Source organism: Myodes glareolus, chromosome 18 (assembly GCF_982192425.1).
Source record: "Myodes glareolus chromosome 18, mMyoGla1.1, whole genome shotgun sequence".
In the NCBI taxonomy this organism is placed as follows: Eukaryota; Metazoa; Chordata; class Mammalia; order Rodentia; family Cricetidae; genus Myodes; species Myodes glareolus.
The window spans coordinates 15,634,442-15,922,799 of NC_142043.1; the positions used below are offsets into that span (position 1 = coordinate 15,634,442).

The 288,358-nt window shown below is 38.6% G+C and overlaps 1 protein-coding gene and 1 long non-coding RNA gene across 3 annotated transcripts; one reads left to right on the plus strand and one right to left on the minus strand.

Annotated features, from left to right (window-relative positions):
- Window positions 1-10,129: 10,129 nt before the first annotated feature.
- Ptchd4 (patched domain containing 4) lies at window positions 10,130-189,260 on the minus strand. Of its 2 annotated transcripts, none has more exons than XM_048442707.3 (3): window positions 188,835-189,260; window positions 129,638-130,118; window positions 10,130-18,834 (listed from the first exon to the last, which is right to left on the minus strand). In XM_048442707.3, the coding sequence occupies exons 1-3, from the start codon at window positions 189,258-189,260 to the stop codon at window positions 17,201-17,203; spliced, it is 2,541 nt and encodes an 846-aa protein (XP_048298664.1). In that variant the 3' UTR covers window positions 10,130-17,200. The 2 variants fall into 2 exon arrangements, with proteins under 2 accessions (XP_048298664.1, XP_048298662.1); XM_048442705.3 differs by having other exon boundaries at window positions 188,661-189,260.
- On the plus strand, window positions 189,133-221,146 carry LOC146890725 (uncharacterized). The gene is made up of 4 exons (XR_014998253.2): window positions 189,133-189,269; window positions 215,299-215,459; window positions 215,624-215,651; window positions 216,185-221,146. It is a non-coding gene; the product is annotated as an uncharacterized LOC146890725 (long non-coding RNA).
- Window positions 221,147-288,358: the final 67,212 nt, after the last annotated feature.

Here is a 288,358-nt window from a genome sequence, read left to right on the forward strand (position 1 = left end):
GACGGTGTAAAAGTCTATACTAGTTGGTTCAAATCATTTGCTTGAGGTGTATCCAAGTGGGTATTAAAATATTAAAATTGTGTTCACAAAATTTAGTTTCTTAATCTGTGACAAAATCTTAAGATTATTAGACTTGGATTAGTTTTATATACATCTTCATCAGTTTTTAAGCAAAGTATAGTCCAACACAACATGAAACTGATGTCCTCCATGGTGAAACCAAATGAAGAAGAAAGCAAGCCACTTGATGCCTCTCCATCCCTCACCTCTGTGCACACCCAAATCATACAAACACCAGTTAGAAAGCCACCAGGTTGTTTTCTCCATCCACATAGGAATTCTGTTTTCCCAAATTAGTTTCATTTTCTTTTGTTTTTTTTAAGTCATCTTCCCTTAGTCACTGCCCTGCTGAGCAGAAGTGGCAACTGGTGAGAAGATGACTTCATTTCACGTTCTTCACAGGTTTGCTGCCATGCAGCTGTAATATCTCTGCACATTTCTTTGTTTGGGTCTCAATTATTTCTGGACTGTTCTATTTTCTAGTATTTCTTCTTTTGAGATAAATTACAATTTTTAGAAACTTTTGTATTCATATTAACTGATATAGCGTAATAGTTTCAGACACACAGATTTGTGCCTTATCTATTTTGCATTGTTAATACACTTACTGTTTGGAGTGGTATCTTTGCCTTTAACCTTACCATCTTGTTCAAATACATCCAACCGTTGTTGATGCTTGCTTCCAACGAACAGAAAAACTAGCAATTTACATTGCTAGTAAAAAAAATACTATATTTACTATGGCAAACAAATATCAACTGGGAATTTTGTTGAGTTTTATGTTAGGTTAAAAACAGGTATATGAAGACTCTGTTTTGGGAAATGTTTTATTCAGTTAAAGCAAATGATTTGCTGTTTCATCTTCTTTTAAGACCTTAATTTATCCTTTTGAATAATTTGAATATAGTTTTGCTACTGCACAGAGTTTTGGATATTGTGGCACATTCCAGATACTTAACAAATATTTTTTGGATGCATGAGCCAGTGAATGATATAGGAGCCCACTGTTGTATTTTCTTTTCCCTTGTCTTAGGTGACTTCCTACACTTCCAACTGATGAACAATTTTTCCCAATTAATAGTTTTTCTGTTTCTTAAACTTTGGCTGTGACCTCCTGGTGTTAAAAACAACAAAGAGCTGTATTTAGTTATAATACCTCAATAGTAAATGAAAAATAAATATTACTGGAACATTTGCAGTGGATCTCTGATGACACCTGATAGAAGATTATTTACAGTTATTTATTGTTTTGGAATGTCACATTGACCTTGGATGACCTAGGAACTAAAATTTCCAAGCATTGCTTTTGTTAGAAGCTTTAAAAAATATTTCTTGGTCACAGCCATCTTCAAGACACACAGTTCTCTCTTGTAGGCAATTCTCTTTTACTCTTGGTTACAGTTCTCAAAGGAATAATTGACTCCAAGTGTGTTTAAACAAAGATTTTCCAATTACGTTATAATGGAACCATAACACTTTTTAGAAATATTAAAATATCTATTCATATAGTTGGCCACTTGGTAATTTTTGTTCAGACCCCCTTTGGCCTGGTCCAACTTTGTTTCTATTTAGTTACTTTCTTCATCTTGCTATTGGAACAAAAGAGGAACTCATATCTGAGTTGTGTTTGTGGAGGCCCAGATTCTCATTCCAATTGCTCAAGTTGATGAGTTGTTTTCCCTTAAGTAGTGTATTCTTCTGTGGGTGAACCTACAAAACATAGGTATTATTTAGGAAATGACTGGTTTCTACCCTGACCCGGGAATACCTTCTCCCTTGGATTTCTAATCTATACTTATCAATACTCTGGCAACAAGGACAAGCTTCTCTTACAAGGCATGGCTCAGTGTTTGCTAAATGCATTGACACTAGTCTGTTAAGATGCTCCACGGACAAATATATTTGAGAACTGGAATGTTTCTGGTGTGGTGCCGGAGTGCTTTGGAGGAAGCCACCCTTTACCAGTGACTGGTAGCAATTCTTGATGAAGCAGGAGCAGAGAAATTTTCAAATGCTCTGCAGTTTATTGTACTTAACTTTACCCCTTAGGTTTATCAATCTCTTTTTGTGTGTAATCTTGTACGTATACTCTATGTTTCACATAGAGGTGAAGATTGAATAGTTTTTGAAAGCTGGAGTGCATGCCTGGAGTCTGTTTTGGTTAATATTGGCTGTCCGCCAAACTAAATTGAGAGATGGTTTCTTTGTCTGAAGAATAATACAGTATTTTTTGACCTTTGCAAACTTCATATAACATTGCTATGGATACTTCAGCACTTTAAGAAGATTTTTACAATGAAGCTATTGTGTGTTCAATCTCCATTCCACATGAAAAATAACATTTGGTTTATTTGGTCAAATAGTATTCATTCTTCTTCATTCTTGTGTTCCTACTGCCCATCTGACACACACCATGGCCTTAGAGTTGTCAGATTCAGCAAATTAAAATATAGTATACGTTGTTAAGTATGCATTTCACATAAGCAAAAAAGAGCATTGCGTGGATGGAATATACTGTTGGAAGAGTATCCATTGTTAGCTAATTTTAGGCTCAAGTCAAATCCTGTGCTTTATCTGACATCTCACATGTTCTAGTTAAATCCTTTATACCAGAACGTCTCTAAAATCATCACCTTTCACACTCTAGGCCTTAATTCAAAGTATGCAAATTTTATGCTTAATAGGAGAATTCTTGGCAGATTTGCTACAAACACAGTCTCATACTCAGAGGTTTTAACAGCTTGCCAGATTAAATCTCATCATCAGGATGATGTGACAAGCACTGTCTCAAGTGAGGTGGACTCCTTTCTGCAGTCTAGAACGCCTTCCATCGAGCACTTAGGTCATGTAGTCTTTCAGAATTATCAACAACAAGCCTTGCTAAACTACTGCTCTTTTCCAACATCTATAGCTGTGACATAAAAGTGAGTATAGGTTCTACAGGTCAGTCACATCAGCGTGTGTTGGGAGCTTGTTAGACATGAAAAATTTCAGGGCTGACTTCAGACCTACTGAATCTGAAGCCCAATGGGAAAGTCAAGCATTTAGGTCTGATTAGTCAGCCAGGTGGCGCTGTGGGATAACGCTCTTGTACACTGTAAACCTTTGTCACGTATATGGGTTTAATAAAATGCTGATTGGTCAGTAGCCAGGTTGGAAATATAGGTGGGTTAACAAGACTAGGAGAATTCTGGGAAGAGAAAAGAAAGAGATGGAGTCACCCACCAGACACAGAAGCAGCAAGATTAGAATGCCTTATTGAGAAAAGGTACCAAGCCATGTGGCTAGACATAGATAAGAATTGTGGGTTAATTTAAGTTGTAAGAGCTAATTAGTAATAAGCCCGAGCAATAGGCCAAACAGTTTATAATTAATATAAGCCTCTATGTGTTTATTTGGAACTGAATGCCTGTGGGACCAGGTGGGAGAGAAACTTCTGGCTACAAGGTGGTTTGGAGCATACTGCAGCCTGAGATTTGCTCACTGGTGTTACGTAATTTCTCATAGCTCTAGACAGCTGTTTTGCCTACAAGTTTACTACTCTAAAAATCCTCTCTGGGCATCTGCCCCCCTCTCCTCTCTTAATTTCCTCTCAGACCCTGGCACATTAGAAATACTTAAAATTTTTCATTGAATTAAAGACTTGATGAGTATTTGAGTTAATGGACAATTATGTAATTTTTGCAAGCTGGTGAAAACCATGACTCAAGGGGTACAGTACAAAAGTAGGTGGATGACCATTACGTGGCCACCATTCGGTGTGGCACAGTGCTAGCAAGTCTCAAAGCCTTTATGCTATTCAGCGGCCACCCACACAACGTCCTCATCTATCCACTTGTTCTCTGAGGAGAACAAAGAATGTATGAATTGCCCCTGGATGATTAAGTGCTATGTTGAAAAGTGTATACTTATAAATGAGCACTGTTTGACATTTCTGCTATTGACAAGAAAAGTGTTGCAGTAAATAGAAGTTTCCATTGAATTATGTAACTGCTTTGTGTAGGGATATGTTGTGAAATCAACCTTTCAAATATGTGTCCAGCATTATGCAGTGCTGGTGGTTGCAAACAGCAATATCTACATGGTAGAATAAGGACATATGCTTTATACGAATTTTTCAGAGGAGATGATTAATGACCAAATCTCAGGTCATGGAAGGGCCAGTAATATTTTATCTAAAGCATAAAATGCTTGCAATGATAAACTCTCCAAAATACAAATAAATCTTAAGAATAATTTGTTTAACAAGTTAAAATAAATGTTACAATTGTAAACATTGAAGATTAATCTAGATGGTGTAGATTTCTTAACTACAAGACATGAATAAAAGATTGTATCATGTGCCTGAGTGTCTAACAATGAAAGATCAGTTATACTTACTTATTCTAATAGTGTCTTTCTTTCTCTTTTGACTCATCTTTTATATAATGTAGTTAAAGAGCTTTGATAAAGCATTTTCCCCTGGTGTAAATATAAAAAAGGATCAAATCAACAATTATGGAGATATAAGACTGATATTTTTCAAGCTGATATTTTGGTTTAAGAGCTCTATAAACAAAAACACATTACTTTGCATGCTAAAGTCACATAAGCATGATTATGAAAATAAAATTAAACTTTTATTTATAGGAGCGCCTTTAGAGTACCCCCCAAACCACAGACTGGAATAGATATTTGTAAGGTACTGTATAAATTTTAAATAGCACAGATGCTCAATTTTAATTGTGTGACACTGTATTCTCATGCTTTAGACACCAGAAACAAACCTTTGAAAACTGTTATGTTATGGGTAGAAGCTTTTTGACCACAGTGTTGTATTAATTTTTGCACCTTTTTTCTCCTTTAATTCCTTGCTATCACATCCTTATTCCTGGACATTCGCGTTACCTTTTTCCACTGGTGACCAAAATATTCTGCTTATTTATGTCCTTCGTTCACTCCCTCAGCCTATATTATTAATATCATTAAGGGTAATATCAGTACACCTTGACTCTGGTAATAGTAATTTTGATAGAGAATCCTAGAGTCCACAGAAATAAATATAATGTCTTTTAAACTCTCAATTCTTCTCTTAATAAACACTGAAGCTAAACTGTATTTGTAGATCCAGGAACACAGCCTGCCTTTTGCTCCCGTGACTTTGGTAGCAACCTGTCACATGGGATGCCCAGTTTGGAAGCGTCCCTGTTTTGGACTGCCACTGGATTTGCCTCTACCAGAATCAGCTCTTTACCTTTGGGTATGCTATTTGAGATTTAAATTTCTCAGGCATAATAATGGATACCACCCATTATTTTGCTGTGTTGAAGTTTCTGTAGCAGGGTCTGCCTATGTCATCAGGAATGATGACATCATCCAATTTGAGAAACGTGGAATCATCGGGTCTCAGAGTCCTAAATGATTGTAGATATGGATCATCATCCTTGGTCTGTGACCTTCAAAAGATGTCTTTGTTTTGTGTCATCAGCTTGTAAGTGTTCGTGGTATGGACGTGTTGGACCTGTGGTTTCAGCCACTAGTTTTGAAATTCAGCTATACATTGTCTCACTAGGGGACTTCCAGGACACTGATACTTCACCAGAGCTGCTGACTTCATTGTCTGATATCCAGTCAGGGCATTAAGGACTTTGAAAAATTTCTCTAGGTCATATAGATTGCCACAAGATTTTGCAAATCACTGGCTGTGTTAATTCAGACATTATTGAATTTGGAGTGTATCTGTTGACTTCCAACTCCTTTGGCCACTTGGTTGGTGACTTTAGTGTCTACCCCAATTCTAGGAACATAGGCCCTTTTCAAACACTCCGAAGACAGCCTCTCCGTACCAGTTCCAGCCTATCTATAACTCTTATCATTGGCAAATGCTTATTTCCGATTTAAAGGTTAAAACGTCCTTCCCATAACCTCCTTTATTACAGTAGCAAAAAACAATTGGGTTGATGTTTTATTTGAAATATCAGTTATTATGACTAACACTCCAGATATAAAAAGGAAGTTAATATTCAAATGAGTTATTTCTATACTTAAAATTATGTACATATATTATATTTCACTATGATTTTTAAAAACGTTAAAGTGAATGATATACAAATGATTTTTAAAAAAATGATTGAGAGTTGGTGAGATGGTTCAGCAGATAAGGGTGCTTGCGACTAGGCCTGATGATCTGGGTCTAGTCCTCAAGATGCACACAATGAAGGGAGAGAATCAACTCCTAAAAATTGTCCTCTCTCCTCCACACCTATGGAAGTGATATGCATTTGCTCCTACTTACAAAATAAATAACTAAATATCATAGAATTATAAAGATGATTTAGAGAATTTTAACCAATTCCTTGTCTTAAATTTCACACGTGGAAGAGCATGTGCAGGTGGAGGGGCAAAGTGTGCAGTTATTTCTCATGGCATTGTATTTGGATGTCTTTGTACAGACAACTTTTCTACAGGTCCATATGAAATGATGTGTCGTGGTACCATAGCAACACAGTGCTGGTTACAATGTTGAAATAGTCTGTAGAGTAGGAGAATAATCCCTACTCTATTAGACGATTAATTTGAGTATAATGCCTGAATTGCTTTTCCTGGAAGAGTTGGGATCCAGTTTTATCCAGGTCCGTATTTCTGGGTTGCATTTTGAGAACCGCCTGATGCTGCGTCTGTTAAGACCAGGTAGCTACTGGTTTATGCACAAGCTCCCATCATAAACTGACTCTTGTCACCACTACATACTAAGAAACAGAAATGTAAACTTATGTGATGATGCTGAGGTTTTGAGTACCTGACTTTAAGAGCAAATACAGAAATAAGGAAATGAAGACTGCTGTGTTTAAATTGTGTAGGAACATAACGTCAAGCCTAGAAACAGCTCTCAGAAAGAGGTTCCCTTCATGAATACATTTCTTATTCCAAATGGCCTTCTTAAATCCTGGTAATCATTTATAGTGTCCTCACAATAGAGTCCAGCTTTCTATTTCACCTGTACCCAGTCTGTGAGGTGATGTCACAGGCTCAGCCTGGACCACATTTCCAGTCCCGCTCCCCACTCTGTGCTCTCCCTACTGACTCCACATGTTAAACTATACTTACTGTAGGTGTTCATGATTTGCTCCCAAGTTTCCTTAAATATCATATGCAGGAATTTCCTCTAGTTGCCCCCTTGGGAGATCCGACCTTGGTATTTTTCTGAGTCTTTTGCTCAGACGTAAGTGCAGGTACCCCTAATATTTGCTGAGTAAATGAACAAGATTGAAGCCATGAGGAGAGTAAGCAAATAAGCTACAGGTCAGGAGCAGGGGATGGAAGCTGGAGACCTATTAGAGATTCATATATGTCAAGATTTTCTGATCACTTCCGATCTTTCCCCGCAAATGCCAAAGTGAACTAACAAGCAGATGCCAAACCAAATCTTTCTTCAGATATTTAAAAATTTTTGTATTTGCTTTAATTTTTTGTACCAATACAATTTTAAAAAATATATATTTAACTATCACACTGTGTAAAGCTCTAGGAGGCAGCATTTCAACTCATCAGAAATGACCGTGTGAAACAACATAAAATTGTTCCTTATTGTTGTGTAGCTGGCTGTAAGAGACTACTCTGAGAAAACAAGAAATAAAAAAATATGTTCTCAGTATAGTTCTTCACGGATTGATTTGGCTAAAAAAATTTACTTTTCACATAGGACACAAGTGAAAAGCTGCAGGATTATTTTTTAAAAAATTTTTATACTGAATATATGATTACTGAATGTTCTCTAAGAATGCCCTGTGTTGTGACTTCCAAGACTAAAACATGTGGGTGATTTCTACTTGACACACTTAAAGGATCAACGAGCAGACTTTCTCTGAACTGTGTGCTTGCAAACATGCTCACGTAGCCATCTTAGATTTTGCTAAGTTCTGACTTCATTTCATGCTAGACATGCTTATTCTTAACCAAATTCCTTTATACATTTTAGTTGTTACATGGAAATTTCCTTATATGTTTTAGTTGTTACAAGGAAAAATAATTTTACCCAAAGAGAAAAGAAGATAAATCAAGAATGAAGATATTAAATCCCAAATGGGAAAACAGTTACTAAATTAAAAACATTTCCCCAAGGGTAACAAGAGCATCCTTGCTTTTGAAAAACTGTGAGAAACTGCCCCACAGGAGACATTACAAGGCACATGGCTCTAATTACGAAAATGCAGTGACAGAGGACACAGGCTCAGTAGGGTCAGCCTTTGGAGTGGGCTGTGTTCTCTCGGCTTGTTTCGGTATTACTTTGTGATTGTTACACTTAGGTTAGCTACATATTCCTCATAATGTTTTGGTCACACAAATCACCAGAACCCAAGAGAACTGGAAACTCAAAAATTCAAATTCTGGATTTGAATGATTTAGGAGTGATTGCTGACAGCCCAGGATTTCCTCCAGGTGTGGAGTTGTATGCTGTGGAGCGTAGTAGATCTTCTTTTCTAAACCTGCACGCTGCCTGGGGGCCACTATCTTATTTATTGTTGGTGTTCTCAAGTTGTGAGAAAAAACGATGAGTTAAAATATTTTTAGACCTTGTATCTCCGTAAGAGTTCACTACAATGTGATACATTTCAGAGAGAATTGGCTCAGATAATATAATAAATCTTGGGTAGAATTTATTTGTGCCAACTGCACATTACTTCAAATTTTAAATTAGTACAACAATTTAGGTTATTTTCATAATAGATTCCCTACTTTACATATCGTAGAGATATTTATGGACTTGGAGTTTCATAAAAATGTCTTGTAAGACTACCAAGACACGTTAATTTGCTTTGGGTGATGAATTATCTTAACTATGTAGAGCTAGCTGATGTATATCATAGTATTATTTTAATAAATAATATCATTTCTTTTTTCTTTTAATTTATTTTAATTTTGCATGCATTGGTGTTTTGCCTGTATATATGTCTGTGTGAGGGTTTTGGATCCCCGGGAACAGAAATTACAGACAGTTATGAGTTGCCAAACAGGTGCTGGAAATTTCACCCTCGTCCTTTGGAAGAGCAGTTAAGTACTCTTAACTGCTGAGCCATCTCTCCAGCCCCAATAAACGATATTCTTAAAAGTTTAAAAAAAATCCAAGAGTGGTGGTGTACACTTGTAATCTTAGAATCTGGGAGGTTGTCAAGAGGGGTAGGTAGGGGGATTACGAGTTCTAGGCCAGGTCTAGGATGCACACTGAGATCTAGGTCAGCTGGGCTTACATAGAAAAACCCCATCTCAAATTATTTAACAAGCAAGCAAAACAATAAACAAAACAAATCTCCAATAGGGATAAAACATCTGGCTGTGTGTGGCAGCCCACACTTTTAATCCCAGTACTCTGGAGACAGAGGTAGGGGATTTCTTTGAGTTCAAGGCTAGTCAGGGCTACACAATGAGACCTAGTATCATAAAAAACCAAAATAAAACAAAACAACAAAACAAGACCATACATATGTATATGTATGTGTACATACATACACACACACATATATATAAAATGAAACATGACTTATGCTATGTCACACTGTGAAGCAAAGATTGAAAAATTGAAAATAATAATAAAATGAATATTTGGAGTACAGTTTCTAGTCACTGAGATATGAAATTCAATCAGTTATTGAATGTACATTTACATGTGCAAATATAGAAAGAATTCCATTTACTTATTACTATGATAGTTACAAAAACCTTACTTTTAAATTATTTTGTTTTACTTACCCAAAATGGAAATGCATATAAATTTTGACAATTGACCAAATTTGGGCAAATTGAAAACACTGAAATGATTTTTTAAACTCATCTTAGTAAGATCTAAGATGTGTAGTTGAGCAGTCCATTATTTTGGAGAAGGTATTGACACTGAACTACAACTTAGGTCATACTTTTTGGTGTCAAATTTGCTTCCTCCAAGCTTCTGTAAATAAGGTAGTTTTGGGGTGGAACCACATTGCAGAATTCTAGAACAGAGGTCTTTGATCTATTCCTTGGAACTTGAGTGTGATATATGAATCTATTTTTCACAAAAAAACCATCATATTGAAAATCCCTTCTTGTTTTTATTTATTTATTTTGAGACAGTTTTGGAGCCTGTTCTGGAACTAGCTCTTGTAGACCAGGCTGACCTCGAACTTACAGAGATCTACCTGCCTCTGTCAACTGACGGAGGTGGTATTTTGCCATGTGGGTTGTATTGTTAAGAGGCTGGGACATTATAATCTCATGTGTATTGAAATTTCTTCATTTTGTTGCAAAGACTGGTATCTCATGGAGCCATGATGGGAACCAGAGGGTGTTTCTTTTGGGACAGAAAAGGAAATAAAACACCCAGTTTCTATTTTCGCGTCCGTGGTTTGTTTAAGTATGTGGGTGCAATGGTCCTTCATGGCTGTTTTCTCTACACTGATTCCATCAGCCAGTGTTTCAGAATCCTAACTGAGGTGAAAACAGCAATGTCCCGGGAGTGGGGACCTTAGGATGTAAATGTATCTTTTCATATTTGTTTTACATTATTAAAGACACAAATTGATATCTTTTCCTGTCCACTGAAGGGCACATGGGCTGATTATTAAAGTTAGTTATGGAGCGTTTGATGACACATCTCCTGATGGACCCACTGTCTCAAAGATAATCCCAGGCAATAGTCTTTCTAAACTAATACATTTTCTGAGCTAATTTTCATTCTCCGGGATGTCCATGAAGAGATAACTGGACAGCTGCACCAAATGATGTCATGGATGAATACTTACAGTTAATGGTACGACCGGGTAACGCTTCACATTGGGGTGTTCATTTTGTAGTTAGCTTGGTACGTTTACAAAGTGAAAGGGCAATAAATCTAATATATTACCATTTAGCTAAAGGTTGTCTGCCATTTTATCTTTAAGTACCCCTGCGAGGTAGCTTAGTGAGCTCTCTGCCCTTTTCAAACGGTGACAGATTTTCTACTTAAGAGCCAGGAAGTCTATTGCTGAAAAGAAATATGTAATTAATGGGAACATATGATAAGCTTGCTGCATAAGCTCTCTGGATACCTCGCGATAACCACATCGGTGAGCGAACGGTCAGAGTTTGCAGTACCTGACTTTTATCTTGGAGGAGAAAACATGCTGGGATATTCTGATTCCACACAGGTGCCACTGCTGTAGATTGAACCAGCCTATATGTTTTCAGGGTCTCTCACTATGGCTGCTAGTACTTAGTAATCTACCAACTCTGACGGTGGAAGTGATCTCACTTTCCAGTGGGCGATTCTACTTCCTTCTCCCACTTAGATAATGTGATGTTTCTCACAGGGTTCTGTGGACAATCTTGACCAAGAGCACAGGCTAAATCTGTTCAGGACTGGAAAGAGACACGTTTGTAATAAGCTCCACTTATCTTTTACCCATGGTGGCCACTCCTAACATTTTCCAGGAGACAACTTCAATGAAATCTTCCAAAAAAATTAAAATGCTTATTGCTCCACTGGATTGAGAGAGCCCTGGAGATAATGGAGTCGCTTTACTAACTGCAAAAACAAACGGAAAGGAAACATGTCAGGCATGCCAGGAGCCACGCAGCAAACTGGAACACAACCACAAAGGACTAATACCAGCTTGAGACTGGTGAACCGGAGCCCAAGAAATGCAGCAAGAATCACCAAAAGTCTGTGAGTCATTCCGACTCCCGTGTCCTCAACTTTCTTTTCGATCTTTAGGATTTCATAATTAGTTTGACCTATCACAGCTTTCTTAGGGAAAATTCAGCTGGGTGAAATACTAGGGACTGGATCCCGTTAGTTTATAAAAGTGCAAAACTACCAATGATCTTATTTATAAATCTTTTATTGGATTAAAAAGACCTATCTGGCAGAGACGCCCAGTGTAGTCTAAGCTCCTACTACCCTGACAATGTCTCTGTGGATGTAGAAGAGCTGAGGATGTAGAAGAGCTAAGATATGGCCAATGTAACAGCTACGTACACTGCACATACTGGTTTCATATATTTCTTTCTCTGAATTGTTTTCCATTTCAAAAGAAAAGCAAATGACTTCTTTATCAACAATAGAGAGGGGCCCTTGTTAAGTGCATAAGAATGATCAAAGTTATTATATGTATCACAGCATATGCTGAAGATGAAGACTTCCCTGGGTGTTCATTTGAACTCTTTCCAGAGTCTGTTAGCTTCTTGTTCTCACTCACAAAAGGGTCTGCATACCTGGCCATGCTTAGAAATCCAGAAGCAGGCTCAATGACTGAATCTTATAAACAAGAACATGATCTTCAAGTGGGATGTGGCTGCATACAGCTAGGTTTGCTAGCAGTTCAGAACCTCTAGTTTGGATGCACTATCAGATCTCCAGTGTTATTTTCTAACCTGTAAAGTCTAGTATGTAAGGACTCTACTGATGCCACTCTCCCTATCAGCACGACTTCTTAGATGCAGCCTTATCCATCTTTCAGCATCTTCCAATCTCATCCAAATGTCACCTTCCCAAATTCCAAACCATTTGGAGCACAGAGCACTCCCTCCCGCTTTCCTGTCTACATCACGTTGTGGATGAACACTGGTCATCTGAACCAGACGACGGTTGGTCCAGAAACAGAAGTAGGACGACATTCATTCGCAATGCCTGTGTGCTGCACGTCATGCAAAGACCTTCTTTTTGGTCACCATCACCACAGTCATTTCTAAAGAAAAAACTTTAAAAGAAAAATGGAATTATTTTCTGTGCAGTGTATCTGCAAATCGTTGCTAAAAAAAAAAAAAAAAAAAGCTGGCATCAGGGCCTGTGCTACCGAGATGATGCAGAGTTTTGTCTTTAGATTGGAGATGGTGAGACTTCAAGGGCATATTAATTCAGCCTTAAATGTTTTGACTCGATGCCATAAAACATGGTCATAGCTGTTTGTTACTATTTTTTTTTTTGCTGTTTGTTTGCTCTTTCGTTTGAAACAGGAAGAACAAGAATTTGTTATTTTTTAAAAACGGAGTGAAGTTGATCTTGAAAGTCTCTTGAAATAAATGAAAGTTTCCAGGGCCACCTTTGAAAGAATTATCAGAACACTGTGTAGGCAGCAGCAAAGCTGAGTGAACATAGACCCCCCCCCCCGCCCCCAGGAAGAGTGAGCAACTCACAGAATTCTCCAGTCCTAGGAGACAACAACTTCTGGTTTACTATGACCTTAGCAGACCCAGGGCCTGTTCATATGTTTAATTATGGACAAATGCCTGGTCTTTTACCCAAGAGACGAGACTTAGTTCCTGGGATTTCTCAGTGCCATCTTAGTACAGGTGGCTGCTGCTGACATACGAGAAGGCAGTTTTCTGATTGCTTCCCTTAGTATGAAGTTTTCTGTAGACTTGGGGCCTTTGTGACCCAAACCCTATAAGACATTTATGATAGGGGCTATGAAAATTTTAATAGAAAGTGTAATGGCTCTGAAAATAGTGTCTTTAATAAGCTACACACTATTAGGAACCATGCATGCATTGTGCCATGCATTTATATAACTGTTTGGTCATAGAAATATCTGACTGTACTGACAATATTTACATTGAATGTATAAAAATACACACAAACTTTCAATGGCAATAGTTAACCCCCAGCTCCAGTCACAAGTCTAGAAGGAGTAATTTGTTCTGGTAAAGTGCAATGGAAAGTTACAGAGTGGACATAGCTCTTACATTCAAGTTCAACACACAAGAATGGCTGCTCTAGCATCTTAGGAGCTTTGTGCCCCACAATTATTCCTTCCACAACACAAGATACAACAGGTGAATTTATTTCTATGAAAATTAAATGGCAATAAATTGGGAGAAAGACATTCACCTAAAGACAAACTTTGATGACAGTTACTCACGCACAGCTTTCAAAGGGGTTCGTGATCACTGCAAGGACCCAAGGGACAATGTAAGAACACATTCTTTCAGCAGACTTATCCGTGATGTAGGTTAGCCCATGGGATAATAGTTAAATAAAACTTGTCTGATAATTTAGGGGAGTTCCTCTTTGAGGAGAGTGGACCATACACAACACTTTCTGCTTCACATTTTGATGTGGGGACACAATCCAGTTCAGACAAGAAAAGGTGCGGGGGTCACAAGTTCTTTAAAATCTCCCAATTTAAGAGAAAGCGCATTACAGTAAAATAAAATATTCCACAAATCTAGGTTTTCCTTCTGATTCCTTCTAGGGTTTGAATGGCCCTCTGTTGGACAGTAGAGAAATTCCTAACTTGAATGCCATCAATGCTGCGCAAATGGACGAGGTGAGCGTAACCTTGCAAAGCCAGAGAGGAGAATGCAAGCTCCCAGACATGGCTAATGATGGTGAGTTACCTTCAAATCATGACCTCAGAATGTAGGGTGCATCTTGGTACTCACTGGAGGAATTTTTAGAAATACTTGCTTCACAGTGAGACTGGAAGGTTTGGTTGATGCTTGGCAAGGTCCTTCTGGGGCTTACATCACTTCCGAAGGCCAAGTCAAGGCATTTGGGGTGTGCCATGAACTCGTCCAGAACATGGAGTTTTATTCCATTAAATTATTGCTACAAGTCCTTAGAGAGAATCATGGCGCTCTGGAGAAGATAACATCTCTTCTCAAATGCCCCCTCTCTAGACAGTTTGACAATGAGAAATTCCTATTTGCCCTACACATTTGATCCTTGAAGACATTACCTAACGCAGAAGTCTTTTCCTATCCAGGTGCATTGGGGGGGAATAAAATCATTGGTTTGGCAGACTATGTAGCTGTACTCCTATAAATTTGGCAACTGGCAAGATTGTCAATTAGTTTGGCAATCTTTTTGTTTGTTTTTGCATCTGAAACGATTGATCATCATTATAAAACTCAAATAAGTTAACTGTAAGTACAAAACAGGTGAACTAATGGAGTACCACGGAATATGGCCAGAAATGGGGTGGAACGGAATCCTCAGCTTCTGTGGCCATCTTTACAAACAGATGCGAATGACAGCAATCTTCACAGATGATGAGTCACTGCGAAAGAGGAATTCTGGTTTCCTGCTCCAAGGACTGCTCAGAAAATTCAACTTCAAACATAAGATCATGGCCTAGAGGTCAATTGTCTGAGAGCCAGCTCTCCCTAGCACAGAAGTTCATGAGATGAAAGGCTGGCCTTAACTGTGACGTGATTATACAGAAACAGAGAAAGCATCAAATGTGGCTACAGGCAGTTAGATTTCCTAGCTAATTCTACAGTTACTGCACCTACAGTCGTGGGAACATTGAAACACGGTGGCCTTAAGGTAGAATAGAACAAATGGCATACGATAAACTGAAATTGTCTTTAACTAACGGCCATTTTAGAATCTGTACGGTTTACGAAGGCAGAGCTCCTGCTTCACTAATATGTCAACATCATTCCCAAACACTGTAAACGGAAGGGGTCTTCCTAAGAGCTCAGTCATGCTTGGCCTTTTAACTCTGTTAATATTATTAATGTGATTAAATTATGCAACCCAAATTAGTGGGAAATATCAACTTTCTTCAGAAAAAAGAGCTTGTTAGTAGATTGTGCCATCACTGAACTTTTGTTTTATTCTACCTGAAGATAAACTGTTCCTTAAGCCCCCACTTGGCAAGGAAAAGGAATTGTCTGGTAACTTCTCCAACATGAATAACAGGCTTAGTCCATCTAAGTACCCAGCGGGCTGAGTACCTGCCTAGGGCACAGATTTAAACTCTAACTCAATGGAAACATTTACCTCAGTACTTTTGTTTGATGTAAAGAATCGAGCAGTATTTACACATGATTAGTATGATCCCTGCAGAGACCTATGCTTGTGGTAGGAGCCGACTTTCTAGCTAACAAGACACTGATAACTACAAGAAACTACAAGACGATGCTGCCGCAGCTATGATGACTACTATCATAGTGATCATGGCCTGGGTTAATGCTCCAAATTTATTCCAAAGAGCACACTAGAGTCTACAGAGTTGGAAAGTTTTTCTAATGCTAAGGGCTGTGTGATGTTTAGTTGATGCATTGGTCCATTTTTCTTTCCGAGTTTCCCATGTCTTTTCTTTCTCCCGTGTTAATTGTTATATGCCACGGGCATGGATTTTCACCATCTAAAATAAGAAGGCGTAACTGTGGGATGTTATCTCATTCTTCCTTCCCCTCTCACACATATCCTATGTGCTCTTACTTAGGTTGGCAAGGAAAATATGCTTAAAGTGCTCGTCTGCAGGTGGGTGAGATATCCAAAAGCAGTCATGCTGGCCTTCCAAATACACAGGAATGTTAAAGGCTAATGATAAGCCATCTCAACTATTTTAGGTTTCAAACATTTGCCCACATGCTAATTCACTCAAATATCTTTTGATGTCTCTGTGATGTCATCCCTCGCTAGAATCCTGAGGACCAACAACGTGACGTGTAGAATTTAATGGATTCAAATTTCTGCTTATTTTGTTATCACACAGTTGAGAACACTCTCGCTGTCTAGACAGTCGAGTTGATTTTTAAGTGGCCATTTATATATTTTGCATCACCCCCTAATGAGCTTATATATTTGGCAAAAGCTGATTTGACTTTCGAAAGAAAGGCCAGCTTGTCTGCAAATGGACACCTTCCTTCACCCAAACACCAATGTACACTAAAGACAAACATAAGTATCTTACTTATATGTACACACAAAATGGATTGGGTGGTCCTTTGGTTTAGAAAGGGTTAAATACATACTGCCCACGTGCATAGGTTTCCTTTGACTGACCTGTTCCAAAAACAAACATGAAAAGTGACACGGCATTTGAGACATTTACTATGACTTCCCCCTATCTGGAGGCCACCTATTCGCTCCTCTCCATTTCTTCTAAGCCTTTCTTTTGCATCTTTAGCTCTTTCAGCCTTTTGTCCTAACATATAATCCATCCATTCTTGGAAATACATAGCTCTAAATCAATGTCTGGAAATGTATCTCTCATGGAGAACAAGGTTGCAGAGAATTTTCCCTCCTTTTATCCCCTCTTGCCCCCCACAGAAAGCAGACCCTTGGATGTATCACGAGCAAAGTACTCTAGATCTGACTTGTGTTGTCACCCCTGGCCAGCCCAAGCAGCTGAGGTCTGAGCTTTCCTTGCCCTGTATCATTGTGCAACACTGGAAAGAAAAAAAGTCTCCACCTTCAAACTGTGGTGACGTGATCAGGGTTCTCTTGAATTTCTATGCATTCAATTTCCTCTCTCTCCTTCCGCTTGGCACGTTTCTTTTTCTTGTGATGCTTTTTGGAAGGGGGAAAAAAGGTTAGGAACACGGGTAAGATAACAAAACAGTGCAGAAGCGTGCAACCCCCGGTCAGCAGCAAGCATTTGAACAGTGTGAAGGTCAGGTTTGAAGGCACAAAGAGGAGGGGGACCAACCCAATAAGAAAAGAAGTAATGTTTTGCAAAATGGCTGTCCCATGCTCTTGCAGGGAGCGTTTTATACATTGTGTTCTGGTGTGCTCAGTTGCGAGTACAAACGTGTAAAGCAGTGGTGCACAGTGGTCAATGGCAAAATTCAAAGTGTAGATAAGGCACAGAATAGAGATGCAGTCCATGTCGACGTTCCACAGGGTCATTAAGCCCAGAACGCCCAGCTCAATTGAGGTGACACTAAGAATGAGCCAGAAGTTTCCCAGAGGGTGGATCACTAGGACGAAAGTCAGGATTAACACCAGGAGAACCCCAAAGCCTGCTATCAGAGCAGGCACGGTGACTGACAAACTGTAATGGTCTGTGAAAACAAAGGAAGGGTTAAACACGATGAACCTGATGCTCTTTGAAAGAGACAGGGGCCTCAGCTTGTCCAGGACTTCTATGACCTCCTTCTGCTTGTCCCTGCTAGTCCTGGCCACCAGATACAAGCGAGATGCGATGATGTTGTTTTCATCCCCTGCCTTAGAGAAAATGATATCATTCCGAAAGTGTTGGAATTCTGGCTTTTTTAAAAATGAGCTTTGTAGGACACTGATGAAGTCGGTCTTGTTATTGGCACTGATGTTGCTGACTTTCAGGAACTGATAGTACTGTTCTACCCAGGAAACTGTAGTGAACCCACTGCAGAGCCTCCGCAGGTCCTCCTGGACGCTGCTGTTCCAGTACTCAAGGGGCTCATAAACATAAAATCCTATTACGGGACTATAGTTGCTGAAATATTTTTGCTGAACCATGGCATAGGAAACACTTGGGGAGTCACTGGCTAGTAGGTTGATGATGCTAGCTCCGTCACTGATCTGCAAGCACCCCATAAAGGAGAAGGAGGCGTAAATGAGATACAGGATGACCACAAATGGCTTCACGTAGATATTGGTAATCCACTCATTGTAATGTTCTCGAAGGAAGTGCTGAATGAAATGGTGTTGGTAGGGGTTTGTCTCATGATGGGATGTCTGTTGGTGCCCATCACTCATTACTGTCTGGAACCACACAGGCTTGCGGTCCAGGTATTCTGCAGAAGGGATCTTACAGCAAAAGATGCTGTGGTATCGATTTTGCTCTAGTTGTCCAGCAAAGACCAGGCAAGAGCCAAAGAAAGAGAAAATGTAGAAATAGTTCAGTAGAATAGAGACACACATATTCTGACAGAAGATCTTCACTGCCTCTATGTTTGTGAAGGGGCTGGCACCCATACCAAACGTGATGAAGTAGAGGGAGCTGGTCATGGTGTAGGTGACCATTACATCAGAATAGGCGTCCGCTACCCTGTCTTTGAAGGGTAAATTCTCTTTGGTTCTCCGCCATCCAGACAGAAGTTCAAATACTCCTTTAGTTCCATGACCTAATGTTAAAAGAAAGAAAAAGAATAGTTGCTTTTATTTTCACCCATGGTTCATGTGGATTTCATATAGATACTGCTGCTTAATGTTCATGCTCTATTCTTCGAAATAGTTGGTTTTTTTTTCTTATTAACAACTCAGAGGAATCACTTTGTCCCTGTTTACACTCAAGCAAAAACTATGCTTATTGCTATTCTGGGTGAAATAAAAGATTCATTTTCTGTTCTATTTACCTGAAAAGTTGTAGATACAGTGTTGTATCCACATGATATTTTCTCCCTGCATGCTCAGTCTTCCTAAGCTGTCAACAGCAGAAGCTGTCGCCTGCATCTTTACTATCAATGCACGTGCTTGCTTTACTAATCCACAGTCCTTTTAAATGGATTCATGTATTGATTTATAGAATTACAAGATGAGATTAAACACTTAAATGACTACCTTTTAAAATAGTGATTATAACAAGCTCATCATCAATTCGTATAGTTTTTTTCATTTTTCTCTTTCTTATGGATGCATGCGTGTTTGCAGGTGTGTGTGCATGTGTCTGCTGGTGCATATGCATATGTGTCCATTGAATGTGCATATATTTGCTGGTGAATATGCATCTATAGGCCAGTACATGTGCATATGTGTGCCAGTGCATGTGCATATGTGTGCCAGTACATGTGCATATGTGTGCCAGTACATGTGCATATGTGTGCCAGGGCATGTGCATATGTGTGCCAGGGAATGTGCATATGTGTGTCAGTGCATGTGCATATGTGTTCTGGTGCATGTACACAGGTGTTCTGGTGCATATGCATATGAGTATTGGTGCATGAGCAGGCTTACGGACAATGTCAGGAATTGTTTTGATAATTCTCCAGCCTTATTCGTTTGAGGCAGACTCTCTTAATCAAACCCAGAGCTCACTAGTGAGGCATGCCTCACTGACCAGCTTATCCTAGGAATCCTGCTTCCACCTTCCAATGCTAGTTCATAAGTGGGTTGCCATGCCAACCTGGCATTTAAGTAGATGTTGAGGACCTGAATTGAACTCTGGTTCTCTTGCTTGAGCATCAGGCACTTCAAACACTGAGCCATCTTCCTAGACCGCTTTTTATGAATTTAAATGTAAATTAAATAAAAATTCATTATGTATGTGCGTGTATGCTTGTGGTGAACAGAGGCACATTATGCCCTGGAACCAGAGTTACAGGTGGTCGTGAGCCATGTCATGTGGGTCCTGGGAATCACACCAGCAATTAAATCAAATACTCTTCTGCAAGAGTATTATGTGTTCTGGACTGCAGAGCTATCTCTCTAGCCCCAAGACTTTTATTAATTAACACTGAATGCAACTTCAAAACTTCCCTGGTTCACATGAAAAATCCCCAGGCCTAGAGATGGCTGCAAATAATTCTTCTGAATCTTTTATTTTTATTCGGAAGCTTTTATTTCCATTGTGACTGAACAAACATCTTTGTTTCATATCTGTGCATGAAAAACTACTTCTTCCTAACCAATTTCTGGGCACCCTCTGATATACATTGTATAAAAGAGTGAACGGGCAAAGGATTTAGTCATCACTTATTACTAGAACATCTGGTATTTGGTCTTGACTGTGTCCAGTTACTTTCAAGAAACTAAGAGGTTTTAAGAAAGAATTACTTTCTTATCAGCAAAAGAAGAAAGCAGCTGTGAGAACAAAGGTATTAGACTATAATTGCATTTCCCCACTTTTCCACCACTTCCTTGAATCTGACCTGTCAATCATCACCCAGAATACAAGCATTAGTAGCTTTCTGCATAGGTGATCATCTTCATCGATTATTCTTCCTGTTGTAAGCATAGCAATACCAAACATGACCTATTCCTGTGAGCGGATACAAGCTGTGCTCAGATTGTTCTCCAAGAAATGTGTTAGACATTGAAGCCGTTGAGGAATGCAGAGTGAACTAGTTCACAAAAATCGGGACAACAAACCTTGTATGTTACCCAGATACTGGAGTTAATTAAGAGTTCCACACACAATTCAGTTAGCAGGGCTTTAGTGAAGACGCTGCAAATGCTACATCTTAGCACATCTGGGTTTGTATTGGTGGTAGATTTTGTGGCTTGATCCCCAGCATTTATTTCCTTCTTTTTTTTTTTTTTTAATCTCAGACTTATTTTCAGGGTGGTTTTCAACTATGGTGTCGCTATGACACTGCGCTAGTCAATTCAGTGTAAGTGGACATTGTCTATGGAGCCAATTGTAAAACCAAAACATGTTTAATCTTAAAGAGCATCATGGAGTCACCTGGAAGAGCCATCAGCTTCCTCTTGAGGCCGCTTGTGAGTCTGTTAGGTGAATTTGTTGAATCTCTTCCCAGAACAGTGATGTTTTGCAGGAGATTGAGCATCTATAACCCTTTTCGTGGATAACTAACAACTCATATTCATAAATTTATTTGATAATAATGTGTATAATTTAAGTATATATGATGCTAATCTTTGATTTTCAAAGCATACTGACTGTCTTTGGGGAGCTTTTATTAATTTTAATAAATTGGTAACTACTGAAGGGAATTAATCAGTAAAGGTCTTACCTCAAACATAAAGCCTTTGATGACTTTTTTGAGTCTCCTTTCAGGAAAGATGTTATCTTAACACGCAGGAAGGGTTACAAAACTGCAGATTGGTAGAAGGCAGGGCTAGAGATATTTTTGGAGGAACTTATCTCTTACTTCTGACATATGATCATAAGCAGAACAATTGGTGTTGGAAAATATTGATGAAACAAACAACGATTGTTTGCTCGTATCTTTTATGAGACTCACTGACCAAAAGGAATTCTTTCTCTCTTACTCTTTTGACAGTGAACTCTATTATGATAGTGGTTAGGGTCATTGAAATAAGACTTTAATTATAGCACCACTCTTTGGAAACGAGGACATTAGTTTTCTTTGTAGTCTCTAGGGATAGGAAAGCCACATGGTGCGGAGACTAAATTTGTCTTGCCTTTGCTAATGGTCATTTTAATGGAGCTTTAGATAGCATAAGTAGGGCAGGTTTTGCTTTATGTAGTACCAAGGTCTCTATGTATGGGACAACCTCTTAGGCTTACATATTCATTGAGAATAAAAATGTGATCCCTGGGCACGGCATGTTTTACCTTATTTGTAGATAGCGTGCAGGTATTTTATAGGGTTTTCCCATCAAACTCACTCTTCTGATTCTCACACAATCTGGTCACTGCTTAGCAGCTCCAACTCATTGGCTGCCCCAGCAATGGCTTCATGATTATGGCCGTGACTAGTCTCTCCTTCTCAGTTTTGTTCCTCCTCTTTTCCGTGTCTCTCTTTGCCTCTTGTGCTTACCCGTCTGTTTAAGGTCAGCTCAGTCCTCTTTGTCACAGAGCCATCTCGGATGGTCCCAGGTATACAGACAGTTTTAGGTTTCCTAAAATTTTATCTGACCAATTGTTCACACATTTAAGATCTCAGCCGCAAGCCCATTTACGATGGAACAAAATTACTCAGGATAAATTCTATTCTGGTTAGGGTGGATATTCAGAGTTGGGAAATGAGTTGCATGTTACTTTGTTCTGGAAAATATTTTTATGCGGAAACATCCAGAATACCAATTAGCATCTTTTCTTTTTGAGATAGGGTCTCATGCAAGAAGGCCTGGCCAGAACTCTCTATAAAGTCAAGGATTACTTTGAATTCCAAGCTTCTTTTTTTCCACCTCTTTAGTACTGTTACTCATTCTGTGAACTATTAAGTAGGGCCAAAGATCAAACCCAGATCTTTGTGCATGTTCTACTAACCTGCTTACACTCCAGCCCATTTACCTCTGAATTATTGACTATAAGCAAGCCCTGAAACATATTTTTATCATAAATTAATTATCATAAATTCTAAACATTAATATAAATATCATTTTGCCAGTATCAGTTTTATCCAGAACAGCTGCATATTGTTTAATACCATACAAACCAATATACATCTGCCTAGGGCTTTTAAATAGCCAACACATAAGATATAATGGCAAACAAGAAAATCTTTCTCCATATGTCAGTCAACTCAGGCCATTTTGACTTGCATGATCCTGAGAGAAAGAGATATCACGTCTTCTAAAATACCTGTTTTAAAAGTAGGAATGTATACATGCAAAAAATAGTGTCATTATGATAAAACCATTAATGTCTCTGTAAAAGATAGATATGCAGGAACATAGTCAAGATAAGCAAAGGTCAATTTGGAGGTAGATACTTTTCATACCATAAATTCTAGAGAGAATATAATAAGTGGGAACAGCCTGAATACGTTGAGCCCTTGGATATATATCTTCAATACAAACAGTATATATTATTATAAAGACATCTATATATGTTTATGTGTGAACTACCTTTATGATAGCTCAAGAGATTACTCAATTTTTATATTTAAAAGTATAAAACTTAAACTAACTTAACTTAAACTAGTTGCTTAAACTAACAGCAGATATGAACTGTGCATATAAACTCACAGCAGATGTGAGAGCATGCCCAAGCCACACCAAATCCCAGGATGGCAACGGGAGCTGGGCATGCATATCTGCCCCTGGTGGAGGCGTTATTGATAATTGTTTGTGGCTAGGAGAGGAAGGTTCAGTTTTCCCTAAGAGGACAGCCCTTGGTGGGTTGACTGTGCTCCGGAACAGGACCACATGGTAGCACACAATGGCCAAGATGAGGGAAAGAGGGACACAATGTTGGGTGATAAGAAAAGGAGGGGTGTGAGTATGGGAAGAGCTGGGGGAGGGAACAAATGTGATCAAAACACATTTTATTAAACTCTAAAACAAATATTAAGTAATATAAATAGAACTTATTGTATGGAGGAATGAGCACTTGGTAAATCTTTTTTTTTTTTTTTTTTTAATGTCAGGATTTACCAATCTTGAAACTGTTAGCACCTTTGTCTGTGTAAATCTTTACTTTTGAGATTGTCACCTACACTGTAGGAAGTCTAGCTTTATGCCTTTTCTCTACCCAGTCTACAGTATGCCCACAGTCACAATAATAGTTCTCCAGACATTGAGACATACTCTCTACGAATAAAACTGCTCTTAATTGAGAATTACTGGTTTAATGTAAAGGAAAGCAAATTACTTATACACATACCTGCTTAGTCACCCATTACAGATCACAAAATAACATACATTTCCAGTGAACAATTATAAAAGATACAATAATAGTTTATAATTTTTATATCCTATAACACAGAAAACTTCTCTTAACAATTTTGAGCATTTATCTTAGTCTCATAATTATTTACTTTATCAAGTTTTTACATCACTATATCTGTAACTTATTCATCTATCCACATAAAACTGGGGTCTTACAAAAGTTAAATAAGGATTTGAGATAATTTCTTCTTGTTGACCTGTTGATCTGTCTAGCAACTTTGTTAAGCACAGACAACCCATTCTTTTCTGCTGTTTGTCTGTTTGCCTTATTTTCCTTTTTTAAAAAACCCTGGTGAGTTTTGTTCATTGGTTTCAGTTAGTCCCTACTCTGGTGCTACATATCTTAAAAGAAGTTGCAACCCCCTCTTTGTTTATGTAATCATGCCTTATTTATTAATGTTCTCCCTTTACTCTGAAGGTCTTTAAATTTTAAATGTTACCTAAGACCAAGGCACTATTATCTCAGATGAAAATATATGAATAAAATATATGACTTGCCTTGTTACATGATGACCTTAACTTTGAATATTTCTTTCTGCTATTCCAGTCCTGAGTAGTAGTAGATCTGTCTCACTTTCCTATTAAAATCAGCATCCTTACTAAGACTATAGTTAATTAGGAGCAACTTCGATGAAGGTCCTGACTGATTAGAAAACCTAGGTAGTGCAGTGTGTGTGTGAGAGAGAGGGAGGGGGAAGAGAAAGAGTTGTCAACTTTATATGATTTTTACCTGGTAAGAAAGTCTCAAAAAAGGAATTGTTGGCCTGTGAGGTATTGTCTTTATTATGCTAATTGATGTAGGAGGACCTGCCCACGGTGGGTGGCAGCATTCCCTGGGCTTGGGATTCTGAACTGTGTGAGTGGGAAATTGAGGTAAGCACAAGCAAGTTTGCATTTGTTCTCTCTGCACTCTTAACTGTGGCTGTAATATGACTATCATCCTCAAGCTTCTGCCTTGACTTCTGCACAATGAGAGACCATGACTTGGAATTGTAGACCAATCACCTTTCTTGTTCTTGAAGTTCCTTGTGTCAGGGTGTTTTAGCATAGCAAAAGGAAACAAAACTAAGACAATATGTATGCATGTGTTCATAAAATTGTAATTATCCTCTCATCAGAGATCGTTTGTTCATATAGCAAGTCATTAATACAGTAAGGTCAAAAATACATTTTATCTAGTACTGGCAAACTTTGAACATGATTGTCTTGAATTATGTTAGTACATGTTTGAAAAGCATGCTGGGATACTATAAGAAGTAACACACTTGGACAAACATTGAATGGATGATGTTTCCTTCAACAACATTTTATGGAAGAAGAGACAGAGCACTCTTAGAGTTGTGTGGAAGAGGAAATAGGAGAATAATTTGAGGAGGGAGATGAATGAAAACAGAGAATTTGTGTTTACATCCGTATGTATTGAATGTCCTGAAAGTCTTAGGAATATTGTTGTGGACACTTCTTTCTAAGTGAAGACAAATAGAAGTAGAGTACAATAATAAAAACTTACTTGTCTGCTGGTACAGATGACTGACAATAATTTAATAAATTCTTCTATTTGCAATAGAACACATGAAAAATTGAGAATTTGAGTCTTATTTTTGGTTATATTAGTGAAAGAGTACTAAACAAATATTTCAATATTATTTATCATTTTAAACTTTACCTACTACCCCCAGTTCTCCTTCCCTTCTCTTGCTCCTCACAGTCTCTTCCAGCCCACCCTCCCATCCACTCCTCAGAGGGGGTAAGACTTCCCTTGGAGAGTCAACAAAGTCTGGCTTACCGAGTTCAGGCAGGAACAAGCTTCTCCCTCTTAAAAAAAATCTGCTGTTGCTGGGTGGTGATGCATGCCTTTAATCTCAGCACTCTGAAGGCAGAGGCAGGTGAATCTCTGTGAGTTTGAGGCCAGCCTGGTTTGCAAGAACTAGATCCAGGACAGGCACCAAAGCTACACAGCGAAACCCTGTCTCAGAAAACAAAACCAGCCAACCAACCAACCAAAGCAAAACCAAAACAACAACAAAAGCCACTGTTGTGTGTTGTGGGACAATGGTCTTTTATCCTGTCACTTGTATCATTTTAATAAAATACTGATTGGCCAGGAGCCAGGCAGGAAGTAGAGGTGGGGTGATGAGAGCAGGAGAATTCTGGGAAGAGGAAAGATTCAGTCTGCAGTCATGACCTAGACTCAGAGGAAGCAAGATAAGAATGCCTCACTGATAAAGGTACCAAGCCACACGGCTAACACAGACAAGGATTATGGGCTAATGTAAGATGTAAGAACTAATTAATTAATAAGAAGCTAATAGACCAACTATTTTATAATTAATGTAGACCTCTGTGTGTTTCTTTGGGACTGAATGACTGTGGTACTGGGCAGGACGGACACCTCAGTCAACAGTTATGTGAATGTGGAATGTTCTTGCTAGGCTCATGTGTTTGAACACTTACCCTTAGCTTGTGGTGGGGTTTGGAAGGGCATGGAACCTTTAGGATAAACAGCCTTGCTGGAGAAAGGGAGTCACTGGAGATGGGTCTTTATTGTTGATTGCCTGGTCCTACTTCCTGTCTGGTCTTTCTTCCTGAGTGCCCATGTGATGTGATTGCAAGCCTCATGGTCCTGCCACTGTCCCTTCTCTATCATAATGGGCTGTATCTCATTTTAAACTTTAAGACTAGATGGATTTTTCCTCTGTGAATTTGCTTCTTGTTAAGAATTTAGTAACAGTAATGAGAAAAGCAACAAGGACAGTTAGCAAACCAAGCTGACCTCAGTCCTCAGTGAGATCAGCACAGGAAAAAGAACTATATGGTCCTACTCGAGTTTCTGGTAAACACTTCTCAACAAACTATGATTGCATATCAGATCCATGTTGTGAAGCATAAAGTGACTCTTTTCAAAACAAGATTATTCTCTTGTATATCTAAGATACCTTTTACAGATGCTATTTTTATAAAGATTTTTTTCTTTATGTGTATGAGTGCTCGGTCTGCGTATGCACTATATGTGTGCCTGTTGTCCAATGAGGCAAAAAGAGAGTGTCAGAGGCCCTGGAACTGGCACCAAAGATGGTTCTAAGATGTCATGTGGGTGCTGGGAACTGAACCTGGGTCTTTTCTAAGAGCAGCCAGTACTTTTAATCATTGAGAAATATTTCCAGCTATCACATATGACATTTTTATTCCAAGATAATCTTTCCCAACCCAAACAATCAAATTACTAGAATCCACTTAGATTGAATCAAGTATATTATTATTGTCTACTGTATAGAATCCAGAGAGCACCTTCTGTATATTTATAGATATTTTCTTCATCAGTGGAGTTAGAGCTCTCCACATTGACTTGGAAAGATCCCTGTGTGGGTCTCCCTTCTTTCTTGAGCATGTTTACCTCTCAGCAGGGTGTGAAAACTTTACACCCACATCAGAGATGCAGAGACAGAGGTTGAAAACAACGCAATTTGCTATAGCATGCTTTAGGAAGACCTTAGTGGTTATTTCTGTGTTGGTAGATACTGGACTAGTTTTTCTCAACTTAACACAAACCAATACCTAACTGGGATGAGGAAAACTTAATTGAGAAAATTCTTCTGTAGATTGATCTGCAATCAAGTACTACTATCTTGATGAATAATGCTTGCTTGTGGGTGGGTGCAGTTCACAGGGGAGAGGTACCACTCCTGGGTCCATGGTCTTGGCTGGTAAAAGAAAGCAGGCAAAGCAAGTCATGAGGGAGCTAGTTGGTAAGCTGGGTTCCTTCATGGTTTCTGCTTCAGTTCCTGCCTCTTGGTTCCTGCTTTGAGTTCTACCTTGACTTCCCTCAGTCATGGAGTATGACCTGAAAGTTGCAAGATGAAATAAACCCTTTCCTCTCTGCCTCTGCTTGCTTTGGTCAAAGTATTTTACCAGAGCAATAGAAAACCTAACTATGGCAGCTACTCTTTCAATAATTAAGCTCGCAGAAAATCACCTCTAAGCATACATAGAAAATAATATTTTATTTTATATTGAAGTTAGCATTGTAACATCCTGACTTCAAATAAATCAATGAATGATGAATGACATAGGACAACATCCCTAGTTAAACAGCTAAGCAGCTGAGAAAATTTAGATAATTCATTATCATTTTGAATTATGTTTCATTTGCTCGGTATTACATGCAACCACATTTATTCTTTCTTTTTTTAAGTTGTTGATTTCATTTGTTTGTTTGTTTGTTTATTGAGACAGGGTCTCTGCCTGTAGCCTGACTGACCTGGAACTATCTCTGTAGATCAGGATGGCCTCAAACTCACAGAGGTTCCCCTGCCTTTCCCTCCCATGTACAATTCTTCATGTGGTTTTCAGCAGAACCTTAACAGCTAAGTCCGGGGTCTACTTTCTAGCTTACATCACCCCACTTGGGCAGCTACAAGCCTGTCCTCTGTTACAAAGTATCACAGCCTTTCTATTACACTCAGCTGGAAGAGCTCATTGATGACCATGTCTCATGATCTTGGGCAAGACCTTACATTTTTAATACTAAACTATTCAGAATAGAGTAAGCACTCACAAAAGGTCTGTGAAACTAAACTGACCAGGATTGACATCTATTTTAACACATCTCCGTTGAAAAAATTGCATTATTATAAATTAATATAAATTAAAAATTATTTCAGTTAATATAAACTGGTTTAGTTCTATTTTGTTTACATGTTCTATTTTGTTACATGTATATACTTTATGATTTTTGAACTATAGAGTTAATAATACTATATATAATTACTTTAATAATAAGCAGTGTTTATGATTGATTCTTGACCAACAGTCCTATATTCTGTGCAGGATTTCATAGAAGTGATTTGCCTGACTTTATTAAACCGGACACTTGCTGACTTTTGCCTAATGATTTGTGGTAGAGGAGGAGGAGTTAGAGGCCAGTGAGTCCCAATTGGAAAATTAGCATGTAATATGTTAATCTTGCTGAGTCATTACTATGACCGGAAATGGGATCTGAACTGAAGGAACGTCTTTGTTGCTTTTTGTTTAGTTATAAATACAATTGGAAAGACTAGGGCATTGTGTGTCACACTAACATTCCTGACATTTGGGAGACTGAGGCAGAAGGATCACTATGAATTTGGCACCGTCCTGGGCTCTACAGTGAGTTCTTGGGCTATATAATGTGACCGTATTTCCAAAAACCAAACCGCTGCAGACTAAACTAGACCAAAGGGAAACGGGACTATATACCACTTTGATATAAGTGGTGGTATTTTAGGTGTTCCGTCACCTAAAATTGGTATCTCACCTCATGATGATAATCAATATATATATTTCTAGTTTTCATTAACTGTCATCTAGAGTAAGTAAGTTATCATCAGTTCTCACAAGGTTCCTCGGCTCACAAAAGATGTACAGGGCTTTAAAACTCTTGGTGCTTCTATAAACTCAGAAGACAGAAGGTAGAAAGCAATTTGGCAGCCATGGTCAGGGACACGTGCTGGTTTTACCTGGAGACTTTTGAGTGAAGGTCTCTTTTGACATTGTCTTTAAGTAGTAGCAGTAGATTTCTCTTGGAACATCATTGTCCTAGCATAAATGATACGTGGTGAGATTCCCATGACAGCACAGAGGGCAGAGGAAATCAGCCCGAATCTGAACAATACTCGTTCTAGTCATGTAAAGGGAAGTTACTGGATTTTATTAACTCCTTAATAATAAAAATAAGAAACTTAACAGTCCTGTGTAGTTTTCAGAATTGTTGTGTGTTTTCTATATATCTAATTTTATATGTATATTAATATATAAGAAAAAAAACCGTCTCATTCTACAGTTCACATTTAATCATTTTGGATTATTTATAACTATATTTGTATAAACATTGCTAAGATACAGTGTGTACATATGTGTTTTTCATATACATACACTGCATTTATGTATGTATTATTAATAGCTAAAGGTACTTTCATACTTAAACTGGTAAAATTTAAATTATGAAACTGGTAATATTATGTAATGTAGTAATTAGTTGCATAGTGCCCACAGCGGACTAACGAGTGTGTCCCAGATCTCCCACTTCTTACCTTTATGACCTTGCTAGTCCTTTTTTCTTTTCTTGTTGTGGTTCCTCATCTGTAAAATAGGATGCAATACTGCTTTCCTTGGAGGGCCTATGTGCACATTGTTCGGATCCTGTTAAACACTGTGCTTAAAGGAAAACCATCGGGTTGGTCCTGACACTGGTGCTTGCCATCAGGAATGTTCCAAACCCTTGGAGCTCGGATGCCATGCTGATTTCCTCATGTGTTGGTTATGGGTAACTCTATGGTCACAGCTGAGCCTGGTGGGAGCCTGGTAATCTTATGTCAGCTTTCCTCCCAGAAAAACAGCACTCATGAAGGCTCTGTTCTACCTGCTAAAGAAGCATGTCGTGGAACCTTTCTTTCTTCTCACTACCTCTATACCTTCCATGTTGTACAAAACAAACCGACAGTGTTTTATGAGTGCACAATGGAAGGCCTGGCAGCTGGGAACTTGGTTCTGCCATGAGCTGACCTGATGCTCACAGCTGGGTTTAGTGTTGTTCTGTTGACAGTAACCTCACAAAACAGCACCAAGCATGGCTACTCTGTGACTTGATAGATTGAGGCCAAATAAATCCCCTCTACAGTTGGTTGCAAATGAATCCAAAGTAGGAAATGGTCCAAACGCCCCCTAGGAAGAGGGATGAGAGTGGCGGTTGATTCTTTGCCAACCTTGGTTTAGCCCTGCTCTTGCTGTTCTCAATTCCTAGGCACAAGCATAAGAACTCTCAAGATAACTGAACAGAGACTTCCCCTTCTTGACAGTAACTAACTATACTCCTTAGAGCACTCATTCAAATCCTGTAATACTTGCAAAAATAAAATGAAGTGAGTCCATTCAAGCACCTCCTTTCTCAAATGCCTCTGTGCCACAGTGAGGCCGGTTTTTCTCACTACCATTCTGAAGAACCTAAATTTATAAAATTATCCTGGTCTATTTGGTGGTCTTTGGCTTGAGTGCATTGATACTTTGTGATGAATCTTATTTTGAGGAAATGAAATATATTAAAGAGTTATTATTGTTTTATAAGCTGATTTCTTTGAGTATAGGAGTTATGACCAGGAACATTCGGTGAGAGGCAAGCCCAGGATTATTGACATATCTAAAACACACCAAAAGGATGAGGCAGGGCTTGCCCAGGAAAGAAATGCTTCAGTTTGTTCTCACTGAAAAGAGAATGCAAATCCAACCAATGAGAAAGGGAAGATCTGAGAAGAACATGGGCATCACATAGACGTTATTATGGGAGGGCACTGGGAGTCAACTGGAACCAAAGACTCAATGCTTTAGGAAAAAAGTGGATGGAGAAATTTAAGGTGGGGCCAAAAACTGAAAATCATACAGTGCTTAAGAGGGACAGATCGGAGGTTTGCAAGCTAAACACAGATATGCATTTTAGAAAGCCAAGTCCCCCAGAGCAGAGGATCATTTTCCATAGGAAATAAGAAAGAACATAGATAAATGAAAAATTAAAATAATGCTAGCGTCTATTGAGCTAATGACATTTAAAGTACAGAAAGTGATTAGGAAATTTAAGTTATTCATTTGAAGGTTATTTCCTGAGTGCCTCCCACAAAGAATGCACAGAAAATGCCATCACTCTGAAGTTTAATAACTGCTATTTGCCCCATTTAAAAATCATAGCACATCCATATGTCTGAATTTAACAGTTCATTAATTGCCGGCTATGGGGATTTTTTTTATTCTCTAAAGAGTAAAATGGATGATGATTTAGGATTTCTGTAACACCAAAAGCTACAGAGCGCTTAAAAATGTCTGATCTAATCCTTAGAAAATGTATTTGAAATGAAAGAAATCTTACTTGGCAAATTTAAATTAGGCACCATCTCAGTTTCTATTATATATTATTCAAGAGAGAAAATATTCAGAGTTGCACATGGATGCTCGCTAAAAACATTGTGTTTCCGAGGACAAGCGTGTTGGTGTGATTCCAGAGCGGATTTTTTTTTTAAAGTTGAGTTTTGTTTCTTAATATTTCTCCTTCATGAAGAAAGAGTGCATGGTTGTAATTGCCTCTGAACAGTATGGCCTGTTGCCCATGAAAACTCATTTAACCAGGAAGCTCATGCCTGGCATACCTCGAGTCATCTGAGTGGTCGTTAAACTAGTGAACTGGAACTTCCTTTAGGTTTTCCTTTTATGGATGAATTAACTTTATTGGAGAAGGTCTTTCTAAAGTTCAGTAGACCCATGTCCTCTCCTTTTGTATCCGTCTCTAGAAAAAGGAAAGCAATCCACAAAGGAGTCGCCACTTTTCCGTGTACCAACAATCAGGAGGTAATAGAACTTGGGGGTTTTACCACAGGGCTTTATCCATTTAAGGTCCCTCACTGTGATCACTCAGATGTGCAGCCTTGGGCAAGCAGGCTATTTTGGGGTTCTCTTTGCTAAGCTGTAGAGAAAGAGAAGAGCTGTAACCTTTGAAAGGTTGGTGCGTTGGGAGGAGTGTAACCCACGGCTCGGGCAGTACGAATTTACCTGGCAGACAGTGTTCTTCAGAATGTAAGCTGTTACTGATAAAGGTGTGACCTGTGGGAGTCGCTGGGTGCATCTCAGCCAAGAGCAGCTTCCCTTTCACCAGCAAGGCTCTCATTCTGCCAGCTTCTTGAGGTCTGTCCTCAAGTCGACTTCTTAGCCACACTTTACTGCAAAGTCAGTTTGTTAATAGACGTGTCAGAAAATACTTGGTGCTGGAGGTGGGTGGCGGAGAGAGCACTGAAGGAGATTGCTGGAAGGAGGCATGCTTTTGGGGGTCAGGTAGGAACCTGATGCAAGGGAAACTCCTATGAATCTATAAGGATAACCCCAGCTAAGGCTGTAGAAATTGAGGATATATATATAACCTGTGATCAGACTGGTGACAACCCCAATTGTCATCAGAGATCCTTAATCCAGCAACTAATTGAAACAAATGCAGAGACACACAGTTAAACATTACGCTGAGCAGGGAGAATTCTGCTGGAGAGAGGAAGGAAGGATTGTAGGAACCAGAAGTTTTAAGGGTGTCACAAGAAAACCCACAGAAACAACTAATCTGGGCTCATAGAAACTCAGAGTTGGAACCAACAACCAGGGAGCCTGCATGGGATCAAACTAAGCTCTCTTCAAATATGGGGCAGTTGTATAGCTTGGTTTTTTTGTGGGACTCATCTAACAATGGAAGCAGGGGCTATCCCTAATGCTTTGACTGCACCTTGACACACTACATATTTTGATTGTTATGGGAGACCTGTCCCTTTCTGAACTGAAATGGAGGAGAAAAAGGGTTGAAGGGCGGGAGACGAGGTGAGAGGAGGGAATGTGAGGAAAGGAGGGAGAGGAAACATCAGTCAGGATGTAGAATAAATACATAAAGAAAAAAGAAAAAAGTGCTTGGAGCTAATTTCCAAAGGCAGAAGGTTGAATTTGAACCAGGCCTAGAGTAGGTTTAGATTTTTTTCTGTTTTGATTTTTTTTGTTTTTAGAAGTTAGTTGTGGGGGAAAATAATGATAAACAAAGGGTTTTGGTTGGCTGCATTCAACTATTTAGGTATGTCCACGTGTGCTACTATGCAGACAAAGCCCAAAGAACTGCTCTCTGGCAGGAGGCCAGCCTCAAGAGAACTTTTCAGGCTTTGAGCTATTTTTTGGCTCACAGAGCAAACCAGCCTTACTCCTAGAATACAGCCTGTGGGGTCAGAAGGTCCTTTAAAATGATGGAGTATCGACATTCGGTATGCCTCTGACAAGTACAGGTTTCTCTGTCAGTTGAAAACAGACCCTTTCTCGGCACAGTTTTCTGAAGTCTGCCGCCATGGTCTGTAGCTAAGTCCACCGTTTACCCTGGCCTTGTTGCAATGGGAGTTTGGAGGCAGAAGATGTGTGAGAAAGTATTCAATGTTAGTTTCTAAAGGTAGGGAATGGAAATACGGGGTGGGGGCAGAAAGCAGTGTGGAAAGGGGTATCAAGTTCCCATTGGAGTGTTTAAACCTGAATTCACGTCCCAGCTGTATTTTCTCCTCACTTGATAGCCTTCCACAAGAAGCTATCGTGTGTTTAGTTTTCTCATGTGTAGAAACAGATTCAAGCTTCTGTCTTGTGGTACTGATGAGAATAATTGATAGAAGTCACATAATACCTTTGCTACCGCCCTTCGTACATTGTAATCAACTGCTCAGTTCACGCTAGCCAGCATTTTTATTGATGGGTTAGTATTCATTTGGGAGGCGTTAGCTGTATGTTCATAGGGTGCTAATGTATACTTTTGACATCAATTCTTGAACATATCCATGGTAATGACAGTTAATTATATTAACACATCAGAATAATTAATCAAGATCTCAGAGTGAACCTCCTTAAAAACACATAATATTTTTATTTATTTTTAAAGAATTGCATGCATGCGTACAATGTATTTTGGGATTAGTCACACCACTGTAACCCCTCCTAGATTCTTCTGTAGTAAATATTATTTCTTCTTTCTGTTTTGATAATCCTCACAGACTCTGTCCTATTCATTCGTATTAGGAAGAGATTTATTAAAAACAGTATAATAAAGAGAGGGTTATCATCCCATCCTATAAGATAGCAAACTGGACCTCAGGGAAAAATGACATTAACCACGTGACCACAAAATAGTTTGTGAAAAGGATCAAAGAGTCCTACAAACATGTGTGAACTCTAGGGCTTTCAGCAGTTAGAGAATAGAACAAACCCAGTCCACATTTTCACCTATAATTGATTGAAAACAACACACGGAACCTAGAAAACAGCATAGGGCTTCTGAGTGCTATAAACTGTACAGCAGCACATTTATTTCTCTTTGACCCTTTCTGAGACTCCTTCTGAATGCTGCCATGAGACTCTCCAATAAACCACATCACCTCTCATAGCAACCAGCCAATGAATGAACAAGTAACAACTAAGAACTTGCCATATGAAAATCATGGCCCAATCTGAAAAGACGTTCAGTCTTCCCCTCATGTATGTGTATGAATTTCATATACTCCTGAACGGTATGTCATGATCCAGTACTATCTGAAGTTTGGAATATTCTTCCATATTTAGAATAGAAATCAGTCATCTTAAAGTTGCCAGTATTGGTTTGCAACTGTATGCTTGTGTGCTAACTTTTCTGCCACATCCCATATTTTAGATGTTGGAGCTTAGTGCCTTATTCAGGTCCACCATGTTCTGACTTCACTGTTACTCAGATGACACCCACATAGTATTCTATCTGTTGCCATATACAGCAGCCACGCTGAGACTGTCCTGATTAGTTTTCCACTAGAACCCAGGAGTGTTGTTGGTGAAGTATTCGTGGAGTCTCGAGCTGATAGAACAGTTTAGAACAGTTTATGGGTAAATTGCCAAGCACAAAAAGGCGATTGAGTTCATTTCCCACTTTTGATCCTGAATTATTTGTCTTTTTATTATTGGATTGTAATTTTTTTAATAGCCTAGCTACAATGCTGCCTGTCTGTTTGTGGTTTGTCATCTGTTTTCTAGAGATTAAGCTAAGGTTCTTGCATATGTTAAGTAGACCCTCTATCACTGGACTATAAAATCACTCTGGGTTAAAACATAGCCTTGTATCTGCAAGTATATTCTCATATCAATATCTGAGCATATATATGATCTGCAACTAAATTCTCTAACCTTGGTGTCTGGTAACTTTTGAAATGGAAGAATTTTTGTCCTTGAAAAATCTAATTTGCTCATTTTTTCTTTTTTTTTTGTAGGATCAAAGAACACTGTGCACAGCTAAGGTCATTATGAGTTGCTCTCTTTCTGCTCTACTGGTTTTACGGTATTAGCTCTTACATGTAGGTCGATACCAGGTTTTTGGATTTTGAGACAAGGTCCCACTAAGTAGTACTGGGTAGTCTGGAACTTACTCGCTATGTAGACCAGGCTGCCCTTGATCTTGCAGCAATCCTCCTGCCTTTACTTCCCAGAGGTTGGGATTACAGGTGTGCATCATCATTCTCAATATTTCATTTTATTTTAATGCTTTATTTTTGACTTTGAGCAAGAGGGCCAATTTAGCTTTTTTTAAAAATGTGGTTATCCAGTTGTTTCAGCAATGTTGGTTGGTTGAAAGAACTACTTTTCTGAATTGGATTATTTATATTTAATTTTTAATGTTTTTTGTCAAAGTCAATTGACTATATACGTAAGGACTTTATACCTATGTCTTCTTTCCATTTCATTGATTTATTTATCTGCCTTTGCATCTGTGCCACCATGCTTCAGTGACCACAATTTGCAGCATTCATTTTTAAATGTTTAGTTTCCTTTGTAATTATGTGTAGGCATAGAGTTGAGATCATCATGGTTCTCAACTTGACACATTTGACAAGAAGGAACCTCAACTGAGGAGTTTCTTTCACCAGACTGGTCAATGGGCATGATTTTGAGTTTTTTTCTTAATTACTTTTTGGTGTAGGAGGGCCCACCTCACTATGGGTGGTGCCATCCTTAGGTGGGTAGGTCTGGGCTTATGTTAAAAAAAGGTAGCTAGAAGCAAGAAAAAATATAAAATGGAAAAAAGAAAGGACATTTAACAAATGGTACTGGAACAACTGAATATCAACATGTAGAGGAGTGAAAATAGATCCATATCTATCACCATGCACAAAACTCAAGTCCAAATGGATCAAAGACCTCAACATAAAGCCAACCATATTGAATCTCATAGAAGAGAAAGTGGGAAGTACATTTGAAAGCATTGGCACAGGAAACTACTTCTTAAATATAACCTCAGTAGCACAGACATCAAGAAGAACAATAAATGGAACCTCCTGAAACTGAAAAACTTCTGTAAAGCAAAGGACACAGTCAAAAAGACAAAATGGCAGCCTACAGAATGGGCAAAGGTCTTTACCAATGCCACATCGCACAGAGGACTGATCTCCAAAATATACAAAAACACAAGAATTTGGTCATCAAAAGAACAAATAATCCAATAAAAATGGTATACAGATGTAAATAGAGAACTCTCAGCAGAGGAATCTAAAATGGCTGAAAGATACTTAAGGAAATGCTCAACATCTTTAGCCATCAAAGAAATGCAAATTGAAACAACTCTGAGATTCCATCTTACACCTGTTAAGATTGACTCAAATAGAAAACATTGATGACAATTTATGCTGGAGAGGTTGTGGGGAAAAGGGAACACTTCTGCATTGCTGATGGGAATGCAAGCTGCTCCAGCCCCTTTGGATGTCAGTGTGGTGACTTCTTTGAAACTTAGGAAACAACCTTCCTCAAGACCCAGCAATACCACTTTTGGGTGGAGACTCAAAGGATGCTCAATCGTATCACAAGGATATGTGCTCAAATATATTCATAGCAGCATTGTTTGTCATAGACAGATCCTGGAAACAACCTAAATGCTCCTTGACCAAAGAATGGATAAGAAAAACATGGTACATTTACATAATGGAGTATTATACAGCAGAAAAAATAATGACATCTTGAAATTTTCAGGCAAATGGATGGGTCTAGAAAACATCAAATTGAGTGAGGTAATCCAGATCCAGAAAGACAAATATCACATGCACTCACTCATAAGTGGCTTTTAGACATAAACAAAAGAAAATCAGCCTACAATTCACAATTCCAGAGAACCTAGACAACAATGAGGACCTTAAGAGAGACATACATGGCTAATCTCCATGGAAAATAGAAAAAGACAAGATCTTCTGAGTAAATTGCAAGCATGGGGATCATGGGAGAGAGTTGATGGGGAGGAGGGAAAAAGGGAGTGGAGCAGAGAAAAATGAATAGCTCAATAAAATTAATAAAAAAGAAGAGAAAAAACAGAAAGGTAGCTAAATGTGAGTCTGTGAGCAAGTCAAGCCAGTAAGTAGCCTTCCTCTGTGGTTTCTGCCTTAAGCTTCTGCTTTGAGTTCCAGCACTGGCATCCTCTATGAAGAAGTGTAACCTGTAAGATGCAATAAGTCCTTTCTTCTATGAGTTCGTCTTGGTTGGTGCTACGATACACAGCAACAGAGAAGAAGTCTAGGACAAGGGGTATGTGCGTGTAAGTACGTGTGACCGAGGAGGCTAGAAGAGGGCAGAGTCCCTTGGAGCTGTAATTATAGGTGGCGGAGAGCACCTTACTAGTGTGCTAGGAATCAAACTCAGCTCCACTGGAAGAGCATCACAGACTCTGACTACTGAGAAATTCTTCCAGTTCCTATTACCTTAACTCTATAGAAAATTTGAAATCCAAAAGCACATTTTTTTTCTAACTTTCTTCTTTTACTCAACACTGTTTTGGCTAGCCTAAGACACTCGCCTTTTTATATGGAATTTAAGATGACTTTTCAGTTTCTCAAGTCTTCTCCTTGGGATGGAGAGAAGGCTGAGTGGTTAAGAGTGATGGCCACTATGTCAGAGGACCTTGGTCCCATTCCCAGCACCCACATAACAGGTGACTCACAACCATCTGCAACCCCAGATCCAGAGGATATGATGCCCTCTCTGGCCTCTGTGGGCACCGGACATGCATGTGGTATACAGACAGACACACAGACAGGCACAACCTATCATACACATAAAGTGAAATAAGAATAAAAAATTTAAAGTCTTCCCTTTCACTTCAAAGATCTTAAACATAGAAACTCCAATGTTCCAGACAACCTCCTTCATTTTGTTTATAAATTACAGCACATCCAAACTTCCTCATCAGCCAGCACTTAGCGAAGTACCTATGTGATTTGAACCAATTTATTCTCATCACTAAACAGTGTTTATAATACTCCCACATGATTTAAGCCAATTTAGCTTTCCCACGAGAGGAGTCAGGTGGGGAAGAGGGAGAGAGGCTGTGTGGCAGATGTGTGCAGGTAAGCACCGGGACTGAGGCCTGAAAGACCCGGGCATAATGATATTTCACAGATGGCAATGACCATACCATACCACACTTCCTCTTTTTTTGGACTCTTCCAAAGTAGTCTTCAGATCTCAATTTTCAAAATTCATCTGATTTCTCCTCACCTTCCCGCTGTCATTTCTCTCTCTCTCTCTCTCTCTCTCTCTCTCTCTCTCTCTCTCTCTCTCTCTGTCCTTTCAAAACTAGATGGAGATAAACTAGCTAACGTATTCAACACGAGGAAGATGGTGAGATGGCTCAGGGTCAAAGGTGTTGCCGTGCCTACTTGGTGGTGTGGGTTCAGTAGGGGGAACACACAGAAAGAGGGAGAGGCGAGAACAGACTCCAGAAATTTTTCTGACCCCTACACCTTCACCTTGGTACACGTGCTCACTCATGAACACACAATAGTTAATAATAATAACAATAACAATAAATAATAATAACAGTAAGGCAATTTTTCCAAGGAGCAACTGAAGTTAGAGTAGGTGTTGTTTTCCTATCCTACTTTCATTGGTAACTGAGGGCAGTGATAACGCGGGTTCAGTAACCTTAGGACAAGAACAACAGAGTAAGTGTCCTCATGGTCCTCTGCACGGGCTGCACGCAAATTCTCCTTTAAGCACTGTGAAAATGCAACCCTCTCATTTCCATGTTTGATGAGCACAAATTTGCAAAAAGAAGTATCAAGTAGAACAGGCATTTACTCAGCGTGATTCATGTTCCGAATGCTTAGAGGGAAGGGGATTTTGTTGTTTCTACTTTGAGAGATTTATAGTCTGGATAGCAGAAGACATCTACTTAAGGAAGAAATAGGCATTTAAAACATTTTAAAGACACATTAATCCCAGGACACAGGCCTTGCCCATTAATAAACAAGACACTTCAGGTCGTGTAGAGATGAGAAGAAAGCTCACATGGAAAGGATTGCCTGAAACAAATGATTCTAAACTCAAAGATGATGCTGCAGGTTGATAAAGTCATGCCAGGGCAGCAGAGAGAGCCCAGAGGCTCATAGAACTTCCTGCTCTTGTGATTAATGGAGTTTGTTCTTCTCAGCACTCAGCTCAGGTGGTTCACACCACCTCTAAGTGCTCTAAGTGCAGCCCCAGGAGATCTGATGCCCTCTCCTGGCTTCAGTGAGCAACTACACACACACACACACACACACACACACACACACACATACACATACACACACACACTCCTATGCATGAATAAAAATAAAATAAGTTTTAAAAACAAAAATGACAGGTATTAGTAATCAGTTTGATGATTGATCAGGGTTTTTTTTAATTCTCTTTTGAAAAAGTCAATTTCAAATGTGCCAATTAATATTCTTTTGATTCCACAGAAGCAAATTCAAATTCTAATCTTTCTTTTTGTTCCCTTTTCCTCTTATGGGACATTGTAAATATGTCTTGAGCCAACTTCCTTTGCTCACAGGTAAGCTCTGCACATCCGAGAATTTGAGAAAACAGTTGTTTATCTTTGTTCCAAATTGCCAAGGAAGAAACATATTCATCCCCTCCATTCCAATTAACATTACAAAGTGAACTGCTACCCTGGGATTCACTGAAAAGAATTTTCCTGGCATCCCTGTAGCTCAGGGCGAGAGGTCTTGTCAGTACATTTACGAATACCCATAGCGTTTGAGCCCAGCATCCCCATACACAATTTCTGTGCATGTATTTGGACAGAAAGTACCTTTTTCAGTCTTGCAACTTGGTTTTTCTCCCTCTTGGTCTATCCTTCCAGTAGAGAGGAACAGTTCAAGAGGGAAGATGCATTTCAAAATGCACCTCCTAAGCATTTTGTTTCTGCTTCCCTGCGGATAGAGCCCAGGGCTCCTACATGCCTAGTGAGAGCTCTGCCATTGAGTTAGAATGAACAGACCCTGCAGACCCTTAAACATTCTTCATGATTACAAAGAGGAGCACAGACTTTGCAGGCAAAAAGGGAAGCATTTTCTTAGATACTGAAAGAAAATGAACTGCTTATATTAATGTTTTATTTTAGGAATACTTGTAACTGAAGACCTTTTTTATTCATTGTTTTAGTAGGCATATATTCACTGGCTTGAGAATATGAGCTAGACATGATTTTACACAGTGGGGAGAGTGCAGCGATCAAGACAGGGAGTGCCTTTGCTGTTGGACTTTACATTCTCGTGAGAACAATACTAAAAGGCTCAGTGTGTTATGTGTTCATGATGATAATAAAACTTAGGTAGACGGGGAGAATTCGAAGTGTTTGGGGGTAGGGCTAGGTGACTACTCTGTTTTACTTATTTCGTGTTTGAGACGGAGCCCCACTGTGTTGCCTAGTTTGGCCTTAACCCTCAGAGTTCAGATGATTCTCCCGTTTTAGCCTCAGGAGTTGCCAAGGTTAGAGTTCTGCTTCACCTTTCTCAGCTCAGAGCATCTTTAATAAGATGTCAGTAAAGATCTTGATGAAGATTGTATTTGAAATATGGCCTGCGATAAGTAAAGAAGTTGGTAAATGCAATGAATCAGGGAGCTGTCCGACACGTCCCAGGAGGTAATAAAGCCTTTGGAAATAGTACATGGCGTGATAGGAGTTGGCTTTCAGCTTTCCTGTACCTAGGAGAGTGTTGGTAGCGATAGCAGAGTGTGCACTACCTGCCTTCATCTGAAGCTGACTCTTTCCTTTACCAGTTTGAGAGATGGAAAGGATTTATATAGGCAGACATTTAATAACTCATGCATGAAACTGATTGGGATTAACACCGCAAAATAGCTCTAATGCTAGAGTGGCCCCAGAGTAGCCTACAAAGTAGATAATAACAGTTAAGCAAAATATGTGAGAACCATACGCCACTGGAAACATATATAGGCCAAGGACTGCATGATGAGCCCTGACAGGGCTCCTCTAGTGAAGAGACTGCAAATCAGATTTTATGACACACCTCAAGGGTCCAGTTGCTTTTATTTGGGTAAGCACTGGGCAAACAAGTAGATTCACTACTAATTTTAGCTTCACACTCCCTTTTCACCCTCTACTAGGTGCCTGTTTGGTGTGAGGCATGGTTTGGAGTTTGGTCTTTTTCTCTTTAGGATGCTCTCCTGGGACCGTGGCTAGTCCCCGCCACCCTCTGAAGAGATGCAGCTGATTCTGCTCTTGTGTGCTTAGTAATTCGGTTAATGAGCTTGTTCACATCAACAGAGCATCACTCTACTGGGGGAGTTGCCTTTTGAATGTCATGTGTATACAATGGAGGCTGAAGTAGGTCATTTTCCTTTAGTCTAGTGTCACTGAACCAAAGGGCAAGATTATTCTACAGTTTACATAATCCATGCTATGGATATCTCACCCTGGTTTCTGCCAGTATTCTTCTGAAGAAATGCCATAGTTTCTATCCAAACCAGAAAATTTATCTCACCAAGGCTTGTTGGTCAGGCCTAATTTTGTCACGACTCTAAATTCACCCCCTGCAGTCTCATCTTTCTTATCGACTTCAATGATGAAACAAATATACATTTTAATAACCTTATTCCTTCAGAGTGACTCTAAGCTGCAGGTGGCTAATGATCTGTTTGAGAAGATTACAATATGTGAATAATGACATAATAATAGTGAAGAACATAGAAAAGGCACAGTGGTTCCTTCAATCGGAAGCCTTCTTCCCTAGAACACTGAACAAATTAAATGTGGAACACCTAGCAGGGTGCCTGGTATACCGTGGGTGTGAAGGCACAGCTCCCAAAATTAAAGCCACTATTTATGTTTGAAATGACTCATTCACAGGACTACACAGTCTTAATGCTCCTTTCAGTAATGACGGCCAAATGAATTCTGGAAATGAAATGCAATCCTGAGATTCTAGTAATGTGGTTTGAGGCAGTTTAAACATCAAAAGAAATAAACATAAGATACTTAGAAACAACAGATTTTACAAAGTCATGCGTGCTGTGTAATCTCAGGCGAATATTTAATTAAATATTTTGTTCGCCTCAGGGGAAGTATGTTAGTAATATGTAGCAAATGCCTACCCTACCACAGGAGAGATTGGAAACATCTCTGTGTCAGACTTCTTAGACAAACTGCCTCTTGATCTGGGTTACCATCATTAACCTTTACTCATTTAGTCTTAATTCTGCAACTCAGATTTGGTAAAAGTTCAGTTTATCTGTCTGGGCTCTGAATCCAGGTCTCCCTAGTTCTATCTTCTTGTGCAAGGCACTTGTATCTGCCCTTCATTACTGCCCCTCTGCGAACGAATATTCATCAACAGTACCTAGCTCAGCAGATTATCAGATTTCCAGGCAGATTTAATAAGATGCAGCTAATAATGACTTTGGTAGTATCTTTGCATATCATTAAAGTATCCATCAGATTATTATTTATTATTACTTACTATAATTGTCCTTGTGCTTTGGTTTTTTAATTTGTATTTTAAGTCATATGGTTTTCGCCTGCATGTATGTATGTATACCATGTGCATGTGTAAAATCCGCGGAGGCCAGAAGATGGTGTCAGACTCCCTGGCATTGGAGTTACAGGCAATTTTGTACTGTCATATGGGTGCTGGGAATCAAATCCAGGACCTCTGGAAGAGCAGTCGGTGCTCTTAACTGCTGAGTCATCTCTGTAGCTCCTGGGTTTTTTTTTTTTTAAAGTGTTCACATCAGTCATTATAGAAAAGTCCAAGTTTGCAGGTAAACCCATGTTGGCTAAATGTCTATAGATATATCCTATTTAATCACTTCAGAATAGAGAAAATCAGACTGTAGTTTACACCTGAGAATTGTGTTCACTGTAGTGAAAAGTGCTAACCCTAAAAGGCTTGGCTTCAGGAGCATAATATGGAGTAAAAAAAAACCAAACGTATTCTTGAAAATTGGGGCATTTTCCAATAATCTCCAAATTTACAAGTCATTGTCACGGTAAAATTACTCTCCAATGCTCCTATATTAGTTGTCATTAGATTTGGGGTGAATAAAGATTTTCTTGTCAGTTCTCACTTTGCCTCTGTCTGCTCTGATTTTGTACAGTCCCGGAAGACGATTTCTACATCACACCAATAGTTTGAATGCTTGTCATTTGTCTTTGTTCTGAGTTCCCATTCCTCTGTACCTGGCTGTGTGTTGTCTGAAGCTGACAGTCTTGAAACTCTATTTTCTACCCTCCCATACAGCTGGCTCCAGGCTATGCTCTACAGGGGAATGTACAAAATAGAGCAAGAATGGAGAAGAGTCAAGGGGGGAAAGAAGCAACTTTCTTCTTCCTTGATGATTCGGGAGGAATTTTGCAATGCACCAGTGGCTAACAACTTGATAGTTGTGTGAACATTAGCAATGGCATCATCTCTTATCAAGGGAGGAAATTCAGAGCCAGCTGTGGCAATATGTCCCGCGTTGTTATGGCAGGTACACACAAGTCCAGAGCTCCTGCTTAGCAGTGACATCAGTCTCTCATCCCTGGATACCAACTTCCTCCAGATTTTCTTCTGCCCTTTGTCTCCGGGCTCCTGCCATATTTTTATGCTTGATTTCCTGTATTAAATTTCACATTGAGATATTTATGTTGATATGTATGGGAAGTGTCTCACACACAGTTGCATGGTTTTGCAGGTAGGGATGTATCAAGAATTTTAGGGCACAATCTTTGACTGTACATAAGTCTCATATTTTATCACCCATTGGCATAGGTTTGGGAACCTCTGTCCTGCAAAATTTCAAAAAACGGGGGAAGTATTTTTGCCCAGCAGTGAGCTAAATTTCAAACTCAGCAAGCACAATTTGGGAAAAATAATTCTTTCACCAATATGTAATAATTAGCTTGATTTTCTCTGGGACTGTGGGTTTCTTTCCTCCCACTTAGCAGAAGTAGGCTTTTCATTAATGGCGGACCCTGGTGGCACATATTCCATGAATTTCTTTCATGTGAATTCTTACTGGGGTTGCTGTTTTTTTGTCTCTTCTCTACAAGAAAATAACTTACTCATTCCTTTAAGGGAAAGATGTTCTTCACACTTCTCAGCTTGATTCAGTCTGGGTGCCAAGCAATCTCATTTTATTTCTCCAAATTGAAGCAATGTTCTGTTCTATTCTGTCTCACCCCTTTCCACTCTACTGAGAGGTCAAAGAATGACACACAGTGGATGGGGAAGAGACTTTGCACTCTCGTGTTGAGCTGGTACTGAGGTCACTGACATTCTGCCGGAAACATAGTGAAACTCTCAACCGGATTGGCATAGATAAATCAAATGAAGCATCTTTGAAAGCATGTGCCCAATGTAGAGAGCCAAGAGAGCCTGAAGTCTTTCCTTACCACTAGCCATTTTTTTTCCTAGGTAAAGTTCCTCTGTGTAGCCCTGGCCATTCTGGAACTTGCTTGTAGACCAGGCTGGCCTTGAACTAAAAGATTCACCTGCCTCTGCCTTCTCAGTGCGGGGATTAAAGGCATGTACCACCACTGCCCAGGTAACCATTTTTTATATTCAAACTTTTATATGTTTTTCCTTTGAGCTCTTTCTTCAGCCCACTAACTACTTCCAGTCTTTCTTAAAAATAGTGTTTTGGCCCGGCAGTAGGGGCCCACACTTTTAATCCCAGCACTCAGGAGGCAGAGGCAGGGGGACCTCTGTGAGTTCAAGGCCAAGATGATCTACAAGAGCTAGTTCTAGGACAGCCAGGGCTATGAGAAAAACCCTGTCTCGAAGAACCAAAAAACATAAAAAACTTTTTTGATTTTATATTTTGATAACTTTATATAACAACACTACATCCCATCACTTTTGTCCTTCACCCATCTTCTCTAACTTCTCCCATGTTTTTTTCCTCCCAAATTTATGATTTTCTTTAATTATTGCACACACACACACACACACACACACACACACACACACACACACACCTACTCATGCATTTATATACAGACTCCTGAATCCATTTTGTATTGTTCCTGTGGGAATGTATCCCGGGCTGACCCATTGGGATTGAATGACCTATGTGGGAGGTCATCCCCAGATGAAACTGATCCTCATTTTCTCAGCAGCCATTGGCCATCTGCAGTGCTTCATCTAAGGTGAGATGATGCAGATTTTCATCTGTCCACACTGACCTGTCATCTGGTACTGTCATTAAGCTGGGCTTGTTCAGCCAAACACATAGTTGAGAGTCCTTACTCTCTGGCTCATACAATCTTTCTGCCCCCTCTTCTGAAATTCCCCCTGGGTTGATAAAAGTTCTTTATTCTTTGAAAGTTTTTTTTTAAACATTTATACAATGAACATCGATCGTCTCCGCCCACCATTTCCTCCCTCCAGCTCCTCTAGCTCTCTTCATGCCTTCCTGCTGCCAATTTCATGTCCTTTAAAAACCTGCTATTTGTAACTCCCCGAGGCCAATTACTCACGAGTGCACAGCCATCCACAGCCATGCTCCCAAACAGAGTAGCTCAGCCGCCAGCAGCTGCCAATAACTCATTTTAACACTATAGTTCTTTCAAATGATTACAGAGGAAAGCTTATTAGTGGGGAATTTTAGACCTTGGTGTGCTTGAGGAGGACAGGGGCTCCAGACATCAAGCATTCTAACTTTTCAGTAATCTGAGCTGCAACTCTCAGACTTGCGTCTTTATCTGGTACCCAGGAAATTCTGATGCCAACTCTTTCCTGACTACATATTGAAATACCCCTTATCTGCATTGCTGAATAAGGATTCTGAAGGTCCCTTATTCATGAGTTGCTCACAAGGCATTGATTCCCCATCAGTAACCATGACATACTGATAAATTTTTTCCCATCTATTGTTCTGTCCATGACATATCAAAATTATGAATACTAATGGAGACAATTAGTCAATATAATAAATATATTCAAATATCTGAAAGCTGAATTTTGTGCTCATGGAATAGCTTCTGGAAGGTAGATTTTTAAAATTCTCAACAGCGTATTCTATGTTTCTTTCAGATAACATGTAAAATATCTTCTTAGTATCATGTGATGGATAATTTTGTATGGAACTTAACCAGTCCACAGAGTGCCCAGATGTTTGTTAAACTTTTATTTGAGTGTTTCAGAATGAGATTAAGTCATTGAATTGAGTATATCATCTTCAGCATAGTTATGTCTCATTCAATTTGGTGGAAGCTTAAATATTAAAAGCTCAAAATAAAGAAGAATTTGTTGTGTGTCTAAGTGTCAAGACAGGACTACAATCAGACTGACTTTCCTGAATCTACAGTTTGTAGAAGACATTTTAGAGACTTCTCAACTCTGCAACCGCATGGAAGAATTCATTATAATAAAATATTTATTTCAGGAACTGGAGAGATGGCTCAGAGGTTAAGAGCACTGGCTGCTCTCCCAGAGGTCCTGAGTTCAATTCCCAGCAACCACATAGTGGCTCACAACTATCTATAGTGGGATCTGATGCCCTCTTCTGGCCTAAAGGTATACATGCAGATAGATATACATAAAATAAATAAATACTTTAAAAATACTTATCTCTCATGTAGTTATTCTAGCAGATATGTTTAGTTTTATATCTTGAATGTATGTAACAATTCACACATCCTTTTGGTTCTGTTTCTCTGGGGAGTTCTCAGAAGGCAACAACATAGAAAATGAAGAGGTCTAGGAAGAGAACACACAATGTGCTTTCAATGTAATCACAATGACCCGAGTTCAGATTCTCAGCACCCACATGAAAACCAAGTGCAATGCATGTGCCTATAATTCTGGTGCGGACGAGGCAGAAACGCAAAGATTCCTGAAGCTTGGTGGCTAGCCAACTTGGCGAGGTCCAGATTCAGCAATAGAGCCTGTCCCAAAAACTAAGAGGAACAATGACGAAGAAAGTCACACAATATCTCTGGCCTCCATTCACATGTACACATGAGTACACACACCCATAGGTACACATTCCCACAAACTCATACACACAAATGCACAGCACACAACAAAATGAAGAAAGGCATACTTCCATAAAAACCAGGCAGCAGAAGGCTGCCCCTCTTGAACTTCTTTCCTCTGTTTACCTTCATCAGCTTTATCTGGTTTCTCAAAGATACTGCCTGGGTTCTAATTAGTATTCATTTCATATTTGAGACAATAAAACACATCTGCCTCAGGTGGTGATTAGCCATGTTGAAAAGTCTACAATGGCAATTCCACAGAAAAGAGACAAAATTAAATGTCATGGGTGCCTAACTGCCTCTCTGCTTGAAAAGTAAAGGCAGAAAAGGGTTGCCCCAGGCTCCAGATCGATAGTCAATATGGATCTCAAAGGCTGATGGTAAATCTTTAAGTACTTATTGAAGAACATGATACATTTGATATATTTAACCTGTCAGCATTTTTTGTATTATTAGTTATGTTGATTTATGATAAGGTGTATACTGTAAGAACTACCATTATTGAAGTGTAGTCAGAATTTAGGTGTATGACAAAGTTGAGAAAGATTCTTTCTGGAGGTCAACGGATTGTGAAACAAATTGCATAAAAGTTCTAATCGACTTCTATGGAGGTGTGACAGTTTCATCAGTGCTGAAGTAAAAGCAGGACACTTACAAAAACTTCTGAGAGACTATACCTAAATCAAAGGAGATTACCTGGCATAGAAGAAGGTCACAGGCAGCAATAAAAGAGTGAGGATCCAGCCATAATGCTTCTTGTAAATACAGTCAATTACAGACTTGGCATTTGTAATTACCTTGTTGATTAAAACACCTACTGGGCTTTTCCTGATGCCTTTGGTTTGTCCTTCATTCACAGAAAGAAGTACAAAATACCAGGGGAATACCTGACTGACAAAAAGATTTGTAACAGTCTGAAAGATGCCGTTGAGTTTCTTTCCATAGGAAAGGAGTAAGAGATTGGGAGTTGGGTGCCTGGCGATGTTCTCAAATCCTTCTCTATGGACCTGCAAGGTTTCTTAGCTATGGAAGCTGAGGTTTATTCCAGAGCTTGGTTTGTCTAAAAGAGAGTGATGAGCAAGGATGATGGTGTGAGTGTGAGCAGAGACCCGTGTTCACTTCAGGTCTTCAAGGTCTGGGCAGCTAGAGCCCCTGGCAGGAGCAAGCTTACAGGAACTAAAGTATAGCCAGTTTGTAGTGTAGGTGGAAGCACCCTCCTCTGGTTTCCTGTCAAGCTGACACAAGCTAGAGCTGTTTGGGAAGAGAAAATCTCAATTAAGAAAAGCTCTTCACCAGATTTTCCTGTGGGCAAGTCTCTAGGGTATTTTCTTGATGAGTGATTGACGCAGGAGGACCCAGCTCATTGTGGAAGGCACCATCCTTGGGATGGTGTGCTTGGGTGTTAAAAGAAAGCAAGTTTAGTAAGCTACGAGGAGCAAGCCAGTAGGCAGCATTCATCCCTGGCCTTGTCCTCATTTCTTCCCCCTAGGTTCTTTGGATTCTGGCTTCCACGGTCTTGAGTGATGAACTATGATGTGGGACTATAAGCTAATATAAACCCTCTCCACACTAAGTTGCATGGTGGTAATGGTGGTAATATTTTTATTTTTTTTATCACAGCGATTGAAACCTAACTATGACACTGGGCTGTTAGAGTAGTCAGAAAAGGAACCTAGCATGTTGTGCTCTTCTTCTGAAAGAACAAGAAAGTTAATGGCGAGAGGGAGCACAGACTGCCAAGACCAAACCAGACCTGATGAGGTTGCACCGCACTCAGTAAAACACACGCCAAGTGGCTTGAACCTCAGGCAATCATAGTATCTGAGAGATACAAAGTTAAGCAGGAAACATTTTAGTTATTTATATTTTAAAAGATTTTTGATAAGTGTGTATGTGTGCATGCACGTGCACATGAATGTGTGTGGACATAAGTGCATGTGTGTGTGCGTGTGCATGGAGGCAGTATATGTGTATGTGTGCATGCATGTGCACGTGTATGTGTGTGGGCATGGTTGTGTGTGTGCGTGTGTGTGTGTGTCTGTGTGCATGTACATGTGTGAAGATGCCCATGGAGGCCAGGAGAGGATGTTGAGACTTGAGCTCCTTATGAGAGAACACCATGACCAAGCTTACAGTTCGGAAGCACGTGGCAGAAGTTCCTCACATGGTGGTACAACAGAGAGTGGAGCTGACACTAGGGACAGGCTCCTCCGTAAGTGACCTACTTTTGTCGGCTGGGTCCTACCTCCTAAAGGTTCCACAGCCTCTCAAAATAGTGCTGCCAGCTGGGGAACAGGCATTCAAAACATGAGTCTGTCAGGGGCATTTCAGATTCAAACTACAGTACCATATGCTGGTGAAGCTGGAGAGCTAGACTGTTGACCTTCTTTGTAGGAATCCTCACAAACCACCCTCATCTCCACGTGGACACTGTGGATGCCTCTAGCTGTAGGTGGCTCTATTTTGAGTCAGAGCAAGAAAAAGGTTTCCTCTCTGCCACCCACAGGTGGCATTTAAGGAGCTATGTCTCTCCTAATTGTTCTTTTCCTTTCCCTATTACAGAGGAACAGAAATAGACACCCCTTGGCAAAATCTTCCACTCACCTTTACACACACACACACACACACACACACACACACACACACACACACACACTCCAGAAGGTTAGAAGCACAGATGCATACTGCTTCCTTGTTCAAGTCTGGTTGATGGTGGCTAATGGGATAGATGATTGAAGATTTATAGTGAAAATAACTGTTATAATGCCTAAAACCTACCTGAAATGATAAAATTTGTCCAAATAGTAAAGGCTAATATTGAAGACATTAATTAGAAATTTAATAAAATTGCTTTGTATTACATTTTCCTTGATTGTAATTCCACAAATATTTTAGTGAAAAACTTCAGATGATAAAAATAAATCCTTATTTAAATAAAGTTCAATTATTTTCTTGTTATCTGGCAGAGATTACTTCTATAAACTAAAACCACAATATAAAGTAAGGTTTACTGCACATAGAACACATTTTCAATGACTCAGTTGATATTAATATTGTTTGTGGTGCCAATTTTAAACAATGCTATGTTATTAAAGATTAAGAATAAAGGATTTAGTTGTTCCTATCCAAATTCTTGTGACACAGAGACGTTATGTAAATTTCACAAAATTATGCTTTGACTCTAATTTGGAAGCTAAGGTGTCACCAAAAACCCTACACAGTTCAGGTAGCAATAGTCAACCAGATGGGGAAATCTTGAGTGGGACAAATGATTACTCTTACACACATGGATCACACATGGACTATGTAGGTAGGTACATGAGAGCAGAGGAAGTCATACACCACACCATGCTAGTCTTAAAGTCTTTTCATTTCTCCTTCTGTACATATGCCACAATTCTCTTAGACCATCAAACATCTGGACTCTACTATCTGTATCCTATTATAAATTTTCTCAAACACAAATAAAGCGACACATTTGATAGAGAAAGGAGATTCAAAGACTCACATATTTCAAAGTGGATGCATAATATGCATGCTTTATATGTAGAATTATGGAAGTCTAAAAGAGAATTCCATATTGGTCTCTTGGAGATGGATAGGCTTGCAGACATATCTGGGAAGATGAAATCTCAAATGAGGAATTGTCTTCATTAGAATAGCCTGTAGCCAATTGGGGACATTTTCTTTCTAATGATTTTTGTGGGAGGTCCTAGCCTACTATTGATGGTGCCATACCTGGGCAGGTGGTTCTGGTTTGTATCAAAAAGCAGCCTGAGCAAGTTATGAGGAGCAATCCAGCAAGCAGCATTCCTCCATGGTCTCTGCTTCACTTCCTGCCTCCGGGTTCTTGCCTTGAGTTCCTGCCCTGATTTCCCTTGTTGATGTACTGTAACCTAAAATGTGAAGTTAAACCCTTTCCTACCCAGGATACTTTTATAAGCTATTTCTTCTCCAGTCAGCAATGTTGTCAGATATTGAACTCATTGGTTAGACCTTATTGCAATTGCCACTTCTTCACCCTTTGTCATCCTTTCACCATTAGAAGTCTCCCTGTTCACTAAGAAGTTCTGTCTCTATTATATTCCAATGTTTTCATTTGTTTGTAGTATTGATAATCATGAAATGTTACCTTATTTACCACTTATTTCTTTCTGAATCACTTTGCTACCAGTGGCCAGGGTCTGGCCTCAGTGTTTAAAAGTTCTTGGAACAATTGGAAAAATTATTTCCAATTTGTAATTCTTAGTTAAAATTTCTACAGTTTGCTACAATTTGTTAGTTACAAGCTCTTAGTTACAAATTGGAAATAGTAATCCAACAGATATTCTAGATCAATCAATGTTTGCATTTTAAAGATTTGTCCAGGACTAGTATCTTAGTTAGGGTTGCTATTATTGTGATGAGACACCATGACCAAAGCAACATGCATGTGTGTGGGGGGGTGGGTGGGTTATTTCATTCACAGTTCGATATAACAGTTCATCATAAAAAGATGTGAAGGCATGCAGGGCAGGATCCTGGAAGCAAGAGCTGATGCAGAGGCAGTGGAGGAGTACTGCATCCTGGCTTGCTTCTCATGGCTTACTTTGCCTGCTTTCTTTTAGAATCTATGACTACAGTCCCTGAGATGGCACTGCATACAATAGGCTGAGCTCTCCCACATTGATCACTAATTAAGAAAACGCCTTATAGCTTGATCTTATGAAGGCATTTTCTCAACCGAGGCTCCCTCCTCCCTGATGACTCTAGCTTGTGTCAAGTTGGAATAAAACCAGACAGTACAACTGACCTCCTGTCAGCTTGACACATGAGCACATCACTAGAACATTTCCTTTCTCGTTTATCCTAAAGATTCGACATTAATATAAATATCACAATATAAAATCTAAAAACGTTAACAGTCCCGTGGTCCTTACAAATTCAAGCACATTAAAAGTTCAGGGTCTTGAAAATATCCATTATCTTCAAAAATCCAAACTGTCTTTTAAAATTTGGAAGTCTTTCAGATGTGGGCTCCTAGAAAAATCAAAATCAAGTTAGTACTTTCTTTAAGAGGGGAGAATCAGGGCACAGTCACAGTCTGAACAAAGCAAAGCAAAACTCCCAAAGTATGAATAACTCAAGGTCCAGTTGTCTGAGATTCACTCACAATCCTGTGGGCTCCTCTAAGGGCCTCGGGTCACTCCTCCAGCTCCGCCCTCTGTAGCACACACATCTTCTCTTCTAGACTCTGGCTGACTCCACTCCACTGCTGCTGCTCTTCTTGGTGACCATCCCACGGCACTGGCATCTCCAAAACTTGTTGGGCTCCCTTGCTGAAACTGGTTCGCACTTTCACCAAGAGTCTCCTCTTCACCCTCTTTGGGGACTTCAGACCTGCCACACAGTGCCAAACCTCCACTGCTCTCTATGGTACTTTCAAGCCTTCAAAACCAGAACCATCTGGGTGACTCTTTCACTACCAAGATCAGCTGCCAGCACGAAGTACAACCTTGGCCAAGTCTGGAACAAAGCTCCCGTGTGGACTCTCAGGAAATACTTTCCAGAAGACTTCACCTCAGCAAAGCTGGTCCCTTCTCAATCACTGCTAATTTCTCAGCTTTAGCTGGCCAGCGCCAAGTAACCCAGCAGAGCAAAGGTTTAACCTTAGTAGGTCCGGTAGCTTGCTAATCACAGTTGATTCGTCAGCCCTAGCTAAGCAGAACCACAGACCCTTCCCAAAAAGAGAACTTATAGAGTCTTTGCTTCCCTTTGAAATGTCACAAGCCAGGCTTCCATCGTGTGCCCTGCTTTTTACATTCTTCTCTTCCAAGCCAACAGAACAGCTCACTGAACTCTCAACACTCAATGACTTTTCTAGCATGTAGTTCCAAAGTCTTTCTAAAATCTTCCCCAAAATAACATGGTCAGTTCTGTCCCAGCAACACCCCACTGCTTGCACCACCTTGTCTTAGGGCTACTATCGCTATGATAAAACTTAACGACCCAAAGCAAAGTGCTGTGGGGAATGGGCTTATTTCACTCTCAGTTCCACAGAACAGTTTGTCATCAAAAGCAGTGAGGGCAGGATAGGAATCTGGAGGCAGCAAATGATACAGAGGTCATGGCTTGATCACTATCTAAGAAAATGCCTTATAGCCGGATCTTATGGAGGAATTTTCTTAATTGAGGCTCCCTCCTCTCTGATGACTTTAACTTGTATCAAGTTGATGCAAAACAAGCTAGTACAGCAGAGAGTTGGTTTAGTGGTGAAGAGCATTTGCTCCATAATCATGAGGACCAGAGTTCAGATCCCAGCACCCATGTAACATACAACATATCCTGTTTGTTACCAAAGCTCTGATAAAGCCAGAGACATGACAATTACCAGGATTTTCTGGATTTCGGGCTAGGGAAGAAGACATGAGTCTCAGGTCTATGGAGGGATTACGTCTCAAAGAAATAGGCAAAGAGTGATAGAAGATACCCAATACTCTCTTGTGCCTTCTGCAATAACTTCTCCCCCTGCGCCTCCACACACTGAAAAAGATATGCACACAAAGAGGCAATGACAGACACGCACAGACAGAGGCATAGGCACAAATAAATAAAAATATTTTTAAAAAACTTTGTCCACAGAATAGCTTGTGAATAACCTTAGCAATTTCTTAGTTTGGGCCATAATACCTATAAAGATACTCACACAGAATCATATCAGAGAGAATTTTCAGAAAGACACAAGTCCAGTGAGGCAAGTTAACCGATGTGAAGAATTAGCCCACAGATTGAGACATTGATTTTTAGCTAGGATTGAATTCCTTGTAGAATGATGGCTACCGCCCAAGTGTCAAGGAAAAGGAAAGACAAGAAGACATGGACCTCCTACGGACAGCTAAATAGTCTCAACTGATTGTTCTTGAGATTACAGAAAGAAGAAAGGAGGACAGATGATCACAGAAGGTGATTCCATTTACCACACTGTTGGGCTTTGGATGCCGAGACAAGAACTAAAATTGTCTGCTGGAAAAGCTGTTTGGAGACTGTGGTAAAAAAAAGAACCATCCAAACTATATGTCATGTAACACTTAAAGAAATACCATTGTTACCTCATAACAGACATGTTCTCAATGTAAAACATGTTACTTTGAGACCATACTCTAGTCCCATTGCTGCCAATATAAAATTGGTATTATTGTTATTATACAAATTAGCATGTATTCTTTGTGGGAGGTATTAGTACGATAAGACAAAATTGAATCTACCTGCTTTAATATATATTTATTCTCTCATGCCAAGATTCACTTTTCCAGTTTTAGGACCTCTAACTTTTATCTATGCTTAAGGCTATATATGGGATGATAACATTTCCAACTCTTTTTTTTATAACAAGGTAAGATTAATGGGCTATTGGGGAGGACCCAGTTGAAGGAGTTAATTCAGGGCATATTTTAACCCTGAGTGATCTGTCTTCTGTCTGTCTGTCTCCATCTCTGTCTCTCTTTCCTCCTGCTGTCTTACTTCATAAGGTAAATAGCCTCTTTATCCCCATGCTCTCATTGACGTAACGTTCTACTTCACCACTGACTCTGCACGGAAATCTTGGAAAACGGGAGCCAAAACAAACCTTTTCCCTTTAATATGATGTCTTTCAGATGTTTTATATCAGATGGAAAGCAGAGTTAACGCAACCGTTGCTAAATTCAACTTTTTATCTTCAAGTGAATGCTGGTTTTGAGGTATTCGAGATAGTTATCAGAAGGAATGATGAAACGTATTTGAATCAAAACAAAACAGCACAAAGCAAAGCAACTTCCTTAAAGAGTCCAGGAATATAGAAACATAAAGTTGTAAAGCCCAAACACATTTTGCGAGGAAAAAAATAAAGCTGGCGGCCACTGCTAACCTTTAACAAACACTTTCTGCCTTAAGGGCAGACATCCTGGCAGGTACTGTGTACAGAGGTAAACTTTTGATGACTGTCTCCTGCCTCCCAGCTTCCCAGCTAGGCAGGTACTGGGAACAAAGGTAAGCTTCTAACTATTGCCTATGGGACCCTCTGCTTGTATTCCCTTAATTTTTAACTATCTCCTATGTGACTCTACTCTCTGCCCTGCATTCTTTCAAGGACAGTGAAAAGCAACTGTGTCAGCCACAGGCTTTCATAAACATCATATGTTAACATCCTATAACCAAAAGTTGTAAAACTTAAAAGTGTAATGTGACTTCAAACCTGACGTCAAGGTTGTAAAAGCTCTTTGGCCCACATCTGGTGCTTGGTTTTACTGTAAGAGGAAGCCCCAAAGCAGCCCCCATTGCCACAATTTCAGAAACCTGATCTCTGACTGTGATCACAGCTATAGCTGAGAACTCTGTGTGCCCCATAGTGAATATTTGTTCTTTCTCTGGAATAAAGTCTGCTTCTGATTTAATAGACTTTGGTGGTCTGCCCCCCAATATTGTGCAATGCCTGGACCCAATATTCCTTAAATATTTCTTGAACTTGCTTGATTCTCTGACCCACCCTTTCCATTTCTTTCATCCCATTTGTCTCTTCATTTTCTTTCATTCTAAATATCAGTCTTTGCTTTCCTTCATCACAGTTGCTGCCAGCACAATCTCCTCCTTTGGAGGAGTTAGAATGAGAAAACCCTCAAGGTGCTTGCAGCTGCACTGGTTCATGATTTGGCAAAAGGTTTTGACAGACTCAGCAAAAGGTGCACATTTTCAGGTGGATCCGGCCCCTCACAGAACATATGGTTTGGCCAGCAGAGTCTGGGCTGAGTTTCAATTCCCATTCATCCCCTTGGCTGCGTGCCCTGTACAATAAACCCTATGCATATCTTTTCGGCAGGCTAGTCTTACCTGTAGGCTTGGCTCACCAATAATAGGCCTGGTTCAAGGAAATAGATGAGGGTGCCCTTGCTCAAAGCACAGGCATTTGGACTCGTATCAAGTGCCAGTCTTGTTACTAGATTCTAGGCTTAAATATTGACTCTCTTTGTTTATCCTATTCCCAGTTGTTCCCAGTTTATCATGGACCCTTTGTTGATGCATTTACCACCATCATTGACAAACATTTGTTAGTTTCAACCTCCCAAGCTCTTCCTTTTAGACATTTATTTTACATTGCTGAGTCCTTGTATATGTTTGATGCTTATTGTACATGTGGACAGAGACATAAGGGAGAGTGGATGCCACGTATAGTAACTTGGAAAATTAATCAAATTCATAGCCATTAGTCAAATATGTTCATTATAGAAGCAACCTTTAAAACAATCTTTCATATTTAAATTTTCAAAGGCAAAAATATTTGATAGGCTTTCTTATGTGTTTTAAAAATGTAGTTTTATTTTCATTTTTATATTTGCTTTTAGTTAACGTGTGCAAGTGTTTTGTTTGTATGTATGTGTACCGTGTGTGAAGAATGGACACCATGATGTTTCCCTTACAAACATGTGCAGATAAGTCAGATGTCATATGTGGCACAGGGCATGGCCTCTAACAAACATCTCATAGCTGAAAGCTCAGGAGAACTCTGTTCTTAGGTTCCAGAGGAATTTCCAGTGGGTTTGTCCAAACCATACCTAGAGGAAAATGGTAGTACCTGTTCAAGCAAAGAACATACATACAAGGCTTTGAGGCTAAGAAATTGTTCCCCTTTCCTTGTATACAATCCATTCAAATATCTGTTCAAATGTTGTCTCCTCAAAAAACTCCCCAGACCACCTCATATGAAATAACACAGAGGATCTGCTTCTTTTTTTTCTGTTTGTTTGAGTTTGCTTTTCCCGTTATATTTATAAATAACATTTCTCTGTTCATCAATCCATCTGCCCATACTCTCTGCCTTTGTGTGTCTCTGTTGCTATAGGTCTCTCTCTCCCCCCCCTTTTGTCTCTCGGTCATATCTGTCTCTTTCCTGCTAGTATGGATTGGTCCCTTCCCTACTGTTAGAGCTGAGAGGAAACAAAACATCATGGGCTTTGCTGCTATATTGTAGTATACAGGACAATGTCAGGGAAAAAGAAGGCATGAAAATTCCTTAATATTTGGTCAGCACCCATGCTGCCAAAGTGACGTGTCTGCTCCAGTAAACTTGCAGCTCTTTGCTGCTTGCAGCCTCTGTAAAGAAGGCCAGGAACATCACGGCTTCATTTTCACTGTCTCACATCTCAGAGCACATGGCCTGTGGTGACAACCAGAAAGCAGGTGGGATTTCACAGAGCCATGGCTGTGTGCGCTGGCTTGCTCTTAGTCATTCTCCCTTGCCCAATGCCCTTGCACGTGCTGCTCATTCCCCCAGACCCTGAGGAAATTTATTAGGGCTCATTTCCCGATTTGTCTCTAGCCGCACATCACATGCCTTCTCTCTTCTTTTGGGTCTCATCGTTCTTCAGCTGCGAGAAGAACAGTTCCTGGGGATTGACTGTGGGTGCTTCCCACACTAACGAGCACTCTGCTGTGCAGCAACTGCAGCTCTCCCTGGGGGCTGGTGGGAAAGGCTGCCAGGAATCATGCATTGGAAGCACCCATTCATTTTCCTCACCTGCCAAGCCTAATGAACACAAAATACCACTGTCTTCCAAGCTGCTGCAGCTCAACTCACCCCTGTTTTCAGAGGGCGTTTCAAAGACACTCTGACCTCAATATTGCATATGCAACTGTGAAGACTCTTCCATAGAGTGTTATAGCATGCATACATGCATACGTACACACATGGATGCATGCATACATACATACATTCACATATATACTCACACAATGTCTGGACTTAAACTTTTTTTATTCATATCATAATCCTTTATTTAGAATCTCTATAGTTAGAGAATTCTTGGAACACTTCCCTGTCATTCAAAGTTTACTTTGTGAGATGTGTCAAGCATTGGTCAGTGAGTTTGCTCTTAGTGGCTCACCCAGACAGCCCCTCGGAACCGGAATAACCTCCTTGAACAGAAGCCGCTCTCACCTCAGTTTCCTTGGGGACCAGTGATACACAAGACTCATTTCGAGAGACTTCGCTAAAGAAGTAAGTTCAACTACTCACATCCTGAGCTCCCTGTAATTGGGTAGCCTTTTTTTCTACCACATACTTGCCCCATTACAAAGGGAGAGTTGTAGGGGAAAGAATATTTAAGTGGCTCTTACCTTTCTCCCAGCCCTTTACACATGGCAAATATGAGTGATGAAGGGATAAAATGTTGTCAGATAGATTGTTCCTATGACCTTTGAGAAAGATGCGAAACTGGCAAGGTTCATATTTATTGTTGATGGTGTTGACCGAAGTTCCAGCTTGCTCCAAACGATGCTGTGCATGTTGGCCAGAGCCCCTTCCCAACAATTTTACTGGGTAACAAATGAAAAGTCAATGCCTAAATTTGTTTTTATCCCTAGTATACAGAAGTGGCAGATTACAAGGTTTGTTTGAAAGTTTAATAGATTTTTATCTTGATGCTATAAATAAAATCTCAAAGTACTTAAATAGTGACTCTTTCATTTCTCATTCTTCATGAAAATAACTTGTAGCTCTTGTGAGATTAGGAAGTATCCCCTCTGCCCAGTGACTCTGATGTTCTTCCTCCCTCCTTCCCTCCCTCTTTCCCTCCTTCCTTCCTTCCTTCCTTCCTTCCTTCCTTCCTTCCTTTTTTCAAGACAGGGTTTCTTTATGTAGCTCTGACCATCTTGGAACTCAGATGGAGACCAGGCTGGTCTTGAACTCAGAGATCTGCCTGCCTCTGCTTTCCAAGTGCAAGATTAAAGGTGTGTGACGTTATCACCTGACCTTGACTCAGGTTTTCTAAATATCAAATTTCCCGAGCACCCACATCCTTAAAGATTTCCAGTGGCTGAGCTTCTCTTTGTAACTATGAAAAGAGTTTTCTGTGTCAGAGATGAATGAAGACATTCTCACTAACTCTAGGAAGGAATAGGTTGTGTGGTTGGCACTCAGCGCTATTTCTCTAAATAGGAGTGTTAGGGAGAGAAATGAAAAAAATAAAGTTTTCTCTAAACTGCCTAGGAAAGAAAATGCTTGGAGTTGGTTTAGCATTTTCTTTAGTCTTTGATATTTAAATTAAATCATACCAATGGGAACTCAGTACGGTGGCACAAGTCTATTGTTCCAAAACTGAGTTCCAGGCCCTCCTGGTCTGTGCAATGAATTCAAGGACAGCCTTGGTAGGGGCACTTAAGAAATTCTATGAAAAATGAAAACTTTCTTTCTACATCATTTTCTCACTTATTCCTATTCTGGTGATGTATATTTTCATCTTTGTTTTAGCTCTGGGCATAGCTGCATACTATTGAATTATATATAATTGTATAGCACATTACTACATGTAGTCTAATATACTATAATTCTGATTTGTAGTCTTCCTTGCTTCTCTACTTAGTTGCAAGGTCCAGTAATCCTCCTTGTCCCGCCGCATGACTAACATAGGCCCTGGTGCAGGTGGTAATTAACGAATATGTTGCTGATGCTGAATGAGAGAACTGATTAGCAATTTGGTAGAAGCAAGCTGTTACAGTGGTGAGGTATTGTAGGTCATCTTGGGTTCATCACACAGTGGTGAGAATTTCTAAATTAAAACACAAGCTAGTTATGCTTGGGGTGTGCGAAATAGTTTAAAATAGCAGAGCTTTAAGTGGGGCTGTATTTAGAATGAAGTATTATTATTATTAAAGTCATGAATTGGTACCCCATTCTTAATTTTAACAACTAGAAAAAATTAATTGAGATTGCTTTATGTAAGTACTCAATTATGGAATTATTTCTTAAAAAATTTGGTAAGTGAAGTCACTCTACACAGAAATGACAATTCACATTCCATAATGAAGATTTTTTTTTTGAGTGTAGGATTTTAATTCTGAAAAAAGATTCAGCAGAAAAAGAAAGATCTGCTCATAAAAATTAAAACGGATTACTGAATGTCAAAAGTCTTCCTACACTCAGGTGGAAAGTTATTATTTTTAATTTTACACAGTCATAGTTAATAAAACTGTAAGAGAAAAGTATGTCAGACAGACCCTAAAGGACACTTCTGCCACAGTGTGGGGTCATTCTTCTGCACAAACCTTGGAAGTCTGTTGAGTCCTCTCCTATTTTTAAGAGAAAATTACTCAAGCCTTTTCATCATTCTGTAAATAAAAACACAAAATGAAAGAAAAAAATTATCCCTGTGTTTTAGTTTCTGGCACTGTGGTGTCATATATGACCATGAATGTGAAATTGTGAATTTCCAGGAAGGAACTCCAGGCTTTCATGGGGGCTTTGAATCGTTGCCTAGAAATGGAGCCTGCCGTACCCTGATGCTACTGCATGGATGACCTGTGTCACACTCACTGCTTGTACTGACTGTATGGCAGTGTAAGCCACTGTGACGATTCTGCTCTCTGTCGGGTATTTGTTTGTGGCTGTATGTTGCGCACCCCCAGTTTCTGTTTGCTCTTCATTTCACCATAGGGTGCTCTCCTCGTTGCCCAGGCAGCCAAGCCTGGGTTGACAGAAGCTGTGACCCTGAGGCTAGATTCTCAGTTCAACTACAGCTCTGACCCTCATTTAGGCCACAGAACACACCCAGTGAAGTAAGAAACATGGTATGAGGGCTTCCTCATACTAAACCTCTTTTGACTAATTCATTGATCGCCCTGCCCGGTATTTGAAATGGGGTCAATGGTCTTAAATCAGCTGTCAGAAAATAAGATTTTTCTGCAGAAAGAAAAGAAGGAGAAGAGGTGGGTGGGAGGAGAAGCTACACATAAGGGTAAGCACGGAGGCTTTTGAAAAGGTGAAAGAGAACAGATGATCAAAATATGTCTCTCTGCATCATGGAAACTCACAGCAAATCTCAGGCAACTGTGTGTATAAGGCTGTCACATTTCTGGGCATCCTTGGCACATATCCCCATGGTTTCATACATTAAAGCAAATATTTGAATTTTTTGAGCATCAATGAAGCATTTGTGAGAGCTATGTATGCTTTGCCAGTACATAGATGCTCATTGAGATTTATATTCCAGGTGCTACTTTGGCACTAGCTTAGCGTTTGCGCATTGAAAAGTTCACATTACCAGGGCATGCCCTAGAAACATTTCTGTCTTACACTTTAAATATCAGTAGCATACAGGAGCCAACGTAGTTAATGAAGTATGCTTCAGGCTTTCTAATGTTTATTGCAGCTCTTTGTTAAGGAACACATAAGATAAAGATACACTGAATTTTGATCATGAGTTTCTCTACTTGATTTTTTGACTCCAGTATTTAAACATAAGTAAATACTTAGGAAACAGAGCAGCAGTTACTTGGGTAACTCAGGGCATATCCTATACTGGTTCATACCAGCTAAGGGACTCAAGCAAAAGCAAATGCAACTTGATTTCCCCCTGAATATAATGACACCATTTCCTCTTTTCTGTTTAGTGAAGCAAATCTGCAGAGATAGCCAGAAATACTATTTTTAATAGCATCATGTGGGGTCTCAGTAGTTGGCCTAAAACTGTAAATTCCTTACAGAAAGGAGCTCTAGCCGTTCCCCTTGTTGAGTCCCACACAGAGCTCGACAGAAAGGCTCAATACGTGTATCAAAGAAGGTGTTTTTATAGGGCTTCTATTGAATAAGAGAGTACTCTTTATAGGAACACCCCCCAACTTTCCTTCAGCAGGCATATAGGAACTACGTGTGTCATGAATAGCATTTCCTGCTACCAGAGAAAAGGATTTGGCTCTAAACTATACAATCAGTAAAGTGCTACATATACAAACTGTAGTGTGCTCGTATTCAAGACACAGAATGCCAGGAATCAGAAGCCAGAGATGAGCTTTGGGTTAGATGTGAGGGAGAAGGGATACCGAGAGGAGTCATGGCCCAGAATCATGGGTAAGGAAGTGTCTGATTGTAAAAGAGTCGGTGACAACTGAAGGTTACAAGGTCCTCTGTGGAAGGTTGATTGAAATACTGGACCAGTACCATATTCTTCCCTATGTGCAGGCAAATTATAGATCTTGATCTCTAAACTATCTGCTGGTGTCCCAGTTAACCTCCTATGTCGCGCCCACCTCGCCAGCAAGGATGACACAACACAGACTCTTCTAACTGTGGTTTATTCAGGACCTTTGAACAATCTTCTGATTTCTCACCCCGAGGAAAGCTAGCCCTCAGCTTAAATAACCTCTGGGTAGCCAACCACAGCAAGCCACGTGGGAAATGCAGATAGGTTCAGAAACGCGGAAGCATGCCAGATCCTTAGCGTTAACCATATATGGAGTTGTTTATGACTGAGAGCACTCACCGTAGGGAAGGTGGAAGGTGGAAGCCAGCGCATCTTTAAGGCGCGGCATCACACAGCTCTCTACACTCCTAGGCAAGTTTCTCTTGATCTTTCAATGGGTCTCCTCTGACTGATTCAAAACATCTATTATTTGTTCTTACTAGGAAAAGAATGACCTTTAAGTTGTAAAGTGTGTGTGTGTGTGTGTGTGTGTGTGTGTGTGTGTGTGTGTGTGTAGATGGATACAAGGGTATAGGATTCACACTGAGTTAAAAAAGCCCTCAGTTGTGAAATGATTTTAGTATAATCTAATTGGGTCTGTCACTCTGTAAAGATGTAGTTACCAGATCTTTCCATGTGAATGCTGGGAAGGTTTGAGGAAGGTCTAAGTCATTACACTCTCAGTAAGGAGTAACTGATGAAGGTCTGGAAACAAGAGCTGGTGATGAGACAAGAGTGTGAGCATGCTCTGCCCTGAGTATCCAGTGAGTTTGCTCTGGGGAGTTCTTGTTAATTGAACAGGACAGAGAGCTGATGTTCCATGTGGGATATTTACCAGGTTATTCGAAATGGTAACATTTTTACTTCACATGATTTATGAGGAGGACTTTGATATATTTGACACTGGCTTTATAAAAGACTGAGTTCCTTTCAGATAGTTCAAGTTCATTAATCAGCTGACTTCTTTGAGTGTCCTTCCTTGCAGCATCTGTTCATCACCAACAGAGAGGGGTTACATCCATGCTCTGAAATTCTTACCAGTCTTACTTCAATCAGCACACTGTTTCTGGTATAAGTGATGCTCCTCCTCCTCTTCTTCTTTTTCGAGAAAAGGTTTCTCTGTGTAACAGTCTTGGCTGTACTTTCTCTGTAGATCAGGATGACCTCAAATTCACAGAGGTCCACCTTCCTTTGCCTCCTGCTGGGATTAAAGGTGTGTGCCGCCACACCCTGACGGTTTTTTTATCCTTATCCAGGTACATACAAAAGTCCTTAAGATCCAGTGGAACATAAACATGCAAGAGACATTTGCATGACACCTTTGTCCATTTTGGAAAGAATTTCTACTTGAACAAACATAGCGAAGCCAAGTATCTTGAATGGTGGTTAAAAAACTAAGAACTAAACACATGATTAAAACCACACTTGTCCTGATTTCAGGTGGAGAAACCTAGCAATTATACAATCATTGCAAAGCTATGAAACACTTCCTTTACTTGATTTTAAATTGCTCTGTACTTTTAAAACATATTTTCCAAGCATGAACAAGCTTAAAAATGAAGAAACTATAGTCCAGAAATGGAAGGCTCACCTGTGAGAGATTTTTCTGCTTGGTTTGAGGTGGGTTAATTCACTTCTAGTCCAGAACTTTGAGATAAAAAATCAGACCTTTAGTCTGGATCTTGAGGTGGTAAGGCACACCTTTAATATGGGTTACACTTTTAGCTGGAAGTCTATATAAATACATAGAATAAGGGAAACTTTGCTCTGTGTCTGCTTGCTGTCTCTTGTTTGTCCATCCATTCCTTCACCAGCATAAGAGCCTACTTCTTCAGGATTCCAGCACATACAGAAGACCAGCTGAAACATCTAGCCCTGTGGATTGATTTTTGGGCTTTCTGCTCACAGCTAGCCATTGTTGGATCAGTTGGACCACAGCCTGTAAATCATTCTGATAAATACCAAATCTATATTTCTTTCTTTCTTTCTATCTATCTATCTATCTATCTATCTATCTATCTATCTATCTATCTATCATCTATCTATCTATTTATCTACATAGAGAGAGATTTATTCCATAAGTTCTGTGACTCTAAGGAAGCCTGACTAATACAGACTATTCTGCTCATTTTTTGCTGTGCATTCTTTGAATAAACACATATTCTTCCTTCTGCTTTGGCTCCTGATAGCATAATGCTGGAACAACAACAGAAGGATAATAATAACCCCCATCTTTTAGGGACCAGAAAAGTTTTCCAGTTAGTATGTCATAAATTCTTTCAAGTGTTTTCTAAAGGAGATGAAAAAACCAGACAATATTGCAAGTTGGGGAAACTGAGGTCTAAAGGCACAGGGAGCCATCCACTAAAACAATTCTCATGTACATATTCGACAGCCCAGAATTCCATAGAAGGATATTTGAAATGTAGGCTTCCATTTTCACATAGCTTAGAAACTACTCCTTGTTAGCATATAATAATGTAATACTTGTAAAAAACAATTTTGTGTATGTATACATGAATGTATCTCATAAGTATATATTGTGTTACAGTAAAATTAAAGTGACATACACACACATCCCATTCGTTTTATTGTAACACAATTCCAGCTGGAATGAAGCCAGATTGCCCCTAACACATGTATCAGAGACTTCAATTACTCCTCTCTCGCAGTTTTCTCTCTCTTAATTGATCTTAGTTGACATTTCCAATGTCCTTTCTCTATTTCTTATTCTAGAACTTTGTTCTAGCTTCCTTTTTTCCTTTGTAGTGAATGTTCTCTTACTTTCAGATACTTTCTTTCACTTCCATGATAGCAATCTGTGTGTGTGTCTGTGTGTGTGTGTGTGTGTGTGTGTGTGTGTGTTATGTTGTATGTAACACTTAAATTTTTTGAGTTCGTCCATATTTGGAAGAGTGTTACAGTTGCGTCTGTGAGCATGTGGAGGCTCTGCAGAGGTCCATGTCTTCCTTTCTTGCTCTACTTTATTTTGAGACAGGGACTCCTACTGAACCTAAGTCACTGACTTGGCTAGACAGTCTCAAGAATCTGTGTAACACTGTGCCATCAGTGCAAGGATTGAGGAATTTTGCCACCATGACTGGAGACCTGATCTCAAATCTTCATGATTAATTGCAAGAACTTTACCCACTGAGCCATCTCCCTAGTCCATGACTACAAATCTTTATCTGAGTATTTCTAAACCAATCTCCAGATTGAGTCATTGTTCTGACTTGAGGTCTCTGGCTTCTGTTACACTGTCAGTAGTAGACCCTCATCAGGACTCCTCTTAGATTTCCTGTCATTGCCCTGTGTCTTGCAGACACTGCAGGACTGGTCTCTTTACATGCTGTAGCAATTCTTAGATGGGGTAGACGTTGGTCTGGGTCAATTCAAAGCCCTGGATCTGGACTTGAGTAGTAGCTGAGTTGGTCAGCCTGCCCACTCTCTTCTGCTTGTGCCAACAGAGCCAACACTCCTGCTCCACCCAGGGGAGAGACAAAATCAGCTCACCTGCCTGTGGGAGCTGGCTAGGAGCAAGACTGGCAGACTCTCCGGCCCTCACGCTATCAGGACAGCTCTCCTGCTCCCACACCACCAGGACCAGCTTTCCACCACTGCCCTGATGAGGGGTGGAACAGCTCACCTGAGTGTCAAAGTCAGGCAAGTAGAGGGGCTAACTCTATTGCCTATGGTATCTGGCTAGGGGCAGGACCAGTTTTCTGCCCTCGTGGCCTCAAAGACAGCTCTCCTGCACACATGCCACCAGGGCCAGCTCTACTCTGCAGCCCAGGTGAGGTTCAGTGCTCCTTCACCCAGAGTGCTGTAGCTGGTGAGGGGTAGGTCATCACCCCTGCTCTCAGAGTCAATTCTCCCACCTAACTTAGTCAGCTAGGGTCAGGGCTATGGGCATCTCTTCTGTGCCTACACCACCACAAGACCAACAAGGGGTAGATAGATCTTATCTTCTAATAGCCCACCATCAATAAATTAATCTACTGATGTGGTCAGCAACCTCATGACCAAATCACCGAAAAATAGCACAACTGTTGAGGACAACATCTTAAAACATGAGGCTTTGGAGAGTCACTTTATATCCAGAGGACAATAGAGAAAAAATGGTAAAGAAAAAATGTAGAAAAACAGGGATGAATTGAAGTAAAATCATTGAAAAAGTAATATGAAGTTAATATATGAGGGAAGAATTAAAAAAAGCAAGAAGACGATGTTAAATGAAAGTTAATAAAGAGAAATACTAAGTGATTATTAAAGGGAAAATTAATTCAATGACTCTTGTTAAAGATGTTCAGAATAAGGATACTTGTGGCAAGGCCTCGTAGTATGGGGAGAGCCAGGGACTCTATTACAAACACGAGGAAAACGGTAGGATATTTCAAATGAAATAATTAGGTGAATGGAAAAGTAATGAAAAGAGAAGCACAAGAATAAAATGTATTCTGTTCATGCTGATAATGGACGGAATCTCTGAAACAGTAAGCGGGTTACTACAGTTAAATGTTTTCCTATGTAAGACTTGCTGTGGTTATGGTGTCTCTTTATAGCAATAGAAACCCAGATATAATTTGACACCTGGGACTAGGTTTTGCTGTGATACATCTGACCATGGGTTTTTTTGTCGTTGTTGTTGTGGTTGGTTTTTTTGTTTTGTTTTGTTTTGTTTTTCTTTTTTGGAAGAATTTGGACTTTGATACTACTGCTTAATGGGCCATAATAGTAGGAACATGAAAGACATGGTGATAAGACTGATTCAAACTGTGGGGACCTGGCTCAAGAGATTTCAGAAAAGAGAAATTTTAGTATGTGGCCTAGTGATTATTCTTACGATACTTTGGTGAAGAAAATGGTTGCTTTTTGTACCTATATGAACAGTTTGTCTGAGGCTAAAGTGATGAGTTTTGGATTAATGCATTTTTCAGAGAAAATTCTAAATAGCATAGTGTAGATTTTTGTTGTGTGAATATTAGTTGTAACTGTAATGAAGATTTATAATGAAAAGGAGCAAGCTGAAGCCTGGTTTGCCTTGAAGAACACAGGATGAGATCAGAGCCTTGGTATACCTGTTAGCATCCAGTAACACCTGGCCCTACCCCTTGGGAACCTGGCAGAGTGTGTCATCCTTGCCCACATGACAGGCCGTACCCTGGCCTGCTGTGTGATCTCTGTGCACTATGTTGTGTCTTGTCCCTTTAAAAGGCAGAACTCTTCCTACTCCTTCATCTTCTTTTTCTTTCTTTTCTTCTCTCCCACCCGTCTCTCTCTTTTTGACTCTTTGGTTCTCTTTGCATCTCTCTCTCTAGCTCTCTGCCTCTCTGCACAATGTTCTGTGTTCTCTTTCTCTCTCTCCTCTCTCTCCCTTCCCTTCTCCACTCCCTTCCCTTCCTCTAACAAAACTCTATATAAATGTGGTCTACATGGTGTGTATGTCTCTCACCTGTCAGGGAACACCTTGGACCTTGGCAAAGTCTGTTTCACACAGAATCATAGCAATTTCTGCCTAGGAGAGCTGCTAACAGAGAGTGGAGTCAGTCCAAGAAGAAGTGTGTTGAAGTCGACAAAGCTGAATGGAGTTGGAGATCTGATTTGACATCAGACATGGAGATACAGAGTTTGGAGTTTGCCCAGCTAGTTTTTTTTTTTTTTGGGTCTTGCTTTGGTCCACTGTTTCCTAACTATGTTCCTTCCCTATGTTTTGAAATGATAATGCACATCTCATGCCATTGTATGTTGGAAGTATGTGCTTTTTGATTTTGATTTTATAGGGCATCACAGTTAAGAGATTGCATGACTCTCAGAAGAGACTTTAAACTTTGGACTTTTAAACATTGTTAAGATTGTGGTAGACTACAGGACTTCTGAAGTTGGACTAAAGGCATTGTGCATTATGATACTGTTAATATTTTAGGGGGCCAAGGAATGAAATGTGGTAGTTTGAGTTTAATTGGCCCCCATAAGCTCATAGGGAATAACACTATTAGGCGGTTGTGATTTTGTTAAAGTAGGTATGGCTTTGTTGGAAGAAGTATGCCATTGTAGCAGTAGGCTTTGAGTTTTCCTATGCGCAAGATACTGCCCAGAGTCACAGACACTTCCTGTTGCTTTCTGATCAAGATGTAGCCAACACCATGTGTGCCTGCACACCACCCTGGTCCCTGCCATGATAATGGACTGAACCTCTGAAACTGTAAGTGAGCTATCACAACTTAACATTTTTCTTTATAAGAGTTGCCATGGCCATGTTTTTTTCTTAACAACAATAGAAATCCCAACTAAGACACCAGGTGAGGTTGGTGTCTACAATGAAATTTCAGGAGTTCAACTAAACACATAACAAAATGAAGGCATTTCCCTACAATGAGCTCTATAAATGTTGTAAATATTTATAAATATTCAAATGCATGTGTAAGAACAAGCATAGAAACACATAATACATTATATGTGTTCTTAGGTCTTTATAGTCATCTAGTGTGTAATTAAATATTTCCGCAGGAGAGTTCTGGGATTCACTAAGACTTTTAAGGACTAGAATTCTGAGAAACAGAGATGTGGGCTTAGATAATTTTAACCTGGGTTTTTCAAAGTGAATTCTGTGTCCTGAACATACCCCACCCCGATCTTGAATCTCAATAAGGAATCAACCAGAAAAATGTGACGTGAAACAAATGGCTAATAGATCCTTAATTCAGATTAAATTCAATTAAGCCTTTATGTAGTTGGGTTTGGCCTGGTAGACAGTCAGGAAAGTCATGAGCTGACAAGTACTATCCTGAGAAATCATGGTTTATTGTTAGCATAGTTGACATAAATCTATTCTATGAAAACCTGGTTGAGGCCAAGCATCATGGATGATGCAAAAATACATTATCTAAAAAGACAAATATAATATTACCTTCCTTCTGTTTGATTTTAAAACACAAAGTATTGCATCTTTTTTCTAAACTGCTAGCCATTTATTTTGGTTACCAGGCACCACAAAACAAATGGATTATTCGTAAAATGTGCCAACTGGTTAACTAGTCATGTTTCAGTTGATTGTTGCCTGCAAACATATAGAATGCTATCTAGATACATTCTTTGTAGAGCTGTAAGGTTATCTGCTTATTTAAAACATTAGTGTATATATTAGGAGCACACATACCCACATTATCAAGTTCCCCCTGAAAGCACTTCATTCTATTGGTGTAAACTCTCTGAATATTAAGTCAAGAATGCTATATTTGATTTTCTGCACATACACTATCGATCTAGTGACTTTATGTATGTATACACACATATACACAGACACAAGCACATTTATACATGATTTAGTTAGCACATGAGGAGTTAAGCTTGACTGGTTCTCTTTTCAAAATTCTTCTTAAATGTCTTTCATAAACTCGCTTCATAAAGTGTTTGGGATTGAACTGAAGTACCGTGGCAGAGCTTCAGAAAGCCTCTCCCTGCAGAATTCTAAATTTATACCTTCATTCACTTCCTTGCCCACTCTGATTCTGTTATCTTCAGCCCCTGGTGAGGGATATTATTCATATTTGACTGTAAAGCCTATGTCAATTTTGAAGAGAGAGAGTTTAAATAAAATTTCAAACTTTATAGAGTTTATAAAGCCCTTAAAGTTATTGGATATGTATTACATTATTAAATTTTTGAATGTTTCATTCCACTGATGTATAAAATTAAATAAAATTGTCTTTACAATAGCCAAGTAAATTCAATTGAAAATATGTCATTTGTTTACCTGATCTCTTTGATGGAGTATTTCATTTCCTGTAAGTTGTTTAGTCACAGATCAAGAAATCATATTCTTAAAAAGAATTTCATCGGAAAAATAAGCCCATAGTCCTTGATGTATTTCCATAGACAAAACGTAAGTAATCCAAGGCTTAGGTTAGAGAAATGAAACTGCTACATCAGTTGTGATCTATGTTGTCTCTGTGCTGCTTTGATGTAGCTTTAGGTTGTATGTAGAGAGCTTTCGTGGTGAGCATAACCACAATTCAGGAAGGAATTAATATGATGAGTCTTTTAAAACGAGAATTGTGTCATGGGGCACTTCATTGTTTAAATGCCTGCGTGGACTCTAGAGGAGTATCATGTCTTGGCTCCCACTGTGCTTTCTGTCAGCTCTGGTTAGACCATACCATGGCTAAGCTACACAGTCTCTTCAGTAACACTGAACTGCATCATGGGAAAGCGCAAATACTGGAACAGCAGTGCTAGGAATTAGCCAGAATCTACGTGCTTGAAAGATCTAGTTCAGGGGCCACTGCTTTACACAAGTTCATTCGTATTGGATCTTCAGCTCTTCTCATCCATTCATGTTTTCAATAAATGTTTTGATTGCTAATTAGGTGCCAGGCATTGTTTTAGATGGTTATCACACAGCAGCAGGGAAGGAAGCATTACTGTTCTAAGTGATATTGTTTACTGCTAAGGTATGTGGCAGATAATTGATGAACACAGAGTATGATGGTAGGTGTGATAAATGCATGGAAAGAAAGAGAACCAATCAAGCAGAGGAAGATGGTAGAGTGGGCAAGCGGTGTGGGAAGAAGAAACTGGGAGGCTTGGGAGATCGAGACATGAAAGTATGAAAGGGGAAAATCTTACTAAAACAAAAAAAAATGCCCAAGTTAAGAAATATTTTAGGGACACACAGAAGCAGCTGAAAATGTTGACACAGCAGGCACTGAGTTGTCGAAGAAGAGAAGTTGATCTTGGTACCTATCTGGTACACTACAAAGCTAACATCCTGCTTTGAATGGGAGAAAAGTCCTTAAGTAATTTGAAGTATGAAACTGACCTGATTGGATTTATTTAAGAAGGTAATTAGAAGTAGGATGGAGAGAACAGTGTATAGGGAACAACAGAAGACAAGATAGGAGATGCTGCATGGCTAAATGAAGGAAAGAAATGACTTGAAAGATAGCACTGGTGGCAGAAATGAAGAGAAGTAGAAGAATCTGAGTTAGATTTTGAAAGTATATTTTATAGTATTTGGTACATATAGAAAGACCGTCCTGGCTCTTTTTCTTTTTTTGCCTGGCTTTTACACTTTATCTATCTACTTACCTATCTATCTATCACCCACCCACCCACCCACCCACCCACCTACCTACCTACCTACCTACCTACCTATGTACCTATCATTTATTTTTTAGACACGATCTCACCATGTAAGCCTAGGATGGCCTAGAACTCAAGGTGGGCCTCTCACCTCAACATCCTATGTGCTGGTATTACATATGGTCCACCATGACTAGCTGAGATCCCCTTTGCTTAATATTAAACATCCGGAAAACAAGGTTCTCTTTAGGGTACAGGAAGCAATAGGAACTTACAGTATCTAAGAGCAAATGAATTCTCTCACACTCTACTTTTCTGAACAAGTCTCTTTATTCTTCTGCCTCTATTCTAATTCTCCTGTCCTATTTCTAATTTCTCCCTGCTTCTCCCCTAGTCTAAAAACTATCTCTCTTACAGAGCCTTGAACTGATAAAAGAATTGCAAGAATTACTTCTCATTGGTCAAAAGCACATTACCATGGCAACAGAAGGGTTTCACTGTTTCAGGAGAAAACTGTGGACCAGACAGAGGGTGGGCACAGTGCCAAGTGACAAACTTTGAGACATAGATCTATTGTCAGAAGACTTGGCAAGCAAAGAATTGGCATGCTTTTCTTGGGGTGCTTAGTGTAGTGCCTTGGTTAGACATCTGTGACTTTGACCTTTGGCATAGCTGTAGAGTTTTAAACTTATGATTTCTTTACAAAAAGTTTTAGTCTCGTTTGAGCTTGTTCTGAGGTAAAAGTGAACTAATTTTGTGCAGTTAATCTGAGCAAAGGGAACAAAACAGCTTTTAAATGGCTACAGTTTTCATTGGATAATAAATAAATTATGAAGCATGTCCTAGTATGTTTTCCATATATCAAAATTATACAGTTAAATGAAAAGCCATCTTCCTGACCATCCACAGATAGATGTGTACCTAGTAGATCAAATATTTTCACATAGTACAGCAGGAGGAATACGTCGAGCCATTTCTACTGCCTCTGGGATGTCATTGAAGTGTCACTGACCATGTAGTGATAGCAACTGACCTGAATATTGAGTTTAAATTACCCAGATGCTCCCAGTACTTTGTTCTATAATTTAGAAAGCAGCATTAGCTCCAGTCAGCGTGGGCTGTACATTACTCATGTATTTCCCTCTGCTAGATGACTTTCTAAAAAAATTCATAAAGAGAGAAGCAATTTAACAAACGATTCTCCTTTAATTTCCAAAGGGTGTTCCCCAGAGTTATTCTGCTGGATATCTTTCAGGCTTTATATCACAAAGCATTTGCCTTTCTAGGTCACTGCTCTGCAACTCAGCCTAAAATTAAAACCATAAATACTTAAAGCCTTTACTTCTACAGCCTTTAAAAGCGAGCTAAATTGACGGCTTCCTCGGCTACTTTAGTGTGCTCATTTGTCTGAGAAACAGCATTTTGAAAAATACTGCTTGGAAGCAGAGACACTAGGAGGATAAGTCACACAAGGAAACCATGTGCATACTCTTTTACTTCCCCCCTTACTCCTGTTTAGTTTTGGGACTCATGTGATCCTGTGTCTATTCTAAGGGCGAGGAATTGGTCACCCACACTGACAGACAAATCAATACTGCAGCATGGGAGAGGTGGCAAGGCTGAATCTCCAAGAGCATCTTTTTCCAGGACTGCTCCACAGAAGGTCGCTAATAGATATTGGGTCCCTGACACTGAGTCTAACATACATGGCCCCGTGGCCTGCCTGCGGACACAGTAGATTTTATTGAAGCAAAGTCTCCCTGACTTCTTGGTGTACCCCACTGTCAGACATTTAGCATCACTATCATTTTTATGTGCTCCCTCCTGCAGGGCAGTGTCTGTACACAGGAGCCATATTTCCTGGTCTTCCAATGATAGCCACTTTTGAGATTGGGGGAGGAAGAAGAAAGAGAGAAACAGGCACTTGTGCTCCTCTAGAAGGAGGTGCCTGGATATGCACCTCTGCAGGAGAGATAGTTGATGTGTTATGATAGGTGAGCTGTTTGGAGTGGGGTGGCTGGGTGAAGTTGGAATATCTCCTTACTTATTGAAGCCTATGGAGACCATTCTTATTGGTTTTTTTTAATGGTTTCAAGTTCCTAATTCCCTCCTAGGGAATTAAATTAATTTTTTCTTAATGAACCCATTCTATTTGAGAGCAACCGTGGGCACACCCAGAATGGATAGAAAGAAATGACCCGGGAGTCAGAAGGGTACTATCAGAACACATTGTATAATAGACTGGCTTTTAAGAGCAAAGTCATAAAGTGGCAAAAAAACAAAACAAAACAAAACAAAACACCTCATGCTAAATGATACTAAGGGCCTGGGAATTTGAACTAAGCAGGAGAAAATTCAACCTAGCCCAGTAGGATGTTTGATTTTGGAAACTGATCTTGGAGAAGTTATATGAGTTTGCTTTGATCATCTGTAAAGGAAAGTTAGAAACAGAACCTACCTCATAGGGATAGTATGTGATTTAAGGGACTAATATTTATAAAGCAGAAGGACTGAGATAGGGTAGTACTATATGATTTTCTTTAAGTGTTGGTTAATACACGCATATATTTATATGTTGGGGACAAGAGATGAAAATGTCATAGATGTCCATTAACTAAAGAATGGATAAAGAAAATGTGGTGCACCAACATAATAGAATACTGTTCTTCCATTTGAAAAGATGGAAATCCTATCACTCACAGTAACGTGAGGTTGGAGATTATGGTGCTAAGTGAAATAAGCAGGGCATAGGAAGACAGGTACTAGAGGCTTTCAGCCGTGTGTCAACACTGCAAAGCTGATCGCATAGGTATTGAGAATAGAATGATTGTTCCTAAGGATTGGCAAGAATAAGAGGATAAAGGAATGAGTAGGGGAATCAGTCAATGGGGAAATCAATCAATCAATCAATCAATGGGGGAATCAGACAATAGGGGAACCAATCAATCCAACTTATGGTTGGATTTAAATAATAACTTCTGTTACTCTAGAATATTCATGTATGATAATTTATTGTGTATTTAGGAAAGCAGAAACAGGGTTCTGAATGCTTTGTAGCATAGAGGAGAGGAATAATAAATGTCTGAGAAGATGAATATGTAGACCATGGTTTAAGTATTAGATAATGGTTACATGCATTAAAACATTACAGAGCACCCAATAAATATGTGTGTTAAATATTTTATGTCAGATGATATAAATTTGAAAAAAATAAAACATAGACTAAAACGCATACATTGATAATTCCACTGGTGTTCTTGGACAGCTAGACTCTAGCTGATAGGCTTTACATTCAGGAATTTTAATCGTTTTGAAACTGTGTTGATGACCCATGTGACAATCATATCAGGAAAGTAACAACTGCAGGCCTTGAGTTTCTTCTTCTTCAGGCCCGGCAGCTCCCGAGTTCAGGTCCTCTGCCTAGCAGCCCTCCTCAGCTGAGGATGATACACTGTTCTGTCCCTCCCCCATTCTCCTAGTCCATGGACGTTGGCTCTGAGTGACTCAGTGATGCTCATATAGAACCAGGCACACTCTCAAAGGATGAAGCATTTCTACCCTCAAAGAGGTTCAAAATAGCATAGTTGAGAATGCAAAGGAATTCCAACTGAGGAGTTGCCAGCACATCCCAGACAAGGGCACCATCCCCAGTACATACTGGCGGCTTCAGAATAGCTACCTTGAACAGGACTATTAGGTTGATGCACTTAGAAGGATAAAAATACTGTTTAAGAATTCCATACATGTGTATAATGTGTTTTAATTAAACCAATCACTCATTCTTTGCCGTTCAATTTGTCCCCATTCCTTCCAGTATTTCCACTTCTTCACTAAGAAAGTTTTTTTAACTGGATGTCTTTTGCTCTACTGCATATCAGTATCGTATTACCTACATGTGTATGCATGTGCACCCTCAGCACAAATACATATACCATGTGTATGCAGGTGACCTCAGAGGCCGGAAGAGGGCATCAGATTTCGATTCCCGGAACTGGAGTCACAAATGGTTGTAAACTCTACTGTGGATGCTAGGAAATGGAAGTGGGTCTTTTGAAAGAATAGCAAGTGTTCTTACCTACTGAGTCATCTCTTCAGATCCTGTAATTACATCTTAAAATGATATAATCAGACAGTTTTACATGGATGGTTCAGCTAGTCAATGTTATGTTTACTTAAATATTTTAATTATTTATATTCTCTTACTTGGTACATCTAATTTTTCTTGTTTTTTATTTTAATTATATTCGGCCTTATTTTTATTGTTTTCTTCAAATAATTTCTAGTAGTTAAAATTATGAACAAACATCTACTTAAAATTATTTGAAAAATGTTAATTTGCATGTTTCATTCAAAAGTGTCTAAAATTTATCAATAACTTACTTTTTTCTCAGTTAAAAATATTTTATATTGATATTTCCCATTTATATGCCAAAACTTCCTAGTCTTTTAGTTCAGACTTGATATTTTGTATGCCAAAATAAATTTTGTTATTGTTTTATATATTCAGTGTTTGCTATTTATTCATAAGTTCATACAGTTTTCATACCCATATTTGTCTCAATTAGTTAATATAATATATTTGAGATTATTCTTTTTTCAAATTATTACTCATCAGCTCTGCTTTAGTATTAATTTATTTTTGTTAATCTTATTTAGTCTGAAAATGCCATTATTTTAACCATCTATGAGAGACTCTTGTTGTTGGCTATTTAGTTCCATGTTGGTAGGGCTCTCCTCCGTGTACTGAAGATAATTCTATTCTACTGTCTGTTGTACAAATACCAACTTAAATACTGGTCCACTTTATGTCTTCTTTGTCTCTATTTGATTTCAAAAATGTTTCCTCTGTCTTCTATGCTTCATAATTTCAGTAATGGGATATAAATATCTTTTTATTTATACCACTCAAGAGCTTTTGGAGTCCCTCATTCTCTCACTGTGTCTTCTCCCACAGGGAGAAGGGTTCTGCATGTGCCTGACCGGTCTCTTTCTTGAATCCAGTTTCTCTCTGGTTACAGATTGTTCCAGACTACAGCCCCAGCCATCTCCAAGATAGTGTGCTCACATACGAAGTGGCTGGGCTTTCCCCCTTTCAATGGCTTCATAGAAAGTTAACGGTGTTCCTGTATTCCTGAAAATCCAATTCATATTTAAGAAAAGGGAAAATTAGTGAGTTATCAAAGCACTACAGGTGAATAGATCAATCACTTCAAGTTTCTGAGATCATGAAAGGGGCATGATGACATCAGAAGTTGAGGACAGTAGAGTGACTGTAGACAGGTTGAGCTCTGACTCTTTGAGGTGAGTTGTCAGGGCTGGCATATATAGAAGAGTTAAGAGAAGAGTTAAGAATGGTGGGGAGGGTGATTCAGGTTGCAAGTAGAAGGAAGCTAATAGAGTGTAAAGACTTAAGAGATAGCTTTAGGATTTGATTAACACTTGACAAGTCTCTGGGGCCCAGACAGTATAAGAGAAGGGTTGTAGCAGATATGACCAAGTAGTGAACATGGTTCTTTCAAGCTTCCATCTGTGGCCTCTATACTCTCTGTGTGCTCTCCAGCTACCTCCACCTTCTCTCTGCCCAGAAGATCCATTGAAGAGATTGAATCCACGGGTTCCCTGGCAGGAAACACAGAGCCACAGACAGTAAGTCTGCGGGAGGGAGAAGGTGTCTGGGAAATGTCTGCACTGCCTCTGTTTGAGGAGTCACGATGGATGGCTGTGTCCTTTACTCAAAGTCACAATTCCTGACAAGCAGTTTATTGCATGCAACTCCTTTTCTTTCTCTCTGTGATTCCTAGATCCTTCTTTGACCCCCACAGAACCAGCAGCACCACAGTCTGCCCTACCTAATGCCTCTGGTTGTCAATCAGTTGTGTGTTCCCACATTCTGCTCATGCTTCTTCACCAAAATCTACCCCAAAGCCCAGTCCGAAAAGTCTTTTCCTGGGAGGTGCTAAGCAATACCATAAGTAACTTGCAATGGTGATAATGATTTTTGACAAGCCTCTGAAGGCTTTGAAGGTGGTACATTGTGTGGTGTCAATCTCAGCTCTAAAATCACTGGCTCCATGTGAAGAACAGAAACTGGGTGGGAACAGGACTCAGGACAGTGGATCTCATGGATCTACGCTTTCTTGTGTATTTCTGTGTGATATTTCTGACTAATGACAGAAATATCACAAGTGTGGAGCAAGTAGATGAGAAGTGGATAAAACCATATTCTGATAGAAAGATGATAGATAGACAGTATGGTCTACATATGTCTAGGTAATGTAAGTATGAAAGGCAGTTCTAAATGTGGAAGTCTCCAAAATATGCATGGAATATAAAAGACTAGATGCTGCCTAGGGACTGGGGTGGTAGAGGAAGGGCTGGTTTTTAAAAGTTGGGAAAGTGAAGAAAAACAACAAAAAGAGAATGAGAAGTATAAGATAGAGTTGAACGAAAAAAGTGAGGAGACTCTGGGTTCCAAAGGTTAAATAGAAAAAGGAATGCTCAACATGCTAATTGATTGGATCAGGCAAGGTTCGGCTCATTGCTGACCTTGTTGATACTGTTGGTGGAATGATAGGCACAGACTCCCAATCAAAAGAAGCCAAAAAGAGAAAATTCCAAGAAGTTTTTTGATAATGGGAATGAACTAACACAGTGTAGTACTGCAGAGGGATGGGTTCAGGCACAATACTCATTGTTCTAATTTCTTCAGGTAAGAGCTAAAGGTAGCTAAGATGCAGGTAAATCAAAGTGCAGTACTCCAAAGTCTAGTTTGTAGTGACCTTTATCCTGATGTCACTACAAACCTAAGGGCAGTTGATAAGAGGTCATCCTGGATGCTGAGTGGTGTTTTATATCATTGTGGTGACTTTATAGAGCTTGCATATTTATCAGTCAGAGAGCGACATTACACAGTGTTTGTGTTTGTATGACAGTTAGTACACCAAAAATCAGAAATATGCTGATGCAACCATGTGTGTATTAGACCTTTCTAACATTCCTTCCTACCTTTTCTTTCAACTTGTTGAATATTTTTCTATGTTATTCACACTTTTTTTTCCTGAACACTTTCTAATAAAAGTTTCTTGGACTATAGGGATAGAGGAGAAGGCTATCTGGGAAAACCACAGACAGCTAGATTGATTTTTATTAGAAGGACCAAGAAATAATATCTTTTCAGAGGGAAATATCCCAAAGGTATGAAAATACGGAAGAGAGAAAAGGGTCATTAAAGAATAAGTTTGATATGTTGTTGGAAGGGATTCTGGGATTTTTGTAGTCTGTGATTTTGGGGGGAATGAGCAATAAAACAGATGTCTTACAGAGATCTCATACAGTTTAGAATATTAAAATCAAAACGAAATAAAAGTTTTAGTGTTCTTCTCTCAATCTCCTCTGGCACTTTGGTGAAATTACAGTAGATATCGACAACTGTTTTTCAGGTGACAGAATAAAATCCCCATTGATTGGGATGCTGTTAAGTCTGGATTTAGTAGCTCTAAACTATTGTGGATGTCATTCTCTGTTTCCCGTGTCTCTCATGCACATGATGTCTTCCTAATTCACTTGGTATTCTCAGCACTCACTCATGATAACTGCACTAACTAAGCAAGCATGCAACGCAGGAGCCTCATCCATGTGAAGAAACTCAGATTTCTACATTAGAAGACTTTCCACATTTTCTGATTAAAAAGTTTTCCAATTTTTGATTAAGGAGCTTCATCATTCCTGACTTTTATTTGGGAATAAATTATATAAACTATGATAGAGTTTTCATTCAGAAAGTACTCATTGGGTAACTAAACTAGCCCTATCCCAAGAAAGGAAGGGTTATTTTTTTCATTTTTTATTCTAATCTGGATCTTTAAAAAATATCTCTAGAGATCTGTATTTATTTTCTGGTATAATATTTGATCAGGTATTCATCTGCCAGGAAACTGAAGAATAGAAAACTTGTGTGATAATGAATGTCAAAGACAATCATTGATGAACCTGCACATTTGTAATATTCTTGGAAAAGTTGGCCAAGATGAAGAAGGGAAAATGAGTCTGAAACATTACATAGCTAACAGAAAATAATACAAGACTTGAAAGTGGTGAACTAGAACATAGCACTGAATGTCAAACAAAGACTTTTAGAGTAGGAACAAAGCAACATGTCTGGATATACCATAATCTCCTTAGTCAAGAGTGAGGTACGTTAGGTCTGAGAGGCTAATCACAAGCATGAATTTGAAAAAAGCTTAGTAAGGACCAGAAAGAAAATCTTGTAAGAATGGGTTGACAGAATTGAGTGGTTGTGTGGCAAGACAATTTATATTTATTTCCTTGACAGAACAACTGTGTGTGAGCCGATATGGAGGCCAGAATTTAACCTACAGTATGTTTCTTCAGTAGCTGCCCATGCTTGCATTTTTTTTAGAAAGTATTTTGAATTATCCTGGAACCCAACAACTTGACTAGGATGATTGTGAAACCTCTCCCTCCCCTACTGCTGAGAGTATAAGAACAGACCATTGCACCCGACTTTTTAAACAGGAGTTCTGGAGATCAAACTCAAATTCTTAGGCTTGATGAAATCATTTTACTGGATGAGTTATAAACCCATCCACATTTATAAGAACATTGATATTCCATACCTGTTTGGATATAAGCTTTCATAGTGGAGTTCCTACAAAGCACAATTAATTGTCTCCTGGACTGCGACCCTGAAATGGCACCTCGTTTTCCTCACCTGGCTTAGGAACCCAATCTCTTTGTAATTATCTGCTGTGACTCCATCTGCATGAGAGATGCACTTCTCCAGGAGATGTTCATCCCCTTTCTTCTTAGTGTCTATAAAACTACCTGGCACAAAGAGATGCTCAGAAATCATATACACACAAGTAACATTATATGGACTGAGAAGATTATATTTATACATATAAACACACATACGAGTATGTGTGTATAATAACAATCAAAGCAGGGGGCCAGAGAGCATAAATTTGAAAGAGAGCAAGAGGCCCTACAGAGGAGGAGTCGGAGGGAAAAAGGAAAAAGGAAGAAATGATGTAATTATATTTTAATTTCAAAAAGTAAAAATTTAAAATAACCATGTAATAAATATATCCCCACATGCACATGAATGCAAATATATACGTGTACACGTACAGAACTTTAACATTGAGTGCTGCAGCTTTACTTACTTTATTACTCTAGAAAACAGCAGGCAGTGATTTGTGACAAGAATGAGAAGGTCTTAAATGGTAACACTGAAGTATGCCTTTTAGATACAGGATGCCCCAAAATAGCTTTGGTTACAGAAAGTGGTCCTTCCAAGGGTTTGTAGCAACTTTAGCGCATGGAGAAATAAGCCAGACGACATGAAATTAAATAGCCAATAGCACCAACAAAAACGTTGCTCATATATGGATAAAATAATGGCATTTCAGACTAAATAGGTTTAATAAAAATAGTATTAAAACATAGCTGATGCATAATTTAAAAATGATCTCAAATATATTAACAAATTAAGACAAATATGGGTATGAGAGCTGCATGAACTTATTGATAAATAGTAAACATTGACTACATAAAACAACAAAAGTTTTTTCAGAGCTTAATATATCAAGATTGAACTTAAAGTCTAGAGAATTTTGACAATCAGCATTTCATAAAGGCCAGGGTATTTGTCAAAAGCTAAAACCTCCACATTTCGGATGAAGCTGTTTTGAAAGAGCAAAGTACACCTACATGCTGAGTCTGCCTTTTGTTGAATTTGCTATTGAGTTTGAATGAACTTTTAATTAAGAAGCATCATTTTACACTTCAGAGTTTATACTTTTTATCCTGGTTTGGGTAAAATGAAACCACCCTTTCATTAGGTATCCCAGACAGAATTTTTTTTTATTGCACAAAATGCTCAAGATATTCTTAAAAGAATGAGTCTAGCATGAATACAAAGATGATATTATATTGATTTAGATTAAAATTAGGATAGTCACTGAGAAATTAGAATTAAAGTAAACAAAATAGAGGATGTAAAAGGAGTTGTTGAAAATAAACAAGGCCATGATTATCTTATCCAAAGTGATCTGTATGTGTACTATTAAAAAACAAGTAGTATTGGTAATATCCTGATGTGCCTTATGGATAAAATAATTTCCCAGGCAAATATGGCTGCTTAGCTTACTAGATCCATAAAATGTTATCGGTTCCAAGCTGTAGCCTCCATTCAATGTTGAATGTTGTCTGACCAAATGAACCACAAGAGCAGAGGATCCAGGAAGCTGGATGAGCTCAAGATGGCAGCATTTTTTGAATGAGTGCCTGGATGGCCAAAGACACACAGAGAAACCTAGTCTCAAAACACAGAAAATTAAAAATAAAAATAAAAGAAATAGAGTGTAAAATAAAGCCACATAAAGATGAAAATACACAGAGAGTCTGAATACTGTATGTTAGTGTGTTGTATTTGAATTATTTGAATGCTGAGGAAGGAGCTACAGCTGTTAAAAGACATCTGATTATAAATGCTACTGGATTAATCCAGCATATATATTTGGAAAACATCTTGATTTCAAAATTAAAGTCACAAGATATGTTACTTTGGAGAAGAGGTTTTGCTTGTGTTTCCACAGGAAATGAGAGGCTGTGGATTCATTCTGAATTAAGAAAAATAAGGTTTGATCAAGGAAGAACCCTTAAGAATTCTCTGATAGGAACAGATGGCCCAGATGTCTGAGTTCTGCATTGAGAACACCTTCAAGACTGCTGGCTGAGGTGATTAAACCTCACAGATTTTTCTTGTCAGGATTTGACCATAATCTTAAATTTTCTTTAGGTCCCCATAAGATTATCAGCATCCCCAATCAGCAGGAAGTAGCTTGGAAAGCCACGTCTACATTCCCCAAAAAATGGATTATGGATATTTATCTTTGTTTAGAGTGTTGGTTACAAGTTGTTATGAATAATGGTCAGATAGAAAGCTAAACAAGGGAGATTAGATTTAGAGCTTTTGTTCTGAAAAAAAAAAAGTATGGGGAGGGAAGTGCTGTGGAACAACGGTTTTATACTTTGTGAAGCTTTGTCACTTATGTTTCAATAAAAAGCTGATTGGCCAGTAGCCAGGAAAGAAGTATAGGCACAGTGACCAGGCAGGAAGTATAAATGGGGCAATGAGAAAATTCTGGGAAGAGAAAAGACTCAGTCTGCAATCATAAACCAGACACAGAGAAAGCAAAATGAGAATGCCTCAGTGATGGAAGGTACCAAGTCATGTGGCTAACACAGAAAGGAATTATGGGTTAAGATGTAGAAATTAGTTAATAAGAAGCCTGAGCTAATAGACCAACCAGTTTATAATTAATGTAGATCTCTGTGTTTGTTTCTTTAGGACTGAACGACTGTGGGACCAGGCAGAACAGAAACCTCTGTCAACATATTTTCCCTAACACTTTGTTACAAATTTAATTTACATCCCAATTCAGCATTTATGAGAAGCTACAGTTCAGCCCCATGCTCTCGATTTTGACAAACTCTATTCCATTTTATGACGGAAAAAGACGGTACTTGGAGGTTTACTAACGAATTGAACTTTGTTTAGAAAGGCATGTATAGCTTTTGTTTATCTGTTTTCCATTGGAATAACTCCAGTCTTATTCATGCAACGATTGTGTTAGCCTGCTCAGTGCAAATTGATTGCTAAGGATTTGAAAGCAAGTGAATGACTGAGGTGCAAATTATGCTTTCAGAGAAGCTGTGTCTAGTGAACGATGTGGACATGCATGTGTAAAGGATTAAAAAGCCACAGACATCCCCACAGGAGTGGAGCATTTGTATTGTTGCAGCAACTCTAGTTCATGGTATTTCCCGGTATCTGATGTGATCATCGGTATTGTCAGTCCTAGCGGTGTCAGTGTGCTCTATTGTATTCCCAAAATTTGTCACAGAGCTGTCTCCTCACACTTTCTTCTAGAACTTTGCTACTCCTTCCTCTAACATAGAGATTGTTTCTTCTCCTGCTGACTTTGGATGGGCTGTTGTGGTGACTATAAAATTCAAAATGGAGAGCTGGGTATAGTGGTGCATGCCTTTAATCCCAGAACTTGGGAAGCAGAAGCAGGTGAATTTCTGAGTGCAAGGCCAGCCTGGTCTACAGAGTGAATTCCAGGACAGCCAGGACTACACAGACAAAACCCTGTATCAAAAAACCCAAACACAAACCAAAAGAAACAACAAAACAAAACAAAACAAAATAAAACAAAGACATTAAGAGAAGCAACAGTGTGCAACATCTTATGCCAGATTATTAGAAAATGTAATATAGATTCCATCTGGCTTTCTCTCTCTTGAGTTACATTTGGACCAGCTGTCATGCTGTGAAAAAATCCAAGCTCCCTGGGAAAGGGAGGTATTCTGGCTGCTCGCCCTGGCCATCCTCTCAACAACTGTCCAACATGTGAGTGAGAATGTCTTCACTTGATTTTCATACTCAGTCTTTAGGCAAGACGGTTGGTCCAATGGTAATTTGAATCTTACCAGTTTCTTGGGTTCAAGAATAAGTAGATTTCTGTCATTTGGATTATGACTACATCTGTATACATCAAATCTCAGCACGTCTGCCCATTGGAAGCTGAAAAGGACCAATTCCACACTGATGTTCAAAATCACAAATCATATCATTTGATATTTCAGACAATCTTTGCTAAATTTTAATAGAAAAATCTAACCTTTTGTAACAAATTGAGAAGTTATAGATTGTAAATTATATTTTCCTAAGACACATTGCTTGTGGAATTTCTGCTATAGGTAAGAGTATCAAGTGTGTATTAATCAGTCCAGAGTGGCTTACACTATAGTAACATAAATCTAAAAATTGCAGTGATTTGGACTTCTACTTCGGGCAAAGACACAGAAACAAGGACCAGATTTTCTATTCTCTTCACATAAAATAGATACCACTCTGAAAAAGCTCTCATACAGGAAAACTGTATAGAAAAAAGGTTTTCAGTGTGTAGACATCAGAAAATTCAAGACAATGGTTCTTGAGAAATGGAGACCAAAAGGTCTGACTCCTAATATTTGTAGCACACTACCCTGAGAGAAATTTCAGGTCACAGTGCAGAGGGGAAAACTCCAGGGAGACATGTGCTTTGGGTTGAGGGGATACTAAGAGGATAGGGGTGTCATGATGCCTAGTGTTTGCAAAATAAAATCCTGGAGAAAAAAGATCTATGTAGAGTTAACTCTGAAAATCTATAAACTATTAATGAATACATGTAAGATAATCACTTTTAATGGGGGGGTCATTAAAAAGGAATAGAGGAAAGTGAGCTCATGAATCGTGTCTGTTGACCACCAGTCATGCTGGAAAACTGTAGTTGATGAGTCATGGTTTAAAGGCAGTGGTTCCCAGTGGGGAATGGTCAGTTCTATCAAGGTTGTCCTAAATTTTGAGATTTTTGAGAGTATGTTAGTAACCAGTGTGTTGGGCAACATTCATAGTTATCGTGGAATGCATGTGGCCTACAGACAACATGTTGGGTTCACCTAAGAATATTAATGCAAAAATCAAAGGGATGAAAGAATTCTGGTAAATAAGTAATGTCTTCATTTAAATCCCTGCAATCATTATAATAATGCAAAGATAATTTCTGGCAATCTAGTAAAAATATTACCAGGCATCAAAGGAAATGGAAAAATGCATTCTATAATGAGTTTAAAATTAATTACTTGAAGCTAAACCCTGCTGAGAATGATGTGTATTCCTGTAATCTCAGCTTTCAGTAGAGTGAGATGGAAGAACTCAAAAATCAACAAAGACTATGCAAGAAGACATCATATCAAAAGAAATTAAAAGTAAAGAAAAAAAAGCAAAAGGGAGTGCTTAAATTAGCTAACAGCTGAAAACAACCTGAACTGCACAATATACAATTGGAGTCCCAGCATAGGACAGCAAAGAAGAAAAGTATTTGAAGACACAATGGCCAAAATTTTTTGAAAACTATAGATTATAAACCAAGTGAATCCAACATACTCAAATGTAGGAAGCATGAGGAAAACTACACAAGGTTACATTGTTGTTAAAGTAGTCAGAATCAGGAAAAAAGAAAATCTTAAAAGCTATAAAAGGGGTATTTCATACAGAATGAAAAAAATTAAGATAATAATTTTCATTAGAAAAATGGTAACTAGGTGAAGAAATATCACTAAACCACTTTGTCTTAATGAGGGTTTGTATTGGTATGAAGAGACACCATGACCACAGTAACTCTTATAAGGAAAAGTATTTATTGGGATGGCTTACAGTTTCAGAGGTTTAGCCCTTTATCATCATGGTGTGACATGGTGTAGTGCAGATAGATATGATGCTGGAGAAATAGCTTGAGTGTCCTACATCTTGCAGGCAACAGGAAGTGAACTGAGACACTACCTTTGCGGGCCATTTTCTTTTAAACTGCCACACACTTGAAGGGAAAAGAAAAAAAAAAGTATCTGCCATTCTAGAATTTTGTACCTGAAGAAAACAACAAGAATAAAATAAAAACAAAACTCTCACAGAAAATGTTACAAGGTATACTGGTCTCAGTAGGGCTGACCCTGCACCTTGCCTGGACAGTGTGGGAAAGCTGGCCCTGGTGGTGTGGTAGTGGGAGAGTTAGTGGGCTGACCAACACAGTTACCACTGAAGCCCATATCCAGGGCTTTGAGCTGGCCCATCACCAATACCTACCCAGTCTAAGAACAGGAGTACATAATGGGACCAGTTCTGTAGAATCAAAGCTGCAGGATCTCCATGACTTAGGGCAACAGCAGAATTCTGAGAACAGTCTCCGTGAAGGTTCAGTATCAATGGTATAGCATAAGCCACAGGCCTGGAGCCAGATAAGTGACTTATTACTGTGAACATTTGCAAGTAAAACTGGTTGGACAAAACTGTCTGCTGTGTGACTTGCTGCGAAACACCACAGCTTCCATAGTGAGACATTTTCATTTTTGGTTTCTTTCCTTCGTGTTTGGGGTTTATAAGTGTGGAAGGTGGATATGGAAGGACTGGGAAATGGGTGAGACTGGGTGCATGATATGAAATTCACAAAGAATCAATAAAAATAATTGTAAGTAAAACCCAAGCCAAACCAAAACCATGAAGTGTTGTTTAGTTTTTATTGTCAACTTGACACAACCTAGGAAGAGGGAACTTCAATTCAATAATTATCCAGATCAGATTGATTTGTGGTTAGTCTTGGTAAACAATTATCTACACTGATTATTGATGTGGGAAGGCTCAGCCCACTGTGGGTAGAACCACCCCTAGGAAGGCAGGCTTGGCTGTGTAAGAATAGGCTGAGCCAATGAGTGAGCCAGTGAATAACAGTCCTCTACAGTCTCCGCTGCATTCCTGGTTGACTTGCCTCAACGAGGGACTGTGATCAGCAAGTGTAATCTAAACTAAACCCTTCGCTCCTTAAGTTGCTTTGACCAAAGTGTTTTTTATCACAGCAATAGGTTGAATTAAGAACAGAAGGTCTTTGAGCAGAAAAAAAATGATAGTTGAAGGAATATAGGATTATAAATAGGATCGGGGAATAGGGGTTATATGGAAAAATGCTGATGATTTTTTTTACATAAATACTTTTCAAAGATAATTGGCTGTTTATAAAAATGATAGCATAAAATAAAACTCATAACAAGTAAAGTTCAGGACCAACACAATAACAAGACCAAGAAAGCCAAAATTGGAGCATTTTGTGTAAGATTAGATGGTGAGATGGTGTAAGCTCCCTGAGAGTAGACTATACAGTAGCTTAAAGATGTGCTATGATTCTAAAATTCTAAAGTGCCCACTTGAATAATCATAAAAACCCCATGAGAACTCTAACTCATGACTTAAGCAAGGAAATAACACAACATAGTAAAAGCATTAATCATGCACAAAGTTAGATAAACAAGGAAGTGTTTGTAGGGTGGGAAAAACCTGAGCCCTTGTAAACCATTTATGGGAATGTCAAATGGGGGACGACTTGATCCAGCTGCTCAGACACTCTGAAAGAAATCTTTGAAACAGAACTTTCCTACGATTCAGCAATCTCACTTCTGCACTGACAGACAGGAAATTAGTATTCAAGAAATACCTGTGTTCCTTCTTCATAGCAGCTTTATTCTTAGGTGCCAAATGGGGAAAGAAATCTAATTGTCCGTGGCTAGATGAGTAAGGAGAATTTGGTATACATAGGCAATTGGATATTATTCAGCCTTGAAATGTATGCAGTGCTTACATATTTGACTGCACAGATGAACCCGGAGGACGTCCTCTAAGTAAAACCAGTCGGTCACTGAAGGAAATCATACACAATTCCTCCAAAAGGCATTATCTTTAGTAGCCAACGTATAGACATGAAGATGAGTGCAGTGGTGAGCTAGTAGGCTGTTGCCCCTCAGTAGACATAAACTTTCACTTATGAAAGTTGAGAGGATAGCTTCTAGATATTTGTTGAACTATATCATATACACACGTACACACTTATTCTTCAGATAAGACACATGAGGGGATAGGTCCCTAGTCTTTTATGGATACTAATCATGCAGAAGCAGCTGCTTTGAGCCACGGAGGACCCTTTGTCTGCTGTCGCAGTCAGTGCAGGAGTTACACATGGTCTCTGTAGCCGCTCATAAGCAGAACACACCTCAGTCTTGCTTAAATGCCTTGGTCAGGTCTAAGCACATGGATGCATTTGATTATGACAATTACAGGACAGGGGATGACATGGTGGGCATCTCAGTGTTTACCATCGACTGAAAATGCCACTCCCAGGAGGGTTTTTATTTGTTTCCTTTGGGGAAGAAATAGTGATAGACAGTTCTAAACATCTCAAATACACAGACATCATCGAACTTTCAGTATCGAGACTAGCACTTTTATACAAAGTAGTTTTATGATGGAAATGAGGGGTTTAATCACGTCGCAGTTGTGTCAACACCATAAGCTCTGCAATCTGTGAAATGGTTTATTTGATTGCTCGAGAGCAGCAGTAACTTTTCAGCAATTAGCAGAACATACTCCACTCCAAGTTCAATCAGAACCACTTTCTATTTTCCATGCAGTCTCTTAATGCTGTGTTGGGTAGCCATGTGAAGAATTAACAACAGTCCATTCAAATATCTCCTTTTGCGCAAATAAAATACCTTCTGCAGGATTGATAACAGTGATTAAAACGTTTCTGTTTATAAAAGCACTCCTGTCAGTCATTAGCTCGAAAACAATTGCCTTCCCTTGCTATTCAGGTTTATCTAATGGAGCACTAATGGCAAACTTTTTAAATGAGAAACTGTGCTTTGGAGCAGTATCTATCAACATGCACGCTTCAGTAAGCCACTTTGATGGTTCTGAACACGTGTTAAATGAGGGTGATTTTTAATTGAAACATGTCAGAACACATTTGAACATAGATTTTGTTTTCCTTGAAAATCATTCGCAAAGCAAAAGCGTCCTTTGTAGCTGCATAGGCTTGAAATTATGGCTCGTAGCTGATATTCTTGTCTATGAGACAACAGTTTACCTTTGGAGAGACTTGGGAAAACAAACACTTTATGTCATTCTTTTTTTAAAGATTTATTTTTATTATTTTTAGTTGTGTGTGTGTGTGTGTGTGTGTGTGTGTGTGTGTGTGTGTGTGTGTGATTGTGAGTGCAGATGCTCATGGAGATCAGAGTGTGTGTTTAGGTTTTGTCAATTTGATACAATCTTGGCTGAGATAGGAAGAGGGAACCCCAACTGTGACAATGTCTCCGTAAGATGGGCATTTTCTTGATTAACGTTCCCACTAAAGATTTGATGTACAGTATTATGTCTATGGTTAGCAATATAGTATAGCACATCATAGAGGTCATGTTGTGTTTTTATTTGAAGGATAATGAACCAATGGTAGCTGATATGAAGCATGAAGGAGTCCACATCTGCTGGAGCACAGCCAGAGCAGGTATCACAGGTGGGCTTTCTTAACTTTGTTTACCCTAATGTGGGTGGCGTTTACCCCATTGTGGGTGGTGCTATCTCTTGGCAGGTAGTCCTAGGAGGTATAAGAAAGGTAGCTGAGGGGTTGAAAAGCCGATTCAGGGGTCAAGAATTCTTGTTGCTCTTCAGAGGCCTGGAATTCAGTTCTCAACATTCACATGGTGGCTCACAGCCACTTCTTGGGGAGCTGATGCCTCTGAGTCCCAATTTCTCACATATATACATGTAGACACAACATACATACCCATAAAATAAATTTAAAACAAATTAAGAAAAAGAAAGGCAGCTGAATGTAAATGTGGAGAGCAAGTCAGTAGGCAGCATTCTTCCAAATTCTGCTCCTGCTTGGTCCTGCCTTGGCTTCCCTAAGTAATGGTGTGTGGTTTGGAAGTATATGCTAGATACACGCTTTCCTCCCAAGTTGTTTTTGGTTATAGATTTTGTTCAGAGAGGAATTAGATCTCTTATGAAATTGGACTTATAGGTGATTGTTGAACTGTCTAGCTTGGGGGATGAGAATTGAATTCAAGTCCTCTGAAAGAACTGTATGCTATCTTGACCTCTGAGTCATGTATCTAGCCTCTCATATAATCTTGAACAAGAAAATTCTTGCTTTAAAGTTAACTTACCGGTTTTAAATATTGATCAAGGATATGTGCATATATTTAACAACAGTCAAGAAATGCTCATTGCTTATGATCTGATGATACTTCAAATTGATAGACAGGTTATATACTACTTCATTGGGCCATGAAGAAGGCAACATCTATGAATAAAATGTAGGCAAATAAAACTAGGGTAACCAACCATCTTACACATCTAGCTCCTAAGTGTCAAAATTTTAGAGGTACAGAGGAGCTGGATGTTGTTTTCACCTGAGAGTAATCTGATAACAGTGACACCTATGAAAGTGGCTTCTGCAAATGAGAAACAGAGGGAGGGAGATCGTGAGCAAGGAAAGCAAAATCAGAGGGGGCCTTCATCCGACGATGGATGGAGATAGAGACGGAGACTCACATTGGAGCACTGGAAGTCAGGACCTGAAGGGTGCGTTCACCCACTGATACAAGGGGACTGATCGAATGAGAGCTCACCAAGGCCAGCTGGACTGGGACTGAACGAGCATGTGATCAAACCGGATTCTCTGAATGTGGCTGACATGGGGGCTGACTGAGCCCCCAAGGTCCAAATGAAGACTGAGAAGCCATTGACAATGGCACTGGGTCTTGTTTAGTCTGCATGGACTGGCTTTTTGGGATCCTGGCCTGTTTGGATGCTCACCTTCCTGGACCTGGAGGGAGGGGGGAGGAACTTGGATTTCCCACAGGGCAGGAAACCCTGACTGCTCTTGGGAATGGTGAGGGAGGAGGAGAGGGAGTGGGGGGAGCGGGAGGGTATTGGGAGGAGGGGAGGAAGTGGAAAGAGTGTTTTCGCATACTTGAATAAACAAGTCTAATGGGAAAAAAAAAGACTTCTATACTTTAAAAAAATAAATAAATTCATCCAAGAAACTATAAACAACAACAACAACAACAACAAAAAATAAAAGTGGCTTCTGTCCCCGTGAGTATTCATGACCTGATAGGATCCAGTTTTAATGGTTCAAATAATACCCTTGGGTGTCTAATGTTTACAGGCATCCACCAGAAAGTCTGAAAACAAAATCCTTAAATGATTAGTGACTTATCCTGAGGAGTTATTCTTTTTTTCATTTGACATTAAATTGAGCCAGTTATGATAGCTCATATGACTAACCCAGGTGCAGGAATAGCTGAAGCTCTGGGTTTGAGGCCAGGTTGAACAATACAGCAAATTCTAGGCCAGTCTCAACTACAAAGTGAGATCATTGTCTCAAAACAAACAGACAAATGAACAAAACAGTCAGTGCTTGCCATATATGTATCTGTATATAAATAAAAATTCCATTTAAATTCAATTGCTAGTACACTTGAGGGTGGGGAAATTTCCAAAGGTCTCATCCTACGTGACTAGCTATAACATTAGTGTCTTCTGAGAGAGGGAGACTCAGGTTTTCCTATGGGATTAGCTTCCTTGATAGGTTATCTAGTCCCAGTCAACCCTAGCAGATGAATAGTGCTGCATGGATTCAGTAGTGTAGATTTGACTATTTATAGACAACACATATGTAACTGTAACAATTGCAGAAGCAGAAGTCATTAATTTGAGAGACAGCAAGGGAGAACATGGGAGGAATTGGAGGGGTACAAAAGAATGAAGTGAGTGATGTTAGTAAAGTATTCATGCATGGAATTCTCAACAAATTAAATTTAAAGTTAGTAGACTTGAATACTAAGGTAATTACATTAAATATATATCAAGTGTCACTAGCATGAAAACAGAAGAAGAAAAAAAAGAAAAAAAACAGAAAAAGAAATTAAACAGAATTATACAGGTATTAGGAGATTTCTTTTTCAAAGAGCCTGAGGAATTTCCAAATGAGTAATTATCATTTTACTTCAAGCCAGTATAAATAAAAATGCAGTAAACTTAAAATCCTCAGAAAGGGAATCTCCAATTAAAGTTGGCACAATGCAATTTTCTACTCTAATCCTCTTTGAAATTACCAATATTAAGAACAAATTAAATGACAAAGAACTTATCCTCAGTGGAATAGGAACAATTTCACAGCCCAAACAATACATTAGGAATAAAATACTGTCAAGTAGAGACCAAAGCAATTGAAGGTGAGAAAGTCGACCTAAACCTCATTCCAAAACTTTTAGTAGCTCACACTGGTTCCTCAAGAGAAAAACACTGTCTCAACTTTACAGGTGAATTGCAGGAAGAGGGAAGGAGTCCCATGTATCCACAGTGATGTCCCCTGCCTGTGAATTGGTTTTCTTCTGATCTAAGGAAACCAGTAGAAGCCAGGAAAAGGTAAGAAAGGAGGGTGGTTTCAAAGACAGCAGATTGGGTTCATATGTTATGTTCTTTCACTGGGACCCCAATAAAAAGAAATCATTTTATTATATAAAAAAAATGGAGAGACACTGCTGGCGATTGTTAATGAAGAGGAAGATGTAAAGCAGGGGGAAGAACGGTGAGTGATGAAGCAAAGAAAAGGGTACTTTCAAGTGATGGTTCTTAACCAATCCCTCAGGCCCAGCCACACAAGCACTGCTTAAAAACTGATTGTTGTGCAAATTCTCAGCTGTAGCTCCTGGCTCCTTTGCACAGGCCCTTCCAGTGGCTCAAAGCATTGAAATTTCAATCCTGTACTAAAACTCAAGTAGGGCTGTTCTAGAGAAACTGACTGGTCCAAGAAGCCCAGTATCAGACAGATGACTCTGCCATGAAGTCCGCCCCAGACTGGCTCAACTTAAGTATGATATCCATGCTCCCAATTTACTCAGGAGATCTTTGCCATACACAAAACTCAAGTCCAAAGGGAACAAAGACCTCAATATGAAACCAACCACAGTGAACATAACAGAAGAGCAGCCTACAGAATGGGAAAGATCATCACCAATCCCACATTGGACAGAAGCCTGATCTCCAAAATATACAAAGGACTCAAGAAATTGGTCATCGAAAGAACAAAAAATCCAATAAAAATGGTGTACAGAGAACTCTCAACCAAGGAATCTAAAATGGCTGAAAAAAATGAACACTTTTAAGTAGGTCACAAACCTAAGAAGGACTGTGTATGAATCCAGTGAAGGAATGATAATTGGTTTAGATTCATTTAAGTGGAAATGCTTGTAAAAAGGCCTATGATGGCAAGGTTCAGCAACTGGGAAAAGGCACTATAGAAGAATAACATGCTAGTTCAAAAATAATTGCAGTGGAGAAGAATTAAGGAACCTCAAAGAGGAGACAGGCTTTGAAAATCTCTATTCTCATAATATATTTGCCCAGTCATTTTCTCTTGTCCATAAAAAATTCTAGAAATAATTTTCCCCAAGTGTTTTGAGCTGTATAGTGGAATATTTTTGTTCCAAACTTTTTAGCTTTCAAAATTTGCATTAAACAAAATATGTCCAAATATTCAAAATAATTTCAGTTTTAAATTACCAATTTTCTCATCTAAATATCCATCCATTCATTCTTTCATCAGTCCATCCATCCATCCATCCATCCATCCATCCATCCATCCATCCATCCAAACATACATACATACATACATCTGTGATGTTTGCATAAATAATAAGTGAGGCATTTCAGACTAAGATTCATAAAAGGTCAATGATGATTATACTAAGAGGTGAGAGTTGGAGTTATTTTCAACTCTTTTTGTGTTTGTTAGAGTTTTATGTTTCAATGATCTCTGTTCTAAAGCATCTGTAGAGATTTGAAATGAAAAGAACATAGAGCTTTATATAATAAGGATCATAGTGCTAATGCATCTGTAAAGACCTGAAATTAAAAGACTGTCTTTTAAGGATTATTTTTTTGCTGTCTGTTGGATGAGGCTATATTCTCAGCATCATTTTGTGTGATGATTTCACTACATGCTTTTAGTTCTCTTCCCATCATGCCACTGGTTTTAGTTCTCTTCCCATCATGCCACTGGTTTTGGTACTCTTCCCATCATGCCACTGGTTTCATGCTGCCCATTTCCTTACTATTTTTTCTCCCTGCACACATCATTTTATCTTTATAGTTGTATTTAACTCTTCTAGTCATTTCTAGCATTGTATTTGCAATGTGCATTTTGAAATGGATACCAATAGAATGGCCATATTTTTTCAATTTTCCTCAGTTAGGTGGATCTATATTTATAATTAACTGACTCTTAGGCCTTTTGTAAGGATTATTATGAAAGGCTAAATGTTGGAGTTATAGTTGGAATTTTTTGTATCTCCTCAAACACTCAAACAAGAACAGAATTATCAAAGGAGAATCTCTCACTCATGCTTACTTATTTGGACTTATGAAGATACTCAACTCAACTAACAATGGTGACCATAAGTATTGGGGGGGCAATGGTTGTGGTTGGAGATATAATTGAAACTCTATCAGGACTATTAAACAAGCAGAGGAAAGGAAGGAGGAGGCACTAGTGGGCACTAACACTGTGGTAGACAGTTGAGGAACTTGGAATAGGGTCTACACTAGGGTTAGGTTTTCGAGGACAATTGTATATATAGAAAAAACAGTTATGTACCAATAGTGTGGAAATGTTTTAGGGCTTCATAGATATGCTGTCAAGGGTTAACTGTAGCCAGCACTAAAACCAATGGTAAAGACCAGTCCTGGTTGTAGTACCTATAACATTTAAACAAAGAGACACAGGATTTGCACATCCGGCCACTGCCACAGTACAGGAATTACATACCAGCCCAATCTTAAAGTACGACCAAATTAAAGGTAGACAGTGGCCCTTGCTTAAAAATCTCAGCATCATTCTTCAGTTACTTCGAGTTAAATGTTTTCATTTTTGTTTTTTAAAATGAACAAAATTAGGCAGCAATAACAGTAAAGATATGACCAGCTATAGAGACTTTTTCTGGACTTTCTTTTCTAAAATGGTTATTGAGAATAAGACATGGAAATTATGAAAAATGGGGAGGGTATAGAAGAAAATATAATTAATGTAGGTTCTTATGGATGAGCTGATAACTCATGAAGAGAAGACAGAAGTGGAGAAATGGGAGCATCAATAATAAGAGACTACATAGGAGAAATGCCAGTGACAACCATTTTGCACTTGTTAACGTTTCCCAGGCTCCATTCTGGAAGGAAAACAAAGAAAATACTGGCTTAGCATTTCCTCTGGTTCTAGCAGCAGACAATGGCTGATCCTTCCTGTGTTCTTATTTCCAAGACTAGGTCGCTTACTCCTCTGTGCTTCCTATGATATTTTATTCTTCCAAGGAAACAAATATAGCTGGAGATAACAGGGAAATTGCACATGTGAGCTCACAGCTGGAGGTGACAGGGCAATTGCACACGTGAGCTCACAGCTGGAGGTGACAGGGAATTGCACACGTGAGCTCACAGCTGGAGGTGACAGGGCAATTGCACACGTGAGCTCACAGCTGGAGGTGGCAGGGAATTGCACACGTGAGCTCATAGCTGGAGGTGATGGGTCAATTACACATGTGAGCTCATAGCTGGAGGTGATGGGGCAATTGCACACATGAACTGATAGCAGCTGGGACTGCACACAGAAGAGCTGTACAAGACCAAGCCTGCCCAAATCCCAGTATGTATAGAGCAGAGGGGTCATGAAGCACTAATCCTGAGGAACTATTGATGATTCATGAGTGTTGGGGGTGGGAGTAAAATTCTTCAGGAATGTGGTCCCTGAGATCCTTGCCATGCTCCTATATATGGTCCTATATCTGTGCACAGACAGTCACAGTAGGTGGACTCAGTGGATTTATAAAAAGAATACAGGAGGTTGGTAGGGAAATATAGTGAGGAGGAATTAGAGAGGAGGTAATGGGGATGGATTTGATCAAAATATATTATATATTCTTTTTCAATTTTTCAAACAACAGAAAAGTTTTTTTAAAAATCAGTCCATCATTACACATGCACACACATGCATGCATGCATGTATGCACTTTCACACACACATGCAAGAATACACACGTACACACCCCCACACATAATTCTCTTCTTATTGTACCATGGCCTTTATTCTTGAAGTTATAGGGTATTTCCTGTTTCCACCATAAACCTTCTGGAAGCATATTTTCCTCATATTATGGGCTAATTGTACAGTTATTGAATATCTGCACATGGATGACTAATCCACTTGGTAAATTTTTTTTCCATTAAGGCTTCTAACACTAGTGTTTTATCCTGATGTAGGTAGGTGTTTATGCAAATGTTAAGGTTTTTCTTCCTGGTTTCTTGACATTTGGATTTATAGCATTTTTTTTTTTTTTGCTGTTGTTCTATGGATTTGTCATTTCCTGGCGGTTTCCTAGCTAATTATACTACCTGGCTTTGAATCTAACACTTTTGTTCAGTGAAGTTGTCCTTTATGCTTCTCCACCATAAACTCTGTCTCCTTTTGGCATACATCCACAAGTAATTATCCTTGTTGCATCAATATGCCCCCTTTTCTAATTATGCTACTACTTTCACCCTTTAGTTAAACCAAGAGTCTCCCTTGATCCATTTTAGTAACCTCTTCTTAGCATGGGGACGCGTTTTCCCTTGAGAGTTCACAGTGTGGCCCATGCTTCAACTTTGTCTGCACATCTTAAGCCATTTGCGTACAAGACAAATGCCAGGAGAGATGGGTAACATAGCCAAGACTGTTCCCAAAGGAAGTCTTCCAGCATTTCTTCTTTGCTTGCTGCTTTAAGGGCATTGCAAGAGTTGAGTACTTCACCGGGTCTTATGGTTGGTGATGTCATTTAAAAACTGTTATAAGTCACATCACTCTGAAACCTTTTAGATTCTTTCTTCTGGTAAAGGGCTTTCTGAGACTAAAATTTTTATTGATGCTCTTTGCTCAGTTTGTGAATGGAGATCCTAACCTTTTGGGAAGCCTTCTCTAAGCATAAGTCAGCTAGGAAGCAAGCTTACTTCTATTTCTCTCTCTTGAGTAAGAACAAAGGCCCAATTCTATTTTCCTAGAAGAAAAACTTGAGTTCCTTATAGTCTTCACAGATCTCAACTCCCATATGGGCAATGAATTTCCCCCATGTGGCTAGCAGTCTGTTAAAATATTACTGCATCGACATATTTGGAGATGTTTAGCTTATATAAGCAGATTATTATAAATTCACAATTTAAAGAACATATCCCACATAAATAGGAAAGATTATGAATTGGTAACTTACAAAAGAAAAACAAGTTTGTATTTCCATTAAGAATTGTTCTCTGGACAGAAGAGAGGGTGCCTGAAACGGCCTAGGCCCATAACCATACTGATGAATATTTTGCTTATCACCATAGAACCTTCATCTGGCGATGGATGGAGATAGAGACAAAGACCCACATCGGAACACTGGACTTAACTCCCTAGGTCCAAACGAGAAGCAGAAGGAAACAGAACGTGAGCAAAGAAGGCAAGACCAGAGAGAACCTTCATCCGACGATGGATGGCGATACAGACGGAAACTCACATTGGAGCACCGGACTGAGCCCCCCAAGGTCCAAATGAGGAGCAGAAGGATGAAGAAAATGAAAAAGAAAATAAGGACTGCGAGGGATGCGATCACCCACTGATAAAAGGGGACGGATCTAATGAGAGTTTACCAAGGCCAGTTGGACTGGGACTGAACGAGGACACAATCCAACCAGATTCTCTGAATGTGGCCGGATTCTCTGAATGTGGCTGGCCTGGAGTCTTTCTGAAAAGCCATTGACAATGACACTGGGACTTGTTTCCTCTGTATATACTGGATTTTGCGGATCAAGTCTGTTTGGACACTTACCTTCCTGGACCTGGAGGGAGGGGGGAGGAACTTGAACTTCCCACAGGGCAGGAAACCCTGACTACTCTTAGGGATGGAGAGGGAGGAGGAGAGGGAGTGGGGGGAGTGGGAGAGTGGTGGGAGGAGGGGCGGAAATGGAAACTTTTATAATTTAATAAAATTACTTTAAAAAAAAGAATTTAAAAGCTCAGTTATATCAATCCCGTTAAGACAATAACATTTCCTATTAAATCAAAATTTTCAATAATGTTTAAATATCCAAACATGTAAAAGAGAAACTATACAGTTTTTACACACAGAAATATTAAGCCAGAAAGGGAAATGTTTCTATTTTCATTTTATTTTTGTTTTTAAACCAGAAAGAAAGATTCCCCAGGGTCCTCACATCAAATGAAGTTAAACCTATGACTTCTAGCCTTTAAATATATATGCATACCTCATACACACATGCACACGCACACATTCACCACCACAACCATCACCACCTCTACCACAACCACTCCAAACTGAACAGAATCATGGTTTGTAAGCCTGTCAGCATATTATAAGGGTTATTTTATTTGTGAAGAAGACCCCTCATGCTGCTATCTAGAGAGGTCAATGCATCACTTCTGCTCCTTTCTTCCTCTCTGTTTTCAGTTCTATTCTTCCATCCTTAACCTTCTTTTCTCCATAACTGCTCACCTTCCTTAAAATCCCATTGTTATTCATTCACTAAGCAATTTTCCCAAAGAAAATGAATTTGGTAACCTTAATTTTCCAAATCATGCTTTGAATATACTAGTCTACTATCAGTGCTGACTACTAAAATCTGTTGATAATGGAGAAATATTGTCATGTACTTTAAATAAAGTTGATAAAAATAAGTTATTAAAATTCACATATTTTATATTTATACTACTTATAACTATAAAACTTCTGAGTAAAAATTCAAAACAAAAATGATAAGTTTATAAAAAATTGAAAGAACAGAATTTTAGCTTCATATTTCAATGCTAATAGCTGCCTTTTCTTTTCCATAGCAGAATGAAAAGTATATCAGTAATGTTTTCTTTTTCTTCTACTTTTTGTATGCTCTGGAGGCTTTCTTCGTGCTGTGTAACATGAGTGGGGCCTGCTTGTTTATGTTTTCTGTCCCCGCCAGGTACCCCACAACCGGCAGGCCCCAGAGAAAATCAACCACACAGATCTCTATATGTTATAATGCTGATTGGCCCATTAGGTCAGGCTGCTTATTGGCTAACTCTTACATATTGATTAAGCCATTTATCTGATCTATTTTAACCATGTGGCTCAGTACCTTTTTCAGTGGGGCAGCTCACATCCTGCTGCTTCGGTGACCTGGGCAGGAGTGGGAGGAATCAACTTCCTCCTCCCCAGAATTCTCCTGCTCTCCTTGCATCATTTCTACTTCCTGTCTGGTTTTCCCGCCTACACCTCCTGCCTGGCCAATCAGTGTTTTATTTAAAACATGATTGACAGAATACAAACAATTCTCCCACACCAGTGCGTCTCCTCAGCTTTTCTGGTTTCCTTTGTGTCTACTCTTTGTATTTCTGTGATTGTGGTGTCATGGTGTCCATATACTTTCGTTTTCTGTTTCATTTTAGTTTTCTGTTTCTCAGAGCAGACTGCTCACTTGGTAGAATTTCTTCACTTGCATATTACCTGTGTCACTTGCTTATTTTTGTGTGCTATTGTTTCTTTGTTTATTACATGAGTGCAGTTTTGTCCCCAGTGATTTGGCGAGCATCAAAAGGATGCTTGCAGGGGAAAGGTGCTTTGGTCCTCATGTTTAAATTTGGTTCAGCTCACTTAAAATCTCCTGCAGTGGATCTACTGTCTCCTGGTGTCCCTGCTAAGGGTTCTTCTCTCCACACACAACTTTTGGTGGAGTGGGAGTCATTATGATGTCAGGAGACCTCCGCTAAGTGCTGTGCTCCTCAGATCAGGAGGCAATCCATATTGCCATGTTTCCGGTTCTTATCCAGGGTCATCTTTGTTAGTGAAGACTACTTTACTTTCGCTCTAAGTTTTCAAACATTTTACGTTTCGTTATGCTATCTCTCCCAAAGTGTGCCTTGGCTCTTATATCTCATGCCTCTGCTAATGAGATGACTTTGTGTGATTTTCATAACCACAACATTTGCCTCAGTAAATAGCCAGCCTGAGATAAGTCCAAGGAGACCAACAAACATTGACTTTTTAAATTGTCATTATGGAACCTTCATCCAGCAACTGATGGAAGCAGATGCTGAGATCCACAGCGAAGCACTGGGTCGAGCTACCAGAGACCAGTTTAAGAGAGGGAGGAGAGATAATATGAGCAAAGGGGTCAAGACCATGATGGTGATACCCACAGAAACAGCTGATCTGAGCTAGTGAGAGCTCACTGATTCTGACTGATAGTGGGGGGACCTGCACAGGACCAAACTAGGCCTATTGAATGTGGGGGCAGTTGTGAGGCATGGGCAGTCTGTGGGGTCACTGGCAGTGGGATCAGGATTTATCCCTACTGCTTGAACTGGCATATTGGAGCACATTCTCTTTAGAGGGATACCTGATACAGCCTAGGTAAGGGGGGGTGGGTAGGCTTGGTCTTGCCTCAAAGTGAAGTGTCAGACTTTGTTGACTTTTCATGGGAAGCCTGACCCTTTCTGAGGGGTGGATAGGGAAATGGGATGGGAGGAGGGGAGTGAGTGGGAACAGGGATAGCTTTGTAAAATGAGAAAAAATTGTATTTAAAAATCTTAATTAAAAATGGGGCTATTGAAATGGTCTGAGGTAACATGTCTAAGGAGAACAATGGCTATTGGTCAAGTTGATATCAAGACCCATTTCTTTGTCAGTTTTCTCTAGTAAATAAACCACAACACAACCCATACTGTTTCTGGCTTCTTTGTGGTGCTAAATATTACTTCCTATGTCAACTTATACTCTAATCAGCCATATCTTTCATACATGTGAAAGGTAAGGGCTTATTATTCATGGAAACAAGTTACCCTCTTTACTTTCTCTATTTACATGGTGTTTAGCAAATAACAGTCATTCAACTAGAATTTTGAATAAAAGGATGAACTAACTCATGACTAAAATGTATATTGGTCTCCAAAGAAAGGTATGTCATCTTACAGGGCCACTGCTATATGAATACAAGTAATTTTAATTTTTTAAAAATGTCCAAAAAGTCATGCATGTTATTAGCATGAAAAGTAGAAAGTGAATAAACTCTTGGTGCTTGGGTAACAGGATTGAATTCAAGCAATAAATGCAGAGAAACTTTATAAGATTGGCTGCGTAGGCTTTATTTTTATGGAAGTTTGCAATAGAATGGCAAAAGCAAACATCAAAACAGAACAAATGAAAGTTGGCAAGAGTCAAGGGCATTGTGCTAGGCTGCAATGATGGTGGGAAGAAACTTATTGTATTTTAAAGCATGGGAGGTTTGGTTTGTTTCTCCAGATGGGAAATGAGCTTTCATTACATTAAACAGATATGATTGAAGAAAATTTTTATGATTGTATGGAAAGTGAGGGCAAAGTGTATATGTGACTCAAACTGTGTCCCCAAATTTCAAAAGAGAAAGACGTGGCTTTGGATGGCTTAAATATTTAATTTTCTCTCTGTTTAGACAGAGGAGCAATTTAATTCAAAATAAAAATTTTAAATTTTAAATAAAGGCAATAAAGTGTTGTGGTTTTCTTTTAAGATTTTTGTTCTTCTGTTTAGGAAGGCACTGGTGCTTTTTTAAGAACTGGGGGGAGGGCTAAATAACTAAGATTTTCATATGAGCACAGATTTAGCAGATATTTACTTGTGATTCTATATCTGAAAGGACATTGTGTGCTAATAAGTCTCTTTATAACTTTAGTTTAAGCACCCAGGCAATCTTTCATAATTGTGCCTATGATCTAAAATAAAAATGGCATGTGCTACAGCTATGGCTGGAGAAGTTCCAAAAGTAGTGAAAAAAACCAAGTGATAATTTATGAGTAAAAATTTTTACTTTAATTCAACTTTGATGCCATATATTTTTGTTAAGATTTTCTGGATGTCTTAAAATGAGCATAAGGTTACCTCAGTGCTGTGGGATACTGGTCTGTACTCTGTCACTTGTATTTTAAATAAATGCTGATTGACCAGTAGCCAGGCAGGAAGTAGAGGTGGGGCAACTGGGCAGGAACTAGAAGCGGGGCAATGAGAATAGAAGAATTCTGGGAAGTGGAAAGCTCAGTCCACAGTCGTCACCCAGACACAGAAGCCAGACACAGAGCAAGCAAGATGTGACTGCCTAGCTAAAAAAGGTACCAAGCCACGTGGCTAACACAGACAAGAATTATGGGCTAATATAAGTTATAAGAGTTAATAAGAAGCCTGAACTAAAAGGCCAACTAATTTATAATTAATTTAGACCTTTATGTGATTCTTTTGGACTAAACCGATGTGCGACTTGGTGGGACAGAACCTGTCAATACCTCAGTGCTCTGCAACAACATGTATAATATGGGAATTTCAAATATATTTGGTCATAACAACAAATTTTCATTAAGTTGTTGTGTTGTTGTTGTTGTTGGTAGTGGTGATGGTGTCGTGTGTGTGTGTGTGTGTGTGTACGTACATGTGTGATGGTATATATGAAGGTATAGGTGCATGTGTATATATGTGCGAAGTCATAGGTCAACCTTGAATATCTTCCTCAGTTACTATTCTCCTTGTTTTACGAATTAGGTTCAATGGTCTAGGACTCACTGGCATGGTTAGATTGTTTGGCCAGCAAGTTGAAGGGATCTGTCTAGCTTTGTCACGACTGTAACGCGATTAGAAGTGTTGCCCTAACTCTTTTACTGAGTGCTAGGGACCGAACTAAAATCTTCATGCTTGCATGGCAAGTGTTTCACTGAGAACCATCTCCCCAACCCTCATTTATGTCAAGAAATGACTTTTGCTCACCGAGCACAGTGGATCTCTTTCTATGAGTCACTGGGATTATTGTGGGAAGCCACTTCCTAGGGTCAGACTCCTGCCTTTTGTGTGCTTAGCTCCCATCCAATCTGTTCCTGTTAACTGGAATACCTGAATGGTTTACTATGAACAGGACTGGATTTCTATACCGTGAATAAATGTTTAAATAGGGACCACAGCACCAAGTAAAAAACATCCTTAAATCTATAAATGAGGTGAAGACAAATGTGAAGATACAGATGGAGATGTGTGTAGTAATGAGCTAGGGTAGTCTACGATTTCATGCTGGCAATAAAATTATTTGCAGTAGCAAAGCATATGCACAGATAGCAAGTCGCTGTATGAAAGTCATTTATTTAGTCTTAAAATATTTTAACATTAAATTAGTTAAAAGTAATAAAAGGAGCAATTCATAATATAAATATCCGTATTTAATTTTCCCACTTAGAATAAATCATCTGGTGGAAGGTGAAGAAATTCGTTTTAATTAAATGAAGTTCATGCTGATATAACTATTTATATTGTGAACTATCCTAGATGATTTTCTGCTCCTAAGCCCTATTTTCACTGTTGATTTAAAGAAACACAGGCTGTCATTTTAGTATAGAGATTTTAATTTAAAATGTGTCTCTTTTGTAAATATTTTATCCATAGAGTGTACATTATGAGGAAAACGTGAGGTAATATCATCTTATGCTGAGAAGAGGTGTTTTTTTTTATTTTCAGAATTTACATTATTTCCTATTTTACCTTTTCTCTTTTATTTTTATGTGTATTAGTGTTTTGCCTGCATGAATTTATGTGCAACCAGAGATGTGGGATTTGAATCCAACTGCATTTGTTAAGTCCCTCCATAGTCATTAAAATTTAAATATATCATTGTCCTGATGTCTATCAATTTCCATATATTATTTTGTGAGAAATAATTTGGTTAACACATGCAAAGTCTGCATCCTTGGTAGTACTCTGATGCCTGAACCACAAAATCTGGCTTGCAGATGTGTCCAATATAGGTACCATGTTTAGAAGATAATTATGGCTGCTTTCTTCAAGAGAGTGCATATATTCTTCAGGAAACAGGTCCCTTCCAGCTCCTAGTGTCCTGTGAGAACGTGTTATGCAGATGGATTAGCAGCTGTGAGCCTAACGCACAGGAATTCAGAGCCCTTTGAATGGATTACTGTATCACTGCTCATTCCTGTCTGGAACTGCTTTACATGACATGAAATGTCTTAATCTCATGAAGTCACTGGGCTTGTTTCCCTAGTGGGACTAAATGTGGTTTCTGTAGATCATCAAACTGTAACACAGATTAAATTAAATAATTGTGTTCCTTAAGCAGTTAAGAGGGGAGGTACAAAGAGGGAGATGGAGGGGGAGGGATAAATAACAATAATGATGACTGAATAAGTCAGAGGGAGTCATATCATTTTATTACTTAAATTACATATATATATATATATGTATGCACATATACATGCCTACACAATACACACACATATATAACATAACTTATATATGTTTCTTGGGGTGATAATACTACTCCAAAAAGCCACAGACTATCTAACAACAACACATAATACCAGTCATGGTATCCTTTGGTATCCTTTTGAGTTGTTTGTTGGTCAGGAGAGTCCAAGTAATCCTCCAAACAATATAGAGTATTGGCATAACCCTTGGTTATCTATCAGAAATCAAAGGTCAGACTATTCCTGAATCTACTATACACTTAAGAAAGAGTACTTGGAGGGATCAAACTTGAACTGGTCTAGAAGCCTCTATAATATTGGAAGAAGCTATGCAAGCTGCTAAAGGAGAAAGATAATCAATAGTCCTACCAAGTTTTAATGTCTGCGAACCTCAACAATGACTGCAATAAATATATTCTGAAGAAGCAATAGTGGCACTCATATCCTTGGGGTAACCAACAGCCATCTATTCAGACATAAGCACAGTTCAGTTGGTGGGCATTCGTATTCAACACTGTAAACCTAGCTCACTAGTCATGCCTGATGAGGACACAGACGAGAACCTGCTATAGGAATTCTACTAAACAAACATAACCTAAAGCTGCGTTTTAAATACTCACACTTATTCTCACAGGTGAGTACAGTTCTCAGTTGTACTAAAGATGTTGCTTTTTGCAGTAGACAAGGACCATTATAGAAAGCTACAACTGGTCAAAATGAAGAGAACCACTGATCATGGGGACCCATTCCCAACAGATCCATATACAATTAGCATTTAAGCCCCAGGCAGCATCACTGAAGATGGAGCACAAATATTGTTAGAGGCAAAATATTAGTTTGTCTGTGTTGAGATATTGTCTTCTATATATGACAAGGAAGCTGTGCCTATGAAATCTCAACAATATAGTTGCTTAAACAAGACCTGAAAATGACAACAATTGGCATACCACTATAGATCGGAGAAATCTTACCAGGCCCGAATTCTAGATGAAGAGCTATAGACCATTGATGGCTACTAAAGGAGAGGGAATAAGTTTTCTCCAAGGATAAGCCCCCATGATAGGTTATTCAAACTTGAATGGTCATCTGTAAGCACATATACCTGTAAACATCACTAAATTAAATCATCAGGTTATATTTAAATGTATTATATATATATTGATGTGGGATTCCCCTCTGTATGCTGTGAATACCATTGGTTAATTTAGCTAGGTGGGAAAAACTAAACTGAATGCTGAGAGAAAAAAGGCAGAGTCAAAAGAGAAGCCATGTAGCTCCACCGGAGACAGAAGCTGGAACTTTATCCGGTAAGCCATAGCCATGTAGCAATACACAGATTAATGGAGATGAGTTAAATTAATATGTAAGAGTTAACCAATAAGAAGCCAGAGCTAATGGGTCAAGAAGTGATTTAATTAATACAGTTTCTGTGTGGTTATTTCAGGAGTCTGGCCAGCTGGGAAATAAATAAGTGGCCTCCATACTACAATATATACATACACACCATATCTATATTTAACATATATACATACATATCTCTATCTATCTATCTATCTATCTATCTATCTATCTATCTATCTATCTATCTAAAGAGTAAAAAATCATGAATTTGAGAAGGAGTGGGGAAGGAATGAGAAAAAAGTGGAAAAAACAGTATGAAGACCATACTCATGCATGAAGTTTTAAAAATATATGCTTGAGTCATATTGAGGGTGGGCAGCTAATGTATAGTGTGATCTCTAAATTAAGCATGAAACTTTGGGAGTAGGTGATAAACATAGACATGTTGTTATCTCTTTTGTATATTCTGGCATCTTTCATAGTAGGCAAGTTATAGTCAGTCTAGATGTTCATTGCCATCAAAATGGATGAAGAATGTGTATGAGATATACCATATGGCATCTCACTTAGACATAAAGGACAAAATTATGTCATTTTCTGGAAAGTGGATGGGAATTAAGGGAAGTGATAAGCTAAGTAAGTCCTTGTTAGAAAAACAAATATTGTTGGTTTTTGATTCAAATGCTAAATTTAGAATATGTATGTACACAGAACATGCAAATAGAAGAAGGCTATTGTGGCAGAAAAGGGGCAGTGGGAAGAGGAAAGACAATAAGAAAAAAGCAGTCTAAAATATATATATATATATATATATATATATATATGAATATATATATGAATCCTAGCACTGTAACACCAATCCTAACATGTATATGTGTGCGAGAATATATATGAAATGCTGCATCAAAACTCATTATTTTACATGTTAATTAAAATATTAATAAGAAAATATGGATAATAATTAATACATTAATTACTGTCAAAATTATTTTTTGGCAACTAAAGAAATGGGCTTCTCTCATAATTCCCTGGAAAACATTCCTCACATTTGGTTGTGACAATTAACAAGAGAGATGTGGAAATCCTAAGAGCCTGGTGTTAGTGGAATGGAAAATGTATATTTAATATTTATAAGGAAAAAAATCTCAGGAACTAGATTAGTGACAAATCTGCTTTTAAAGACATGAATCATTTCTAGATGTAAAAGAACTTTAAACTGATAACATAGTCCACTCACCATAAAGATAGAAAACACATAGGTCTACATGTATAGCATGAGGTAGATAGTGATGTGACAGGGAACAGCTGAAGGTGAGCATTGTAAAAGCCAGGACAGCAGTGATCACAGGGAGCAGGGTGTGCCTAGAATGACCGTCAGGAGGCTGCCACGACACTCCTAATAGACTACTTTTTCCACTGAGCAGGATTCTCACATGCATCAAAATGCTAACATTAGCAAGGACAGGATAGATAAAGCCTACCATTTTCTACATGTATAGAAATTCTTGATTTAGCATTAAATGGGAAGCAGCTTGAATGTGGGACATATAAAAATCACCTCATTTTTGTTTTGTATTTCTCTATATTTGTACTTTTATCTAAGCATCAGTTGACGTAGGCCAAGGCTATATTCATTGACTACTGTCTCAGGTGATGGTTTTATACTGTTTCTCTGTCTTCCTATAACAAATGTGCATTATTTTTCAGTAAGGCAAAAATAGATTCAAAATAATCTACCATACTGACAGATAACATTATCTAAGCTGAGAAGGATTTACTTACAGATTTAGGACTATACATTTGTATGGAACAGCAATCAGTACAAAAAGAGGCCCTGGTTTTGAAAGAGAGCAAGGAGGAGGATGTGGGAAAGTTTGGATGGAGGCAAGGGAAGGAGGATGTGATTTAATTATGGCATAATCTCAAAAAATAAAGCAAATAATTAAACAAGTAAAGTAAAAATTGAACCCTACTGTCTAGGAGCAGAAAATAGTGTTTGCGGAAAAGTGGAGCTTGGTGGAGGGGTATAGGTCAACCTGGGAAATGGACGACTTTGTGTAGCGTGCGGCATGGATACTCATGAGAAGAAAATGCTTGGAAAGCAGCAACACGAAGAGGCCTTCAGGATGAGGGTGGACAACAAATTAAGAGAAGCCTCCAGTGCAGCGTGCCAGGAGTGAGTGCCAGCACTATTTTTATCTGCGGAAGCACCGGAATCATGGCACAAAACAAGGACAGGCGGTTTCTTTTATGTATATCTGGAAACGCTCACTTTAAAGGCGACATTTTTATATCCAACTACTTTTAACTTCAACTAGGTATTTGGGAGAAAATAGCCACCGTGATCTAAAAGTGAACCCCGGGACACAGTGTTCTTCAAGGCATCGCCCTCTATTCTTCCTTCTTAGAGAAAACCGTCCCTGTGAATGCTCACTTCAACTTTTACCATGTGTGAGGATGAAAACACGGGCAGTTTCTCAAAAAACAGATGCATCACAATAGCAGAGGACATTTAAAAAAGTACTTAATGGAAGTTTTAAATGGAAGCTTTGGTCTGGAAATCGCAACTTACTATGAGAAACATATCCCAAGAATTATGAAAGGGAATGAAATGCAGCATGTCTCCAGGCTGGTCTCTGAAAGGAGATAGAGCGTGCAGTGAACGAGGGTGTTGTGAACTTGAGATGGATGTGCTCTGTGTCGAGTGGGCAATGGCAGGTGGATAATCAGGTTTCTGTTGAGAAACCCAGGCCCCCACAGATTCAGTGAGTCAGTCCGTAGACCTAGCACAATCCCTCGGCAGCCTGCCTCTGTGCTCAGAGCCAAGGAAAGAAACACACTCTGAAAATGGGACCAGAGCCAGGGAAAGAGACATTTTGTCCCTGAAACTAGAGCCAGAGAACAGTTCCTGGATCCTGAAACTAGGACCAAAAGAACGCACTAAGCCCCTAGATTCAGAGCATACCAAAGATATTCGCCCTGGTCCAAAAATTAGAGCCAAAAAGATAAAAAGAACCAAAAAAAAAAAATAGCATAATTTGACCCCAGAATTGGAACCGTCTCTGCCCCTCACACAATACCAGCCAATCCTTGAGCAGGGATAAGGAACCAATTGATGAGCCCCCATGGTGCTTGGAATTCTCGGCATGCAGTTGCTGGCAGTTGGGAATTCACTTCAGGCCTGGAAATCTTACATCATAGGGGACAGTCAACCTCACGCACAGAGGCTTGGGATTCCCCATGTCTCTTCCCCTCTATAACCCCCGTATTTTTGCTGCTCAGGGATCTCTCCTGCACTACTCCTATTGCCTCCATTGCTGTAATTGCTGCTGTTGCCACTTCAGATGGATGGAGGGAGCTGAGTTAACTAGCGATAAAAAACTCTTTGCTTTTGCATTGGATATGGTCTTGTGATGTTTTGGGAATCTGGACTTTGGGCACAATGCTGTTAAGACTGCTGATGGTCAGGATAGGATTTGGTAGTGATCGACAATGATTGCTCTTGAAATCTGGCTGACAACATCTAAGGTAAGTGAATGGGTTCTTGAGAAATACTTCAAATCCAGCAGTTTGCTCAGGTGCCCTTATCATAGGCAAGCACATTTTAAGATGCTTGGAAGGACATAGAACTCCCTTAGGTGGAGGATTATACACTTATATATTAAGAAGATATTTTTGTAAATATGGTCAGAGCCAATAGAAAACCAAAAGAAACAAAGGATGTTGGCATCTTTTTTTTTCTTTTCTTTTCGAGATAGGGTTTCTCTGAAGATTTGGAGTCTGTCCTGGAACTAGTTCTTGTAGACCAGGTTGACCTTGAACTCACAGATATCTGCTTGTCTCTGCCTTCTGAGTGCTGGGATTAAAGGTGTGCGCCACCACCACCCAGCTAAGGATGCTGGCATCTTACTATTATCAAGAACAGGAAGTTGTTAGGACTGTTAAATCCTATGGAATAAAGGCTTTGAATAGTGAGATCGGGGACCGGTGAAAGCTGGGGGTCTCTAAATCCAATCACAATTACAGTCATTTCTCTGATCAAATAAAAGCTTTTGTGTTCCCATACGCAAGGTCCTGTCTGAGTGAGCCTGCCTTTGCCAAAGACACAGTGCCACAGCAAGGCAGGCAGGAACTAGAAAGAGAGCTCTATGTCTCCCTTTGTCTTCCTCTTATCTTCGTTAGTGAGTCTTGCTGAGCAGACCAAACAAAGAGCTTGAAGAAAAGGGTGAAGAGAAAGGGTCACCCCTTCCCTAGAAGTAAATCACTAATCTGGGACAAGGATCGGGAAACATAAAAGACAGAAAGTATGGTGCAATAGTTTAATGAGAATCCGGTACTCCTGGGAATTCAACGCTGAGCCCTGGGTATACAGGGGGTCAAATGGCAGAGCAGCCCTCCGTTCTGGCAGCACAAAATAACTGCAGATTACTTCCCACGCTATGCTAGGCTCTGTGCTACTCACCGAGGATGCAAAAATAGTCTCAATCTCTTAATGTAGGCTTTGGAACTCGGCAGGGAAGGTGGAAGCAGTCATGTAAACAATCACGCAGAGAAAGCAGAAATGGAAGCCACTCAGCCGGTCCTGAGTTCAGAAGTTATCTATCTATCTATCTATCTATCTATCTATCTATCTATCTATCTATCTATCTATCTATCTATCTATCTATGCCATAAAGAAGGAGTCCTGAAAATTAAAATAAATGAAAGACCCTGAGAATTTCTAGAAAAAAAGAACATCACGAGATAGGAAACAGCCTGTGTTTGTGGGCATCAAAGGTTTTATTTGATCAGAGCAATGATGCAAAGGTGATTGGATTGAACTTAGAGGCAGAATAGAGGCAAACAAAACCCATTAGCCTCCTTGGATGAACCACAGTCCCTGGGCCAGACAGCTATCAGAGCACAGCAGGGCCGAGCTGTGTAATTACAGCTTGCTGCTAGCACTGTTGAGAGAGGATTGGAGGGATTCAGCAAGATTCTCACCACATGCTACGAGCCTGGGTTTTCATTTTTCAGGGTAGCCCTCAGAATTAAGAGTGACCAGAGCAATAAACCAGCTGAAGTAACACAATCCAGAGAAAACTGTCTCCAGGAGATTATGGGGAGAGGCAATGGGGAAGAACTCCAGACCTTCTGAAATGGGAAAAGGTCACTCCCTGAAGAAGATTAAACATGTTTGATCGGCATGGGAGCAACAAAGAAGGACTGTCGCCCAGTCTCAACAGGAATCTTACTTGTTTAGTTCATAGCAAGCCATACGAATCCATTTGGAGACTACTTAGCAACACAAAAAAGAGGTTGCCATATATTGGTAGAATCTAACAAGATGGTAAGCTCTCCAGCATGGAGAGGGATTTCCCAGGAAGAATAACGTGTCTGGGAGACAAAGAGGAAGGGATTTTGACAGTATGTTTGAGACCTTAGATGTTTATAAAATGTCCCTGAAGGGACTCTGGCCAATGCGGGCCTGGCAAATATGGCACTGGCAGGTTTTGCCCTTCTCTCCATTCCCTCTGCCTTGCTGAAAATCATTAGATTCCATTCCTAAAGCTAGCCCCCATGGTCTATTCTCTTAATGTCCACGTCCTCCTCCTGAGGCTGACTACCAAGGTCCAACTATCAAAGTGTTGAGGTTCAGCAATCAAATGCCCCCTTAAACTTACCTATAATAGGCCCAAGTAAAATAAACACCTAACTTGGGGTTGCCCTTTTTACCTTAATAAACTACCGTTTTCCTATGGGCCACATCTATCTCCTCTCTATCCAGAGCCAGCCCTTTGTCCTCCAGGACAAACACCCCTGCCTCCTTTCCCCCTTTTGCTTATGTTCTGTCTCCTGTCTTTTGTCTTTTATTTCCTGCCCTTTGTCCTTTGGGGGGGCAAATAAGTCTCCTTTATGTTGAGAACTTGGACTTGGGGGGTCCTGAGCTAATACTGACTACTTTTTGTTCCCTTGCTGTAGTTTATGGCCCTGACAAAGTCTTCTTATTAATGAGAAGTATTTTACACAATGTGAGCAAAAGGAAGCCCTGTTGGGAGTTACCTGTAACCCACTGTTTGGAAAGATTTTCAGAACACAAGTTCCGGATCCCATTTTTATCTCTCGTCAGCTTGGTTTGAGAAGTTACAATATTGACGATTTTGCCACTGTGTCTTTATCCTGTTCTCTAAGACAGACATTAGAATACAGTGAGGCTGAAGATGAGGTCATAGTCAAATCTCTTGGCACTCTCTCACACATTCTTCTTGCCAGTCATGAGCTTTTATCTCCTGCAGCCCTTGAAATGAAGTTCATTTGTGTGTAAGAGAGAAATTTGAGGTCTGAAGTAAACATCACACCTGTAGATACGCTTCAAAGGAGACAACAGAAAGTCTGCCATCTAGAGCACAGGCATTCAGGCTAGGAGCACGTTTAGTTTGTGTCTGCATTCCATTATATTATGAAGGAGGCAGCAGAGAATGGGAAAGGAGCAATCATATCCCTGTGTGTGTTCATAGTTTTCTCCTTTCTTGTCCCTCCTTTTCTTTCCTAAACTCTCACGTTTCCTTCTCCCTTCTTTTGTGATACCAGTGATCAGTTCTGAACAAAAGTAAACCTGCGGTCAGTTTCCCTTAAACAAACGTAGAAGTGTCAGAATGTGAGGACGATGTGAGGAACACGGTCAGAAGCAGGAGGGAGCAACTGGAAATTCTGCTACCTTAGTGCTTCTCAGAGCCTCTAGAAGCCTCCAAGGCTCTGCTGAGAACAGCTGCAGATGGAGAAGGCTGGGAGAAGGGTGGAGAGACACAGGCTCTGATCCTTGACCCACAACAGAGAAGAGAAAGGATCTAATGCTTGACTTCATTATTAACTAGAAATGCCAGTTCTTACATTTAGGCAAATAAGGAGCTGATTTGGATGATAAAACAGGCAGCGGAACACTTTTCTGTGCCAAAAGAGGCACCAAAGAAAAGATAAAATCTTTAAACCCAACTTTCATATTTGGAATCTGGAATTGCCTTAACGCTTTCAAAGGCTTTTCAAGTAAATGAAAAATTTTGAGTGAGTTTTCAGTTCCATTCTCAGGTTTTACCCCTGTCTAAAGCCCACACCTATGAACCAAGGGCCCTTCCATGCTCTCTGGCTCCCTTTTTGGTAATTTTATTTACTTTTGGCGGATGAACTGGGTCATTTGTCTTGCTTCTTCCATACTGATCCCCCTTTGTTACTAAAACTAGCTTAGTCTACTAACAAGCAGGTAATCCAGACAAAGCTAAACACAGAAATAATGTAGCTAACAGAAGTAATAAACCAAATGATTCAAACAGATAACTATAGAACATCTCACCCAAACCCAAAAGAGTACACTTTCTTCTCAGCAACTTATTTAACTTTCTTCAAAATCCACCACATACTCAAACACAAAGCAAACTTCAACAGATACAAAAAAACTGAAGTACCTCCCTGCATCTTATCAGAACACCATGGATTAAAGATGGATTTCAACAATAGCAGAAAAGATAGAAATCCTAGAGACTCATGGAAAATGAACAACTCTCTACTGAATGACTATTGGGTCAAATCAGAAATAAGAAGGGAATTAAAAGTTTCCTATATTTCAGTGAAAATAAATGTGCAACATACCCAAACTAAGAGTAAAGTTTGTAACACTAAGAACCAACATAAAAATCGAAGAAATCTCATACTAGCAGTTTAACTGCACACCAGAAAACTTGAGACCAAAAGGAAGCTGTAACACGGTTTTCCAGCCACCTAGACCCAAATAATCACATGGAAACTGTATTAATTACAACACTATTTGGCCAATAGCTTAGACATATTCCTAGCTAGCTCTTATATCTTAAATTAGCCCAGTTCAATCTATGTGTCACCACGAGGCTGTGGCTTACTGGTAATGTTCTGGCATCTTTCTCCTTTGGTGGCTACATGGCATCTCTTTGACTCCGTTTACTTTCTATCTCTGTTGGGATTCAATGCTAAATCACTGGCTTTACTCTGCTAAGTTATTTACTGAAACAGCTTTATTCATCAACCAATAAAAAGCAACCCATATACAGAAGGACATCCCACATCAGGAAGCTAATGCACCCAAGAGGAGTAGATGGCATGAAATAATCAAACTGAAGACTGAAGTCAATAAAATAGAAACAGAAAAATGCAAAGAATCTATGAAATGAAGAGTTGGTTCCTTGAGAAAATCAATAAGATAGACAAACCCTTACTCAAACTAAATAAAAGACAGAGAGAGAATATCCAAACTGACAATAATTGGAAAAAAAGGGGAACTTAACAACAGATATCGAGAAAATCCAAAGAATTATTAGGTCATGCTTTAAAAACCTGTACTCTACAAAATTGGAAAAAATCTAAAAGAAATAGATAATCATAGGTAATCTTCTTGATAGCTACTACTTACCAAAGTTAAATCAAGATCAGATAAGCAACACACACACACACACACACACACACACACACACACACACACACACACTCTAAGGAAATAGAAGCAATCATTAAAAGTTTTCCAACCAAAAAAAAAAAAAATTCCAAGGCCAGATAGTTTTATCACAGAATTCTACCAGACTTTTCACAAAGAGTTAACATGAACACTTCTCAAATTATCCCACAAAATAGAAACACAAGGAATATTGTCAAATTCATTTTATGAGGCACAATTACCCTGATATCATTATTGACCAATTTCCCTTATGAATATTGATGCAAAAGTATTCAACAAAATATTTGCAAACATAGTCTAAAAACTCATCAAAAAGATCACCCACCATAATCAAATAGGCCTCATTCTAGAGATGCAGGGATGGTTTAATATACAAAAATCAGTTAATGTATTCCACTCCATAAACAAACTGAAAGAAAAAAAATACATGATCATCTCATTAGATGCCAAAAAATCCTTTGATAAAATCCAACACTCCTTCTTGGAGAGACAAGGGGCATACCTGAACACAATAAAGGCAATTTATAGCAAGCCAACAGGCAATATCAAAGTAAATGGAATGTTGTATGGAGATGTGAAGGGTTGTGTCCTGCTGCCCAGCTAGCTTAACCCCTGAAATAACCACATGGAAATTGTATTAATTAAACACTGCCTGCCCCATTATCTCCAGCCCCCTATTGGCTAACTTTCACATATTAGTTTAACCCATCTCCATTAATGTGTATTACCACTTGATGTGGCTTACTGGCATGAGTTTAACCAGCGTGCGTCTAGGAGAGGAGAACCATGGCGTCTGCCACACTGCCTTCCTCCTCCCAGAATTTTGTTCTTTCTACCACACCCATCTAAGGGTTGCCCTATCAAAAGATCAAGGCAGTTTTCTTTATTCAACCAATGAAAGCAACACATAGAAAGAAGACCCTCCTATACCAATGGAGATAAACTTAAATTAATTCTACCATAATCAAAAACAATACAAGCCTGTGACCTTTCTCTATATCTATTCAATATAATACTTGAAATTCTAGCTAGAGAAATACCAAAACCAAAGGAGATCAAGGGGATAAAAATTGAGAAGGAAGAAGTCAAAGCATAGTTATTCACAGATAGAATGATAGTATACATGAGCAACCCCAAAATTTCTACCATGGAATTCCTATAGCTGGAAAATATACTTCACTTGCTTCAGTGAAGCAAGTAACTAAAAAAATTTAGTAACCCTCCTATATACGAATGACAAATGGACCGAGAAAGAAATTGGGGAAACAACACACTTCACAAGAGCCAGAAACAATATAGACTATCTTGGTGTAATCCTAATCAATAAAATGAAAGACAAAACATCAGGTCTTTGAAGAAAGAAATTGAAGATGATAGCAGAAGATAAAAAGACCCCCCATGCTCACGGACTGGTAGAATCAACATACTAAAAATAGCCATCTTATCAAAAGCAATCTACGTATTAAACACAATCCCTATCAAAATTCCAACACAATTCTTTACCAACCTTGAAAGAATAATACTCAACTTCATATGAAAAAAAAACCCCAAAACACTTCAGGATAGCTAATACAACCCTGTACAATAAAGGAACTTCTGGAGGGATCACTATCCCTGATTTGAAGCTGTATTACAGAACTATAGCAATAAAAACACATGCTGTTTACATAAAAACAGATACATTGATCAATAGAATATAATCAAAAACCCAGACATAAATTAGCACAGCTGTGGACACCTGATTTTGTATAAAGACTCCAGAAACACCCAATAGAAAAAAATAAGCATCTTTAACAAACGGTGCTGGTCTAACTGGATGTCTGCAAGTAGAAGAATGATAATAGATCCGTGTTTCTACTCTGCACAGAACTCAAGATCAACTGAATCAAAGACTTCAGCATGAAACCACACACACTGAACCTGAGAGATGAGAAAGTAGGGAATAACCTTTGGTGCTTTTGCACAGAAGACATCTTCCTGAATAGAACATTGATAACACAGGCACTAAGAATAACAATCATGGGACCTCATTACCCAGTGAGGAAAAATTCTAAGTAAGATGCCATACAGCACATGACACAAGTGTGATAAACAAAGATGAAACAGTCCTTTCCTAATTCTACTCCCAAAAGCCCAGGTGCTATTTGCACCTCTTATGAATTCTCCCAGCTGCCCTGTCACTAATATTACCATTCTTGGCACCATACTGTATTTAAGAATTTATTCCAAAAGAGTTTCTAGACAATGTCTTTTAAGACAATATTGACAATAGTCCATATTAGGAAAATCATTTCACACCTTGACCTTTTGTATACGTGTATATGAAACTGAAAGAAGTGCCCAGAAGCATCAAATATAGCAGTTTTATATATTTTCCAACCCTCTTTTCTTCTCAATAAAATAAAATTGATGTCCATGACACATTACATTGGTTTAACGATCCCTTAGTATATTGTAAATCATTTGAAAAACACTGACAGGCCATTTGATCATGAATTCTATGTACATTTATTGTCTATTCTTTACCAGATGCTGCTTATCTTTACCAGATGCTGTTTATCATTATGGGAAGTAACTGAGGAGAACAAGGTGAATGCATTTTTTAGAGGGATTTTCATTCTGGTGAGGGAAAGAAGATAATAATTTAAGATGTATATACTTAGACAGTGATGAATTCCAAGAAGCATGCCGAAGTAAGAAGAGGAGGAAATGTTCATGATTTTGCATAGAGTAGCAAGGAAGAACCTAACTACAAATATTATATATGGAGAATGGCTTATAGGATAGAGAATGCAGGAAGTCAGAGAAGGGGGAAAGAGCGGAGATGAAAAGGAAGAGGAAGAAAGAAATAGAGGAAGAGGAGGAGGTAGAAGAAAAAGAAGAGAAAGAAAAAGATGAGATGGGGAAAAAGAAGGATGAAACGGATTAGGAAGAAGTGAAGGGAGAGAAAGAGGAGGAGAATGATGAAGAAAAAGTAAGAAAAAAGGAGAAGGAAGAGGGAGAGATTGATGGAACTTGAAATCCTTTACTTTGATTATGTGAGAAGCTTTCGGGAGGCATTACTACTACTGCCATACATGTGTGATGGAATAAGAAACATTGCATAAGAGACTCAATTCTCTTCTTGGGACTCATATTCCCATACAGTACTATATATTTCCTGATCTGACTATTTTTTTCATTCCTCCCAATCTCTTAAAAGTACTCTTGAAGACATACTTGCATCTGCAAGATTCCCTACTTCTCAAGTTCCCTTTTCAGATAGTGCTAGAGCAGTGGTTCTCAACCTGTGGGTCACCGCCCCTCTGTGGGGTGAACCATCTACTTACAGAGGTCACAGAGCAGATATCCTGAATATCAGATATTTACATTATTGTTCGTGACAGTAGCAAAATTACAGGTCTGAAATAGCTATGAAATAATTTTATGATTGTGGATCACCAAAACATAAAGAACTGTACTTGAGGATCACAGCATTGGAAACGTTGAGAACCACTGTTCTACTGTCTTGCTTTAGTGAAAACTGGCTTCTTTTTGTGTGTGTGCAATGATTTTAAGAATCACTTTCTAGTTCTAGTCTTTCTCCTCTTGCCACTGGGACTGAAGATCTTACAAATATCACCCTTCATCCTCATGATTGGTCACAGATGCCATTTTTTTTATCCTGTATGAAAACCCCACACATCTGAGTACATATTGCATATTGTACAAATTAGCCCTGGTATGTATTGGCCTTCTTTACAGACCCCAGGGACAGTTTCTCCTTTTGGTTAATGGTTTGTTAGCAATTCAGTGTACCTGTAGCCACCACAACTACTATCATAGTTTTTGGTGATCTCATTTTCCTTGGGATAAAATCCATTGTATACCAAGACCATTTGGTCCAATGAAACCCTAAAGCCCTCAGTCCTACACTTGTTTCCCATATCAGAAGGAACAGAGTGTGGCTATTTTCATTAGAATAACCTCTCCTGAAAAACGTTTGCAGCAAACACCTCTAGACTCTACTTTATCCTTCTTGCTCACTTTTATTATGATTCTAAAAGGACCACATCTTCCAAAGACTACCAGAACAATAGCTCTTGTTCCACACCCTGTCCTGAAATGTTATCCTGCCAAAAATCACCTCAAGATGTGGAATTCTATTGTCTCATTCTTGAATCCTGTTTGGCCCTAGTGATTGTTATGTGTCCAGGAGAATATGATGGTTTTGATGTGATGCAAGTTCTAGATGCAGGCCAGACTTGCATCTTCTGCATAGATTTCTTGAAATACATTTTCTAGGAGCTCCTTGATACTGTAGAAGTTGTCTACCTATTCAGAGAACACCATGGTGGTAAGGACACATTTACATGTTCAGCTCAATAGTCCAAGATGAAATCATCCTTCAGAGATCTAAGATTCAGTACCTGTTATATTAACAATGTCATGTTTGCTCTAGCCCAGCTCTGTCCAATGTGAGCACATGCTCCAAGATAGCTACCTATGAGTGTGGCCCAACACAAAGCTGAAAATTGGAAGTTATTATGCATGCATGTTTTTTTGGCTTTTTTTCTGATCAAATTCAACTTCTTCACCCAACTACTTGTGGCTGGGGGCTTAAGAATTCACATTCTTGCTCATTTGTTAGTTTATTAAAACCATGAGCACTAGCATCCATTGAAGCCATAGAAGAAATCTTCCACATGCAAGCTCCCATGTCTTCTTCAGCCCAACATATGCACCTGTCCTTCCTTGTATTACTCCTTCCCTTTCCCGTGGGCTGGCTAAGGCCCTATATAAACCCAGTGTCTCACCGGTACTCTAGAGGCAGAAACGTCTCTGCTCCTTTTATCATGCCCTCTTTTCTTTCTGTTCTAATCTGAAGTTTTCCCTCTTTTAACCATTTCTTACCACACATAAACTTTCTTATTTTCCATTTAAAACAAATAATGCAAAGATGGTTTACATTGTTCTTACGCATTGTCTGTCTTTTTCCCCATATCATTGAACGTCTTTAAACGACTCTTTCACCCTAAGCATTTCCCAAAGTGATTCTTGTCAAAGTAATCCCTGGTCTTCAGGTTGATGAATCAAAGGCCACTTCTCAGTTTCCATTGGAAATTAGGCATGAGAAGCTCGTAAGTTATTGGTATCTTGCTCCTCATGAAGACTGTCTTTACTTTGCTTCAAGCACACTATTCTTTTTGGTTTGCTGACTTTTCACATTATCAAATTATTTTTACTGTTCATTTTTCTGTATCATCCTAACTTCCCAGTCTTCCATATGCGAGTGTTCTAGGCTTGAGCCATAGACGTTGATTTGGTCCACAGTAATCTTTATAGTTGACTTTAGCAGATTTTCAAACTATTTCATATTACTAATGCCATGAGAAGTCACGAATATCTCCAGCTCCAACCTAAAGATGCTCTCTTTAAACCTGGATTCCACACAGTTTTGTATGTCTTGCCCAACTCACGTTTTTAAAGCAGGATGCCTAATGAATATCTCTGCCTTAACAGATACAAAAGTAAACTTTTGGTTATTTTCCCCTTAACATGCAGCTCATTCTCCCTGACCATCTTAGCAGGCAATGGCAACTGCAGTTATTCATTCCACAAATCTTGGGGTTACCCTTGACGCCTCTTTCTCCTGCATGGCATATGCAGTTCTTCAGCAAATCCTATCTCCTTGGCTTTTGGGTTCATATTCTGAGTTGAATCCATTTTTACCACCGTCTCTGCTCTGCTGCTCTGTCGTGCCATCCCTGCATCCCAGGGGAACTTTGGGATCACCTTTTGCCTTATTCTTGCACTTTTGCAGACTGGTTTACACAGAAAAATCAAAGAGTCTTTTTAAAAATGTGTCAGAACACACCTTCTTGTGGTAAAATGCTTCTGACAGTATTCTTTCTCACCAGATTAAATCTGAAGTGTTACCCTAGGGAATCTCTCTGTACCCCTTCTAGCCCTTCTCTTCAGTCGGCCGCTCACTCTACTCCACCCATCCACTCTTTCTTGTTCTCAGTTCCTCTTCTCATTTCCAGAAGCACTTTTCTAGATTTCTAGGTGGCTCTTTCTCTTACTTCACTTAGCTTTCTACTTCAATTTTCATTTTTAGACGAGCTTTTTCTCTGGTTACTCTTGCTCTTTATCTCGCAGGTCATTTAATTTTTATATCTTTGCATCATTTGCCAACAATATGGCAAAGTTTCTATTTCTTGATTTTGTTGTCCCACCTCTCCCTTCTCTTGGACCTATGTGTAAAACCCGTGAGAGTAAGGACTTGATTTATTCTACTCAAAACCTTTGAGTCTACAATCCTAAATGCTTTGAGTATAATAGTATTCAATAAATAACAACTGATGAGTAAGTGAAGGCAGGCTTTGAAACACAAACAAGCTTATAGCTATAAACCTTGAGCTTATCTGCAGAAACCAAGTTCCCTGTACATGACCAGTGTGTGCAGAGGACGAATGTGAGAATGCACAGATACAGAATGAGCAGAGAAATAATAGTGAACCAAGATAACACATAGTCCAGTCACTATCTATGGAAAGGCAGAGCACGGCACCTTTCTGAGGTATTTAGTTCCAATTCCCCCTCCATAAAGAGGGTATGTATGCATGGCAGGCAAATGAAAACCTTTAAAACAAAAAGGGAAACAGTGAATTTTAAATTTAACTGGTGGAATTCTCAGTGGTTTATTCTTGAATAAAAAAAGGATATTAAGCTTGAATCATTTAGGAGCTTAAAAATTCCAATTCTGGATTTTCTGAGTGTGAGAGACTTTGTACCTATAGCCATCTTTTATAAACCCAAATATGGAACATGTAACTTGACAAATAAAACTTTGCCTAAGGAAGCATCAAGAAAATGTATGAAAATGAGAATTAGCTTTTTAAAGGAAGAATATTTAGATACATTCTATGTACCTCCAAAATAACACTAGGGGCATCAAGTGGATCAAAAACACATAATGAATACAAGAGAAAAATACAAGGCTAAAGGCATGTCAGGTATGTGCTTTTTTGGTTTATAAAGTAGGCACCATAAATGACATTTCCAGTCTTGAGAATTAGCTTTGATGATGGTGAAGGATTTTGAATTGTTGCATAAGAATCCTTCCAGAAATATAGAAGAAATTGTCATAATTTTGTTGTTGTTTGCTTGTTTTCTTCTTTTCTTTGTTGACAATTTGACACAAACTTAGGTCACTTGGGAAGAGAGATCCTCTTGGAAATGTTCCTCCATCAGACTGGTGTGCAGGTAAGTCTGTGGGTACATTTTTAAACTAATGTAGGAGGGCTCAGTCAACCCTCATGGAGCTGCCCTTTGGCAGCTGGTCCTGGGAAGTGTGAGGAAGGTAGCTGGGAGTCCGTAAACTCCACAGGAGCAGGTATAAGGGAGTAACTGCTGAGGGAGTAGGCTGGAGACAGAGACCTCTGCGGGTCCAGGCATGAGTCTGGAACCTCTGAGGGGATAGGCCTGAGCCAAGACCTCCGTGGGTCCAGGAGCAAGTCTGGGATCTCCAAGGGAGTAGACTGGAGCCAGAGACCTCTGTGGGAACAGGCCCAGGACAGGGACTTCCACAGAAACAGGTCTGAGGCAGCGACCTCCCCTGGAGCAGGCCTGAGGCTATGGACTCCACAGGAGCAGGTACAAGGGAGTTACAACTGAGGGAGTAGGCTGGGGCCAGAGAACTCTGCAGGCCCAGGAGTAGGTACAAGGGAGCCACTGTTGAGGGACCAGGCCAGAACAAAAGACCTCTACTGGATCAAACATGAATTAACGACCTCAGAGGTAGCAGTCCTGAGCCAGTGACATCTGCTGGAACAGGCCCAATCCAGTGACCTCTGCCAAAGCAGGCTTGGGTCAGCAACCTCTGCCAGAGCAGGCCCAAGGCAACGACCTCAGCAAAAAGAGCCCTAAGCAAGAAGTCCTATTAGAAATACACCTGACTTCTGAATGGAAACAATAAAAGCCAGAAGGTACTAGTCAAGCGTTATACATACATTAAGAGACCACACATGTCAGCCCAGCAAATCTTTCAATTACCATAGAAGGACAAAACAAGATATTCCATGACAGAACCAGATTTAACCAAAATCTAGCGACAAACACAGTACTATATAAAGTACTAGTAGAAAAACAACAACCCAAGGAAGTTGGCTACATCAACAAAAACACAGACAATTGATGATCTCACAGTAGCAAAATCCCAAAGAAGGGAAAAACACAAAAAATAACATCACCAACAACAAAAACTAAAATAACAGGAGATAGCAATCACTGTCATTAATATAAGGTGACTCAACTCACCTATAAAGAGACACAGGATAACAGATTTGATACAAAAACAGAATCCATCCTTCTGCTGTATACGAAAAACATACCTCAACCTCAAAGACAGACATCGCCTAAGTGTAAAGGTTAAGGAAAAAATTTTCCAATCAAATGGACCTAAGAAACAAGCTGGTATAACTATCCTAACATCTAACAAAATACACTTAAAACTGAAATCAATAAAAAGAGACAAAGAAGGACATTTCATATTAGTCACAGGAAAAATCTGTCAAGAGGAAATCCCAATACTGAACATCTATGTCCCGAACACAAGGGTACCCTCTTATGTAAAGAATCACTTCTAAAGATTAAATAACACATTAAACCTCACACACTAATAGTGGGAGACTTCAGCACTCCACTCTCACCACTGGACAGGTCTGTCAGACAAAAATATTAGCAGAGAAATAAGGGAACTAACAGATGCTATGACTCAAATGGACTTAACAGATATCTGTAGAACATTCCATCCTAACATAAAAGAATATACCTTCTTCTCAGCACCTCATGAAACCTTCTCATATATTGACCACATACTAGGTAACAAAATAAACCTCAACAGATACAAAAAATTTGGAATAACCCCATGTATCTTATCGATTCACCATGTCTTAAAATTAGAATTCAACAGTATCACTAATTCCAGAAAGTCCACAAACACATGGAAATTAAACATTCCTCACCTGAAGCATCAGTGAGTCAAGGAAGAAATAAAGAAAGAAAAGACTTCGTAAAATTCGATGAAAATGACCACTCAACATACCCAAATTTATGGGACACAATGAAAGCAATGTTAAGAGCAAAGTTCATAGCACAAAATGCCTACATAAAGAAGTGTGGGGAAAACCCCACACTACTGAATTACAGACATTTGAAAACTCTAGAACAAAAAGAAGCAAACTCACCCAGGAGAACCGAAAGACAAGAAGAATTATCAAATTGAGAACTGAAATCAACAGTATAGAAACAAAGAAAACAATACAAAGAATCGATGAGACAAAGAGTTGGTTCTTTGAGAAAATCAACAAAATAGACAAACCTTTATCTGAACTAACCAATAGGGAGAGAGAGAATATCCAAATTAACAAAGTCAGAAATGAAAAGGGGGACATAACAACAGATGTGGAGGAAATCCAGAGAGTCATTAGGTTATATTTCTTAAACATATACTCCACAAAATTGGAAAACTTAAAGAAAATGAATAATATTCTGGATAAATATCACTTGCCAAAATTAAATCAAGATCAGATAAGCAAATCAAATAGACCTGTAACTTTTAAAGAAATAGAAACCATCATCAAAAGTCTCTCAACCAAGAAAAGCCCAGGACCAGATGGTTTCAGCACAAAATTCTACAAGATTTTCAAAGAACTAATGCCAATATTTCTCAAGTTGTTCCACACAATAGAAACAGAAGGAACATTGCCAAACTCTTTTTATGAGGATTCAATTACCCTGATATTCAAACCACACATAGACATTACTAAGGAAGAGAATTACAGACCAATCTCCCTCATGAACACTGATACAAAAATACTCAATAAAGAACTGGTAAATCAAATCCAATAACATCAGAAAAATCATCCAATCATCCATCAAGTTGGCTTAATCCTAGAGATTGCAAATATGATTCAATATATGAAAATCTATAAATGGAATCCAGCATATAAAGAACCTGAAAAATAAAACCCGCAAGATCATCTTATTGGGTGCTAAAAAAGCCTTCAACAGAATATTACATCCCTTCATGATAAAGGTCTGGGAGAGAGCAGGGACACAAGGAACATACCTAAACACAATAAAGGCAGTATACATACAGCAAGCCAATAGCCAACATCAAACTAAATAGAGAGACTCACAGCATCTCACTGAAATCAGGAACAAGACAAGGTTGTCTACTCTCTCCATACCTATTCAAAATAGTTCTTGAGGTCTAGCTAGAGCAACAAGACAACAAAAGGAGATCAAGGAGATACAAATTGGAAAAGAAGAAGTCAAACTCTCACTATTTGCTGATGATATGATAGTTTACATAAGCGACTCCCAAAATTCTTCCAAGGAACTTCTACGACTCATAAACACTTTTAGTAATGTAGCAGGATACAAGATTAACTTAAAAAAACAGTAGCCCTTCTTTACACAGATGATAAATGGGCTGAGAAAGAAATCATAGAAACATCATGCTTCACAATAGCCACAAATAGCTTAAAATATCTTGGAATAACTCTAACCAAACAAGTGGAAGATCTGTATGGCAAGAACTTTAAATCTTTGAAGAAAGAAATTGAAGAAGACACCAGAAAATGGAAAGATCTCCCATGTTATTGGGTACGTAGAATTAACATAGTAAAAATGGCAATCTTACCAAAAGCAAGCTACAGATACAATGCAATTATCATCAAAATCCCAGAAAAATTCTTCACAGACCTCGAAAGAACAGTACTTAGTTTTCATGTGGAAAAGCAAAAAACCCAGGATAGCCAAAACAATTCTGTACAATAATGGATTTTATGGAGGCATCACAATTCCTGACTTCAAACTCTTCTACAAAGCTACAGTACTGAAGACAGTTTGGTACTGGCATGAAAACAGACAGAAGAACCAATGGAACCAAATAAAAGACCCAGATATTAATTCACTCACCTATAAGCACCTGATTTTTGACAAAGAAGCAAAAAACATCAAATGAAAAAAGAAAGCACATTTAACAAATGGTGATGGCATAACTGGATATCAACATGTAGAAGAATGAATATAGATCCCTATCTATTGCCTTGCACAAAACTCATGTACAAATGGATCAAAGACCTCCACATAAAGCTGACCATGCTGAACCTCATAGAAGAGAAAGTGGGAAGTACACTTGAACCTTTTGACACAGGAGACCACTTCCTAAATATAACCCCAATACTACAGACACTGAGAGAAACAATTAATCAATGGGACCTGCTGAAACTGTAAAGCTTCTGTAAAGCAAATGACACAGTCAACAAGAGAAAATGGCAGCCTACAGAATGGGAAAAGGTCTTTACCAGCTTTGCATCAGACAGAGAACTGACCTCTAAAATATATAATAACTCAAGAAATTGATCATCTAAAGAACAAATAATCCAATAAAAAATGGAATACACACCTAAAAAGAGATCTTTCAAAACAGAAAACATAAATGGCTGAAAGACACTTATGGAAATGCTCAACATCCTTAATCATCACAGAAATGCAAATCAAAACAACTCTAAGATCTCATCTTACACCTATAAGAGTGGCTAAGATCCAAAACACTGATCACAACTTATGCTGGAGAGGATGTGGGGTAAGTGGAACACTTCTGTATTGATGGTGGGAGTGCAAACTGGTACAGCCCCTGTGAATATCAGTGTGGCGATTTCTCAGAGAATTAGGAAACAGCTTTCCTGAAGACCCAACAATGCCACTTTTGGGTATATACCCAAAGAATGCTCGATTGTACCACAAGGACAACTATGTTGTCAACTATGTTCACAACAGCATTGTTTGTCATAGCTAGAACATGGAAACCACCTAAATGCCACTTGACTGAAGAATGGATAAAGAAAATGTGTTACATTTACACAATGGAGTACTACACAGCAGGAAAAAATACCCGACATCTTGAAATTTGCAAGCAAATGGATTGGTCTAGAAAACATCATATTGAGTAAGGTTACTCAGATGTAGAAAGACAAATATTATATGCATTCATTCATAAGTGATTTTTAGACATAAAACAAAGAAAACCAGACAAGTAATTCACAATCCCAGAGAACCTAGACAGCAATGAGGACCCTAAGAAAGATATACATGGATCTAATCTCCATGGGAAGTAGAAAAAGACAAGATCTCCTGAGTAAACTGACAGCATGGGGACCATGGGAGAGGGTTGCAGGGGAGGGGAAAAATAGGGAGGGGAGCAGAGAAAAATGTATAGCTCAATAAAGTCAATAAAAAAAAGGTAGCTGTAGCTAAATGTCAGTTCGGAGAGCAAGTGAGTAAGCAGCATTGCTCCGTGGTCTCTGCTCCAGCTCCTCCTCCCTCTAGGTTTACTTCTCTGTGTGATATGAAGTGAAAATATAAGCCAAATAAACTCAGTACTCCCTAGGTTGCCTTTGGTAAAGCTTTATCACAGCAATAAAAAGAAAACTAAGACAGAGAGATTTCCAAGAGGTGTTGAGCTTCTTTCTATATTCTACTGATTTTAGACAACATAGCTTGGACCAAAGGCTTTACACCAACCAGCGTTCTGCAAATACTGGGCATTCAGGTGACAGATACATATTTATCAAACAAAATTTATTTATATTTTGCATCACATTCTCCTTCAGCACCTTCACAGCCATGTGTTTTCTGTGATTTGTAGCTTTGCTTATCTGATGCTCTGTATGCAAGACTGTGGTATTTCCTATCAGTAAGTCAATCTCTGTCTCTGTCCCGTTCTCTGTCTCTTTGTTCCTCTCTAGGATTAAAGTTTGGAGGTTAATAAAAACTCTGCAACTTGAGAGTGACAAAATTCTACATTCAACAGATGAGGAAATAAATAATTTCATAGCATCTTCAAATTTATTATGGAGTAGCCCAAATTCTTCATTGTCAATGTGAAGAACCAGATCAAACTAACATTACTGAGTGTTCAGTATAACACACAACACAAGCAGAAAACTGGGATGGAAACATAGTCTTGGCGAAGTGGAATTTTTAAAAATCTGTGTGTGGGTCTTTCTTTGGCATGCCTTTGGAGCACGGCAGACACATTCCTCTCAGAACTGCAGCAGCACCCTGAATACACACTGACCTGTCTGCTTATAGTCCATGCCCATGGTGTCCAGAGTGGATTTGTGGTTCTAAAGTTCAGCAGATAGGCACACAGTATGTCCTATACATCTGGACTTCTCGATAACACTAACTACTGTTGTTAGTGTTCTTGCTATTAGGAATGAAATATCACTTTGTCCTCGTAGGGCTGACATTATAATCGAGCATTACTATAGGTAGATTTTCACCTTATTTGTATAGAGTGTGTAATTCTATCCTTTTCTGAAAAGTATCTTTACATTCCACGATTAGGATGCCATTGGTTTTGACTAGGTTTGAGCAAGCCATGTCTTACTTGTGAGTCTTACTTTGTGATTCTTAGAAATCTTGTGTCATTTTTCAAGTCAAGAAGAACTGGGATATTTAGAAAAAGTAAAATACAGTCCTAGACTCATTTTTATCACTAGTGACAAAATATTTTATATAGTTTTGGATAAAATATTTTTATTATCTAATTAATATGCATCTGTGATGATATGCATAGTCCTAAAGACTCAATTGTGTGAAGCCAAGGGCTGTTTCATTTTCATTGTGAAATTTACTACACTTTTATACAATCTTACACACTAACACTTGTAGCTATTTGTGGAGTGTTCACTTTAAACTAGCATCTTTCATTATAATCTTTTAAATTAAAAAAATAAAATGTGAAGAGCTTCCATTATTATTTTATGAAAGAAGTAATGCTTAAGTTGGTTCCCAATGCTGACACATGACCTCAGTTTGTACAACTTGTGTGCCCCTTGTTCATTTACAAATATGCTTGTGAAGGTAGAAAGATATGGGTGCGTGGTCACCTAGAGAGCTTTCTGGGTGCATGGCCACCTAGAGAGCTTTCTGCATGCATATTTAGCATTTAATAATAAAACTTATTTACAAGTGATTTTGGGGGGGGGGTTTCAAGACGGTGTTTCTCTGTGTTCCTTTGGAACCAGTGCTGGAACTAGCTCTTGTAGACCAGACTGACCTCGAACTCAGAACTCAAGAGATATCTGCCTGCCTCTGCCTCCTGAGTGCTGGGATTAAAGGCGTGCGTCACCACCACTCTGCCATGACTGATACTAAGCTAGTACATCCAAAGCTATTCTTTGGATCTCTTGCTTGTGTCAGGTCACTAGGTCACCACCTGGAGGTTCAATTTCTGAATTATTACACACACAGTTATACCACATGGAACAGAGCCTTTTGAATATCACAAATATCACCATCATCTCTGCTTTATCGATAAGTCACACCCATCCTGTCACTGAGTCCCCACTCATGTCTATTCCCAGAAAATATCCATACACAGACATCACATACATGCATTCACACATGCATCATTTTTATAGTTAGGTCATGATTTATGTTTGGCTGAGAGAAAATTTATTATCTTAATTAAGGATAATTACTAATTATTTTCACCAGAGATAAATATATAAACTGGATAATATATCTATGTGATAACAGACAGTGGTTTTTTTTTTATTTTAAAGGAATTTTTTTTTACACAGGTAAAAAAATACAGTAGGTTCTGTGCAACACTACTGAATGAGATCGAGTTTCCTTAGAAGATCTCTGAAATTAAGACACATCAGTTGTTCTTAAACCTTTCATTTTCCACTATTTTTAACTATCATGTTAACTATCATTGAGGGTAACTATGATGGGGGAGGGCACAAAATCCTGTTTGAAATAAGCATCGACTCTCCTTAGTTTTATATCAGATAATTCCAATGTATCAGCTATGAAGAAACCGAGTAGAGAATTCCCATTTTACACAATTTAAAGATTTCTGGCATCATTAGATGAAAGGGAAGGATGATTTGATTTCTGTGTAATCTACTTTGAAGGCCTCAACAAGGTAAGACAAACCCAAACTCTAAGGGGAAAAAAAATTACACAATCACACACCAAAGCAAAACTAAAACAGATTTCCACCTGAGAAGTCAAGAAAGTACTCCCTTGCCCCAAACCGGCAAGTATCCGATTACCACAAGGATGGATAGTTACCCATGGCGAAGAAAGGGATTCCCAGCAGGGTAGAGTTGTATTTCCCATCTGTGACGAAGAAGATCCCAGCTGCAGTGGCGATGGAAATGCATACCGTGAGCACCCCCAGGAGGCCCAGGAAGGGCTTACTGCGCAAGCAGTCCTTCATGGAGCTGGACAGGGTGGCCGTGGTCAGGATCAGCACGAGGCTCACCAGGACCTTGCTTCTGGCCAGGATGCTGGTCTTATGAAAGTCTCTCCAGAGGCTAAAAGATGCCAGAGAGTACAGTTGAAGGTCTTGGTGCTCATCCTGGAGCTTCCTCAGAAGCTTACAGAACTCATTCTCCCACTTCTCCCCTATGAGGTCTTGAGTGGCAGAACCATAGGTCTGGAGGTAGTAGGTGATTTGAATGGCTCTGGCTGACTTGACCCGCTGGTCTTTGCTGTTTGGTACTTCCACTACCCCGCCCAGCTGGTGTCCAATAAAACTGTTCCTCCCATCCTTGAAAACAGAAAGAGGGGAGACTTCAGTTACCAGAAGGATGCACATTCCAAGGAACAGTTTCTTATTCTAAGTGAAGAAGCACACGGAATGCAAAGAGAGGTGGTGGTGGTTGTGGAATTGATGTGGGCGGAGAGGAGAGTCGGGATTTCAGTCTTAATCTTTTGGAGCTACGTGGGAAACCCTGCAGGACGAACCGGAATAAAGACGGTGGAGAGAGCGTCACAAAGCCATACCAGACTTGCCTCATGCGAAAAGGCTCATACATTTGGATTTCCCAAATGCTCTCACTCGGTACATTTTCTTCTATAGAAATCTAGTCCAATTGCTTAAGAGCAGATCAAGTGTATGATTTATGTTTAACTGTAAGAAAAGCATGGCATGAGGCTCACCCTTGGTCATGCTAAAGAGATGGAGTAAAATTTCCTTCAATGAGATACTATATGTGTCCTTTCCAGAACTCCTGTCCCTAGTCCTGCCCTGGTAAACCACCACAAAGTTCCACAGTGTCCTTGTTCCCTTTTCTGCCTTTTTCTATCAGATGCTGACCAGAATGTAAATTAGCTTTTATCTCCCTGGTACTTTGGGCTTCCTTACTTTCTGTAAAGCCTCCTTTCCCGCCATATATCTGACCTTTGCTCTAGCTTCAATAGCATGTTTTTTTTTTTCCTTCCTTCTTTTTCTAGTCTCCTCCTCTACCAGTTTCTGATATTTAGTTTGCCCTGGGTGTTTGTTCTTTTAAATTCTAAGAAAATTGTCTTTGAGCAACAAAACTTAACATGTAATCATCCTATATATAAATATGCTAAGTTTTCCAGTATCAACATAGGCACCAACATGCAAACAAGAGGAGCCTTACTTCCTTACAATTGCATGGTCAGATCAACAGTTCAGAAGAGGGCAAATACCTTTCTCAAAGCCTGTGTGGTACTGAAGCACTCCCTGCATGTGGTACCAGCACTTGCTGGGTCTGTAAATCTCCCCCTCCCCCGACAACACCTGAATCTGCCTTAGTCTTATCTTCTCCTATAGGTAGATTTTTAAAGGAAGCTGATAAAATTTTCGAATAGTATCACCCAATGGTGTCCAAGCTTCAACGCTGAGCTTGAGGAAGTGTAGATAAGATCATCATCCTAAGACTTGAATAAACAAAGCAGTCATTCTTCTTTAAAGCACACTCACTTAGAATTGTCGATTTTTCTCATCCAATGAGGGTGCTCTCTGACCATCATCACAAAACTTTAATCTATTTGGAAATATTATTTTTGTCACAGATGTCACGTTGGTGGTAATGGTTGATTGAATGTTGAGCCCCAAAGTAAGTTTCAGGATGGTTTATAGGGCTGAGAATACAGTGTTGGTAGCAGGTGAGTTGCAGGTACAAAAGAAAGTTTATCCTACAAGTAGTTTTTATGTGAATGGAGTCAGGAAACATGTTCTCACAAGGGTATAAAAGAATTGATTCTTAGCAAGGAACAGTTCCCTCTAGAGAGAGCAGTAGGCAAGGGCAGCAGAACACTGACCAGTGTGTTGACCATAGGTATTTACATGGAACTACCAGGCACCTAGCTAGCATTTGAGATAATTTGTTTAATCCAGACACCTAGATATGAGGCAATTGTTTGCATTTGTTTTAGCATGCACAAGTGTCCCCAATATTTCAGCATCTATTGTAAACATGAGAAGTTGGAGATATTTAGAGAATGCAAACTCAACTTGGAGAATGATCAAATGCTGAAAAAGAACACTATCACAGTCACTCTGTGTACCTTCCTCTTCATGTTTAATAGTTACAACCACCTTTAGAAACCAAACCACTGGACAGTGGTAATGCACTTCTTTAATCCCAGCACCCAGGAGGCAGAAGTGGTGGATATCTATAAATTCGAGGTCAGCCTGGTCTATAGAGTTAGTTCCAGGACAGCCAGATCTACAAAGAGAAGCCCTGTCTGGAAAAACCACCAAGAAAAAAGAAAGAAAGAAAGGAAGAAAGGAAGGAAGGAAGGAAGGAAGGAAGGAAGGAAGGAAGGAAGGAAGGAAAGAAGGAAGCCAAACTTGACCAAACCCAAATGAATAACTTATTTCCTAACAACAATTTGATTTGGTTGTATCAACTTGTACACAACTCCTTGGTGTATCAACTACTGCAATGAATCTTTGTAATCTTACTATTTCTTTTTTTTCTTAAAACTAAACTGGGACTGGAGAGATAGCTCAACAGTTAAGAACCCTGGCTCTCTTCTAGAGGACCCAGGTTCAAGTTCCAGAACACAGAAGGTAGCATATGACTATCTATTATTCCAGTTCCAAGAAATCTGGCTCCTCTTCTGGTCTCTACAGGCACATGACACTCACTTTGTGCACAGAACTACATGCAGGTAAAACACCCATAGAAATAAAAAGTAAAAAGCATAACATCAAACTGAAAGTCTGATTGTAGGTTTCTTTGTTTAAACCATTGAATCTTGCAACGATTGTTGGCAAGATTTGAGGAAAGCGATGTGAATCATACCTCAGAACTGAGTAATTGCGGGTATAGTTTGTTTGCTCACTAGTTCCAAATTGCTCACTTATTTGATGTAGTTTATCTAACTATTGACATAATATTTTGGTTCAATTTTTCTTTCTATAGCTTTGAAATTCTGTCTTTATTTAAATATGTGTGTCTGATCATCTGAGAAAGCCATACCCCAGAAGCTCTGTTTCTTTTTAAGAATGTGTTGTTCTGTCTTAGCTCCTTTCTGTCATAAAAAAACCCCAAGACCTCTAGGGATCTTTGGCAGCGGTGCAGAGAGTTAGGTTCCTCTCAGGTCTCACCTGGAGATTATAGTGGATAAGGAAGGCGCTGATCACATGTCTGGACAAAAATCAAAATTTTAAAGATGTATAGATTTTTAAATAGTCAAAATTTATTCGGTTTGACCAGCTGCCAACCTTCCTTTTGAAGTTGCCTAATTTTCATTTTTTTAAAAAAATAAAAGTACCTTATAAGAGATAGACATTCACTGTATCTTCCCTCATTATATTTAAGTAAATAACAGTAAATTACTAGTCAATGTTTAAATCTATGCACCTGTACAATATAAATGAGGTGTTTTGACATCCATCCCACTTGAAAACTTTATCGGATGGTTACAATATGTATATGCAGTTGGCTCAGCCAACCTATCCGCTACAGATAGGAGTAATGGGTACTTTAGAAACCCAGACATACACATTATGGGCATGAGAACATTCTACTTTTAGATAAGAGTGATAAAGAGTTTCTCTTCTCAAACTAATCAATCATTAGATGCTTCTAAGTAGGAGAAACTGAGAATGAATGCAGCAAATATTCTATTTCTTGAGAAACTTCCTTGAACTCATAGTATACTCAGGCAGGTTAGTGCAGTGAACTGCTCAGAATATCATGTGACTTGAGCTGTACCATGTAACTCCTTCTAATTGGGAGAACTAATAGGGAGACTTCTATGTAGTTCATTGTCTGTGTCATCTTCAGTTTTCTTAACTCAACAAGAGATATGAATATATGAAGTGATGATTATAGTATATAGAAGCAAGTTTTTGGCTTTCTAACTCCATGAAAAAACTACCTACACAAAGAGTTTGGAGAGACCTGAATGTCAGAAATGCTGTTCCTACAACTACTTGTACAATATATTGGTTATTTCAGCAGCAGACTAAGATCTAACTAGTCATGGGTAGAACTGTTTTTATTTGCTAGATGAGTGAGCCTGGACACGTAGAAAAGGCATGCCTGTTAGTTTCTACTTAGATCTGACACCAACTCCAATCCTTCTAAACCTTCATCAAGGCAGAGCAGAGAAACCACCTTGACTCGTATATGAACACTTATTTTAACTGTGGATCCCCCTGTCCAACTGTCTTCCTCTTTACCTAAGGCAGCCTGTCAGGTAAAATTATGCCTGGAGTTTGACTCAGCCTCCTCATTACTCATAGTAACTTCCCACACAAATTTTGAAATTTCTGTAAGTGTAGAAGTCTCGTTGCTATCAGTTAATGTTTTAAATGGTAGGGTGGTAGCATACTGGCTCCAGTGTTGCTCCATTTCAGTGCTGTATTGAGCTCAGCTGTCATGTCACCAACGCAAGATGGCATCAGGTCTCTGCTTAAATCATGGTCGCATTCTGCTCTTCCCCAATGTAGGCATTGCAGAGCCTGTTCAGACAATTGCAAATGAGACCACATCATCTCTATACCTGAACCCTCCACTGGTTTGTACTTACACTAGGCCTGCAACAGCGGCTCTTTATTAGAACTGCAGAGTGATGGATGGCCACAGCTAGAGATGCCTTCTGACCCTGTCTACTGTTCTCTCTCTTTTTCCTGTCTCCTCCTCTTCTCCCTGTTCCTCTTCCTCCTTGAACACATCACATTAATTTCCATCTTCAGGTTTGTGTCTGATGTTCTCATTGCTTTGCATATTTTCCCATATTCTTCTTAAATCCAAGACTACCTCCTGTTATGAATGTCTTAGCTTAAAACAACAACAACATCAACAACAAACAATTTAAATCTAATCTACACTGGGCACCCTGTTTCCCAAGGCCATTGCATTGTCCCGTTTTAGGAGCTCCCTGCTAGTGACATCTCCCTGAGATAATTGTATATAGCTATTCAATTGCTCCTTTTCTGTATCTTCAACTAGAGCTCACACTCACTGAGATCCATGACCTTTCCTAGTTTGCTTACTAATAACTTCCCGAAGCCTTTAACAAGCCCAGCCTCTGCATAATACTTGTTGGCTGAGCGAACTCACCTTTACGTGGAAACCACAAATCACATTACATTGCAGAGACTGTTTTGCTAAAATTGGGTAATTTGAATTATCCTTTTTCTCAATCTCTTGAGTTTCTCGTACCATGTCCCCGGCATATACTACTGTTCAGCATTCACTGTGCATCAAGCACATGTAGGGCAATAAGTCACTTGCAGTGACAGCAGACAGGGGGCCTCAGTGAGTGCAAGACAGCCCGTGAAGAAGCATTCGCATGCATTAGGGCTTGAAGACAAAGGAGGCAGGATGCTCAAAGAACTGCAGGGAGTGGTGAGAGGTTAGAGAGGAAATAGTGCTCCATCAGCACTGCCTCATTAACGGGAAAGGTTGGTAGTTCAGTATGAAAATATGGGTGAGTGTATTCAGGAGAAAGATTTGATGTACTTTTTTGAATTCTTACACTCACACACTATGGTTAAAGGTTTTAGAGGTCAGGATAACTCCGAAGCAAAACATCAGGAAATCCTGCAGGATTTCAGATTCTGGATGCAGCATAAGAAAATGCCAACAGAGACAGTCTCCAGTAGGTAAATTATTGCAAGGTGAATCAATAAAATCACAGGTCACAATGCTGTCTCCCAGCCATAAAGCAGCACATCAAGGTCTCTGTCCGGTGACAGCGACGCAGGAGAAATATTCCTGAGTCCTTTAGCTTGTGTTAAAAGCTACTGTTCTGTAGCCTTCAAATTACTTTCATACAGTCTATACCCCTACAGCAGAGGGGACTTAATCTCAGAATAAAGATCTGAGAAGATGTCCTCACAGAGATAAGAGAATGTGGAAATACTCTGTAGACAACTGTGCACAGCAAGAACTACTCAATGATGCTTTGACATGGTAAGGAAGCAAGCTGAGCATTCGTTTCATTGGATGCTGGGTTAACATCCAGATAGTTTATGACTATGAAATAATTTTGTCAGCACAGTTCCTGGCCAAGATTTCATTGATTTTCAATGAGGTAGATGCCGCAAGGATATTATAAACTTCTCAATGGCCAACTGCCTTTTATTAATGAAGAGTAAGTCTTCCAGCATACCAAGGAGCTAGTAACAGTCTTACAAGAATGATGGGATTTTGTTTCTTTCTACGAATAATACTTCCATTGCATTTGTTTCCTAACATATTTCTTTGTTTCATTTCCCCTTGTTAAATGTAAATACAAAATAGGATTAAGTGAAACCATCACTTATCTTGATTTTCCATCACAGGGTTTCGTATTTGGAAGGAATAAGCAAGTAATAAGAAAACAACTACCTACAAGGTATTTGATTAAAGAATAATAAAAAAGTCATTTTCTAGATGAGGACTTTAAAGCATTAAAATGCCCCAAGGAGAGAATAAATGCAATTCCTTTTGTCATATTTTAAGCTCAGAAAGTGCAGTATTTCAGATTGTTTTCCACAGAGGAAGGCTAAAAAAAATAAACACAAGATTTCTGTGCTACTTAAATAAAACAAAATATTAACCTATCAGAATATAAAATAATTTTAACAGAGCATGTTAGCATGTCAGTGGCCTGAGCTTGGTTGGAATGATTTAATTCAAGTAACAGACTCAAAGACAAAGGATCTTGATTTTGGTTGTCCTAGGCAAGTATTTCATTATTCTTGAGGAAGGGTTATACTAACATAGCTTCAAGGCACCAATGGGGTTAAAAAAAAAAAGTAAGCAAGCAAAAATAAGCTTGCATCTACAAGGGCAGTGGTGATAACTTCATTCCTATTGCAGGCTCCAAAGCTCACATTCCTAACACAGTTCTGCCTACTTTGGGATAATTTGTAAATGTACTTGAAAGAGAGAATGTGCAAAATGATGGTTATGTGAAAAGACTTGAGAGGCCACCAATGATGCTTATGGTACCAGCCACAATCATGACAAGGAGCATGAGTGCCTTAAGCTCATTGGCCATTGTAAGATTTCTTACTGCTTAACACCACAATTGAAGGCTCTGCTTTCCAGAGTCATTTCTATAGTTCGTAAAATAAAAGCTTTTAAGGTCTTGCAAAGGTCATATATGTTACTATAAGGTATGATTAGTGCTTAGATAGGATTGGGTATTGTTCTTATTAATGTGCAACACATGGGATATTTATATAATATTGTTTATTCATTTAGTCATTTAAAGTTGTTCTCCACTTCCCAGCAGGTGTCTAAAGTGTGCACAGACACAAGAATGTAGGCACAGGACCAGGTCATAGGAATGTAATTTCTACTTCTGCTACAATAAGCAGGTGTTTCCTGGTTTGTCTCTTCTCCAAGTGAAGCAAAAAAAAAAAAAAAGTTTAGCTTCTATTATCTCTGAAGTTCTGATGTATTCTTTGTTAAATGGTATCCTGTTTTCTGTTTGTTTGTTTTTATTTGTTTGGTTGGGTTTTTTGTTGTTGTTTTCAACTTTACAGAGCTAATGTTATTTGGGAAGATGAAACTTAGTTGAGAAAAATGCTACCATCAGATAAGTCTGGATGCAAATCTGTAGGACATTTTCTTGATATTGATTTATGTGGGAAGATTCAGTTTACTGAGAGGTTATGCCATTTCTGGGCTGGAGGTTCAGGGATTTATAAGAAAGCAGGCTGAGCAAGTCAGTAAACAGGACTCCTCCCTGGCCTCTGCATCAATTCTGGCCTCCAAATTCCTGCCTTAAGTTCAACTCTGCCCTCAAGATGACAACTTGAACTACAACTAAAACTGAAATAAACTTCTTCCCAATTGCTTTTGGTCATGGAGTTTATCATAGCAATAGAAAGAAAATGATTCCTCAGTGGTGAAGATATTAGATATTCCAAGACCAACTAGATCTGTCTGTCTTATTGTGATAAAATGGAAATAATAAAAATGGGAAAACAACATAACCTGTGTTCATTTCCATAGCAACAGGGTATTATCACTTTCTAAATCTGGACAAAGTCACTTCTCTTCCCTTCAGTAATCTCCAGAAAGATGCCTTAAATAACAACAAAAAGAAATATGCCCCTATTTTCTAAGATGTAAATAGCAATCCAAATGTAACTGATTAATTTCTTAGGTAGTAAAAACAATTTGTTCTTCCGATCCCTATATCAGCTCTCCCATAAGTATTTGCTTAATACACAATAACATACACACATTGATTTTTTTCCATTTATGGTAAATGTTCCCATAAATTTATAAACTGAATAGAAACAGCATCATCACCTATATTAAATACAAATTATATTGACAAAGACAAGAGACAGATATAGGGAGGATGAGGACCCCAAAGATAGCAATTCCATTTCTGTATTTCTGTCCAGGACCAAACAGTACAGATGTTCTCAGTCCTGTCTTGGATGGAGAGTGCAGTTTTCAGGAGAAAACTCTGGTTGTGTGTGTGTGTGTGTGTGTGTGTGTGTGTGTGTGTGTGTGTGTGTGTGTGAATAATTGAACTTACAGTCTAAAATATGCAAAGCAAGTTCCACAACCACTGAGATATATTCCCATCCTTGTCTCTGATTGGGTTCTCATTCTTTTCCTACGCAGCACTACCTATATGGGGCCATAAGTCAGTGTGTGGTTAAAGTTCTAGTCCAGAGGCTAATCCCTTATGAGAAACAATAGTTTGAATTTTCATGGTGGAAATGGTGATGGCCGATTTTCTAATTTCAACCCATCTCTTAGTGATCTTAAGGATTCAACCCTTTAGCAACAAATACTACGCAGCATTGAGGGCACCTGATGGTGGATATTAGGGTTCTGCTGAGCCCCACTGAGGAAAAGCTATTGTCTTCTGATCAAAAGAATAAAATATATATCATGTCCTGGATGGAGACAAGCTCCAAAGATTAAAACATCACATATCAGTGTCTCCTCTCTTAACAATTATTTCAATTAGCTGGCCTTGCAAGATATCACCCCTTTGAAAGGCCAATTCACCTAAATCCATGCAAAGAAGATGGGGAAAATAATTATCTCTTTAATACTATAATGTGCTTACATTTCCCAGCTCACCCCTCTCTCATCTGGTACAGTCACTTTCAGAACTTCCATCATCAGCACCATGGTCTGCCAGCTTTCTGTATTATTCAAAAAAACATAACTTCTGCTTTTCTCTATTTCATTGTCGTTTGGATACAGGCCAATGCCTAAGTATGCTCTTGAGACACTCTGGTCATTGACAATCCTTTTCTATAGAGGCTCCCTCTCCTTCTGCCATTCAACATTGGCCTACATCCCTTTGAGATACTCTGGGCATTGACAATCATTTTCTATAGTGGCTCCCTCTTCTTCTGCCATGTCACACTGGCCTGTCTTGTTTGCTGTTCCATTGTTAAATCTTCGTGCTTTCCCTCACCGCTCTTCATATCCCTCCTCATTGCAGTTGCCAGAGTTACATCTTCCCAGCCCTATTTTTTTCCACACTTTAAAAATTTTTGTTCAAATCTGTTTCTAAAATCTTTATTAATGAGACTAGGATATGATATGAAAATAAATATTTTGTTCCTTTGTAGCTCATATTAGTGATCTTATCCCCCCCATCTCCATTAAAAGTGCTATAATTATTCTTTTAGCTAAATTATTCACAAAGGAATCATAATGGCTACTCAAGGACGAGTATCTTACATCAAATAGTACATAGCTATGATGTTGATGTGCTTTAAGGAAGCTCACTGCCACCTAAATAAGTACTTGAGGAATACTGCAAGTCCCTGTGTCTGGTGGTACCCTTACCCCTTTGGTAGAAGTACTAAAAGTCTTGCCATTATAATCCTTTTTTTGGAGTAAGAATCTTTTCCCTTAAAAGGTTCTGTTAATAACCACAGTTCCTATAATGAATACGGCACTTAGTTTGTCAGCACTTGAGTTGAAAAACAGGTCATATTGACAACCTACAGGGGAAACCTCAAAGTAGAGTTTAAAACATCCTTTGATCACGGTAAAGATAAGCTCCCGTTTCTGAAAATACTATGCACCTTGCACACATGATCTGAACTTCGCCTTCTCTAATAGCCTGCCAAGGACTACCTTTTGCATTCCCAAAATTTTCCATACAAGCTGACAAAAGAGAGAAGCTACCAATAGTCCTACATAGCCTCTGAATCACAATAATGACCAGCATGGCAAATATCCCTTCGGCTCAATTGTGGTAACCAATGTCGGTTACCAATATCTTGATGGTAACTGACAACCATATATTTGGATTTAAGGCCCCTTTAACAGGGAAGAAATCACTCCTGGCTCTAGAAATCTAGCTAACTACTTGGGGCTAGTGAGTTAATGGGTCTTAGAGGAGAATATATAGTCTCATGTTACTAGACAAGCATCATTCCTAACTACATTCCAACAATGTAGCCGTAAACCACAGGTAAGCTATAGCTCCCATTCCTCTTCAAAGAAGTTTCTTGTAAACAACAGAGACCATCACAGAAAACCACCAACTACTCATGGGGTGCCCATCCCCTATAAGTCCTGCACCCAAGGCTTAGGGAGCATCACAGAAGAGAGAAGCAGAATGAGGATGAGTCAAAGGACCAGTAAGTCAGATGTGAGATTGTGTCATTAGAAATGCCAGGGAATATTCACCCATGACATCTCAACAATATGGCTGCCTGAACAGGACCTGAAAAAGGACAACACCAACAGACATAAAAGGGGGCAATCCTATGGGGTCCCACCCTTAAACAAAAACCTACAGGCAATTAAGGAAAACTGAGGGTGGGAGAAGTAGTCTTCTCCAGGGGTGAGTCCCCTAATTGGTTATCCAATACTAAGTGGTCAACACTGACAATATACATATGCCAGCAACACACTAAATGGCCTCAGTAGTGATTATATTGTATGTATGCATGTATGTATGTATCAATAAATTAATGTAAAAGAGGCCATAGTTTGAAAGGAAGTAAGGGGGCACATGGGAAGGACTAGAGGAAGAAAAAGGAGGGGTAATAATGCTGTATATATATTTTTAATAAAAAATTATTTAAATATAGATGTCATCTAAGCAATGGGAAAGTTAAGAAAATAAGAAAAACTCAAGCACTATGCAGATATTTATATAAGACCTTGGGGTGGTGAACATGTCTTTGTATCTAGATGTTACACATGGGTGGAAGCAAATAAGAATGCAGACTCATTCATTCTAGGTGGGCCAAGGATAAAGTGCTGAACTGAATAGTAGTTATTTATTTCAGAGGTTTTGTGACTATGGGATGGAATAGAAGACTGAGGTGGGAGTAATAAGTATGTAGGGGTATCATCTGTCTATCTATCCATCCACCCATCTATATCTACCTATCTATCTATCTGTCTATCTATCTATCTATCTATCTATCTATCTATCTATCTATCTATCTATCTATCTATCTATCATCTATCATTACCAACATCATCAGTATCTCACTATCATTTATATACCTACCTATCTAATATTGATTAACATAAAATGCTAAAAGAACATTAAGAAGGAATCGTCTGGCCTAGGAGGCTCTAAGAAGGCTATTCAGAGGAGTAACAATGAGATTTTTTTCCTGGCCCAGGTACATAGAGAACAACAGTATGCATAATGCCTCCACAAGACTGTAAGTATATTGTATTTCTTGAACATCTAGAATGCCTGGAATCTGCAATGAGACTGGGACAGGGTGAGAAGGGTAGTCCCCCCCCCCCACAAGCTTTCTTTGATTGTGCTGTAATAACTGAACTGCTAGAGAACATCAGTGATGAAACTGTGTACTGGAGAGCAGAGATGACACATACCATATATATATGTACATATGCATATTTGTCTTCCTCACAGCTTCCTCTAAAGCATCTTACCTAACATTGTGTGAGCCTTAGAAAGATATTTTTAAACATCTTCTGAAATACACACCATTCTGAAAATAAATGTCTCCACACCTGAGTTTTTTCTCTAAGAGCTACCTCTTGTGGAGTGTTAAAGGCATTTTAACAAAATTTTGCCTCTTTGAGGTGTAGGAGTTGCGGGGGAATTATACAGATTTCCCATCATTCTAACACCTTAAAATATCTATATTAAGTATCCGGGGAGGTAGATTGCTGGGTATGAAAAACAAGATAAAGACAAATAAAAGAAAAATGCATTTTCTCCCTTAGAAGAGTTTATGCTATTGTTACAGGAATAAAGCACATAAATACAATGACAAAAGAATAAATCACGAGGAACACTGCAGCACTGGAGATGTCTCAAAAGCCGTGTAAGTGCTGATGCTGCACAAACTTTCATTACGCCTCGTGGAAGGTATGCACTCACACACCAGCATTCCAGCGAAAAGCCCTGGTTTGTACTCAGTACAGATTCCAGGTCATTTTTGCTTTTATCTGTAGGGTATTTTATATTATTTTCAAAACTAACCCCTCTTGAATCATCTGCAATAGTAACAAAGTAATGTGTCATTGAAACAGAGCAAAGAAGTAGCCTGGGGTGAGAGGGATAAATTAGGTGTGTCACTTCATCAAGTTTTACATAGAACCGAATGGCAGCAGAGGAGGTAAGAAGACCAAGAGCCAACATTCCCTCAATCCTAGGATTAAGTTCTAAGCAACCAGCCTTCGTCATCATGGACTGTGGTTTTGCCCACTGAGGTACAATGGTTAAAGCATTCTATTTAAAGTTACAAGTAAGTGTCAGTAGATTCCCACTATTAAGAGTAAATTCCTAACATGCTTAGTCTCTGAGCTGTTCTGACCTTGCACTTGCCTAATTAGTGGTTTCTCAACAAAGAAAATCTCACGAATTTGGTGTCTCAATGTCACCTCTGTATTGACTGAGTTCGCAATACATCTTCATATGACTCTATTCCCCTTTCTTTTTTCTCATTTGGTCCAATGATAGTTATCTTTCTGAGCAGTTACTATGCATAAAGCATCCTGAAAAATGAATATGACTTATATAGTTTTGAACTCTCTAATTGTTTTAATGATAAGGATCTAGAATTATGAAATTAAATAAAGCTATTAGGAGATATGACATTGGTTCATGTAATCTTGATGTAATGTTAGAAATTAGAAAATGCAGTTTTATAATTTTTGTTTTCATTTTGTTTTCAAATGTACTGAGTTAAATGTGCATTCAAAGAGACCTTTTTGGATAGTTAATATATATCTCCACCAAACTTCCGAATTAATAGAGATACGGAATATGAATTGTACCTTTCATTAGGTCAAAAAAATAGAGATTGTGTGAGCAAATGTGAAGTCAAGAATACAGTCTTTATCTGCAGTGGTGGTTGAGTTTAGTTTGCCTTATTCCTCTGATGAAACAAGGGTTCCAGTGTTGGGTCTTTACCAAATCAATCCAGACTTCAGACTTTGTCTTTCCATCGATGCACTTCTCATCTCTTTCTTGGTTCATCACTTGTTTCTCCTTTCCCCTCTCTTTTGTCTTCTCTTTAACTCTCTCAGAATTCTCCTCCACATTTTCTGACATTTTCCCCTTTGAATCTGTCCTTCTGCTATCTGAAAGTCAGGTACCTTAAACTCAGTCAGCAAAGTGCTAACTAAAGGATGCAACACTTGATTAAGTTTAATTTATCACCACTGAATAGATTCTTCTTTGTAATCCCCCAAAGGACAGGCATGCTTTGAAATTATGGTCGGCGATATACATCCTAATGAGATCCCTACAATTGATCATTACTATGACCAAGATATTCTGCCTCAATTATGAAAGTAATTGAATGCCATTTGATAAGCCAAGGAGGTAAGTATTCTCTTATCTTGCAGCTCCACGTGGGAGCTAAATATTATTTTTCTCAGCGTGGGGAAAGAGAGTGTAATGGCTTAGCTTTGCCACTGTATTAACCTTTCCTTGGCTGGTGAGGTATATCTTAGAAAACAGTCTTAAATATTATCTGGAAGAGAAACATCTCAATGCCTCAGAAAAGTAAACATTATAAAGAAAACATCTAGATATTTGAATTAAAAAACACTCTAAAACAAAGCACTGTGGTTTTTTTTTAAAAAAATGATATTTTGCTTCATTGCAAAAGAGTAACCAAAACTCACTAAAGATTTAAGAATTAATTACTCTTTTTTATTTCTTCAGAGATAAAACAAATCTCTTTCTGGTTGTTTTTATTTAAGGCCCAGTGTGGAAAGTCCTTCTGTATATATGTTGCTTTTATTGCTTAATGAATAAAGAAACTTCCTTGGCCTGTGATAGGGCAGAATAGAGCTAGATGGGAAAACTAAACTGAATGCTGGGAGAAAGAAGGCAGAGTCAAGAGACTGCATGTAACCACGAGAGGGGAAAGATGCAAGCTGTCAGCTGAAACCGTGTTGGTAGGCCACTAGCCTCGTGGTAAAATACGGAATATTAGAAATGGGTGAACCAAAGGTTTAAGAGCTGGCTAGCAATAGGCTTAAGTGATTGGACACATAGTGATTTAAATAATATAGTTTCTGTGTGATTATTTCAAGGTCTGGGCAGCTGGGAGCAAAAAAGTAGCCACCAACTGCAAAGGTTAACATTAAAATTAGTTTTTATTCCACCTATAGTCACTTGTTTGATATAGCAGAGAAGTGGTTAGATCAAACTAAGTGTGTTGTAAGCTGGGCACTAGGTCAGAAACACATTAAATTGTGTATAACAACAGTTTAGTAACTTTAGTGAAGAAAAATTTCATGTTATTGTATTGTTTAAATGAGAATAGTTCACAGAAAAATTCCCTAGTTTTTTTTTGTTAAATTTTGTATCTTTGTGAGGATTTTCAGTTAATAATATTCACAAATTACATCTTCCTTTTGATCACGCATCCACAAATCTACTTAGAAAATATGGTAGCCATAAAATCCAAATGGTGGTAATAAATGGATAACCCCAAACAGTGGTGGATAACACCAAAGTTTTAATACTGAATTTATTTATATTTCTATGCATTAGGAGGAAATACTAAGCTAGACAGTTGCATCAGATTAGAAACAATTCTTTTGGAAGTAATAATCACAGTGAGGCCAAATTTCAGCAGACCGATCTGCACTCTGGCCGAGGGTTTATCACCTTCACTACGTCCTCTTGCGCTGCTTTCCTTTCGAGTAACACAAAAACACCCTCCTCCCTGTGTCATCCCAATGAAATCCCATCCTAGCGCATGGGGTCTGGAACCTCCTCCGTTTCGACCCCTATAGCCTCTTTCTATTTGCTTTTAGTTTTAGGAGTTTAATTTTTCATAATCCGACGATCAATACTTCTTTTCAGTAATCACTGCTGTTCTTTTTAAAGCATAAAACCTCAGCATAAAGAATTCTCCCGAATCCTCTTTTATAAAATTCTAGGAAACGCGCCGAGCTCGCTTCCCTTTTCTTCAGTTGGAAGATCCACTGTACACAGTAGAGCTCCCAAGACCTGGTTCCAGTGAAGAAGGTGGCCGCTTTGCCCCACAGGCAATGTGACTGGAAATAGTGGCTTGGTTTTAAATTGAAGAAATTTGGGCTGCAACGCTCATTTGGTTGTGTGTTACTACTTGGGCTTTTCTAAGTTCATTCACAGGCTCTGGTCCTTCTTCAGTTAGCAATTGAGATTGTAGGGCTCATACGCTTCATCATTAGAGTCAAGTTTGATGAGTCAAGTTTGACATGTGAAGGGGGCTGGCATCCTGGATGTCTGTATTTTGTGAAACCTTATCAACAGTTGCTACCTAATTAGCAAAAGGTGGCTGAGTGATTTACTGATCTTAATAAAAATAAATTTAAAAGACCATGGCGCTTGACAACAACTCCGCCCCCATCAGCCCCAGCTTGCAATATAAGGAACATTTCCAAGGTTCTTTATGTGGGGTATTTTCAGCTAGAGTGAGGAGAGAAAGATCCAGACCAGGCTTGATGCAGGCCTGGAGATTTGCTCTCAGTACCACCTAGAGCTTGTTTCTAGGTCAGTGAAAGTTTCCAGGACAAGTTTTAAGGGGAACGTAAAGAGGACCGCTCAAATGCCTCCGCAAGTCACTCTGGGTGGCCACCAGGCCTTGGGTCTGCACAAACATGGAAGACAACTCATAATCAGAGCAAACCCGGCAATGCTGATACAACTGAGCTCAGAGAGTTAGGCTGTTTCCCTCATTCATGGCAAGGATCCCAGGATCCCTTGGGATTTAGCATAAGAGCTACCTGTCAGCATCGCCATCTGCTTTGTTCCAGGTGCTGAACAGATGGGCCTTCAAGGTGTGACAGGTTCCATAGAGAGAAAGCGTTTGCAGTCTGTGTAATGTTCTGGAAGTCAGAAAACAAGATGGAAAATACAGATCTGATTCTACAGTTGTAAGAGGAGGGAGGGGAAACTTTGTTCAGGACGTAAAATTAAATGAATAAACTTAATAAAAAATATATATTTATTAAAAATATATTTAATAAAAAATTATTAAAGAAAGTTCCCCCACCGGAAGTCCTGTAACTAAAAATATTAGTCGAGGCATAAAGGAGTCTCTCACGGGTTCCTTTAAAAACACCTATTTTGCCAGGTGTGGTGGTGCACACCTTTAATCCCAGGACTGGGCGGGACTATGTAGTGAGATCATGTCTCAAAAAGATAAAATACTTATCTTAGTTTCATATCTAAGATGGAGTATGCTAAAATCAGAGGGACTTATCAGTTTCTCCTTGGGTTTGGAGCTCCATGATTTGAACACTATACTGGATTATTCAGAAAAATGCATTTTATCAGAATAATTCCCAGTAAACTTTGATTTTGATATATTTGTCTCCACAAAATATTTCATTGCTGTGTGTCTTTTTTATATGTTACATATAATACATATGCTGCATATATTATATATGAGTATATGTTGCATATGCTGTAATTATTATAAAGGGATGCTTACAAAGTCCAATGGAAAGAATATGGTAACTAATTGAATGTGTAAAATACGAGATGGAAGAGTCAAACAGGAATGGATGTGTTGCTGAGTAATGGAGCCCTAGCTTTGCAAGAGTGAAGCCCTAGCTGCAATCCCCAGAACATACCAAAAAAGGAAAAAGTTGAAAAAGGTCCCTTTTTCATTGCCCAAGAAGTTAGTCATTACTCAGTGAATAAAAATTTGATATATTCTGATATCATTTTATTATTTATAATTTCAATTATTATTTCAAACATTGCATACCACGTAAAAATAAATAAATGTCTTATTCATGTGATCTTTATTCTCAATCATTTTTCCTCTAACTACTCAGAGACAATGTTTTGCTCTGGTTGCTGTTTTCTCCTCTGAGTGCCCTGCTAAGAACACTGTCTTGATTGCTCTGTCTTTAAAGAGACTCTTGGAAAATACTCCACCATGTAATCTGAGGAGCAAGCCTCTCACAATGTTGAAAGCAAAGGGGACTAGTGAGGATTTCCAGAGTTCTGAGAATACTGGTGGGTTCATGAAAATGTAAGCTGAGATTCAGGTAAAACAGTTAATCCTGTGGAATTTTTATAATTGCTCGGTATTTAAGCCAGGTCCTCACATATGCCTTTAAGGTGCATCCCATTTTTGTGTTCCTTTTTCCTCAGCCTCCAGAGTCCTGAGATTACCAGTATGCATCACTATTCCTGACTTCAGGTTAAGAAAGAATTTAAGATATATCAGCATTTGAGGGCATGCTCTCCAGAGATAAAGAGAAGACTTTCACTAATAGAAGTAAGAAGTATAACACTGAGGAATTTCATAACAAAATAATTTTTCAAATTAGCATTGTCTCATAGAGAGTCCTCATTAGTGAACTATTCCATGCCATAAACAAAGAAGAAATGGAGATGGTTGCCAGCCTGTTGGCTGACATGTGCTGAACTATCTCAGAATAATTCTTTTCTTGGCTCTGGGCTGGAAATGCACTCACATTTTCTAATTCGTTAAAATAAAAGTAACTTGGACTCTACATTGTCTCTAATTAGAACATTCCTCCAGTGCTCTTAACAGGGAATTCTTACCAGTCAAATTTAAGTAGTATCCTTACAGCCTTCTGAGAAAGAAGGATTTGCCTTTTAATGAGAAATTTGCATCTCATTATAAGGATGTTCCTCTGTCCTTGACAGGGATTCTCTTCACAGAAGGAAGGTCTCCTCAGGATTCAGTGCTTAGTGTATGGTAATGACACATTCTGAAAAAGTTATCTTAGATATTTTTTAAAAAGTTAAAATGAATATTCAAAAAAGAACATGTATTCTTCTTGGTGCAATATAAAGTAAATTGTTAGAGATGGCTGCTCGGGTTTCCTGTTTCATGGCGAGGTAACTGGAAAGATGGGGCTATTGATGAATGAAATGGTGTGAGATGAGGTGTGAGAGTTCCTTGTAAATGGGTGGCCTGCTTATTCAGGTCACTTGAGTCTACGGTGGCTTATCAGCAGGAAAGGCAGTATCTCTGTCTTTGTCTCTAACCCTTTCTCTGTGCATCCATGTGTGCATGTTTGTTTGTGTTGGGAGAAAATACTTTCAAAATTCAAACTTCATTGGGCATGAGAACAATTTGAAAAGAAAGAAGTAAAATTAAGCTATGAGAAATTAACAAAAAAATGAGCTCCTGTTTATGAAACAATAGCATATTGTGTGGAGAACAATTTGACAACATAATACAATTGCTCGTGAAAATAAAACAGATTTTCAAGTTGGATCAATATGAGCATGAAAGTTCCAGTATTTCTGCCAGAAAATTTCTTGTATACAATAGTAAGAAAAGTTAGAAATAAGCAACATTTTTAATAAATTTAAGCTGACAGAAACCTATTTCCTCTGGTACTAGACTATTTTCTGTATCATTCCTACGACATGTTGTAATTATTACATGATATTTTAAAGTTTTTCTTTCTGTCTTTACTGGAAACTCCTTAAAGGCAGAATAAAGTAGTGTTTTGTTTTATAATTGTCTATCATAGAGAATCTTCTCAAGAGTTATTAAACAAAGAGAAATGTATGTCTCATTAGCTAAAAGTATTTTCTTTGCATGGTATATGCTGTTCTGAACAGAAAAGACAGTTTCTGAGTACATAAAGAAACCAATTGGCTTTCCAGTTAGCATATGTAATTTCAAAAGTGTGAAACCTGCCGGCATCATGGCTGCAAAGCATTTCTCAGAAGGTGCTTTGCAGAACCTCCTTCCATCATTATAGAAATGTCATCGACCTGAACTTGTGCACCTGGAATACTGTCATTCAGAGAATTTGTTACCTTTAGTTTGGGGAGCTTTCAGAAAGCTTGGGCAACACTAGAGTCTGTGGGGAAAAAACCTGTGATGTCTGTCGTCTTTCCATTCCGTGTGGTCATCTTTGCAGCCCAGGGCTCTCGTCTACCCCTGGTTTTTAAGATCAGCTATGTGCGTGTCTGCCTCCATTCAACAGCAGCAACAAATGGCCCCACAAACGCTGTGCTGGCCGTGTCTCTTCATCGAGTGCCACAGGCCTCCATCTTTTTCTTTGGACTTACAGTGGGTTTTACGGACTCCTATTACAAACCACATGCTAGCTCCCAGACCTGAACTTCTTCACAGAGTGTGTCAGTGAAGGTAGGCATTAAGATGTAAGGACTTACTGAAAAGTCGACATATTGGCATGAGGAAATGCCATATCACACTAACATATAAGGAAAAGCATAAAAGTTCCTAGCAGATGGATGGGGCCCAGATAATTAAAATTTGTATATAAAATTGGTAGTTGGAATGATGTCATTCATATTTGCATGACTTCTGCCTTTTCGCAAAAATTCCTTTACACTGATTTCCATAACTTTGCACTCACCTCTTATTTGTCCCTGAAACTTTTACAATTAGGCACTACTCTCGCTTAGGAAGACAAAACAGACAACATTCCCCGAGAGATTACTGTTAAGAATATCACTGAACAGGAATAATTGGTGTGGATGCTGCATCTTTCCCAAGAGCAGGATTGCTCACAGGAGAGTCTATTACTTTGGAAATGGCTACCCACTAAATAGATTTTGAAAAGTCAAACATGATGTATAAAGCATCATGGTCACTGAACTTTTAAGGAAACTCTAAAAGCCAAAGGAACCTTGAGTATATTTTAGAGTTCTGACTAAAATTTTCCATGATGTTTGCCATTTTAATTATGTGATATGTATCATATATATATATATACATATATATTTACTAAACACACACACACACACATATATATATATATATTACTTAATTTATACAAACTGGCATATCTACCTTACCATGGAAGACTATAAATATGTAGGTTAATAACTCAATTATGACGTGTAAATAAAGCGAGATGTCTAAGGACAGACATTACCAGGTAACTACATGTGGTTGCCAAAGCTGGTAGATGGGATATCATAATGAGAGATCAGAATAACAGGATAGATGTAAAGATTAATGATTGACTACTATTGCGTACTTCTCCTTTGTTTGGAAAAGCAAAAGCTATATGAGAACAGTTTGACTAATACTTTTATGAAACAAAACTGACTGGTGGGAAAATATAAAAAATAATGTTTGCATTTTAGGATCTTGTATATTTAGAGTGCTAATATTTCGACAGAGTTTGGAACTCTTAAGCAGAACCATTTCAAATACATGGCCGAGGGTGTGCCGAGGCAGGAGAATGGTATTCTCGGCGTTACTGCCTTTCTGTTCTGGTGCAGTTTTGTGCATTTACACCTGAACCACACTGGAACTTTTCCACATCTGTCAGCAGCTCCATTCCTCCAGACATGATTGCCACAGGCACCGTCCCTTATCAGAACAAATTCTCTTTGCCATCATTGGAAAGGCTACACTTCTTAACCACTTCACTCTTCAAGTGACGATTAAGAGATGACATGTCTTGACCAGTGAAAACCAATAAAGTTCTGGTTGATGGGCTATGAGAGTGAGCTTCCTTAGCAGGGATCACAGAACACTGTTCCCTCCAGAACCCTTTGGCTTTACAAGGAATCTGCATTCATATATCACAGAAAAAGGGAATGAATTTCTCAAGAAATTCTAGCTCCATCATCACAATGCTCCATGATTCATACATACTACATTACATTTCACGTGCAAAATGTAAATTATTTTACCTTTCTCCCCTATTTCATATTCTTTGCCTACATTATCTCTGTGGTAGATAAGTAAGAATTTCATCATATTGCAGAAAACTGCATTCAGACACCATGCCTCATCCATATAATATGCCATAGAAATTTCAGCCTGAATGACGGTAGGACACAAATCCACACCGACAGTTCAAATTCTATCATTTATAATAGAAAATTATGAGGATGAGGTTGGTCACTGTGAAATGGAAATTAATATGCCACAGCATGTAGATATTTCTAATATAGTGGTCTTCAGAAGGTGACTGTAAGGACAGGGTACAGCTCAGTGCAGAAGGCTTCCCTAGCATGATCAAATCCTGCATTTTATCCACTGTATAACAAAGTTCTCTGGACCAAGAGCTTCAATATTAACTGGGTACCTAATACGATATTGAATTCACCGACTTTTGATTCTCTGAATCAGAAATTCAGAGGATGAGATCCAGTGAGAACTAGTGTATTGAGCTGTCAGTTGAGTTTGAGGTGACAAAGATCCTGTCCTTAACAAAACTGTGTGTATCCTAGCCCCTGTTCTGAACAATTTTTGAAAGCTGACCCTTTTTCTATGTTAATGCATACAGTTGTAGGATTTTTACAAACGTCCTGCATTCTGTTTTTGAAGAATTCTTCAAAGTTAGTTGATCCAGAATGTCCTATCCTCAAACATATGATCATCTTAGATGTCTGGCTGGGTTCCTCATGCTCCACCATTTCTCAAGGTCATGTCTGATTTGCAAGAATCCTACCTGGTCAGTTCATTTAGCACTCCTGACATTTCTTCTTTGTGATTTTTACCCACAATTCCTTTCTCTTGTTCCTTGATTTTAAACCCTCATTTTCCTGTGCGATATTTAGAATTGATTTCAGTTCTTCTTCTCTTCCTATTTACCACTATGCGGATGCCCCTCTACCTGTTCATTGCACTGTTGAAACAGTCTGTCTCTCCATCCTTCAATGGTATCTTTAGCAGATGTACACTCAAGGTTGAGCATCACAGCTCTTGAATAATTTCCTTCAGTCCTTGCAATATCCTTGATATTAGTGAGTTAATGTTGATATGAGGAACATGACAAAGTTATTGGTTTTGGTTCCTGAGACATTAAAAATGCACATGTGAGTAGAGAGATGGCAAGGGAAGCTAATGAAATAAACACAATGTACAGGAGGAAGAGATCACACAAAGAAGTTATACTGAAGTTTATGGCAGTATGCTAGTTTTAATTATAAACTTGTGGAATTGGCAACTTGATGCCTAGAAAGAGCATTTTTACAACGAGAGGGCCTAGACCGGTTGGCCAGTGAGCATGTCTGGAAGGAATTGTCTTGGTTATATTAATTGAAGGGGGAAGATTCAGTCAGTTATAGATAATATGTGGGATTACGTCCAGGAGTAGAGGAGAATAGGGAAGGTGAAGTGATCAATAGGCATGAATGGGTTAATTTCTTTCTCTGCTCTTGGCTATGAATGTGACTAGCTGGCTCAAGTTCCTGCCTTGTCTTCCCTGAAGTAAGAATGTAACCTGGAATTGTAAGCCAGAACAACCCCCTACGTCTCTGAGCTACTTTTCTCAGGGCATTGTGACAGTGCCACAGGAAGAGAAAATAGGGCAGGCAGGTATATGTAGTTAACAAAGCTGGGGACCAGTTGAATATTAGTAAGACTCCAGAAGCCAGGGGTCCTTTTCTTCATAAAGGACATGTACACAGATGCCTGTCTTCACTTCTTTTTAAAAATCTCATTTCGATCAATCTTGGGCTTAGTCAGACATGGCATTGTGACCTTTAGAATAGAAAATTTAGGAAGTTTAAAAAGAAAATGTTGTCATGAAACTGTATAACAGAAAACGGAAGGCCAAAGGTTGGTGATGTCTTGAAAACATTGTTCATGTTGTGCAAATACAAGCAGTTCCACCGAGGGGAGAAAGTAGGACAGCCTCTAGAACCTTTGACCCACAGAGTCTCCGGTGACCTTAACTCTTAATGGGGCGTCCAGAGAACAGACTGAAACACATTTAAAGAACACTGTGAGTCTATAAGAATAGTGTTCAAAGGTTATACTTAAAACAAGCAACTATGTGCTAAAAGTATGGAAAATTACTCTTTGTTTTTCAGGTTTATTTTGTGCTTTTTCCCCTTGCTTGGTTAGAGATGACATAATCGCAGGGATTTGACTAAGAATATTGCTCATGATGCCTAGACAAAGGCAACACTAAAGATGAAAACAGTGTTTTAGGTTTTTTTATTCCTTCCTCTTCCAATCACACAAGATGTGAGGCTGGAAAGTATTTCAGTTGGTAGGCTTCTTATCATTCAAGCACGATGAGCTGCATTCAATTCCCAGAACACATGTTAAAAGATGTGTATGATGCTACATCCTTATAATTCCAGACCCGAGAAAGTACAGACAAGCAGATCCCTGGGGTTTACAGCCCAGCCACCACAGCCAACTTGGCAAACTCTAGGATACTAAGAGACCCTGTCTCAAAAAACAGAATTAGAAATAGTTCCTTAATATTGCTTAATTAAATATTCCTTAATAATGATGCCTGAGGTTGACCTCTGGCCTCCACATGCATATTCACACAAAGCACATTCATGCACCCATGCACATATGCACACACACACAAAATGTGAGGGGTGAGGAAGAGCAGAACTGAAGCTGAGAATATATCAGAAGGTGATAACAGCATTGGTAAATGGTGGCTTTAAGCTATAGACATCTTTCCTGGGTTCATTGTTCACACACATGAACAGGAAACCTGAGGAGACACTGAGTTATCCACAGTGATATTAATGAAGCCACAGGGAACAGTATATCAGGTGCTTGGAGATAATCAGGTATAATTTCGGTGTTATAAAAGAAGAAAATGAATTTCTTTCATCTGTCTGTAAAGATCAATTTTGTTGTGACTTTGAAATATCAGGGAAGGATTGGTTGACAACTTAAACTGAGAAGTAAGCATACATGAAAATATTACTTGAGCTGCAATTTTTACTTTGATTTCCTTTTAAATAGGATCACCCAGCATATCTGGGCTTCTTTAAGCCACATTTGAAAAGGGCTCTTAGGGACAGTGACAGTTCTGTCATTTCTCACATGAGAACATAACATGGTTGACCAACTCTCCTGGTTGGTTTTTATTATCAACTTGATATATGCTGGAGTCACCTGGGAAGAAGGAACGTCGATTTAAGAAATGTCCTGATCAGATTTGCCTACAGGCATGTTGGGGGCATAGTATTGGTTGCTATTTGATGAAGAATAGCCCAGGTTACTGTCAGTAACACCATTCTCAGACAAGTAGTCCTGGGTTGTATAATATAAGAAAATTAGCTAGAAGAGATAGAGACAGAGGCACAGACAGATAGACAGACAGACATGCAGGCACACACACCATACACACGCAAATACATACGCGCGCGTGCACACACACACACACACACACACACACACACACCCACACAGAAAGAGAGAGATATCTAAAGAACAAAGAACATAAAGGCTCGTAAGCATGAGAAAAATCAGGTTTTGGAATTATAACTTGATGAAAAACAGCACAACAAAGCAGAGGGATCAGTTATAGCTAAGCAAATCAACATGGAAAAATGACACATAGCTGAGCCATAGCTATGTGTCATATCATAGGATCCCATTCATGCAATTGATTAAGAATGCATGAGTGCAATCATATATTAGTAGAGAAAAACCATAGAGGAAAGCAAGAAAATGGTTATCGTGAAAGGTATACCCTGTCATGTGACTAGAGAGGAGGAGAAGGGGGATGGCAGGACAAACTCAGGATGGATGCTGAGCTCCTAGTAGGGGCTTGGTGTTTGCACACATTTTTTTGTTTTTCCTTTTTGTCTTTAAATTATTTAGAAAAGGAATTTTATAATTATATTTCCCACTCAAAGGAGAAAGATGGTCTCTGGGACATTTTATTTTCTCCCCCGCTTCTACCCATTTGTCAGTTACCAAAACCTTAGTGCTCACCCCCCTCCCCGACATGTAAAGCTGTCTCCCATCATGCTCCTTTCTCCCTACACATCACTTGTGTTTCACTATCCCCTCCCCTTAACATGTTTCTTCTTCAAGGGTTCCTTTCCAGTTTCCTACATTGTAAAAGCATTCCATGTTAAACACATAAGTCTAAAGATTTGGCACTAAGATCCATATATGAATGAGAACATGAGACAGTTGTCTTTCTGGGTCTGAGTTTCCTCAGTTAGTATAATGTTTTCCAGTGCCGTCCATTTACCTGCAAATTCCACATTTCATTTTCCTTTACAGTTGAATAACTTTGCACAGTTGCTGTAGTTTCATTATCTGTCTACCAGTTAATGGAGTTCTAGGCTATTTGTGTGGTCTAGCTACTGGGAACAGAATAGTTAGAAACATTGAGAAACCTGTGTCTTTGTAGTAGGAAGAAGAGTCCCTGGAGATATGTCCAGGGGTGGTATAGCTGGGTCACACAGTAGATCTTTCTCTAGTATTTGAGGAAGCTTCACATTGATTTCCATAGTGTCGGCCCTAGCTTGCACTCCTACCAACAATGCATCAGGGTACTTCATCAGCATTTACTGTCTTTATTTCCTTAATCTTATCCATGTTGACTGGGGTAAGATGAAATATCATGGTTGTTATACTTTGCATTTTTTGATGGCTAAGGATGATAATCTCCTTTTTATTTATTTATTTATTTATTTATTTTAAAGGAAAATTCAGGACCATTTTATTGGAGTTCAAAGAAAAAAAACCGGCAAGTGGGGGGTGGGGGGGATGGCAGACAGCAGCTCTCAGCAGGGAACCGGAAGCCAGAAGCCAGAGGTGGGGGTAGAACAAGAGCAAGTCATGCTTTCCAGGTTAGAGGCCAAGCTGTCAAGCAGGCACAGCAGTGAAAGTTCCTAAGCATCTGCATGGGGTGTGGACCTGCCTCCTGGCTCAACAGACAGGGAAGATGTTAAATCCCAAAGTTGGGTTGATCCAGGAGATGATGACAGCCCAAGCTGGAATCTTGAATCTAGCCTGTGAGAGAAACTGGAGCAGAGGACATACTAAGCCAGACCTGGATTCTGATGAGCTTAAGAAACGGTGATATCAAAAGTGCCATTGGTTCAAGCCTAGATGCTTTGGGAAAGGGGGGTTGGAGTCTTTCTGAAAAGCCATTGACAATGACACTGGGACTTGTTTCCTCTGCATATACTGGATTTTTCAGATCCAGTCTGTTTGGATACTCACCTTCCTGGACCTGGAGGGAGGGGGGAGGAACTTGAACTTCCCACAGGGCAGGAAACCCTGACTACTCTTAGGGATGGAGAGGGAGGAGGAGAGGGAGTGGGGGAAGTGGGAGGGTGTTGGGAGGAGGGGCAGAAATGGAAACTTTTATAATTTAATAAACTTTAAAAAAAATAGCCTCCCACAGTGTTAGATGTCAGATGGTTCCTGTTTAGTGATAATCTCCTTTTTAAAAATATCCATTAGCCATTTGCATTTCTTTTTCTTCCGAGAATCTTCAGTTCAGTTGTTAGCCCAGCTTTTAATTGGGGTGTTTGTTTTCTTGATATGTAGATTTTGAAGTTTTTGCAAACTGCAGGCACCAATCCTCTGTCAGATATAGAGTTTTTCCCATTCTGTAGCCTGCCTCTTCAGTCCTTTAACAATTTCTTCTGTAGAACAGAAGCTTTGTAATTTCATGAAATTCAACTTGACCATATAATTTCTGGGCGACTGGAGTCCTCTTCAGAAAGCCCTCACTCAGCCTGTGTCCTCAAGGGTATACTTTGCTCCATCAGTCTAGGGGCTAAGATCGGACACTGAGGTCTTTGATCCATTTTGAGTTGATTTGTCTGGAGAGTTAGAGTGAAGAATCAAGTTTAATTTTCCTATATGAAGATATCTAGGCTATCTGGTGTCTTTTGTGTTTTCATGTGAGTTTTCAAATAGTTTTTTTTCAATTTATGTGAAGAAATGCATTGGAATTTTGATGAGGACTGCACTGAATCTGCAGATTGCATTTTCCAATACTAACCTACTAGTTCACATGCAAGTTAGCTCTCTCCATCTTCTGATGTCTTATTTAGTTACTTTCTTCAGTGTTTTACAGTTTTTATTGTATAGCTTTTTAATTTCTGTGGCTGGGTTCATTGCAAGGTATTTTATTTATTTGGAGGCTAATATGTATGGGGTTGTTTCCCCTTTTCCCTCTCACTGTCTTTGGTATACAGACAGGGCACTGATTTTGATATATTAATTCTGTAATAAATTTTGCTAAAGTGTTTATTAGCTCTAGGAGTATCTTTGTAGAATCTTTAGGTTTTCTCGTGTAGTGAATTGTAATATCTGCAAATGCGGATACTTTGATTTCTTCATTTTCTATCTGAATATGTTTTATTTACTTTAGTTTTTGCTCTGGCTATTATCCCACTGTGATACTGGGGAAGGAATGGTGAAAGTCAACCTTGTTTTGTTCTCAGTCATAGTGAGAATGCTACAAGTTTCTTCATTTAACAAGATGATGACTATTGGTTTGTCACAGTTAACTATCCTTTAAGCTACACATCTCTCTTTTATACATTCTTATGAATGTATGATCTATTACACAATTAAAATGTAAGAGTGAATATCTTATGATATATGTAAACATGGAGAAAAAGCATTGGGAATGAAAAACATATGTTCCCGTACAATATGCTATCTTATGCCGTAACATGAGATTAGGTATGATTTTTTTCAGAGGGATTTTGGACAGCTTTCTTCTCAAACTTAATGAGTGACTCAAAGAATGTTTTAATCATTTTTATCAGGTGAAAATATGACATACATATCAAATTTGAAACTAGCAAGTAAGTGTAATGGGAATGGCCTTGACTGGAACTTAGTCTGTCTTTAAACTCACTATTTAATTGAGGGTAGATTTAAATTACTGGTTCTCTTCTTCTGTATTCTATACATTCCAAGTGCTAAGGTTTACAGATGCAAACCTTCACATTTTGCTGATTCTGAACCTTGTGCACGCAGAAGGATAATCAACAAGTCCTGCAGGACTGCAGGCTCTGGTTTAGTGAGTTTTAGATATGGCTTGATTCTGTGTTTCTAATACACTACAGGTGATTCTGAGGCTATGGGTATCACCCCCGTCTCTCTCTCTCTGTCTATCTCTGTCTGTCTGTCTGTCTGTCTCTCTCTCTGTCTCTCTCTCTCTTTATGTGAGTGTGTGTGTATGCATTTGTGGGTGTATATGCTGCACATCAGGTGTCCTATTCTGTAGATTTCTACCTTATTCCCCAGATAGGAAATAAACTAACAATTCTCCATGACCCCTTGTCTCCACTCCCTATATTGTGATATTACAGGAATGCTCACAACCGTGCCTAGCTTCTGTTTTCCATGGGTTCTGGGATGGGAACTCAAATTCTCATGCTTGCACAGCACTTACCCAAAACATCTCATCAGACTGAGTACATGTCATTTTGAGTAATATAGTATGGATGATAGTCAAGGCCTTGCATGACCTAAAAAGTTAATGATATGATTCCAATTTTTGTTTCAGGGATATAAGTGTCCCATCTTATAATTCTGAAGCCACACCACTCTTCCATTTGTCAATCCTCTTCATTTGCATTCAGGTTTGCATCTTTACTTACATTCCTTCATCTTTACCTACAGTGGATGTACTTCTTCCATCATGAAATTTGATAACTGATCCTATTAACTATCCACCTAGAGTTCTTTTCTTTTATAAAGTAGCAAAAATAACTACTCTGGCATCCCCCTTATGTTAAGGCAGTTTCCTCTTGCCTTCAGTGATACCCAGCTTCAAGAATGATTTATCTCAGCGAAATCAAGGGAGGAAAGAAGTGGTTGCAGTTTCTTTGGTTATATGTATAAGTAGTGAATGATAAAGACCTACAGATAAAAGTTACATTTTTGAGGAGCAGTTAGTTATGAAGGAATATTTTATCAGTGACACTATAAAATGGTAGGAATGACAAAAATAAAACCCATTTATTTAGTGTCTTCTGTATGCCAGATACTTTGGTAGATGTGCTGAAATGCTTTAATTGCCTTGGTATGTCTGCAATATAGGTATTATTCTTATTCACATTTCCAGGGCGATATGAAGAGGAGTTTATAATGCAATACATCTCATAACAGAAGCAGTCAAGCTTAGAATTCAGCCTTCTCACTTGTAAGACTGATGTTGGGCTTGGCCCACCATCCTGCCACTTTGCACAACATGTAAAAAAAGAAAGGTCTCATTTTGGTAGCACATGAGTGAAGATAAGAGGTACTTTAAGGGAATTCAGAAATGCCTTTAAAACCATGCCTTTAGGGATTAATTATGGCTGAGTGCAAGGTTGCTTATCGAGCATGCATCAGACCAGGGTTCAATCCCTGTTACCACCACATAATATCAAAATTACTTCCTTGTTATATATAAAAATGTAAGATATTGATTGTAAATATCAGCTTTTACTGATATCCATACATACAGCATTCATATGCTGGATAGTTTTATGCCAACTTGGCACGAGCTAGAGTCATTTTGGAATAGGGAAAATCTTTAGGAAATTCTAGGAGAAGATACCCCTCCTAGATTGACCTACGAAGTCTTTTTTTTTTTTTTTGGATTAATGATTGGTATGGAAGGGCTCAACTCACTGTGAGCCATGCCACCCCTAGGCTGGTGGTCCTGCATTCTATAAGAGAGTAGTCTGAGTAAGCCATGAGGAGCAAGCTATGAGTAGTATGCTAATGAGTGATCCTCCATGACCTCTGCATCAGTTCCTGCCTCCAGGTTCTCCCCTTGGGTTTCTGCCTTGACTTTTCTAATTGATGCACTGTAAGACTGTGTAAGCTCTTCCCTGGCAAGTTGGTTTTGGTTGTGGTGGTTTTTACTTTTTTTTCATAGCAACAGAAACCCTAACAAAGACAACTTCTTTACTTGTGAATCACCAACTTCTATGGATTATGGTGAGATAAGTTTTATTTTAAAACCAGTTCCTATGAAAGAGCAGCAGCAGTTCAACTTAGTGAAAAACTAATTCATAGGATTGAATAGACAGAGGAGGCTGGTATCCACCCAGGAAGTACCTAAATAAACTCAAAGTCTAATTTTTCACAATGGCATATCGATTTTATTACTGCCTGCTTTGTTTTTACTCCCCCCATATCTATCTCCCATGGTGTGAGGGTTAATTTTCATGTCAATTGGCTAGAATTTAAATCACCATGGCAACAAACTTTTGAGTGTGTCTATGAGAGTGTTTCCAGAAAGCTTTAACAGAGCAGAGAGGTGAGCAACACCATTCTGTGGGCCGGGGTCCCAGATTGAGTAAAACAGAGAAGGCAAGCTGAGCACCACCTTACATCTCTCCCTGCTTCCCAACTGTAGATGCAGCTGCCTCAACCCCCAGTGCCATGCTTTGTTTGCTGGGATGGAGTGTGCCCTCAATCTGTGAGTGACAGGAAGCCATCCCTTCTCCTGAGGTGGCTGTGTGTCAGATGTCACAACAGCAAGAAAATAGACTGATACATCCACTCAGCAATAGAGGATAGCAGTTCTTAGACCAAACCAGAAAATTAACTTCCAGCATCTAGAAATCTGCCTCTTACCTAGTGTCAACTAAACAAAGCAACTGCGGCAAGGCTATCAAAGGACATGCTGCACACTCATGCTGTGGGAGGTGCTGAAACCTCTCTAGCACCAATTTAAACACAAGAGATCTCCACAAATATCCATAACAGCTTAGCCCTCTCAGAGCACTCCCTAGTGTCATCTCTGGCTTTATCATAGATTACTGACTGCATATAATTTACCTCTGTATTTCCAAAAATGTCCCTGGCTGTTTTCAATCACCATACCAAACGTCTATGATTCAGTAGTGGGGGGAAAAGCTCATTTCTAATGAGAAGTTTGTACTTGTTGGAATCCACATTCTGACCTCCAAATTCTGAATTTCTACAGGGCAGAAAAAATTACTGTGCTGCACCTCCACTATGCAGTGTGCATAAGGGTGATGTCCATAAACATGGAGTCGGTTTTGTGTTTTTGCCTCAGCCTGGTGCCTTTTAAGAAACGATTCCTGACATCATTGCTATTCAATCTGTAAAGCGGCACCACGGCAATATAATGCGGTGTGACAGAAGAAGGAATAGTGTAGCGTACCTCCATGCAAAATGAACATAAATGTAAAATGCACCCCTGGTTGGAGAAAGACACCCCTGCCCTGCAACTCTCCGTTAAGGTGAGTCCATTAGACAGGCTGAAAGGTGCTGCAGAAATTCAGCTCAGCACTCTGGACAGAGAAAGGGACTGGAATGTTCACCGCTGCTGCCCTTTCCGACCAATTCTCTGACCCAATTTGTTTTTCTGGAGGTTATGTGCTGGGCTGATCTTGGAGACATCCTGTCCTGACACGGCACTGCAGAGTCCTCCGTCTACCCTGCAAATATATTCTGTGTTTCCCAGGTCTTGCTTAATTCAAAGCATTAGGTAGATATCTGACATCGAGGGGATGTCGTAAATACATCAATCAGCAAAGTGCTTAATTAGAAACAACTGACAAGAAAACCCAGCACTTCAATCAGATGCCTGACGTTCTCCTTGGCTTGCTTGTTACCATAAAACAGTAGCTAGAAACAAATAGAGCCACACAGAAGACTACAATGATGCATGCCTGTGGTCATGGGTCTAGCTCCTTATCAGACATGCCAAACACATACGCTGATTTTCTACCATGTATGGGACAGAAAGCAATCGTAGCTGTGCTGGCTAGTTTTATGTCAACCTGACACAAGCTAGAGTCATTGCAGAAGATGGAAGCCTAACTGAGAAAATGCCTGTGCCAGCTTGACAAGCCTGCTGTAGATTCTCTTAATTGGTATTTTAAATGGGAGATTCAAGATCACTGTGTGCGTAGATGGTGCCACCCCTAGGCTAGCTGTCCTGGTGCTGTCAGAAAGCATGCTGAGCAATCCACAAAGGAGCAAGCCAGTGGGCAGCATCCCTTCCTGACTTCCACTCTCGTTCCTGCATCCAGGTTTCTGTCTTGGGTTCCTGTTTTCACATCCCTAGACAATGGACTGCAAGCTATGAGATAAAACAAACCCTCCCCTTGCCAGGTCATTTGTGTTTATCACAACTGTATAAACCCTAAGACAGTGGTTTAGTTCATATCATAGGGAAAGAAATTCAAGAGTGTGGTTAGAGAAACACAGTCTTACTAGAAAAGATCCAGAAAGATAAGCATGTTAAAGGCATTCACTGTTAGGAAGGTATGGAATGGTGCTTTAACACAGATGAACACACAAAGGCCTTTCAAAACCCTTTTTATAGTCATTTTATGAGTTTCCATAGTACTTATGCCCAAATTCTAATTTCCTGTATGAACTGTTCACACAGCCACAGTATTAGCAGTGTCTTAATGACAACTGAGAGACAAACTCATATGATAAACATCGCTCATTCTTCATAAGAGTATTTAATTATTCATTTTATAACAAGAGATGGCATTTTTACTTCATAATAGAAAGAACCTGACTCAGAACATTAAGACTCTACCTTCTCACTCATTGCATTTCATTCTCAAGAGACCCCTCATGCACACATTCCCTGACTGTGTATTTCCTTAGTCTTAGTTTATGTCATTAGTGGAGGAGCATACACTACAGGTTTATTACAAGGTGTTCATGTGAACACTAAGACAGTGATAAGACCTCAAACCTAAGAAGGCCGTCACTCTTAACTCAAATGCTTGCAATTGCTGGTCTATGTACAATGACTCTACAAAATGTCACCCAAAATAGGTGCTAAGCTCATAACAATATTCATAAATGAAAACATGTTTCCAGATGCTGACTATTTATAAAGTTGAAGCTGTCTGTCTTCTGGTAGTGGGTGGGTGGAAATGAAGCTTATGTGTACAGTGGCTGTTACATAGGGCTCCAGAAGATCTAAGGAAGATGTGCTACTTAAACCAGAGGTAGGGACACCCTTGATCCAAAATCTACAGTAAAATTTGATCCAACATGTGAGATGCCCAATGTAAAGTTGCAGAGATTTGTGGAGGGGAGTACAGGAGAAAGGAATAGAGTGGGATCCTTGTTTTTCCTGGCTTTGTCTTACAGGGTTCAGCAAAAGTCTTACTCTAGGGACCATTCCTCTTGGTAGCTGAATGCTGATATTTTATGTAGTTTCATTAACATTTTAATTTCTGTGCTTGTATCCATAGGCAATGATGTGGGATTTCCCTTTGTATGTTGTGATTACCATTAATGAATAAAGAAACTGCCTTGGCCTGTTGATAGGGTAGAACTTAGGTAGGGGGGGAAACTAAATGACGTGCTGGGAGAAAGGAGGCAGAGTCAGAGAGAAGCCATGGAGTCACCACAGGAGACAGATGTACTGAAACTTTGCTGGTGGGTCACGACCTCGTGGTGATGCACAAATTAATGGAGATGGATTAAATTAAGATGTAAGAGTTAGCAAATCAGAAGCTAGATCTAATTGGCCAGGCAGCAATTTAAATAATATGGTTTCTGTGTGATTATTTCGGATCTGAGCTACCGAGCTGCCGAAAACCAACAAGTGGCCTCCGTCCAACATGGCAATTTCAAGATAGGAGTATTTTTTATATAAATAAGAAAAAAATGATATTTTTCTGCCCAAAAATTTTAACACAACACATCACCATGAAGGTATTCTCATGCCATTCTGTAATGTTTCTCTTCTTACTCATCCTTTCGCGGTTCACAAATAACTTCTCAACTAAACACAAGAATGGAATAATACCCTGCATTTGTCAAATATTTTCTATAGAATAGGGCATTTCTTTTAAAGTTACTTTTCTTTACATTTAAAATAAACTATAATTACATTACCTTCCCTATCGATAGCCTCTTTTTCTTTGATTAGTATCATTAACTATATAACTGCTATGGCAGAATAAGTCTCTACCAGGGATAAGTCCATGGCTGGTTACCCAACACAAAGTGGTCAGCTCCATGCAGGTTTTGCTCTCGCGAAAGTTTAGTTATAGAATGTGCATTCCAAGGACAGAAAGGAAACCTAGATAGACACAGAAACCAGATTTGTGACTGGCAATATAGGACACCTTATAAAAGTATTTATGAATTATTCATTGGAATTAATAGAAAAGTTATGCTTCTTAAAAAAGGAATCACGCAACATTTTAAAAACAATACTTATTTTTTCTTTTGAAAAATATAAAGCAAGTTCATCAAGTTACAACCAAAAATAAAATCAGCCCCCCCCATTAAAAAACTAAAGTCTTAATGGGAGACAGCCATGATTATTTGCTTAGACTCCTTTACTTTTTCCTGAGAAGTCTGCTGATAGCTGGTGAATAGCATGTAAAAGTGAAACCCATGTGCCTCAGTTTTATCAACCCCTATTTTCATTGTGCTTAAAAATGTACTCTACTGAAATGAATGGCATTTCAGTAGTCAATACTCAGGTTCAAGTCTCCAAATGTGCTTTGCCATGCCTTTTTAAAGGGAAGTACAAAATCCTCACAAATCACGTCTTATTAGCTAAGGTGTCATTGACCATCAATGCAATAGTGTTGGTAGAATAAGAAGTTGTGGTTTTAAGCACAGCTTTTGGAAAAAAAGTCTTCTCCATGTTCCCACATTAAACCTTTAAAAAAACAACCCAGCTCCTCACAATACAGGACAGACAGCATACTTTATAGACATGCAACCGAGTTTCCCTTGACCTGCTGTTACACCCTTCCAAGCCTCTACCACGGTGCTTTATTATGAGTTGTCAACTCTGCGTTCCATCCCTGCATCCATTATGTGAGAAGAGGAGGATTCTAAAGATTTCACCCCCTGGCTCCAGTCAGCTCTGCATCCAAATCATATAGAGGAGACAGCTGCATGCCATATCTCTAAAAATATCTTTTTGGGGGAGATAAATTTTACTCACAACCTCTGGCATTAGAACGTTTTCCTTAGGCCTGATTCCTCACCACTGTACAAGTTCACTCTCTCCTCTAGTTCAAAAGAAATAGCCACATCTAAAATACTTAAGCTATAATAGTTTGAAAACATCATCAGGTTTTCATTAGTAGGTCACTGGGGATACACCCTTGAAGGATGTATTTAGCTTCCAGGTCTTGTATCCACCACCACAAGGTTAGAGTGCAATCCTTTGGTCCATGTGATTCCATAGATGAGATTTTACCCATTAACTAGTGAGGCTTAAAGAGTAGTGTTGGATCAAATGCGTCTTCATTTCTTTCAGGGTTTGTGGTGGTTAGAATTTTGTTAATACGAGTTAGAGTTACATGGAAAGAGGGATCCTTACTGAAGAGAATATACTCACCAGATTGCTTCCAGGAGGGAACAATCGGGAATTAATTTGATTAATAATGATATAGGAGGGCCCAGCACACTATGAGTAGGGCTTGTGCTGCTGGCTTTACAGGAAAGTAGGTTGAGCAAGCCATGGAACTCAAGTCAGTAAGCAGCATTCTTTCATGGTCTTTGCTCTGGCTCCTGACTCCAGGTTTCTCCTTGAGTTTCTTACTGCTCTGACTTTCTTTCTTGACAGACTCTAAAATACTATAAATCCTTTGTTCCCTAAGTTAATTTTGGCCCTGACATTTATCACAGCAATTGAAACCTCATTGAGAAAGGGTCTGTAGCAGGTTATGGTCAAAAGGAGATTATCCCTGCAGCATATGTTGAATGAATGTCTTTAAGATGAATGTGTTAATGAATGTGTCAAGATGTTTAGAGTTTATATCATGATGTTTGCTATAGAGTTGGGCACGTTGGCGAATGAATCCCAGTAAATCCAGGACTACATAGTAGAACCTTGTTTTATTAAAAAAAAAGCAAAAAGCTATATCCTTGATGGTTTATATGTTCTGGTTGACTTATGACTTATAAAGTCACAATTTCTTTAAGTAGACATTTAAGAAGTCATTGAAAATGAAAACATGAAGACTTAAGTTGGTGCGGGAGGTCCTTCTGTCTATGTGTTGCTTTTGCTGGTTAATGAATAAAGAAACTGCTTTGGCCTCTTGATAGGGTAGAACTTAGGTAGGTGGGGAAAACTGGACTGAGTGCTAGGAGAAGGAAGGCTGAGGGAGAGATGCCATGGAGCTGCCGCCAGAGTAAGACATGCTGAAATTTTGCCGGTAAGCCACTGCCACTTGGTAATACACAGATTAATGGAGATGGGTTAAATTAATATGTAAGAGTTAGTCAATCAGAAGCTAGAGCTAATGAGTCAAGCAGTGCTTTAATTAATATAGTTTCTGTATGATTATTTCTGGGCTAAACTAGCTGAACGGCTGGGAACCAACAAAGCAGGCCCTCCTCCAATACTTAAGTAATCAATTTCCCAAATAAAATAGTTTCAGAAAACAAATATGTATTCAGAAAATATACATCAGAACAAAATCCTAAAACTGGCCTTCTTTGAATGAACTTAGTTGAAAATGTCTTAATATATCTTTGCTTTCAAATGAGGCACTTCTCAATTTGTATTCTTGAGTCACTGACTTCCAGACATTACCCGGCTTTACATCCTAATTCCCCATTCATTTCTCTGGGAGCTGATTCTTTACAGAATAGCTTTTAATTATTTTTAAGTTTTATGTCATGTGTGAGAGTGTTTTACCTGCATGCATGCATGCTTGTGTACCCTGTATGTGCGGTTCTCATGAAGGCCAGAAGAGGGTGTTGGACTCCCTGTAACTGGAGATACAGACAGTTATGAGCGTCCCTGTGGGTTCTGGGAATTGAAGGAGGGTCTTCTGCAAGAACAGTCAGTGCTCTAAATCTCTGAGCCATTTCTCCAGCTCTTTAAAGAATAAATTAACTGAAGGTAAGAAGAGCCCTTTTCTACAAAATTGAGACTATGCTTCTAGTCTCCTTTGAATGAGATTCTGACAGATATTAAACTGATAACTATGTTCCCAGCTCTTGATTTCACTTTAAATCAATCAAACATATAATTAATAGGACGTGCTGATTCTTTTAACTTTTTCTTATTAGCTATAATGCTAAGTATTTCCATGTTTTACTGTACAGACTACATTTTCTCTACAGGCATTTATTTCGGTCTTCTCCAGAAATTTCTAATTTAATTCCATTGTGTATTTCTAAATTTATCTTTGTATTTCTCAATTGTTCTGTCATTTGAAGGCCCCTATAACTTTTTTGTTACTTGTAATATATGCAAGACAATATCTGGTTTATGATACAGCCTGTCAACTTTTCAGATGAAATAAAATTCAAATCTGTTTGCAGAGGAAGCACAATAAAATGGAAAGCCATTTGGATTAAATGTTCTTCTGCGGGGTATACTAAAGGCAACTGTGCGTTTAAGACTTTGCACTTTCTCATGTTATCACTACCATCTAAAGGAGAGAATCGTGTGTATGTTCATGAAGCCCCTGAACACCACTACCATAAGCTGGATATTGCTTACAGTGCCGGGGATTCATTACCAGAGCCTGCATTTTGAGCTGCAGGGCTCATGGGTCCCATACCAGGATGCTTTCCCTTCTTGTTCTTCTACTGGAAGAAAGAGTTTAACAATTGAACTGAAATTGAAGATTTTGTTTGCTAGAATGTTCCCTCTTCCTTCTGACCTACTCTAAGGACTACAGTGTGTGTTTGTTTATTTATTTATTTTTCTGATAGACTATAGTTGTACAAACAGTTTTCAGCTGAGAATTTAAGTTTTTTATAGATGTATCCATATAGACGATCTGGGGGTCAGGGAATCTCCCTAGATATAAACTTAATTGTCATATAGAAGCTTGAAATGCCTCCATAGCAGATTCCCTTGCCTGCGTGTAGAATTCTTTTACTTTTCTCTACACTTACTCTCAGTAGAGCTAAACAAACATTGAAAGGCCTGGCCAACGGAAATGTTTGCTTTGATTTTGTATTATATGACATCGCCTGTTAAAATAGGCTAGGTCACAAAACATGCATGTTCCCTAAGTTCGTATATAAAAACATTCTCATTTGCAACACACAGCCAATGGTCCTTGCTTAGACAACAGATAGCAGGCTGAAAGTTTTGCTCTCTCAGGAAGAGTATGTTGAAATTCTAATATTCATGTATGTTTGTAGAGATGGGGTCCTTGAGAGTTGATTAGGTCCCAAGGTGGGCGGTACTCCATCACCCCGTCCACTGTGTGAGGACATACACCGAGAAAGAGTAGTCCACAGGCAAAGAAATCGATCCTCATGGGATGGGAAGCCACACTGACCTTGGAGTTGTCAATGTCCAGAACTATGAGATATAAATATTGCTTGTTTAAATCACTTTCTCTACTGATGACCTTCTCACAGCAGCCTAAAGAGACTAAGAAAGGGTATACATATGTGTTAATGCACAGACAGACCCTGTTATTTGTAGCCATATCTCATTATATGGAAAATGGGCATTCTGGTAAGAGCAGAAGAACCTCTTTTCAAAGGGTAAAACAGACGTCCTACAATTACTAGTTAACCGAAAGCCTGATAATGAACATCCAAGACAGGCTGTCAGAGAAGCCCAGGGGATTCCAGAATAACGCGAAACCCAGGATAAACTTAAAACAGATAGAAAGATAATCTGAATTAAAATAAATTATGCAATATAAAGCCAAATGTGAAAACAGAAACTCCAAGAAAAAGATTCCTCCTGCCAAGCAGCCAGTCAAATGCTGTGTTTCCTACAGACTACACTGGGGCAGATGGCTCCGGATCCCAGGCTCACCTTTTGGTTCCCCAGGAAAAGTATTTTTTAGAGAAGTCAAAATATTTTATTTGAAAAATGAGCTATATACATGAGCGACGCAAGCCTGACGTCTAAACTGTGTATAAAGGATGGCTTCTGCTTAGCTGGGTTTAGGAGACTCTCCCAGGATAACCCAACTTGCCCATTACTAAATTGGGGAAAATCAAGTTAGTAAATAGCATTATTTTTAGGGCTGCCAAGTCTGAGGAGGAAGGCCTCTGTAATTAATTAGTATGCCTTTTCCTCCTTACTGCGGTGTTGGTGACTAGGTTTGCAATGTTACCTTGAGGATTTAGCACCCCAAACTAGCCCTTTCCGACTCTCCGAGGTAAGGAGGATGAATCATTCACCATCCCGGAAGCACCAGCTGTGCTGTCTTCCCAGTGCCCAGCTTCCCGCACCAGCAGGATTTACAATTGAAATCCCTTTTCAATCTAAACAGGAGTACAATGTTGACAAGTGAAGGAGCCTAGAGAGTTTTTCTCCAGGGGGAAAGGAGGTTATTTGTGAGTATTTCTCAGTGGCTCTCACTGGACATCCTAGAAATTCTGCAGAGATTGGTGTCCGGCCTCCTGCCAAGTGGACTAAATCACCTTGACATGGCAGGCATATACCCTCGGAGATGACACAGGCAAAATGCAAGAACTGGGTTAGGGACCAGACATCCTTTCCCGATGGTCTGTATGACGGAAGGACAGAGATCTGAGGGAATGGATTCCCTGAGGGTTCACCGGATGAGGATAGAGGGGCTCGACAGGGGGTGATTTCATACCTCAGAGAACACTGGCAACATCTTCAGGTTTGTTTTTGCCTGTCCTCAATTAGGGCAGTCAGGAAACCCTACCAGCATCAGATGGGCAGAGGCAGGGACCCTGCTGGAAGCTCCTTCAAAGGAAGACTTTCTAGTTCCAAGGATCAATAAAGGTGAAGAAACCCTGGCCTGAATAAATAGCTCGCACAATTCAGAGTTCACTTAAATCAAGGTATACTTGAGGTTCTTAACGCAAACAACTACTCAAAGTCTTTCTGCGGCTCCTTCATTCACCTAACATAACCTCGCAAAAGTAAAACCAACCTCCTCTGCTTGTCCACTGAAAATCAAAGAGCTGCTTTACCACCCATGTAAGAACGCTATAAAGATTGCTCCCCCCACCCCCCGCCCCACCACAAATGCTTTCCTTGTATTTTTCTGTCTTGAATCCAATGTCTGGTTTTGGAACCAGCTCCAACTCCCTTCATCCTAAAAGTCTTAATTGACAGTAAAATGATTCCTTGTCCTCTAACCTCTCTGCAGTCGAAGATAGCATAGGTAGTACAGCAGTGTCTACATCCCTTACCGGGCGTCTCTTGCATTGTAGACTCACTGTATCTGTGTGACAGTTCAGTTAACTTGTAAAGTCCTTGCTGGCTGGGTTACTACTTCATATCGGTTTGGAAATACACAAGTCATTATTGCCTTGCACCAAAGAAGGGCTCCATAAACGTCTAATTACCATGTTTTCAAATATGATTGACACCTGCACATTGGAGGACCTTAGATACCCATTTCAATGAGGGTCAGAAAGATGTGTTTGCACAGCTACACATACGGTCTTGTTTACAATGGTTTATATACTACAAAGCCACAGTAGACTCTCTGGCCTTCATAAAATGAGAAATCAGCATGACTTATTAGAAGAAGAAGAATTATTTAAGGTCATTCTATATCATTAATGGAAAAAAGGAACAATAAAACATCATAATAAAGAGAAATGGTTTTATAATAGTGAAGGGCTATGTTATTAGTCAGGTTTATGAGTTCTATAGATGAGTATTCCAAGCAAAGTGGCAGACATCCGATCAATTAAATGGGGTGCACATAAATTTCAGTTAATAAAGCTGACTAAATTACTTTTGGAAAAAAGGCTATAGGGAACACAGTTTTATTAGTTCTTGGGGTGGGAAAATTTGATGATCTGGTGAATACTTTTCCAGCTTCTAATGTGAGCTTCCTACAAAAACCATTAGCAATAGTTAGAAAGAGTATGAGTAGCCGAACTTAAAACCGAGAGACCCATGTGGTGACCCGTGGGCAGTAAGGAGAAAAGTAAATGAGATTTCTGGCTCCATCTACTTTGGATGGGCTTTGATAAATTATGTAACTCTCTGTGCCTCAGTTTCCCATTGTTAAAAACGAGACTTTCTTTAGTGCTGGGAGACAACTAAGTTGGTTGATGTGTGCTTATCTAGAGCCGGGCCTGATACAAATGACAGGGAGTACTTCTTGGTCCATACGAGCACACACTGCTATTGCACAGCAAAGCTAATTCCATGGGTCTGCATCACACTTGACTTGATGAATATTTCTACCTTTAAAATATTTAATGAAAGAGAGTTCACTGTCCATAGTTTTATTGTGTTTGCCTTAAAGGAAACAAGTAAATATTAGTAATCAGAGAATTGAATTACTGAGACATGTAAAAAAAAAAAAGAACTGAATCATGTGACAGTCAAGTAAGAATGTTTTCCACCTGTGATGATCGACTATTTAATGTTGTACTCGCTACATTATTCCAAAGAATCCATGTGAAAATTTGCACTTGTCTACAGTTTATTTTTAACACAGAGGCGGCTCAGAGACTTAAGATTTGTAAGCATGAATTTTCTGAAAAATACACCTCAAAACCTTGCAGTTGATAAACTGTGATTTTTTTGTAGAAATTTTTTACTATTTCTGTTTTAAAAAATTCAGTGTGACCTTTTATTAAAAGTGTAAAAATGATTCATTTGTTGAGTGGGGATAAAGTGATGATTGGCCAGTCAAGTGGACATTAAGAAATGTTTTTGAAACCAGATATTACATAAAACAAGCCGAAATTAATATTTTATGCTCTCTCCTTTTTTAGAATGCACAGACTTGAGGCTTTACAGCTTCTCTGTTTTCACCATGGACATATCACAATTTACAGAAGACATCTTACATACATGCTTCAGTTTCTCTAATTAAATGATGTCATGGTGATTTCAGCCATCATCACATACTATGGAGAAAGCCAGAGACTGGATGGTCTTGGGGGGACTCGTGGAATGTTCCACTCCGAAACAATCTTCTCGCCAGATTCTGTGGATGATTAATAGCCTTTGCATTTTTCATCTTGATGTTTCTTGGTCTGTACCCATAATAACTTTCTGTTTGGTATTCATTTTTCTATCTATAAAATTATTGGGATTTTTATGCTGACTTCATAACCTTCAGAGAAACTGATCAAAGCAAAAAATATTTCCCTGCTTATTCAGAATAGTTTTCCACTGACCTCAATTTTAATTAATACATTTTGAAAGGAAAACATTCATTACCAATGGAAATCAGCCTCTCTGGAAGACGTTTCCTACCAGCACTACCCTTTTACAAAAACCAATTTGATTATAAAGCTCTTGAGGAAGCTGAAGCTGCATCAGCTCTGTGTTCCTCAGTGTTCTGGATCATTCTGGATTAACCTCTAACACTGGAGCACGGGGGCTGAGTTTCTAAACTCCCACTCATATGTTTTCCTTTCTAACTAGATGGGTATTTCTGGCAAAAGCCTATAACTTTTGACTATAACCTGACACTAGTACCTAGTGCAGAATGTCTAATAGTGTAAGTATAGAATATGTAACTCATCAGAAAAGCTGTTCATTGAAGTAAATGTACTGACAATAAAAGTCAGAGCAGAGAAAATGCCCCAATCTCTATAATGACAACATACCACATGTGGCTAAGTCTTAGCAGCACCGTGCCCCACTTATGGCTTTCTATATGAAGTGCTGAAAGCAAGAAAAAGGGGGGTAACATTGAGCCCATGTGGAACAGACGAACTAGGCAGCGAAGGGAATGACGAGGAAATATAATTACATTTTCAACATCCCAAGTAGTGGGATGCATTGTTTACAGGAAATAGATTTCTCCAGCAATCATCTCATGATGGAAGCCAAACTCCCAAAGATAAGCATCACATGCTTTCTCTTATATGTAGAGTTTAGAAAAAAAAGATACGAAAATAAAACGTACTTATTAACAATATGGAGGTGGGACAATGGGGGGAGGGATTGTAGAATGAGAGAGGGCAGAATGGGCATGAATATCACCAAATCATGTGACACACAAAGGAAAAAAATGTGGTTATGACCAGGGTTCTTCTCTATCAGAGAAAGAATGACTAGAAATACATTGTTTTAAATAAATATGATGAATTAAATCCTTCAAGAGAGATATTATATAGGCAGTGGAAAACTTTTCCATATTTTAGTTTCCTAGATAAAGCATCGTGGGTCTATATTTAAATGCAAGGATGCAGATGTTGTTTCTTCAATGCAATCACAACTACTTAACATTTTGAAATTAGTTCACAGAAGAGGAGATAATTCTACTTTTTATGTGGTTCTGAGAAATATAAATTGGCTATGGATTCAGGTTCATTAAGTGATTTTGCCAAAAATAAAGTACTTAACATGAAGGTGGCAGTCATCCACAACTTGTGGTGAACACTGCATTGCTCATCTTGGCCAACTAACCCTCCCTTCACCCCTTGCTTTAAGTGATTTAGAACTGTCGTTTAAAAATAATAGGAGAGCTAGTGTGTGGCTTGTGAGCCCAGCAGTAAAAGAAAGGAGAGGCTTTCTTGTGACCCAAGGAGAACGCTTAGATCGTATGGTCCTATGTAGCTGAACTACCTTAAATATTCGTTGTGGTTTAATGAGCTTGTATTTTCTTTAATTCGACATCCTGTAAAAGCTGTTGAAAGATGGGCCGATTTGGCAGCTATCAGCCTCCTGGTGAAGCCAGGGCACCTGTATGTTAGCTACATATGTAGAGTAGTAAGTGCATCGAGAAAAAGAATTGTATGATTATCTTCACAGGTGGAGAGGGACAGAAAAACTCGGCTGAACATTTTCTCCTCAATCTGTTTAAATAGAAATTGGTAGCACTTCATTTTCTTTTCCTTCTTTTGAAACAGGATCTCAATAGTTCCTGCTAGCCTGGACCTTGTTAGGTAAACAGGGTGACCTTGAACTTCTGCTCCTCCTCACCTCGCAAGTGCTATGGTTACAGGTTTACACCTACTTGATCATGCGGTCCTTGGCCAGGATGGGATTGTACCCAGGGCTTAGTGCATACTAGGCAGGAGTGGTACCAACTGAACTCCACCCCAGTTCCATTTAAAATCTTATTAAAATGAAGTGTCCCATACTCAAGGTGGCAATTAAAAATGCCAAAGGTTAGTTCAGTCAAACTTTCATGGGAGAAACATTTATCTCCTATCACGTGACTAGTTAAAGCATAGGTTAGCAATGAGTGGTAGTCACAAATTCATTTCCAAATGACAGACACTAGCCACTTTAGGTGTGTGTGATTTAGACTATCTTGAGGTCAGCTGGGGAAGTAATAGCATTTAAATAAAACTCAAAGGTCTGCATCATGCTCAAATATTGTGAACTCTCACGAATTATCACATGTGTGCATACTACCAGGACAATGAATATTTGCCAACAGTTACAGTTCTGAAAAGTAATCTCCCTATACAAATCCACTAAGCAACAAGTATGGCTTTCAGTGTGCAGATGATATGTTTTCCAAGGGATGAGTAATTCAGGGCATCTTTGGTACATAACAAATTGATTAAAATGTTTTATTTTGTTCAGTCAATTTCAGATTAGGTGAGTACAGAAGTGGATAGAGTCACTTCCATTAGCCACACAGATGCTGTGCAGTTAGCTTACCTAGGAAGGAAATGGGGCCACTAAGTTCAGGGCATTCATCCCCCTTTTGGAACTCTAAGATGAACATAAAGCTTGATTTCTGCAAATTTATGAGCTCTTGCTAACGTTTCTTATTCTCTCAATTTGTCTTCTAAAGAGCTGAGCAAGCATCAGTTTTCTTAGGTCTAATTTTCCCAATCTTATTGGTCAGTGGAGTCATCTGTGTGAAAATACCAGATCTCAACTCCTTGCCCCTAGAATCTGACTTTATGGATTTGAGGAGAGACCATGGGTATCAGGCCACTAGAAAGCTTCAGACGTATTTCTCTGGAGAACCATTGGGTTTCACCAACTGAAAGGTAGTGAAAACTAGTTCTTGTTTTGATAAACCACAAGGTACTCTGAGAGGCTGGGGTGTGGTCCTTAAAAATGTATATAGCATTTGAAGCTGGTTTCAAACTAACTTAGGATTTCCTAATGGCTATCCAAGGTTCCTCCTGGGAACATGGTACCCAGAAGTCTGTTGACCACTATTTATATTTCATGTGCACAAATAGTTACACTTAACAAAAGCAGCTTTCTAAATCATATGAAGATGTTCTCCATCTAAATCTCCTAATAATGAGACAGAAGATTTTGCTTTCTTTATTATGCCTATTAAAGAAAAAAAATTCCCCAGAAGTGTGCTATAGTGGATAGTAACACTACCAACTGAACTTTTCGTGTAATTGATAAAATGATTTTATGAATTCACTTACAAAACTATGGAAATAAGAAGGACCAAACAGGTACCCTATGATAACAACTATGTATTTTATTGTTATAAGTGGAAATTTTAAAATTGGCTTGGTGTAAGGCCAGCTGGACTGGGAGTGATGGAGCATGTGATCAAAATGGACACTCTGAACGTGGCTGGCAATGAAGGCTGACTGAGAAGCCAAACACAATGGCATTGGGATTTAATTGTACTGCATGGACTAACTTTGTGGGAGCCTGGTTTGTTTGGATGCTCACCTTTATAGACCTGTATGGAGGGGGGAGGACCTTGGATTTCCCATGGGGCAGGGAACCCTGACTGCTCTTAAGACTAGAGAGGGAGGGGGAGGTGGGGAGGGGGAGGGAAAAGGGCAGCGGGGAAGAGGTGGAAATTTTTAATAAATAAATAAATTAATTTAAAAAATTGGCTTCGTGAGTGGGGATGATAAATGATTTTTTCTTTGACCCCCTCATATTCCTGTGACATTGATATTACAAGTTTATATTAATAAAAATGTTAAAGCTGACAAAGAAACTAGGTGCTAGAAATTAGATGCAGGGTGGGTATTAATAATGAATTTACTTTTATACAGAAAAGCTGAAAGATAAAGAAATAATGCATTCAAAATTGCAAAAGTTAAAAAATGGAGTTGAACATAAATTTGTTTGATTCTTATTTACTTTCTTTATTATTTTAAAAACTAACCTGGGAGTCTGGGTGTGGAGGTGCATGCCCATGGTTTTTGCATACACATGGAGACAGGAGGATCAGAAATTCAAGGTCATCCTCCATTCTGTTACGAGTTCAAGGCTGGGCTATAAGACCCCAACTCAACCAAACAAGCAAACAAAAAGAAATTAGGAGGATGCAATCATTAATTGTTGTTATTTTAATAATTATGATTAGTTATTATTATTATTTTAATCTTCAAGACAAAGGATTCACCTTATTAAAGCAGTGACCACTTTGAGGTACGCTGTCAGATTGCTAAGGAATTCCAACAACTTTAATGCCTTCAGTAAATATTCAGTGTACTGAGCCCAAGGGAAAGTTTGGAAGTGAATAGCACTTAACATTGTAGCTAATAATTACTAAGATATTCTACTAGGGCATTGCCTGGTGAGTAAGATAACGTAACTGTATAAAGATAAACAAACAAGTTTTAAGTATAAAAGTTAAATATTGTTAAGGAAATAATTTTTTTCTGACATTTTTTAAATGAATGTATCTAGTTTCACAGCCTAGAAGAAACCCACTTCCTTAGAAAGAATCCCTAAGATTAAAAAAAAAAAACATAGTTGGAAAGAATGAATTGAAAACAAGTACCAAGTTGCTAATATTGGCTTTATGTGCTATTCCCTGAGAGAAGGTGTACTATCTATGAAAGGGGGTCATTAAACTAGTTCAGAGCCTGAGCTTCTCTTGGGTGCCCAGGGAGCTCTAGCAGGGTGCCTATCCCCACGGGCACCTCCTCTGCCCTAGTGCCCTGTCCTTGTGGCCTGTTACGTGGTCTATGCCTCATCTATCCAAGTCTGTGTGCTATGATCATTCTGCACATCTAATGGTACGGGAAGGTGAGTCATGGGAAGGGAGAAATGACAAGCTGGGCTTTCGCCAGGTGGCATGGTTATCACAAGAGAGCTGCACATGGAATGTTAGGATGGTGGTGGAAGAGAATGATAAAGACTATCAGGCAACCCAAATATTCATGCAATGAGAGTCCTCTTTAAAAAAACACATTTACATTTATTTCATTTTATGAAATATTTCTTATATATGTAAGACTGGCTTTCAATATTATGGAGCAAGATATGACTTCTACCCTTAAGATATTTACGGTCCTGAGGAAAGGAAGACACATTTTAAATGATGTATGATGCATTACTTTTGTTGCAAGGATGCTCAGAGCATGTAACATCTTTGTTTTTAGTAAAAGTTTAGTTTCATTCATAGAATTGGTACCCAGTCTCTTCTAGAAATGTGGAGTTTAGTTAGTGAGTATTTCCCATCTACAAATTTCATTTATATATACCCATCACATACTTTTCATTAATCAACCTTTCTTTTAAATAATTTTCATCTTCTCATATTTCTATTAAACAATAAGAGGTGTTTGGGCTAAGTGGAACCTTTACTCAGTAGAATCTCTCAGAATTAATAGAACAATAAATGGAAGGGGTTTCCTGAGGCCAAAGTATGTAAATGAGTCATATTATGAGTGGCTTAAATTTCACTTGCTCACTTCCCTGCCTGAGTAAGAGTGTGGTCCTTTCAGAAGTTTATACATGCATTTCGGGAAGTTTTTAGAATATCTTTTACTCATTTCCAGTAGACTTCGTGCCTTCCTTTCTAGCCCTGGATGGTTAGTGATTAGCAAGCATTAGAACTGTGTTGGGAAAATTTCAGTTCCTTGGCTTAGACTCAGCTCTTCCATAAGAACTAATGGGAAGCTCCAGACTCTTCTACAACCTTGCAATGCAAGAGATAAAACAAAGCAGGACCTGTGCCTGATTTCATAGCAGGGGCTTCAAACCTTTACGCGAGGAAGAAATAGTTGGTCCTGGCAGCTGAGTGTCTAGTCTTCAGTGTGCTTCTGTAAACTCAGAAGATGCAGATTTACTATGTCTGCCTACTATCTTTTTGTATAAAATTTAATCGGTTGTCCTATATTTTTATTTGCTAACTTTGGCAATTCCATCTATTGTTCTATACATGTAATTCTATCTACAGTCTCTCCTGAGCCGAAGACACATAGATGTTTGGCAAAGTATCTCTCTCTCTTTCTAGCACTCCTCCCTTTACCAAATATTAAATTATATTGTTTACTCTTTGTGTATCTTGCAATCAATCATGAGGGGCATTTTCAGTGTGTTTCAGATAGTACCTCTCTTCAGAGCTTACCCATAGCTGCAGGAGGTTAGCTTGACCTGAATGAGCTTTTCCCTATTTTATTATAACCTTCCCCAAGGGCTTACTTTAGGAACTTCCATTTTGTTGTCTAGATCCTTTCAGGCAAATTAATTTATATAAAGAGGTCTCCTAACCCTATTAATTCCCTAGGCACATACAGACTCACTTTAAACCAAAAATGCAAACTAAACAGAGATGACAGTTCCCTAAAGTACATAAAAGAACTTTATGTATCTAAATATCTTAGTGATGTTCCACAGGGGCAGAGAAGAATAACTTAGGGGCTTATCATTTCAGAGACATGTAGTTTTGACACTGTGAAAGATAGTCCAAGTCAAAGAAATCGTCTGAGTGAAGTAGGCAAACAGAAACATTAGCTGGCTTTGCTTTCATGCTGCCGACGATTCGATGTGGTCGATACTACAAGTAAGGGTGAAGGTTTCAGTACAAGTTCTCGGTCATCATGGCCAAGTGGCAATAGTTTTTTAAATACCAGAAGTTCCTGTGTGTTTTGCTTAAAGGAAAATACATTTGGAAGAGGCATATAACCCTGGTATACAGGCTAGTTTGTCTGAGATGTTATTGAAGCAAAAGCAGAGACAGAAATACAGTAGGCAAAAGGGAATGAAGGCCAATGGTGGACACCATGATTATGAAGAGAAGGTGGAGAGGATGACATTGGTCCCCAGCCTTGGTACTCTATTATAGATACTTGAGATTTTTCAAGATCACAATGCCCTGGCTGCTCATTATCTCAAGAGATGAAGCCCATACAGAGTATGTTAAAAGTGTTTTAAATGTCCCCTGTACTCAGACAATACTTCAGTCTCTAGATCCATGTTTCAGGCACTTTAAGGACTCGCTGAGGTCTAGGGCCAGAGTTTCACCAAAATCAGAATGAGGTCTGCAGATCTGGATTTCTAGAAAATTCCTGAGTGATATTAATGTTGTTGGCTCATGGCATGTGCTTTGCAATCAGATCATCAGTTATTTATATGTATATAAATAAATAGGTGTGAGGAGGCAGGTAGAAGAGTTAGTCATACAAGGCTGGATCCCTGAGTTTGGGTACATGGTACATGTATGGTAAGAGTCACACATATGGTAAGAGTCACACATATGGTAAGAGTCACACATACAGTAACAGTCACACATATGGTAAAAGTGACACATACAGTAAGAGTCTCACACACATAGGGTAAGAGTCACACATACGATAAGAGTCACAGGGTAAGAGTCACACATACGGTAAGAGTATCACATATGGTAAGAGTCACAAATATGATAAGAGTCACACTTAGAATAAATACAGCAACTCTTTGGGTGGATTGAAAGAAGAGAGAATGAAAAAAAAACTTGTTTTGCTGAATGAAAATCATATATATGAAAACAGAATGGAAAGTCAGTCGTGATGGTGCAGAGAGCCATAATCTTGCGGGAGACAGGAATAGGCAAGGTAGTTAAGGCTAGCTCTGTTGAGACAGTCATGAAAATAAAAACCTCAAGATACTTTCAGACCTAGGTGCACATAGAGTCTTAGGTATGATGGTATCCTTTTTTGTTTTTTAATCTTTCTTACCCTCAGGTAAAGGTCACATTCAGAATGATGAGCTTGTGGGGAGCTCCAGACAGGCAGTGTGACAACCCAAGAGCTCTATCCCATTGTCCTTGGTAGGGCAATGGTGAGGACTTCAGCGAGGGAGAGCTGTAAATGTCTAGATGGAATCAAGAGGGTTGTTTATTTTGGTGATTGCTTCTCAAGAAAACCACTTAGCAAGTTCTACAGGTCTTCAGGATAAATAACATGACACTTTTTAGGAATCTGTGCTGGACCCAGAACAGTCCTCAGGAAGTAGCCTCTGCCCTTTCTTCTCGGAGTGTGCTTCATAGAAGGGAAACACTTAGCATCTTTTGTGAGCTTGCTAAATATGTGATCTTAGCTCACGCTGGATTTCTGAAACAGAAGAGGCATCTTTCACAATATCCTCAGGTGTGAACTATACTTTATAAAGTGCTCATGAAATTATACCAACTCATTTTATTTTCTTAGTACCAAAAGGCATAGGTTATTGTGAGGAAACTGAATTATAAACTAAAAATGGACTCCAAGTCATAGAGTTAATGAAGGCAGAGAGAGGACAGATATAGATTTGATAATCTGGGTCCACATACCTTGATCTCAAGAAATTACTACTATGTCTCTGACACCTTCATGGCTGTTACTCTAAAGCATTCATCCATGGTGGCCTTTGCTCAGTGCTCCTAAAGCGCCAGGATCTAATCCCATGTTCGTTTCTACCATCTAAGTCACCCTTCCCATATAAACTCCGTCTCACTATTCACAGTTCTGTTCCCAGTCATTTCTTCTGGAAGTAGTTTTTAACACCACAAGACTTGATACCTACCCTTACAGTATCATGTGCTTTTCACCCGTGGTAATCTGTAATTATGAATTATATGTGTAATGTTTGGCTCTCTCAAGCAGCCAGCATCACATCTAACTTACTTCCTGCTGAACTCACAGTGGGCAACACAGTGCCCGACACTGAGCCGGCACAATGTTTACCTGAGTGAATGTGTATTCGAGTGACTTTGAATTTTACCTGCACAATGTAATAGGTACCTTACCACATTATTATGGTCAATACTAACAGCCAGAATTGAGAAATCTTAGTCTCTAAGTCATTAAAAGAGCCTGCCCCTCAAAGGGTGGTATAAACTTTGATGCTAAATTCTAAACATTCAGTGTGACTTGCATCTGCTGCAAACACCCAGATCTGCACCAAGGGCTTTTCGAAGCTGTGAAAATGCTTGAAACACATTTCTGGCTTTCCAGGACCCAGAGTCTACAGTCTTCCTTTAGAATCTATAGAAGATAAATCCAGGATCCCTGGCCAGTACCAAAATCCACGATTCTCATTTCCTTGTGTTAAATGGAACTCTGCATTTACAGAACGTAAATGCATCTTCCTGTGTATATTCTTACTGTTGCTTTTCATTTATGTGCTTTAAATCATCTCTGTAATGCTTAGAATAGCTAACACACTGTAAGTGCCATATAAATAGCTAATGCATATTGTTTAGGGAATAATGAAAATAAAAAGTCTATGTATGTATGATGTGGGACTCCCCTCTGTATGCTGTGAAAATGCTTTATTACCACTGAATAAGAGGCTGCTTTGGGTCTATGGCAGCACAGAATAGAGCAAGGCGGGAATTCCAAGTAGAAATAGAGGAGAAAAGAAGGCAGAGTCAGAGAGACGCCATGTAGCTGCAGAAGGAAAAGATGCCCACCCCAGAATCTTAAATGTAAACTACAAGTCTCGTGGTAAAGTACAAAAATAATAGGTATAGGTTCATTTAATATGTGAGAGTTAGTTAATAAGAAGCCTAAGCTAACAGGACAAAGAGTGTTTTAATTAATATAGTTCCTGTGTGATTATTTTGAGTCTGGGTGGCCCAGAAGCAAATGAGCAGCCTCTACCTACATGTGTATGTAGTAGAGTTACAATCTAACATTTTCCATCAGTAGTTGGTTAAATCTCCAGCGTCTGAGCTTAGAGACCTCACTCTGCTTGCAGTTTTTGTGACAGCAGGGGAGACTTATATGATCAGAGGTGGGTGCTCCCACTTTGCAGGGTAGCTTTTGAGAGAGAACACCGTCTGTTCTAGTCTCAATCCCAAGCATAAACAGAAACTTTTTTTTTTGAAGTGCAGCTTGTTAGGTACCTTTCAGAGGCCTGGATTGCTCAGCCCAACAAAGAATGAGTCTTGATTTCTCTGAAAACTCACAGATTACCATTTCTTGTTAAAAGGCGCATTCCCTTCTGATTTTATGTTTCACCTCCCTCAGATATTCTTGTCCCATTTGTGGTTCCTGTGTCTAGGTTTCTCTTAAGCTGTTAGTGTACGTAGGAGACAAGAGTTCGGCACTGAGACCGCTACTCAGCACCTGTAAACGAGCTTGAGAAAATGCTACTCCTTAAAAGGGGTGAATCTAATTTCAATATTTTCAGGATTTTCTGAATGACTTTAAGCTTCACCAAGTGACTGGCCCGGCCTTACATGGTGGAGGCGAGGACTTTTTAATGTAGAATTGTTGCCTGGTAAGCTGCCACACATTTTGTGGCTGTTTCTCTCCACCGATCTATCTTCTGTTAATAATTCTGATTTGAAACAAATACATTATAGCCTAAATTTAAGTCATGGATCAAAAACACTGAGGTCCACCTTAGAACTAAGACAGAGACATCTCAGCACTGAAGAGCGTATAGAGAAGAAATCGAAGTATAATTTTGAAGTAAAATCATTTTCATGATTTTGAAGGGATAGTCTAGAAGTTTGTAATTTTCAGATGTCATCTTCAACATTATTTATATTGAGCACACCCATCAATGTCTGAACATAACTGAAATTGGTCTGAACATATGCTGATCAATTCTAAAACCGAATTAAAAGCAATGTGGCCCAAACATGCTGCAATGGCCAGTGGGTGAAAAACATCCAGATGTTACCCAGATGTATTGTAAAGTGGATCTGCATTAATATGTTAAAGTTGAAACGACGAAAGCAAGCTCATTACAGCAAATTATGCCTGAAAGCAGCAGAGGAGTCCAAGGAGTGTTTTCTAGGCGGCGTGGGGAGGCATCAGGCCCTGCATGCCCATCTATCACACCATTCTGACTTCTGTCCCCACTTCTAGTCCTGCTTGCTGGTATCTAGAAGCTGCAAGGAACTACTCAGACCAGCTAAGAGTAAGGAAATAAGAAGAAGAATGTCAGAAATTGACCCTCCGTCCCTCCTTCCCTTCCCTTTCATCTAGTTTTTCATTTACTTATTAGGAGCTTCCTCTAAAATATTGTATTCAGCAAGGTGACCCAGACTCAGAAAGACAAGAATTTCAGTCTCTCTCACACATAGATCTTTAAAGATGGTGTGAGTATGTGATAGACTATAAAACTAGAGAGGAGACTGTGACAGAGAGAAAAGGGGTGTTGGGGTGGGGCGAGCAGACACATGTGACAGAGTAGAAAGGCATCTACCGGAAGTGGAAGAGCACAAGAGAGTAGATGTGGTGCAGGGGAGCAAATGCAAGAGAAGACTCAACATTAACAGACTTTTCTCGAAGTGCAATAATGAAATCTAATACTTTGCATGCTGATTAAAAATATCTGTGAAAAAGCACAGTGTACTAAAAGCAGTAATGTGCATAAGTACACACAAGTGTAATAATTCAATTTGATATAAAGTAGGTATTTGCTGCATCCAGTGAGCAGGAGGCAAGCTCCCATACTGAGAATGTTTGAGCACAATCTGTGTATGCACAGATTAAAGAATAAATAAATTTTTGATATGGTAGCTAGGACGCATATAGAGTAATTTAGTTAGGAACCCTGATCAGTGTTTTTCAATAGTATCATTCAAATATAATGTATATCCATTATGATAACACATATTATGTGTAGGAATAGTTGCCTAAGACGCATAAGAAAACTTTGCTGGGTGACAAGAATTCCTGTGATCTCTTGGCTTAGCTCTGTCAATTTCCCACATAAAAAAAACTGACACCTAAATTGATGGTGAAATCCATCAGTCACTAACCTGTCTTCAAAGAATTAACACTGGAACCAAGTCTCCTGAATAGTTCTTGGTTTAAAGTGCATTGAATTAGCTCTTGCCCTCTCATCAAATCTTTTTCCTTCCCCTTGGTGCTAGAGTCAGCCAGAAAAGCCTGTGTTTCCTTGACACATAAGCCCCTGGCTCCACATCTTGGGTCGCTTTCAGATTTCTCACCTTTAGCTGGTCCTAAAGCCAAACTTCAGTTTGTTCTTAGCTGAGGGGAAATGATATCAAAGGTGAAGTCATGTGCCAAGGAGTCATTTGCTAAATTTGTAGCAGCTGCCATGTTAGGTAGATAGCAGGAGCTTTCCCAGACTGGAGAGTCATCCTGTCATCTTCTTATGAGCCAACCGCTTCCAGAAAGCAAGGAGGGTGATGAGAAAATGGCTGTGGAAGGATGGCTCTACTGCTTCTTTCCTTCCTTCCTTCTTCCTTCCTTCTTCCTTCCTTCTTCCTTCCTTCTTCCTTCCTTCCTTCCTTCCTTCCTTCCTTCTCCTGTCCTTCCTGCCTTCCTGCCTTCCTGCCTTTCTTTCTTTTTTCTCTCTCTCTCTTCCTTCCTTTCTTTCTTTATGAGAAAGGCTACTGTTAATTGTTACCAAAAGCAGTACAGAAAATAAGACCAATAGCGTGTCGTAATGAGGCTTTGGAGCTAGACAGATCTGGGCTTGCGTCTGGGCCTGAATCTATGCACTAGCATGAGGATCACAAAGAAATCACTGAAGCTCCTTGACTTTTCCCTATAAAATGGAAATGCAGTTTATAAATTTATATATACTAAATGACACACGGTGGATATAACATTTGGAAACCTTTAGGATACGAAGAGAATATTCAATATGGTTGCAATTTTTCTCCCTATTGAAAGGCAGAATCAGAAAGGTAAGCTTAAATCACAATATCTAAAATTATATATATATATATATATATGTATATATATGATTTTAGAATTAATTAAGAGTGGAAGTGAAAAATGCTTACCATAGCTTTTCAGGTTGGCCCAAGTTCCCCTTCCATTGAGATTGAAACTATATAATTAACTGCAATACATTCCAAAAATAGATAATTTACTTAAGAATGTACTTAAGAAGCACTGTCTTCTATTGATGATCAAGAATGTGTATCTTTGCTCCTGTCTTTATCTATATCATGTGGTATGCTGAGGTATATACTAATTTTAAAATGTGTCCAGATGTATGGAAGTGAGTGTAATTTAACGGGAAGGATAGGTTGCAGAGAAATCCAATCTGAGTTACTCGTTTCTAGAAGTAGGGAAGTTGCTCAAATCTCAGACCTCTTTGACTACATCTGCTTTTACTGTAAGGAATTGGAGCTATATGGGAACTGCCACTTCCACAGATAGAGAGGTGGGATATGATGACTTGTCTAAGAAGCAGGGAAACATGATCTGTAACCACCCACCCAAGCTTCCTGAATGATAACAAAAGCATCTATTACAACCTGGAACAGCTCATAAATACAGATCTTTTAAAAACAGAATTGTTTTACAGTATGCAAGATGTTTGCTTAAAATTTCAGTCTGGCCACATCATACTACTTTACCTGGTGATGTGTATATTTAATTGTTGTATATGCATATAGCCACATTGTACTACTTTATCTAATATGTATATTTGACTGTCGCATATACACACATATATGCGTATATTAAAGGTAAGAGTCTTTCAATTATGAGGTTAAAACACTTTAGAGACATCTGTAAAATATAAATAATATCTTTAAAATGGAAGCATGTCACAAAGGTTGATGATAATTTTGTGACATTGAATGAATGGATTTCTAAACTAGTCAATAAGCATTCACTGTGAATATTGTCGTTAGAGATAGCATGGCCCTTGTGCTCCTTTGAGGCTACACCAGAGCGATCAGTACAAAGTAAAGATTACAGAATTCATATTATAGTGTGTTTCTGATTTTGCAGCTTTCTTTTGTATTTACAAAGCCTGTATCAATTTGATTACCTCTCTAGTATTCTAGGTCAAGTGTTACTTTTTTTCACATTGGGTATATTTAATCTCTCAGGTGGATTTTTCCATGTTGGCCAGTTTATGTGACCCTATTTGTCTGAATCACATTCTCAGGATTATTATGTTCACCAGATCTAAACCTTCCTGAGTTCAGGGCAAGTCAGCTGTTTTAATACTTTGATCACCACAGCTCAGATTTTTGACGACTTCTCTCTGTCAATCAATGCTTACCCATCTTCAATTCATCTCCAGCCCTCACCTACTGCCCCTTTGAAGTCAAGTGAATGACAGTTCCTTTCCACACTGTCCACCTGTTACTATTTATCTTGCCATTTCCCTAAGCTTGAGATTCTTTCCTACTGCTAGATTTTACCAGGACAGAGTTTTTAATATTGGACAGAGGTAGGATTATTGGTAAAGTAGAGCAGAACAAAAGTGAAATAAAGAGCCAAAGTGTACATGTGAAATTTCCCCTCTTGTCTTTAGAAGCAGAAGTGATCAAACTTTTGAGTACCAACATCATGGAGATACACCCTGAGATGCATTGCCACGCATGAATTAAAACTGTCCAAAAACAACACAAAATCAAAACAGAAGGTCATCTCACTTTGTTCTCTACTAGAGAGTTCTACTGTTGAGGTCCCGAGAAGTCTCTGTGACAGAATTCTAGGTTTCTGTGGCACTTATGGAACTGTGTGTTATACTGCCTGAGGACTGTGACATTATGTCTAGCCTTGAGAGGGTTTGCTGTTCTCAGAATACCTCAAAGGCTCATTTATTCCAAGACATCTTATGGACAACCCCTCCACTCATTGAATCCATGAACACAGGCTCAAACCAGCACATTTGAGGAAAGATGAATGATGAACCACAGCTAAATAAGAACAACAGTCCACATGTGATAGTTCTGTTCCTTCTATGGGTATCAGATAAATTCTGTTACTCAATAAGCTTGTAATGAGTCACACCTTTTCTTTATGATTTCTCATAGAGTCCTGCCAATATGTCCCTCAGTCAGACATCCAGTCAGTCAGCCAGTCACTCATAAAGTATAGGTAGAATATGTATCATAGGCCAGCATGTTTTGGCGCAAGAGTGCACACAATTGCAGAGTCTGTACTAGCAAGTTGCTCTTGTCTTGGAGAATGAAAATGCTGACATCTACTATCGTGAAAGTCACTGGAAGTGAGAACAGTTATCTTTCCATCATTTGATCTCATGTGCCTAAAAGACCATACAGCACAACTCATAACCGTTAGGTGAATAAAAAGAAAAGCACAGAGATTGGTACTGCAAATGTCAAGATGACATCGCCACACAAACAAAATGTCCACAGCTGCTGATTGGATGACGCTCTTCTACTTGGGAGAGTACTGCAAAAATAAAGGTGATTGAGACCCAAATAATTAACTGCACATATTAATCACCTGTAAGCTTGTATAGACAGGGAAAACCATACTGAAGTGTAACTATGATACAGCTCAAATCTTTAACACCAAAAAGCTGTGTTAGGACCATAAGTGAGAAAGACTACCTCTCCACCACATCCTTTCCTGAGCAAGCAGTGATGGTGATGGCACAGGTGTGGGGAAATGAAAAGCATGCTGCCCAAACACAGGTCTCCGTCATGCTCCATCCATAGCACAAAGCAGGCAAGCCTAATGTAAACCCAATGTAAACTAATGACTCATCTTTCCGCTTTCCTTAGACCTCAGTGGGGGCCGCTCAGTTTGGTAAAGCTGAGATGGGCTCAGCCTCTGGATCCCTGCGAACAGCGTGCCAGGCTCAGAGGAGGCAAGGCAAGGTTTTCATTAGTTTCCAACTGCACAAAATTGTTGCTTAACTCAGGAAACAAGCAATTTCTCTTAAAAGTCCCGAGGAAGTCATTTGCGTTTTATATTCTGGTGACTCTGTGAAATAAATAAACGGGCATTGCGATATTTTGTAGTGGTCTTTCCAGTTCCATTATCTCCACAGAAGGGCCCACACACAGCCCCCACATACATCATTGTCTTCTTGGGAAACACCTGTCTTGGGAGTTCTTGGAGGCACAGCTTCTGAGCGCAAACAGGGTCAAGTGCACAAATGGGGCAGCGAGTCTTTTGGAAGTCACATTTGTCTCCGAGACTTCAGTCACCTGCAGACTGCATGCCTCATTGACTGCAGCATATCCTTCCTGGTGGAGTAGGATGAGTTTAGGAATCTCACTGAGTATCAAAATTTTATTTGAGAGGCCAAACGGTATAATCATTTAATGCCGAAATGCCTTGCACTTTCTGCTGATTGAGAACTTTTTTCTTTACTTTGGTTATCTGGCAGCTATAAGCAGTCTTCTTTGGGTCTAGGATCCTTCATGGGATAGGAAGGGCATACTAAGCAAACCATTGCGTCAGTTAAGCACACATCCCTGTTCTGATTCATAGAAAATCCCTACTTCTTTTGCTATGCAAACTCCTCTCTCACACACAGTTCCTAGAATCACGGCCACACTCATAGCCCACAGACATAACCACAGGGCAGCAAAATTCCATGACCATCCCTGTGAAAAATCAAGCCAAGCTGAAGATGCGAAAAGGTGGATATGGTACCAGGTGAATGTGTAATCAGTAATAAGAAATACATCGAGCCCCATTATGGAAAGAAATCCCCCAATTGTTCAGGACACCCCCTCCCCCTTCCATCCACTGATTTATTAACCCTGAACAAAGATGTAACTGCAGGGTCTCAGAAACTTTTTTTCGTTTCTTTTTTCTTTTTTTTCCTTTTTTTTTTCTTTTTGGTATTTGATTTGGCTTTGAATTTCTTATCTAGTTGTACCATTCATTGCATATTTTCTTTGCTCAGTTGCCCATCGTTTCCCCTCCACCCCTCCAGAAATGAAAGAAGCCATAGCTTCTGAGCCTTAAGGATGAGACCTCTGCATTTTCTTTGCTTGTTTAGGGCAAGAAATGAAGTGCCGCCTCTTTAAGTGGCAGAAGCATGCAGGAGGAGCATACCTTTAATTTAGTGTTGGGATACCTTACTTGCACCCTGGCTGTTGTCTTATTGGAGACGGCAGCCTGCCTGAGATCCTCTAGTACTGAAATAATATCATCCAGCACGCATTTCTTATCCTGATTTCTCAATACACACAGATGGGAAAAAGTATAATTATAGCCCTTGTGGTTCACCTTCATTTCCAGCACGGCTCGGTGGGTCTGCAGGATCCCCTCAGCCTGGAGCAAAATATTGTCCCCGGGTGAGGAGAGGAGGATCACCCTGCCATACCTCCCAGGGGTGTGTAAGTCCGAATAGAGCTGGCTTTTGGACTGGTCCAGGGGGAATAGGCTGCTGGCTAGGCTGCGCTCGATCTTGGCCAGGCTGTGGCTGGGAGCAACCAGGCGCTCCAGGTCGCCCTCGGTCTGGAAGCGGTTGAGCGCGCTGAGGCCGAAGGTGATGGTCAGGACTGCCGGCACGGTGAGGAAAAAGACCGGGTGCCGGCTCACGCACAAGCCCAGCCTGTGGCAGAATGACTGGAGCCCTCTGCGAAGCACCTGCCGCAGCATCCTCCACCAGATCCAGCTCGCAGGCGCTCCCGGCCGTCTTAAAAAGCACATGTGACATGTGTAAGCGTTGGGGCTACCCCTTTCTCCCCCATCCCATTTCCCCCAGGGATCAGCCCCCCCTCTCCACCTCTGCCACCGCCTCCTCCCCGCCCCCCTCCCCGCGCACACCCCGCAACTGCTCCGCCCGGACTTCCCCCGGCCCCACCTCCATGCGCTCTTACTACTCTTTCAAACACTGCAGCAAGTTGCAGCAAGGCCGGCAAGTCTCAAGTCTCGGGAGCGCGCGTGGGGGGCCGGACCGCGGGCGCTGCGGGGGGTGGCAGGGCCCACCCCGGTGTCCCCGGCCTCCCCGCGCCCTGGCCGGCGCGCGCGCGCTGCCTCTCACCGCATGAGCCGCGTCCCCTTGCTCTAGCCCTTCTTCATGTCGCTGCTGCAGTCCCCCCGGCCTTCCTTGCTGGAGGTGGCGGTTCTGTGCGGAGCGTCCCACAGATGTGGATTTTCTCTCTGTCCCGATGGGGTTCGGTGTCTAACTGGGACCATGTGCCTCGCGGTGTTGTAAGAAGCAGACATGTGCCCCGTGGCGCGGAGGGAGGGCGGGAGTAGAAGAGGGGGGTGGTGGTGGCAGCGAAGCTTTTCTCTTTTTAAGATGCTGACAGTTATTTTTAGAGTTTTGTTTTCCTTCTCTTCCTGGCTGGAGTGAATGGACAAGGTAAAGGGTGGAGGCGCTGCTGGCCCGTGGGAGCAGGGGCCATCAGAACCTGGAGGGAGGGGCTCCATGCCTCCTCCAGAGGGCAGATTTCAAGCTCTTCTTAGAGCCCTGTGCCCTCGAATTCTGTCTTTGGGCTAAAGAAAAGAGAGCAAAGAGGATGATGCTGCATTTTTAACATTCCACAAAAGGTTTTTCCTTGTGCACGCAAGGGTTTTCCTTGCAACACTTTCCAGGCCGTCTTACCACAAGCCCTGAGCTGAGGCCTGCAAGAGACCCCATCTATACCAGTACTGGGGCTCTCCAGATCTGTCTTCATTTCTATGGAGGTTCGGGAGGAGACATTTACCAATAGGAGTGTGTGTGTGTGTGTGTGTGTGTGTGTGTGTGTGTGTGTGTGTGTGACACAGGCAGCATGTTATACTCACTTTCTGTAAGCTTGAGGGTTCAGGACTAGAAGTTTTTAGTACTGGCTTTTCCCATCATCCTTTTCTGCCCTCCATCCCTTGTTCTTTATCACAGCCACTTCAGGACTTTTAGTTTAGGTTAATTTTCTTGTGTCAACCCAATTTCAAAAGCAAAACTTTCAGAGGCACAGCTGACAGTTTCGCCCGAGGAAAGAGAGCTAGGTGGCATGGGACAACATACTGCAGAACTCGCGGGAAATACTAAGTCTCCATCATAGAGACCGAAAGCTCCCACAATGCTGCCCTTGGTGTTCCTCAGCGTGAAGGCCAGGAACTTTCACCAGCAGACCCCATCAATTTCAAACGTGTGTGCGTGTGCAATTTTAAACCTGCTGGAGCATCTGAAAGATCCTGTTGTGGGGAAACAAAACAAACAAACAAGATGAAGAAATCCTGAGAACAGGTTGTGCAATTTGATTGTGAGCTGATTTTCCCAGTGTGGAATGACTTCCACAGAGAAGATAAACTCTCAAGGGATCCTCTGCTCACTTTCTTAGGCAACACCCAGGGACCCATTCTCCATTAGATGCTTAGAGGGGCGCACATCTCATCACGAACACAAGCTAATTATCTTCTCAATAGATACTTTATATATTTATTTTTCGTTGTTAGATGTCATCCCTTAGCTAAGGCAGAGAATGAAGCAGCCTAGTCTAGGAGAAAAGATAACATTTAAGGACCCGAATTTATAGGACTGTGAATGTAAGACAGCAGAAGACCCCCAGTCTTATAAACTGGACACAGTCCTGGTGACTGTGTGGGGAAGTAGTGTCTGCAGTATTCTTTGTCTTTCACTGGCCAATCCAAGCTACAAGCTTCTTCATATTGAAGGCCTTTCCCATTTTCTTGGAAGATCATTGAACTGTTACTGACACTCCTTGTGTTCAGTTGAACTCATCGTTTTTGCAATACTCCTCATTAAGAGCACATATTATTGCAGAGGAACCTGGTGGCTCACAACCATCAGTAACTCCAGCTACAGGGAAGTGTTGTCCTCTTGTGACCTCCACAAGTATGAGGCATGCATGTGGTATACATACAAGCATGCAGGAAAAACACTCATTTATACACAAAATAAGTGAATCTTAAATACTAATTATAAGAATAACACCAATGATTCACTTTATTATGTCAAAGATACTTGGTCTTATTCTTCACATACATTTTTCTAAGAAACTGTCATTAGAAAAACAGCAGTAAGGAACAAAAAGCCAAGATCTCCTCAGTAAATTGAGAGCTTGGGGGCAAGGGGAAGGTAGAAGAGGAGAGGGCAGGAAGGAAGGAGAGTGGGGGAAAATGTATAGCTCTATTAAAAACAATAAGGTGTATATAATAAAGAACAGTAAGATTTGGGAATGGACTCTACTGAGTAAGATACCTGTTCCGTTTTATAAACAAGAACCCTAGACAGTGGAGATATTAGGGGGCTTCCAGGATATACCCAGAGTCATTACTGAGGATGGAACTGATATTGGGTATTTTCTTTCTTAGTGTACCATGTTTCCCCTGTTCCCAACAGTAGACACCCGCCTCACTCACTTCTCATAATACACAAATACGTCATCATCATTCTTTCCTGGCTTTCTCTTTCCACTTCCTTCATTTCCTGGACTAATAGATTTATCATATGTTGTGGGGGGAAAGAGTACAATACATAATTGACTAAAAATGAAATACAATAGCTTGCTAAAATGAATGGCTTATATTTACACACCTGGTAAACTTATAATACATGGAATAGGTCACTATTAAGTGAAGACTATATACAATATGAAGTCACCTGGAAAGATAAAGGCATACATGCAGAATTGAAAGATAAAGGTGACAATAAAAAGTTTCCATTTATAATTTGATGATGAGACTGATGATGACAAATAAAAATGGCTTAATTTTAGATACTTCAGATTGTAGGAAATTTTAGAAAACATAGGAAGTCAACTTAGAACCATCATTCAGTGTCTACCATTATTATTATGTTGGTGCAGTATATTCGGTATAGTTATTTCTTCAGGTTCTAACTCGTCCTTTTTCTGCCCCAGGATCCCATATATAAATCTACGTTATATTTAGTGGCTGTGCTTCCTTTTGTGTCTTTCATTGGAGCAGTGTCTCAGACAGTCCTTGCTTTTGACTGATATACTTGAAACTTTTGAGGAGAATTCATGGGGTCAATTTAGAATTTTTCCCTAATGGGATATTTCCCTCATGATTAGACCCAGTTTGATGAAGGACCAACACAGTCATGAAGCGCTACTTTTGTATCATCACAGCAAGGATGTGTTCTATAAATGTCACCCCTAATGTCAACCCAACTGCTTGCCTGGAGTTCTTACCAGCTTTCTTCATTGTGACATTAGCCGTATTTCATACAATATTTTGAGAGTTATATTGCTACCTGTCGCTCCTCTAGAGGTGTGGAGAGCTAACACTCCCTCGAAGTTGGGTCTGTAAATCATTTGAAATTCTTCTATGCAGGATACTGATCTCTTTCACACTATTATTCTTTTTAGCTTCTATCTGCCTTGATACAAGCCTATATATATATATTTATTTATACTTTGCTTTATAATTATAGACTGATTGCTCAAATTATTCTGATTTAGCCCTTGACCACACTTTCATTTGGCTTCTTGACTCCTGTGTCCTTTTGCCATACCCTATTGTTATAGGATGCTCTTTTTCTCTTTTTAAAAAGAGCATTCGTTACTTTACCATTTTACAAGATGTTCCAGGGTCACCTTGTATCTTTCCATGGCTGGTTCTAGAGTTTGACACCTTTTCTAGAAGTCTTGAATGTTTTTGTTTTGATGGTGTTGCTTTGAGAATTTTATCATAAACAAATGTTTGGCTGTATGCTTGCTGATTACCATTCTATTTAGCCCCTCTCAGTAGACAGAGATGGATATATGTATATACATAGTCTACATATATGTCCCTTGCTACTATGTTTAGCTAATATATTGACACAAAGGTGTTTGTATTGACGCCTCTTGCCATCATAGAGTGCTACACAGATCACTGCGATCCATCCCTCCTGCTAACCTGTAACTTGAATTTCACAGTGAAAAACCTGGATTTTGAGGTTGATTTTCAAATTGTTTTTCTCTCTATGATAAAATGTGTCAATTCTTAATTTAAAAAAGTGTTTAAATGAAGGAGGAATAGCGTAGTTTTGATACTTTTGAGAACTTAATGTTAAATACACCAGAGATTCATTAGAAAGCCAAATTATATGCCGAGAAGAAGGGAAATTAGAAATGATCAACCTATAGATTGTTAGTCTTCACCAGACACTAGTGGATATCAATCACGTGAAAATCTTGCAAACATGTCTTAAAATAAAGCTTAACAGAAAACCAAGAACACTTATTTTCAGGGATGTATATGTAACATCACAATAATCAATGATGTTTAGCCTTCATTTATTCAGTATCAGTTTTCAAGACTTTGAGCCAAATTGGAATTTTTTGTTGTTGTTGTTGTTGTTTGTTTGTTTGTTATTGAAAGGGCCTCAGGAGGTTGGGGTTGAGGATACAGAGTGTTTCCACAGTTCATTTCCGGCATGTTCTGGGTGAGATGCTCGATTCTCAGACCCTCACTTTCCTTATTTATAACCTGAATTGTATTAGCTGAAATATTCAGGGTTGACACTCAACTCAAGATCAACAAGTCTGCCGAGTTGACCTTGTCACAGTAACAACTATAACAAGCCTCCAAATCTCGCCACTTATAAAACAAAAATTTGTGTGATGCTCAAATTTAATATTTATTGTGGATATTCCTGGTTGGCAGGGGAAAAGAGAACACAGAATCATGGTGCTGGGTTCACTAATGTTCAATTAGTGACATTAAAGGTCATTTCTGAGGTCATTTTCTAGCCAAGCAAATAAAATGGAGGCAAGCATGGAGGGGCACATTAAGGAGGTACAATGGTTTGGAGGTGCAATGTCAGAGAGTGACAAGCATCTTTTCTGGTACCTCACTTAGATTAGAACCTAATCTTTGGTGGGAGGCTTTAGATACAGTATAGTTATGGATCGGTAACAATGCAAAGACCAGGCAAAAAACTTTCCCACCATCTTCCTACGTTCTCTGACCTTGTCCAGCCCAACTCTCTGCTGTATACTCAGTCTAATATGTGGCTCATTTAGGGCATTTCACCCAGGACTTGTTTGGCCGGTGCCTTGTGAGCAAAACTCACCATGACCTTCCTGTTACCATTTTTTTCTTTTAACCTTCAGTGGTGGTTTCAAGAAGTGTTCGCTCCTAAGATTAGTACCTATTATTAGGACTTGTTATATCCCAGAGATCTAGACCAGAGATATGTGCATTTTAGAGACAATTCTGATCTTCAACATTTTGGATGCTTCCAGTTGCAGTTGGTTCAATTAATAAAGATATTTCTTATCTCACGTGCATAGTAAGATAGGACAGAGACAGCAGTTGCAGAACTAGTTGGTTTAGAGATTCAAAGGCATTATTAGGAATTCAGATCTTCTCACTCATCTGGGTTGGCATTTTGCACTGCTGTTACTCACAGGCAAGACATGCAGACAGACGAAACAAGATTCAGAGGAAGAAGAAACTACTTCAGCCTGTATGTATCTTCAAAGAGTTAAGAAGCCTTTCCCAGAAGACTCCCTGTGGAGTTCTTAGTGAGTCTTATTTCCTGTGTCTATGGTTAAATGAATCACTAGTGCTAGAAATGATAACACTGTAATTGACTTAGGCCAACCCGGACTCTTACTGGGCTGGGAATGGGGCCAGCTCCATCCCTGAGCTGGCTTTCATGTGTGAAGTTTATCTTGGGTGTGTTTTGTTTAGGAGCAACATTTCTCTAGAAAGAGGCATGTTATGGTGTGAATGTTTCGTTATTTGGCAGCAAACAGTAACCTCTGAGCAGATTTTTCTACATGAAGCAGATTTGTTTTAAGAACTCCTGTTCACTGAGTTTAAAATATATTTTAAAAAATAGGAATAATTGATTCTTACTTTAATTATTTTGTCATTTTTGCAAAGTTTTATTATAAGAAAGAAAATCTATTTATTTAAATAATGTTGAATGAATTATTCTCTTGGAAAATCTAGCTCTAAATAATCACATGAGCTAGAACTTACTGATACACAAAGTCTCTGCAAAATATCCCATGTCTGTCAGACATTTGGATGCATTTGGAGCTGGAGAGAAGGGTCAGTGGGTGAGTGCACTAGCTGGAGACTTGAGTTCAAACCTACACTATCCACATAACATGTAGACATGGTAACACACGATTGTAACCCCAGAATTGAGGGAGCTGGAGATTGACAGATTCAGGGAACTCATGCTGTGTGCTTAAAACCTAAACTAAACACCATTTTCATTTAATAGCAAGTATTCAACTAGATATTACTAAAGGGGGAAGACCATATTGACCCATGAGTTGTAAGCACAGACATTTTCACTGGACTGGGGTGTGTGTGTGTGTGTGTGTGTGTGTGTGTGTGTGTGTGTGTGAAGGTAACTGGTACTTATGTTCAGGCCATCACTCATGCCAAAACAAGCTTTTTATATCATGACCTATATTCTCATCTCCCAAACTAGTACTTTTTAAATGTAGAAAATGGACAGTGTTATGGAAAAATAACAGTTAATCAAGATGTACTTTTATTTTAATGATCAGCATCCAGTCCTGTGTTACCACTGTATCACCATGGCCAAATCAATTCATGTGCATTAAATCTGAGCTTTATATCTGTAAGCGAGTGTAAAGCAGTGTACTTTAGCTAGATGTTTACTAAGGTTCCTCCAGCTTTGACGTCACACAGTCTGGAGTTTGAGTTCTCGCATTAGTTTCCTGCATTTTCCATGTGAGAACAAACAGTAACTGTTGGTCTCAGTTTGAGCCTTGGTCTACCTTTTTAATTTCTTGGCGACTTGTACATTTGTCTGAAAGCTAAGTATTGAGAGTAGCCCAGAAAGCAAGAACACAAACTTTGGTACTGCTCTGCAAGTGATAAAGACAGGAAAATTACCTGAAATAAAGTCACAAGAAGAATAGCTAGGATGAAGATTAAATTCTTCTGCCAAATAATATTACTGTGTGGAGTCTCCCTGGATCAACCCATAAAGATTACCTGTGTCTTTGTCCACAGTAAGTTTTCAACTACTTAAGTAGACTGCTCCTTATTTGGGATGAAGGTCGTCACATATTGACATGTGTTTTGAACTTATTTTTATTTTTACTTCTTAAAGCCAAGTGAAATGCAAGTCAATCAGTTTTGGACACAAAAATAACATATTTTGTATATTTTTTCCTTCCTTCTTCTTTATGATAGAAAATCACTTTTCTTCCCTGGAAACCTGCTTAACACAACTTTATTCAAATTGCTCTAAAATGTATTTCATTCTTCTGAGTGAATTCATATGTACATTTCTGACATACCATCATATATTCTTCATAAACTTAAACTAATATTCAGATTGGGTTATATTGAGTGATGAACAAGGCTTTCAGCAGTGTTCAATGTGCCCAGAAAGATACTCCTTCCAGATGAGTCGCCTATGAATGTGCCATCTAAACCAAGAAAAATAATATTTACCAGTTGAAAAGGCTGTTCTTCGTTTGAAGTCTGAAAAGAAAAGTTGACAAAGCTAAGGCTTGAATTGAAGTAGGCATCAGACTCCAGTTAAATAGGCACTTTGTGTTTCTATAGACATATTGCTTTTTAATAAAGTTCCATATCACTGTTGCCTTATCAAATATCAGCACGAGTCTTCATATCACTGTAAAGAGAGAACTTTAGTAGGAAAGTTCTGAGTATATATGCCCTTGTTCAGGAGAGAAGGAAGGGCTGTACAAACAGTTAAAGAGTAATTTCAAGAGAGAAGGTGGCATAGACAGAGGGGTCTAACCCAATGGGGAAGAACATTTCAACGTTGATATTGCTTGATATAAAAGCATGGGATTATCATGAAAATAGCCTATTTTCACCATTTCATTATTTATTTTATTTAGTCCAACTTAACGCTTGTGGGGAGTGTTCCTGCTGTTCAACTCTCCCCGTACATGGACTATCCCTGCTCTTAAAACTTGTGACTGATTTCTAAGTACCCTTCCATTTGACACTGCTACATAGTATTAAGAAGGTGAAATTCACTGTTAGTCTTGAATTGTCAGATCAAAAAATCATTTGCCCCTTCATGATTGTTTTTATGATTTTTTAAAATTATATATGCATTTAATAGTAAGATATATATTTTCATAATTTCTCTCTCTTTTCCCCTTCCAATCCTCTAAAATTGTTTTTAATTTAATTGATTAAAAATGTTTGTGGTGTGTGTGTGTGTGTGTGTGTGTGTATGTGTGTATGTGTATGTATGCCGTGTGTTGTCTTCCAAGTGTGTGCAGATGTTTGTGGATTCCAAGAAGAAGGCATCAGATCCCCTGGAGATGTAGTTTCCATGGTTATGAGCCACCCTACATGAGTTCTGGGAGTCAAATTTGAGTCCTCTAGGAAGGGCAGCAAGCACTCTTAAATGCCACCATCTCTCCAGCCTCTTATTTTGCCTTTTCTGATGATTTTGTCCCTCATGGAATGTAGAAATAGAGAATGAAAGACCTTGATTCCTGGTTCAATCAAACCTGTGTAAAATCTGTGGCTTTGCTTCAAATAGAGTTTTTGTGCTGGGGAAAACATTTCTTCAGAAATAGTAGACATTACTTGACATTAGACAACAGACAAACTCAGACTGAGTTTGACATTCAAACCCTTGGCTTTCAGCCTGTCAGCCAACAGAAGAATTCTAAAATGACCTTTGGGAGACATCTAGTCTTGTAGTCAGGAAAAGCAATGCAAGCCACATCAGCTCATAGTCAAGTGGAAACATATTTGTAAATAAACTTCACATAGCTGTTTGTATGTAAGTATATATCACTTCTCCAGAAAACATGTAGGCTAAGACTCTGGATATTTAGTCGTCTCGATGACATGGGTATAATCAATAGTCAGAGACAAAAATGATAGTGGAATTTCTTTTTTGTCCTGCTCATCTTTAGGAAGGGATCTTCCCTTTGCTGAACTGATTTAAAATTGCTGCCCTTATTGCAGTAAATTTCTCTATGCTTACCTTCCACATGGACAGGAAAAGGTTGAGAATGTGCCTTATAAAACACATTTGCATTCTTTTTTGTGAAAGGGGATCTGCACATACACCTACACATATGTTATATGTTATTCCTTACCATACGCATTGTTAATAGTTTACTTGTCCTGTGTTAACAACCAGGTTCCCTTGGAGTAGTACAAGGTTGAAACTGGAAGAAAGTCAAGAGACCCAATCCTTCAGGAAGTATGTGAGCTCGCCCATCCACTGAATGATGGATTAGTGCACAGGCAATCATGAGAGAAACACAGACATCACCACACTCAGAAATATGGATCACGTGACCAGAAGAGCAGGACTACGTTCCAGAGTGATTGATTGCCATTGTTTCCTTCTTTCTCTCTGTATACAATTGACTGGATGAGACAGAAGATTATTTTAAGGTGCTACTTTGCTCTCTTTTCAGATTGCTGTCTCTCCACATGTAAAGTGGCACTTAAAGATTCAGTTCCTGGCTCTGCTCATAGACTCCATGGTGTTAGGCAGCAAGAGACTAAGTAACACAGTGGCTTGGGCATAATGAAGTCAGTGTCTAGTCAGTCAGCACAAACCTTCAGTTTTCAGGTAATCTGGGAGTAATATTAATATATACTAAAACAGTAGCTACACAATTCATTCAGAAGTGCTCTCCTTAAAGAAGATACATTGAGGCAAATCTAAGAAAGACGTCAGAAGCACAAATGTCCTATGACAAGTTACTCTGACTTTGAAGTTTAGACCTTGTGGCCCACGATACGGCTATGATCCAGTTTGCGTTCATTCTCTGTATTCTCCACCATCTTTGCTTGGGCTTTGGGGCTCCTCTGCCACCAGCTGTAGCCCTTCTGATGATAACAGGTTATCTTGGTCTTTATGCTTTTCAATCTTGTTTCGAGCACCATGTGATCCCAGTAACTGGTTTCTTTCTTGATGGTTTCTGAGATCTGAAAATAAATTATTGTAGTCAGCATGTAAATTCAAGGGAACGATTTTTTAAAAAAGAAGATTCTGAAGGGATGAGAAGATATGAGATTATGAAGATGTTAGAAGTCAAGTTCATTTAGCACACTCATCAAAGAATTACTGCACAATTAGAATCTTCCTGAACAAGAGAGGAGCTTGCTACTTTCGAGGGGTGTATACTGAGTAGGCGAGTTCGCTTCATTTTTGTTTAAGGAGTGTTTCACATTTCTGAACAACGTTTCTGGAGCTCTGTTTATGGATGTACCACTTTGTACCCATTTTTTTATTGCTTCTTTACTGTCCCCAGAAAATGCAATCAATTTTACAGAACTAATTTAATTATATTTCAATACAATATATGTGCGTTGTGAAATCACAAAGTGCATATAAGCATAACCAATGATGCTAAAAATAGTTATCACTTAACATTTCTTTATGCAGAATAGATTTCTTTCCTTCATTCAACCATGCCCTTATTATGTATATTTGACTTCATTCCAAATTTCTACTGCTGTTAATGTTGCAGAATAGATAAAAACCATTACTAAGTATAAGCATACATATAGATTCCTAGAGGGGAAGAACAGTATATCTGGTCACATTTTCAGACTTTGTTTATTTTTGATTTTCAGTTTTTAGAACATGTAATTAAGTTTGTTTCAGAATATCTTCATGACGATATTTTTCTTGCTGTAAAAAGTTGTTTTTTAGTATTAAAGCACAGGTAGTATATGCGTTGGGTAAATCTGAGGATATTATATATTTCTATGTAACAGGACGAAACAAAAATTTCCATACACTGCTTTATCATGTAAAATAATGGATCTCGTTGTGTCATTTTAATAGCATAATAAAGCTCTATCTTTTAATAACAAAGAGGACCCTTCTTGGCCTTTTCCCCCCACTCCTCTACTGTATCCTGCTTCTCCTTTTAACTACACTCCTCCATCCTCCCAATAGCCTTCCTTCTGCTTTGATGCCACAGGGATCATGATGTTTCCCTTCATGAACTCTTGTTTCATTTCATAGTCTTCTTTCATCTTTCATAAACTTTTAATATTAAACTTTGACATATATATTTAGATGGCCTTACACAATCTCTTCAAAGACGATCGATAACACTGGTCATTTGTTATAGCGGTGCTTAAAAACACATTTCAGGGTTCAGATTTAGTGTTCTCTTTTACTAAGTTGACAGCTAATGTTCGTCACTTATTGTGGATCTTGAATTAGGTTTCGTCTAATTTGTTTAGGAAATACCCTTTTATACATTGTTTAAACCCAATGTGTTAAGCCTGAGCTCAGCACATTGGTGTCTCGGAAGACATCGCTTTAGTCTATTTGATACCTATTCTTGTAAGATGAGATAACGGACAGATTATTCACTTCCAATTTGGAGGTTGTGAGAAAGTTTTTCAGTTGTATGGCTAACTGGATTATGAAACATACCAATCCCTAGACACTTTGATCATAGCCAGGGAATTCCCGTTGAAGTTGCATTTTAGTTCAGAGCTATTTCTTAAGCCATTGTCAACTTGTGTAAGAAAGAAGGCTAGATGGATAACTGTCTTAACTTCGATAACACAAGACATATACAGCATTTACCACTATATGACTCAAAAATAATTTTTTGTGGGAGTATTACTAAAATGTATTTCAAACTAAGTATTAGTCTTTCTTTGAGCTCATTAAGGAGCATTGCTGAGTTCACAGGAAAATGACACAAACCTAGCATCAAGCTTTATTAGTGTTGGATAACAGTGGTTGAGAATAATTATTCAGGGATGATTTAGTCTTGATCTGAGCTCAACTCATCCAATGGCTGAGCTCTTAGGACTTTCGCTCATGACATTACTGACTTAGTAACGACATACATTCATATATTTTTCTGCCAGGTAACTTCTGATTACAAATAAGGTGAATAATTCAAGTATTAAGCATTCTAAGGTTCTGCAAACTTTGTAAACTTATAAGTAACAAAGCCTTTGGCATTTCACATATGTTCTTCCCTCACATCTTATTTGATTCTTCTTCAGACAATATTGAATTAGTGTTTCCTTAGCTTCACTTGAAAATATCCTCACTTTTGTTTTGCAGAGTTGTTGGTAAGGGTCAATGGTTCAGTCATGTCAAGCTCTCCACTGACCTCCCTCAGTAAATAATTGACATATCTGGGTGAAATCTTACTTCATGAGAGCCTAGGAAAACCAGTATGGTCTTTCACCTTATTCTTAAACTGACTACTGAGACCACTTTCAATCTTTTCAACTCTTTGAGAAAATGATCTTGCCGAGAAGTTGAGAATAATTGGTAAGCTCCTCCCTGGGGCAAACTCTTTCTCTTACTCTCAAGATTTCTAAATTACCTATAGATCTTCATGTAGTGTTGAGGTTTCATGATCTTTTCCCTGTTTCCTTATCTATTGTTGCTGTCCTTGTTCAGCTCCTGCTTAGGCAGCCATGCTGGTGAGACTACAGATATAGTGTCAACCATTTCTAGGGGACAAAAATCTCACAGCAACCCCCCCGATCCTTTGGGTCTTAAAATTGATATTCAAATACTAAATGGTCAGCCCTGAAAATAGATATGAAATTTACATCATATAGACTGAGAAGGTTGTATTTAGGAATATATATATGAATACTTTGTGTGTACACATATATATACATACATACATACACACACACAGATATATATATATATATATATATATATATATCTGTGTGTGTCTATAAACAACAATTGATGAAAAAAGAGGCAATGAATTTGAAAGAGAAAAGGTGATGTATATGCTATGATTTGGAGGGAGGAAAGACAAGTGGGAAATGATGTAATTATAATTTCAAAAATCAAAGAAATACTTTTAAAAGTTGATAATCTTAACTTCCCTCTCTGTTTGTATTTTTCAGCTGCCACCATTATAATGATTTACAAGTCCACACCAGGAAATAGATTACCTCAGTGACTGCAGAGTGAACTGATAAATTTAGCTGTGTCCTTATTTCTGCCTTTTATTTTATGAAGACTCTGGCGAGAAGAGATAGTCCACTTAAAATTCACACTTGTCCTGCTTGTTGTTTTTCAGAGATGTGGTGAGAGCTTAGTTTGGGATTGTCCACATTTGATTCTTTTAACTTCACTTTGGTACCACTGATTTAAAAAGTTATTTTGCTTTCTGAGCTGACAGTGAATTAGCCCACATTTTGTTGCGCCATAACACTACAATACGTAGAGTCTACTTTGTTCTCTTTCTGTTTATCATGACCTAAAATAATAAAAAAAAATATGATGAAGTGTTACTCGTGACAAAGGGGATGCTGTGGAGTAGCAGCTGTGTTTAGGTGATTAGCTGTCATATAAGCAGCAGTGACTGTGTCACATGGCTCAGCTCTGTTGTTGTGGCACCAAGCAGGTATGGCTAATTCTAGTATGGCTACGCTCCAATGAGTCCTTAATTATAGGTGCTGACATATGAATTTCATACCTGTTTTCATGTAGCATACTTTAAAACTTTTTTCGTCAGTTTACAAGAGGGGAATTCTGTTTTTAGCTCATAATTTATATCAAAGTACGAGGCCGAAGGAAGTCTGCAGGCTCAGTGCTGAAGGTTTGCTTCTAAATCAGGTGAAAATGAAGCTACTCTTTCGTTGTTGCTGTGGTAGGTTGCAAGTGTTTTTCCTTATTTTTTCCCCAGTGGGCAATGGCATGGCAAAATAGGTATTTGAATCTGAAAAGGAAGGAGAATTGAGGTATTTTCTGGACCAATATAAATGAACTAAGAATTTTGTGTCTGCCATGAGCAGGGAACAGCAAAATCATGCAAATGAAAAGTAGCATTCATATTTTCCCCATTAGCTTTTCTTATTTTAATCTTGAGTGAGCTTCAGATTAATAAGGTGAGAGAATATCTGAGGAGAAAATTATAACGCCTGTAAAAAGGAATAAATTGTTTTCACTACACATTCTTTTCTTCTAAAGCCCCAAACAGTTTTAAATTTATTAGTATCTTCATATCCTTTCCATCACAATTTGTAGCCCAATATTTGGTTTTTATAGCAAATTCTATATAAAAATTACTGTAAATTGTTGATTATGAATCACTATACAATTGAGTAAAATGATAAAAACCTATTTTAATTAAATTTATATATTTATTTTAAATCTGGACCACAGATTCCCCTCCCTTCTCTCCTCCCATTCCCTTCCCCACCTCCCCTCTGTTCTCATTCCCAGTCCTCTCCTCCTCTGTCTCTGTCAGAAAAGGACAGGCCTCCCATGGGTATCAACAAAGCATGGCATATCAAGTTGCACTAAGACTAAGCACCGTCCCTTGTATTAAGTTTGGGAAAGGCAGCTGAGTATGAGGAATAGGGTCCCAAAAGCTAGTGAAAGAGTAAGATATAGCTCCTATTGCCCCTGTTAGGAGTCCTACAAGAGGACCACGCTACACAACTATCATAACATGCAGAGAGCCTTTGTCAGTTCCATGTAGGCTCCCTGATTGTCAATTCAGACTCTGTGAGTTCCCATGAGCCCAGGTTAGTTGTTTCTGTGGGTTTTCTTATGATGTCCTTGACCCCTCTGGCTACTATGATGCTTCCTCTCTCTTCAGAAGGATTCCCCGAGCTCAGCGTAATGTCTGGCTGTGGGTCTCTGCATCTGTTTCCATCAGTTACGGGATGAGAGCTCTTTGATGACTATTGTGCTATGCATCAATCTATGAGTATAGCAGAATATCACTAGGTATCATTATGTTGACTTTTTTTTCTCCAGTCATGTTTGGTTCTATCACATGTTTCTGGGTCATCTAGACTCTGGGTTGTACTCTCCAGGCAGTGTTCAATGAGCTTCCTCTCCTGCATGGGTCTCAGGCTGGAGTAGTCATTGGGTGGCCACCCCAACAATCTCCAGCAACGCAGCACATTCCATAGGCAGGACAGATTGCAAGTAAAGGCTGTGTGACTGGCTGGTATCTCAGTTTCTCCACTGAAAGTCTTGCCTGGTCACAGGAGTCAGTTGTGACTATGTATCCAATGTTGCTAGGGTCTTAACTGGGGTCATCCTTGTAGATTTTTGGAAGTTTTCCTTGCACCAGGTTTCTATCTGACCCCAAAATGTCCCCCCACAACACTTCTAATCATCTCTCTCAGTATTCTCCCCCTTCATCTATCCCCCGACCCAACTGGGGGTTCAAGGGGATGTGAACACTATACAAACTTTCTGGCTGTTTTTTTTTTTTACTTAAAATTCTTTGTTTTATTGGTGTATATTCATTGTACTAGGCTTCATAGAGTTATTTTTGTATTAATACAATAAATAGTGTACTTTGAGCAGACTATATCCATGTTTTCTTTTCTTCTTCCCCCTCCTCATCAGCCTTCTTTGATTGGCCTGGACAGTTTTTTACAACTATTTTTATGACACACACACACACACACACACACACACACACACACACACACACGTGTGTGTGTGTGTGTGTGTGAGAGAGAGAGAGACAGAGGGGGGGAGAGAGAGAGAGGAAGGAAGGGAGGGAGACAGGAAGAGAGAGATTTTAGGTATCTGTATGGAATCTAGGAGTTTTTGTTGCCTCATGAATGCTAAGCTTTGAGTTATGATTTTGTTTTTCTGGTATTGCTTTGTCCGATATTTTTTTTCTTTTGAGGCAGATCTTCCCTCCGTTGCTTATGCTGGCTTTGATCTTGATCTTCTGGGCTCATAGGATCCTCCAGTTTGAGCCTTATGACTAAATGAGACAAGTATATGCCACTACATCTGATTTAAATGTTATTTTCTAAAAGACAAAAGTACGAAGTTCCCTCTCTGCATTATAAATATTTATCTATTATATTGTTGAAACTATATTGCTGAAATTAAATATTATAGCACCATTTGTTCAAAGAGGACTTAAAACTGAGGTAGCATAATGTGCCATTTAAAACACTGAAATGGCAGACACGAAGGATCTGCCAGTTCTCTCATTAAATACCCGCTATTTCACTCCTCTCTATGTTTGTCTTTTGCAGAATAATTGTTTAACTATTTAAAGATATGTTGTAATTACTTAATTATGTAAAGAATTGTTGTTGTTTTACCTTACCTGTCTAAGGCACCTGATTGGTCTAATAGAAAGCTAACTGACAAATAGCAAGTGAGGAGGTATCAGCAGAACTTTCAGACAGAGAGAGTAAGTAGGAGGAGAAACTTAGGTTGAGGGAAAGAGAAGAAGGAAGAAAGAAAAAGAGATGTCAGAGGGCAGACAAATCCAGAGGAAACAGAAATGTAGGACATACAAAATGAAAGAAAGGTAAAAAAAAAAACACTAAGAGAAAACATAGATGAGTTGAAACAGGTTAAATTAAGTTTAAGGAGCTAGTGGGACAGGCCTAAGGTTGAACTTTCACAATTAATAATAAGTCTTCATGTCTTTATTTGGGAGCTAATTGGCAACTTATTTTAACTACACTGTTTCTTTATGTCATGATGCCATACAATATTGGTTTAGAATAGGGTAATCTGAGACTAGGATAACTATAAAATAAAATTTAATGTAAGGATCTTGTGATTTTCTCTCATCATTTATTCCTTGGATCTATTCAATACCTATAACAATCCAAACACCAAGAATCCAATATTTCATGTTTCCTACTTCTCAACACTATGACATTTGTTCAAACCAGTAACTATTTCTCAGTAACAACAACAACAACAACAACAACAACAACAACAAAACCCAAACATTTGATGAGCCAAGTTGTCTATTAGCAAAACAATAACATTGTTAATGATGTTGGTCACAATGATAACTTTTTATGGGAACATTCCTAAGAGTTAAGAACTTTACATACACCATATTGTTCAATTTAATTGTTATGTAAAGACAGAAGTCCTAGATGCCAATATTACTATTACAAGGTGAGTGATTTGAGGCTTCAAGAAGATAAATGACTTTCTTAAGGTCTTAAGCCACTAGGTGGCAGAGCCTAGATCCAAATTTCAGTGTATCTAATTCCAAACCCACAAAACTGATGAGACAAATGAAAAATCTATAACTATCAAAAAGAACTAGCTTGCTATGATAAAAACTACAGTTTATTTTATAACCCAGGTATAATGAGCTAGTCAATCAAGACAAGGTGCCCAAAATGGAAGTACAAATAAAAGATTTGTGTCAATTAAGAGAAGACCTGCCAAGTCCAGAGGAAGTGAGAGGTGGTCTGTGCTTTGTCATTGGTGTGGTGTTTTTTTTTTTTTCTGCCTATTGGGAAGTCTTACATTTAATTAAGGGATAATTTATATACAACAAGCTACATCCATTGTAAAGTGAAAAAAATGTGGTCAGTTATAACACTTATGTATCTACATTCTCAATGGAATAATTATATGGTCAACCTTGGGCAGTTAAATTTCTGGTAAGGGATAGAATACATACATAATATTGGCTTATTAAACAAATACCTTCTCAGTAATACTATTAATTTTATACTATATAATTACCTAGCTAAATTGGAAATTCAACTAACAATTACATTTTATTTCAGAGTTGTATTTTGGAATGGGCATGTCACGTTATAGGACCATCAGCAAGAGAAGTGTTGGTAAATCTGATAAACCATAAAAGAAAACTTTCAGTTTTTGAGGTCACATTTCATGTGTCCTTTTAGGAAGTTTGGCTTTCCTTAATCAGTACTAATTATTTTTTCATCAACACATTTGGTTTTTCAAAATATATGTTAATTTCAGATATATGAATTTTATAAAAATCCCAAATTCTGAAATAATTGTGACTTACAGTTTGTGATACTTCCATTTTCATAAAAAGTTGACATTGTGTTATTTGTTCCATGGATGCCATTCATAGTTAAGCTTGGCTGTGGGGTAGAGGAAGCACCAACAGCATATGCAGCGAGCACTCTTACGTTTGAGTGGCAAAGTTATTGAAGGTGACTTGTCATTTAAAAGCGGTGTGCTGAAAAATCTGTAAAATCCTCTAAATCCTCCAAGAATACCACTTAATGTTTGAGGGACTAAAAGATTGTTTTTCAGCTCAAAGAGGATTTCCTGAAGATGAAATTGACACTCTTTCTTCCCAACACAGACACTTTGCCCAAACCTCTGGTTCAGAGAAAATGTGAGTGACGCACACTGACGTAAACTTGCTGGTGCGGAAGACAGAAGGGCGACAAGACCAGACCACAGTGCAGTGAGTAGCGGCAGCTCCAGAACTCCCCAGCCGAGCAATCAGAACTCCCCTACCCCAACCGCAAGCGCTAACTAAATGCCAGGACAACAGAATCATTTGCAGCAACTTTTGTCCAACACAGAAGTAGTTTTAAGGACACACTAACTATTGTTGATCTCATGATTTACATAATTGGCTCTTGAGGTTTCAGGCAGTTTGGGCCACTTATTAAGTGGTAGAGTAGACTACTGCTAATTAAGGTAGAATAAAACCTGACAGACTATCTCCATTTGGCAGAGTCATCTCTGGCTATGCCCATATAAAATTTTTGTTGTTGTTTTAAAAGGTTCTAATGATAATGGATTTAATCATATGGTCATTTAAAAGCCAGCGGATGGTATCGTTCATTATAGATGTGTTGGTGAGTCTTATGGAAACTTGTATGTAACTTGATGATTAAACTGGATTATTCATCCACAAAAAATTATTGAACTTTTCTATCACATAGGACTTTGTTTTCTTTTTGTTTTTAAGTGTCATTTTCTTCATAAACGTGAATTGCTAAGTCAGCAATTTAAAGTAGATACACCCAAAGTTGGTAAAACTATTTTTAATTTTTTAAGTTAGCATATAAAATAATGAATTATTTTATGGAATTATTTATTTCTTTGAGAATCTTGTGTAGTAAAGCGAGCAGTGGTGGGCCATGTCCTGGCTCCCAGGCTAGCTGATACCCGAAATAACCACATGGAAATTGTATTAATTAATTTGCTGCCTGATCCATTATTTCTAACCTCTTATTGACTCACTTTCACATCTTGATTCAACCCATTTCTAATAATCTGTATGTCACCACGAGGCCGTGGCTTTCCGGGAAAGATTCAGCATGTCTGTCCTGGCAGCTTCATGGCGGGCGGCTCTCTGCCTGCCTTCCTCCTCCCAGAATTCTGTTCTGTCTACTCCACCCACCTAAGGGCTGCCCTATCAAAAGGCCAAAGCAGTTTCTTTATTCAATGAAAGCAACACGTAGAAAGAAGAAGACCCTCCTACACCATTTCCCTTTTTTCCTGTTTAAACAAAAAGGAAGGCTTTAACTTTAATAAAGTCAAATTACATATAACAAAAGTTATCAAGCAAGAATTACAGTTACAATATTTATATCTATTTTATCTTTTATCATAACAAAGGAAAACTGTAACTATTCTTCAACTCCATCAAAGACTGCAGAAGGATATAATATTACCTAAGTAAACAAGAAATAAGCAACTTCCAAACTCTAGAAATGACAGAGACATCTGTACAGTTACATGAAGTTCTTCTGTACCATTGGGGCATCCATCTTCAGCCTACAGGCCCATAGTATCCAGCAGACATTCCCATGAAGCAGGAAATTTCAAAGACAGTTCAGTCACTTTCTTTTGTGTCCTGCAGAATGTCTCACAGACTCTTTCATGAAACAGGAACCCCAAAGGATCATATCACCTTTAAGCAAGTTCAGCAGTCTCTCTCTGCAAGTTCTTCATGTCCAGTTTATATAACAGTCCAGGCAAAAGCAGTTTCTTGCCCAAATGGCTAACCAACTCCATAAGGAGCCTCTTCAGTGCCCATCTTCCTCTGAAGTAGCTTGGTGCTGCCAGGAACAGATGTGTCTCATTGTCATGAAAAGTCCTCAGTTATTAAAACATTTTAAATGTCATTTTTTGTAGACTTTGAAAAATATGAAGAATGCCTATCTAACTGAAATATATCTTTATATATATATAAAATCTAACTAACATGACTACAAGCTTGACTATTATCGATGATTATCCATTAGCAACCTGTATTTCCTAATTAAACATTACATTTTTAAATGAACTACACAATCAAAATACCTTAATCAAGATCAGAAATACATATACATATAACAAAACTGACCTTAAATTTATATCAACAAAGCAAAATTTATAGCAATGCAATTTTTTCTTCTCTATATCATATCCCCCTTTAAATGTAAAAAACCATTTATAAACAATATTTGGAAATATGGGCATAGTTTTTTTCTCTCCAAACTGTTTCATGCTGTATGGGGACGCTGTTATTCAGGTCTTTCATGGTATAACCTGTGTGTCAGGTTCATCTCTGTTGGCAGTTGAGTAAAGTAATTTTTTGAGGGTGTTTATGGCAACCTTTCAGGATGGCGGGGTCCATGAAACCATATTATTGGCCTGGAAGCAATCCACAGGTTCTCATCTTCTCTGAAAACAAAAGAAGAACCTCTTTTCCAAGGCATCATATCGTTAGACCCAAATTCTGAAGTCATAATACCCTTATAACATCCATTCTGGTTTATCTTGGCAGCCCATATAATGAGATGTCTCTCTGTACTTAGCTTCTTCACAGTCAAAAAAATTTAAAGAAAACACAATAATACATATAATCCAGACTCTCTGTGAATTTTCCATTTTTACATGGCTTATTTCTCTTTACTTCTTTTAACCTATGACTATCTGCACTCCGTCTCTTTAAAGACTTTATCCTTTTTTTAGCATTAACTTTACTTTTTGACTTTTTAATACTCTTTTTCTTCTCTCTCCCAAGCCTATGTATGTCTATCTAACACTATGACCCATTTAGAGGTCTTTTATGTCTGAATCTGTCCTATTGCATTGTCTTTAATTCTCTACTGTCTTGAAAAGCTTTTGAAATGCTAAGCCCTTAAGAATCCAATCTGCGACAATCCCAGGTCAAATACAGGTACTGCTTGCTTGCCCCGCCCAGTCCAACATGGCGTAGCCTCTTGTGTTTCTGAGCTGTGGCACGCATTATCCCCCTTTTAGGCACACAGCAAGTTTAGTTGCCTTCAAACAAATCATAGCACTTTAGTCCAAATGCTCTGTCTCCCAAGAGTCAGAGTTCGCAATGGCAGCACAGCCCAGAAAGCCGGTGTTTTAAAGCTGCCATTTTTTTTCCTGTGACTGCTGAGTGAGGAAATTCTCTCTGCAACACCCCGCCAGTAAAAGCTGTATTAAACTCTTTTGTACTCGTGTCTAGAATTCCTTTTCAAGCCCTCTCAGGTTTTACGTGGAGTTCGCTACCATGTTGGAGTGCCACTCCGTTCTTGGGAGGAATGGGCCCACCGCCGGGCTAGCTTACACCCGAAATAATTACTTAAGAAAATCTATTCATTTAAAACACTGCCTGCCCCATTATCTATAGCCTCTTCTTGGCTAACTCTGACATCTTAATCAACCCATTTCTATTAAATCTATGTATTACCACATTACTGTGGTTTACTAGCAAGGATCCTAACCTACATCCATCTCAAGCTGGAGATTCATGGCATCTGCCACACCGCCTTCCTTCCCAGCATTCTGTTCTGTCTACTCCGCCCATGTAAGGGCTGCCCTATCAAAAGGCCAAGGCAGTCTCTTTATTCAACCAACGAAAGCAACACACAAAGAGAAGAAGGACCTCCTACACCAATCTAGTACAAGTAAACAAAGCATTATGATTATACCCACACCTATTCTTCTTAGACCCTGACTCCTTCCATATTCTCCCCACACACCTTACTCCTAACTCTTTTAACTTCATCTCTCTCTCTTTCTCTCTCTCTCTCTCTCTCTCTCTCTCTCTCTCTCTCTCTCTCTCTCTCTCTCTGTGTATGTGTAAGTGTGGTGTGTGTGTGTGTGTGTGTGTGTGTGTGTGTGTTTAAAATGCCAACCACTGTGTCCAGTTAGTGCTGCCTGTATGTGCCTGGGTGCCAGCAGTAGTTCACTGAAGCCTGTGTAACCTACTACACCACAGCTGCAAAGCAAACTATCATTCCCTCACCCTCATCGACTGCCATCAGCTTCTCAAGCAGGCGTGGGGCTATTCCCAAATCTATGCTAAGCTTCTGATTGGCTTGATCTTGTACAGGTAACCTCAACTACTGTGATGTCATGACTTCAAGAGCCATGTCCAGTCCAGAAGACTGTGTCTGGAAACACTTCTGTCCATTAGTTGTTGGAGAAGGGGTGTGTATTGATGAAGACATTCCATTTAGGACTGAACATGTTATGAGATTTCCCAACTTGCTTTGGTCTCATTCATCTTCCTCTATGATTGTCCTTCCTGCTCCGTTCCCTACATTATGCCTTCTGCTCTCTTTCACATCTGGAATACCCAAAGTTTTTTTCTTTTTTGACTGTAATAGCACATGTTCCAATTATCAGTAACCTTGGGAATCCCGATTCCTGGTTTCTTACATTTGAATTTTATATCTAAATTATGCCCCCATATCATGTCTTCATGTTGATTCTGGCTTTAATTGCTCAAATCCTGGACTTCTATGATTTTTTTGCATTTTTTTATTTTGTATTCTGAACATTTTCTTCAATTGTTTCCCTTGGCCTTCATCTGTGGAATTCTGTGTGGCTGAGTAGGCAGGCAGTTGGCTGGCTTCCTTCAGGGCTTATCACCACCTTCTTAGTTTGTCAGGACAGTTTCCTTGATTTTAGTACTTGCTACAAGAAGGCTATTTAGTTCATATTGCTTTTTAACATAGCAATACATATTACTAAATATTATTATAAATCAATATATTAGCTAATTGTGAACCTACATTGATAAACACTCATTATCATCTCCTTAATTTTGAGAGTGGGTAATACATGTTAGGAAAAAAAATTAAATGTGAAAAAACAGTAAGCGAATATGTTCAGAAATGTACAAAATTCCTTTGGTTGCTGCCTGTCTACCATCTTTTAGGTCAACAATTGTTTCTAGATGATTAAAGGGTTTTGGTCTGGAGAAAGTTATTCCCAGGAATGCTCTAATCCACTGGATTCCTCACTGCAGAAGGTGCTCATTCTCTCTGACAGCTCCCTTCCCAGTATACTTCCTTATCCTCTCTCAAGCTAGCATACAGTGCGATGTGTTTCACTATGGCATTTCCACACATATATCAAATCCTTCTCTTTCATCTTCCTGTCCTCCCCTCCGGCCTCTTCCTCCTGCTCTCATGCTAACCCATTCCACTGTTTACTCTTTTTCCTCCACCTGTCACTTAAGATACTGTCTCCCCTCAGACAATATTTTTGATGCCATCTTTTTAAAAAATGACCCACTCTGGTAAACAGTACCTGCACCAAAACTGAAATATATCTCTTTTAAAGCTGGTAACTTTTTTTATTTACAAACATCAACTAATATTTCCATAAGGGGAAAATAACTATTCCATGATAAAATAGGATGGCCAATGGATATAGAATTCTCTGTCATCACTGTGCGCAGGTTATAGGCACTCAAAAACACAAACCGTAACATTAATACAGAATGAGCATCGGTACAAAGGTAGGTTCAAAACACATTAAGTCGCTAAAAGAAATTATTTGCAATATTCATCATTTTTTTACCTATGTCTTGAGTTGATTGCTTCTCTTGTTCCAGAAGTAAAGTCACAAAAGTAGGTTCAATCGTCCTTTAAATGACAAAGTGACCACCGTACCTAAATACGACCATTGTCCCAATTTTAACTTATTACAAACTTTTCATGCTCACGCTTCCAGTCAGCTTCTACCATAACCACATTTTCTTTCTCTTTTTTTTTTAGAGAGAGAGAAAGGAATGGCTCACACCATTCTTTTATTTATTTATTTATTTATTTATTTATTTATTTATTTATTATGTATACAATGCTATTTCTGTATGTATGCCTGCAGGCCAGAAGAGGGCATCAGACCCCATTACAGATAGTTGTGAGCCACCATGTGGTTGCCGGAAATTGAACTCAGGACCTTTGGAAGAGCAGACAATGCTCTTAACTGCTGAGCCATCTCTCCAGCCCCCCATAATCACATTTTCTACCTCCATTTTTTTTTTAAAAAAAAAAATCCTGTAGTAGCAGTTTTGGGCAAAGTTTGTATGAGCAGAACTTACTGGGATTTATCTAACCCTTGAAAAATTATCATCATTGTTTAGCTTAGGTGAGCAAAACAGTAAAAAGAAGTTCATTTATTTGTATTTTTGTTCATTTCATTCATGTATTTCAAACTTTCATATCTTTACAATTTTATACCCATAAACTTAAAGCAAAGCAGCATTGTTTTCACTCAGACACTGATGACAGTAATTAAAAACTACAGAAGGCACCATGGAGTACAGTCACGGTACTCAAAATTTGAGCATAACAATGCCTGAAACAGACCCAGACTCACCATAGTTCATTTATTATCAATACTTAGCATGGAAGCAGAAACTTGAAGACAGTGTGGGAGTTGGGAGCGCATACTACTCTTCCAAAGGACCCGAGTTCCGCTCCCAACAGTTGTAGGGTGCTTTCTAATTGGTTTCAGTAATAAAAGCCCTGAGTCAGATATAGGGTTAAATGCTGAAAGATCAGAGAGCAGGGCAGCCTGTCACTACCTAATCTTCAGCTCTAATGGGCGATCCTGTCTCTAGGTATCCTCTGACAGAATGCCGTCCCTATGAAACCTCAGATTGAATCCTAAGCTCCTGTCTCCTTCTGCCTAGTGCTGGGGTTAAAGTGTGAGTCACCATCTCTTGGCTTTCCTTTAGACTGATTCAATCTCATGTAGCCCAGGGTGCCCTTGAACTCACAAAGAATTCTCTGTCTTCCGAGTGCTACGATTAAAGATGTGTGCCAATACTGATTGGCATCTATGGCTGACTAGTGTGGCTAGCTCCACACTCTGACCTTCAAACAAGCTTTCTTTTTAAAAACATAAACAAAATACCATTAACTCTCATGCCAGCCAGGTTGCTCAGAACACCTGCAATTCCAGCTCCAGGGAATATGGTGCCCTCTTCTGGCCTCCTTGTGCACTGCATGCATACATCCATTCTCAGACAGACACTCCTAAACATAAAGTAAAAATCTTATAAAAAAACAATGGTGTGGTGTAATTCATACCCGCTCTTGTAATATTGTTGCTCAGTTTCTTATTACATACTAGATTATGACCGTCAATCAACATTTAGACTAAAACACTGGGGCCTTTTGTTAAACAGCTATATGATTCATTATACTCAGCAAATAATGAGGGGCAATGATGTAAAAAATAAAATTAAAACAAGAAACTGTGGCTAAAGAACCTTTGGTTATGAGTCATAGACATGGTGCTCAGTCATGGAATAATTATACATTGATTGTGATTTTTTTGTGTATTAACTGAGGTAAAATCAGAAAAAAATAGATTAATAATGTATAAATAGTCTTGTGATAAAATTAGTGGTTGGGAAAGCACTTTAGTTAAATAGGTATCTGTAATTGCCACATCAAATAGGTTTGCACTGCTGAGGCTAGAAGTTATACAGAACTGCATGGGGCTGCTGGGACTCCTCTACTTTGAATGTGAAGGGTTTTAATAATGCCACTGGGGCGAGGTTCCATATGCATGTTGTTGCTTTGGGGTTTGGATTTCAGGAAAGCTTTGGCTCTCCACTCACTATACTTTCTGGCCTCCTGGTGGAATTCTCCCTCTCCTTTCTGTTTTGGGAACTGTGCTGGACACAGACAATGATGGGGAGCCACCTACAGCAGCTGTCCTGGGCACAACCGATTTCCCTGGCATGCCTCATTTCATAAAAATAGTTTTTTGGCACCAGCATAAAACCTTTCATCCTTGGGTCTTAAATTATTTCAAAAACATTGATTCTTGCAGAATTCCTGCGAGGCACATATTATAGAGTCACGGATTCATGGAGGCCTGGAGAGAAAGGGAACTTCAGACATCATCTGCTTCAAACCCCTTCGTTTTACAGATGAAAAATTGAAATCTCAGAGGAGAAGTGACTTGTCCAAGATGTACTCTTTGTAAAGAGTGTAAGTTTTGCAGTTAGATTAATCATTCCAAGACACAGAGTTATGTTTTAATTACTCCTAAAATAAAATATTAAGTTTCATTTCTTAACTTGGGCAGTCAGGTAATTTTTACTTTTCTTTCTTTTTCTTTCTTTCTTTTCCTTTCTTTCCTTTTCTGGAAGTAGAACAAATGATTGCAGGCAACATCCAGAGGTAGGTTCATAAATTAATGTATCAATAATCTGTAATTACTAAAAGTAGAACAAGGTTGGATACTGTTAAAACTTGAATAAAAAAATGTCCCCTATTGGTTCATATATTTGCATACTTGGTGTCCAGTTGGTGGCTCTGTTTGAAGATGCTAAAGAAAGGGCAGGAGTTGGAACATGGTGGGGGATGGTTTGAGGATATATACCTCATCCCACTTTCTGTGTCCTGTTCCTGCTTCCTGTGTGTGGATGAAAATGTGATCAGCCAGCCTCCTGTTCCTGTTGCAGTGTTGTGGTTTCCCCACCATTGTGGACTCCTTCTATCTGGAACCAAAAGCCCTTTCTTTCTTAAGTTGCTTTTGGTCATGGTGTATGTCACAGCAACATAAAAATACCTAGAATAAATGCTATCAAGCTGAAGAAGCAATTGCATGGCTATTTCATTTCAAGGAATGGAAGAAATAAAGCAATGAACTGCTCGTCCTATTTAAAATATTAAATCCAGTCTCACTCATTACATACCCTTTCTGTTTTAAGAATGAAATAATTCTGGAGAAGATGGAAGCTGTTCATGAGGAGATGACCAATCATGGAGACTGCATGACGAGAACTTTCCCACAGGAGATTTCCATTCATTAGGAAGAAGAGAGAATGACACATATGCTGATGAAATGCAACTTATTCACCATCTCATCCATTTTCAAAGGGTGAGAGGCATTTTCAAAGGCTTGAATTCTCATAAGTCACAGAAAAGATATTTGTGTCCATACCATTTTATCACAAAATTAATGGATATATTTAAATAAATATTATTACATTGTAAATGACATATACAATATTTATAGTGTAAGAATGTATAATAATATATAATAATAGGGCAGACGGGTTGATATGAGAGCACACCAAAAATGAACAGAGAAGGAAAATAATTCAAATTGAGTCTAGGAAAACATAGTTGTTTACAAAAATGTTCTGAAAGGGAAAGAACATTCCAGAATAAAACTTGTTTTAGCTGAAGCATTATATAGTTTCTTTGTTCACTGTATGAGTGATAGTATTATGGTTCCTATAAAGGCTGAATACAAGGAATGGAAGGTATGAGTCATGGCTGGTGACAATGGGCAGAATCTGCTTGAGGGCACTTAGTTAAAAGACTGTGGAAATTTTCTGGTGCCTTGATGGACTAAGAGAAAAAAGAGGAAATGGAGTTACAATGGGCAGACATTGAGATCCTTTGGAAGAGAGGAAGTTGATGAAGGCCTCACTGTGTACTATGTGATGTAATGAAATAAGAACAGCAAGCACAGAGTCCTAGAAGACATTGGGAACTGAACAGATCAAAACTGACTTTCTTTCTCTACATATTTCAGGTTGTCTTTTCACATCCTTTGTTCTAAAAGATGTAACCAAATCTAGAAGTTTAGATCGCAGAAGACTTCCTGGTGAAAAAGTTCTTATTTACAGGCTAGAAGGCTATGTTTGGGTAATAACACAACCGTGAATGGAAGGTCATATGGGCAACATTTTCATCTGAAAGGCAAATATGGCCTCTCCTAGATATCACAGTAGGCTGTAGCAAGAACTGATGTAAGAGATTCATTTTGATATGCATGACAGCATGGGTGTATGTCTAAACAATTACATTGAATGCAAGAAGTTGAAAGCCCCCAACCCCAAAGGGAAACATAGTTATAATTTCACACATGTGCAACCGTAGAAGAATAAACTCAGTTATAAGGAAGGAGTTTGCATTAGTGATCTATTGGAGATTGGGGTAGATAGGGCGAATTATTAGGAATCACGAGGAAATTTTTTTATGGATATGCTCATTATGTTCTATTTCTCTACTCCTGTGAACCAAACAATGTGTAATGTGCTTGCTAGAAAATCACTATTTCTCTGTGGTATGATGTATTGATGATTTCCGAAAGGTGCACATATCAGAAGTTATCAAATTACATACTTACACACACACACACACACACACACACACACACACACACACACACACACACACACTGTAAAGCATACATTTGATAAAAAGAGGCAATATGGGTGGTAGAAAATCTGTTGCACCCAAATGTTGCAAATGCACCTTTGGATAACACCTAAGAACATCTGACTCTTTAGCACAGCCCTCTCTTCATGCAGAACAGAGAATCTACCTGGTCATGGTGGCTAGAGAAGACAAAGGCTCCATCTCAGTGAGGCACAGAGTTTCGCAGTGCACCGAGGGAACAGCTAACGCTAATTGTTTGCTTGTGGAATTAGACTTCATATCCCCTACAAAAGGGAAGCGAAAATATGCTACAGTTCACACACCAGAAAACACGAAGTTACTTAAAAGTAGTTACATGATTTTTTTGTTTATATTGTAGAAGGTTTTAGGGATTTAAAGAAAAATAGGATGTGGTCTCTTTTCTCAAGAAACTTGAGATAAATAGTAGGTTGATACATAGGTAGGAAGATAGACAAATCAATAATAGATATCTGAGACCTCACAAGAGTGTTATGAAAAGAATACGGCAGCGTGCAAAGAGGGGAGGAACTCATCCAAGGCCTCAGAGAAGTCATTTCCTTTGCTTCTTGAAGAACTATTTCAACAGCACAGGAGTTTAGAGATTGACTCTTAAAGCATTGTACAGGAGACAGGCATCAAAAAGAACACAGTGAATGGGAGATGCCATGAAATTAATTGTGCCCAGTGGCAAGGGCAAGCATGAGAAAATAAATCTGAAGTCAGTTTGAATCGTCTATTTCTATGCTAAAAGATACTGATCAAAAAACTACTTGGGGAAGACAAGGTTTATTTCAGTTTATAACGCTCAGTGCATACCCCTTACTACAGGAAGTCAGCACAGGAATTTGGAAGCGGGAACTGAAGCAAAGGCTGTGGAAATTTGCTGCTTACTGACTGGCTTGCTTTTATGGCTTTTTCAGCCTGCTTTGTTTTAGCACCGAGGACACCAGTCTAGCAGTGGCACCACCCACAGTGATCTGGGGCCTCCCACATCAACCATCTATTAAGAAAACGAATCATAATCTTTCCTATAGGTAAATTTGGTAGGGGTAGTTTTTCAATTGAGATTCCCACTTCCAAAATGACGACAACTCTGTCAACTTGACATAAAATTCACCAGTACCACGATACTGGGAATACCCTGAAGAACCGAGACATAACAGAAGCATAAGGACTTTTACTTATTAAAGAGTATAATGAGTTAATTATAAAATAGCATTAATAAACATTGTACCAGATTAGTATGAGCTAATTAATACATTTAATAATCAATACAAAAAGAGATCTATTAAATAATTAGCATTCTAATTTTTTTATTTTCAATTGGCATCTGAAAATATTGATAGGATATGATATGATATATTGATATATGAATAATTTACTAATAATCAGATTACAAAAATTGACCTAGCCATCATCTTGGACATTTACAATTTCTTCTGTGGCTATTATAAGTTTTACTAGTTATTCTGAGATATACATTAATTGTTGTCATTAATAGTTATTCTACTATACCAGAGAACACAAAATTCATATCTAAGAGTGTTCCTATACTAATATTCGGTCTCTATCTTTTCCTCCTCCACATATTTTCTAGGCTCTGACAATCACTCTTTTAATCTGCACTTTAATAAAAATATCTGCTTTTCATAATTAATAAAATTGAAATGATATAAATAAGAAGTGATATAAAAATAGAATTAAGAGTTAATAATTTTATTTTCTATTAAAATGATTTTTTTCAAAGTAAATCCAGGTAAATTTATGGCAAGTATTTATTTGTATATTTTGCTTAACATAGAAATTTGCTATTAGTAAATTATAATTGGTCAAAAAAACTCTTTAAAAATATTGGTTAACTTTAGCTACATTTTGAGAAATAAACATATGAGATGTGTGACAGAGACCTGGCAGAAGCTCCCCAAATAACAAAGGTCATGGCCACTGCCCTGACTGTCTACCATAACTAGATAACAAGACCCTGTGGCTGAACTCACTACCCTCTTTGAAAACAAGGCACAGAGACATTAAGCTTAGAATGAGCTGGAATCTCCTTGCTAACTAACATTCTCAGCACTAAAAGGTGCAGTGCAGTCTGCTGTGGGGAAATGTGGCACTATTCTATTGGCACTGTGGGCCTGTGTGTGCCAATACTGACCTGAGAGACAAGATACTCCCACTGGTGCAATAGTGGTGTGACTGTTCCAGAAACAACCAACTCCTCCCAAATGGATCTAAAGCTCATTCAACGCGAGGCAATACATGCCTGGGACCATAACCCTTTCAAGACTCTGTGGATGAGGAGGTCTCAGACTTTAGAGAAGAGTCTGCAGCTGAGGTTTCCTAGGCACTTGTGTAAACTGTTTCTCAATACCTATATTTAGACCCATAGACTGGTACATTTCTCAGCTTTAGGCAGAGACGTTTCTTTTGTCAGGGCATAATGGTAAAATCAGAGACTCATTAACCTTTCAAGTGTTGAGATTTAGGAAGTGCTGGGTACTCATCGTGAAAAGGGACATCGATTTTAAGCCCCCAGTCATCTCCCCGTAAATACTTTTCATAAGGTTTTGAGTAAGGCATAATTAACCTCGAGTTAATTAAAGATTACTGAGATATCCAACATATCGAGACAATTTCCTGAATTGGTGTTGTTCGGCATTGATTTTGGTGTTAGGGTGATTTGAGTTTAGCATAGAGTTACAGGATGATAACCTTATTTGATTCTAATGATTTCTTCATTGTCAAATGGTAATACCAATATAATTCAAATTGTAAGATATTTTGTGATTTTTTTTGATGAAACAAAATATAGAGCACAGACTTGATATACAATAGACAGACTAAAATCAGGTATTGAGATTGTTTTTATCTGCACATGAAAAGACAAGAAATGACCAGTTTGGAAACAGCCACTTTTTCACATTGGACACATATAGTTCTATATTGAACAGGTTTGAGTTGAATGTCAAGGTACCTGGCTTTTATCACAACCCTGAAATTAATAAAGTGATAACTTGATGATCTTTAGAATTTAAAAATTGTCCACAAATTAAAGACCTATTGTCAGAAACATAGTCCAAATGGTGCAAGGGAAGAGGAGTTGTGTAAAAGGGAGTTGTGCAAGGGGGGTTGTGCAAGGGGGAGTTGTGCAAGGGGAGTTTTGAGTGCTTGTGAAAAAACTAAAAGAAAGCTAGACAAGAATCTTATGACCCCAGTTTCTTCAAAAACATAAAATTGCTCTTGGTATGTGCTTTCGTACCTCTCCAAAGTGTAGGATAGGAGTGAGTTTACCTTTATATTATTCATTACCACTGACTATTGTTATTTGTTTATATGCCTCCTTGGGAAAGCATGTTTTTGCCATGTGTAGCCTGTCCTTTGAACTTGTGAGAACTGTGCTCATACGACCTTTCTTAAGACTCAGGATGAAAGCTGTCTGATGTGCTGAATAAAGTTGGCTACTGCATGAGACTTTACTCTGCCTCTTTTATAGGCTCCTTTCTCCCAGGTCTCACCCGAACTACAGCAGTCACTCAAATGTTGAGGAATCCTAGAAGATCAGGGATTTTTCTCATTGACCCTCACTGGGGGAAAGGAGAAAAGGACCTCATCCCATTCAATTCACCTTTCAATTCGTTTAATCCAGAATCAAACTTGCGTTTGAATTCTGGATCATTCAGATGAATTTTGCCTGTTCAGAGTACCTTACAACTGTGCCACCATTACAACTACCCGGTTCCACAACTGAAAGCTTCCATTTAAACAGTAGAGCATGAATACTTTTAAGAACCAGATATTTAAGAAAATGTAAAAAATTATTCATGAACATGACTTTTTAAGATAAAAAATTACATTTTATTGTTTATATGGGTGAAATTCCTGTCATATACATCAGGTAAAATTCTTAACAATTTTATGTGATTTTAGTGTAATTCTTGCGGATATCTTCTTTAAAAGTCAACATTATTTTGCCTTAAAGACAAGGAATTTGAAACTAAAGATATTTCATTTAAGAGAGATAAATGATAGATTTGGAAAATAAAAATAAATTCAACCAAAACAAAAATACCAGATTAGTTTCTTTATAATGAAGAAATAATTCATGTAAAGATCAATAATAGAGTAGAAATATTCTAAGGTGCCATTGTTGGACAAGAATTCTCCTGGGGTGATTCAACACACACCTACTCACCATAGACAACAGAGCTCACCACAGACCAGAGTACGGAGACTACCAAAGTCTAACTTTAATGAAACAATAAATTTTATTGTGGTTACTTACAGGAATATGCATGAGGGTTATTTAGGTGAGCAGAAATGACTCAGAGGCAGTGACATCACTGAAGGGTCTCCCCCAGCATAGGTGACAGTTCTTAAAAGCTGAAATCTGAAACATATTTCATAGCCTGTAGTCAGGTGAACTGGCTTGAGGGTGTTCTTTCCATGCGACTCCAATGGCCTAAGCTCCTTCCATGCATTTCTGCTGGTTTCTGCTGCTTGTAGGCAGCCTGTCTGGTTTCAGTGTTTTCTTTGCAGTTTGATTTAAATTAAGTACTTTTTCATCTTGTCTTATCTGAGAGGGACTCTCGGCAGTCTTTCTTGCTCACTTTTAGAAGGTTTTGGGGGAGGGATAGTGAATCTCGTCAGTTTCAGGGACTTCCTCAAGCTATTTTCAGTTGTTTACATTCTGGTTTACTGAGCTTCCTCCCTTGAGGATGGAAAGTTTCAACCTCAGAGAAAACTGTTAAACAGCAGGTACCACCCTGCATTTATAAAGATCTACCTTTGAATGGCTTCATTCCACAAAATCTCACTGACCTCTAGCATCTCAGCAATGAAGAGGACATAGCCCTTGTGCTCTAGATCTTGGAAGAGAGCTGCTATAAACAGAGGGACTTGATATAGTCCAGTTGTGATGGAGAAATAAATCAGAGAGGTTTTAAATTCTACGAGTTATGCTTTTCCATCTGTGAACACTAATGTTTTATCTTTCTGGGTATTCAAGAATTAGTAAAGGTAAGCCACAAAGGAGGCTTGGGGGTAAAGGTGTCCTTTATCATGTGGTTCAGATGAAGATAGTGGAGAACAAAGACTAGCTTAGTCACTTTAGTTATTGAATGCCTGAGCAGAATCCAGCAGGTCTTATAGCATCAGCGAGGATGCTCCACATCCTCCTTTGTGGCAGTTATGATCACTGAAGATGACACTCTCAGGTATGGAACAACCTCTGCAGATATATTAAGTAGCACCAACTTCACATTTTCCAACACAAAGTACGGCATATGATGCTGGATACGCAGCTGCCAATCAAGGAGCCGTATTAGCTTCACTGACAACAGAAGCCAACTAAATGGATGAAGGCAAGCACTGGAGTTCCACGACTATGAAATAAATACTTGTAGTGTAGCAATTAAGCTATGATGGTCCTATGTATTGCTAACTAGTTATTGTAGATGGTGTTCTTTCCAACAATATTCCTTTCTGATTCTTGTCATCTCTAGACATTCTTGTCCTTATTAGGGTGAAACAAAACAAAACAAAACAAAAACAGAACTATTGAAATTTCTCAATAAAAGAGGGTGTTGTGCCTTGTGTTGTTTTTGAAGATTTAAATAGATGTCCAAGGCACTTAAAAGTAGCAAATTCCAAACAACAACATTTCAAGCATCACTGTAATTTTTCTTGTTATTCCTCTTCTGGCATTGGTATGACAGAGGATCTCATTTCTCTTCCTTTTGTTTGAGAAGCTTCTTCCTTCCTGGTAGTAATGAGGTTGGCATCACTCACATAAACCTGATCCAGATTTCCAGTATGCCTTTGGAGAGGGCTGCGAGCTGCGGGGTCTCCACTAGTGGTTGCCAGTCCGCAGTATCCCAGTCCTTAAAGGGATCCCTGTGTCCTAGGAGATTAGTTGTTAGCTTAGCTGGACCTGTGGTAGGGGACCTTTGTATGAAGCAGACCCGAACACTTCCAAAGTCTCTAATTTTCTGGAATTTGACAAAATAACTATATTTCTGGTATCCTACGGGTAGCTCAATGTTGCTTGCTGCTTCTGTAATGCATACCCCGTGGGCAGGATATCAGTACTACAGAAACATCAGGCATCCATTCTACAGGATACTACAGCATGAAGTCTGTATGAGAAGCAGGCTAACTGACAAGGGAAAACACTAGGTGGGCATGTGGAAAGAAACCATTAACCCAGCCCTAACTGTCTCAGAACCCCCACAGTAACTTATGTTCAGTCATGTTTTCTGTAGTATATAAAACAATGTACTTACAGGTTCATAGCAAAGGAAAATAATTTGGATGTGAGGCTTAAGACAGAGTCTCTCTAGCCAAGGCTTATTTATCACTGTCACACAACACATCTGAGGCAAACCCTCTGACCTCTCTGAGTTCCTACACCAGTGGTTCTCAATCATCCTAATTCTTTTACCCTTTAATAGAGTTCCTCATGTTGTGGTGATCCCAAAGCCATAAAATTACTTTGTTTCTAAATTCATAAGTCTAATTTTGCTACTGCTATCAATTGTAGTGTACATCTGATATGCAGGATATCTCATAGGTGACCCCCAAAGTGGTTGAACCTCATGTTAGGGACCATGATTCTAGGTCATGCTGTGAGTAGCACTTTCTGAATTAGGTACTCAGATGCAGAACTTAAAATGTAGTTTATTACAGAAAAACTCAATACATCCCAGAATACTTAGGGACATGCTTTGTAAACAAACAAATACCTACTATAAGTACATTTTCTACCATTAACCCCATTAGAACCCACTACAAGCAATGTCTACCCTTTGTTAATGAGGCGCAACACTGTGGGATGGGTAGATGCTTTTCAATAGCAAGCTAAACCCTGTTGCTGCGAATAAATGCCCCAAGAAGAACATAATAAAAATCAATGCTGTTAGAAGCAATCAGAAACAAGCTACAACTTCTATCCTGGGGTGACAGTGTGGAGGAGAGGGAAACTAAAAGAGATGGCACTTCTACTGTTTTCGGGATCATACACAGTGGCTTGGAGATACCTAGCTATGAGTAAAAAGATGCCAATGTGTATATATTATAAAGTACTGAATCTATAAAGAAAAACTGAGCTGACCCCAAATGAGTGAGGTATGGTAGCCATGTGAGAGCTTTGCTTCTTTCTCTATTAACAGAATCTCTCTTTCTAACAGCAATGATTTACCTTCCAAAAGACAACTACTGACCCAAGGTAATCAATGCTAGAGATATCTAAATTATTTTCTGCCGTATTATCTTACCATGAGAGAGATGACAGGATCTCTTTGATCACCATAAAATTGGGAGTCTAAAGTCTGTGAACCTAATTCCATCACTAAACAAAATTTGCAGCAGCCAGAAGAAGTACTGCCACAGAGAATAAGCTAAGCTTGGTGGCAGAAGGTAGAGTTTCCCTGCCATTGGTTAAGTCCTGACATTCTGCCAATACTGAAACCATGTGTGCTTCTCTCATTGTTCTGTTTCCTGGCAGCACTAGACACAAACATGTGTGCATGTTTTCCTAATACTTTGAATTGTGAATATCTCACTTTAAAAAATATCCCATAGCTCCTTCCCTTTTCCCTTTTCAAAACAAGACTCTGAATATAATCTCTTTTTTTTTTTAGTTTTTTTCTTGACCATTATTCCTAACAACTTTTAAACAACACTCTAAACAAAGACAAATATCCATAATCCATTTTTGGGAATGTGGGTATAGTTTTCTAGGCTGCTTCCGGCTAATTGGGAGCACTGATAATCTTATGGGGACCCAAAGAAAATATAGGTTTATGGTGAAGTCCTGACTGGAGTATTCTGCGAGGCTAGATCATCTCAATCAGCAGTCTTGAGGCTGTTCTAGATGTAGAACTCATAGGAAACTGCAACACAGCTGCTCTGAAATGTTAGATCATCTGGGTCACCCACTCCTGTTGGAGATTTTTAAACACACTGTAACCCATTTAGGGTTTTTCTCTTTTTCTTTTTTTCCTTTACTGTATACATCATTTTATTTGACCACATGAGTCTTTAGTCTGATAAACTACATGACAAAGATTAAATTCATGGCTTTGGCAACTGGATATGTCCCATTCCTTGACTTCCTGAGAGATTAGCTTTATGGCTGAGGTACTGGCAGGAACCACTTTTTTTTCCCCCACAACTCTGTGGAGTTTCTAGGTCTATGCTATCACCAAGAAGCTTGTTGGATTCTCATAAGTATCATTCAAATGTTTGGTGGCAGGGCTTCTTAAAAGAGCTGAAAGATTTTTCTTGCTAATGCTGAGTAAGAAAACCTCTCTTAAAGGAGCAGGGCCTCTGCTTGCCACCAGCAAACAGAGCCTACCTGAAACAATGCTACTACCAAGTTGCTGTTTTGACTCTATTCTTTTGTCTGTGTAGGCTCCTTTTTCTTTCCTTTAAAATTTTCTCAGGCTTTATGTTGAAAATCTTGCCAAATGAATGGGTGCCATTTATAAATACAAGTTACTATTTATAAACTGTTTGACCTATTAGCTCAGGCTTATTATTGACTAGCTCTTACAACTGAAATTAACCCATAATTTTTGCCTAGCCTTGTGATTTGGTACATTTTCTCAGTGCAGCATTCTCATTTTGCTTCCTCTGCATGTGTCTGGTGACTGCAGACTGAGCCTTTCCTTTTCCCAGAATTCTCTTAGTCTGGTTGTCCCACCTATACTTCCTGCCTGGCTATTATTTTATTATTTATTTTATTAAACCAATACAAGTGACAAATCTTTACAGGGTATAAGAACATTATCCCACAGCACTGCACAGTGGTGGCACATGTTTTTAATCCCAACACTCTAGAGGCAGAGGCAGGTAGATTTCTATGAGTTTGAGGCCTGCCTGGTCTACAGAATGAGTTCCAGGACAACCTGGACTGTTACATAGAGAAAACATATCTTGAAGAACAAAATAAACCAAAAATAATAAAAGAAAAGAAGGAAGAAAGGAAGGAAAAAAGAGAAATTGAAACAGTATATTAAGCACTGATAAGAATTACTGAGAATAGCAGTGGGCTAGTTAGCTGAGAGAACAGATCCCTAAAAAATATAGGTCATGAGGATATGATCCTTTATAGGATATTTGTATATCACAGGCCTTTTTGACACATGCTGTTGATAAGGAAAAATGGGTTTCCTACCTGGGAATTTAAGAATGGACCCAAGGGAAGCCCAAGGACAATTTTATTTTAATTCAGTAGAAACACCCAAGGGCAGGCTAGTTAACAATTTTAACAGCTTCCCAGAGTAGAAATGAGGAGAGAAGGAAATACACCATGGCATTTGAGTTGAGGTAGAATGGTGGGCAACCATGTGATGATAGCCACAGGATGGGGAGGTAAGTTTTACAGGAAGAGTGAAGAAAACCCCAAAATATAGGAGAAAAGATTTATAGCCTTGGACCAGTATCTGGTGGGTATGGTGTGTGTGTGTGTGGGGTGTTGTACCTGTCTGAGGACTCAGAATGTGGGTAGAGCCAAAGGACTCTCACAGTGGCTTTTAGTGACTGTGCTCGAGTCTGGAAATTCTGATAGAAAAACCACAATATCTCATTAAAGATTAAGTATTTCTCTAACCTCTTTAGCATGACTTAAAGTGAACTTGCCATTCTTTTTTTTTTTTTTTTTTTTTTTTTTTTGGTTTTTCGAGACAGGGTTTCTCTGTAGCTTTGGTGCCTGTCCTGGAGCTAGCTCTTGTAGACCAGGCTGGCCTCGAACTCACAAAGATCCGCCCGCCTCTGCCTCCCGAGTGCTGGGATTAAAGGCGTGCGCCACCACCGCCCGGCTGAACTTGCCATTCTTAAGGTTGTCCCTTGGACAAGATGTTTGGCCAAACTGGGCTAGCTATTAAAGGAGCAGACAATGGGACATTATCACCACTCAGATACATTCCAGTATTTTGGTGAAGAGGCAACCTCTTTTCCTTAATGGTCCTTATATGGTATTACAGCACTTTGCTCATCAGAAGAAGCACAGCTGAAGAACTCCCTGTCTTCCTCTGCAAAATGGTTTTTTACAGATTGATCTAGATGCTACAGAGTTTGCAGTCCCTTGCTGCTGCTGCCCCAGTTCAGTCAGACAAGAGTGGTTAAAATCCAGAAGGGTTGAGGGTACCCAGAGAACACAACCCACATAGTCAACTGAGCAGGGTTGATAGGGGCTCATAGAGACTGAAGCCACAATCATGGATCCTGCATGGATCTGTGCTAGGTCCTCTGCACACAAGTTGTGGTTTTGTAGGTAAAGATTTCTGTTGGACTCCTTACAGTGGGAATTCAGGGCATCTCTGACTCTTTTGCCCACTCTCACGATCCTTTTTCCTCTATTGAGTTGCCTCATCCAGCTTTGATATGAGGGTTTGTATCTAGTCTTATTGAGTTTTATGCTGAGTTGGGATGTTTTCACTGGGTGGCCTGCACATTTCTGAAGGGAAATGGAGGAACAGTGGATCTGGGGGAGAGACCTGGGATGAGTGTGGTCTTTATGTATTGTATAAGAGAAGAATAAACAAAAGAAAAAAGGAAACAAAGTTGGTACTATCCAGTTACCTACTAAGACAATATATACAAGCACTGCACACAGTGCCTGGCACTTTCTAAGTACTTCGTAAATATTAGTTTGTTTTGCCTTCACGATAGAATTGCAAATTTTGGGGAGGAGGCGTGTTTATTTCATACACTGTTGAATTCTCTTGGCCTGGCATATAGTCGGTAATTATTAATGAGATGACCATTCTAAAGCTGCAAAGTTCACGTTTCTGTGATCATCACTCTATATCTATTTTCCGTCTTACTCTAACTACTTGGAGGTTGCTATAGGGTCGCTTCTCCCACTGGATATCAGTTTGAATTAGCCTACGTAAACACTAACAGAACTTTAGAATGACATTTATTTCTGTCACCTATACTGTTCTTATTTGCTCTGCTGCCATTGGTAGCTGCTGTATGTTTCTGCCGAGGGCCAGGCTTCTGCTGGGCGGCGGGTCTATGCAAGCCTCACTTGGCCATGCTTTCACCGGGAAAATTGTTCTCTCCCTAGGTCTTCCACCTTATCCGTGGAGATTGATTTCTTGAGTTGTTAATCCCTACGTACTTCATATCCTATGTAGGTTCCCTTTATCTCACTCATATATTTCTTAGAAGAATCACCAATGATACCAAAATTCACACATATTACTAGTGTAAAGCAGTATATTTACATACTTTGCTTATATATTATATATATTAATATACAAAATATGTAACATTTATTATATATTTGTTATATATTATACACACACAGAATTCCACAATGGATATATTTATTTTAAAAATTATTTATTTCTGTGTGTATATGCGTTTGTAGCTGGGTAGTTGTATGTCATATGTGTCCTGGTACCCAGGGAGGCCAGAAGAGGGTTATCAGATCTTCTGGAACTGGAATTATAGGGGTGCTGAGTCACCTGATATGGATGTCGGAAACCAAGTTCAGATCCTCTAGAAGTACTCTTAAAGCTGACCCACTTTTCCAGATGAAAGGTTGTGTTCACTTTTAAAAAGTTCCCCATACCCACAAAAGCATCATTTATCCATGATAATGAAGACTTGTCATGTTTTATTTTAATGTTGTTTCTTACATTAATTTATTTAGATATATAGCACATGATAATAAAATTATGTAAATCTATAATGCGTTCGTGGAAAATTCAGTGACCTAAAAGGGCTTTAGTCATCAAATCCAAAGCTTGAAAATCCTAGACAACCTCAGCCAGCCCATGAGCACTGTCATATCAATACTTTGTTTTGTGAAGCACTATCTGGCTACATATCAAAGAGAATGGATTCCATCTATTGCTGTGAAAAGACACCATGACCACGGTAATTCTTACAAAGGAAAAACATGTAATTAGGGTGGCTTACATTTAAGTTTTACTAACATTTAATTAGTAAAGCGCATGTATTAATGATTAGACTGTGCAAACTTCTTAAGTGGTAGGATGATGAAGTGTAAGTTCATTTTTGTTCATTTCTGGGTACTTTCGTGAAAGTGATTATTAAGTGTCTACCAAAGAGAGAATGAATGTGTGAATGAATGAACACTCTCTCTTATAAACTAATGTTCTTCTCACCTGTGGGAAAATTCTAACTCACTAAACAAGATCATGTGTGAATTCAGAAGCTGAACAGAGGTTAAGAAAAAGAATCCTGGTGTCCCTTTCTTAGGGCCTTTTGGTTACAGAGAGTAAGAAGAGAGTCATGAGAGGGACCGGGTAGCTGTGACAATACCCTTCACTCCTCAGTAGGTTGCAGTTTCCTTTCTCAGTGCCCTGGTGTCAACCCCACTCTCATCAGCCTGCTTTTTCTTCAATAACACCATGTTTGTCTTTGTGTGTGTGGGTCACCTCACTCAGGTCACCTTTCTAGTTCCATTTATTTGACAGCAAATTTCATGGTGTCACTGCTTTTAACAGTAGAGTAATACTCTATTGTGTAAATGTACCACATTTTCTTCATCTACTTTTTTATTAAGGGATATCTAGGTTGTTTCCAGTTTCTGGCTATTATAAATAAAGCTGCTATGAACATGGCTGAGTGAGTTTTTTTGTGGTATGGTAGAACATCCTTTGGGTGTGTACCCAGAGTTATATAGCTGGGTCTTGATTGATTGCCAATTGTCTGAGAAATCACCATATTAGTTTCCAAAGTGACTGTAAAAGTTTTCACTCCCACAAGCAGTGGAGGAGTATTCCCTTTACTCTACATCCTCTCCAACGTACGCTATTATCAGTGGTTTTTTTTTTTTTAAATCTTAACCATTCTGACAAGTGTAAGGTGCATTTGATGTGTTTTTTCCTGATGGCTGAGGATGTTGAACATTTCTTCAAATGGTTCTTGGCCATTTGAGAATCCACCATTGAGAATTCTTTGTTTAGATCTGTACTCCATTTTTAATTTAGTTATTTGGTTTGCTGATGTTTAGTTTCTTGAGTTCTTTATTTATTTTGAATATTAGCCTTCTGTCAGATGTGAAGTTGATGAAGATCTTTTCCCATTCTGTAGGCTGCCATGTTGTTCTTTGATAAGTGTGCTTTGCTTTACAGAAGCTTTTCAGTTTCATGAGGTCTCATTTGTTAAATGTCAATCTTAGTACTTGCCCAAAAGATGTTCTGCTTACAAAATTGTCTCCTATGCCAATGCATTCAAGGGTGTTCCCCACTTTCTCTTCTGTCAGGTTCAGTGTATATGGTTTTATGTTATGGTCTTTGATCCACTTCGACTTGAGTTTTGAAGTCAGGGAGAGTGATGCCTCCAGAAGTTCCTTTCTTGTACAGGATAGTTTTAGTTATCCTAGGATTTTGTTTTTCCATGTGAAGTTGAGTATTATTCATTCAAGGTCTGTAAAGAATTGTGTTGGAATTTTTGATGGGGATTGGATTGAATCTGTAGATTGTGTTTTGCTATTTTTACTATGTTAAACATATGGATCCATAAGTAGAGAAATCTTTCCATCTTCTGACTTCCTCTTCAGTTTCTTTTTTTTAATGACTTGAAGTTCTTGTCATATAGGACTTTTATTTACTTGATTAGAGTTGTACAAGTTTGTTTATTTGGTGGACTGCATTGACAGTCCTTCATATACTGAACCATCCCTGTATCTCTCGAATGAAGCCTACTTGGTCAAGGTGATTGATATTTTTGATGTGTTCTTGGATTTAGTTTGCAGGTACTTTTTTGAATATTTTTACATCAATATTCATGAGTGAAACTGATCTGTAATTCTCTTTTTTTGTTATGTCTTTGTGTGATTTGAGTATCAGGGTAATTGCAGCCTCTTAAAAGGAATTTGACAAGATTCTTTCTGTTTTTGTTTTGAGGAATAATTTGAGGAGTGTTGGTGTTTGTTTTTCTTTAGCAAAATTCTGTGCTAAGCCTCTCTGTCCCTGGGCTTTTTTTTCCACCTTGGGAGTTTTTTCAATGTCTGATTTTATTTCCTTAGGAGTTATAGGTCTATTTATCTGATCTTTATTTAATGTTGGTAAGTATGATATCAATCAAGAAAATTGTCCATGTCTATTTCTTTTAGATTTTTCAATTTCATGGAATATAGATTTTTGAAGTATTATCTAACAATTCTTTGAATTTACTTGGTGTGTGCTGTTCGAGCCCCCTTTTTGTTTCTGATTTTGTTAGTTTGGATATCCTCTCCATCTTTTAGTTAGTTTGGATAGAATTTTGTTTATTTGTTGATGTTCTCAAAGAAGTAACTTTTTATTTCACTGATTGTATTGTTCTTTTTGTTTCTATTTTTTTAATTTCAGCCCTGTGTTTGATTATTTCCTAACATCTACTCCTTTTGGGTGTGTTTGCATCTTTTTGTTCTAGAGTTTTCCAATGTGTTGCTAAGTTGCTATAATGAGATCTTTGCAATTTCATCATTCGGGTACTTAATGCTATGAACTTTTCCCCTTGCATCACTTTCATTGTATCCCATATATTTGAGTATGTTGTGCGTTCATTTCATATAATTGACAATCTTTAATTTATTTATTTCTGCCTAGATCTGGTGATTCGGTAAAGAATTATTCAGTTTCCTTGTGTTTGTTCGTCTTTTGCTTTTTCTGTTGTTGTAGATATCCAGCTTTAATCCACGGTGGTCTGATAGGATACAGAGAGTTATTTCCATTTCCTTGTGTTTGTTGAGACTTGCTTTGTGACTGAGTATGTGGTCAGTTTCAGAGACTGTTCCATGAGGTGCTGAGAAGATAGCATATTCTTTTGTGTTTAGATGAAGTGGTATGGAGATAAAAGTTGGGTATATTTGTTTTATAAAAATGCCCATTATTTCTCTGTTTAGTTTTCTTTTTGGATGATCTGTCTATTAGTGAGAGTATGGTGTTGAATTTTCCCACTATTTTTATGTGCAGTTCATTGTGTGATTTAAACTTTAGTAATGTTTCTTTAAAAAATGTGGGTGTCCTTGAATTTGGGACATAGATGCTCAGAACTGAAGTGTCATTTTAGTGGATTTTTCCTTTTATGAGTTGGAAATGTTCTTGTCCATCTCTTTTGATTAAATTTGGCTCGAAGTATATTTTGTCAGATATTTAAATGGCTACATCAGTTTGTTTCTTAGGTCCATTCACTTGGAATATCTTCTTCCATTCTTTTATTCTAAAGTGATATCTATCTTTTATGCTAATGTGTGCTTCTTGGCTGTAGCAGAAGTATGGATACTCTTTTCCAATCCATTCTGTTATTCTGTTTCCTTTTATTGGAATTGGAACTGCTGGTGTGATAGTTATCAATGAACAGTGTTTGTTGATTCCTATTATTTTATTGTTTTGGTGTCAATTATTCTTCCCTCTTATTTTAATTTGCTTGTCTGATATTTATTCTTTGTATTTTCTTGGTTGTAGTTAGCCTCTTCAGGTTAATTTTTTTTTTCTAGAGCCTTCCGTAGGGCTGTATTTGTGGATAGAAACTGACTAAATTTGGTTTTATCAAGGGATGTATTTCTCCCTCTATTGTGATTGAACATTTTCTGGGTATAATTTTGTGGGCTGGAATCTGTGGTCTCTTATAGTATGTAGAACATGTGCCCAAACTCTTAATATCTCTATTGAAGAGTCAGGTGTAATTTTAACAGGTCTGATTTTATATGTCATTTGGTCTTTTTCCCTTAAAGCTTTTAATATACTTTCTTTTTTTTTCTGTGTGTTTTGTGTTTTGATTATTATGTGGCATGTAGACTTTCTTTTCTGGTGCACTCTTTAGTGTTCTGCATGCTTCCTGTACCTTGATAGGCACCTCCTTGCTTATGTTGGGGAAATTTTCTTCTATAATTTTGTTGAGAATGTTCTATGTGACTTTGGCCTGGTTTCTTTTCATTCCTTGTTTTCCAAGGAATTATTCATAGACCTGGTCTTTTCATAGTGTCCCAGGTTTCTTTGGAATTTTGTTTCTGTATTCTTTTAGAATTAGCATTTTTGATCAAGTTTTTTTTCTTTTATTTTGCCTTCAGTGACTAAGATTCTCTTTATTATCTCTTGTATTCTGTGAGTATTGCCTCTAAGTTTCCTATTCAAGTTTTTAAATTTTTCATTTCCAGTTTTCTTTTTCAGTTTGGGTTTTCTTTATTGAATCCACTTCCATTTGCAAGTCTTTAACTTTTTCTTCATTTCTTTCCACTGTTTGTGTTTCCATAGATTCCTTTAATGAATTATTTATTTCCTCTTTTAGGACGTCTAATACACTCCTTTAATGAATTATTTATTTCCTCTTTTAGGACGTCTAATACACCGAGAAAGGTTTATTTGATGTCCTTGGCTTGTAATTCAGGTATATTGCATCTCTCAGGGACTACTATTATGGGGTTGCTGGGCATTAATGGAGGCATAGTGTTCTGGTTGTTGTTGTTTATGTTTTTTATACTGACATTTCAGCTTGTGGTTGTGGGATGATTGTAATTCTAGGTGCTGATCTTGTCCTTTTTAAGGTGGATATTGTGTTCCTCAGTTTCTGTTGCACTTTCTGGTTTTAAGTGTTGTGGTTCTGTGTTTCCTAATAGGGAATGCTGAGACCCTGCCAGGTGTGGCCGTTGAGGTTTTTTTGTTTGAATGTATTTATTGCTATTGGATGCTGATACGTAGGGATGAAGATGGGCTAGAAAGAATGGTGTTGAGGAGCTCTACAGGAAGGAGGAAAATGGGACACCCTGTTCAGATTTGCTTAGTTCCCTCAGAATTGGGGCAGAGTGGGAGGAGATGTCATAGCCAGTGGTGTGCTCCTGAGCTTGCGATGAGTCTGGGGGACTGGCTTTGGAGGAGAGGAGGAAGAAGGGCAGTCTGACCTATCTGCTTCTCTGGCAAGCTGTCTTCCCGGCCTCAGGAGAGTGCTCAGATTCATAGTATTTCTCCACTAGATGCTTGCTATGATCGCAATGCTTGTGCTGTCCCCAAATTTCTACATTGGGATCCTAACCCTTAATGTAATGATAAATTAATAGTTGGGTCTTTTTAGAAGGAGTTTCCTTTTATTTTTTATGTTTTATTTGTATTTTACTTTTGTGTTCATTTCTCAAAATGAGTGTTTTAAATTCACGATAGCTTTTCTATACGTTCCAATTTTACATTTATATCTTAAGCTTTCCATCATACCTTAAAAGTCTGCTAAACACTATTTATTTATGTTTAATGGAGGTCACTTATTTGGTTCCCAGCTTCTCAGCCCCATAATAATCACAAAGAAACTGTATTAATTAAACCACTGCTTGACCTATTAGCTCTAGCTTCTTATTGCCTAACTCTTGCATATTAATTTAATTCATTTCTAGTAATCTGTGTATTGCCACATGACTGCGGCTTAGAAGGAAAAGTTTCATCTAGTTCTGGCAGGGATATATGACTTCTCTCTGACTCTGCCTCCTTTTTTTCAGCATTCAGTTTAGTTTTCCTCACCTAGCTCTGTTCCCCTTAGCTCTGCTATAGGCCCAAAGCAGTTCCTTTGTTAACCAATGATATTCAGAGCCTACAAGGGGAATCCCACATCATCTCTCCTTTTCTGTTTAAATAAAAAGGAAGGTGTTAACTTTAACATAGCAAAATTACATAAAACAGTTATTAAGCAGGAATTACAGTTATAACTATTTTATCTTTTATCATAACTAAGGAAAACTATACTACTACTGTCTATTCTTCAAAGACTCCAGAAGTATATAATATTACCTAAGTAAATAGGAAGTACATTATAAGCAACTTCCAAAACTCTAGAATTGACAGGGACATCTCACCTGGACAGTCACCCAAAGTTCTTCTATATCTTTGGGGTATCCATCTTCAGCCTACAGGCCCATACTATCTAGCAGATTTTTCCATGAAGCAGGAAATTTCAATGACAATTCTGTTGGCAGTTTGTCAGTCACTTTCTTCTATGTTCTGCAGAATATCTAGCAGATAATTTTTGCAGAACAGGAATCTGAAAGCCCTTTCTTACTTTTAAGTAGTATGGGTGTAGTTCTTCTCAAAACTGTTTCCTGCTGTTTAATGGGCGAAGTAATTTTTTGAGGATTGTTCAAGGAGATCTTTCAAGGGTTCTTGGTGCATCAAATCATATTAGTCTGGTAGCAATCCACAGGTTCTGATCTTCTGCAGAAACAAAAGAAGAACCTCTTTTCCAAAGCAACATACCCTTAGACTCAAATTCTTAAGTTAAGAGACCTTTAAAGTATATATATTGTTTACTTAGTTCCTCTACAGTCAAAAAATTCAAAGAAAACACAATAATATACACAATCCAGACTTTCTTTGCATATTTTATCTCTACATAGCTTATTTTTCTTTACTCCTTTTAATCTAGGACTTTCTGTACTCTGTCTCTTTACAGATTTTACCTTTTTTTAAAAAAAAACATTTACTTCTTTTTATAACTGTCTATATTCTTTTTCTTCTCTCTCCCAAGCCAATGTACATTTATCCAAAACTGTGACCCATTTAGAGGTCTTTTCCATCTGAATTTGTCTTTATTGTGTATTTATAATTATTTTCTGACCAGGAGCACTTCTTAAAATGTTAAGCCCTTCTCATGAACTTAAGTTGCGGCATTACTAGGATATATATGGAAGTGATTGCTTGCTCCACCCAGTACAGCATGGCGAAGCTGTTTGCCACCTCTGAGAGTCATACACACTGTCCCATCTCTAGGCACACAGCTAGTCCATGTTGCCACCAAGCAAGCTGTAGCACGTTGCTCACAAACCTCATTCAAATGCTTGGTCTCCTGAAAAGGTCAGAGTTCATGCTTGTAGTGTGAACCAACCAGAAAGCCAGCATTTCAAAATGGTGTGGCTTTTTTTCTGTTACTGTTGAATCAGGAAAACCTCTCTTAAAGGAGTTGCTCCATACCACCAGCCAAAAAAAAAAAAAAAAAAAGAGAGAGAAAAAGAAAAAAGAACATGTGGCTAAACTTTGTCTTTCCCTGTCTAGAATTCCTTTTTAAGTTTTCTCAGGTTCTTATGTGGATGTAGTTACCCATGTTGGGCACCAATTGTTAAATGGAGGCTATTTGTTAAGTTTCCTGCTGTTCAGTCCTGAAACAATCACACAGAAATTATGTTAATTAAATCACTGCTTGGCTCATTAGCACTAGCTTCTTATTGGCTAACTCTTACATATTAATTTAATCCATTTCTAGTAATCTGTGCATTATCACATGGTTGTGGCTTACTGGGAAAAGTTCTGTCTGGCTCAGGCAGGGCTACCTGGCTTCTCTCTGACTTGGCCTTCTTTCTCCCAGCATTCAGTTTTGTTTCCCACACATAGCTCTGTTCCCCTATAGCTCTGCTATAGGCCCAAAGTGGTTCCTTTATTAAGCAATGATATTCATAGAATACAGAGGGGAAATCCCATATCATTTTCATTCATTTATTTATGTGTTAATTTATTTATTGTTATTTCAGTGGAAACAGTGTAGACTGTTTTTTTGTCACTTCTGTCTGGTTCACCTTAAATTCGTGTGTCCTGTGGACTGTCCAGACAAATGAAGCTTGATTGCTTGTATATAAAGCTTCCCATGGGTTTTAGGATATGACCTATGCAAATCCAATGAAGGAACCAAAATTTTAAAGTTTTTCTACAGTGTGATCTGTATCTCTGAGGATGTAGCCCTTTTATGCTTCAGATTACCTTGAGCTTGTTCTAGAAGCCCCAACACTATAATCCCTTAGGTTAAATTTTTAAATAATTACCCTGCTGATTAAAATGAACATTTGAATGGGCCATAATTTGCAAATGTTATCCCTGTTGACTTGCATTTTGCCTTCCCTGTTCCCATTTGGCTGACTTAGTAATTCCTACTATTCTAACCTTTTACAAAGGTGCCTTTTACAGTTAATCCTACAAAGTTTTCAGGGTATTAGTTCTTGAATTACTTGAGACATGAATTAAAATGACTTTTTTGGATTTTAGCTATTTTTAATTTTATGTGTATGAATGTTTAACTGCGTGTATGCATGTGCACTGCAGAATTTCTATGGAAGCCAAAAGAAAGCAAATCCTGAAACTGGGAGTAACAGACAATTAAGAGCTGCCATGTGCATGCTGGAAACAAACCTGTGATCTCTGAAAGAGAAGAAAATGTATTTAATCACTGAAATATCTCCCCAGCCTGAGTTTTTCTTTCCTTAAAAAAAAATCTCTTTTAGAGACTAAAGAGATTTAGTCACATTTGATGGCATAAATTTGACATGTAGTAACTCATTTAAGCTTGATGACCTGTTTGACTTACTTGGTACAAATATAAAAATATTTTTATTGGTCCTTTGAGAATTTCATGCATGTATGTGTTTTGATCATATTTGAACCCACTTCTTTTCTTAATTCCTTCCAGATAGAACCCTTCATCTTTCCTAAATTTGTGTCTTCTGTTTTTTTCCCTTTTTTTGTAACTTACATACAATATATGTTGCTTATATACTCATTGGTGTGTGGCCATCCCCTAGACCGTGAACTCCGTACAGAGGTCACATCACTAAATAAAACCGACTCTCCCTTTCCTGGAAGCCATCAACCGCCTATACTTCCTCAGTTGGAGGTGGGAGCTGTGAGTTCATGAGTGTCGCTGTCCAGCCACATCCAGAAGATACAGTTTCACTTTGGTTGTCTGCATCTTCTAATCTTTCTGCCCTCTCATTTATTATGGCCCTTGAGTATTGGTAGGGAAAAGGATTTGTTATAGGTGTCCCATTTGTGAAGTCCAACACTTCCCCTTCATTTTCTAAAGAAGGAAATTATGATTCGCTGATACTAATTTTCATTCTCAGGTATGACTCATGGAGACTAACTAGTCTGAAAACCATTAAAACACCTGTTGACTCACGTGGAAGCCTGGTTCCATGCCTTCATGTTTTACCTTTGTAATTGCATAAGGAGAATATTCAGGAATGTTTAGTTTCTAATACTGTTAGGCAAAAGTGAAGCAATCTGTAGGAATCAGGGGTGAGGATGAGACCCACACTGAAAACAACTAAGGCAGCATCAGCGCTAACTCATTTGGGGGCTAGGCTATTTTCTTCTGTTTTTTTGAACTATAAGATTGGTGTATTATTCTTGAATCTGTCTGCAAGTTGTAATATTTCTCATTTGTTTCAGGACTGTATATGAGTCATACCTTTAACACATAATAGCTCTAAATCCATGAAAATACCCCTGCCTGAGATCACCTCTCCACTTGAGTGACATGGTTCTGGCTTTGCCTTCATTTTGGGCAGCCAGGTCTAGTGACCTCATTTCCTTCTTCTTCTGATGCTGACATTTGATTATGACTTATAGAATTACCTTTGTATTCCTTTTTGACCCTGAGAAAGTTGATGATCTCACCAACATTTGTTGCTGCCCTTAAGTACTCTAAATCTTGCTATTGTTTTTTTTTCTTTACCACTTATTCTATTGTTTGAGTCAAGGTCAAATCCATCTCATAAAATTTGAATGATCTGAAAGGCAGCTGTCCTGGGTCACATAACTGCTTCCTGGAAACAGTCTGACACATGGAGCAGCATGCTACTGTATGGAAGAATGTTTTAGAAATAAATATTTAAAGAAGCATGGAGTACAGATCAAAGCAGGAAGGACTGGCATACTCTGAGATCAAAACTGAGGCTTGACTCTACTGGGAGATTTGCTGAATCAGCCTTTGAGATTTGTACAAACTTAGTTTCAGGCCTTAGCTTTTGTATCTGCTCTTCACCACATGAGCTTAGTCACTGTGTGGCCCTCAGGCAAGGGATGTTTTTTTTTTGGTGGGAGGGAGGGGGTGGGGATGATGACACCTGCAGCCTGGTGAGGACAGTTCCCAGAGAGGACACTGGCTGTAGTCTATCAGCTATGACATTGCTGGCAGGAGGGGGATGAGGTTCTTGGTCCTGATTTGGTACAGGTGTGACTCCAGGGTTCTCTTTGCCTATCTAAGTTCTAGAAGGAACTAAAGTAACAACAAGGGGGAAATAGGAGAATCGCAAAGCTGTTTGTCAGTTAGTACATGAGAAGTCCCTCTATGACTCATGACTGTTAAACTTTCTTTAGAAACAACTTTTATTTTTATCTCTAGGTGTATTGGGTGTGTGTATGTACACCATATGTGTGTAGGTACCTGTGGTGGCCATTAGGGGGTATCAGAGTCTCTGAACTTGGAGTTACAGGTGACTGGTTGTTGTGAGTCTTCTTACTTGGGTCCTGGGAACTGAACTCAGGTCCTCTAGAAGAACAGCAAAGACTCTTCACTGCTGAGCCTCTCTCTTACTCGGCTGCAGTTACTGCTCCTGTGTACACAGTTACTTCCCATCCTCTCCAGTTAACACAAGTCACAGTCAAGATACAACTTTTTTTTTTCCATTGTCAAACTATTCAAAGTTTCTATTTTGGTTATAAAAATTGTGACGTCAGTTTTATCTTCTAAAAAATTTTTGCATATCATTTTTAATATAAAAGCAACATTTTAAACAATTGCCAACTTAATTTTTCTCTTCCTATGTCTTCTTAATAAGTTGTCTGAACTTAACGCTTAACTGACACCAAGACTTCAGTTCATAATCACATCAGCTTGGGAAGAAGGAAAGAATAATAGTGCACAACGTTCTGATTCTATTTCTGTAGTTTTCCAAGGGAGATTCTGGAAACTGCTTTTACTTCCAACTGGAAAGTACAGATACCAAGCAGACAAGCCCCTTAAAGAAGAAGGAAAGTGCTGTTTCTTTTGCAAAGTCAGATTGTGACACAGATAATATTGTTAAAAAAAACCAACTGGTGTCTTTGGCTCTATCCACATATAAATCAAACTGGATCATTTACTTTGTCCTCCCTTTTCCTGCGGTTTTGCAGACTGATATACTAAATGTATTAAAACAAGGCAATTACCAAAATGTTCCTTTAGACATGCAAATTTAATGGCCTGTTTCTATAGTGCATGAAAGAATGTCTCTGTGAAATTGCAGTGTAAGTGCATTTGAATTATTGGTTGCCTTCCTCTTAAGGGGGTAAAAACTGAGAAGCAGGCATTTAGGACAGCTGATACTAAATAAGTTTCTCCCTTTGTCAATATTATAACCTGTATACTCCCATTTTACATTTCTTCCCTAAATCTACACTCAACAAAATCTTTGGTCCTGTGTTTTTATTTAGAGACTAGAAACAGAATTGATCTTTGAGGATGGAGGTTGTACAAAGGCAAGGAAGTAAAGAAAAGGAAATCACATGAGCGAAGACATTCCCTTGGCTGAAATTGACCTAACAGGGAAGGGGTGGAGTGACAGAGATGGAGGCTGATGTTCTTGTTAACTTAGGACTTTTGGAAAGTCTGAGAATGGAGTATTGTTTTGGGACCCATGAGACAAACAGCAGACTAGCAAATAGCAGACTGTGTGGAAGATGGTCATGTTTGGGCATGGAACCCAGCATCAGGTGCAACTCCTGTGGTGTTTCCGTCACTGAAGACGTGGCTACAGTGTGGTCATAGTGATTTTCTCAATAGATCCGTCCTTCAGGTGATCCATTTTAGTGGAGAACTAGGCAGAGAATTTGTGTCATACAACTAAGATTTTTGATTGCATGTGAACAGTAACTTGATCTAGAAACTTCTTAACTTCTTACCTCCAGGACGATGAGAAAGAAAAGTGTACTTACTGTAAACTCCCCAACTCCAGTTCATGTGCTTTAGCCACACAGAATATCCTAAGATTCAGAGGCAGCATAATTGTCTCCATGGGTCTTTTCACAGTTTACTATGTCAACCATCACAGAATAACAAGGACAATTTTATAATTTGAATTCAATTATTTTTATCTTAGTGTGTTCATATATATATATATATACATATATATATATGTATATATATATATATATATATATATATATATATATGGCAGCTTCCATCCATGGAGGGACATCTCTACAGTGTATATATCAAAAGAATATCCAATCTCTGAATTTTGACAGCTCTAATTATTATTCATAGTAAATAATTTGTCTTCATACCTAACTCAATCCTGACGACGGCAGTCTTATGTTCATTCAATCATACTGTAGCAGTATAGCTAGGCATCTGCGTAACATCCTTCCAGGTCTCTGTTTATAACATTAATACCCGCTTCCCTCTTGCATCAAGTTCATTTTTTAGTTGTCTCTTGGAACTTCAACTATTTTGCTCAATTTAGAGTCCTTGTCTTTCATTATTTTAGTCTCTTTCTACCAATTATAATTAATATAGTGCTCATGATAATGCAGAGTTAGCAGGGTAGCCTAAACTTAGTTATTTCCTCTCTTAGTAAATATAATGTTTGACTCTTCTTTCGAAAGTGGTAACAAGTTATACACAAAAGCAATGAGTGCGGTCAATGGGGAGAAAATCAGTTTATGTTCTCAGCAGTTGCCTTCTGTGGAAAAGGGAAAATAGACTTATGCAGATGTGTTCTGACACATTAGATATATTCCACACATCCTGTACTGTAGATATAATATTATTGCTCTCATTATATAGAAGAATTACTGAGGCTCAGAGGAATTAAATTATTTGACTGAAACACACAACTAGCAAACGACACAGTACAAACATTTCCTTGCCAAACACTGTGTATGTTATGTATTTGTCTGGCTGTATGTATAAACCAAACAGAAATTTCGACAATTGTGAGAGTTCAGTAGCTGTGCTGGATAGTTTTTTTTTTCCTCATCTTGACACGAGCTAGAGTTATACAGGAAGGAACACTTTGTTTGAGAAAATGCCTCCATTTTGTTTGGTTGATTTGTAGGCAAGTCTGTGGGGGTATTGGATGATTACTGATTGATGTGGGAGAGGCCAGTCTATTTTGGGCAGTCTTGTACCTAAACATGTGGTCTTGGGACATATGAGAAAGGAAAAATGGGCAAGCCATTAAGCAACATCCTTCCATGGTCTCTGCTTCAGTTTCTGCTTCCAGGTTCCTGCCTTGAGTTCTTCCCTTGGCTACCTTTGTAAATGGACTCTGTAAGGCAAATAAACCCTTTCCTTCCCAAGTTGCTTTTGGTTATGGTGTTTATCATAGCAATAAAATCCAAACTAGGACAGTAGCATATTACAAGACTGGATACAAATGAGAAACTAGCCTTACAAGATGTATTCATATGTGTGTAAGTGTATGTGTGTGTATATGTATGCAAATCTGTATGCATGTGTTCATGAGTATATATGTGTACATATCTGTACATATATGTGTGTACATGTTTGTGTGTAGATGTGTATATGTGTGCATATGCGTGTGTTTGTGTGTATCATTATCATTTGAATCATTGTGCTCACTTGTTCTTTCTATAACCCAAAGTCAATCTTGAAATTATTTCCAAATTATTGATTAGCAGTCATATTTCATTTGAAATTAATGGTTATGGTAGTTTGAATATGAATGGCCCTCATGGGCTTATAAATGTCCATTGCTTGGTCTTTAAGGAGTTGCACTACTTGAGAGAGATTAGGAGGTATAGCTTTGTTGCAGTAGGCATTGACTTGTTGGAAGAAGTGTGTTACTGAGGATAGGCTCTGGGGTTTCAAAAGCTCATACCAAGGCCCGTGTTTCTCTCTTCCTGCTGCCTGTTGATCTAGATGTAGAACTCCAAGCTCCTTTTCTAGCACCACGTCTTCCTGTGTGTTTCCATGATTCCTATCACGCTGACAATGAACTAAACCTTCGAAACTGTAAGGCAGCTCTAGTTAAGTGGTTTTCTATATAAAAGTTGCCATGGTCATGGTTGTCTTTTCATAGGAATAGAACATTGCCTAAGACAATGATTAAATTAATGATTTCATGGAGATAAATACCACCCAAAAGAAGACTGTCTCAAAGAAGTCAGCCTCGTCTTATCCTTATTCATTGGTCCATCCACAGCCTAGAACTTTTCACAAAGACAGAAGTGTGGTGGCAATGTCTGGATCTTTCGTCTCATCTGTTATGAACATTGGTACTTGAGAGACAGACTAAGAGCATACGAGCTCGAGTTGGAAGGAGAAGAGGTGAACTAAATTTTCCTCTTATTTACATTTCATAAATCCAAATGATCTTTCATTAAATTGCAAATAGAGATGCTAAGGCTGGGACTTCACGAGTGAATGTTCATTTCAAATCTTACTTTACTGAGCAGATTGACACTTGTTCAAAATTTTGATATAGGAGCATACAATATTTATATGTTACTATATTATTAGAATAGCATTTTTAAAAAACTCTAAGTACGAATTTTCCCAATTATTCTAGTTAAACATTTCTAATGGCCTAATAAAATTACAAATCATCTATTGCTGAATTTTTCCATGCGATGTGCATTTGTGGACAGTTTTTTTTTTTTTTTGCTATAATCATTGTTGAAATTAGGAAATCGAAGGCAGAGGAGTTTAGGACTAGACTGATTATTCCCGAGTCTTTGAAAATTATCAAATACTTCTTCCATACTGAGTGACAGCAGCTGTTTCACACAGATCTCATCCTCTGCCCAGGAGTGAGCACCTGAACATTTATAAATAGAAAGACTTCACGTGACCCATCAGAGTCCTCATCTGTTACATAAATAAGCAGAGACTTTGAGAGGCAATATGACTTTCCCAAGATCATGCACTTAGTTCACAGTAGAACTGAACTTAAACTTTAGATTTTTTTGCCTTTCCCCTAGCATTACTATCTGCTAGAACCATGGATTATATAGGGGTTTTATCTACAGTACCTCTAAGTTGGACTGTAGCCTTCTGATAAATATATATATATATACATATATATATATATATACATGTGTTACTACCACCTTTTTATTGGCATAGCACTATTTTGAATAAGCAGAGTGAGCAACATTATCAATAGTCTGGAAAATACTACTGAACAGCTAGAGACCTTCCTCATTTTTAATACAATGGTTTATTAATTCTTGAGAATTTTCTACAATGTCTTTGGAACATATTCCTTACTCATTGCTATCTCTAACACCTTTCAGGTCCACTCCTACCCTTACCAAAAACTGTGCCCCCTTTTTGTTTTTTTTTTAATAAGCTGCATAGTCCAATGTATGCTTCCCATATATTCATGGGTAAGGGTCTGTCTAATGGATCATGGTTGACCTACCAAGGGCGACACTCTTAAAGAAAGCTGACTTTCCCTCCCCCCTGTGATCATCAACTGTCCATAGCTCCTCAGTTAGGTCAATCCCTTCTTACTCTATGCTAGAATATTGACTAGCTTGATCAAGTGAATTTCTTGTGCAAGCCACCACAGATGCTATGAATTCAGGGGCTCAGTGGTCTTCTCATAAATTGAAAATAACTTTTCATTCAGTTCCTCCCTGGCATCTATATCTTACATCCCAGGCCTTCTTCTGAGTTGACCAGTGATAGCTGCGAGTTGCCATAGACAATTCATTTGTAGCTGACTATTCCACTGACACTTTGTGCTTCGATATGAAATGATTTTCTGCCTTAGCTACCACCTACTACACAAAGAAGCTTCTCTGGTAAGGTCTGAGAAATGCAGTAGCATTTGGTAGAGAGATACATATCAGGAGTCTTGAGTACCAGTCTCAGCACCTAACTAGACTAGTTTGAGTCATAATCATGTATGAACAAAAAGGATCACATGAAAATTTTCTTTTTTATTACATGTTTTCATTTATTTTGTATACAAAAAAAGAAAAGATTCCCTATGGCAAGTGAAAACCTGGATAATTTAATCTGTGGGTAAATGGAATAAATCAACTCACAAACATTACTTCTACGTGTTCTTTATTCCTTGGGTGAGGAAGAAAAAGAAGGGGCCATTTCCACCAGGTTTTTTGTTTTTCCAGACATGGTTTAAAAATTTCCATAGGCAACGACAATGATAATATGCATATCAAAATCACAAAGAGGGCAGGTACAACTTGACAAAGCCACACTCCAGGAAGGGTGTGACATCATCCAGGGAAAAGCCAGCATCCAAGGGGAAAAAAAGGAATACTTTATATTTTAAACCGTTGGAAAAAGTTACTAAACGTTCCTGAACCCTGGACTCACTCATACCCAGACCTGTCTATCTGGTAAGGGTGGTGTCTTCCTAATCTTTTGAAATTTCTACGTGGTCTGTTAGCAAAGGTAACTGTGGGGATTTACTCTATGTAAATTTGACAATTAGAACAAAGAGTGAATGTTATCACTCTAAGGCTTCCTGGAAGGTCATTCCATTGCCCTCACAGGAGAAGTCACACTGCTGAGGTATTTTGGGAATGAATCCTATTTTGAAGGGAAGAATCAGGGCTTCACCAGGTTTTTACAATTTTGACAGAGATTTTTCCAAAAGACAAGTGTTCCCACAACTCTGCTGAATGTACGTATACACTTCCTGTGGATCTGCCTATTGGTCTGTCAGTTGTATAACACTTGTGGGCTCCAGCAGATACATATTTAAAGAGCAGTTTGATACTATGTACATTAAGAAAAATCACGTAGTGTTATTAATCTTCCTTCTTTTAAAATGCCAGATTCATTGCCATTTATTTCAGGGCACGAACACTTAACTGTATATAACAACAACAACAACAACAAAAAACGCATCTCTCTTACTTAGCTTTATTTATTCTATTTTATGTGGCTTCAACAATATTTCACATTCTAAGATCTTTTGTTGTTAACAATTTTCCATAGTTTATTTTTGATTTAAATATTTCTTAAAGAGTTGAAACAATGGAACTTCTGAAAATTAGTACGGAGACAAAATTTCTCATGATTGTATCTTGTGACATTTCATATACACATCTTTTCTCTTGGTCATCTGAAAGATAACTAGTTCCTTCAACAATTAGTGTGTGCTGAGCTCTCACTGTGGGTATGGAATTCACATGAATTCCTACTTCAGAGCTGTGCAAACACATTCTACAGTGGCTGTTGTTCTTATCCATGTATCACAGGTAAAACATACTGAACTGCAGATTTTGACAAAACACAGTTTTGGAATGATCACCTTCTCACCTACAGATCATGATGGAGAATGTGAAGGATTGGAATTCCTTCTGTGATCTGATCCTCAATACTTTCTTGATTTATCATACAAAACCTTTTTGGGTAATCTCTCTATATGTGTGAAAATGAATGTGCTTCACATTCGAAAGAAAGGGAAGTGATTAGAAAAGTGCTTACCATTTGCTTGTAAATGCTAACTGCTTTATGAAATGGACAATTATATTTACAGGAAAAGGCTTATATTGTGCTAGGCTTCCCCCCCAAAGTATTATTAAACTCTTAAATGTAGGACATGTAGATAATGACAATAAAATATAGTGTTCTTTATTTTCTACATTGTAGCCACAGCTCCTGCATTGGATGTAAGCCAGTCTTTCTTTTAGTTTAGAATAAAGCTAGCCATTAAAGCTTCGGATAGTCAAGATTTACCCCTGAACAGAGGCTACTTATCACCAAAATGGACAAGATTGAGAAGAAAAGAAATTGCTTTACTACTTTCCATCCTAAAGAAGGAATGGGTTAAAACAACATGTGGAAAATAAGTTATTTATTACTTGGCACGGCAGAAAGATATACCAGACCCTACCTTTCAGGAGTCCACTCTACTGGAATGAATAGATTAGTGACTAGAGAAAATATGACACACACATTGAGTGGTAATTGTAGAGTATCTCACGATGCCCCCATCTGATTTCTCTATCCTTTTTCATGGTGAGAGATCAGGGATGACACTTCCCTCACTAGAAATGCTGGCATAAGAAAGGGGTAGGAACGCTGATATCCTAGCCAATTATCAAGTGCCAGATATTTATATTAGTACCCATGCTGCATGCTTATTTTGTATGTTTGATATTTTTATCTCTTCATCTCAACAAAGGCATTTGCTCGTTATGAGTTCCTTCGTGAGAGAGAGAGAGAGAAGTTGTCTAAGTGGAGCACACAGTCTGGTCAGAAATCTTCAGAAGACAGTGCAAAGGAAACTTGGAACCTGTCTAACTTATCTCGAAATCACATCTGTAGCAATTATTGACTAAACTAGCCTCAGTTTTTTAGGCTGAATTCCTTATTCTTTGTTTTGTTTTGTTTTGCTGTTGTTCAGTTTCATTTTTTCCCTCTCTTTTGGCATGCAGCTGAGCACTGATATAGTTCCAGCTGGTTATAATTTTTAACTAAGGAGGGGAGAAGAGGAAAATTTTGGCTAAATATAACCGTAGTCAAAACTGGCAGACAGCTGTGTTTAAATGATAGGCCCAACTCTTCATTTTTTTTCCTAGACCCATGACATTTGGATGGCTTTTTATAAAATATTTGTGTGTGTGTGTATGTGTGTGTGCGTGTGTGTGTGTGTGTCTATGTATATGGTAGTGCATATTTAAGAGCAACTGGCATTGACTAAATACTAATCTGAGTTGCTGATAATTCTTTGTTCGGTGTCTAATGATTTTGAGTGACTCTTATCTGCTTATTAAAAAAGAGAAAAATTCATTTACATTTGGATGTTTTGTGCTTTTTTCTTTTCAGTAAAATGTGGAAATTGATTTTCATTATTGACTATCCAAGAATTAGATGAAAACCCCCTTATGCAATGTTTTAACACATAAATTTTAACTTTTAACACACACTTTAACTTTCCAGTGATGCTTTCTTTCCTTTGCATTGTAAAGTTGTGTGAAATTTTAGCAACCAATTTTTACTTTTAATGCTGTTATTTTTTAAAAATAAATTTTCAAATGAATCTCCCGATTTACATCACACTGTGCTTTAGAATTTGATTTAATACTGTTCTTTCCTTGGTGAAACATCAATGATAAATAAAACACAGGAGAAGACTTCTCCTACATGAGGGGGATGCGATTTCAAGCTAAAATAAGAAACAAGACTTCAAGCCTGTTTAGTGCAAAAGTCATTTTCCTTTGCTGTCTCCGAGAATGCGCCCTGATGGTTAGCCTAAGCCTGAGTAACCTCTGTGACCTTTTAAACTTTCTAGTCTAGTCTAGTTCTTGTATTAGAGACTCTCTTTGTTAATGCCTCTCAAGGAGCCTTTGCCCTCTGCTTTTTTCTATTTTTAATCTTTTCTTCCACAGCTTTCCCCTCGCCTCTATAGATGGTGCACTGTAGCCCTGACCTAAATTCTAGCTTTACATATGCAAATGTTGCTAAACGTATTTTTTTTTGGATGCTGTGAAGTTAGAAAAGCCCCAAACTTAATGCTCGGTGTTTTATTTTTTATGATTATATGCACCATTAAAGAGAAAGAGCTCCAGGATGCTTACTCAAATAAATAAGCATTCTTAGCAATGAATGCTCGCTTGTGTAGGAAGTCAGTTCATGTGACATTGTAAGCCAAATCATAGAAAAGTTGCACTTCTAAAGCTGTAAGTTGTAAATACATCAGTGCATTGTTGCAGTTCCATTGAAAAAGTTTTAAAATTTCTTTATTGTGTGAGTGTTTTGGGGCTGGCATATGCATGCTGCAGTACACATATGGAGGTCAGAGGAAGGACAGCTTAAATTCTTTCCTTTCACCACCTTGGTCCTACAGATCAAAGTTAGGTCATCATGTTCGGAGACAGGTACCTTACTCACTAAGCCATTATATATATGTGATATATACATATATATACATATATATATATATGTATACACACACACACACACACACACACACATATATATATCACAAGACATTGTTCCAATTTTCTAACCTTTCTTTTTTCATGATCATGTACACATGAAGCACAAATCATCCTAGCTTTGTTTAAGTGAAATATTCAATTGTGTTAATGATATATGCATTGTTACTCACCAAATCTTCAGAACCTTTTCATTCTGCGAAACAGAGGCTCCATATATCCTTAGCAAACCTCCACCAACTCCCATTCATCTTTCTATTTCTAGAAGCTCAACTACTCATATACATCATCTATATGGAAATGAAGTCTTTTTCATTTTATATCTGTCTTATTTCATTTAGTGTGCAAACCTCAGTGTTCCTTATTGTAGTATATTGCAGGGCTTCCTTCTTTTAATGGTTTCTGTGTGCATTTGTATGTGTGTGTTTGTGTGTCTGTGTGTGCTTGTATGAGTTTCCTTACCCATTCACCTGTGATGGCCATTTAGATTGTGCCTATCTCTTGTCTATTAATGAATGACACCACGAGAAACCAAGGAGTTCAGATGTCTTACTGTGATACTGTTTTCAATTCTCTAAAATATGTGTATAAACCAGGATTGCTCATTTAATAAATCTATTTTTATTTTTTCTGAGTGACTTTTGTGCTATGTTCATTAAAGGCTACACTACTTCCCATTCCTCAAAGCACTGCACAAGTGTTTCCCTTTCTTCCCAGCCTTTCTGTCAAAGTTCTCTTCTCAGCGACACACCAAAATAATACATTTTATGAGGATGGTATGGTTTCAATACATCCTTGCATTGTGAATGTGCACATTCAAACTGAGGTAAGTATATGCCATCCATGTTCTCAAATAGTTATCTTTTTCTGTGGTGAAAGATTTAGACTCCCTTTCTTTTAGCTTTTCAGAGTTATATATAGCCTTATCATTTTCTGTCGTAACCTTATTGACTAAAGGAACAACAGAAATTCTTTTATCTACTAAGTGCAATTTATGGCTCGTGGAATTTTGAAAGCCTTCTTTGTTCATGTTCTACTCAACCTCTGTGATCAAGCATTCCACTCTCAAGGTTTTTGAGACCAGATTTTCTGGATTCTACAAAAGGGAAGTCTTGCTATTTACCTGTGTGTTTCTCGGTGTAGTTTAACTTACTTAACATAATGGCCACTGGTTTCAACCATGTTAATGTATATGACAAGACTTCATTATTTCATGCGTGAATAGAATGTAATCATGTCTTTATCATGTGATGCATACATGCTGGATTTTGCCAGAAGACCATATACAGTCTTTTGTTCTCTTTCATTTTTCCCATTGATTTCTACACTTGTTTTCCTTCTTCTTGTCAAGAATCAAGCCACTAAAGAAAGCATGGTGTCTTGCTTCATGGACAAGAAGCATAGAAATGGGATGAGTAAACATTGCACAGTGATGATATCACAAGTGCATTAAAGAGATACTTGACAAGCACTAGGATTTAAAAAAAAGGAACACAAGATTAATGGGAATAAACATCACTGAATCTGAGATCCCCAAACACACTTCTATGAAAAGCAATTGATTGATTCATTGTCTGAAAGATGCATATGGGTGGAAAAGGCTAGGCAGTCGTGAAAAAAAGCCACAGAGGCCAATAGAGGCTAAATCTTGGTCCAAGTGTTGACACATGAAATCACAGGACTTTACAGGGCCCGGTCATAGAAAGTTGGCCTTGTAGAAGAAGGCAGTGGGCAAAAGTGGTGGGGGTGTGGTTTATGTAAGGTAATGAGAGCATTTGTTAGATTTCTTTTTGTGTGGTATAGGGAAATTAAACTTCATTTTAGCAAAACCTCTTTTTTTTCCTTTTTAATGGCGATAAATTATTGGAGCATTAAATAGAGTGAAAGAAGTGACCAGCAGGATGTGAGGTGAAGCTTCCAGGAGGAAAGGCTAATACAGATATGCCCGGCAGATGTGCAGATGATGAGATGAAAATACCTTTAAGATTTAAGAATGATGAAGGTTCTTTATCAATGGCTTCTCAATCAGCTCCCTCATTTCAGCCACATTCAGAGAGTCCGGTTTGGTCGCATGCTCATTCAGTCCTGGTCCAGCTGGATTTGGTGAGCTCCCATAAGAACAGACACACTGGCTCAGTGGGTGGACAACCCCTCGAGGTCCAGATTTCCTTTCTCATCTTCTCCCTCCTTCTGGTCTTCAATTGGACCTTGGGAGCTCAGTCTGTTGCTTTGATGAGGGTCTCTGTCTCTATCTCCATCCGCCGTTGGACAAAGATTCTATGGTGATATTCTAGATAATCATCAGTGTGTTAGTAGGGCAAGGCCAATTCAGGCACCCTCTGCTCTGCTGCCCAAGGACCTAGCTGGGGACATCCCTGTGAACACCTAGAACCTTCATCTGGCGATGGACTGAGATAGAGATATAGACCCACATTGGAACACTGGACTGAGCTCCCAAGGCTCAGATGAAGAGCAGAGAACATGAGCAAGGAAGTCAGGACCGCCAGCGGTGCGCTCAACCACTGAGACGGTGGGACTGATCTAATGGGAGCTCACCAAGGCCAACTGGAATGGGACTGAACGAGCATGTGATCAAATCGGACTCTCTGAACATGGCTGACAATGAGGGCAGACTGAGAAGCCAATGATAATGACACCGGATTTGGATTCTACTGCATGTACTGGCTTTTTGGGAGTCAAATCGGTTTGGATGCTCACCTTCCTAGACCTGTATGGAGCGGGGAGGGCCTTGGACTTTCCACAGGGCAGGGCACCCTGACTTCTCTTAGAAATGGAGAGCGAGGGGGAGGGTAGTAGGGGGAGTCGGAGGGAAATGGGAGGAGGTGGAAATTTTTATTAAATAAATAAATCAGAAAAAAAGATTTAAGAATGAGATAAAACAATTGAAGGGTGGGCTGTGCGGAGGGAAGCTGCCTATTTCCAGCTGAAACCGATATCTACACCCACAAACAAGCTAGCACCCTTACTTGATGCAGCAGGCACTTCCAGATGAGAAGTGGGTTTGGAGGCAAATTGTATATTCAATCTGCTGGCCTTGAATTTCCTTTAGAGCATTCCATCTGGACAGCGGGAAGAACGGATTGGAAGCAGGCGTCTGAGTTCAGAAGAAAGATCTTGACTGATGGTATTGATGTGGGGTTATAGGTAATCCAAGGACCTTCGCAATAGGGGTTAATGGGAGATCATGAAGACCTAGATGTGACTTTGAGAATTCTAAATACGCAGTGCAGGTAGAGGAGACTGAGAGACAGCCAAGGACAATGAACCGATTCTTTCTTTTTTGAGGCCATCGCTGTTATCATTTTTAGTGTTTAAACTCACTTAGCTGTCAAATTTTATTCCCCAGGGCCCACTGGTGGTTCTATCCTCCTTCAGAGACCTGTAAGTCCATCTCAAGCTTGCTTTGTGCATGAGAAGAAGTTTAGGAAATCTGTACTCTATTATCTTGTGAATTACAGGCAGTGTCTCAGCTCACAAGGTTGACTAGAAAAACAAGCCTCTAAATCCTTGATTTCTAATTCAGCTAAACATCTTTCATCTTCTATTAATGTGAAAATCTTACAGGTATCTGAATTTTTAAAATTATTTGTTTTATTTTTTGGGATTATAGTTTAATTTTACCACTTCTCTTTTTTATTCCTTTCTCCCAAACACCCCAATATACTCCTTCTCACTCTCTTCCAAATTTATGGCTACTTTTTACATGAATGGTAGTTTCATACATATATGTATATGCATACACACAGACACATATATGTATTCCTAAATATATAAACATAAGCTTCTCAGTCTGTATAATGCTATGTGTAAGTACATTATGACTTCTTAGTCATTATTTTCATGTGAATGTAATGTACCTATTAGAGTCTTCTTGAGTATCTCACACTTAGTGTTTTTTTTTACTTTCATTATTATAGAAAACAGGCTAAAAGTCAAATTCAGCATGTGAGACACAAAACTATTAATCATCTTCTTGTGTGTTGATTTTTCCCCAGGCATTTTAATTTTAATAGAAAAATAAGGATCTTTTAGAGCCAAACATGATATATAATAATATAAACTATATCAAAAAATCCTTTTAGATTTAATCCAATTCATCTGGTATCACCCAGTCTGCTAATAATCTTAAGCAACTTTCAATTAAAATCAAAAGTATAGCGTTTGTTTATCAGAGGATCTATAGCTAATGTGAACTTTGTCATTCACATTTTCTCTATTTTCCCAAAGCAAACCTCTATATTTTAGTTTCCATTCTTCTACAGTGCTATCCCATGAGTTGTGATGAAGCTGCTGTGTGGTTCAAGGACACATTATTAGCACAATTTTATATTGCAGGGTTTTAGGACAAAGGAAATTAAAACAATTTTAAGAATAAACCCCAAATTTCCCTTGAGGTCTCCCTTCTGCCCTCTGGGCCTCACCTTGTTCCTCCTTGTGTCTTTTAACCTCAATTACTGTTCATTAAGGCAATTGCCTATGCAACCAGCCTCTCGGAATTGTTATAACTCTCCTTGAAATGCTTTCTGTAGCTCAAGTAAATGCTTTGTGTTGCTGTTTAGCTTTTGCCATCTGTGCAATCGTCTTGACATACTTTGACAGTCAGAGGAGAAAATTCAAGGCCATAGAGAAGTGAAGGAAGGAATGAGCACTCCTTCAGTGATGCGGGATGAAGCCAAAGATGCCTGGGGGTCTTAACTTCTATTTTTATTTTAGAGATTTCTCCAGTAGTTAAGATTATCTAATAATTATTGTCTGATACAACACCCAGTAAGCACATAGCTACGGCTGAATACACTTCATAAATTAAATATGAAAATTAACAACCACCTCTGAAAAATTTCATTCCAGTGAGTGTCAGGAAGAAGGTGCTAAAAGTTCACATTAATTTAAGGGGGCATATGAGAAATGTTTCCTTTTACCACTGTGACAGCTCAGATACCCAACCATCAATTTTCCTGCATTCTTTTCATTTGCTTGAATTCTTTATCATAATATAATCTCTATACATATTAATTATATTGGCACTGTACCCCTGTGATGAGTGCTATTTTAAACCTGTGGATGAGCTATATAAATCTTTACACTTAGGAAATTGAAGCCAAAATGGAGTATTTGAGGCATTTTAGGCCAGTCTGCTTTAGATTAAAGATCTTATTTGAAATAATAAAATCAGTTATGTTAACACAGCACCCAGGCTGGTCTCTTCTACAGAATGAGGCTAATTAAGAAAAGGTGATGATCTTGTAAGAATTAACATATGCTAAAGATAAAGAGTATATCTAAAAGTCATTTCTACTTACTATTAATGATGTTGGTATACATGGGGATAAGCCTATGGCGATAAAAAGACGAGGTAGAGATGTTGACTTTAAATTCATTTAATTTCTTTAATAAAAGTATAAACAGCAGGCAGAATTACTTGCAGAACTGTTTGTATAACAATAAATCAAGATTCTACATTGTACTTTATGAACATTAGTAATGCACAGAATTATTTGAATAAGTACAAGGTTCATTATTGAAGTTGTAGTTTGTGATGCTTAGAATAAAAGACAAGGTGATGAGTCTGTGTCCTTACTTTACCCCATGGAAAAGCCACCGCATGGATGCTCTTGTCAGCTCAAAGGCCAGGAAGGTCACCATGACCCATTTGTTCTGGGATGTGTACACCAGCTGGTGCAAGATTTAATATAAGATGCCACAATTATACAATTTCTGAAGATGCAAAAACAGTTCTGTATGGTATCAATTCTATAATGACCATTATTGAAAACACAACTTAAGATTAATTTTGTTTACACATTTAAAGATTTGAATCACAGAATAAGACATTGCCTTGCAACATTGCTTAAAGGTAATCCTTTATGAGACTTTAGTATATATTTCAATACAAGTCCAATTATCTGAGCCGTGGCCAGCACTTGAACATAAGATCTAAAGTGAAAGGTTGTAGGAAGGAAGGATAACATCCTATAGAGAAATTTCTCTTCCCTTACTCAATTCTGTAAGAAACTGTCTCAGACTTGCCCACCCTGTATTTCAGATCCATCTCCTGAACTCATAATTGGAAGATGTGACTCAGACAACCTTCCTAGCTAGATGTAACAAAATTATTGAGGAAGATAGTTTCAGAAGACCAAATGTTTGGTTTATAGTTACTACCCAAGCAAGGATGATGAGAATGTTGGTTAGTTAAATTATTAATACAGTACACAGACGGACAGCATCTTGTGAACTAGAAGTAAGCCAGTATGTGAGATGTTGAGTATGTTAGCTTGTCACAATGGTCATAATTTTACTATATGTTCATCTTTTATGAGGAGGTATGTTGTACTCAGGTATGTACATGTGTGCTTTGAGGTGCACTTACTCGTATGGGCATGTGAAGACCTGAGGTAGATAGTAGTTGTATTTGTCTCTCTCTCTCTCTCCATGTCACTTTTTGTTAAAAGGTGTCTTACTAAATTTGGATATCACCATTTTAGCTAGACTAATGTCCTAGTTAAGGTTTCTCTGGCTGTGAAGAGACACCATGACCACAGAAACTCCTATAAAGGCAAACATTTAACTGGGGATGGTTTACAGTTTCGGAGGTTTAGTCCACTCTCATTATGGTGCGATATGACAGCGTGGAGGCTGACATGGTGCTGGAGGAGGAGTTGAGAGTTTTACATCTTGGTCTGCAGGCAAAAGGAAGTGAACTGCGTCCCACACTGGGCTTAGCTTGAGCATATAAGATTTCAAAGTCCACCCCCAAAGTGACATACAACAACAAGACCACGCCTACTCAAAAAAGACCATATGTTTTAATAGCGCGACTGCTCCCTATAGGACAGGCATTCAAGCACGTGACTTTATGGGGGCCATACCTATATAAACCACCACAATTGGCTTCCTTAATCTAGTTCTCATATTTTGGGATTCTAGACTTGTGCCACCACTACAGAATTACATGGGCTCTTTGTATCTGAAAAGTACTCAATCTTGTGCAGTAGGCATTGCATACTAAGCTATGATGGCCGCTCCCTGAATGTCAACCTTCTAACATTGTCTTGTGTACTTTAAATATGGAGTGACTTAAAATGTACTTAAACAATACCCACTTAGTAATTTAAGGCATTTTGTACGATATTGACTTTTCATCTCTTAGGTATCAGTATTGAAATATTCCAAATGCAAGATCATATTTTCAAGAACAATGGTTGGGAACAGTTATTTTTTCAGGAAACAGCAAGGTAACTATTCTTCCATTTGTTATAATAATATTTTGCAATGTAGGTGTCTGAATATAGAGGAAGAGACATGAGAGTGATACTGAGTGTCACTCATTCCTTATGCTAACAAACTCTTACAGGCTTCGTGCCTCTAGCAAAGTCTTCATTCAGCATATATACCCAATTATTTGTGAAGAATAAGGTCAGGAACTCAGTACAATGGGACAATAGGAAATGGAGTCCCCGGAGTTGAACTCTATTGATTCCAGCCTGAGTCATTTGTCCTCCACCAGCTAAGACCAAGAAAGCATAAATACTATAATATTGTTGCCAAGTTGGCATGCTAGTGACACTGGGGATATGTCAAATGACTCATAGTGCAAGAAGTTGTGTTGTTCCTGTGGTACATTCTCAGAGCAGGCCACTTGAGTGAGAGATTTTGGGAAAGATGGATTATAAATCAAAGATTACACATGAAGATATAAAGTATGAATATATATATATATATATGAAGTATCTACACATATTATTTATAAAATAGAGAGAAGAAATAAAAACTGTATAAGAATTTTTAAATAGTCTTTCAAGGAGATTTTGCTTTGCAGATAAGCATTTAGGATTATCACATCAGATAATTAATTAATTATGAAATTTTAATTGCTTTAAAGTTAGTACAAAAGCGGTGCATATTAATGAAGAAAGTATGAAATGTTTAATGAATATATACATTGTAGAATGCTTAAACCAGATTAAGCATACTTGTTTCCACAACAGTTATAACTTCTTTAGGGCAAAAAGACTCAAAAAAATCATTGTTTATTTTTTGCAAATGTTCAGAATACAAGTGTCATGGTAATTGGTAAAATGATTATGCTGCACACATTGGAATCACTTCATAAATATTTCTATTTATCAGGTATTCTCAATGAGGCCTTACTCTCCAACAGAATAAATATTGGCACTTTAAAACAGTATTTTATTTTTTTTGTTGAAATTTTCATCCATTTGTACAATGCATATTGATCATATTCATCCAGCATCCCTTCCCTCAAACTCAATCACAGTACCTTACACTGTCATTTTTGTTGTTATTAGTAACGCTGAGACCTGTTAGTGCTGTTCATATGGGAGCATGGGTACTTGACCATCTACTGGGATGTGAGAACATCCCAGTTGCTATGTTTCCAAGGAAGGATGACTCTCCCTCCACACCCATACACTGCCAACAGCTACTCTACCAGTCATGGTGGGCCTTGGGAGCCACATCACCATCCAAGTTGGAGTTCAGACATGCTCAATCTTGTATAATTCTTCTTATTTAGGTAGAAATCATTCTATTACAATGACTTGTGGTCCTCCAAAAGGGTTAAAATGCATCAATAGCCACAAAGTATGGTTAATTAAAATGTACAGAGATTATTAGAAAACTATACTAAAGGGTTTTCTGCAAGGAGTAATGATGAGAACAGGTGCTGATAACCGCTGGTCTATTTTGTCAAATCAGTACAGAAGCCCCAGTTAGGAATAATGAAAATTGGTGCTGTTAATACCACTTTCTATAAAGGAAGGAAAGTAATGCCATGAGTATTGACTAAAAATGCATCAGCTAGAGTCAATATAGGTCCTAAAGTAAATTATGATCATGATTTCTTACGAGATCTATTAAATGATTCAAAGTTAAAGAATAAGGCAAACATAATATGGGAAAATATTTTTGTCATAAATGAGATACAATGAAGTTAACATAAACGTAGAGAAAATACAATCATTACCCATTGTACAGAGGTCAATATTTAATCTTTAGAGGAAAGAAAGCGAGCGGTTCCAAGTTGATGAATACTGTTTATTGGGAAACAGTATCCAAGGTGTGAAATTGCTATGCCATAAACTGAAAGCAGCTCTAGGTAAAATAGTATTTCTTCTCAAACTATTTCATCTTTTTCAGTTGACTCAAGACTTAATCAATTTAGCTCATGATTTTACCTCCCTCCCTCTCTCTCTCTCTCTCTCTCTGTGCACACATGTATGTGTGCATACTTACATATGTGTGAGTATGCACATGTGGAAGGCGGAAATCAGCACTGAATTCTTGTTTCACAAAAGTTGTCTATTTTGTTTTTCCATACAAAAATCTCACAGTAAGCCCTGGCCCCAGCAAGCCCATGTAGTTTGTCTGTCTCTTGCTCCCTGGCAAGTGTGTTCTACCACACCAGTTTCTTCTAGGAATGACAGGGCCAAACTCAAGCCTTTGAGCTAACAAGGCAACCATTTTCCTAATTGAGCTATCTCCTCAGTCCTATTTCCTTCTTTTTAAACAGGGAGGAAAGGATGCCGTTGAAGGACCTGGTGATTAATTGCTTAATTCTGCTGGTTTAACAGGGCACTGGAGGATGCCACAGGCATTCAGTTTTCATAGCTTGATGAACCAAACTGTGTTGACAGCACTTTACAGCTCGAGTCACTAGAGGTTTAGAAACAGGCTTCTTTTCAAACCTTGATTTACATTTTTGAAGATGTGATTAATAGGCTTGAGGTGTCTTTTACTTAATCCTTCCCCATTTCCCACACATTTACAACACCCACATTGTGAGAAGGCTATACCCCTAATCTGGGATTTGCTTCCAAGATGATTCTCATATTAAGCAATGCACTTTTATGAAGCATATTGGAAAGATTTAAGGGCTATAGTTCAGAGGTCTGGGCTGTTGATTTACTGAAGCAGTTGGCTTCTTCCCATGGGGGCCCAAATTAATAGATGTGCAGTCACATTTCATTACAGAGTTCAGACACAATATTCCTATTACTAAACATTTTTCCTTTTCATCTGTAATAGTAGGCTAGGTAGATTTATTCAGCATTTTGTTTACTCGTATAAGATAATGATAGCGACAAGCAAGCCTGTACTTTCCCTGGCAACCATCCTGATAGAGAACTGTCTGCAACTGAAGTCTCAAATAGGTAACTGTTTGATCAAATATGTTACCTGAAATACTGAGGTCTCTACATTCTAACACACTGCATTAAATACAATGCAAATACAATACAAGATGAAGAAAAGTGTTTGTTTTCTATCGGATGATTGATAAAGGAGTGTATCTTGTCTTTTAAATCCTATTGTGCACATGTGGTGGATTAGGAAATTATAGATTTCATCATAAGATCTAAATAATTTTGAACAGAGACAGGGTAAGTTAAAGAAATCTTCGATGTCACTTGAGTTTAGAAACAATTTTGATGATTTCCCTTACTGAAGAGATATAACAACCATCTTATTTTTGTTGCACAATAAACTTGATTGGGTTTTGGAAAATACTTTAACTCTCTGCTCATAATTGGCTGTCAAATTTTAAAATTTATGAAATATATTGCTCTAGATAATCCCCCCATTGTATGATATAATTCTCTGACAAAAAAAAAGTTTAAATGAGAAGGGATTTATTTAGTATAAAGTTCTAGGTTAGAGGACACCAGGGAGTCACAGTGCCAGGAACCTGAAATAACTGGTCACAGTATCTATCAGTAGGAATGAAAGCAGTATTCAACCTCCTCTTTCAATTGTATTCAATAAAGATCTCAACTAGGGAATGGTTCCAACCATAGTGGCTAGATCTCCCCTCATTAATCATAACCAAGGCAACCCCTCAAGGTATGCCTGGAGACACATCTCCCAGGTAATTCTCAGTTCTCTCAGCTTAACAATGAATACTCACTACTACAGGAAGAATTGCATCTGTCGTTTTCAACACTACAATGTCACACATAGTAGACTGTGAGGGACAAAATATAGGTCCAGTAAATATTCATTCAATGAAATTCAAAAATAAATGCTATCATTTCAGATAACTTCAGAAATTTTTGTAAAATTAATTTTGTCTTGTCAAATTGGTATGACCAATTTAAAACCAACTCATTTTATAGCTTGTAGGCTTGTCTTTGTCAGTGTTCCGTTGCTATGAATAGATGCTATGATTATGGCAACACCCAAAGAAAAACATTTAATTGGGGATGGCTTATAGTTTCAGAGGTTTAGTCCATTTATTAGCATGCTAGCATGCAGGCAGACATGATGCTGGAGAAGTAGTTGAGAGTTCTACATTTTTATCTGTCGTCAACAAGAAGAGGAAAATACTGGCCCTTGCTTAAACTTTTGAAATGCCAAAGCCCACCCTTAGTGACACACTTCCTCCAAGAAGGCCACACTCCCTATGCCCTCTCAAGTTGTGACACCCTCTGGTAACTTAGTGTTCAGATCTATAAGCCTGAGAGGATCATTCTCATTCAAACCACAACAGGGCTTAAAAAACTTTTATTCTGTGTGATATTGCATATCGACTTTATGAATAGTTTAAAGAGTCATTGTCTGTCTTTACTAATATGTATGAATTGTATCTACCACAATGAACTTAAGTGTCATGTTTCAATCCCACATAATATGTACTCTGATCAACCCAGTAGGGATAGCTCTTTCTTTTTGCACATCTTTGGCACCCTTGAGTTCTTTTCCCCTACATCTTCATAAAACACATAACAACTCACCACAGACTGTAATTATCCTTCTGCGTTGTACAGCACCAGAAACTTCTTTCTGTATAACTCTGTTTTAGGAGTCGTCATGCTACGTCTTTTAACCCATCTTCCCTCCATGACTTTACAAAGTGTTCAAAGTTGCTCCAATACACTCACATTGACTTTTCCAGCTTCCAAATGAAGAAAATGAGATGTCTGTCTCTCTGCGTTTGGTTAAGGACGACGATGGTACCCTTCAGTTTCACCACAATTATAGCAAATGGCAAGATTTTGTTTTTCCTGACGGTGGAATAACAATGTTTCACAGTGTGCAGATGCCACAGTTTCTGTATCTATTTATTTTTGAGGGACATATAGATTGAACCCATGTCTTAGCTATTGGAAATAATGCTGTGGTAACACGGAGCTCAGTACAGGTGTGCTATGCTTGCTGAGTTCTACTCACATGTGGCATTCTCTGATGTGATCATTTTAGTTTCAGTTTGTAAAGTAGCTTCTCTAGTCTCAGAAACAGCCACACTAGTTCATATCCTTAGTCACAGTGTATAAGGGTCCCTGCTTTGCTGTCCTCAGCAGAAGTTGTTCACTTGATAATAGTTATTTTGACTTTGGTAACTTGACATTAAGACAGTTTCAATTTGTCTTCCCAGAATGACTAAAACAGTGAGCATTTTCGTATGTTTGTGAATTCTTTGTTGTTCATAAAGGTGGGTCCATTGAAATGTCAGGACAGTTTCTAACTCAGAAGGCTTGTCTTTCAGTTTTTTTCAACTACAAACATGTTTTAAACACTGATCCTTTTCCTGATGGATTGTTGACACACCCTTTCCACCTTCTGCAAGCTTTTTATTCTTGATTTTTTCCTTGCTTTTTAATTTGAAATAATCTTATTTTTTCTATTTTTGTTTGCCTTTTGCTTTTGTTTTTGGAATCTTATGAAGCAAACAATATTATTATCTAGAAGTATTTGTCTCATTTTATTCTCAGGTAGTTTCATAGTTTCAGGTTTTATGAGCATATATTTGATCCACTGTGAACTGACTATCACAGAGGATCAGAAACAAGGTCAAGTGAAAGACTTCTGCTAGTTATATTTAGTTTTCCAAGTTTTCTTTATTGAAAAGGCTGTCTTTTCTTAAGTGTGTGTTTCTGACACTTGGGAAGAATCTTCTGTCTGTATATATGTGGAGTTATTTCTGATATATATATATATATTCTGTTCTATTAGTCTATATGCTTGATTTTATCCCCAAAACTCTGTTATTGGTTGCTATTACTTTGCAATATTTCTTAAAATAAAATATTATGAAGTTTCTAACTTTGATATTTTCCTTAGAGTTTGCTGTGGCTACTCCAGTCCTTTTTTGGTTCTATCTGATCACTTATATCAGACTTGTGAAAAATACAATTAGTATTTTAATGGAGATCATACTCAGATTGCAAATTACTTCTTACTATTAGCATTATTACTCTTTAAGATGCATTCATTTATTATATATATGTCTTACTTTGATTCTATGTCTTAGCTGTTGTGAACAGTGCTGTGGCAAAAGGGAGCTTAGTATAGCTTCAGTATGCTGCATTCTACTCAGATTTGCAGTCCCAGAGATGAGAAATGGCAGAAAACCAAGCAGATTTTATATGGCTATCAACAGGGTGGGGATCTGAGCTGATATAGGTTTTCCAGAATGATCCCAAACTAGGTACCCTTGCCCAAAATAGTAAAGATTGTAGACCTTTGGGAGAAGGTTAAGGCAGGCTCCTGAAGGATTAAGGGTGGTTCCCATGACACAAACTGCCTAAAGTTATTTGTTTTCTAGTAAATAGAAACATTTAGGCTTCTTCATCCAATAATAATCCTTCTGTTGACCAGGCCAGAGTCCTTCTGTTTAGGCAATTGTCACTAGTACTACCATTCATGGAGAAGAGGGTCTTTGGATCTGAGGTGTCCATAGGGGTCAAAAGAGATCATTAGATCCCTGGAACTGAGGTTGCAGATGGTTCCAATCCACGACCTGGGTGCTAGGAATTAAGCCTGAATCATCTGCAAGAGCAGCCAGTGCTCTTTACTTTTTCCCTTTAAGGAGTCCAATAAGCAGAATACTTAAGTAATTGCCTGCCACGTGAGAAAAATAGTCCTAACTTAATGATAACATTACTGAATAAGTCATGAAGGGTAAGTCAAAGATTTACTACCAAATTAAAAAAAATATGTGTGTGTGTGCATTTTTTGTTTGCTTTGATTCTGTTTACCTTTCTATTGATTTGTGATTAAGTTGGCAAATTCTTTGTACCTACTTTCTAACCAGTCTGTTGAAGTATATATGTCAGGATTTATAACTCTGAAACATGATGTTCGGTGACAAAACTCACTTTCATTCCTTATTCCTGCTATCTTCCAAATGTGCCATCTCCTCGACGGCTCCATTTGTACCTGTCTACAGGTCCAAATCTACAGTAGTCCACAAATCTACTCCTTGATTCTCTTTTTAATAAAAAGAACTTAGAAGCAAAACCATGCTCCTTACACATTTTCAAATGGACCAGAAACTGATGCAATGACATTGCTAATAGTGTTATTTGCACTGAGCTTGAAATTGCTTATTCAAAGAAACTTTATCTCAAACGGATTCCTACAAAATGGGGTTTTCAGTCTTTCTTGAAACTCCCATAGTGACAGCTTCCTCTACCACTTGAAACTTTTTCTTGTAATTTTTTTTATTTTGTGCCTTCTCTGCAGATTTTTATTGACATATACCGTTTATTGAGAATATCCTTCTCTGGGGTGGTGGATGCTCTTGATACAGAGTGTTCATACCATAAAAAAAAGCTGACTGTACTTGAGTAATTAAACTAACAGATGGACAGAGATGAGGGATCACAAAAATCTTTCAGTCTGTGAGTGTTGAGAGCATTGTGGACAGGAATTCGAGATGTATCTGAGAGACTAGGAGTTAGACAGATTTGCTGGTGGGCAGACAGAGAGAGGGGTCATGACTAGGTAACAAAGGCAGCAAACTTTCAAAATGGCTGGTTTCTTCCTCATCCTCCTGACTTGAGATAAAAGCCTGGCTGCTTAAAACAAGGGCCTTTTTGGGGCTTTGTCTTCCTGTGGTCTCTTACTGATGGGCTGGCTCAACAAGTTCAATGACAGAGCAACTATGACACACAACATTTGGAGGTCAATCAGCCATCTGGTCAATCACTCATCCTGTTTTTCTGGTCAATCTCAGATTGGATTAGGAGGGTACCCCTTTAAAATCCTTTTTAAAAGTGTCAACCCTCATAGAGCAATCAGGATTTGGCTTTCTGCGCACCCCCCTTTGGTTTGGGGAGGATCTTTTTCTCTGTGTGCTTGCTGTGTGTGTTTTCTCATCCCCACTAAAAGCAGTTTTTATTGTTTGTTCCTGCCTGCTAATTTTCCCTGTTGCTACTTGCTGTGACTGAGATTTCCTTGTCTTTTTAACTCTTTAAGTGGTAGAGAAAGTGTTCCTAATAAAGGTTCATGGTAGTAGGATCACCAGAGAAGTATCTCATAGGTTAAAATCAGTAAGTTTTATGTCATTTTTATGTGAGTCGGTTTTCAACGAACGTAACAAAATGCCTGACATAATTTAAACTTGAGTAAGTTCACTTTGGTGCCTGATTCTGGAGGTTTTGTTTTGTGTTTGGTTGGTCCTGTTTCTAATTGGTCTGTAATTAGGAGACACTTAATGACAGTAAGGAGGCACAGGATACTAGAAAGTAGAAGAATGAAAGGAAAAGACTGGTATCTCAAAACCACCTTTGAGGCAAATACCCAGTAACCTAGTCACCTATTCTGATGTTTCAATGGCACCCTGAGATGAGGACCAAGTCTTTACCATTTGAACTTTGGGGATAGTTGTGTTAAATAAAGGAGTTCATTTCTTTTCAGGCATAGCACATGTGTGACTCATCTGTGGCCTATGATTGACACACCATCAGGCAATGCATGTTGCTGACTTCTGACCTTGAGTTGAAGATAGTTAATGACAGCCTGTACTACGATCTTTGTGCTGACTTTTCTATCAGAAGAGTGATTGACTTCTTTGAGGCAAGTCTTGCTTTAGATGGGTTCCTCCCAGTTCATGCTGCCATTGTCACAGCAGATAATTTATATTTATCTAATGGAGTAAGTCATTGCTTTAACTCTAAGTTAATTTTAACTCTAAGCTACATAAGTTTTTGGAATTTGGCATTCATAGTTCATGCTGTAGGCAGTAGATTAGTGCATGGAATATAAAGCGTAACTCACAGAAAAGCAATGCAGAGGAGAAAAAAGCAATGCAGTATTGCAATGTATATGACAAGAAAATTGAAGAAATTTCAGTGTGTACATTTAGTATCTTTTCTTAGCATCTGTCTTCAAGAAATTCTCCCAGACAGTTGCACTTACAGTGGCTTTCCATATGAAATAAGAGGTACTCCTCAATAATCTTATAGTTCTAAGGGATTATTATTTTGTAAAGACTAATTTTAAACTATTAACACTAGAAATGAGCAGTTCTAATACTTCTCCATTCTTAATTTCTAATCAAGTGTGCAGACAATGATTAGAGCCTGTTAGAACTGCATTAAGCACTTGAATGGTATCGATTGAACATTACAGTCTGCTAATTATGCAGAGAAAACTTCTGATTTGCAGAGAAGGAATTTTGAAGTCAGGACAAATTAATCTTGATTATGGCCTTCAGTTGCTTATTACCTTTTGGAACTTACAGAATCTGTGTAATTGTGGGCCTTATAAATCCAAAATTTCTCAAACTGTGAAGGAAACCAAGGATGGAATTTGACAAGACCTTTAGTCCTCAAACCAGCATTTCCTGCCTCTGAAAGAGTGGGGAAGCCACAGCAAAGAACACTTACTTTGATCTCCCCAGGATGCCACAATTTCTCTACCACTAAGTTTAATTGAAAAGGTTCATGGTCTTAAGTTTATTTACTTTGAATTAAAGCAAACAGGATTGCCCTTATCCAGGATTCTGAAAGAACTCTCAAAACAGTTTGCTTTCTTTATTTTAATGCAATAACATGGCATTTGAGGGTCAGAGGTTAAGAAATCTCAAAAAAGTTCAGTGTTAATGGGTTTCTAAATTTGAATTCTTGTCTTTGGCAGCAATTTCTCTCATTATATTATCATATTGACTCTGCTGGAATAAGACTTAACCAATCATAGCAGCATTGTATGTTCACCGTGGATTCAAATGCATAGTTCTGTAAACAGAGAACCAAACTATAATGTTTTTAAAAGAGAAATAGATATTTGAAGCATAAGGTTATTCTGAAATTCTCTATAACCAAATATCAATTTATATCGAACCGAAGAAAAGAGGCCTCTAGTCAGAGGCAAAACTTCCAGTGCAAGGGAGCCATAACTTCCTTCTGCCCTTGAAATACCACTGAAAAATTGTTTCAAATCCTAAAATATAAGACCATTTAACTTAAAGATAATTCAGTTGGGGTGGCCAAAATATGTCCGGTTGGTCACACAATCTTTTCTGTTTAGTATGGGGAAATACCTCCTTGATTTTACTGACTCTAAATGCTAAAAATTTTCTTTGAATTCAATTATTTCTAGCTTTTCTGTCATTTTAAAGTGTAGAGGTTTGGCTTGGGAAACCAGAGGAAAAAAGGGTATATTAATAAGCACCCCAATTTGTTCTAGCTGTATCTCTTAGATGGGTTCTAAAGTCACTTTGTAGTTCCAAGTGAATGGCAGCTCAGAGCAGTGTGAGAAATACATGAATGGGCATGCTCAATCTGTGAGTACAGTTCATCTGATCTAAGAACCACAGTGTCAGTGCATGGGACACTTTCAAAAGCAATGTCATAGGCAGAGATTTAACATCTTACGGAGGTCTTTTACCTCTTCCTTTCTGTGGTATCAAAATGATCAGCACATAAAGAGTAGTGAACATTGGGATGCTCAGTCCCAGGTAGGTGGGATGTCTATAAATATTCTGGAAGTTCAGCAGTTTATGAAGAAGAGGGGGAAGATGTATTTTAAGTGCCAGATGAGAGGAATGACTTGAAGGAAAGTATTTTTCAGACACCACGTGGTAGAGGGACATATGCAGAGATGGGGACAGTATGCACGAGACACTGGTGGAGGGACATATGCAGAGTTGGAGACAGCATGCACAACACACACACAAACCCAGGGAAGACAAATTCCCAACGTGGAGGAAGGGAGGTGGACACAAATGCTCCACTCTAGCTGAAGCGACATTGGCATTTGGTTGTTTCTGGGAGCAGAATAGTCAATTGTCTTTAATGATGTGGCCCTTGGGTGTATCAACCACCCTCCAGGGCCATCCTCATGCCCTCAAGCAGTTTACCCGTGAAAACTGGACTCGATGACTTTTGGCTGTGTTTTTAAAAAGAGAGAGAAAATATAAGGTTGGGAGATAGGAGCAGAAGGATTTTGGAGAAGTTGAGGGTAGAGTTGGGTGAGGAGTATGATCAAATACATTATGTGCATTTTCCAAATTATATATGAAAACATTATTTTAAAAAAGAAATATTCTAGTCTAGACTAAACCATGAGGTAGCAGAACCCAATCTCAGAAACCAGAAAGAGAAAGTGACATCCCAAGCAAGCAACTTGCTATGTTCAGGGTATTAACAATAGAGAAAATATGGCTTTAAGAAATTGCAGAAGACAGTAGCCAATTTATTATTACTGATAAGGCCGAAGCATAACTCAATGAACAAATGTGATATGCAAAAAGTTGAGAAACAGAAGGATCTTTTAAGAATAGTGATGGGCGTTCTGCTGAAAACACATATTACTACAGCAGCTTTTCTGCACCATTTGTTAGAGGATGTCTTTTTTTCAATGGATATTTTCCCACCTTTGCTGAAAATTAGATGACTACAGCTCCGTGCAATTGCTTCCAGTCCTCTAGTGTATTCCATCCTTCTGTGTATCTATTTTTGTGTGGAATTATGCTGTGATTTTCGTTGTGATTCTATAATGTAATTTGAGACCAGATATATTGATACTTTTAATATTGCTCTTTCTGTTATGGACTGCTTTGCTATTCTAGATCCCTTTTCCTTCCACATAAACTTTATGATTAATTTTCCTAGGTCTCTGAGTGCCGTTGGGACTTACAGATCTCCTCTGGTAATATGGTCACTTTCATGATATTAATACTGGCAGCACATGAGTGTGGGAGATCTTTCTGTCTTCTAATATCTTCTTCAATTTCTTTACTTACCACCTTAAAGTTTCCAATGCAGAAGTCTTTAGATCCTGAATGAGGCTGAGTCTTAGTTATTTTTATTTTTTGAAGTCATTACTAGTGAGATTCTATCCACCCATTTCTTTACCAGGAAGTTCATTGCCAATCCACAGAAAACCTACTGGGTTTTGTATTTTGATTTTGCCTTCTATTTTTCTGAAAGTGTTTAATAACTTTGAAAATTTTCTGGTAGAATTCTCAGGGTCTCTTAAATATAGGATTTTTCATATTTAAGTAGGGATAACTTGACTTCCTTGTCTCCAATTTGCATCCCTTTTAATTTTCAAATTTTATTTTTCAATCTGCAGCTTTAAAGACTGAACAGTATATGGAATTAGGATGCTTAAGGATCCCTTTTTCATGTTTAAGAGGGAATGCTTTCAGCTTTTCCCATTTGGTATAACATTGGATATATGTTTGCAATACATAGATTTTATTACATTAAAGTGCTATAGAGATTTGCATTGGTATGGATCTTGGTTTATTGATACAAATTTAAAGTCAATTTTGTTAAATGTTTATTTCTGCCCTTGATCAAAATATTGTGTTTATGCAGCTTATTTAAAAATGTAATGAATAATTAAGAAATATAGGTTAATTGAAAGTCATTTATAATAATCAAGCTTGTACTCATGTTAGTTATGTTTTCTAAATGTACAGAGATGTATTTCAGATGGATAGGTATTCTTCAAACCTTTCAAAGACTACAGAATTTAAAACATTCAAAATGTTTTAAAAACCTAGGACTTTTCATGACAATGAGACACATCTGCTCCAGGCAGTACCAATTATTTCAAGAGAAAGATGGGCGTTGAAGATGTTCTGTATGGAGTTTGTTAACCATTTTGGCAAGAAATTCTTCTTTCCTGGACTGCTTGATGGTATGCTGTGTGAACTGGACATGCAGGACCCACAGAGAAATGACTGTTAAAGTTGCCTAAAGCAGGCATGACAGTCCTTTGGGGTTCCAGCTTCATGAAAGGGTCCACCAAACATTCTGCAGGATACAGAAGAAAGTGACTGACAAACTGCCAATACAGGCTTAACTGTCTTTGAAATTTCCTGATTCATGGAGAAGTCTGCTGGATACTATGGGTCTGTAGGCTGAAGATGGATGCCCCAACGGTACAGAAGAACTTTGGATGACTGTCCAGGCAACGAGATGTCACTGTCAATTCTAGAATTTTGAAAGTTGCTTACAAAGCATTTCCTGTTTACTTAGGTAATATTGTATCCTTCTGGAGTCTTTAATGAAGTTGAAGAATATAGTTATAGTTACTTATTTAATTATGATGAAAGATAAAGTAGATGTAAATATAGTAACTAATTCTACTACTGTTTTGCTATATGTAGTTTTACTACGTTAAAGTTAAAACCGTCCTTTCTAATTTAAACAGAATGGAAATGGTGAGGGAGGTCCTTCTGTCTTTGTGTTGCTTTTATTAGTTCATGAATAAAGAAACTGGCTTGGCCTGATAAGGCAGAGTGGAGCTAGGCAGGAAAACTAAACTGAATGCTGGAAGAGAGAAGGCAGAGTCAAGGAGAAGCTATGGAGCCGCCAACAAAGACTAGCCACAAACCTCAGGATAAAATATAAAATAATGGAAATGGGTTAAATTAAGATGTAAAGCTAGCCAATAAGAAGTTAGAGCTAATAGGCCAAGCAGTGGTTTAATTAATACATTTCTTTATGGTTATTTCAGGAGTCTGGGTGTCTGGGATACAAACAAGAGGCTTCGTACAACACAACGTATGTTCCTCATAGTCTTAGTTTCTTCAAGGTTGTTTCAAGATTTCTAAGCTTTGTCCACAGGCTTCCCTGCATTGCTTAAGATGATCATGTGATTTCTGTCCTGAAGTCTACTAATGTGCCAACCTTATATGTCTAACTTGGTCATAGTGTGTTCTTCCATTTGTTTGAAAGAATTTTATTGAGATTTTTTTTGTGTCTATGTTCATTAGGAAAAATAATCTATGGTCTTCTTTTATCCTTCTCTAATTTTGGAATTAGAATCAATGTGGAATGAATTTGTTAGCATTTCTTTCCCTTTCTATTTTATGAAATGGTTTGAAGAGTGTTTTTCTATAAGGATTTAATAGAATTTAATAGCAAACTTATCTGGTTCTATGCTTTTCTTTTTGGGGGAGAATTTGCTATTTCTATTTGTGATTTTTTATGATTCTATTTAACTTATTTATCTTTTCTTTACTTGATTTTGGTGTGTTGTGGGCATCTAAAGAATTTATCCATTCCTTATAGAATTTCCTGGTTTTAGAATATTTGTTTCCAAAGTATTCCTTAATGATCTTCTGCAATTTATTGAAAATTTTAATAAGGGTATCTACTCATATTTAAATTTATGAACTTAGGACTTTTCTCTCTTTTGGCTATTTTGCTAGAAACTCATCTATGTTATTTTTCTCTTAAAGAATAAACTTTTTGACTGGCATTATTTATTGTTCTTTGGGTCTCTATTTCATTAATTTTGGACCTGACTTTTATTATTATTTGTTATCTATCTCTTTGGGATTTAGATTGTTCTGTGGGGTTTTTTTGTTTGTTTGTTTTTTGTTTTTTTTTAAAGGAGATGATTAGGTTATTTATTTGAGGTCTTTAAGATTTTTAAATGGAAGAATTTACAACTGCAAAATATCCTCTTAGAATTTCCAAAGCTACATCCAAAACTTCTAGTCATGTTTGGCTTCTTTTTCATTGATTGTAGCAGACTTTAAGTTAATTCCTGATTTTTCTCATTGATCCACTTATTGGATCAAACCGTGTATTGTTGAATTTCCAAGTTTTTCTGTAGTTTCTATTGGTGTTATTTTTATTTTATTGTATGGGAAAAAACAAAGAAAGTTTGATTCTTCTATTTATTGAGATTTTATTTTAGCTTATATTTTATTTCCAAGAAGGTTTTGTGGACTTTTAACAAGAATGTGTATTCTGAATTTGTGGGATGGAATATTATATATATATGTATATATATTCATTTTTTTATGGTGTAGTTTAACTCTGAGGTTTACCTGTTAGACTTTGGTTTGGATGACTATCTTTAATGAGAATATAGTATTAACATTTTAGATAGCTAAAGAGTTATCAGTTGGCTTGGAAGTCATTGAAGATGGGCCTAATTTTCCACATAATCAACTTAGAACATCATTTCTCATTTTGTTGGTGGAGCTACTAAGGGAAATAGCACAATTGCTTCTCCTTAGAATTTAAAGTACCAGAGGATGTGTTGGAGGTAGTAGAACTCGACTAAGTTTCAATAAAATAGAGACATTCCCTTCTTATCAAAAGAATTAATTCAAGATTATAAGAATTTCCCCAGGTAGAGAAAAAGTATTCTGATCATGTTCAAAAATTAGAACACTATATACTATTGATCTCTCCTCTAGGAGTTAATACAGCTCATTGCTGCACTATTCATAATAGCCAGATATTGAAAACAAAGTAGATGTCCTTCAACAGAACAGATAAAAAATTGTAGAATATTTACAGAATGTGGTATTACTGAGATATTTAAAAAAATGAAACCACGAATTTTGCAAGGAAATGAATGTAACTAGAAGAAAATTATCCTGAGTGAAGAACCCTAACCTGGTGAGACAAATATAGCATTATTGACATTTAGGTGGATATTAGCTATTAAGTTAAAGACAAACAAGCTACAGGTGTAGAACCACAGTGGCAATGTACAGAGCAAGAGCCTGGAGGTTTAGATCTCCCCAGGAAAGGGAAATAGAATAGTTATTGATCGATGAGGGGGTACAAAGGGCCTGGAACAGGAAGATCTGGTAAGGAGGGGGAGGGAAGTTAAGAGAGAAAACAAAGGAGGAAATACTGGGAGGGGTAGTTACGATAAAGGACCATTTGAGGGGTAGTGTGAAAACATACACAGTAGAAATTTCCTAAAATATTTTCACATGTGAAGGCACATGCACACACAGGCAAGGCTCTCTCTCCCTCTCTCTCTTCTCTATTTCTCTACCTACCTACCTATCTATATTGTTTATATATTTATTCAATTACGTGTTTAAATTCCAATTCTAAAATGTATTAGACCTTGAACAAGTCTGCCAACCATTGTTGCCTTAATTTCCTTGTCTTCCTATTATAAACAAATATGTCTATATTGTTCTCACAGGGAGTTTATCAATGAGAAATTACATACAGCAGCAATCTTTTACTAGTGTCACGCAGAGTAACTCTTTAATAAATGCCCTTATCTTATTAGATGGATACACAACAAGCTGGGTACAATGACACTAAGGAGAATGACAGAAGTGGCCTAGGAAAGCATTCAAAATGCTAAGGGTATTCAATACACGAGGAAGAAACTGCACAATGTTATCCTAAGTCCAACTTGCTCTTTTAGAGTCAAAGATATTGAAGAGCCAAAAGAAATCTTGTTTCTAATCCAACCACCGTTTTATCATTCCCTGCTCCGTCAGGATTTGAGCTCTTTTGCCTGTCACTATCTCACATTCTATCCTGTATCTTATTTCCTATTTGTGCATTATACACGACAAACTCTCAGTGCTGTTTACTTAAGCTGTCTGAATACAGCCTTGGTAGAATTCTAAGAATTTATTGGAAGATATAAATAATGCCATTTGATGAAGTGTGTATTTCACTCTCCCATACACACCCGCCTTCTTCAGTAACTGAAGATGTAGTTACTGTTACTATATTGTGGACAAGTATCTGTGGTATTAGTATGATTTCTAAATATTTTTTCATTCGATCAAGTAAATTACGTAAGGATAAATCCCCTAGTACGTTTACAGCTTCCTAGTTTGCTAAAATTCCAACTGATGCCCCCTGAAAGACTTAAATGATACATTTATTTTTGTGTGCATTTCTCCACTTATACTGACTGCTTCCGCATGCCTTGGTGCTCATTACTGACAATATTTACATAAATAGAATTCCAATTTTTTTGTTTTGTTTTCATTACTCTGAATCTCATTGCCCACAATGAGTTTAATCTTACATTTATGTAATTACCATAAAATATTATGAAATTCAGATGAATTTCAGATCTAGTAGATATGAAATTAAAGAGTTTTAAAAGTAGATAAATTTAGGATGAAAGGCTGATTTACATTAAGATGCAAACTTCAAACTTAAATTGGTAAGAAGAGAATAAATAGCTACTCATCGACCTCATTAGTAAAATAATAATTGAAACAGAATTTTATATTATCATTAGAAAGATTTCTTGAAACAGATCAAAGTACTATAATTCTTCTCATAGTTCAAGTGCTGTGATTGGGGAAATAGTGTTGGAAGTTCATGAGACTGTTACTTCTGCTCCCTCCTGTCAGAGGCAGCGGTGTGATCAAAGACTTGTCCAGGCTCTGAGTGTCTGAGCTCATCTTTCGCGACTTCTCCCTCCACTACTTGTAGAGGATGCAAACTGAAAAAGTGCCTTATTCTTCTGATGGCTCTCTCCTCAATTATAAGATGGAAATAATATTTAACTTTCCATAGTGATCAAAATGAGCGTGCACACAGTTGCAACTTGTTATTGAAAATATAAAAATGTTGCATTTGTATGCAAATTTCAATCAAAGTTTTTGACAGTCCTGGGCTGACCAAGGTTATTAGAACCCTTTCCACTCAGACCTCTGTGGCCATTTAGTCAAGATGTGAATACAATTAAAAATTTTTAGAAAAGAGTAAAAAGTACTACTATAGTGGACATAGGCACAACAGGAAATGCCCCTTCTTGTCAATGAAAGTTCTACCAGGCACAACATTTCCTTAATCCATAGCCTAACCAGAAGCAACGCCCTACCTATGATAATTTTGTGGAGGCTTAGCAAGGGGAGTAGCTGTGGAAGGGAAGCTGGAAGCTAATGGAGGCTGGCTAATGCAGTCATGACAAAAGTTCCCTGTGAAACTGAAAGTGGTAAGACCTCCATCAAGTTTCCCAAAAGACTGAGTTAAGATCATAGCTGGAAGATGGCACAATAGACAACACATTTCTCAGTGTGAATCAAACAACTTCATGCTGGAAGATACCACGTAGGATTCCATAGCTAAAGAAAAAATCAATGCCTGACTCCAACACTTGAAAGGAAGAATGAGCTCTCTTGCTAGGGACTGATGCAGCTGGTGGGTTTAACTTGGAGATAATGATCATTATCCAATCCAAAATCTTGACACTCTTAAGAAAGATAGACAATCTAGGCTTTGTGTGTGTGTGTGTGTGTGTGTGTGTGTGTGTGTGGTCAGTGGAAAAATAAAGCCACAATGACAGTGAATCTGTCTACATTATGATTTGCTAAATTTTTCTTTACTACTCAGATCTACTGCTCAGGAAAACAATCCCTTTTGAAATACTGCGTTCAGTTGACAATTCTCTTCATTATTCCAGGGCACCAGCGAGGAGATATAATGTGTTTTATGTGGTTTGCATGCCCCCTCAATATCTATTAAACAGTCCATAGATCGTGGAAAACCTTGATTTTAGAGATGCATTTTTTTTTTAACAAACACATTTAATAAGGTTACAACTGCCATAGACAGACAGTAATTCTTCTGATAGATCTAGGTAAAGTAAAATAACACTCTCTTGGGAAAAAGAATTCATCATCCTTCATATGAGTAAAAACCTCAAGATTCATGGAGAAAAACTGCAATATTAGTAAAAGTTTAGAAGAAGCTGGTTTCTGTCCTCATGGCGGACTAACAGAGATTAGATTTTTGATTAAGAAGCAACTGCAGAAATGGTGGCGGCAGGAGAACAAGGAATGCAAATGGAGCCAGAAGATCTTACTGAGTGGCTGCAATGTCATCAGGCAGGCGGATCTCTTTGAGTTCGAGGCCAAACTGGTCTACAAGAGCTAGCTCCAGGACAGGTTCCAAAGCTACAGAGAAACCTTGTCTCGACAAACTGAAAAAAAAAGGAAGAAAAAGAAATGTCTATTTAGAGAACTTGCTCATCTCCATGTGATGATTATTATTTGGTTGCATTAAATTGCTTGAACTATTTACATATTCTGATTGTAATCTTTCACCAAATGGGTAATTTCAAAGTATTTTTCCCACTGTGAAGATTGTTTCTTCGCTCTGCTGATCATTTCCTTTACTGTGTAGAAGCTTCAGATCTGTTTATAGTTTATTTTTAGAGTCTGCTGTTTATGTTTTTTATTTAAAAAGTCTTTGCAGCCAGGCAGTAATGATGAACGCCTTTAATCCCAGCACTCAGGAAGCAGAGGCAGGTAGATCAGTGAGTTCAAGGCCAGTCTGGTCTACAAAGTAAGTTCCAGAATAGGCTCCAAAGCTACACAGAAAAACCCTGACTCAAAAAAAAAAGCCTAAAAAAAGTCTTTGCATAAATTTCCTAAGTGTTTCTTTAATGTTTTTTCCTAGTAGTTTTATAGTTTCAGATCATATGTGTAGACCTCTGACAGATTTCGAGGTGATTTTTTATATTTATTAGGAAGCAAATATGCTTCCTTCTATATACATAGATGAAGTTTCCCAAGCACTTTTATTGGAGAATCTAGACGACTTTATAAAAGACTATCTGGTTTTAAATGGATAAGATAGCTTCTGGCTTTTTCTTCTTGTTGTTGTTGTTGTTTTGCTTTTTTGTGATTTTTTTTTGTTTTGTTTTTTGAGACAGGGTCTCTTTGTGTAGCTTTGGTGCCTGTCCTGGAACTAACTCTTGTAGATCAGGCTGTGCTTGAACTCACAAAAATCTTCCTGCCTCTGCCTCCCAAATGCTGGGATTAAAGGTGTGCTACACCACTGCAGGCTTTTTTTTGTCTTGTTCAGTTTCTTAAACTCAGGTATTACACTGATTGTGTTTTTTACAATTGTAAGTAAATATAGTAGCAATATATAGAACACAATAATAATAATATATACACACAATATAATACTGTATATATACAGATAGAAAACTGTAAAAAGAGATGATTCTCCTAGCTAATCTAAAAAGGGTCACTCCTGGTTTAAAATGCAGCTTCATTAGGCTTTATATTAATATTATTTTGTAGTATTTTTTTATAGAAAGAAAGGATTTATTTATTTTGTTTTATGTATACTTGTGAGTACCTGCATGAATATCTTTACCACATGCATACAATATTTCACATAAAAGTCATATTGGGTCATCAAATGCCTTGCAACTGTAGAGGCGATTGTGATCTTCCACATAGGTGCCAGAAATTGAGCCCAGGTCCTCTGCAATAGCATCTGGTACTCTATTTTTTTAAATTGATTTTATTGAGCCTTTCGACCCTTTCCTATGGTCCCCATGTTCCCAATTTACTCAGGAGATATTATCTTTTACTACCTCCTATGTTTATTAGATCCATATATGTCTCTCTTAGTGTCCTCATTGTTGTTTAGGTTCTCTGGGATTGTGAATTGTAGGCTTGCTTAAGACTAAAAGCAATTTATGAGTGAGTACATATGATAATTGTCTTTCTGAATCTGGATTACCTCACTCAATATGATGTTTTCTAGATCCATCCATTTGCCTGCAAATTTCAAGATTTCATTATTTTTTTTTCTTCTGTGTAGTACTCCATTGTAAATATGTACTACATTTTTTTTTATCCATTCTTTGGTCAAGGGGCATTTAGGTTGTTTTCAGGTTCTGGCTATGGCAAACAGTTCTACTATGAACATAGCTGAGCACATGTTCTTGTGGTACAATTGGGCACCCTTTGAATATATTCCCAAAAGTGGTATTGCTGGGTCTTGAGGAAGGTTGTTTTCTAATCGTCTGAGAAATCACTGTACTGATATCCAAAGGGGCTATACCAGCTTGCACTCCTACCAACAAGGCTGGTGTTTCAGAAAGTAGAACTCCCATTCTCTTGGGTAGGTAACAAGAGAAGCACAAAGAGACACAAAAGTGATCGACAGGGATTTATCCCTAGAGAGTATGATGACTAGAAGGCAGCAGAACAACATGTCAAGATGTTTAGAAAATTACAACTATGAAAGTCATGCCATGAGTTGGAGAAATGGATGAGTGGCTAAGAGTACCAGATGTTACTGGGGTTATGTTTAAAAAGTGGTCTCCTCCAAAAAGAGGAATATGGTATGTATTCACTCATAAGTGGACTCTAGCCATAATTAAAGGTCTTTGAGCCTATTATTCGTGATCCTAGAGAAGCTGGATAGGAGGGTGAACCTGAAGAAAATTCAGGTAGTTTTCCTCCTGGAGATTGGAAATAGACAAGAGTCCCAGGTAACCTTGGGTGCTTGGGGGGGTGGGAGGGTTGCTGGAAGGGGAGAGGGTTAGAGAGAAGGGAGCAGGGGAGGAATGGGGAATGCTCGGGGGACTGGGAGAGCGGGAGCGAGGAAGGATAGATATGGGATCAGGGAAGACTATATCTCAACTAAGGGAGTCAGTTTAGGGTTTACTAGAGACTTGATTATAAATGGGATCCCAGGTCCAAGGAGAGATCCCCAGATGGTTCTCTGGATAGAGGAGAGGGTGCCTGAACTGGCCTTGGCCCATAACCATACTGATGAATATTTTGCTTATCACCATAGATCCTTCATCTGGCGATGGATGGAGAGGGAGACGGAGACCCACATTGGAACACTGGACTTAACTCCCTAGATCCAAACGAGAAGCAGAAGGAAAGAGAACGTGAACAAGGAAGGCAAGATCAGAGGGAACCTTCATCCGACGAGGGATGGAGATACAGACGGAGACCCATATTGGAGCATCGGACTGAGTCCCCAAAGGTCCAAAGGAGGAGCAGAAGGAGGAAGAACATGAAAAAGGAAATCAGGACCGCGAGGGGTGCGATCACCCACTGATACAAGGGGACTGATCTAATGAGCGTTCACCAAGGCCAGCTGTCTGGGATTGAGCGAGCATGTAATCCAGCCAGATTCTCTGATTGAGGTCGGATTCTCTGAATGTGGCTGGCCCGGAGTCTTTCTGAAAAGCCATTGACAATGACACTGGGACTTGTTTCCTCTGCATATACTGGATTTTTGGGATCCAGTCTGTTTGGATGCTCACCTTCCTGGACCTGGAGGGAGGGGGGAGGAGCTGGAACTACCCACAGGGCAGGAGACCCTGACTGCTCTTGGGGATGGAGAGGGAGGAGGGGAGGGAGTGGGGGGAGTGGGAGGGTGTTGGGAGGAGGGGCGGAAATGGACACTTTTGTATTTTAATAAACTTTGAGAAAAAAAAAAGAAAAAAAAAGTGGTCTCCTGTGCCAATGCATTCAAGGGTGCTTCCTACTTTCTCTTCTATGAGGTTCAGTGCAGCTGGCTTTATGTTGAAATCTTTGATCCGTTTGGACTTGAGTTTTGTGCATGGTGATACATATGGATCTATTTTCATTCTTCTACAGGTTGATATCCAGTTATGTCAGCACCACTTGATAAATATGCTTTCTTTTTTCCATTTCTTGTTTCTTGCTTCTTTGTCCTAAAGTCACCTCCCTTGGCAATGGACTTGATCCTTGAGGATGATCTCAGTTTATGACTAAAAGAGTTGAAGTACTATTTCCCTGCTAGGTAATAGTCTCTACCCGGTCACTGGGGAAGTGTGATAGAAGGGAGCACCAAGTCTCTTTACTGTATTTGTGAGGAATTTAGCATCTCCTATGAACTAGAATTTAGGGAGGATGAATCAATGTCAGTGGACTGTATTTATCAATAAAGTGCTACGCCCCCACCCCCTCTCAGGCATCTGAGGAGAGTAAAAACTCTTATTTCTTGTTACAGTCATCAAGAATTGAGTTTATATCGCCAAGAATAGTAGGGGAAGAAGTGAAGCTTGACTCAAATACTACAGGCTGTGTGGACAGATATAGGCCTGTATACATAAACAAGGAGGCATTTCTCAGACACTTCCTCCTATTGTCCTTGACCTTCCTAAGTAGCCTAGGGTGACTGGCTAGTAGTCCCAAGGATCTTCTCATGTTTGCTTTCTCAGTTCTAGCAATGCCTGCGTGCACGACCTTGTCCAGCTTTTTAAAATGGGTACTGGGATTGAACCCAGGAACTCACATTTTGAAAGTAAACATACTGATTTCACCAGTCTATTCACTGAAATTTTAATGAGTTACATTTATTTATTCACTCGCAAGTGTGGGTGGGATTGGGGGGACACACTGAATAGATAGGAGTTGGGGCACACATGATATGGAACGCATGCGTAGGTCGGCAGACAACTTGCAGGATTGGGTCTGTTGTCTCTAAAGGTAGCAGTTTCATTCTTTTAATATTTTTCTTAGTTTTTAGAATTTAAATTTCATAGTAAAAGTAGTATCAGAATTGTTGTGATTTAAATATGATCTTCAAAATTCATGTGCTGGCAACTTGATCCCCAATGTATGGGGGTACAATGATGTGTTTGGGCCATGAGGGGTTAACTTTCATAAACAGATTAAGGCTAATATTAAATCTTTTCAGAGGAGTAGGTTTACTTTCACCTATTTCTCCACCTTTTTCTATTGGGACATGAGGCACAAACCAGATATGAGGCCTTTGATTCTTAATTTCTCAGTCTCCAGGTCAATGAGAAGTACTTTTTTTGGGTTCTTCATCAGTTACCTAGTCTATGATGGCATGTATATAGTATCAACTAAGCCCAGAGAAATGACCTGTGCTGTACTAGACAGAAGGGCTTAGAATGGGATCAGTCTTATTAAGTGAACAGTTACGGGGCTCTTTCTGATTCTTTAGCTGTGGAGTCGATAAAAATGAGATATTACATTAATTTATCTGAGCCTGAATGTTCCAATTTCTGGTGACAGCAGTTTGAAAGGGTATCCTGCTTCAGTCAAATAAGAATTATTACCACCTTAGTGGAATGCAGATTTGATGGGATATGATGCTCGTGTCTTCATATAGTCATAGCAGTAGGTGCACTGTAAAGAAACAGTAAGAGTGTGTGTTAAGGGGATACTTACAATAGCCCTTATTAATTTTTTTGGCCTGTGTCTGTGCAGACATTTGAGCTATCTTATAGCTTTATATAAAAATCATTAATTACTTCAAGGAACCAAAATGTTCTCTTTTGTGTTTTCTTTGTCCCAGACCTAAAAAAAAAAATAAGTGTTTTCTCTAAGAATTCCTGTTTCCCTTGTTTGCAGAGTGACATCATACACAAACATGTAGATCAAGGGACCCTGTTCCTATTGGATTTGTAGTGAATGACCCTGTTAGCTATTTGATTAAGAAATGTGCGTGTTCATCCTTCTGCTTCACATTTTTCCTGTTTTATCTTCCAAATCTACTTTCTGAACTAGAAAAAATAGCTTTCAAAATTATTTTTAGGGTTGTGAGTGTGCTCCAGCTAAGATGTCTGTCACCTCATTCATCATCAGGACTGATCTGGTTGGTCTGGCTCTTTGTGCCTGTGTCCCTGTTTTTTATCACCATTCCATGTATATACTTCTCAAAACTGTTTTAGACCAAAGAGAGTAAATTTTTCCAACAGAAGAGAACGATCTTTCAGCTAAGAGTCCATGCATGAGGAAGTGAGGTTCACTACTAGATATTTCAGATGAAACTCAAGGTCATCCACAGAACAGTGGAGGCCTGTCATTCTTCCAAGGCTCTAGTTGCTACCAAAGGAGGTACTATGTACAGCAGCGTGCCCTCTGAAGGCAAAATTAATAAAGCAAAAATAATTTTTAGAATGTAATTGTAGCTCACATCTTTCATTTCTCTCCTTATGAAGCATGAGAAATTTACTTGCTGCATCCGTGTTGTTCAAGACACTTTATACTAAAAATTCATCCTGAAGGCAAAAATCTTTTGTTGTACTAAGAGAATTTGCCAGTGTTTAGAATCAGATGGTGAACAGTTAACAACCACCCTGAATGTTGCATTTTATCAGAGTCCCTTCATAAAGGCAGCAGAGCCATGAATGAATTCATTCTTCAGGCCAACAGTGGTAACAGGAACACACGAGGTACCTGGCAAACAAAGATGTAACAGAAGGGAGAGGCTCTGGGTACAGAAAAGAAAACAACAGGGGGTTGGAGATCACAGCTATTTTCATTCTTGCTTAGGTATAAACTCTAAACGCAAATAAAAGAGTGTTTGTACTGACAAGGAGCACACTTGTCCTGGTGATAGCATTAGAACTGGGAGACAAGAGAACTGAAATTTGCAGGATTTAAAAAGCAAAAGTCGTGTTAGAGACTGAAATGAACTGCCACTTCAAGCCACAGTGACGAGCAAAGTCACTGTTACATTGGCAAGTTAACTGCAAAAGATGCCAAGAGTTTGAAGCAGAAAGTCTAAATAGCCTAGACATAAAATTCCTTGGTCCTTCTACTGTTGCCATGGAAACTGTACTTTGTTTATTTTCATTTTAAGGATTAAAAGACTTAGCTACACAGATGTTCTCAATGTTAAGGTAAAAAAGTTTAAAAAATAGATAAACTCCTCTTCCCAAATTAGCATAAGAACCAACTTAGATTTTCAGGTGTTTGGTTATGAACTATACTTAAAAAGCACTAAAAATTAGAGAAGATTCTCCCTCATCAGAAATATACCTTCAGGAGATTTATTGAACTAAAAAAAAAATCTTTTAAAAAGTCTATCTCATGGTTGCTTGGTAAAATAAATTTCCATTTAAACTTCAGTCAACAGGATTACTAATGCAGATGGCACCTTAAAGATGTGATAGTCTTCTCTTCTATTTTTTTGGGCTTCATTGGAAGTGAATGCAGTGGCTTGAGGGAGCTCATCAATATTCGTATTTAATGACCTCTTTAAATATCAAGTTGAAGTTCTCCAAATGACTTTCAATTAGATGTTTAATGACTGGGCGTATAAAACTTCACGACCCTCAGGAGAAAGACTTGTTTCCCAAAATAACAAGCCACAAAAGCTCTTGGCTCTATTTGATCTTCGGTAGACCATGACCTCTCATCTTGTTCAATGGGGAATACTCAGAAATGAGACTGGGTTGAATGGTCTCCTTAGAATCATTTCTGAACAAACAGCTTCAGTTAGATATGCAGCCATCCTTCCTGCCGCTTCTGTAAATAAACACTAATAGGTTTCAGGATGTGCTTGAGCCTAGTAAAGGAGCAAGGAGAACAGAACACTGACAAGACCTTTTGTAGTCCTTTGCTGTCTCACTGCTGTCAGGCATCCACCAGAGAAGATTACTCAGACACAGACTCAAGCTAATAGAAGTTTTTCTTAACCAGATGGTAGCGATGCTAAGTATTTGGGACTACAGTGCAGCTCTGAACTTTCCTCAGGGTGAGCTTTTAAACACCAAAACCACTTCCTGGCCTGACACACCTCATTTAGAGCAGTTACCAGAAGTGGAACTACAGAAGTCAAAAACCAATGTTATTATATTTAGGGACTTTCCCAGAATTACGAACTTTGATGGAGTAGGTTTTGCTCTCATGTTGGCAGGTGCTGCTGCCTCTACTCTGGGCTCCATGACCTGAATGGTAATTTTTCATGGTGTCAGTTGCACTAAGGTCTGGCATCTGTGACATGCATTGCTACTTAGTCATTGGTCAAAGTATACTTAGTGATTCCTAATTTATAGATTTGGAAACTAATTCAAAAGATGATTAAAAATTTGCCTCCAGAAATTTACCTCAACCTCTGGCTCTTACAGTCCTTCTGCCTTCTCTCCCAATAAGCTCCCTGAGCCCTTGTGAGAAATAGGAGTAATGCAGATGGCCCTCATCGACTAACAGAATATTTTGTTGCTGACACAGGAATGGCAGAATGTTAAGCCTTTCAACACATCAGCATGGATGGGGAGATGCTCACAAGTACCTACACCTAGCTACTGAGCGATTGGCAGCTGACAGTTACTTAGGGAAGGAGAATCAGTTTTCTTTGGCAGTGTGGCCAAAAGTAGGTTATCAGTTTGTTAATGGTTGGTGCCCTACACTAGTGTCCCTATAGAAATTTCTAACTGGATTTAGTAGGTGAGATAGACAAACACACACATGCGCACATGCATGTACACACACACACACACACACAAAGAGAGAGAGAGGGAGAGAAAGAGAGGGAGAGACACACAGACAGAGAGAGATAGAGAGACAGAGAAACAGAGAGACACAGAGAGAGACATGGAGAGAGAGAGATGGACAGATACACAGACACACACACCCAGACAGACAAAAAGAAAGATCAGAGAAGACATGACTTTGATAGGGTATGTAAGGAGGTCAAGAAGAAATTGGGTGATATGTTCTAAATATATTATATCCATATATGAAATTACCAGAGAATAAAATGATAACTTTTAAATAACGATGATCAAATAAACATTAAGTGTCTTCTACATGGTAGTACTGGTAAAGTTTGATTCTACACTTCTCACAAAGAAAAAAAGGTATTGAAGTTTCTTTCTAATAGGTAGAATCATGGCTTAATGAATATTTATCTGGCATATTAAGCTAGTGCATTTGGTTAGGGAAAGTATCACCTGAGATTTGATTATGATCAAATGGTGAAGTAGGAGATCTGTCACTGAAGGCTTTGGGTAGATAGAAAGTGTTTGGAAAATTCAATAGATAAAGTTGATTATAACCACATAAGGGTTTGCTTCAAAAATACCTCTGTGCTAACACCCTTTTTAGATACTCCGGTTGATCTGTCTTTCATTTTAAGACTTGTAGTGGTTTGAAAGAAAATGACCTTATAGGTTTGTAGATTTGAATGCTAGGTCATCAGGGAGTGTGACTATTTCATAGGGTTGGTGGTGTGGCCGTGGAGAAAGGGTATCATTTGGAGTAGGCTCTGAGGTCTCATAAAGCCCGCCACAAGCTCAGAATCTATCTCTTCCCGCTGACTGAAGGTCCAGGTGTAGAACACTCAGCTCCTTCTCCAGAACCATGTCTGCTGTGCTTATTGTCATGATGATAAAGGACTAAATCTTTGACTTTGCAAGTCAGCCCCAATTAAGTGATTTCCTTTATAAGAATCTCCATTGCCAAGGATTCTCTTTACAGCAACAGAAAAATGACTGAGACAAATCTTGATTAGTCTTTGTCTTAAATTTTTTTATTTAATAACTTTTTGCTGTTGTTGTAGTGCTGGTAATGGAACCTTGGGTCTCATGCATTCTGAATAATTTTCCTTCACCAAGCTACAACCCACGCTCTTCTATGTATGATAACTCTAAATTTTAGAATGAAGGTGTCTTTGATTAGCTATTTCATCTTATCATCTGGACAGTTTGTTCAGTTTCTTTGCTCTGATTTTGTCTTTAGCCATAATGATTTAAATGATAAAACTGAAAAATGATTTAAAGAATTATGTGTCTACTGCTTAACACTGTGCTTGACATACTTAATATAAACTATGATTTGTATAAAATTTTGTTATTATTCTCCTATTGTGTTTTCAGAGGAATAATTGAATGCAGAAATTAATAGTGAAGGTTTGGAGTCTTAAAGCACTGGCTTCAAACACTATTCTAATATGTTATTGTTTCTACATTTGTGTTCTTTAAAAATTAATGTGTTGATATTGACATATATTTGCTTTCATTCTGTTGCTGTCATAAAACAACTTGTGTATGAAAGGATATATTTCAGCTCACTTTTCTAGGTCTGTGTTTATGGGAAGCATGGCAGAAACTCAAGGTGGGAAACTGAGAGTAGGAACCACAGAAGAATTGAGCCTGCTTGCTGGCTCCATTGATAATGCTTCGTCAGATTTTTTTTTCTTATCATTCCTTCCTACCTGTCTTACAATGACCCCATTCACTCTGTTTGTCTTCCCACATCAGTCAGCAATCAAGAGAATCTCTCATGTTATATGGCAAAAGGCCAATCTGACTGAAACAAATCTGGTGAGTTACTATCTTCCGTGATGACTCTACACTTCACAAAGACAATAGAAGCTATCCAGGACACTTCCTGCTGTGTCAACTTGACACTTAAACACATCATTAATAAACCATACCATTTGCTTTCTTGTTTGTAACCAAGACCTCATGTTGGTATCATAATATATAACACAGTACATCTATAAAAACTCCCAAAGTGGTTAAAAATTCCAATGCTTCAAACATTCAACATCTCTTTAAAAATACAAAGTGTTTCAACTGTGAGTTAATGTTTTTTTTTTAAAGTTATATACTTTCTTATTCTAAAAGAGAAAAACTGGAGCATATAACCAATTATACTTAGGCGAAATTGAAGTTCAGCAGTATAAATCCAAATTCTGTAGCTTAGTGGCTGACATCTTGAGCTTATCCATCATCTTCTGGCTTCTAAAATGGTTTGAGCAGCAGCGCTTCAGTATTGCTATCCACAGCAGACACAGCTTGTTTCAGCCTCCCAGGCCTATTTTATTCTGCATATACTACAGTTGAACCAATCCTGGCTTCTTTCTGTCACGAAGTCTCTGGGGTCTCCACTGCAACTGAACTGTCACTTTCCTTCACCAATAACCTTACAGGGCTTCTCTGCAAGAATTCCAGCCCTGCCACAAGTTGCCAAGCCCCAGAAGCTCTCTATATCTAGCTTCATGCCTTCAAACAGTACCATGTGGGAGACTCTCACACATTGTTTGCCAAGTTCTGCTGCCTACTTGATGTATAGTCTTGGCCACCTTGGCCTACAGCTTCTAAGTGTTGATCCCAAGGAAATACTTCCCAGAGTATTTCACCCCAACCGTGATAAGTTTTTATTAAGCATTGCTGGCTATTTTCAACCTTAGCTTACCTGGAACCATAGAGTCTTAGTCCAAAATATCACGTGAGGGTCTCTAGTAAAATCTTTGCTTTCCTATGAAACATTAGTGGTTGATTAAAACTTGGAAAGTACAATAAATTCTTTCATCTCCAAAAACTTAAAAATAGCAATTCATGGTAACATGGTGCTTTTGCTTTTGGAAACTCTTTACTTAAAAAGGTATTGTTAAACAATAATGCAAACTTTAAGTTCCGCTGTCCTCCTTTGTTTTGTTCATATTTTTTCTTTTTAAATGTTGAAAACCAAAAGGAAGCTTAAACGTTGTATAAACATTGTAGAAGTGTTTTGGTACAGGTCATGCTTAGCATTTGTGGCATCCTGTTTTCTATCGTGCTATCTGAGTTCATGCTCCTCTGCTGCGTCCCACCTGCTTTCTCAACGGTTTCATTTTGTCTTCATTCCTCACTAAACCCTGTCTGCACTTTACCTCTCTATGCCAGCTTGAAGTGAGATCTTATGAAACGACAAATGTCAGACTTCTCAAGGATAATACATTCGCAGACTCAAAGGTTAAAATTCAAAAAGGAAAGTAACTGTAATTGAATGGAAATGGAGTTCAAATACGGCTGGTTTCCAACTCACTGTATTACAACTTATGATTTTTTTTAATATTACCGTATGGTGAAGTTCATATGTATTTAGTAGCAGGTGGATTTCAGATTTTGAATTTGGATCTTTGCCAGCCTACTGTTAGGTGATATTATCTGTCTAATGTTGGATAGGATCAGTGAGCCTCAGCTCCCATTATATTAATTAAACACACCAGAATTCCAAGCAGGTGCTGTACTTAACCATACTGTCTTTTCTAGGAGGCTAGGTGTACAGGTGCATGTTTGCTTATTTGCTTACAATTGGAAGCAGTACTGTCTTGATGTAAAATTGGTGTGCATTTCTTTATCCATTTATGTCAATTTTTTTTTGGTTTTTTGAGACAGGGTTTCTTTGTAGCTTTGGAGCATGTCCTGGAACTAGCTCTTGTAGGCCAGGCTAGCCTCAAACTCACAGAGATCTGCCTGCCTCTGCCTCCCAAAAGCGCCACCACCACCCAGCTTTATGTTAATATTTTGAATATTTGAAAGTAAAGCATCCTTCCTGCTGTTTTACTTTCATAGTTCTGAAATATGTTCCTCAAACTACTGTGGAAGAAAAGCTATCAGTGTGACTGTTGTGAGCTATAATAATGATCCATTGGTTCAACAGTGGCAAAATATGTTATAGGAGTAATCAACCACTTTCTATTTGTATATAAGGCCCACTCCACATAAAAGGATTCATGCATGGTGTTATAAACCTGAGCAAGAACCCATACCTTGGAAAGCACGGGCCCTAATACTACTATTTTTGCTAAAGTGTGTAGTATTACACCACATTTTAAATATACATACTTATATAAGACCTGTACAAGAACAAACAAGTCAACACTCCAGCAGAGAGTTTAGGGATGTATGGGATCCAACCCTTAGCTGAAGAGCTAGTGACAGTGAACGACAGACCAATATGGGGTAGTCCATGCTCATCAACAGTGTCATTCATGTCTAGGTTGTCCATGCGTCTAGGATACAGGATGGTGTCCTCTATCCATGCAAGTAAAAGCAGCACTGATTGGATTCAGTAATTAAAACATGAAACCATGATGTTGGGAGGAGGATGTGGGAGGAAAGGACAGAAGTTTCAGTGTGGTATGGGGAGATGTGGTATGATCCAAGCCCATTTTTTCATGTATGAAATTATTAAAGAATAAATAAAAAAACTGAAAAGTTTATGTTTAAGATTTTTTTTCTTTCCGGAGAAAATAAAAAAAAAGAAAACCAAAACTCTTGGGACCTACAATAGGATGGCAGTTGCTTAGAATTTAAGAAGCCTTTTTCCAGATGAAGGTTTATGAAACTGTGGGTTCTGTAGGTGCCCAAGACGAGGCCAGACTTTTGCTAATCAAAGTTCTTTTTTTAAAACCCCTAGAGATTTTTTTTCTGCAGGCACATTAATTACTTCAGTGTAGGCCCACAAAAGATTAGGCAGGTTCATGCATTATCCTCAATGTATACGTTTAATCAAAGTGACGGCTTTTCCTTGACTTCCCATTACATTTGCCTTTTAAAGAAGATTTAATTTTACATTTTACAGGGAGACAATGTAGAGCAGAATTTCCTTTGATCAAGGCTTCGATGTGAAAATCAGGTTCAACTGGGATCAAATTTAATGGCATTTCCCGTTCCTTTCCCTGTCATAAATAATAATTGCTCATTTGCTACTGAAGCATTCCGGATTCTTCTTCTTAGACATGGTCTACGAAGCCAGACACCTTGTACTGTCAGCAT

Excerpts from the sequence above, each read along its gene's own strand:
- Ptchd4 (XM_048442705.3), bottom strand. The coding sequence starts at position 189,260 with ATGTGCTTTTTAAGACGGCCGGGAGCGCCTGCGAGCTGGATCTGGTGG. Across the intron at positions 130,119-188,660 it reads ATCCCAACACTAAATTAAAG|GATGGGAGGAACAGTTTTAT; the intron begins GTATGCTCCTCC and ends TCTGTTTTCAAG. Across the intron at positions 18,835-129,637 it reads AATCCCTTTCTTCGCCATGG|GTCATGGAACTAAAGGAGTA; the intron begins GTAACTATCCAT and ends TTTTAACATTAG.